Source organism: Lactuca virosa, chromosome 1 (genome assembly GCF_052849685.1).
Source record: "Lactuca virosa cultivar CGN04683 chromosome 1, Lactuca_virosa_CGN04683_v6, whole genome shotgun sequence".
NCBI classification, from domain to species: Eukaryota; Viridiplantae; Streptophyta; class Magnoliopsida; order Asterales; family Asteraceae; genus Lactuca; species Lactuca virosa.
The window spans coordinates 17,335,410-17,623,767 of NC_136426.1; positions in this window are offsets into that span (position 1 = coordinate 17,335,410).

A 288,358-nucleotide genomic window follows, 5' to 3' on the forward strand; every position below is an offset into this window, starting at 1 on the left:
AACCTTGAACAGCCGAGGAATGATAGCAAGAAGTGTCTGCCGAAATTGGATGTACCAGCGTAGCATATCAGTAAACAACTTCTTGTCAGCTGCAGAGTTCTGATTACACCTGTGAATGATCTCCAAAATATGCTCCAAGCAAGCAGTTGAGAACAAGTGCTTATCAATAAGAGCAAAAAGACATTTTTGACTTTCGCCCCTAACGAACATCACTGTGTGAAATTTTGGGTCGATTTTACCCTTGACCATCGCGTTCACATTGCCAGTTCTTCCAATAGGTTTGATCGTTGGTCGCTTGTGAATGGCAGATGCGATATCTTGATCCATTTTTGCTACCTCATGAATGTAGCAAACAAGCATTCGCTTGATGTGGTCAATGATCGGCTGATACTCCTGAGGATTGGACAACAAAATATTGTTGAGGAGTATCCAGTCGTGAGGGTTAAGGTTCGGTAGATCAGCGAGGGAAAAATTATGAACCGAGCTATCAGAGCTTCGGGTCACTTTAAACTTGACATTGACAAATTTTCCAGCTGAATAAGGCTTCAGTACCTTGACCGTAGTAATCTTCTGTGAGCTCCAGGTCAAGTACTGTGGCTGAGCGAACTCCAGATAAAATTCTAACATATCCCGATCTACCTTCGGGTCCGGAGAAGGAATAACAGCAGTTGAGTTGAAGCAATGAAATATAAATGCCTTTCATGTGATTGGCATATCAAATTGAGCGTCCTTCGACTTCTCAAGACCGAACGACATAACAGGTTCTAGCCAATGAGTACTCGGTTCATCTATAGCTTCTCTCTGGAGCGATTCAATGGTCCATTCTGGAAATATGGACTTCTTTTTCTCCAAGAGCTCCTTTTCTTTTTGCTTCTTCTCGAACTCAACCGTTTCCTTTTCAATCTTTTTCTCAAGCTCCTTATCAGTAGGCTTAGTTTTCTGAAAAGGCTTAGAGGAATTTTCACCCAAGATATCTTCAAAATCATCATCATCATCATCCACATCATCTTCTCCAATCTTCTTCTTCTTCTTATCCCTTTTGCTGACCGAAGCTACATTATCCTTCGGTGCAGCTGTTGATTTGGGTTCGGGAGGAGGTTGTGTATCATCCTTGCCAGCTTGAGTAACCTTTTCTCCCCCTTGTTTCGGCTTGACAGAAGTCACTGGAACACCCTCTATCCGACTCAAGATATCCAACGCAGGTCTGAGTTTTTCGGCTAAATGGCGTCTAATGGATATAGTCAGAACAGAGTCGTGGGTGTCGAGAAGGTGTAACAGAATGGAATGAACGTCACCCACGGAACTTCGAATAACTTCTCTTTCAGACTTTAAATCATCAAGCTCTTTTGTGGCAGAGCGAAGCTTGATGTTTTGAATTTTTAGCTGAGAAGTACGCTTGTCTAGCTCATCCATAATCCGATTTTCAATGACAAGTTCGGCTTCCAGCTGAGTCAAACGGTCATTAACATTATTATGAAGGTTTTCGTTGGCAGCTTCAATGGCCCTGCGAGCGACTTCAAGATTAGTCCTTTCAGCTTCGAGAGAACGCGTGAGAGTATCAACCGAAGCATTCACAGTCTGGGAGTTCTTTTGAGCGGCAGCTTGCAAAGAATCTAGGAATAGTCGAGCCTCAGAAATTAGTTTTTCGACTTTTGCGGTCGCATCTTTGCATTCTTTTGTGGAGGCCTCAACAGCAAGCGAGGCCTTCTGACATTGAGATGTAGAAGCATCAATAGCCTTTGCTGCGGCAGAGAGAGAGGCATCATGCTCTTGAACAACCGAAGAAAACAAAGCCTTGAGAGCAGTTTCGGAGTAAGCACCACTGGAGGAGGAAGCGAGCAGTTGGTCGAGCTAATTAGTAACCGTCTTGAGATGGCGCTTGGTAACTGGAGCATCGTCATCATCATCACTTTGGACACGGTAGGGACTGAAGTAAGTGGAATCAAACTCCAAGTCCTCACCTCCAAGAACAGTGTTGGTTTCAGTGGATTGGGTAGGTGACGGTGGATTGGTAGTAACTGGGGGTTCGGGAGCTGAAGAACGAGCCCCCATATCAGATACGTTGGTTCGAACTCCAGAAGTGGTGGTAGTAGTAGCCTCAGTGAAGATGGGTGCAGAAATGGGAATGGTAGAGGATGGTTGAGAGGTGATGATGGGAAAAATAGGAGGGATGGAGACAGGAACAGAAACAGGTGAAGGAGAAGGTGCTTGGGAACTAACAGGTACCTCTGGTGTAGGCGAACGAGGTGGTGTATCACCACGAACTGAACCTTCTTCCTTTGAGCTTTCGCTGTCAGACTCACGAGGAGGTGTTGTGGGATGATTAGGAGGCACGTATTCTGAGTCAGAATCATTTGAGGATTGAAGAATTAGCCGGCGAGCAGGTTTCTTGCCTTTCTTCGGCTTAGGTTGAGATGGTGCTGCCGTCTCAGACTTTCGCTTCCTAGGGGTTTGAACTTTTGAGACTTGACCTGCCTTATCCCCCTTTTTCACTTCTGGCTTCTTGCCTCTCTTTGCAGGTTTGTCTGCATCATCAATTGATTTCACCATGTCAGCAGTGAGTTTCCTTGGACCAGAAGAGGGAAGCTTCTTGTATTCCTGAATAAGATTGCTTGAAGGAGGCACAGAAGCAGACATCGAATCAGGAATGGAACCAACAAAAAGAAACTTTGAAGGATGAGTAACAATAATGTTGGTAGTATGAAACGTAGCAATGGAAGAAAGCATTGAGTCTGCCATGATAGGAACATGGAAACGATCCATTGCCCACTGAGTGATAATAGTCCAGAAGCGAGCACAAGAGATTTCGGTGTGGCGAGAAGAAGATGATAAACTCTGAATAAGCTGAAGCCACAAGACCATACCATAAACCAGATTAAGACCGTGGTACACACCATAAAGCAGAGTCATGAAGGACTTGCTCGCACCGTCAGATCCGACACTCCGTTCAGAAAGCCCTTTGAAGAGTAGAGTGAAGAGGCCATTCCATTGTGGAGGAAGGCAGGACTTTTTGAACTTTGTCACAGTGGTTAGGGTTTCGGTATACCCCATGTTGTAGAATGTTGAGAAGAGCTGACCTGTAGCAATGGAATCGGGATTAACCATGGATTCTTCATATGCAAGCCCTAGAAGAGAGCAGCAACGATTCCTGGAGATCGAGGCTTTCTGGTTTAGAATGTCGAAGAAAATTTTGTCTGCCCCTTTGTCATACGTTGCAGAGGAATAGATTTGAGAGAGACAAGACATCAGAACGACTTCGACTGTGGTTAGAGCTTTGACGAGTGGGGAATATTTCAGGCATTCCACCACTTGATACATATACGTATCGTAGAGAAAAGGTGAGAGATCGATCAGCAAGTTCTGATTGGGCTTGATTGCAAGAAGGGTGGAGCGTGCAGTAGTTTCTTGAACTGAGGATGATTCTGCCATTGATGAAGCTTGTCGAGGAAGAATATGAACAGTGAGAAATTGATCGCCTGCTTTTGCTCTAGAGAATTGAATTGTGGTAAGGAATAGTCGCACTGAAATCAGCCCTTATATACGATCTTGGAGAGAGAAAAATCGTAAGTGATGATTGCTTAAATCTTGGAAACGACTCCTGAAAAGGCGTGATTTGACATCTTGCAACCCCGATAAAGTAGAGATGACACATGATGATAACCGATTCAAATTCTGGCGCCTTCCAAACTTATCCATAAATCAAATTATCACACGTTTGAACTTCCCGCTGAGTCATCGGTGGAATCTTCAATAAAATTGCTATTACCATAATAACCCAAAGACGTTACACCAACCCATCGCTTTTAATTTTGAAACCATCTGCATTAATTCGCCAAAACGGAACAAGACCTCTTTGTGAATATAGAATGTATGTGCGTAAGAGTGTAAAAGATAAAGAAATAAAGCAAACTTTTTGTGGGAATTTGTGATGTCTATTAAGACATTAAGCAGTTGATCCCGGGCACGAATCTCTTCCTTCAAAGTCAAGAGAGACTTCAAAGTGCTTGTTTGGATTCCCATTGAATTACGATCAAGTACTTGTTAAGAAGCATTGAAAGGCATCTTTTTAATTAAGGCTATTAAGGGTGGCTTTCGCTTCAATTCTTGATTTCGATACTTGATATAAGACCGAAACAAAACGAAGTACTTGTGAGACCAATGTGGCCTGTTAAACAAGTAGGTAGGAAACATATTCAGTGACTTGTTGAAAATCGTTAACAGGAAATCTCATAAAAAAACTGGATCCTTTTGGAAGAAAAAGTCTTGGTGAAAAACAATTTCATAAGGATCTCGCAAAAAGAAAATTGGAGATTTCATAAGGTGACAAATAATAGCTAGAACTTTGAAGAGTTCACCGTTAATTCATTATGGGAGTTAGATTTTGGGTTTCACTTAATTCGTGGTGGACGAAACTAAGATCATCAACATAGAAATTGTGTAACCATAAACCTCAGTGGTTATTGCTGAGAGTCTCAAGGGTTACAAAATGTGAATCGAACCGAGATGGAGAAAAATAAGGTGGGTAAGAGAACCGAATGTGCCTCTGCCATAAAAGATTAACAAAGTAGAAAAACTCTTAACTCAGTTTGAGAAGAGTAAGGCAGCTCATGATTAGAGTAAATTTGACAGCCTGATTGGTGAGACAAGATTTGTATATATCAAGTCATTAAGGCTTTACTCAAAATCGTTCGAGGCTTTGGTCAACATACATCAGCATGCTTCTAGGGACACTTAGCTAGTACATAGATTGAGATTGATACCTGCCCCAGCTCCAACAGTGAGAGAAATTCTTGTACAGAAAGTAAGCAAGAAATGAAAATGAAAAGAAAAATATTTTTGGATTTTATGAAATATTCTGAAAAAGAATTAAAAATAGAAAGAAATATTTTTGGATTTTATGAAATATTAAAGAAAGGTATAAAAAAAGTTTCAAGAAAAGAGTATACATACTATACAACCGAAACCATAAGATAGAAATTAGAGGCGAAACGAGACCGGGGAAACCGAACCCGAAATGGACCGAGCATTCGGTGCATTTCGGTTCCAAGAAGATCCGAACCCGAAATGGACCGAGCGTTTGCTCTATTTCGCTTCTAACTTTTATTGAAACATAGGGGATTTCGGTACAGATTCAGCTTCCATCATTCCTAAGCCATGCAGGATTTTATTAAAACTTGCTTCAGGCAAGGCCTTAGTGAAGATGTCAGCCAATTGATCAGTGGTTCTTACAAAATGAATTTCAACGTTACCGTCTTCCACATGATCTTTGATAAAATGATACCTCAGTGCTATGTGTTTCGTCTTTGAGTGTTGCACTGGGTTGTGACAAATCCTAATTGCGCTTTCGGAATCACAATATAGTGGGATTTTCTTCATATTCAGGCCAAATTCACGAAGTTGACTTTGTATCCAGATGACCTGAGATGTGCATGATGCTGCGGCAATATATTCTGCTTCGGCAGTGGAGAGAGATACACATGTTTGTTTCTTCGATTGCCAGCTTACGAGTTTGCCGTCCAGAAATTGACATCCTCCAGTGGTACTTTTCCGGTCTAGTCCACATCCCCCAAGATCAGCATCTAAGAATGCTTTTACAAAGAACCCTGATTTGGCTGGGTACCACAACCCGAGAGAAGTTGTTCGTTTTAGATACCGAAAGATGTTCTTTACTGCCAACAGATGAGGTTCACGTGGATTTGCTTGAAACCTGGCACAATAACAAACAGAGAACATTATATCTGGCCGACTAGTAGTGAGATACATTAGAGACCCTATCATCTGACGATAAAGAGTCATGTCAGCAGCCGGTTTGTCCAGAGAAGGTGTTAGCTTTGTGCCAAACGCCATAGGAACCTTCACTTTTAAATCTCCCAACATTCCAAACTTGGCAAGCAATGTCTTCGTGTAGGCCTCTTGATTAATGAAAATGCCTTCGGGTCCCTGTCTTATATTTAGACCAAGGAAAAAGTTAATAGGACCCATTGAGCTCATTTCAAATTTAGTTTCCATCAACTTTCTGAACTCAGCGGTTAAGCTAGGATTTGTGGAGCCGAATATGATGTCATCAACGTAAATTTGAACGATCATAAGGTGGTTACCCTCTTTCTTGCAAAAGAAGGTTGGGTCAACCGAACCTTGTTTAAATTTAGACATTTTCAAAAATCTAGTTAGAGTTTCATACCAGGCCCTTGGAGCTTGTTTGAGACCATAGACCGCCTTGTCCAGGATGTAGCAGTGATCTGGATATTTTTTGTTCACAAATCCTGGTGGTTGCTCTACATACACAGTTTCTTCCAGTTCACCGTTTAAAAAGGCACACTTTACATCCATTTGGAAGACTTCAAAGTTTTTGTGTGCAACATAGGTGAGAAAAATGCGAACCGATTCTAGCCTTGCTACAGGAGCAAAGGTCTCTTCATAATCTATGCCTTCTTCTTGACAGTAGCCTTTCACAACCAAACTCGCCTTGTTGCGTATCACATTCCCTTCCTTATCTATCTTATTCCTGAACACCCATTTTAATCCAACCACAGAAGCATCCCTTGGTGTTGGAATCAGTCTCCACACTTTATTTCGTTCGAATTCATGTAGTTCGTCCTGCATTGCATGTACCCAATCAGAATGATCAAGTGCAGTCTTGACTGTTTTCGATTCGACTTTTGAGACGAAAGAATTAAACATGTAAAATTCCACTTTGGAAAAGAGTGCTGTTCGTTTCTCTTTTAATTGAGATCGTGTGAGAACTTTTTCTGTGGAATCACCAATAACTTGTGATTGGGGATGATCTTTGGTCCATTTGATGAGCGGAGGATAATTAGATTCGAATGAAGGATCCAGTTCAACGTTCACTTCTACTTCAAACTCTGACTGAGTGTCATCATCGTTAATGTTCACATTCTCCCCCTCGAGCGATGATACTTCCTCTGTTGCAGGATTAGAATCTTTCACTTCGAAAGATGAGACTTCCTCAGTTTCAGGATTAGAATCTCTCCTTTAGAAAGATGATACCACCTCAACTTCAGGCTCAGAATTTTCCACTTGGACTTGAATTTCGGTTGCAGAGCTCTCCCCCTGGAATGTTGAATCTTGGTTGGGAAGATTAGACGAACCCTCCCCCTGAGCATGAGAGCAATCTTTGTGAAGTTCACTCGTGTCTGGCTTGTTGGTTTCAACAGGTTGGTTTTCTTCCATATTCGCTGCAGCTTCATTGATTATCTTCTTCAAGTTATCTACCTTGTTGTCTGCAGCTTCAGATTCAGAGAGAATGGCCTTTTCGGGCTCATCAAACAGCAGCATGTATTGTTCAAATAGGTTCGAAATATGTATTGTAACTTGACCAGAAATACAGAAATACAGAGTCAGTGAAGCGAAGCTCAGCATAGTTCGGGCTGCTTCACACAGAGATCGGTTTCTCCTTTCGACAATACCATTCTGTTGTGGAGTGTATGGAGCCAAGAAATTGTGAGTTGTTCCTTTCTCTGCAAGAAATTCTTCAAAGTCTTTGTTCTTAAACTCCAATCCGTTGTCGCTTCTTATGTTACGAATAACCTTTCTCAGCTGGACTTCGACCTGCTTGATAAAGAGTTTAAGTTTAGGAGTGGCCTCTGATTTCTGCTTTAAAAAGAATACCCAGGTAAATCGAGAGAAGTCATCCACTATGACAAGTATATACTTGTTGCCACCAACACTTTCGATTAAAGATGGACCACATAAATCAATATGAAGTAATTCAAGTGGTTCAATAATTTTTGTATTGATGCGAGAAGGATGACTCTGTCGACTCTGCTTTCCCATTTCACATGCATCACACAAGTATTCTTTATCGAATTTCAGAACAGGAAGACCTCGAACATGATCCCCAAGCACCAATTTATTGATGTCTTTAAAATTCAGATGGGAGAGTCTCCGGTGCCAAAGCCAGCTTTCGTTTGATTGAGCCTTTGATAGCAAGCAGATTGCTGGTTTTCCCCGTATGGGATTGAGGTTCAAAGGATACATTTCTCCTTTTCGCTTTGATTTCAGCAGAATATTGTTTGACTTCTTTTCAGTAATCTCTGATCCCTCATTGTCGAAAGACACCTTTAGCCCAGTTCCAACCACCAGTTGAGAAACACTGATAAGGTTGTGTTGCAAACCCTCAACATACGCCACTTTTCTTATTGAGAACTCGCCATTGGTAATCATACCATAACCTTTGATTGTGCCATAAGAGTTGTTACCATACTTGACACTTCCACCATTTGTAAGGGATCGAAACTCCCTCAGTTCTTCCCTTCTTCTTGTCATGTGACGCGAGCAGCCACTGTCTATGTACCATTCATCATCAAACTGCTCGTCACGTATAACCTGCAAAAATTAAGCAGATTTAGGAACCCAAAGAGTCTTGGGTCCTCGTGAGCCGTTTACAGAATAGGGATTTGTAAGCGAAATATCAACCAAAAAGGTTCTTTTTATTAACGTTGTTTCATCTTTTCTTTTTAAGGTGAGCACTTTGAGTTTATCTATTTTAATCACTTTAGGTGGAGTTGCCGAATATGTGTATTTTACATTAGCATACTTTCGATCAACGTCAGGCTTAATTGTCGAATTCTTTGCATTATCTGGACAAAGTTTTTCTTTTCCTTTTTGATTATTCTGTGAGTGAAGGTTAGAACTAGGGGAATGAGATTTGGAAATGGAGTTAGCTTTTCGGATATGGTTCTTTTGTGATTGAGAGCGAAAATTACTTTCCCTTCGTTTCTGCTCACTGATTAGTCTAGAACCGAAACCACCCTTTTGGTTTTTCTCATCTCGAGAACCGAAGCCTTGCTTTCGGTTGACATTCTTTGGTGGACTGAAACTCTGTTTTTGGTTGGACTGATGATTAGGACCGCTATACTTCTTTCGGTTGGGATGGTTCTGAGGACCGAAACTCTGTTTTCGGTTGTTGTTGCCATGCTGAGTGTAAGTGCTGGGGTTTTCTTTTTCCTTCCTCCTTTTGCTTAGAAGGTTTTTCATAGCGAACGTAGTTGGGATTTTGAGATCGCCAGAACTGCTTCCTTTCATTAAGGTTTTTCTTGTACCTTACATTCCTTTGATGCTTTCGTTCTTTCACCTGTTTTGGATTTCTGTGGATGTTAGCCTTTTTCTCAGATTTTTGAACATAAGCTTCGCTCTTAAGTGAAGAGGTTTCGCTTGAGACTACGACTTGTTCGTCTGAAGGCATTTTGGTACCACTTGTGCTAGGCTCAACGAAACGAGTAGGATCATTAAGTGGTTTGGCTACATATCTTCCTTTCACTCTCCATGAAGTTTTCTGTGACAAACCTACTGTTTCATCTGCTTTGTCAATGGGTGCTGACCAGAAATATTCATCACAGCCTTCAACATTATCTTCTGCAACTATTGCCGTCAGTTCGGCTGTTTGTTGCAAAGTAACTCCATTAACTTTGTATACCTGATTTGTAGTGGTTTGGACCTATTGATACACAACGGCCTTTTCTTTAAGGACTTTGGTCTTGTCTTTGGACAAACGAGCAAACTCAACCGAATTTTCAGAAATAAGATTTTTTTTAGTTTCGGGTTCGCTTTTGACAAATTCGGAACAATCAACCACATCATCCACAAAAATGACACTCATATCATCATCCACATCAAATTCAGAAGTATTTTCAACATCAATTTTATTTTCTGAACTCAACTTAGCATTCAACAAGTCAAATTTCTGTACAGTTTCGGTTTGAATTTTCAATTTGTCATTTTCATCCAACAAATTTTTGAGCATGTCCTTATGGTCTTTGGACTTTATGAAGGACTCTATTTTGTCAAGACCAATTCTGTAAGTAGGAGAAATATCCTCAGAAGAAACAATGTTTTCACAGTTATATGCATCAGCATCGATTTCATCTTCCTTTAACTCAAGGAAGGGTAAAATCATACGATGTATCTTCTTCCCTATTTCACAATCAAGATGCAATTGAGTAATATTGGTATATAACCGCTTAGCAATTAAACAAAAAACATTTCGTTGTTTTAAAAGCTTCAAATTATCTCTTTGCAAATAAATTGTTTCATCCCTAGACCTAATCAACTCCTTCTCCTTCTGCTCAATCCACATTCGCCTCTCCTCACTCTTCGATGACACCCTGCTGATTTGATCAGTCAGGTTAGAGTTTGTGACGCGAGTTTGAGTTAAAATTCCACTTAAACTAGAAAATTTAGATTTTAATCCATTGAGTTCCTTTTCGTAGTCAGTGATAGGAATTTTCAGAGAGATAAGAATAGATTGTACCTTCTGGATCAACTCGTCGCATTCGTTGATTTGCTGACTGACAGGCTTCGCTGCAAAACAACGGTCTTCTCTTTCCTTATCTCCATCATGTCCCCCGTCAGTTGTATAGCCTCTCATGTGTGACACTCCAGAGGTCACCATCAAACACCTTCCTGCAGTATCTTCTTCCTTCACCAACAACGCCCTGCCATGAGTCGGCTTCCTTACTTCTTCGTCCTCTGAATCAGTTGACCAAACTTCAACACCTCCAAATTCATCACCAGCAACATTTCCCTGTACAATGAGAGCATTCATAGTGTTGTTAGATCCTGCTTTCTTCTTCCTGATTTCCTCCAAACGCCTTGTGAGGTTCGCTTCCTCGTCCTCATCTTCGTTCTTCTCAGACATCTTTCTTAGCATGCAGTCTTTGGCGAAGTGATTTTTACCTCCACAGTAGTGACAGGTAAAGCCCGAGTCACCTCCAAGTTTCGGTTCCTTCTTTGGTTCTTCCGTCTGAGAAACAATTTTCGGTTCCTCCTTTACTTTCTCGGCGCTGTAACTGCCATGCCAGTTTCGGTTCTTGTTTGTTGGGAACCTTCTCTTGATGAACTTCTTGGGATTTGACATCATCAGAGCATAATCTTCGCTTGTTAGATCATATTCAGAGAGATCTAAATCTATTTCTTCCTCAGCAGTATTCTTACCTTTTGAGATTAGGGCCAAGGATCCCATGCTAGAAACCATATTCATTTCTTTAGTCAAGGCATTCTCATGCGACTTTAGTATCCCCACCAGTTTTGCAAGAGAATAACTTTTGAACTGTTCATGTGCCTTCATTGTTGACACCACAGCCATCCATTCCGATCTAAGGCCTTCATGAATTATACCTTCTGTTCGATGACCTTCCTTTCAATCCCATGCTTAATCATCTTGCTTAAGAGATGATTGAAGCAATCGAAGGATTGAACAAGCTTCTCTTCAGGCTTCTGCTTGAAATCACCAAATTCTGAGAGCAACAATGTTTGGATTGAGTGCTCAAGATCTTCATCTGTAGAGTACAGTTCCTTCAACCCGACCCATATTTCCTTTGCTGTCGTGCATGAGCTTACCAGCCGAAATGTGTCTGACTGTAACGCAAACTTAGAGCTTTGATATTGCACTGAAACTTTTCCTTCTCATCTTGAGGTATGTCTTTCACGTCACCAATGAGTTGATTATATTCCTTTTGAGTTTTAACAACTCTTGAGGTACTTGCATGAACGAATGGACCAACGGTGATCGCCTCCCAGATTAAGTATCCATTATCTTCTGAGCCAATCACGTAGTCTTCAAAATGATGGGCCCAGACCTCATAATCTTGGGTGTATAAAATAGGAATCCTTGTCATCGATCCTATGTTGTTTGAGATGTTGATTGGGTTTGACTGAAAATCGTCCATGGATGTGTCGATGTTTGTTTAAAAACCTGCTTAAGATCAGACTTGTAAATAACGTTAGGGTAAGATCGAATATTTAATGAAACACGTCAATAGCAGATGACGGCTCTAGTAATATCAATCTAAGCGGAAAACCCTAAGATCTTCTTCAACAGAAGAGATGTGTATGAATTACACAGTCTCCTGCTCTGATACCAATTGTTGAGTTGAAAAACTCTTAGATCGATTAGATCTTCAACAGGTTAAACAATAAAATCAAATAAACACAAAGAACACAATATAGAATCAAATGATGCTTAATGATTCAAATGTAGTCACGCCTCAGCAGAGCTCGACAAAGAACTTCCACTGTAGAGGCGAGCTAGGGTTTGTAGTACAAAAACAATAATAATAATCAAAGCGCTAATCAGAAAGGCTGCATGCATGCACCTTAAATACTAAACCCTAAACAAAACAATCACGGTTGGATAGGCCCAAACCGGATAGCAAAACTGGGCTAAGGACCGAGCCCATGACGCAACACTTATTCAACCCAACACAAAGATATTAAATAGATGAACTAAAAACATAAAATGAGAAAAACTAGCAACGTTCCTCTTCTAACATTCAGGACTTCCATGTGCTCCTTATTCTCCTGATTACCTGGTCATCTATTGAATAACAAATATCTGATCACAACCAAAACCAAATCACCAAAGAATATCCAAAATTAAATTTATCAGTTTCATGCCAATTTGATCAACGATAAAGAGAATAATAAATAAAGCCAATATGATACATATTCCCTCAAGGCCTCACATTGGAGTATCATAGTGCCACTACCTCTCGAATGGGTTGTACCATCCTCGATAGTAACCATTTATCCCACTCGTGGGATGGTGTGTAGACAATCTCAGATGACAACATATGAAATTCACATAGATTCCATGTATGAATAAACAACCACTCTTTTATTTTCATCATCAATTAATTGATATGTATGCAATCCAGTGATGCTACATTTCATGGTGATCTAACATGGCCATAAATATTTCATAAAGTGCTTTTATATATTGAATGAATACATATTAGATTGCAAGTACAGATGCAATCAAAATAGTATAATTTTGTATCATGTACCATGAAAGGGAAAAATTCTTATGTACTCGTCTATGAGAGTGGTAGAAATATTGCCTTAGTCTATTTATCGTGGAATTTGATAGTGTATCATATTTATTCAACACCAAAAATTTCATTCTTGCAATTTGATATTGTATCATATTTATTCAAAACCAAAATTTTTACCACTACTGATTTCATACACATTTCATATTATATTTTAGGTATCAACTACCTAAGTATTAATTTCACAATCTTCTAATTATCCCATTATACTAACTTTTCATATCTCGACAACCTACTTTTAATTATTACATTATACTTTGACCACATGCACTCCATTCAGTTTAATTTTGGCGGGAGAAGAGCTCTGACATGGCGACTAATAGTGACTACTCATCAAAAAAGAATAGAGAAGAAGAAATGGCAAGAGGTTGTTCCTTTGTAAAAGAAGAAGAGAGTTTCCAATGACAGTGACGATCAAGGAGCCAGTGGCAGAGGAGGCCGAAGAAAGGCATCGAGAAAAAAAGATGGCTCGAGTTGCAGCTAACGGAGCCAATTCCAATGAGATAGACGACTACAATGTTGAGAGAGAGAGAGAGAGTGAGATGACTGTAGATCAGATACTTTTCCGATGGAGAAGCTAACATCGGAGGGAGGCAGCAGCAACATCGAAAGAGTATGACTTGGAAAAGAGATACGGAGAAGAAGAGTCCATCCGAGGAGGAGACGAAAGGCTAGGACACAAGGGTGAGAAAACAAGGATTGTGCGGAAAAGGTTTGAAAACTCAAACCTTGAATTAAACACAATAATAATGGTTGTTGGTAATAAAGTTCCAGCCGAGTCTGGTAAACCAGTCAAGCCTTGAAGATGATAACTCAACAAAGTATTCAAGATGATATGATAAGTTATAAAATAAGAACAAGAAGAATATTGAGATGTGGGTGAATGATTCTTGATTTGATATCACAAGGTAAAAGGTGAAAAATGTAGTTTTCAACTTACATGGGGTGGTCCTATTTATACAAACCTAGGACCAATCAAATACTTAGACAATTGTACTATAAAGCTAATACATGAAGGCTTGACCTTATTGACTTCATGCAAAATACAAACATAACATGACAAAATAGGATAACAGAATCATTCAATCTCCTGATAACAAATCACACAAGCTACATCGTAAAACCCATCACTTCAAAAGCTTTATCATCTTTGACATGCATCAGCTCAGATTGGGAACTTCAAATTGCCAAGGATCACTTGTTATGAATTAACAATCCCTAAGGGATCTTGAAAACCATTAAGATTTTACTCTTGATCTCCAAAGATGAACATGTACGCAATCTGCAGCCAGGTTCTGACTTCGATCCACCACCTAAGTTGTTTGATCAACTGTTCCTTGATCTGTTCAGAAGCATCAGATTTGGCTGTTTTGGAAATGATCTTCGAAGCACATTGGTGTGAACAAGGTGCTTCTGTGAAGCACTAAAGAACTCATTTTTCTCTCAATTCTTCTTTTTGTAGATATAGCCAAGCCTTGGCTTCAAAATTAGACCTTTATTTAGCAGATCGATTTCTTTGAGCGACGTGTCAATAGGAGTAAGGAGATTATCGGTTTTGAACAAGGGATCAAACTCGACATCTGATCTACTGAATTCGGCAATATAATCCTTCAAAAAATTTTGAGTTGTACTCAAGGCTCCAATGCTCGTTTCACTATCTTGTTTGTCCTTGAGATGAGCTACAATCATGAGTATATCGTTCAAATTGATTGTTGGGAAGTCAACATCTGAAGTTGTAAGCCTTTTCTGAGAGTTCCGATAAATGTAGTAGTTGTGGAGGAGGTAGTTTACTCCGAACTTGCTTAACACTTTCATTCCATTGCCACTGAATTGAGTGATCCTTCGTTCAAACCACACTTGTTTTTCTAGAAGTGCATTGGTGGCATTGAAAGTGTTCATCCTTTCTCATTATATTTAGATGATGATTTTTGGATCGTCGTTCGGATGGAGCGAATGGAACTTGACATAGAGTTTTTCCTAGGGGACCTCGGCAAGTCAAGTTGATCAACATCTGATATGGGAAGATCATAGCTTATGTACAGAATCATGTGATGTTCATGCAAGATTCTATCACGATAGAGCGGTGAGATTCCAAGGAAAGGATTTTGAGAACCCTTCTGAGATTGAATGTAAAGACTCTCTTTAATAGCTTTGTTGATATGATCCTGTGGCCAACCCTCTGACTTTCGTGACAACTTCATCGAGCTGATTGGATCAAATGTGATTCCCTTCCCCTTTTCTTTAATTGGTACTCCAGGAGTGATTTGAATGAATTGTTGAACAACAGGAGTCACAATTACCTCAAAATTAGTAGGACCAATTCCGGTGCCAGGAGACCGTCATCTTTTCTGATCGGAGATCCTTGATAAATCTCCATAATCTTTGGAGAGGGAGCTAAGAGAGAATTATGTTAGGTGGCTCGAAATGCATCAACATTTTGCTTCATCTTTAATTTTGCCATTTACATGCTTTGTTTAAATGACTCAAAAAGATTAGACGGTCAATTAACTGAGGCACATTTCTTCTTCTCTTCGTCGGAAAAGATTCTTTCGAACGAAGGTTACCTTCTTTCGGATGGAAGAGAAAACACCACTTTATCATTTTTCTATGTCATCATCACTTTCTTTCCTCTCAACTTCATCTTTTTCACTTCCTTCAACACCTTCTACCATAAGCTAATTATAATCTTCATCAGTCAACTCATCTCGGAGCTTGAATTCCAAGCTAGGTTTCCATCCGGTCACCATTTCTCCCCTTCTTGCATAGGAAGGCCTTGCTTCCGATGCAAGCAATGTATTAGGCTTCAGATCGCCTATCGTTTCTAACACCTTTTGAAAGTTTAGATTGATATATTTGGAGAGGTTTTCATACACATCATTAGTCAGACCTTGAGCCTTAAGAGTGTCAAGGGTTGCTTCCATCACCAGAAGGACTTCATCAAATTGTAATTCGGAATGTCCACAAATTTTTGGGCAGACCGAATCACTTTGATCATCACTTGTTGCATTATCATATTCATTCTATGCTTCACTCATATCTCCTTTTCAAGATGTTGAATTGGTTTTTCATGACACACATGTGTCTGCTTGATGAGTTCGTTTGTAGCAGCCACTACATCACCATGAACTTTTAGCATTTTGTTCATCGTTTCAATGTGAGTATCCAAATTTTCCGAGTATCGACGGTTGAATTCCTCAAGAGAATTTTTGAGATGCAAGGAGATGATTTGATCTAGCTGTTGCTCTCGTTATTGAATGGAAGGAGTAACGTTCTTGACTTCTGAAATGGACTTCAGAACTCGTTCGAATTTTGAATCAAGAGGTCCGACCTAAGCATTGACAGAGTCAACCTTAACATCAAATTTATCGATTTGTTCTTGCATATCTAGAACATAAAATGGATCATAAATAAGTTCATCCCATGACCCAGTATCAGAATCGAATTTTTTTTATAGATTTGTTCGATCCATCTTCATTGTTGCCATTGTTATCATATGGATATCCTTGTGTTGTGCCTTGAGCTGGAGGAGATTTGGAAGGTTCTTCATTTCCATCAGCACTTAAATTCATGTCTTTCAAAGAAAATTGAAAATCGAGATCTATTTGGGGTTTAGAGGAAGACGCTTGAAGGAAATGGAACTTTGAACGAGGAGGAAGAATACTTGTAAGATCCAATTTTGCATCAACAAAAACTATTTGAACACTTGTATCATCTTTTTCATTATGGGGAGGATCATACGACGTAGGGTTGAGGTTGGGAATTTCTCATGTAGCAGCTTCGTTGGTCTGAGGAGGCTCTTTCGGGATAAACTTTTGATTGGGCATTTCTCGACTCGGATTATTCTTAGCATCATTGGTCGATAGATCATCCGTGTTATCAGAAAAATCATCGATATCATTTTTGTGCATGGGATTAGGGAGGAGATCATCAATTTCAGAATCCGTTGGTTTCACAATTGTAATCTTGTTTTGAAGAGCTCGATGACGCATTCCAAGAATAACATACTCAATCTGTTTACTTGTTAGATCTGGACGCCTAAGTTGAGCCCTGTCAATATTTTCATTCCAATCTTCGTTAGTAACACCCTAACGTCCTTTACCTGTGGTGGGTATCGGTTTGGTTGAGGCTTCGGTGGCCGGAGGGACTACTCGTTGTTCAGAAATATTAGGAACTATGGCAGGGGCCCCAGTTCATGCTTGTGTTGAAAAGATAGGGTTATTAAGACCTTGTGAGTGTGTTCCAGGGGGTGCAAGGAACTTTGTTCAATGCCAGTACCATCCTTTTGATAGGATGGGGGCAGATTATGGGTGAACTCCCCGTGTGTGTGTGCCTGTGATATTGAAGCTCCGATGGGTGCATCGGAAGAGTGGGAAAGTGGGGTTGGCTGTGACCCAGAGTCAGGTCGGAAACTGATCTATGAATCCTTGTGATAGGGCTCACCGATTTTGGTTCTCTTTTTTTACCTTGGCTATAGGAGGAGGAGAGGCCTGGCAGCCTCCCTTCTTAGATGATTTCTATCCTTTCGAGGAGTGAACATCCGAGATCTGGATAGGAATTGATGGGTTAAGAAATTCTGAAACCTCGAGATGTTGTGCTTTGAATGGAGAGTCAGAAAGGAGAATATCCAACATGTGCTGAGGTAAACATCGGATAGGGCCAAAAGCTGATTGGTTTGGCAGACGATAAGATTTAATAATTTTAAAATTGCAATATACCTCAAGTGGGTCGATCATCAACGGAACATATCCGCATATGTTTGACTAGATCTGTTGAAGTGTGAGTTCCCAGAATCTCGAACTTGAGATCTAGTTTTCTTTTTACGAATGGCGAGCTTCAAAAAATCATGTCATAGAACCTTTGGTAGATCGAATGCATTTGATCGGCCAATATAGATGCTATACACAAGGTACAACCAATTTTTGCTCTTGGACTCTGATCCTCCATGTTTTCTGGACAAGCCCATCTTGACGATATGCATCAATATCATCCAAATCCTAGGAACAACAGACTTCTTGAACTCTTTCGATTTGTAAATCCCTTTGAACCCAATTTGGTTCAAGAAATCCTGAAATTTCTCTGATGTTGGTTCAACTACTAAAAAACCCTTTGTATTTAGGGAAATCCCAATGGCTCTGAGAAAGGTATCTTTAGTTACAGGAACTATCATATCATCAGTAATCAAGCACTCAAGAACTCTGTTGTCGATCTTGATCCTTTCAAAGGCTTGTGAAGCATACGTAGTGGGAAGTTAGGGTTTGGAATTTTGGTTAGTGGAACTACAATGAGATGACACGATTTGAAATCGATCATGATATGAAAAAATTCATCATAATTATTTGGTTTGAGGGAGAAAAGTTGTGTAGTTTCCTTTAGGATGGGTTCAACAGAAGAAGATGATGCAAACCCCTTTGAGGATTTTTTCTTCGATGGTGACTTAGCAATTTTGGATGCCATTATTGAACGCTTGAGGATGAGTGAAGAACACAAAGCTTACAGAGTACAGAGAAAGGTTCTAAGCCAAGAGAGAGAGAGAGAGAGAGATAAAAGCGTGAACTGGGAACATTTTAGGATTCAAAATCCATATATAGTTGGGGTTTGTTCCGGGTCGAGTCGGTGAACCAATAATGAGACCCAAATCCGAAACGTGTTGCATTTAATGTAGGATACTGAATTACTCCCAATAGTGATAGACAATCATAAGATGATAGGACATTTGTTTGTTCAAAAATAGTAACCATCAATTCAATTTAGAAAATACTCAGCCGATTTCTTATTTACTGTGCCAGCGCTTGTTTATTGGCAACTTAAAGATAAACATTTCACTGTTGAAAAAAAATTGGACATTTCAGTTACTCACGATTAAATAAAAATCCGAAAGATCGAAAAATTTATTTGTTTATTCAAAGGATAAGGTTGGATTCAAGAAATTCAGAAAAACAGCTAGACATAAGATATTTCCGAGAAACAAAAACATTCACAAATGCTTGCTATTGATCCGAGAAATGCGACAATTTATAGAATGGATATTAAAGACATGAGTTACATGGAAAATATTAGAGGAGTTAAAATTTTAGAAAATATTTGATAAATTTCAAGAGCTCAAGGAATAGAGCTCGAAAAGAGAGGGAAGCGAATCACATTACCATTCAGATCTAAATTTCGAGATAAGTTTATATGGAAAGATCGAAACACAAAGTTTCTATGTAACATTCCAAGATTTTGCAGGTATTTCCGAATCCTTTATTCTATTATTATTTTGTCATTTGTAGTCCCTGAGGGTTAGAGGAGTCGACCCATGAGAAGCCTAAGGGCTAAAGTTGCAACTTTGGGATCAAGAGAGTACGTTAAGCGTACATAAGGGTACGTTGAGCGTACTAGGTGCGCCCAAGTACGCTGGGCGTACTCACGTCAGGTGGAAACCCTAATATTTAGGGTTTGAGTGCTATATAAACAACCTTATGAGCTCATAACCCTCCCTTACCTCAGCCTCCACTGTTTAGAGCCGGTTTCCCCAAACCCTAATCATTTCCTTGAGTGTGTGAGCTTATAGAGTGTGTTTTGAGTAGTTGGAGAAGAAGGTGCTGCATCAAGAAGTTGGAGAAGGAGAACAAGCTTGTAGATCTGAAGTTGTTTGGTGCCCTAGAAGCTCCAAAAGGTAAAAAGCTTCAAACTTTATGCTTGTATGATATAGATCTAGCCATTCTAGCTTTATGGAACCATTTCTTGTCCTAAAAGTCCCAAGTTGGTGCATGATATGATTTGGACGAGATGAGTTGTCCTTTCAGACCTTAGAGAGGGTCCTAAGTGATTAAAATGAGGTCCCAATGGCTTAAGATGTCCCATGCATGTAGTAGAAAGGTCTTAATGGATTAATACCATGTATTAAGAGCTTTCTGGACGTCCAAAGTCTTAAAGTTTGAGACTTTATGGTTCTAAGACACTTTTGGTCGATGGATCTGAAATATGGGCTTAAGTGCTTAAGCCATTAAGCATTTATTAGAGTTTTGGTGAAACCTCGCCTACACCCCGCGTAGTTTCTGTATGGCCAACGTACTGAGTCAACCACCCCGATGGTGGTCAACCCAAATAGAAGTATGCCCAGCGTACCAGAGGAGTACGCCCCGCGTACGCCCTCTGTTGGGCTTTTGACATTTTGGGCTTCGGGGTTGGGCCGATCTTGGGCCAGTTTGACATGGGCCTTGCTGGGTTTTCTGAGCAATGATGTTTTGCGCCAGTTTTAGTAACAGATTCTAAAATAAGGCCCAATTAGGGAGTGGGGCCCAATTGGGAAAATTAGGCCATTAACGGGCTTATGTATATGGACTTTTGGATAGTGAATTTGATATTGGGCCTTGGCCCAAATTAGAGAAAAAGGCGAAATGGACTATGTAGATTCTTTGTCAAGATTAGTATTCCTATTTATTTACTTAATATTCGTTATTTTGGATAGTTCGGGATTTTTGGTGAGACAGCGATTCGTGAGTTCGATTCATCAGCTGAGATCGACATTGCGAGGTGAGTTCTCCTCACTATATCAACAGGGTCTAAGGCACCAATGCCGACCCTTATCGGATTTGTATTCGGGTTAATTACATGATATGATTGTTGATTTACATCCTGGTAGTTAGGATGGTGATATGCTTAGTGACCTGGTTAGGTCGGTATCTTGGTATATAGGATGATGCTATGTTAGTGATCGGTTAGATCGATATCCTGGTTATAGGGTGGTTTCCATGATTAGTGATCTGTTAGATCTGTATGACTATCTGTACTTGCTAGCTAGCGTATGATATGTATGTGCACATGTTATTTGTTTAGGGAGTGGGTTGAGGCAGGTCCTGCTTCGTGCTGTTGGCCAAGATACCCAGGGCGGTCCGAATAGACTACATGCCCAGGAAGGCATGTCAGTCAGACCGAAGGCCCAACGAGCGGTCTGGATAGCTTGTACGCCCAACGAGGTAGGCCAGACGTTCCGAAGGCTCGGAGAGCGGTCCAGACAGGGTGAAGGCCTGCGAGGCGGTCCAGTCAGGTTGAAGGCTCATTATGTATGTTGCTTTCTTATATGTTATATGATATGGTTATATCTGTATGGCGTTGGTATTTTGGGGGTAACTCACCAAGCCTTCGAGCTTATATTTATCGATTATTGTTTTAGGTACTCCTGATGATTGCGGGAAGGCGAAGGCGTGACCGTACACTTCCACGATTTATGATTATGATTTCTGGGAACTTTGATGTGAAACTATTTTGAAAACAAATTGTAATAACTTAATGATTTATAAATGTTTAAAAAAGATCAAATTTGGCATGATTTTTATGGATGTTACAAGTTGGTATCAGAGCCTTGGTTTGAGTGAATTGGAGGAAACACTCGCGTGTCTCCAGTCTCAAACTGAGGATAATATTTTAAAACGATTTCTTAAAATGTTTTACAAATAATAAAGGAGGATGCAAGTGTACGATCAGCCGGAGATCGCGGATAGACCACAAAATACCTTACGGATTATTTGATTTATGTGATATGTTAGAACGACATGCTAGTACAAGGATAGGGATCTTCAGGAATCGCATGATAGAATTGCCTGATTATATGATGCCTGATAGCCTAGGGTTTTCCTTATATGAAATTGACATAATTACTGTAGTTGCTTAGTGTATGCATTATGACTGTACATAATTAAGATCTTATAGCCTGAGAATGTTTGGTTTGGCCTTATTTCCTGTTCTTGTTTGATGAAGGGCTTAGGGTAGGATCAGGTATTCAAAAGTCTATAGGGTCCATCGTTATGTATGGTTAGCATACACGAGTGCTGCAGGGTTGGTGGAAGTTTCATGGATGGATGGGTTGTTTGGATGAGTCCACCGGTTGTGAGATATTTAGCCTTCCTCTAGGAGTGAGGATTGAGCGCATGCCATGCTTATGTATAGTTTTAGGGTGTTGTGATGATACTTGAGACAAATATGGGTAGGTGTGGAAGGTAGTATGGGCCCGTACTACTGAAAGCACAGGACCCATACGCGTAGCAAGGAAGTCACCACCCCTAGGGTTATGGTTGGGAGTTGGTTCCCGGATTGATATGTGGAATATCTGATATCTTTTTGGTATGTTTTAAGCATGGTGGTTACACGACGGTTCGTGACTGGATCCGAGTAAGGATCAGGAGAGGGCGGACAGGAGGCGCCGACAGCGCCCGAGACTATCGGCCAAATGAGGCCGGATGAGATGGACGACAGGATCCGGGAGATTCTGCATGATGCTTTTGCTGCTATGTTCCGGGCTTAGTTGCCGGAGATGTTTGGGTCTATCAAGACCGCTATTAGGGGTGTAAACGAGCCGGGCCGAGCCCGAGCCTAGCCAAGCTCGAGCTCGGCTCGTTTAATTTTGAAGAAGCTCGAGCTTGATTTTGAGCCTTAAAATGAAGCTCGAGCTCGGCTCGTGAACAATTTAGTGACCTCGCGAGCCTAAGCGAGCATATATATATATATATATATATATATATATATATATATATATAATATATTATATATATATATATATATATATATATATATATATATATATATAGACAAACACACACACACACACACACACACACACACACACACACATATATATATATATATATATATATATATATATATATATATATATATATATATATATATATATATATATATATATATATATATATATATATATATATATATATATATATATATATATATATATGCTCGTTTAGGCTCATTTAGGCTCGCGAGCCCACTAACTGAAGCTCGGCTCGAGCTCGTTTAATAAACGAGCCTCATATTTAGGCTCGAGCTCGGCTCGGGCTCGTTTAATTTGATCTCGATTCGGGCTTTTAAGGAGTCGATCCCGAGTAGCTCACGAGTAGCTCGGCTCACTTACACCCCTAATCGCTATGTTGGAGTATTTCGATGATCGCTATGCAGCCCTCAGTAAAGTGGCTGCCGCAGCAGCCACAACAGCTGTATCGACGGCAGGGATGGGAGCCGGATGGGCTTTTCAGTACCGGGACTTCGAAAACACGAAGCCCCCTACTTTTGATGGGACTCAGGACCCGATCAAAGCCATGAGGTGTCTGTCTGACGTGGAGGGGTGTTTCTTCATGTGCTCGTGTCCTACTGACCAGATGGTCAGATGTGTCCTGAACTTGCTGAGGTCCGGGGCAAAGGACTGGTGGAGACTGATGATTGGGTCGTATTCGGATGAGCAGAGAGCTGCTGTTACTTGGGAGCAGTTCAGGGATATGTTCCGCGCTCGCTACATTCCACAAGTCGAGCGGGAACGGTTAGCCCAGGAGTTTCTGGATCTGCGACAGGATAGTGATACGGTGACTGAGATCACCCGCATGTTCACTGAGAGGGCTATGTTTTACCCGGAGTTTGCTTCTGAGCAGGCTCAGATGACTCGTTATCTGAGCATGCTCAAGACTGATATTCGACAGTTTGTGGCGACCCAGCGTTGTGATACGCTTCTGGATCTACAGGAGGCCACTAGGCGACGTGAGTTGAAGGTTGAGTTGCAGATGACGGAGCAGTGGTAGGTCCCGTAACAGTCACAGCCGGCGCCGAAGCGGTCTAAGACCGCTGATTCCAGGTCAGGGGGACAGCAGGCCGCACTTGTGGCAAGTAAGGGAAGGGTCACTCGGGGGTTTGCAGGTTTAGCAGTGTGTGCCGCAAATGCGGCAAGGAGGGGCATTTTGCACCAGACTGTCGCCAGACGGCCCCGGTTCAGGATATAAGGATCTGCTACCACTGTCATCAGGTTGGTCACGTGAAGACCAACTGTCCACAGCTCGCAGCCAAGCCGACGCAGGCTCCAAGGCCGGCTACACTGAGGACTATTGACGGGAGTCAGGGTCGAGCAGCACCCCCGAGGGCCCAGGGACGCGCCTTCCAGCTTACAGCCGAGGAGGCCAGAGCAGCACCAGATGTTGTCACACCCCAAAACCGGAACGGCGGAAACGTTCAGGGGTGGAGGACGTCATGTTTAGTATCACAAGATATGCATTATAGTAAGCAAGTAATGAACAACCATTTCATTAGAGAGAAAGTGTTTACAATGTGTGTGTCCACAAAACATAGAACTCATAAGCAAATAACAAAACAAGACTTGAAGCTACTATGCTCCATCTTCTGAATTCCCAGCACGAGTACCTGACTATTTGTCTCCTGAGAATACAAGTTATTTGAAAGAGTTGATCAGCAATTAAGCAGGTGAGTTCATAAGATTTTAGTGATCTAAGTAAGTTGTAAAATGTAGTTGAAAATGTAGTTGAAAATGTAGTGAGTTGTAAGTTCTGTTTAGAAAAGTTCACATGTTCCTCTAGAAAATCCTATATTTCCTACTTTAATGAAAGATAAGTAAAAATGACTCTACAACCCTTTCTATGAGTACTAAATGGATACAAGTTATATAAGACTCAGAGTAAACAAACAATCGATTGGGCGCATCTACCCTAAGGCGGAAAGCACACATCCCATTGTTTGTTTGATCATTGTGGTATATAACCCTAGGGTATTCACCTGTTACTCATGGAGTTAATTGTAGTGGTCCCTTTATATTTAATGATAAGATTCTTTAAGAAAACCCTTATTTCTTATAATAAAATGGTAACCACAGTGATCACTTCTATAATAACTTAGTTTATACTGGATATATATGATCTAATATCGGATAGAAAGTTAATTGGGTGAATCTGCCCTAAGCCCACAACCAAACAAGGAACAGGAAGTAAGGCGGAAAACACACATCCAACTACCTATTGGGTATTAGTTATATATAACCATGATGTATAAACTAAAGTATTATAGAGTTAATCACCTAAGGTCCTTTAAGTTTATACTGGTTTAATAAAATGGATTAAACCCTTTACTGGGAAGTTTCTAGTTTTGTATACCAAAGGTTCTGATTTGGAAAGTATGTTTTGTACTTGAAAACTGTGCATTGACTCTGTGTTCTATGAATTGACCCATACCTGGTACCCTTATGATGACTTAATGTATACTGAGCATATATATATATCTAGAATCGAATAGAAAATAGACTGGGTGAGTTCGTTCCAAGCCCACAACCAAACAAGGAACAGGAAATGAAGTGGAGAACACACATCCTATTACCTGTCAGATCCTATTGATATATATATATATCCTTTGATGTATACATTAAGGAATCATAAGGTTAGCATTATGGTCGTCTCTACTAAACGTAGCCTTCTACCAAGGCATCTAATGTTATCTATGTTTGTTTCTTGCATGAGTTGTGTAATTTCCCAAATGAGACTATGATTAACCAAAAATATAGTTTTTACATTACTGTTTATTGTGAGAAGATCACAATGTGAATGAAATGGGGAAATAATAAAGTACTGTAGTGTTATATTATAGTAACTATTGCTGTGCTTTCTACCTTAAACCAATTGATATTTAAGGTATGATGTGGCCTGATTGTACCATACTATCGACTAATAACACGACGATGAAAGACGTCGGAAGAAATGACATTTGGCACCCGTAGACTTGCAAGTCCCACTGTAGCTAACAACAAGGTGTAGGATAGTCAATCCAGTATAGATCTATATGCAAATTCACGCTCTCCCTCTAGGAGATTCTGGCTACAAATCGAGCCATGACAGGTGATGCCATGCCCCGAACGATGGTCCACATTTATGTTATTGTATACTTGTATATGTAATGTATGTACTAGCTGTATTGTATGTTCTCTCTGTCTAGTATGTATGTATGTTCTGTTTGTTTCTCATCATTAGTATGTTTGACTCATGTATGAACTGACTCTTTGTATGCTTCATTCTACTAGAAGTACTGAATAGTATCTTCCTAAACTATACCTATTATAGTTTACTAATGTTTTTACTTGAACTGTTATTGAAAAGACTCATTTTACTACTAAGTTATGCTTGTACTTTAAAAACGGAGTTTGATTAACTATAAAGTAACATAACTTTAAAAGAGTTTTTGAAATGTTTTGATCACTTGTAAAAGACATAAGCAACATTTTGAAAGATGTTTATAACAAAAAATTTACACAATTATCATTGTGTTCAACTTGTATTCCCCCCTTAAAAGCATTTAAAACAGTTTAAAAGATTCATTACGGGGTATGAACTCACCTGATGTGGGTGATTCAACGAATACGCGGGTAAGGATGAGAACTTCCACGAATGAAGTCTCGAGACACAACAAGTCCTAATTGACATATATTGACATATATTGGCATGAATACAGTGTTTATAAGCAACTATATGAAAGGAAACACCTTCCGTCACTAGGAAACACTTTGACCAAGTGTTCGAATCACATGTGATTCATCAAAGGAGAGTGGAATGGCACTAATATGAGTTTACTACCATGGGTTTACGGCCAAAGGGAGTTTACGGCCGTAAACTCATGGTCAAACATGCATAAGTGGGAGTTTGAAGGCTAGGGAAACTTAAAGGACCATTGCTCTACACAAGGATGATAAAGACCATCAAAAGGAAGGCTTTTGATGAGTTTACGGCCAAGCAAGGAGCCTACGGCCGTAAACTCATGGACATTATGAAGTGAGTGCGGTTTAAGGTCTTATACTCATCTATGAATGGTTCTAGGTCACAAGCTTTACACCTAGAAGGGTTTATGGTCCATACATGCTATAACATTGAGTTTACGGCCAAGGAAGATCTTGGGCCGTAAACTCAAGATGTTCTTCGGAAAATGTATGTTTCAAGGGTGTGATTCAAGGCTTCCTAGTAGATATGAAGTATAATGAAGGAATACTTACGATATGGAGGCTTGAAAGGGTTGATTTTGGCCAAAAACACTAGTGTGTGATCTTGGTGTTTCTTGAAGATCTAAGAAAACATGATTTCCATGGATGAATCATGAGGATAAAGCTAGTTAAGAAGGATTAACAACAAACTAGAGAAAGAACACTTACACTTTTGAAGATCTAAGATGAAAAGTTGGATGATACTTGAGAGAGAATGGGACTTTCTTGACTTGGAAATGAGAATAATGAAGAATATGAAGGATATGAGTCTAAAAGGGGGAGTTTACGGCCCACCTTGAGTTTACGGCCGTAAACTCAAGTGTTGTGGCCGTGAACTCTAAATGAAGGGGTTAAGGCTTGATTTGTTGTACAGTGTCTGTACCAGGTTCATTCTAACACTCATTCCTTAAGTGTACTAGGCTTAAAACTCCTTACAATGACCTTTATCTGTTGGATTTTAAGTAAAACAAATAAACTAGAAAAACAATTCCTAAGTTCAGATGCAACCTACTTTGGATCTATGTTTTAACTATTGAACATATAACTTTGAATTGCAAACAAGAACCCTAGAGGAGAGAGGCTAATTTCGAAATTAACAAACTAGGGTTTTAGAATTACATACCTTTCAATTGTTATAGCAAACAATTGTTAATCCTCTTGAACTTGATCTTCTTGGAAGCCTAGCACCACAAATGTAATGCCTCTAATGGAATCACACCCAAGAACTAGCAAGAAGGAATCTTGAAGGAGAGAAAGGCTAGGGTATGCAAAATTCGGCCTAGGGTTTCTTCCAAGGTAGGAGTGGCCGAATTTAGGGGCTGGGAGGCTCCTTATATAGCTGAGGGACCTAGGGTTTAGGGAAAACCCTAATACTCCTTTGCTTAGGGCCTAAGCTAACCCAAAGGCCTTATCCAAAGCCTCTAGGACGAAATCCTTAGGGTTTACCCTATAGATTTCATCCACCTCCTTCCAAGGAGGTTCTGGAGCCTTCCACTCAACTATTAGATAATTGCAAACTAGTCCCTGCACTTTATAATTAATACTTTTAATCCCAAAATTAATTCTGATTAATTTCTGGCTAACTATTAATTAAACATAATGATTTCTAATTAATATATTAATCTTTTAACATATTAATAAATCATTTATATTAATTTATTAATCTTATAAATTAATATCTCTCCTTTCATAATTTCCTTGTCCAGTTGCTAGGTTGAGGGCAACCCAAAAGGATTGTGCTGCTATCAATTCAAGTACATACCAATTATAGTTATGGGCTTAGACACCTAATCCAACAGTCTCCCACTTGGATAAGTCTGTAACTATAATTGCTAGTATGCCTTCTAAATTTGACCAGCAATCTGTAGCTTCCAAAAGCTGCTGCTGAACTCTGACCCAGTCAGTTACATGTCCTTAGATAAGTGATCATGTAATCCTTCGTTCTGCAAGATATCCCCAGACATAAGACATGGAATGTAATCAATCTCTTTGTCCAGAATCTATGTTTCCCGATTTCTGATTTGTGATGATGTAGGACTTCTAATTGAACACATCAATTTAGTCCTGGCTGGGCCCAGCACATAAGTCAACACCAAATCATCGAGGGGCCCACATATATCGCTTTTCCGGTTAGGGCAAAAGGAACGAATAAACGTTGACTCATATGCTTGTATCTTTTACTCATCAAATTATACATGACAATACGTTTTATAACACCAAGTTACTGATGCGTTTTCGTATCACCAATGCATGACCGACTTGTAAATTACAACTCATATATCTTCGTTTCAAGATTATAAGATATTATCGTCTCAGTATTACTCGTGATGAATTTTCCATGAAGTGATACTCTGAGCGAGGGTTTATCCAATACTCAAATCTCAATTTCTGAGTACTCATGAACATTGCAGCAATTCTATTGCCATGTCTATCCTCAGACAATCTGCAATCCAATTCACGACAGTCTTAATTCACTACTTACTTCCAAAAGTACGAGCGACTGTGGAGTTTGAATAATCTTATTATTCGGGAAGTAAAACATGCAAAAATGAAACACAATAATAAAAAATTGACAAAAGGCAGTAACCAAACTTATAAATAATACTTTATTATTTAATCACCAAAAGTCAATTACATTTACTTTGTTACAAGTTTCAGAACAAAACTAATCTAACTACTAAAACTAATATCATCTTTCAGTCCTATGCTCCGAGCATGCTGAATATGCTTAGCCCTACTCAGACCCTTTGTGAGGGGGTCTGCTGGGTTATCTTCAGATGACACCCTCTTTACTACAAGATGGCCTTCTTCTACTCTATGTCTGATAAAATGGTACTTTCTGTCGATATTTCTGGTTTTACCATGATCTCTCGGTTCCTTTGTTAAGGCAACCGCTCACTCATTATCGCAGAACAGTTCCATAGGCTCCTGGATGGTTGGAACAACTCCGAGATCTCCGATGAAGTTCCTTAACCAAGCTGCTTCTTTCGATGCTTCACTTGCTGCTATGTACTCTGATTCACAAGTAGAATCAGCCACTGTATCTTGCTTGGAACTTTTCCAAGTAACCGCTCCTCCATTCAGTAAAAATACCCAGCCAGATTGAGAACGGAAGTTATCTCTATCCGTTTGAAAACTGGCATCACTGTAACCATCTACTCTCAAAGTATCATTGCCACCAAGCACAAGGACCCAGTCCTTTGTACTTCGCAAATACTTGAGTATATTCTTAACCGCTATCCAATGAGCTCTACCTGGGTTTCCCTGATAGCGACTGACCATGCTCAAAGCAAATGCCACATCAGGGCGAGTACATGTCATAGCGTACATGATCGATCCGACAGCGGAAGCATAAGGTACATGACTCATGTCTGCTATTTCCTCATCTGTACTCGGGCATTGAGTCTTACTCAATTTGGTATTGCTTTGGATAGGTAGCTCTCCCTTCTTGGAATTTTCCATACTAAACCTCTTTAGTACCTTATCCAAGTATGTGCTCTGACTAAGTCCAATTAGTCTCTTCTTTCTATCTCTCAATATTCTAATCCCAAGAATATAGGCAGCTTCTCCAAGGTCTTTCATGGCAAAACACTTTCCAAGCCAAGACTTAACATCTTTCAAGGTTGGAACGTCGTTACCAATGAGTAATATGTCATCGACATATAACACCAGAAAAGTTACTATACTCCCACTAGCCTTGATATACACACAAAACTCATCTTCACTTCTAGAGAAACCAAACTCTTTGACTTTCTCATGGAAGCAAAGATTCCAGCTGCGAGATGCTTGTTTCAATCCATAAATGGATTTCACAAGCTTGCACACTCTATTGGGAAACTTTGCATCAACAAAACCCTCTGGTTGATTCATGTAAACATCCTCAGCCAACTTCCCGTTAAGGAAAGCAGTCTTGACATCCATCTGCCAGATTTCATAGTCATGAAAGGCAGCTATGGCGAGCAATATCCTAATAGATTTAATCTTGGCTACTGGCGAAAAGGTCTCATCATAGTCAACCCTTGGGGTTTGAGTGAAACCTTTTGCAACCAGTCGAGCCTTGAATGTGTGCACATTTCCATCGATGTCTGTCTTCTTCTTGAAGATCCATTTGCACCCAACTGTCTTACGACCTGGTACACTATCAACCAAATTCCAAACTTGGTTGTTATACATGGACTTAATCTCGCTGTCCGTTTCCTCTTTCCATTTGGAAGCCTCTGGGCCTGTCATTGCTTCTTTATAAGTGACTGGTTCATCTAAATTTACCAGTGTCCTATCACTGATGAATGTGTCACCGTCTGAAGTAATATGAAAACCATACAACTCAGGTGGCACACTCACCCTAGTGGATCTTCGAAGAGGTAATGAGTTATCAATTGGTTCAACAGGAACTGTTTCCTCTGGTTGAGTGCTAGTGTCATCTAAGGTTCCTTCATTGGCTAACTCTTGAATTTCTTCAAGGTCAATGGTGCTCCCACTGTCCTCTTTGAATATGAGCTCTCTTTCTAGAAAGACTCCTCTTTGTGCTACAAAGACCACGTTTTCACTAGGTCTGTAGAACAAATATCCAAAAGACTGCTTTGGGTAACCAATGAAAACACATTTCTCACTTCTAGCTGCTAGCTTGTCGTGAGTCTCCCGTCTTACGAAAGCTTAACAACCCCAGACTTTAATATGTGCTAACGAGGGAACTTTCCCCGTCCACATTTCGTGAGGTGTTTTGGCAACCTTCTTTGTAGGGACAAGATTGAGGATGTGGGCGGCTGTTTCTAAGGCATACCCCCAGAAGTGAATAGGAAGCGAAGCACGACTCATCATAGAACCAATCGTGTCTAACAAGGTTCGATTACGCCTCTCAGCTACACCATTTAACTGTGGTGTCCTAGGAGGAGTTAATTGTGAGACTATCCCACATTCTTTTAGATAGTCGTTGAACTCGATACTAAGATACTCCCCGCCTCTATCGGATCTAAGTACCTTTATCTTCCTGCCCAATTGATTTTCGACCTCATGCTTAAACTCTTTGAACTTTTCAAAGGTTTATGACTTATGTTTGATTAAGTTGATATAGCCATATCTGCTATAATCATCAGTGAAAGTCACATAGAATCGATTAGCATCCCTTGTAGTTGATCTGAAGGGCCCACACACATCTGTGTGTATGAGATCCAACAGACCTTCACCTCTTTCACAAGACCCTGTGAATGGTGATTTTGTCATCTTTCCCAAAAGACAAGATTCGCACATATCATCTGATTTTAGGTCAAATGATTCGAACACTCCATCCTTTTGGAGTTGGGCTATGCGTTTCTTGTTAATGTGTCCAAGACGACAATGCCACAAGCATGCCTTGTCTACACTATTAGACAAGTCAATATTAAATACACTATTTCCTAAGCTATCAACACAAGTGACTGTTTCATACACACCATCACAAGGCAAAGCTTCAAATACAAAAACACCATTCTTATAAACAGAAATTGAACCATTCAAATCATTAAAAGAATATTTAAAACCTTGTCTGAACAATGCATGAAATGAAATAATGTTTCTCGTCATCTCAGACGAATAGCAACAATATAATAAATCTAATCTAACATCATTACTAAGCAAAAGTTGATAAACTCCGATCTTGGTCACTGGTGAAGACTTCTTGTTTCCCATGATCAAGTTTATCCTTCCTCACTCTATCTCCTCACTTTCTTTTAGCCCCTGTAAATCAGAACAGATGTGAAAACCACATCCTGTATCAAGGACCCATGAACGAGAAGATAATGAGTTATTAGAAGAAATAGTGTAAATACCTGCTGAAGATGGCTTCACTTTGCCATCTTTGATATCCTGCAGATATTTTGGGCAGCTTCTCTTCCAATGCCCTTTGTCATTGCAATAAAAGCAATCTGCATCTTTTGGATCAGAAACATGGGGAATGGTAGCATTGGGCTTAGCCTTTGGGCCATTACTAGATGACCCAGCTTGAGCCTTGTTCTTCCAGTTTTTCTTAGGAGGACCTTTCCTCTTTTTCCCCTTTCCCTGTCCAACAGCCAAGACAGGGGCACTTGCAGGAGTGGAGGCTATACTTTTACCCTTCATCCCTGCTTCAGCTGTCTGCAACAAGTTGTGCAATTGGGCCAGTGTCTGCTCAGTGTTGTTCAAATGGTAAGTTAGAATAAACTGACCATAACAATCAGGTAATGAGTTCAAGACCATGTCAATGGCCAATTCCTCATCAAAGTGAATGTTGAGCTTGACCAAACGCTCTATGTAGCGCTGCATTCTTTGCACATGAGACACAACCGACTCCCCTTCTTTCATCTTGCAAGCCATGAGTGACTTGACTACTTCAAACTTTTCTTGACGAGCTCGCTTATGGTACTTCTCCATAAGGTCCTTGTTCATCTCAAAGGGCCAGTAGTCCTCATAGTACCTCTGCAGTTCTGGGGACATGGTTGCGACCATGATGCATGCCACTTTGGTAGCATCATCATAATGTTTCTTGTAGGCAGCATATTCTTCAGGAGTAGCTTTAGACTCATCAAGCTCTTTGAGCTCCTTTTCAAGGACATATTCTTTGTCCTCAAATCGAAGCGCCATCTTGATGTTACGCATCCAATCGTTATAGTTAGAGCCATACATAACGACTTTGGAGCAAATGTTGAGCAAAGAGAAGTTGTGGTTGGAGGATGATGAAGCAGAAGTGTTTCCAGGAGTAGACATCTGAAAGGAAAGAAAGTTTTAGTTAGATTTCAAGATACCTTAATATAATAACCCAAAGATACAATATTAAGGTTAGGATCCAACTATGAAGATTCACAACTTAGAAATGGAATGCCGAGATCCAAGTGTAAATTTCATAAAGGTAGGTGAATGACGATTCACCAATTCCATCATTAGACGAAATAAACGAAGTGAAATTCCTAATTCTTTTGAGATACATTGAAACTATTCAATGACATGTTTTAATCTCAGATTATGCTCTTCTATTTGTGACTGGGATGCCGAGGATCACAGACAAGATGTGAATAACCATGCAAATGTGCTTGGTAACCTCATTGTCTTTATCATTAACTATTGATGTGCTGGTAAACCACACACGCTCCATCAAAATGACAATTATGAGATACCCATTACTACTCTTTATTAGTGCCTTTTAGTGTGCTGGTTAACCACACACGCTCCACTAACGACCAATAAAGCATAATGTGCAATTTCATGGATTAGCATACTTTTCACATTTTTCCTAAAGTAACTAGAGTTGGGATTTTGTAAAATAATGTTCTAGTACTTTCTTTAATAACATTATACTTTTAATGAGATGTAGTTGTCCTATCAAATCTGTTCTGCTAACGACCCTCCACTAATCAAGGAAGCGGTGGGTGAGAGTGGACACCCATTGGTGAGAGTGGCATACTAGCGATTTGACTGACCATATTATTATACATATATAATATTAAACTTTTAATTATAATACATATATAAGGTGTGTTTTAAACTTTTTAAAACTTTAAGGTTTATATATAAATTTCGAAAAATTAAACTATTAATTTAAATTTAAAATAAACCAAATAACTAGATTTAATAATTATCTATTAATTAACTTTTAATTAATCTATTAAATCTTGTAAGGATTATCTAATCAAATTAAACAACTAATTTAATTCTAATCCTTATCCCTCTAGATTTCGAAAATTAGGGTAAAGGATAATTTCCTTATTTTTCTCAATTATCCAATTAGGCAATAATTATCCAATCAAGTAATAATTATCCAAAATAAGATAAAACCCTAAAACAACAAGCAAATTTCGAAATTCAAGGGAGGAGGCTAGGGTTTTCCAAAACCCTAACCCTAATTTCGATTAGGGTTCATGGAGGCTAGGGTTTTTCGAAAGACCCTTTGAACCAAAAACCCTAAAAAAACGAAAATTTTGGCCTTTAGGGTTTAATGGCTATAAACCCTAATTTGCAATTCAACTATTATAGCAATTCAATTTAAAAGAAATAATGTCTCTGATACCACTGTTGTGTTTTAAGTAAAACAAATAAACTAGAAAAACAATTCCTAAGTTCACATGCAACCTACTTTGGATCTATGTTTTAACTATTGAACATATAACTTTGAATTGCAAACAAGAACCCTAGAGGAGAGAGGCTAATTTCGAAATTAACAAACTAGGGTTTTAGAATTACATACCTTTCAATTGTTATAGCAAACAATTGTTAATCCTCTTGAACGTGATCTTCTTGGAAGCCTAGCACCACAAATGTAATGCCTCTAATGGAATCACACCCAAGAACTAGCAAGAAGGAAACTTGAAGGAGAGAGAGGCTAGGGTATGCAAAATTCGGCCTAGGGTTTCTTCCAAGGTAGGAGTGGCCGAATTTAGGAGCTGGGAGGCTCCTTATATAGCTGAGGGATCTAGGGTTTAGGGAAAACCCTAATACTCCTTTGCTTAGGGCCTAAGCTAACCCAAAGGCCTTATCCAAAGCACCTAGGACGAAATCCATAGGGTTTCCCCTATAGATTTCGTCCACCTCCTTCCAAGGAGGTTCTGAAGCCTTCCACTCAACTATTAGATAATTGCAAACTAGTCCCTGCACTTTATAATTAATACTTTTAACCCCAAAATTAATTCTGATTAATTTCTGGCTAACTATTAATTAAACATAATGATTTCTAATTAATATATTAATCTTTTAACATATTAATAAATCATTTATATTAATTTATTAATCTTATAAATTAATATCTCTCCTTTCATAATTTCCTTGTCCAGTTGCTAGGTTGAGGGCAACCCAAAAGGACTGTGCTGCTATCAATTCAAGTACATACCAATTATAGTTATGGGCTTAGACACCTAATCCAACATTATCAAGGCTAGAACTCATTACCAATGAGTCTGATACTCACTTGGGTTGACTGACTGAGCTTTCAAAGCAAAACGTTTTCGGGTTGTCACAGATGTGGTTGCTGGTATGTTTCTATCTCTTATCTTACTGATTATATCTGTTATATGCTTATATGTTTGTACTTGTGATTGGGTACGTTTTTAGTGAACTCGTTACCTGCTTTGATATTATTTAACTCGGGGGCGAGTCGGTCATTTGTTTCTCAGACCTTCAGTAGGGAGTTCGGGTTGCCAGTGGGAGAGTTAGAATGTCCGCTGTGAGTCTCCATCGCCAACGAACACGAGATTTCTGCTTTTTCGGTCTATCGGGGTTGCGTATTGGAGATTTTTGGAGTATTTTTTCCGATAGACCTGATTTCGATTCCCATGGGGGATGTATGTGTGATTGTAGGTATGGACTGGCTTAGTCACTTTGGGGCTATGATCGATTGCGAGGGTCAGCGAGTGGTGGTTTGAACCCCAAGTGAGGGAGAACTGATTGTCTATGGCGAGGGTACCAGATTGGGATCAAGGTTTTGTTCAGCCGCCAGGGCCCGGCAGTACATTCAGCACGGGTGTGCGGGTTATCTAGCGTATGTGGTAGATACGCGGGTCGGAGATCAGATTTCAGTTTTGGAGGTTCCGGTGGTCAGGGAGTTTGCGGATGTGTTCCCGGAGGAGTTACCTGGAGTGCCTGCGGAGAGGCAGGTCGAGTTTAGGATCGACCTAGTGCCAGGTGCGGCCCCTATCGCCAAGGCGTCGTACCGGTTGGCACCACCAAAGATGCATGAGCTGTTATCACAGTTGCAGGAACTGTTGGGAAAGCATTTCATTCGTCCGAGCAGTTCCCCCTGGGGAGCGCCAATACTCTTCGTCAGGAAGAAGGATGGTTCACACCGGATGTGCATCGACTACCGACAGTTGAAAAAGTTGACGGTGAAGAACCGTTATTCGGTCCCGAGGATAGATGATCTATTTGATCAATTGCAGGGTGCATCTTGGTTTTCCAAGATAGACTTGAGGACCGGGTATCATCTGGTCAGGGTTAGAGAGGAGGACGTGGAGAAGACCGCGTTCCGAACTCTTTATGGACATTACGAGTTTGTGGTGATGCCGTTTGGGCTCACCAACGCGCCATCAGTGTTTATGGACCTGATGAATCGGGTTTGCAAACCGATGCTCGATCGCTCGGTCATAGTATTCATCGACGATATCTTGGTGTATTCCAAGACCCGAGAGCAGCACGAGGAACATCTTCGGGAATTATTGGGAGTTCTGAGGCGAGAACGGCTTTATGCCAAGTTATTGAAATGCGAGTTTTGGTTACGAGAGGTCCAGTTCTTGGGACATCTTGTTAACCAGGAGGGGATTTTGGTCGATCCAGCCAAAATCGAGGCGGTCATGCAGTAGTAGGTCCCGAAATCTCCCTCAGACATTAGGAGCTTTTTGGGATTGGCAAGGTACTACCGGAGATTCATACAATATTTCTCCAAGATTGTAGTACCCCTCACTCGTCTGACAAGGAAGGGGGTGGATTTGCGGTGGGGCCCTGAGCAGCAGAGGGCATTTGAGACCCTCAGACAGCGGTTGTGCGAGGCTCCAGTCTTGACCCTCCCTGAGGGAGTGGAGGATTTTGTGGTTTACTGTGATGCATCTATCACAGGTCTGGGAGCGGTCCTTATGCAGAGAGGACGAGTGATAGCCTACGCATCTCGGCAACTGAAGCCGCACGAGACGAGATACCTTACTCATGATCTGGTGTTGGGAGCGGTGGTATTCTCTCTCAAGATTTGGAGACATTATCTCTATGGGGTCCGCTGTACCATTTACATGGACCACAAGAGCCTGAGACACATCATGGATCAGCCGAACCTGAACATGAGGCAGCGCAGGTGGCTGGATGTAATCAAGGACTACGACTGTGAGATCCTTTACCACCCAGGTAAAGCGAACGTGGTTGGGGTTGCTCTGAGCCGCAAGTCAGCTGGGTCTTCCACTCCGGCAATATGTATGAGGATATCAGTGGATTCTCCACTTGTGGGCTTGATCAGGGAAGCCCAGGCAGAGGGTATGCGTCAAGAGAATTGGAAGCTGGAGAGGATTAGGGGTGAGAACACCCGGTTTTTTTAGGATAGCTGGGGATTATTGACCCGGTGCGGTCGGGTGTGGGTTCCGATGTCTGGTGGGGTCAGACAGATGGTTATGGAGGAGGCTCACAAGTCTCACTTCTCTATTCACCCGAGGGCCACTAAGATGTACCGGGATTTGAGTTTGAGCTACTGGTGGTCGTGCATGAAGCGAGAAATCGCTTGGTATGCTTGAACTGCAGGATGGTCAAGGCCGAGCATCAGAGGCCACAAGGCAAGCTACAGCCTCTAGAGATTCCCATGTGGAAATAGGAACAGATCACAATGGACTTCATTACGAAGTTGCCAAGGACGGCGAAGGGATTCGATGCTATATGGGTCATCGTGGATCTATTGACCAAGAGTGCCCATTTCCTGGCCATACTGGAGAGCTCATCGGCCGAGAAGCTGGCCGACGTGTATGTCCGCGAGATCGTTACTCGCCACGGAGTTCCGGTCTCTATTGTTTCCGACCGTGATGTTAGGTTGACCTCCCGTTTCAGGCAGAAGTTCCACGAGGAACTGGGAACGCGGCTGCACTTTAGTACAACTTATCATCCGCAGAGCGACGACCAGAGTGAGCGGATCATACAGACCCTCGAGGACATGATGAGGGCTTGTGTCATTGATTTCGGTGGGAGCTGGGATTCCAACCTACCCCTTGCAGAGTTCGCCTACAACAACAACTATCATTCCAGCATTGGCACCCCACCTTTTGAGATGTTGTACGGGTGGAGATGTCGCACCCCGATTTGTTGGGGTGAGGTTGGTCACAGAGTGATGGGACGGACAGAGGTAGTCTTGCAAACTACCGAGAAGATTCAGCAGATTAGACAGCGACTGCAGACCGCTAAGAGTCGGCAGAAGAGTTACGCCGACAGACGCCGATCTGAGTTGGAGTTCTAGGTAGGTGACATGATATTACTGAAGGTTTCACCCTGGAAGGGTGTGATTCGCTTCAGAAAGAGGGGAAAGTTGGGTTCCTGATACATTGGACCATTTCGGGTTATTGCCAGGGTTGGCAAGGTTGCATACAGACTGGATCTTCCGGAGGAGCTCCGTCAGATACACAACACTTTCCACGTTTCCCAGTTGCGGAAGTGCATATTGGACGAGGATGCAGTAGTGTCGTTGGATGATGTTCGGGTTGACGAGCGCCAGAACTATGTGGAGCAGCGGGTGGCTATTTTGGAAAGAAAGGTAAAGGTTCTGCGCAACAAGGAGATACCTCTGGTAAAGGTGCAGTGGCGACATCGGAGGGGATCTGAGTGGACATGGGAGCCAGAGTCTGAGATGCGGGAGCATTACCCGGATCTGTTTACCACCGCAGACTTCGAGGACGAAGTCTAGGTTAAGTGGGGGAGAATTGAAACATCCCGAGATTTTGCAGGTATTTCTGAATCCTCTCTTCTATTAATATTTTGTCATTTGTAGTCCCTGAGGGTTAGAGGAGTCGACCCATGACAAGCCGAAGGGCTAAAGTTGCAACTTTGGGATCAAGAGAGTACGCTAAGCGTACATAAGGGTACGCTGAGCGTACTAGGCGTGACCTAGTACGCTGGGCGTACACTTGTGTATGTTGGGCGTACTCACGTCAGGTGGAAACCCTAATATTTAGGGTTTGAGTGATATATAAAAACCTTATGAGCTCATAACCCCCATTACCTCAGCCTCCACTGTTTAGAGCCGTATTGCCCAAACCCTAATCATTTCCTTGAGTGTGTGAGCTTATAGAGTGTGTTTTGAGTAGTTGGAGAAGAAGGTGTTGCATCAAGAAGTTGGAGAATGAGAACAAGCTTGTAGATCTGAAGTTGTTTGGTGCCCTAGAAGCTTAAGAAGGTAAAAAGCTTCAAACTTTAAGCTTGTATGAAATAGATCTAGCCATTCTAGCTTTATGAAACCATTTCTTGTCCCAAAAGTCCCAAGTTGGTGCATGATATGATTTGGCCGAGATGAGCTATCGTTTCGGACCTTAGAGAGGGTCCTAAGTGATAAAAATGAGGTCCCAATGGCTTAATATGTCGCATGCATATAGTAGAAAGGTCTTAATGGATTAAGACCATGTATTAAGAGCTTTCTGGACGTCCAAAGTCTTAAAGTTCGAGACTTTATGGTTCTAAGACACTTTTGGTAGATGGATCTGAAATATGGGCTTAAGTGCTTAAGTCATTAAGCACTTATTAGAGTTTTGGTGAAACCTCGCGTACGCCCCACATAGTTTCTGTACGCCCAGCGTACCGAGTCAACCACTCCGATGGTGGTCAACGCAAATGGAAGTACGCCCAACGCACCAGAGGAGTACGCCCCGCGTACGCCCTCTGTTGGTGTCACAACTAGCATTTTTGCTAGGAAATTCTACTCTCATGTAATCATTCACCTAGTGTAATAACTTTTACTCTAAGAGAATATCATACTCTATGCTCATCCAAATATATCTCATATGTTCAACTAAGGGTTGGGAACCTTAGAAATCACGGTTCAAGTTCTGTATGGACTAGGACTCTCTTATTAGACCCAATTCACAAATCTATAACATTTTGGACCATTTGGGCCTAGAATGATTCATTCTAACCCTAATGGGCCTTATTGGGCCATAGCTAATCCAATTAAACCTAGTAAGCCATAAATCTATTCTTTTATACCATATTGGGCCGTGAATCTCCTTAAGAGCCCAATGGGCCGAAAAATAATATTGGGCTTATGGAATTCGAGCAAGCCAAGAAAAAGGAGCCCAAACCAATTAATTTTCATTCCTTATAGCCCAATTCTCGGCCCAAAGGAATTATTAGACAAAAAAAAAAAGGAAAATGAATGATTTATGTAGTATTGACACCTCATGTTTGCATGCTGGGTATCCATGCAAACATCACCTCAATCTCTTCTCTTTCCCCCCTCTTCTACTACCCTTGGCTGAAATCCCCACCACACTTCTCTCATTTCTCCTTTCAAACATCTTCAAAACACTCTCTAGATCACCTTCCTTTTCTTCCAAGATTTCGAGTTTTTGGGTGTAGTTTCAAGAGAAATCTTCTCCAAGAATCATCATCTTGGGTAAGTTCTTATTTAGATCTATGGGTTAACTTCTTGAATTCATCAAAAACCTCTTCTTAACCCACATTATTTCATGATCCATACTCTAGAACTTCACAGAACTCGAGATCTACTCAAGGAAGGCTTGTTAGAGCCAAAATCTCTCTCTTTTCTTCACCAAACCGAAACATCAAAGCAAAGGTGAGTTCATACCCCCTATTTTCGATTTTTACTTTGTTTTGGGAGAGAATACAAGTTGTTTTGTGTAGATCTATGTGTGTATGCATGAATATGTGTGTTTTTCATGATTTATTTGGTGGTTATGTGTTATTTACTTCATAAATCTAAAAATATGTTAAGAATATTAAGTTTATCACTTGGATCTACATGAAAACCTTGAGAAAAGTATGTGTTATCACATATAATACATGTAAACTAGTAGATCTGGGATTTATCCACTCAAAATAGTAAAAATGAGTGTTGTGTTCCAAGATCTATAAACTTAACTCAAAAATCAGCCTTTCACAGGAAAGTTTTGGCTCAATCTCGAACTGTTTTGACCACCTAAATGATAATATTTTTCAAAACTGTTTTACATGCAATAAGTTCAGGTTTCTACCTTTAAAATGACTACGCTCACGTTTTCATACGATTTTTCTACAATGTTTGGCGAATTTTACAAAACTGCCTATCAGATTTGAAATAATTTCGGAGCAGCCTGTGAAGGTGAGCAATTTCATACTTGTTAGAAGCCATTAAAAATTATGAGAAAAATTACGAACAAAGTAGACAAAATTTCCAAACTTCCAGAATTTACGGATCCAAATTTCGACTTACGATGATTTTTTAAAATTTTTTCCAACAACTAGGTCGGAAAAGCCCAAAACCAGAAAAATGTGTATTTTCACAAAAATCAAGCCAAAAATGGGTTTAAAATGTTATTTTTACCACAAACTAGTCATCAACACAAGTTTTGAACAAAATGGAGACTAAAGTGTTATTCTTACAAAAATTGGGCCTTAATTGTAAATTTTTGGCTTATTGGGCCAATAACGTCATTTTTACAAAAAGTGGGCTTTTATGCTATTTTAGTGAATACTTGAACCAAATCCAACGATAAACTAACAAACAGATTAATTTGATCATTTTCTAGGTTATTGGGCCTCAGTGGCCCATTTATATGTTTGATAGGTCCTGTATACTATTTATATGTTTATTGGGCCTCATTGACCCATTAACATGTGCGACGGACATTGAATACTATTTGTGTGCTATTTGGGCCTGTAAATACCTTACATGTGAAATGGGCATTAGTTGTCCTTTCATATATATTTCGGTCCCATGTTATATAATCTCATTCCAATTGGGCCTTGAAATCATCTACATGTTTAGCGATGCCTTAGTGGTTCACTTACATGGTTCATTGGGCCTGGAATGAGTTTATACTTTTCTTCGCGTAAATTCGATTAAGGATCTAGTGAGTTTTGTCGGTTGGCACCTATTAAGTGTACGATCGTAGCCTGTAGTTATAACCAGAGTCTCTTGGAGGGAGAGCGGGGATTTGTGTATAGATCTATACGGGGATGACACCCCACACCTGAGCTGTTCGCTACAGTTAGTCTAACTCAGTCTAGGGTGACGAAAACCTTATAATCAAAACCTTATAATCAAAATCGGCGTCCAAAAACGCCAAGACAGGCGAAATTGTCATTATTTAGTATGGTTATGACGGCTCACTTAGAGGAATTAAAGTTATGAAGTTTACGGAAGACCATTCTCTTTTATTTTGGATTACTTGGAAACATACTCGTACTGGTACTCAACCTCGGGGGTTGGTATGGCAACTTTCTCTTTTACAGACAACATCGTGTTGTCTGGGAACATTCTCTTTACATGCTCTTTACATTCTCTCTACGTTCTCTTTACCCTTTTATTCAAATAAACAATAACATACATGCATTAATACAAGATCTGACACAAACATTCTAAACAGTTTTCAGAAAATATAGGATTTTCTGGTGGTTTCAAAGTTATACAAATCATTTTCACAAACATGCTTATGAACTCACAAACATTTTTATGTTGACCTTTTTAAATTAACTTGAATTCTCAGGAAACCGTTGAAGCAGGATGAACGAAACAAACTAATGGATATTGTGTTATATTTTGTTTCATCATAATCTGACTATTTTGGCATGTAATATTCAAATACAATACTCAATGTAAACAATGAATGTTGTTATATTACATGTGTGATGATGATGATGTTATGTTTCAATTATATACTCTGTAATAATACTACAATGTTGAAAGTCACACCAAGCCCCCGGACGTTTCCGCCGTCTGGTTCGGGGGTGTGACAGATTGGTATCAGAGCATTGTTTATAGTGAACTAGTATATCTAATCATACATGATATGCAACTATAAATACAATGGGACTAAACTACTCTTAACATAATAATTAAAATACATACCTATGTGTGCATTTTAGAGTAATAACACAACAAGAACAGTAAAAGTCTTTGGAGGATTTGAACATCACGATTAAACTCGGGCAATTATGTAGTCGTATTGGGGGTGAATGTAGCCTGATCAACTACGTTCATTCAAAACACGACCAACACGTGTTTGGGAGTAATCGTGATGGACAATGAATCAAAAACTTACCATTTCATTATCCAAAGAGCTTATGGAACCAAACCTAAACAAAATTAAAATACTATAGGAGTATTTGGTGTAATATTTGTTTCTAGTATTTATACCCCTTCGTGCAGACACTATGGACAGGCATCATTAGTCAGGAGACCCCTATCTCCTTAGTCAGGGGAATGCAGGGTGGGTTGACCCAGAAGAAGACTCAGAGGAAGAACCAGAGGAGGAACATGAAGTAGAACTTACAGATGAACCCACCGAGCCAGTAGTGAACCTCGAAGAGGAAGAGCTCGAGGTCGATGATGATGATGACTCGGATGCAGAGTCTGAGGACATCAATCCTCCATACATGGCCAGAGTACCAGCTTATCGTATGGTCCCTGATGGCCCCACGCCCCCATGGGCAAACTATATTTGGAGATGGAGTCACCAGCAGGGGATACGACCACCCTACGGTAGGAACCGAGGTTTCTTCGATCTTAGTCATAGAGGACCAGCTGACCGGGCCCTCCTAGTCATGGTCCGGCGCACCCGAGACATTGGCAACCAAGCTCAGGACACTCCAAATCAAACGGACCAAATGCAGTTGCTGTTGAGAGAGATGAGAGACAAAAACAGGAAGTGAACGGAGACTCCCGAGCAAGACAGTTAGTTTGGGAGGTACGACTACGAGATACCGAGCGACAAGTAGCTCGTCTCCGAGGTGCATCCACTTCATCAACACCACCACGAGACACTTTTCGCCATAATTAGGATCAGCTTTTCCCCCCACTATTATCTGTTATGACTCTCTTTCGTGTACTAAGATGGTTCTCACCAATGAAACAATTATGTGCTATCTTTATTTCATGTTATTGCATAAGTTCAATTATATGCACAACCGAACCCTCGAAACTGCTAGATACTTAAGGACCTCGAAACCAAAACAACCCATATACTCTAAGGATAGACGTAACGATCGTGCCAAATCTGGGATTACCTACTACCGTAAATACATAATAGGGATGTAGATGGAAACAATGAGAATCATCCGACAAGACGCGAAAGTTATAGAGTACAACCAGGAATGACGACCATCACTTACGATATGGTTTAACATCATGCAGCAGGAAAAATGTCATCCCACAGAAATAACAAGCACACCCGCAAGACACCGTTCCTGCAGATGGACTCTGCTACATTCCAAGCTGCAGTAACAACGGCAGTAACTGCTGCTATGGCACAACTCAATGCAAACAACACCAATAGAGGTGGAAATAGCATCGACAACTCCAGCCAAAGGAACGAGCACGGAAACCAACAAGTGACAGCTTATCAAAGCACTCCAAACCCCAAACTTAAGAGCAAGAAGCGAAAGTCAGGAGGTAAGAGAAAGGGACAACCAACTCAAGGGTTCTCGAAAAAGCAACATGTTGTTGTTGTCCATGCGACCATGACACCTACTACATCAACACCAGCGAGATCATATGCTGGGAGCCTTCCAAAATGCAACCAGTGCAATTTCCATCATAAGGGAGCCTGCCGGGAGCCGTATTGTAAGAGATGCAACCGAAAGAGTCATACCACCAAATACTGTAGAACTTATCCACGACAGAATCAGCAGCCGAACAACAACAACAACAATCACAACAACCGTAACAACAACATCAATGTTGGGGCCACTCACACCTGCTATGGGTGTGGAGGAACCGGCCACTTCCGACTCAATTGCCCCAAGGCTAACAATCAAGGGGCGGAAGGATCAGGAAGAGTCCTAACCCTAGGTCAAGGCGAAGCAATTCAAGTCCTGACGGTTGTTACTGGTACGTTCCCACTTAACAACTCATTCTCTTGCATCTTACTCGATAGTGGAGCTGAGCGGAGTTTTCATTAGTAACAAATTCAAGCACTTACTAAAACGACAACCCCAGAAGCTAAACGAAGCCTTCACGGTGGAGATGGCTAATGGGAAAAACCTAATCAACCAAAGATATTTATGTAAGGTGTACCTTAACACTAAACAGCCATTCATTTCAAATAAATTTAATGCCAGTAAATATTAGGAGTTTTGATGTGATAATCGGCATGGTTGGATTAAGTCCCCACCATGCTGATGCTATGTGTCGCGAGAAGGCCGTTTGCCTTCACCTCCTCAATCACGAAAACTCTAATAATCTATGGCGATAAACCTGGCGCCAATCCTCGTCTTATCTCGTGCATCAAGGCACAAAAGTGCCTGCACCAGATGAAATACGTTTTCCTCGCTCACGTTGTGGACAAGGCCAAGGAAGAAGTAAGCATACAAGGTATTCCAGTAGCATGCGATTTTCCAGATGTATTTCCCGGAGAACTTCCGGGAATACCCCAGAGAGACAAGTCGAATTTCGAATCGACCTCATACCGGGAACCACATGAATTGCCAATTCACCCTATAATTGACTCCCGCCGAAATTCAGAAGTTATCCAGTCAATTAAGAAAATTTTTGAGCAAAGGATCCATCGGACCAAGCTTCTCACCCTGGGAAGCTCCGCTCTTGTTCGTCAAGAAGACAGATCCTTCAGAATGTGCAGCGATTTTAGGGAATTGAATAAGCTCACTATCAAAAACCGATACCCACTTCTTCGGATTGACGTCCTATTTGACCAGCTTTAAGGAGCTAGTTACTTCTCCAAATAGATCTAAGATTCGGTTATCAGCGGCTCCGAATCCGAGAAGAGGACATTCCAAAAACTACCTTTTGAACTCGATACGACCATTTCAAATTCGTTGTCATACCCTTCGGTCTAACGAATTCCCCCACGGTATTCATGAACCCTACTAACCGAGTTTACCCAACCATTCCTAGTCAGCCTTTTCATTATTTTCATCAATAACATACTCGTCTGCCCACGAAGCGAGAATGAAACACTGTCAGCATCTACGACCAACCTTGAAAGCATCAAAGCCGGAGAATATCGCGAAGAAAGCACTACATGGATGGATAAAACTCTCGAAGTCGAAAGACGAAGCTTATTGTTATGAGAGTTGAGTTGGGCGTTATCTGGGTGATCGTCGATAGGTAAACCCAATCTGCCCATTTCCTGCTAGTACAAAAATCAAACAAGACGAAAAGATTAGCTTGGATCTATATCGAGGAGATCGTGAGACTCCATGAAATATCGGTATCTACTATCTCGGATCGAGATAACGGAATTTCTTCAAGACTTTGACAGTCACTTCAGAGGGCTATGGGAACATAGCTAGATATGAGCGTTGCTTACCACCTTCAAACCAATAGCCAAAGCGAACGGACCATTCAACCACTCGAAGTCATGCTCCGAGCCTGAGTGTTTGAATTCAGCAAGTCATGGGATACCCGGTTGCCCTTGATTGAATTCTCACGCAATAACAATTATCGCACGAGCATCAAGGATGCTCCTTTCGAGACTCTTTATGGTCAAAAGTGCAGATCATTTGCCAGTACTCTCATGGGACCATAAACCATTCGCGAAACGACAGAGAAGATAATCCAAATCAAAGCTCGACTTCAAGCATCGCGAGACCGACAGAAGAGCTATGCTGACAAGCGGCGTAAGCCATTAGAATATCAAGTCGGAGCTCGCGTGTTATTAAAGGACTCTCCTTGGAAGGGAATGATTCGCTATGGGAAACGAGGAAAATTGAACCCGTGATACATTGGACCGTTCGAGATTCTTGCCCGGATTGGTCCAATGGCTTATAGGCTGCAGCTACCTGCCAAACTCAGCAACGTACACCCCGTGTTCCGCGTCTCGAATCTGAAAAGATGCATATCAGATGAGACTGCTATCATTCCTTTAGAAGAGATTGAGATAAGCAAGAATCTTCTGTTCTTCGAAGAGTAGGTTGAGGTTATGGACAGAGAAGTGAAGCATACTAAACAAAGTCGCATTCCGATTGTGAAGATTCGATGGAACGTTAAGCGTAGACCAGAATTCACTTGGGAACGCAAGGACCAGATAAAGCAGAAGTACCCTCACCTATTCTCTCATTCATGAACCTATCTTTCGAAAGAATTTCGGGACGAAATTCCCTCTAACCGGGGGGGGGGGGATGATGTCACAACTAGCATTTTTGCTAGGAAATGCTACTCTCATGTAATCATTCACCTAGTGTAATAACTTTTACTCTAAGAGAATATCATACTCTATGCTCATCCAAATACATCTCATATGTTGAACTAAGGGTTGGGAACCTTAGAAATCATGGTTCAAGTTCTGTATGGACTAGGCCTCTCTTATTAGACCCAATTCACAAATCTATAACATTTTGGACCATTTGGGCCTAGAATGATTCATTCTAACCCTAATGGGCCTTATTGGGCCATAGCTAATCAAATTAAACCTAGTAAGCCATAAATCTATTCTTTTATACCATATTGGGCCGTGAATCCCCTTAAGAGCCCAATGGGCCGAAAAATAATATTGGGCATATGGAATTCGAGCAACCCACGAAAAAGGAGCCCAAACCAATTCATTTTCATTCCTTATAGCCCAATTCTCGGCCCAAAGGATTTATTAGACAAAAAAAAGGAAAATGAAGGATTTATGTAGTATTGATACCTCATGTTTGCATGGTGGGTATCCATGCAAACATCACCTCAATCTCTTCTCTTTCCCCCCTCTTCTACTACCCTTGGCTGAAATCCCCACCACACTTCTCTCATTTCTCCTTTCAAACATCTTCAAAACACTCTCTAGATCACCTTCCTTTTCCTCCAAGATTTCGAGTTTTTGGGTGTAGCTTCAAGAGAAATCTTCTCCAAGAATCATCATCTTGGGTAAGTTCTTATTTAGATCTATGGGTTAACTTCTTGAATTCATCAAAAACCTCTTCTTAACCCACATTATTTCATGATCCATACTATAGAACTTCATAGAACTCGAGATCTACTCAAAGAAGGCTTGTTAGAGCCAAAATCTCTCGCTTTTCTTCACCAAACCGAAATATCAAAGCAAAGGTGAGTTCATACCCCCTATTTTCGATTTTTACTTTGTTTTGGGGGAGAATACAAGTTGTGTTGTGTAGATCTATGTGTGTATGCATGAATATGTGTGTTTTTCATGATTTATTTGGTGGTTATGTGTTATTTACTTCATAAATCTGAAAATATGTTAAGAATATTAAGTTTATCACTTGGATCTACATGAAAACCTTGAGAAAAGTATGTGTTATCACATATAATACATGTAAACTAGTAGATCTGGGATTTATCCACTCAAAATAGTAAAAATGAGTGTTGTGTTCGAAGATCTATAAACATACCTCAAAAATCAGCCTTTCACAGGAAAGTTTTGGCTCAATCCTGAACTTGTTTGACCACCTAAATGATAATATTTTTCAAAACTGTTTTACATGCAATAAGTTCAGGTTTCTACCTTTAAAATGACTACTCTCACGTTTTCATATGATTTTTCTACAATGTTTGGTGAATTTTACAAAACTGCCTATCAGATTTGAAATAAATTCGGACCAGCCTGTGAAGGTGAGCAATTTCATACTTGTTAGAAGCCATTAAAAATTATGAGAACAATTGTGAACAAAGTAGACAAAATTTCCAAACTTCCAGAATTTACGGATCCAAATTTCGACTTACGATGGGTTTTCTACAAATTTTCCAACAACTAGGTCAGAAAAGCCCAAAACCAGAAAAATGTGTATTTTCACAAAAATCAAGCCAAAAATGATATTTTTGACAAAAATGGGTTTAAAATGTTATTTTTACCACAAACTAGTCATCAACACAAGTTTTGAACAAAATGGAGACTAAAGTGTTATTCTTACAAAAATTGGGCCTTAATTGTAAATTTTTGGCTTATTGGGCCAATAACGTCATTTTTACAAAAAGTGGGCTTTTATGCTATTTTAGTGAATACTTGAACCAAATCCAACGATAAACTAACAAACAGATTAATTTGATCATTTTCTAGGTTATTGGGCCTCAGTGGCCCATTTATATGTTTGATAGGTCCTGTATACTATTTATATGTTTATTGGGCCTCATTGACCCATTAACATGTGCGACAGACATTGAATACTATTTGTGTGCTATTTGGGCCTGTAAATACCTTACATGTGAAATGGGCATTAGTTGTCCTTTCATATATATTTCGGTCCCATGTTATATAATCTCATTCCAATTGGGCCTTGAAATCATCTACATGTTTAGCGATGCCTTAGTGGTTCACTTACATGGTTCATTGGGCCTGGAATGAGTTTATACTTTTCTTCGCGTAAATTCGATTAAGGATCTAGTGAGTTTTGTCGGTTGGCACCTATTAAGTGTACGATCGTAGCCTGTAGTTATAACCAGAGTCTCTTGGAGGGAGAGCGGGGATTTGTGTATAGATCTATACGGGGATGACACCCCACACCTGAGCTGTTCGCTACAGTTAGTCTAACTCAGTCTAGGGTGACGAAAACCTTATAATCAAAACCGGCGTCCAACAACTTCAAGACAGGCAAAATTGTCATTATTTAGTATGGTTATGACGGCTCACTTAGAGGAATTAAAGTTATGAAGTTTACGGAAGACCATTCTCTTTTATTTTGGATTACTCGGAAACATACTCGTACTGGTACTCAACCTCGGGGGTTGGTATGGCAACTTTCTCTTTTACAGACAACATCGGTTTGTCTGGGAACATTCTCTTTACATGCTCTTTACATTCTCTCTACGTTCTCTTTACCCTTTTATTCAAATAAACAATAACATACATGCATTAATACAAGATCTGACACAAACATTCTAAACAGTTTTCAGAAAATATAGGATTTTCTGGTGGTTTCAAAGTTATACAAATCATTTTCACAAACATGCTTATGAACTCACAAACATTTTTATGTTGACCTTTTTAAATTAACTTGAATTCTCAGGAAACCGTTGAAGCAGGATGAACGAAACAAACTAATGGATATTGTGTTATATTTTGTTTCATCATAATCTGACTATTTTGGCATGTAATATTCAAATACAATACTCAATGTAAACAATGAATGTTGTTATATTACATGTGTGATGATGATGATGTTATGTTTCAATTATATACTCTGTAATAATACTACAATGTTGAAAGTCACACCAAGCCCCCGGACGTTTCCGCCGTCTGGTTCGGGGGTGTGACAGATTGGTATCAGAGCATTGTTTATAGTGAACTAGTATATCTAATCATACATGATATGCAACTATAAATACAATGGGACTAAACTACTCTTAACATAATAATTAAAATACATACCTATGTGTGCATTTTAGAGTAATAACACAACAAGAACAGTAAAAGTCTTTGGAGGATTTGAACATCACGATTAAACTCGGGCAATTATGTAGTCGTATTGGGGGTGAATGTAGCCTGATCAACTACGTTCATTCAAAACACGACCAACATGTGTTTGGGAGTAATCGTGATGGACAATGAATCAAAAACTTACCATTTCATTATCCAAAGAGCTTATGGAACCAAACCTAAACAAAATTAAAATACTATAGGAGTATTTGGTGTAATATTTGTTTCTAGTATTTATACCCCTTCGTGCAGACACTATGGACAGGCATCATTAGTCAGGAGACCCCTATCTCCTTAGTCAGGGGAATGCAGGGTGGGTTGACCCAGAAGAAGACTCAGAGGAAGAACCAGAGAAGGAACATGAAGTAGAACTTACAGATGAACCCACCGAGCCAGTAGTGAACCTCGAAGAGGAAGAGCTCGAGGTCGATGATGATGATGACTCGGATGCAGAGTCTGAGGACATCAATCCTCCATACATGGCCAGAGTACCAGCTTATCGTATGGTCCCTGATGGCCCCACGCCCCCATGGGCAAACTATATTTGGAGATGGAGTCACCAGCAGGGGATACGACCACCCTACGGTAGGAACCGAGGTTTCTTCGATCTTAGTCATAGAGGACCAGCTGACCGGGCCCTCCTAGTCATGGTCCGGCGCACCCGAGACATTGGAAACCAAGCTCAGGACACTCCAAATCAAACGGACCAAATGCAGTTGCTGTTGAGAGAGATGAGAGACAAAAACAGGAAGTGAACGGAGACTCCCGAGCAAGACAGTTAGTTTGGGAGGTACGACTACGAGATACCGAGCGACAAGTAGCTCGTCTCCGAGGTGCATCCACTTCATCAACACCACCACGAGACACTTTTCGCCATAATTAGGATCAGCTTTTCCCCCCACTATTATCTGTTATGACTCTCTTTCGTGTACTAAGATGGTTCTCACCAATGAAACAATTATGTGCTATCTTTATTTCATGTTATTGCATAAGTTCAATTATATGCACAACCGAACCCTCGAAACTGCTAGATACTTAAGGACCTCGAAACCAAAACAACCCATATACTCTAAGGATAGACGTAACGATCGTGCCAAATCTGGGATTACCTACTACCGTAAATACATAATAGGGATGTAGATGGAAACAATGAGAATCATACGACAAGACGCGAAAGTTATAGAGTACAACCAGGAATGACGACCATCACTTACGATATGGTTTAACATCATGCAGCAGGAAAAATGTCATCCCACAGAAATAACAAGCACACCCGCAAGACACCGTTCCTGCAGATGGACTCTGCTACATTCCAAGCTGCAGTAACAATGGCAGTAACTGCTGCTATGGCACAACTCAATGCAAACAACACCAATAGAGGTGGAAATAGCATCGACAACTCCAGCCAAAGGAACGAGCACGGAAACCAACAAGTGACAGCTTATCAAAGCACTCCAAACCCCAAACTTAAGAGCAAGAAGCGAAAGTCAGGAGGTAAGAGAAAGGGACAACCAACTCAAGGGTTCTCGAAAAAGCAACATGTTGTTGTTGTCCATGCGACGATGACACCTACTACATCAACAACAGCGAGATCATATGCTGGGAGCCTTCCAAAATGCAACCAGTGCAATTTCCATCATAAGGGAGCCTGCCGGGAGCCGTATTGTAAGAGATGCAACCGAAAGAGTCATACCACCAAATACTGTAGAACTTATCCACGACAGAATCAGCAGCCGAACAACAACAACAACAATCACAACAACCGTAACAACAACATCAATGTTGGGGCCACTCACACCTGCTATGGGTGTGGAGGAACCGGCCACTTCCGACTCAATTGCCCCAAGGCTAACAATCAAGGGGCGGAAGGATCAGGAAGAGTCCTAACCCTAGGTCAAGGCGAAGCAATTCAAGTCCTGACGGTTGTTACTGGTACGTTCCCACTTAACAACTCATTCTCTTGCATCTTACTCGATAGTGGAGCTGAGCGGAGTTTTCATTAGTAACAAATTCAAGCACTTACTAAAACGACAACCCCAGAAGCTAAACGAAGCCTTCACGGTGGAGATGGCTAATGGGAAAAACCTAATCAACCAAAGATATTTATGTAAGGTGTACCTTAACACTAAACAGCCATTCATTTCAAATAAATTTAATGCCAGTAAATATTAGGAGTTTTGATGTGATAATCGGCATGGTTGGATTAAGTCCCCACCATGCTGATGCTATGTGTCGCGAGAAGGCCGTTTGCCTTCACCTCCTCAATCACGAAAACTCTAATAATCTATGGCGATAAACCTGGCGCCAATCCTCGTCTTATCTCGTGCATCAAGGCACAAAAGTGCCTGCACCAGATGAAATACGTTTTCCTCGCTCACGTTGTGGACAAGGCCAAGGAAGAAGTAAGCATACAAGGTATTCCAGTAGCATGCGATTTTCCAGATGTATTTCCCGAAGAACTTCCGGGAATACCCCAGAGAGACAAGTCGAATTTCGAATCGACCTCATACCGGGAACCACATGAATTGCCAATTCACCCTATAATTGACTCCCGCCGAAATTCAGAAGTTATCCAGTCAATTAAGAAAATTTTTGAGCAAAGGATCCATCGGACCAAGCTTCTCACCCTGGGAAGCTCCGCTCTTGTTCGTCAAGAAGACAGATCCTTCAGAATGTGCAGCGATTTTAGGGAATTGAATAAGCTCACTATCAAAAACCGATACCCACTTCTTCGGATTGACGTCCTATTTGACCAGCTTTAAGGAGCTAGTTACTTCTCCAAATAGATCTAAGATTCGGTTATCAGCGGCTCCGAATCCGAGAAGAGGACATTCCAAAAACTACCTTTTGAACTCGATACGACCATTTCAAATTCGTTGTCATACCCTTCGGTCTAACGAATTCCCCCACGGTATTCATGAACCCTACTAACCGAGTTTACCCAACCATTCCTAGTCAGCCTTTTCATTATTTTCATCAATAACATACTCGTCTGCCCACGAAGCGAGAATGAAACACTGTCAGCATCTACGACCAGCCTTGAAAGCATCAAAGCCGGAGAATATCGCGAAGAAAGCACTACATGGATGGATAAAACTCTCGAAGTCGAAAGACGAAGCTTATTGTTATGAGAGTTGAGTTGGGCGTTATCTGGGTGATCGTCGATAGGTAAACCCAATCTGCCCATTTCCTGCTAGTACAAAAATCAAACAAGACGAAAAGATTAGCTTGGATCTATATCGAGGAGATCGTGAGACTCCATGAAATATCGGTATCTACTATCTCGGATCGAGATAACGGAATTTCTTCAAGACTTTGACAGTCACTTCAGAGGGCTATGGGAACATAGCTAGATATGAGCGTTGCTTACCACCTTCAAACCAATAGCCAAAGCGAACGGACCATTCAACCACTCGAAGTCATGCTCCGAGCCTGAGTGTTTGAATTCAGCAAGTCATGGGATACCCGGTTGCCCTTGATTGAATTCTCACGCAATAACAGTTATCGCACGAGCATCAAGGATGCTCCTTTCGAGACTCTTTATGGTCAAAAGTGCAGATCATTTGCCAGTACTCTCATGGGACCATAAACCATTCGCGAAACGACAGAGAAGATAATCCAAATCAAAGCTCGACTTCAAGCATCGCGAGACCGACAGAAGAGCTATGCTGACAAGCGGCGTAAGCCATTAGAATATCAAGTCGGAGCTCGCGTGTTATTAAAGGACTCTCCTTGGAAGGGAATGATTCGCTATGGGAAACGAGGAAAATCGAACCCGTGATACATTGGACCGTTCGAGATTCTTGCCCGGATTGGTCCAATGGCTTATAGGCTGCAGCTACCTGCCAAACTCAGCAACGTACACCCCGTGTTCCGCGTCTCGAATCTGAAAAGATGCATATCAGATGAGACTGCTATCATTCCTTTAGAAGAGATTGAGATAAGCAAGAATCTTCTGTTCTTCGAAGAGTAGGTTGAGGTTATGGACAGAGAAGTGAAGCATACTAAACAAAGTCGCATTCCGATTGTGAAGATTCGATGGAACGTTAAGCGTAGACCAGAATTCACTTGGGAACGCAAGGACCAGATAAAGCAGAAGTACCCTCACCTATTCTCTCATTCATGAACCTATCTTTCGAAAGAATTTCGGGACGAAATTCCCTCTAACCGGGGGGGGGGGGATGATGTCACAACTAGCATTTTTGCTAGGAAATGCTACTCTCATGTAATCATTCACCTAGTGTAATAACTTTTACTCTAAGAGAATATCATACTCTATGCTCATCCAAATACATCTCATATGTTGAACTAAGGGTTGGGAACCTTAGAAATCATGGTTCAAGTTCTGTATGGACTAGGCCTCTCTTATTAGACCCAATTCACAAATCTATAACATTTTGGACCATTTGGGCCTAGAATGATTCATTCTAACCCTAATGGGCCTTATTGGGCCATAGCTAATCAAATTAAACCTAGTAAGCCATAAATCTATTCTTTTATACCATATTGGGCCGTGAATCCCGTTAAGAGCCCAATGGGCCGAAAAATAATATTGGGCATATGGAATTCGAGCAACCCACGAAAAAGGAGCCCAAACCAATTCATTTTCATTCCTTATAGCCCAATTCTCGGCCCAAAGGATTTATTAGACAAAAAAAAGGAAAATGAAGGATTTATGTAGTATTGATACCTCATGTTTGCATGGTGGGTATCCATGCAAACATCACCTCAATCTCTTCTCTTTCCCCCCTCTTCTACTACCCTTGGCTGAAATCCCCACCACACTTCTCTCATTTCTCCTTTCAAACATCTTCAAAACACTCTCTAGATCACCTTCCTTTTCCTCCAAGATTTCGAGTTTTTGGGTGTAGCTTCAAGAGAAATCTTCTCCAAGAATCATCATCTTGGGTAAGTTCTTATTTAGATCTATGGGTTAACTTCTTGAATTCATCAAAAACCTCTTCTTAACCCACATTATTTCATGATCCATACTATAGAACTTCATAGAACTCGAGATCTACTCAAAGAAGGCTTGTTAGAGCCAAAATCTCTCGCTTTTCTTCACCAAACCGAAATATCAAAGCAAAGGTGAGTTCATACCCCCTATTTTCGATTTTTACTTTGTTTTGGGGGAGAATACAAGTTGTGTTGTGTAGATCTATGTGTGTATGCATGAATATGTGTGTTTTTCATGATTTATTTGGTGGTTATGTGTTATTTACTTCATAAATCTGAAAATATGTTAAGAATATTAAGTTTATCACTTGGATCTACATGAAAACCTTGAGAAAAGTATGTGTTATCACATATAATACATGTAAACTAGTAGATCTGGGATTTATCCACTCAAAATAGTAAAAATGAGTGTTGTGTTCGAAGATCTATAAACATACCTCAAAAATCAGCCTTTCACAGGAAAGTTTTGGCTCAATCCTGAACTTGTTTGACCACCTAAATGATAATATTTTTCAAAACTGTTTTACATGCAATAAGTTCAGGTTTCTACCTTTAAAATGACTACTCTCACGTTTCCATATGATTTTTCTACAATGTTTGGTGAATTTTACAAAACTGCCTATCAGATTTGAAATAAATTCGGACCAGCCTGTGAAGGTGAGCAATTTCATACTTGTTAGAAGCCATTAAAAATTATGAGAACAATTGTGAACAAAGTAGACAAAATTTCCAAACTTCCAGAATTTACGGATCCAAATTTCGACTTACGATGGGTTTTCTACAAATTTTCCAACAACTAGGTCAGAAAAGCCCAAAACCAGAAAAATGTGTATTTTCACAAAAATCAAGCCAAAAATGATATTTTTGACAAAAATGGGTTTAAAATGTTATTTTTACCACAAACTAGTCATCAACACAAGTTTTGAACAAAATGGAGACTAAAGTGTTATTCTTACAAAAATTGGGCCTTAATTGTAAATTTTTGGCTTATTGGGCCAATAACGTCATTTTTACAAAAAGTGGGCTTTTATGCTATTTTAGTGAATACTTGAACCAAATCCAACGATAAACTAACAAACAGATTAATTTGATCATTTTCTAGGTTATTGGGCCTCAGTGGCCCATTTATATGTTTGATAGGTCCTGTATACTATTTATATGTTTATTGGGCCTCATTGACCCATTAACATGTGCGACAGACATTGAATACTATTTGTGTGCTATTTGGGCCTGTAAATACCTTACATGTGAAATGGGCATTAGTTGTCCTTTCATATATATTTCGGTCCCATGTTATATAATCTCATTCCAATTGGGCCTTGAAATCATCTACATGTTTAGCGATGCCTTAGTGGTTCACTTACATGGTTCATTGGGCCTGGAATGAGTTTATACTTTTCTTCGCGTAAATTCGATTAAGGATCTAGTGAGTTTTGTCGGTTGGCACCTATTAAGTGTACGATCGTAGCCTGTAGTTATAACCAGAGTCTCTTGGAGGGAGAGCGGGGATTTGTGTATAGATCTATACGGGGATGACACCCCACACCTGAGCTGTTCGCTACAGTTAGTCTAACTCAGTCTAGGGTGACGAAAACCTTATAATCAAAACCGGCGTCCAACAACTTCAAGACAGGCAAAATTGTCATTATTTAGTATGGTTATGACGGCTCACTTAGAGGAATTAAAGTTATGAAGTTTACGGAAGACCATTCTCTTTTATTTTGGATTACTCGGAAACATACTCGTACTGGTACTCAACCTCGGGGGTTGGTATGGCAACTTTCTCTTTTACAGACAACATCGGTTTGTCTGGGAACATTCTCTTTACATGCTCTTTACATTCTCTCTACGTTCTCTTTACCCTTTTATTCAAATAAACAATAACATACATGCATTAATACAAGATCTGACACAAACATTCTAAACAGTTTTCAGAAAATATAGGATTTTCTGGTGGTTTCAAAGTTATACAAATCATTTTCACAAACATGCTTATGAACTCACAAACATTTTTATGTTGACCTTTTTAAATTAACTTGAATTCTCAGGAAACCGTTGAAGCAGGATGAACGAAACAAACTAATGGATATTGTGTTATATTTTGTTTCATCATAATCTGACTATTTTGGCATGTAATATTCAAATACAATACTCAATGTAAACAATGAATGTTATTATATTACATGTGTGATGATGATGATGTTATGTTTCAATTATATACTCTGTAATGATACTACAATGTTGAAAGTCACACCAAACCCCCGGACGTTTCCGCCGTTTGGTTCGGGGGTGTGACAGTTGGGCTTTTAACATTTTGGGCTTCAGGGTTGGGCCACACTTGGGCCAGTTTGACTTGGGCCTTGCTGGGATTTCTGAGAAATGATGTTTTGGGCCAGTTTTAGTAACAAATTCTAGAGTAAGGCCCAATTGGGAAAATTAGGCCATTAATGGGCTTATGTATATGGACTTTTGGATAGTGAATTTGATATTGGGCCTTGGCCCAAATTAAAGAAAAAGGCGAAATGGACTATGTGGATTCTTAGTCAAGATTAGTATTCCTATTTATTGACTCAAAATTCGTTATTTTGGATAGTTCGGGATTTTTGGTGAGACAGCGATTCGGGAGTTCGATTCATCAGTTGAGATCGACATTGCGAGGTGAGTTCTCCTCACTATATCAACAGGGTCTAAGGCACCAATGCCGACCCTTATCGGATTTGTATCCGGGTTTATTACATGACATGCTTATTGATTTACATCCTGGTAGTTAGGATGGTGATATGTATAGTGACCTGGTTAGGTCGGTATCCTGGTATATAGGATGATGCTATGTTAGTGATCGGTAGGTTCATATCCTGGTTATAGGGTGGTTGCCATGATTAGTGATCTATTAGATATGTATGACTATGTGTACTTGCTAGCTAGCGTATGATATGTATGTGCACATGTTGTTGGTTTAGGGAATGGGTTGAGGCAGGTCCTGCTTTGTGCCGTAGGCCAAGATACTCAGGGCGGTCCGGATAGACTACATGCCCAGGAAGGCATGTCAGTCAGACCGAAGTCCCGGGGAGCGGTCCGGATAGGCTGTAGGCCCTGCGAGGCGGTCCAGAAGTGCTGAAGGCTCAGAGAGCGGTCTAGATAGGCTAAAGGCCTGCGAGGCTGTCCAGTCAGGCTGAAGGCTCATTATGCATGCTTTTTGCTTATATGTTTATATTATATGGTTATATATGTATGGCATTGGTATTTTGGGGGTAACTCACTAAGCCTTCGAGCTTAGATTTATCGATTATTGTTTCAGGTACTTCTGATGATCGCAGGAAGGCGAAGGTGTGGTTGTACACTTCCTTGATTTATGACTATGATTTCTAGGAACTTTGATGTGAAACTATTTTGAAAATAAATTGTAATAACTTAATGATTTTTAAATGTTTAAAAAAGTTCAATTTTGGAATCATTTTTATGGATGTTACATTCTACAATCAAAATCTTTCTCATCATCATTGAGCAAGAATTTCCAGAATGACTTGCTTCGATCATAACAACCTGAAAGAGCTAAATACTAGATGAAAGGTTAGAAAAAACATATAAGGATCCTTTATTTTTAGAGAAGAAGTATTTCCGAAGAGAAAGATATTTAGCTCGGAATTATTTAACTTTCTGATGTTGCCATAAGAAAGTATAGACTATTGGATTAGGTGTCTAAGCCATAACTATATTTGGTATGTACTTGACCCGGTTGTAGCATGGTCCTTTTGGGTTGCCTTCACCAAAGCAACTTGACTGGAAGAATAATAGAGAAAGAGGTTATTATGGTTTATTAATATATTATTTGAATAATATATTAAAAGGGAAATCATATTATTTAATTAACATTGGTCAAGAATTAATTTTGTGGTCAAAAGAGGTTAATTGAATTAAGGGGACTGATATTGTAATTATGTGATAGTTGCAATATGGGCTGAGGATCCCTAAATATAGGGGTGGACGAAATCTTATGGATAGCTCATAAGAATTCGTCCAAGGCTAGGGTTCTGGAATATTGCTATGGACTGCTTAGAGCCTAAGCAACCGGATTAGGTCTTTGATTGAGACCCTAATTCCTCACGTATATAAGGAACCCCTGGCTTCACAATTTCGGCTAGCAGAAACCCTAGAAGGATTCCAAGAGCCGAAATTTAGCCTTCCACCTCTCCCTCTCTCTTGTATTCTCCAATTGCTTTGGTGTTTGTGACTACTAGAGGCATCACACTTGAGGTGCTAAAGTTCTCAAAAGCTTAAGATCTTCAAGCTACAATCAAAGGTAATATCTTAACTCTTCATTAGATGTAGATTTCGATTTTTATTGTATGCTAGATTAGGGTTTGCAATACTTGGACAATTATTGCATGTACTTTTAGAAAAACTAGATCCAAGCATTAGGGTTTGCATGTGCACCATAGGATTGATGTAATGCTCATAACCCAACAGTGGTATCAGAGCTTAGATCGTTTTTCTTTTGTATTTGATGCATTGCTAATTTGTTCAAAGCTTGAAAATGGAAAAATTGTGCCTCGGACTGATGAACTCGTCGAGTCACCTGATGAACTCGACGAGTTAAATTAGTGACTCGGCGAGTCGGGTCGTCTGGTGGCTGATTTTTCGGGATTTTGACTGAAATTAAATTAGGATAATTACCAAAAACGTTTTTGACTGATAAAATTCGATTTTTCATTAAGGTATTGATTATCCTAATGCAATTCAAAGATAATTGTCATAAATAAGATAATTACTTGTTTTATATGATAAAGATTGATTATATGTATTTTGATTTGAATTATCTTGTCAAGTAAATAGATTAGGTCAAATTATGTGATAAAGATTACTAATATGATTAATTTTGATCTAAAAGACGTTTTGAAATGTTTCAAAATTTGCCCTCAAGTTTTGGAATTTAAATTTTGATTAATAGTTTTAATTTAGAAATATTCAAATTCTAAATCCTAGACTTTTAAAAGTTAAAATTCAACCCTTATACTATTACAATATTAAAAGATTAATAATATATATATATATATACATATATATATATATATATATATATATATATATATATATATATATATATAAAGCTAGTCTTACCGTTAGTAGGCCTCATTCACGAACCCGATCTATAAGGGGGGGGGGTATAAGGTTGCTGCCTATAAAATGGTAGTTTAATGGGTGTCCACTTTCACCCACCGCTTCCTTGATTGGTGGAGGGTCGTTAGCCGAACGGGTAGGATAGGGCAACCAATTCCTCATTAACAAGTATAATGATTATATAAAGTAACTAAATGTTTTTTTATAAATTCTCAATCTTAGTTACTTAAGGAAAAATGTGAAAATGTATGCTATTCCATTAAATTACACTTTGCACCTTGCCAAGTCGTTAGTGGAGCGTGTATGGTTAACCGACATACTAATTTGGGACTAGCAAAGGTGGTAAAGGGTAACTTGATTTTTATCATAGATCAATGGAGCGTGTGTGGTTAACCGGCACATTGATTAGGTGGTAAATGACATCGAGAGTACCAAGTACATTTGCATGGTTATTCACACCTTGTTTATGATCCTCGGTATCCCAGTCACAAACTTCAAGGGCATAATCGAGATTTAAACATGCCATTGAAAAGTTCAATGAATCTCAAAAGAATCTAGGAATTTCAATTCATTTAAAACATAAATCCTTTTCGTTTTTCATGGTGGAAATTGGTAAATCGTCATTTACCTACCTTCATATTATTTGCAATTAGATTACGGAATCCATCTTCTGAATTGTAAATAATCATGTTGGATCCTAGCCCTAATTTCTCATTTGGGTGTTTAATTGGGGATTATTATCCAATCTAAACTTTGTTCCTTTTCTATTTCAGATGTCTACTCAAAACAACAACGTTTCTGGCTCGACCCCTTCTGGCTCATTCTCACTCATGAACTTGTGTGGGAGGGTAATATTTGATGGGACCAATTTCAATTATTGGATCCGCAACATTCGTATGGTCACCCGCTACGAGGACAAAGAGTATGTTCTCGACAAGGAGCTGAAAGAAGTCAACATGAACACTGCTACTCCCGAAGAAATTGCTGCGTACGAAACTCATGAGTGAGATGCTACGAAGGTTCATTGCATCATGCTCGCAAAAATGCTGCTGAACTCCAAAAGTCCTACGAGGACTACTATCCCTACGAGATGCACCAAGATTTGATGGAAAGTTCCCATCAAAGTGCCATGCAGGAGAGGTATGAGATCATCGCCTCGATGATCACTACCAAAATGAAGGATGGAGAGTCCAGCACGGCCCACTTGCAGAAAATGCAGAGATTCGTGGACCACTAGCTGAAGCTGAATGTCAACTTCGATGAGGAGCTAGCCATAGATATCATTCTTCACTCATTGCCTCCTTGTTACGACCAGTTTCGTATGACTTATCATATGAACAAGGAGGAGGTCACTCTGAACAAGCTTCAAGGCCTGCTAAGAAATGCTGAGAGTAGTCTGAAAGGAAAATCTACTGCATCTACTCCTACTACTGATGCCCCTGTTTTGGCTATTGGGAAAAGGAAAGGAAAGAAGTGGAAGGCTCCTTCTAAGCCACAAGGGTAAACCCCATGATGGATCCTCTTCTAGTGGGACCAAAGCTGGTTCTGCTACCCCCTGTTCCAACCCAAAAGAAACATAGTGTTTCTACTGTCACGACAAAGGGCATTGGAAACTAATCTACCCGAAGTATCTGCAGGACATCAAGGATGGGAAGATAAAGCCATCCTTCACAGGTATTTATACTATTCAATTTAACAACTCATCACATGCTATTTATTGGGTCCTTGATACAAGATGTGGTTTTTACATTTGTTCTGATTTGCAGGGTCTAAGAAGAAGTAGGGATGTGGAGCATGGGAAGATAAACCTAATCATAGGGAATAGGAAAGCGTCGCCTGTCACCAAGACTGGAGTTTACTCTTTAGTGCTTAGTAGTGGGTTAGGTTTAAATTTAAATGATTGTTGCTATTCTTCAGAAATGGCAAGAAACATTATTTCTTTTCATGGTTTGTACAGACAAGGTTTTAGATTTTCGTTTAATAATGAAATTGGTTCTATTAATGCTTTCTTGAATGGTACTTTCTATTTTGAAGTATTGCCTTGTAATGAAGTATATGAAACTGTGAATGTTGTAGATAACTTAGGAAATAATATGTTGCACATTGATTCGTCCAATGGTTTGGACAACGCATGCTTGTGGCATTGTTGTCTTGGACATGTCAACAAGAAGCGCATATCCCAACTCCAAAAGGATGGAGTGTTGGAGTCATTCAACCTCAAATCGGATAATATGTGCGAATCTTGTTTACTTGGAAAGATGACCAAGTCACCCGTCACTGGTACTTGTGAAAGGGGTGAGGGTTTATTGGATCTCATACATACGGATGCATGTGGACCCTTTAGATCCACCACAAGGAATGCAAACCGCTTCTATGTGACTTTTACTGATGATTATAATAGATATAGGTATATCTACTTAATCAAGCACAAATCATAAACCTTTGAAAAGTTCAAAGAGTTTAAGCAAGAAGTGGAGAATCAGCTGGGTAGGAAAATTAAGATGCTCCGATCCGATCGAGGAGGTGAGTACCTTAGTATTGAATTCCACGACTACCTCAAGGAATGCAGAATCGTTTCGCAATTGACGCTACCTAGGACACCGCAGTTGAATGGTGTGGCTGAGAGGCGCAATCGAACCTTGTTGGACATGGTTCGTTCCATGATGAGTTGAGCTTCGTTACCTATCTCATTCTGGGGGTATGCCTTAGAGACTGCCGCCCATATCCTTAATCTAGTCCCAACTAAGAAGGTTGCCAAAACACCTCACGAAATGAGGACAAGGAAAGTTCCCTCGTTGGCACATATCAAGGTTTGGGGTTGCGAGGCTTTCGTAAGACGAGAGACTCGAGACAAGCTCGAACCTCATAGTGAGCGGTGTATTTTCATCGGCTATCCACATAAGTCCTTTGTATATCTCTTCTATAAACCGAGTGACAATGTTGTCTTTGTTGCGAGGAGAGGGGTTTTCCGAGAGAGAGAGAACTCATATGCCAAGAGGACAGTGGGAGGAAAATTGATCTTGAAGAGCTTCAAGAATCAAGCGAAGGAACCTCTAACACTGGCGCTCAACCCGAGGAGGAAACTCCTCTTGAACCGATTGACGAGTCCCCACCTCTTAGACGTTCCAATAGAGTTAGTGTTCCACCTGAGTTTTATGGTTTCCATATTACTACTGAAGGTGATACGTTTATCAGTGATAGCGCACTGATAAATTTGGATGAACCTAACAACTACAAGGAAGCCATGGCAGGCCCAGAGTCTGCGAAATGGAAAGAGGCTATGGACAACGAGATTTAGTCCATGTGTGACAATCAAGTTTGGAACTTGGTTGACAATGTGCCAGGTCGTAAGACGGTCGGGTGCAAATGGATCTTCAAGAAGAAGACCGACATGGATGGGAAAGTACACACATATAAGGCGCGATTGGTTGCGAATGGCTTTACTCAAACTCCTAGAGTTGACTATGATGAGACCTTCTCACTAGTAGCGAAGATTAAGTCTATAAGGGTTATGCTAGCCATAACTACGTTTCATGATTAGGAAATATGGAAGATGGATGTCAAAACCGCTTTCCTTAATGGGAAGTTGGCTGAAGATGTTTACGTGAGTCAGCTAGAGGGTTTTGTCGATGCGAAGCACCCTAATAGAGTGTGTAAGCTTGAGAAATCCATCTATGGATTGACACCAGCGTCTCGCAGATGGAATCTTTGTTTTGATGAGAAAGTCAAAGAGTTTGGTTTCTCAAGAAGCGAGGATGAGTCCTGTGTATATGTCAAAGCAAGTGGGAGTATAGTTAGCTTTCTCATCTTATATGTGGATGACATACTGCTCATAGGAAACGACGTCCCAACCTTGCAGGAGGTTAAGTCCTGGCTTGGGAAGTGCTTCGCTATGAAGGACCTCGAAGAAGCTGCCAATATTCTAGGGATAAGGATATTGAGAAATAGGAGTAAAAGGCTAATAGGACTTAGTCAAAGTACTTACTTGGATAAAGTGTTGAAATGTTTTAGCATGGAAAATTCGAAGAAAGGGGAGTTACCAATCCAAAGCAATACCAAGTTGAGTAAGACTCAGAGTTCGAGTACTTATATCGAGATAGCAGAAATGAGCCGAGTACCTTATGCTTCCGCTGTTGGCTCGATCATGTATGGTATGACGTGTACTTGTCATGATGTAGCCTTCGCTTTGAGCATGGTCAGCAGATATCAAGGGAACCCTGGTAGAGCACATTGGACTGTGGTAAAGAACATTATTAAGTACATGTGGAGGACCAAAGACTGGGCTCTTGTCCTCGGTGGGAGCGATGACTTGAGAGTGCGAGGGTATAGTGACGCTAGTTTTCAGACCGGCCGGGATAATTTCCCATCTCAGTCGGGCTGGGTCTTTACCCTAAATGGAGGAGCAGTGACCTGGAAGAGTTCCAAGCAGGAGACCATAGATGATTCAATGTGTGAATCAGAGTACATAGCAGCGAGCGAAGCGTCGAAGGAAGCAATATGGCTAAAGAACTTCATCGGAGACCTTGGGGTTGTACTGGCCATAAAGGAGCCTATGGAGATTTTCTGTGATAATGAAGGTGCGGTTGCCTTGACCAAGGAACCGATGGATCATGGCAGATCCAGACATATCGATAGGAAATATCATTTCATTAGACATTGGGTAGAAGAAGGACTCCTCGTAGTAAAGAGGGTACGTCAGAGGATAACCCAACAGATCCCCTTACGAAGGGACTAAGTAGGGTTAAGCACTTGCAGCACGCTAGGAGCATTGGGCTGAAGGACGATATTAGTTTTAGTGATTAAATAGCTTTTAGCAACTTGTAATAGATAAATTGTAATTAAAATTTGATGATTAAATAAAAGAGTGTTATTTATATGTAATGTTACTGTCTTATGTTAATTATTTACTATTATTTCACATTGCATGTTTTGACTTCCTAAATAATAAGATTATTTAAACTATCCACAGTCGATCATACGTTGGAAGTAAGTATGAAAGAAGACTGTCATGAATTGGCTTGTAGATTGTCTAAGGGTTTAGACATAGCAAAAGTTTGCTGCAACGTTCATGAGTGCTTCTAAAAAATGATTTGAGTATTGGGTTAAACCCACGCTCACATAAATCACTTCATGGAATTTAATCACGAGTGATTGTCAGATGATAATATCATATAGTCTTTAAACCTAGATATATGAGTTGTTGTTTACGAGTCGGCTGTGCATTGATAATGTGTAAACGCATCAGTAACTTGATGTTATAAAACGTATTGTTGTGTACGATTTGATGAGTAAATAGTACAAGCATATAAGTCGAAGTTTATCTATTCCTTTTATCCTATGAGGCTAAAAGCGATATCTTGGGCCTCTCGATGATTTTGTTTTGACTTATGTGTCGGGCCCGGTCAGGACTGAATTGATGTGTTCAATTAAGTTCTATGTCAGACAAATCAGAGATCGAGAAACAAACTGCTGGACAATGAGTATGACTATGTTCCATGTAAAAGCGATATCTTGGGCCCCTCGATGATTTTGTTTTGACTTATGTGTCGGGCCCGGTCAGGACTGAATTGATGTGTTCAATTAAGTTATATGTCAGACAAATCAGAGATCAAGAAACAAACTACTGGACAATGAGTATGACTATGTTCCATGTGATTGTCCACAAGATATCTTGAGAACAGAGGACTACACGATCCCTTATCTATAGGACGTGTCAGAGTTCGACAACAGCTTTTGAGAGCTACGATTGCTAATCGGATTTTGAAGTCGTACTTGCATTTATAGTTATTAGAGTTATCCATGTAGGAGACTTTTGGATTAGGTGTCTAAGCCATAACTATATTTGGTATGTACTTGACCCGGTTGTAGCATGGTCCTTTTGGGTTGCCTTCACCAAAGAAACTTGATTGGAAGATTAATAAAGAAAAGAGGTTATTATGGTTTATTAATATATTATGTGAATAATATATTAAAAGAGAAATCATATTATTTAATTAACATTGGTCAAGAATTAATTTTGTGGTCAAAAGAGGTTAATTGAATTAAGGGGACTGATATTGTAATTATGTGATAGTTGCAATATGGGTTGAGGATCCCTAAATATAGGGGTGGACGAAATCTTATGGATAGCCCATAAGAATCCTTCCAAGGCTAGGGTTCTGAAATATTGCTATGGGCTGCTTAGAGCCTAAGAAACCAGATTAGGTCTTTGACTGAAACCCTAATTCCTCACCTATATAAGGAACCCCTGGCTTCACAATTTCGGCTAGCAGAAACCCTAGAAGGATTCCAAGAGCCGAAATTTAGCCTTCCCCCTCTCTCTCTTGCATTCTCCAATTGCTTTGGTGTTTGTGATCTACTAGAGGCATCACACTTGAGGTGCTAAAGTTCTCAAAAGCTCAAGATCTTCAAGCTACAATCAAAGGTAATATCTTAACTCTTCATTAGATGTAGATTTCGATTTTTATTGTATTCTAGATTAGGGTTTGCAAGTCTTGGACAATTATTGCATGTACAATTAGAAAAACTAGATCCAAGCATACGGGTTTGCATGTGCACCATAGGATTGATGTAATGCTCATAACCCAACATAGACTTCTTGAAAAAACTGAGGATTAGGTAGCATCATTCCCATTTTGTTTACGAAGCTATTGAATTTGGTCTCGTCCAATACTTTGGTAAAGACATCAAGAATTGTATCATCAATAGTGCCAAAAATGAGTTCAATGTTCCTATTCAAAACATAATCTTTAATATAATGGCACCGAATATAATTGGAGTGCTGGATTTGATTGTGTGAGATCGCAATAGCACTCTGTGCGTCGCAGTAGATCGGTATCTATTGAAATCGGAAACCATAATCTGGAAGCTGTGATTTCATCCAAAGAACTTGTGATGAATAGCTAGCAGCAACGTTGTATTCTGTTTTAGCTATTGAGAGGGAAATGTAGTTATTTTTCTTGGACGACCAACTAACTAATATTCCACCCAGGAATTGACAACCACCATATGTGCTCTTCCGATCAAGTGGCAGACCACCATAATTTGAATCCAAATAAGCTTGCAACAAAAAACTTTAGTTTGCAGGGTACTAAATTCTGAGGCTCTTTGTTCCTTTAAGATACCGAAAGATTTTCTTTACAGCCAAGAGGTGATACATTTTCGGATTAGCCTGGAATCTCGCATAAAAGGCATGTCAAGAACATGATATCAGAGAAACTTGAAGTGAGGTATAGTTACGATCTAATCATTCCCTTAAACTTCTTCTGTTCAAATGGTTCACCTGATGGGTCGGAAAAGATATTGTGTTCGAAGCCCATTGGAACTTTTGAAGAGGCACATGAATCCATTGGATATTTCTTCAGAAGTTCAGAAATGTAATTCTCTTGGTGAATAAAGATTCCTTTATTTTTTTTGTTTGACTAGTAGTCCTAGGAAGAAGCTCAATTCACGATTCACACTTATTTGGAATCGACTAACCATCAAATTGGCAAAGTTGGGAACCCTCGCCGGATCAGGTGACCCAAAGATGATATCATCGACATATATCTGGACCAACATGAGATGCTTCCCATTGGTTTTTCAGAAAAGGGTAGGATCAAGTATTCCATGATGAAAACCAGAACATTTCAAACAAGTGAGAGTCTCGTAGCACGCGTGATAAGCTTCCTTAAGGCCATGCACAACTATCTAGAGTTTGTAGCAATAGTTCAGATAGGCTAGATTTGCAAAACCAGGAGGCTATTTTATATATACTTCACCGCCAAGTTCACCATTGAGGAATACACATTCGACATCCAGCTGGTAAAGTTTGAAGGCCTTGTAAGCTGCATATGCAAGAAAGATTCGGATGGCTTCAAGAAGAGCAACATGTGCAAAGGTCTTATCGTAATCTAGACCTTCAATATGAGTGAACCCTTTAGCCACTAATCTTGCTTTGTTTATGATAATGACTCCTGCATCATCGAGTTTTTTCGGAAAACCTAATGAGTTCCGACAATTAGGTGATCCTGAGGAGGAGGGACAAGAGTCCAAACTTGATTTCTGTCACACTCGGCTAGCTCTTCTTGCGTGGCTGTAATCCAATCAGAATGTTCTAGAGCTTCTTTGATGGATTTGGGTTCAACCATTGAAATAAAGGCCGAGAAGTGACATTCATTTTGAATGTTGGTAGTAGAGCAAGTTTGAACTTTGGCATTTATATTTCTGATGACATGAACCGCATGACGATCCTTTGTCCAGACATGTAATCTTAGAAGTTCTTGTGCAACAAATGATCCGACATCAAGAATTGGGTTGTGTTTCTTCCCTTGAATGGTTTTTCTTTTGAGGATGATGCTCCCCATGAACTTCTGAACCAAATATACGAAAATCATCTTCGTTCAGAAAGTCAAAGCAATTAGCATCATTGTCGTTGTTGTATGGAATAGGATCAATTTCTGCAAATTGATCTGCTACATCTTGAAAGCCTTCAACATTTGATTCGAGGGTTGGATTACTTCCTTGAACTTGAGGCATGGAAGTGGATGCATTCTCCCCGTCAACCTAAGACAATAATACTTCAGAATAAAATAGAGGAAAACTTGGAGTCGGACCAGAGATGGGTTGAGAAACAGGTGGAATTTGAGTTGAAGAGGATCGTGATTGAGATTACGAGTCAAGAGCTGTTTTTATTGGTTGAACAAGCTTTCAAAGTCAACTTTGTAAATAATTTGAGGATTCACAGACTTGGGAGGTGGAGCATTGGACTCCATGATGTAAGTTGGTTCTGATTTCCGAAAGAAGTTATCATCAAAGGTTATATCAAAGCTTTCTTTAATCACATGGGTCTGGCAATTAAGAAACCGATAAGCCTTTGATTTAGTAGAGTATCCTTAAAAGATGGCTTCATTAGCTTTTGGTTGAAACTTAGTGATTTGATCACAAATATTTTTGATGAAACATACATCTCAAGATGTGTAAAAATGAGATACTTGGCTTCCGACCATTCATGGCATCATAAGGTGTCATGTTGAGTTGTCGATTGATGATGCTTCGATTTTAAGTAAAGCAAGTTGTGGAGACTGCTTCAGCCCAAAGATAGAGAGGTAGATTTGAAAAGTTCAACATCGAACGAAGAAACTTCGACTAGAGTTCAGTTTCTCCTTTCAATGACACCATTTTATTGTGGAGTGTAGGGAGCAAAAAGGTTGTGTTAAATGCCTTTGGTAATTAGGAATGCTTCAAGAGTGACATTTGTGAACTTAGTTCCATTGTCACTATGAACTCTTCGGACATGAACTTTTGTTAGAATTTCGATTCCCTTGATGAAATTGATAAGCTCGGAAGCTGTTTCTGAATTCAACCCCAAAAACAAAACCCAAGTAAACCTTGTGCATTCGTTAACAATCACAAGAACGCATTTCTTGTGGAGTAAACTTTCAACGGTAGATGAACCACACAAATCGATATCAAAAAGTTCATGAGGTTCGGAAATGGATTTTTTGATCAAAATTGGATGACCTTTCTTAGATTGCTTCCCACACTCACATGCAACACATTGATAATAATTTTCAAACTTGAGGAGTTACAAACCTCATACCATTTCTCCGGAAACTAGATCATTCATGTATCGTAAATTCAGATGAGCCAGGTACTTCCTTTGTGAGAAAACATATATGAGGCTTTCTGACAATTATGTTGATATCCAATGGATACATATTTGTGTTCCGATTCGATTTGATGAGACGTTCTTTCTGATCTTATGTCATGACTTAGCTGTGCTTTTTGCAGAACTCAACTTGTCGATTTGCATCAGTAACTTGGGCTATAATGATTAGATTGTGCTTGAGATCAGCCACATAAGCCACATTTGAGATAGAGAAATTTCCATTGGTCAGGATTCCATAACCTCGAATATGATAATTCATGTTGTTGTTGTATGTAATGTAACCAGCTTTTGTAGTTAACTTGAGATCATGCAGAAAATCCTTCTGTCCATTCATGTGCATGGAATAAGAACTATCAATATACCATATTGTATCTTGTTCCGACGCACAAAATTCCTATAAAATCAGTGAGTTTTGGAGATTTTAGGCTCCAAGTTAGAACGATGGACTTTAGCATGGGCTTTGGACTTTGCTTTGGATTTCAGAATAGCTAGGATCTCAGATTGCACTTTTCGAGATTCTTTTGGAAAGATGCAGAATGTCAGAGTCCTTTCGTTAATCCATAAATCATATACTACTTTTAGTGACTCAGACACAACTTTCTTCGAAATGACAGTTTTCCAAGAAGTTTTTGGAAGAATTAGTTTTCGAGATACATTCAAATTGCCATTCACTTTAACTTTCCATTGAAATTTTGGATTTGAACCATTTGAAGATTTTATTGAAAAATAATTTTGAGCATCCTTTCCATTAGTCACTATTTCTGTAGGCACATTTGATGTTGGAATGTGTTTTGATTTAAAAATCTTGCCTTCTGATGTAGAAGTAAGTATTGGAGAGGACACTTTCTGAGGAGAGTTACTTTTTTTGGTGAGGTCTCAACATTAACAAATTTTCTTTCTTTTTAGTCATGGTGTCATGGTTATCAGAGCTAACAGGAATGGATGGTCATTTGAGAATCTTAACTGGAGCAAAAGTATTATGATTCCTAGTTGCTGGACTGACAACTTTCTGATACCCTTTCAATTCAAACTTTTCAATGAATCAAGAGCATTGTCTGAACCTAGTTTCTTTTTTAAGATCTTCTCTAGCCTCTATCTTTGGATGAACAATATCCTTCTTGTTCAACCATGGATTCTTCTTAGAGTCAGATGTTGACTTAGAAGACTGTCAGACATATGTATTGTTGAAACAAGACTTAATCGGAACAGAGGAATCGGACGATGATTCATTGCCACACCAAATTTATTCATCAAAACCACTATTTAAAGATGCCCAAAGTGAATTATCACTCTCTATTGGTTTTTCAGGATCATGTCAAGATATTTCAGGAATGATTTCCTCGATAACACATTTTTTTGGAGGTCCAGAGTTTTGAAAATAAACTCCAGTCCCTTCTATGCCACACGGAACATCCTGAGGTTGATTCAGGTCCATGGATATCAGATGTGGAGGTTACGTGGAATCAGGACATTTGATAGTGATTGTTTTAAACTCAGGGATCAAGGATTGATATCCTTCCGTAGTCTCTAGAAGGGACGACAATCATGAGACTAGAGTATCAGAATAGGTGTGGTTCAGAATGTCTCCCATAAAATTCATATTTTGAAGTTCCTTTAGGGGACTAGGAATAGGTTTTAGAAACTCACTTTTAAGACCAAGTGCTTAGACCAAGGATGAAAAAAATTACGAGTCATTCGTCTGTTCGATTCAATCATATCAATGGAATTATGCAGACTATCAATATTAGCATTAAGACATATATTATCATTAACCACAAGATTTCTTTCACTAACTGAAATGCCACATTTTTCATTCAAGATAATACATTCATCCTTAGCTATTACAAGTTCACGTTCTAAGGACTCTACCTTAAGCTTGCGATCTTCAAAATGTAATCTAAATCTGGTTAATTCATTGTCCATCTTCTCACTCACATCTATGGAAGACTCATAGGCTTTAAGACTAACTGTCATATCTAATTTGATTTGAGATAGATAAGGTTCACAGACAGATAAATTAAAATTATTTTCAGTAATCATAGATTTTACTTGCTGGATGATGTTTCTGCATGGTGAGTCGTTGGTTTCCATGTAGCACTAGTTAGGCTCAACATCCTTATTTTCAGCTTTAGAACTAGAAGACCAGTACCCTTCATCACATTCAATAGTTTGCCTTGCCATAAAACACAAATTATTATTAGACCTTCCTTCATCGTCATCACCAGATGACCAATACCCATCAACATTCCGAGAAGCTATGGTAACAAAAGCTTTCTCACTCTCTACTAGCTCTTGTGCATGACGAGCATAGTAAGAAGATCCTTTCAGTTTTGGTTTCTATGGAATTTCAGCCAAACAATCTATAACGTAGTGGTTCTGGGACCACATTTGTGACAAATAAACTTGGATTTGACTGAAGTCGAAACCTCTTGAGATTCTGAAGTATGATTTAGAAGGTTAGGTCGATAAGCTGGTGGATTTTCTACAGGCTTGAGATAAGGTTGAGGATTGTTTTGGTGATGAGCTTTAAATTTTTTCGTCGGAAGATTTTGATTTGGGTTCCGTGGCCGCTTGTATTTCATGGATAACAAAGCGAACTCTTGCTGAAAATGAATTTTTGCATCAACAACATCTGGATCAAAGTTTTCTTCAAACGAGAAGTTCGGAATAGGTTGAGTATGTGGAATTGGTTGTGTAGGTGGAACAACTCTGAATGGATCTGAAACAGTGGGGTTTGGAAGAAGTGCATTTGTTGAACTGATGAGGGCAAGAGGACTATCAGAGAGTTCTCTTAAGGTTTGAGTGACGTTGGAGTCATGACCTTGCAGTTCGTCAAACAACTGATAGATCTTATGTTTCTTCAGTGATCCTTTACTTTGAAGGCATGACTTGATGTTTCCCCATCCTTTTCCGAGACTGTTGATGAATTTTAAGTTGTACTCGAGTGGAGTTCGAACAACTCCATGTACAGTCATGTTGTTCACCATGATTTTGTAGCGATTAGAAACCAAGGCTATAAATTGACCGGGATTTGTAGTGAATGTATAATAGTCATTCACCATAGAGTTCAGGCGCTTGTATTTCATGTTTTAGGAGCCTTCAAACAGATCTTGAAATGTATCCTATATCTCTTTAATTGATTTGCACAACTTGATGTACTCAAAGAGAGATGGTGGGACACCGAACACTATTTCAGAAAAAGCTAATTGATCATCATGGAGCTTTTGTATGTTGTTAGCTGCTAGAGGTGCAGGTATGAGTTCATCTTGACCTATGATAGTAGCAACAACATCTCTAACCATTTGCCTAACAGAGACATGAGGACATTCTTTTACAGATCTCCATACTTCACCTTTTTCTTTACCAACCAAGAACCTCTCCATTCTTACTTTCCAGTGAGCATATTCTTCAACAATTAACAATGGGGATCTAGTAGGGAAACCCACACTATTTGCTATTTGCATTGAATACATTTGTTGAGATTGATTAGGAGTAGCCATTGCTGTTAGATATTAGAGTGAAGTGGTATATATAAAAACTTTTATCATAAACACAAAAATGATTGAGATACCAAGGTAATCTCAACCAACTATTATCTAATCTTATGGATTCAAAGGACAACCGCTTAGGCTCTTATACCAATTGAGAGAATAAGGACTGCGCGGACAAGGTTTGAAAACTCAAACCTTGAATTAAACACAACAATAATGGTTGCTAATAATAAATTTCCAGTTAAGTCTGGTAAACCCGTCAAGCCTTGAAGATGATAACTCAACAAAGTATTCAAGATGATATGATAAGTTATAAAATAAGAACAATAAGAATGTTGAGATGTGACTGAATGATTCTTGATTTGATATCACAAGGTTAAATGTGAAAAGGTAGTTTGCAATTTACATGGGGTGGTCCTATTTATACAAGCATAGGACCAATCAAATACTTAGACAATAGTACTATAAAGCTGACACATGAAGGTTTGAGCTTATCGAATTCATGAAAAATACAAACATAGCATGAAAAAATAGTACAACAAAATCATTCAATCCTTTAACAACAAATCACACAAGCTACATCGGAAAACTCATCACTTCGGAAGCTTCATCATCTCAGACATGCATTAGCTCGAATTGGGAACTTCAGATTGTCAAGGATCACTTGTTATGAACTAACAAATGGTCATCCGAGGAGGAGGTAGAAGAAGACGAGGCATTAGAAAAGTCGAGGAAGGAACTCTGGTTTGGTGTTGACGATTGTATTATTATTTAGGAGGAGAAATAAGAAAAAGAAGAATAGTGAGCATAATGAAGGCACCTCCGAAGACTATTTGAGATGGTCGATAGAGGTGGAGAGTAGTGGACACAGGTTGTGGTCAACAGTAGTGTTTTAACGTAGAGCTCTAATACCATTATAGATAATGAGTTGGTTATTACTTACAAGACAATTATGTATGAATGTATAAAGAATATCTACACTTTAGTGGCTAAACCCTAAGAGGCTTGAGCCTAAACCCTAATCACTAACATTACTAAACTAAATACTTAAAAATTGTTTTTCTAATGTCTCATGAAATTCAAGTAAAATATTTATAATTAGACAACATACTTTCTTTATAAACATATTATTTCATATTTTGCATTTTTCCTTTCAGCCTCTAACCACTTAATGGCTATTCTTAACTTATTTATTCAAACATCATTCTAACTATATTCCAATTGTTATACATGTTTCTTAAAAGAATCATATTTTATCTTTAGCATTTTTCCATACTTCAAACAAGTAAGCAAATTTTATATAAACTATAATTACTTTCGGTCTTGTGTTTTATTATTTTTAGAAAGTCATGATTGTGTTTTACTAAATGACTAGTTGTAAGACCTGTGTACGACATGGGTTGATTAAAAAAAGATTAAACATCAAAGTGTAAATAATAAGTGTTTTTCAAAATAAACGTTCGAAATAAAGAATGAAGAAACGTATTAATTACAATTTAATATCACGTTTATTACATTTAATACTTATATATATAAATATAAGTATTATATGGCTTTTTAATTCTGAAATTTGAAAAAAAAAACAAGAAAGTGACATGTGTATATTATTTATTTAAAAAATATCACAAAATAACAAGTCTTAAAATTAATGAGAGATTGACATGTGACAAAATAGATCTTTTTTTTATTATAGTAGATATTTACTGAAAATACTTACCGATATTTAACAAAACATGTGTAAGGCCAAAAGCACATTTTGAACAAATATTTATTTTGACATTGTTTCTCATTTAGAATCCTTTTTTATTAATCATTTTCATGCATATTCAGATTTATATCAAGTACTTATATATATATGAGGTTAATTTATTGCAAAGACTTAAAGATTTGCAAGAACTCGAGAACTCCTAATTTGCTTATCATTTTTGAAAATCAAGATCACCATTGGACTCATAGGTTTGCGTCTAAGATAAATCCATGCAAAAAAAAGATTTGACGAATTTTTTTTTTACGAAATGTGCATATATACACATTTGAATGTTCATATATGCGCATGTGTGCACATTTAATGTTTTTTTTTTCAAAAATTTCAAAACCAACACAAGAATGAGACTTTAATACCATCGTCTAAGAGAATCACAACTCGAAATCGTAAAAAACATAGGAAACATAAATGTGCATGTATGCACATTTCCTAATAAAAAGTTTGTCAAATCTTGTTTTGGACCTTGGATCTCTCTTAGACGAAGCTCTTGAAGTCCAATGGTGTGTTGGGTTTTGAAAACTGATGAGCAGATTAGGAGTTTTTGAGTTCTTGCAATTCTTTAAGTTCTCAATAGAACTTACCTCATTCATCTTCATCATCTCACCGTCAGCATCGACCACCACCAAGTTTTCCATAACACTATTTCTGGTTATAATCAAGTTAATCTGCCTTGATCCGCCCTCTCTTTAGGTATATATATCTAGATAATCAACAACCCCCATCATCTTTATTGTTTACCACATCACCCTCACACCAATGCCAATGTCTCACCATCACAATCCTATAACAGTTGCACATCATTTATGTCACAATCATCCGTTGTAAGTTGAAAAAAGAAGCAAACAAATAGTGTGTGTTTATGAGAAAGAGAGAGGGAGAGAGAGATGTAGAGAGGAAGATAAGCACAAGGATTGTTGATCATTGTGTTTGGGTTTACACACACACCGAAAAAGAAAAATAATAATTTTGGTTCATCTTTTCACCATCTACACTGTAAGTCCATGAACTCGGATCTATCAAAGTATCAATGTAATTATTTGATGTAATGCGGAATCTTAATCAAACAATAACACGAAACAATCAATAAGATATATCAAGAACACGTTTCAAATGAATGCACATAATTCTATTGAATAATTGTCAAGTACATTCAATCACTCTTTAGCCGTGAATCAATCGTGTTCACGAAAACGCATTAACCTAGAAAGGCTTTAAACAGACCATATATATACTAACTGATAACCTAAAGCCCATACTAAATAAGCCCACTAAGAACACACTAAGCCTACCGAAATCACATGGTAATTTCGGTCAAAACAGAGAACCATATAATACATTCAAAGAAAAGCATAAACCACTAAATATAGCCCAACAATCTCCCCCTTGGTTTATTGCTTTCTGTACTCTTCAAGGCTTCTCAACGAGATGCTCGTCTGCTTGGTCAAAAGCCCCTGCCCACAGCTTCTTGTCAATTATTATAGCTACCATTCCAGTGAAGGCTTTTGCAGCAGCTTCAAACAGTTCATTCTCAACAATTATTTGAAACTTTGACAAAGTGCGAATATCACGTTCTCTAAACTTCAACAAATCTTTGGAATCAACAATACGAAACTAGTTTTTCTTCAGCTTGATCACCACAATAGCAGTAGCCTCATCATAAACCCAGAGTTGTATTGTATCCAAAGTTCCTTCAGGTAAGCGTTTGGGAAGAGGAATCCTTTTAGCTTGCTTTGTGGGTGGCCACATGACATTCATCATGGTTTTGTTGGTGTGTACTACTAGAAAAACATCCTTTTACGACGCGCATTGTGTGTCAAGGAAGGCTCTGTCATAACGAAAGACGACACGCTTTTGCGCGTCGTCTATTTACGACGCGCATTTACGACGCGTATTTACAACGCGCATTTACGACACACATTTACGGCGCTCATTTACGACACGCAATGCGTATCAAGGAAGTCCCTGTCATAAAGGAAGACGACACGCATTTGCGTGTCGTAACCTTACGACGCGCATTTAGGACATGCATTGTGTATCATTAAAGCCTCTGTCATAAATGAAGATGACACGAATTTGCGTGTCATAATTTTGAATGTTTTAAAAATATATATATTTTTGATAGAATTACTAAGTTTCAAATTAAACAACAGATTGAAATTATCATAATACAAAAGAAAATACCATACATAAGACGATAATTCATTTCAAAAAAATATCACATGTCAAACAAGTGACCTAACATTACATGTCAAACAACACTACATGTCAACTCTAATAACACTTAAAAACATGCTTTTTCCTGCATTTGGAGCACCCACTATTCCTATATCAGCAACCAACTTTAGGTCCAATTCCAACCACCTGTAAAAGAACAACATTGTAAGAGAACAACATTAGAAGTGATTAATGATTCAATGTTATGGAAATTGATTTAGTGATGTAAAAAATTGAAAGTGAACCTTGAGAGCACAGGTGCCTAAGCTTTGACAACATGGAGATTTTGGCGGGGATGACAACCCGTCCCCGCACCCGAAATACAGATGAAAACGGTGGCAGATTTTGAAGGATAAAAAGTTATTATTTTATTTAGGTTGTAATTTAACTTATGATTTTATTTAAATAGATACTAAACGATAGAGACAAATGATTTTAGTTGTATTGTTTTTATGATGTAGCTTTGGGTTGAGTCATATTTAGTTGTTAAAAAAACCTTAATGTCCAATTATTGTAATTTTAAAACTTTAATGTCCCTACTCGGAACCAACAGATATATGAGGTTCTGCAAACAAGTCCAAATGACGATAATAGCCCCACAAAAAAGTAAATCACCTTCTGTATCTCCTCGTCTGATTTCTTTTGAGAAATTTTAGCATTCTCTTCAGCCTTCAGCCGAGAATCCCTTTTAGTCAATAGTTGTTCAAGCTTTAATGTTGTCTCCTTAAGGCTCAACTCAACCTGTTAACCAATAACATCCATCACTATTCACATATGCTACTTGAGTCTATGAGATATATGCAAACATAATAAAAGTTAAGGTGATAATGCCAGGATAACATTTCATATATTTACTTAAATAGTGATCTAATGATCTATAGTCAGAATAGGTAAAGTTTGAATTTGCAGTTGAAAAGTAATCAACAATAATAAGTTTCAACTTTTGTATTTCCATTTTGGTCATCAGAGCATCTCGCTTTTCTGCCAATACTTCTTCAATCTTCAAGATTGCCTCCTTGAGCTTCGATTCAACCTATCGAGCAATAACATCACATGCATACTCATTGTTTAAAAGTAGATTATGACTATTTGAATTCTTTCAATACTCATAGTATCTTTCAAAACACATATTTGGAAATCATTTAAGGCATTTAATAATAGAAGTTATAATTGTACTTATTGAAAGATGAAGGAGCTGTTTGTAATTACTGAGAGTTAATTAGTTTGACTGTCTTTCCTCTTGTATATAAACTATCTGTAACGGGTCTAATTGCACCTGATGAAAAGCCAAGGGAAAAAGAGTCTTTAAAGCAAATACTTCATGAGGGGTCCTAAGTAGCAGGGGCAAAAGGGTCTTTAATCCAATTACTTCATGCCATCATTATGGAACCAATGGAGTAAGACAACAACATTAGCAACGACCAAGGAAAACACTCATTAGCACAACCAGTTTGAAACTTCAACTTGTAATGGGCAATCACTGCTGGGCAAAAAAACCAGCCAAGACCAATATGAAAATTTCACCAAGTGGATTTTAGGGTAATATAGAGACCATCTGATCAACTGTTCCATTTATAAACTTCTACAACTAGATATAAATTCCTTCCATAACAAAATAGCATGTAACTGAGTCGACCATACTTAGACATAAACAAACCCAAGAATATGCTGTAACTTTAAACCTCACACAGACCATACATGTAGGTTATGGATTTTTACCACTTATACACACAAAAAGATTTGAACCCACACAAAGACCCAACCCCAGCCTAACGGGACACAAAATAATAAAAAAGTGAAAAGAAAAGGGATCTATATTTCTCAAAATTCCCATACGAAGCCAACCCCCAGGAAGAAATGGAACACACACATGAGAAATAGAGAATCTCAAACACCTAAGTAACCGAAAAGATTTTGATGACGAAGAAACATATATTTGATGATGTATGGACGAAAGCTTAACTGCTTAAAACTCCAGAACGTATGAATGAACAAAGTAAAAAAAAGATATAAATTGTCTGTTCTGTGAGTTCTAGCCAATTCCAAAAGAAAGAAAACCTGGGTGTGATAAAATAAGGAAAGCACGAAATAATTTCCAGAAAGTATTAACATACGCTTTTTATTTACGGAGGGCATACTTGTCAATTAACCAGAAAATTATGTGGATGAATAAAAATAAGTTTTGGAACAATCATCACCCATCTGTAACCTTTCATTTCAATTTGAGAAGTTCATTTCATTCATTCAAAGTGTAATATTTAATCGAACATATATAATTCTACATAGAAAATGGCAGTAAACCCAACATGAAATAATAGAATATAATAACATTTAAGCTATTCTTAGGTTAACTAAAGAAAGTTGTTTCTGATTTAAAGACCTATGGTTTCCACTATCTTTCGTGTGACCCTAAAATCAAAATTAACGATCAAGCCCAATCCAAATAATATATGTAAACCATACTCAGAAAAGGAAAATGGAAACTGGTAGAAGGGAATGAAGTAGTACCTGAAGCGATAAACCCGCAATACGAAAATACCTTTTTTTTCAACATATTCCACAAATCCATCTTCAGGTAACATAAAAATAACATAAGCTTCTTCATGTTTCTTCCTTTTGCTTCTACACACAACACCTCTACAACAAAAAATAAATAATAAGAATTATAAGAGAGAACAGAACAGAGGAAGGCTTAAGAATCTGCTTGAGTGTTTTTTTTGTCAATCGTTATTCTTTCAGAGGCTGCAAAACATTTAAAATTTCACCAATGAAAGTTCAAATAAAAATCCTAAATAATAAATCGATTAACCAAAACTTCAGAAAAAAACAGTTGGGGAATTTCATCAAACACATCGAGGGCCATATCAGCTACTTAACACAGGTCCTTTCACATAATCAGATAAACATATTCCAGATTAGAAGGTGAAAAAAACCAAAAGCCCTTTCCTTTGAACTGGATTTGATTTCACCCCAATATTACTCTCAAAGAACAAAAATGGAGATTACAAATTACGAATCTTTACCTGGTTAGTGGCCAAACGATAATTTGAATTACCGCAATAACTCAATAGTGTTTCAGAGATTATTAGGGAGGAGTAGTTCAATGATATACATAGAGTTGAGCTTAAGGGACTGAAACCGAATGGATCACCCTAAAATTACTTCAACTTCCTTAAGTTGCTATGTGTTTCCTATCACAAATGTTACAAGAGGTAACTTCACCAAACCACTCCCCGCCACCAACCGCGTCGCCAACATTTTCTTGCTCTTTTACTCCTCTATTTAATGACAGAACAGATACATGTCCAGGGGAGAATGTAGCTTTAGTAGCCAAAGATGGTTACCGGAGTAGGAAATTGGTGACAACACTTCAGGGGATCGGGAAATGAAGGAGAAGAAAATGTAGAGAGAGAAAAAAAGTCTGAGAAGCATTTGAAGAATTTAACGAATTTAGATGAGAAATTAGGGCTCGCATGAAATTAGGGATCGTAAAGGCTTGTGGCACCCAACTCGGATTTAGGGAAAAAAATCCCTTGTCGATTTTGTTAGATGAAGATGAAAGATGGAAAAAAGGTTGAGGAGAAACAAGCGGGTTTTCCAAATTTTGGGGGTTTTTTAATTTTTAGGGGATTTCTTTTTCCCGCTATGTATTAAAGACGCGTTACCTAATTTTTTTTTATAAAACGACAACTATTTTGAAGGCACGCAAAAATGAGTGTCGTAGATCCTTCAAATTTTGTAAGAGATGACATTTTTTTTACGGCACCCACTTTTGCGTATCATAAATCAGCGCGCGTTGTAAATTGCGTGTCATTAAAGGTCTGTTTTCTAGTAGTGGTGTGGATCAATGACACCCTTGGCCTTCTTGGTAAACGATGAAGCAGTCTTTAAGTCTTCGAAGTTATTTTTCGCTTTAATGTCAATAAAGTTCTTAAAAGACCACACCATGATATCATTGGTTGGGTTGTGGAAAGGTGCATGGATAAGTTTAAAAAAATCAACTTTTGTCCAGGACAAGAAGTTAACTTTCTTCTCATAATATTTAATTCTTCCACTTTTCCATTTCACGACCCACATCCTTTTATCAGCATCATATCCCCATATGGTGATGCCAGAACGATCCCCATATTTATCGGAAAACTTCTTTCCAGTTTCCATGAAAAACATTTTAGGGTGATCACCCGAAGCATTTTGGTATGAATGCTTCATCACCAACATCTTCCCTTTTAGCTGCTCAACCCTAATTTGCTTCTCTCTTCTTTCTTGATCAGAAGCAGGACCAGAAGATAGGAATGCATCAAGATTAGCATCTGGAGCAGGTCTTGTAGCTCTTTCACTTGAAGATTGTGAACCTGGATCGGCAGGACCTGAACTAGAGGCAGTGATCTTTTCTCCTTCAGCACTCAGAGGTTGGAATTCATCACCAAACTTTTGAAATAGGCGCTGTTTCAGTTCAAAGAATAGAGCAGTTAGACCACCAAGATTTGCTTGAAGTTCAGAGATCGTTGAATCTTTATTAGAGATCTCTTTCTCAAGCTCGCTGATTCTAATGTCCTGCTTTCCAATAATCAAATCTTTTTCGGCAGAGCTTTGTTCCAGATCAAAGACTCTGTTCTGAAGCAGAACCACATCAACTATTTCAGATTCAGGCAACTTGCTTTTGCCTTTGGAGATGTTCAGCTCAGGTGTTTCAAATGAGCTTCTTGAAGCTTGAGCTCCTTCTGAAGGTATGACATATTCTTCAACAATTGGGCTTTCAAAATCTAGATCCATAGGAATGGATTCAGTGAACGGGCTTCATATTTCTTGAATCACTAGAGTGGTCTCAGTGAGTGGGCTTTGTATGTTTTGAGCCATAGAACTAGGCTCAATCAGTGTAGATTGCTTGTGAACTAGGTCTGTGATAAGAACTCCCGGCCTTGGATCTTTTCTTTTACGCTTCCTTGGGAGTAAAGCGTGGTCGGAGTCTTCTAGATCACTTCTAGATGGAGGTTCAGTATCAATAGGAACTGTTTGCGGAGGCTTCCTTGCAGTTCGATAAAGTTCTGCTATAAGAGCATCCACCTGTTCAGGGGTAGGTGAGGAAGATTGCATCATTGAGTTCCTTTCCCTTTCAGTCACGCTCAAAGGTGTAACAGCTACATCCTCTTCAGGGAACAAAATACTTTGCTGAATAAAATTTTCAAACTCATTTTCTGACAACTCATTTCCTTGATCCTCTTGATCTTCTTCATCATCAGATACTTCAATCTCTTCAAAAGCAAATTGAAACTTTGGTTTGGGTGCCGCATGTTCCTCGACAACCTCAATATTTATGGAACTAACAGCGGGATTTTGTTCAACTTCAGCAAACTTTCCAAATTTAACCAACTCCTTCAATCCTTGATAAGCAACTTTGGCAGCCTTTCTTGATTGCTTCATGAGTCCAAAAGTGTGGGGACCCAAAGCTTTCATATCCAAAGTTGTAAAACCCGATCTAACGTATCAATCGAAGTCACTAGAATTGGTGTTGTTGAGAGAAAAACTTAGAGACACACTTGAACAAACGTTAGAACAAGTGTATTGCGGAATAGTTAATCTCGAAGGATCTAAAAGCTCAACAATAATATTAATAAGTTAGAATTAGATAGTTAGAGAGTTGGTTGCGGAAAGTAAAGAAATAGAAATGACAACAATAGTTATATCAAGTATACACATAAGTTGATTCATAACAAGGAATGCATTCAAACCGAGTTAATAAGGAAGATCAAACTTAGTGATTAAGTCACGAAAGACTTGCTCAGAAGAGAGGCAATAATCAATTGTATTCTTGTAATATTTGAGAGTAAGAAGTGGTGCGTAGTAAGATAGAGAGATAGAAAGAATAACTTGAGAAGTGTATTCAGAATAGATAGATGCGTAAGTTATCCATCTTAGATACAAGAGAATGAGCTCTATTTATAGAGACTCAAGAAGTACACTAGATTACATCTCTAAGAGTAGCCATGCAAGGCATACTGGACAATAGAGAGTATCATAATAAAGACAAGTAAAGTAATCTAGTTAAGTGACTGCGGTAGGTAGACTCCGGATTCGGTTGCTGATGAAGGAGCTTGACTGCGGGTGCTGGATGGATGCGGTAGCCGAAGAGGTTGCTGTAGCTGAAGTTCAAGAGGGTCACTTTTTATGATTCAACAATTTCCCCCTAAGTGACCTCTTTAACTTTTGTTCAGCTATCAAGTTTGAGGAACTTGATCAGGATCCACCAAAACTTCCTGATGTTTTCCAGCCAGGTGATTGTCCTTAAGATCTCGAACTTGACTTCTGTGGCAGTGTGCTTCGATCTTTCAACTCCGGTTCGGCAGATGTCAAGTTGCTTCTTGGTGAGGCGATGCATGGCAGTCATAGGAATGAAATATTTGACATTATCTATCTTCCTTTTGAAAATGACTCCAAGTTCAGGAAAGTTGGTTGCGCCTAAGGATCTTTCTTGATAGCCTTCGGTAGGCATTGGTGCAGGCTCGAGAGGTGGCAGATCAAATTTCTTGGCAATGATAGGATAGATATCTGCATCGATCTTGGCAAAATCACAGACCGTGTCCTTCAGAAAAGTATTGGCCTTTTCAAGCGCAATCTTCATTTTCGGGTGCTTTTCTGACTTGTTTTGGAACACCTTGGCAATAAGAAATATTTCTTCCGGATTCATACAGGGAAAGTCTGCCTCGGTGCGGATATAGTCGTGCTCCCTTCTAGTGAGGGTATACTGGATGTAGTCAGCCTTCATGAACTTCCGGCTTTTGTAGTTCTTGACTGCGGATGGTCTATCGTTAGACCATATATTTTCAATGGAAGAGGCATGTTTATCATGAAAAAGACTGAGTCTCTCAAATTCCATTGGCACTCTTTTGTGGTCACGAAGGCTGCGGTCGAAATGCTCAAATATTGTGAAGTATTTCACATTTGGAGAAATTGGGACATCCCAGTATCCATCAGTAGGGGGTTCAGCATAGGTGAGGTGGGGTCTGTAATCTTCATCCAGCAGTCTGTGGTGAGGATTGATCCAAGAGTTTATCAAGGATTCGTCCATCATAGTATCAAAACTGCATTCTCTCCATATAAGCTCTGCAAGTTTGGCTGCCTTCCAATCGTGTTTCCTTTGGGTGGTGGCAGGAGAGTCAGTTGAGCTTGGAGATGACATGTACTCAGCCAGGTTTTTGAAGTGAGGGGGATTTTCTGGCTTTTTAGGAGTGACCTTATCTTGCGGTGGAGTGTTATGAGGTGGAGTATGATAAGATGGTTGCAGTGAAGGCTGTGGTGTAGGAATTTTTTCTGTGATGATGGGGGGGCTCTGATGTTGTGAGATGGAATGATCAGAGTGATGGAATTCTTCTTCACTTGCCCCTCTTGAGGAATGCAACAGAGGAGCTTCCTCAAGCCACTTTTTAAGGCCATCAACCTTGGCAAAAACCTCTTGAAATTGAGCTTTGAGGGCTTCGGCCAACTGTTGATTATTGGGAATGGAGGAGCTGAAGAGTAGCCTGTGTATTTCCTTGGTAAGCTGGAGGATCTCGGGACCATGGAAGTTGGAGGAAAGGGAGCGTTGCAGTCTATTGATTCTTGCTTGAAGAACTGAGATAGTGGACTCATACGCAGTGTGAGTCTCAGCTATCAGTTTCTGAGACTGAGTGGCTTGATCCGCAATGGCTGCTTGGAGATCCGTTTTGATTGCGGTCACCTCAATGATGAGGCGTTCCGCAGCAGCCATAAAATCCTTGTGATCTGCTTTGCGGTTGTTGTCAAGGGACCGGATCCCCATTTCCACTTTGAGAGAAATTCTCTCAGCAGCCAAGCGTTCCCTTGTTTCCAGGCGTTCTATACGTTCGATCAGTGTCTGCGGCCCGGGAGAGTCTTCTGGTTGCGGTTGAGTGGGCTTGACCGCAGCTAAGATCTTATCGACTTTGGCTTGTAAGCTCAGAAATTCTTTCCTGGTGACAACATTCTTCTTCTTTTTCTTCTTTTTCTTCTTTTCTTTGGGTTTAGAAGTCGAATGGTGAGAGCCACTGGATTCCTCTTCCTCATCGAACATCATGAGGTCATCATCAGAAGGACTGGGCTTGTTAACCTCCTGGATGTCTTCATCATCAAGACCGAAGGTGGGAGCAGAACTGACTTCTATTGCGGTTCCTTCGTCTTGTGATTCATGAACTGTTGGAGTTGGATGTGGAGTTGGAGTAGGAGTTGGAGTCACTCTGGAGGTACCTGCACCTTCACCTGCTGCCTGAGCTTTAAGGACTGTTTCAGCCATCTCGATCATCCAATCCTGAACCTTTTGAATGGTGGCTATGGTATTGGCATTATTGATTGCGTCTGCCCAATACCGTGCCACTGACTGGATATCTTGCTCCTTTTGTTGTTGTTGCTTGAGCTGTTGTTCCTTGCGGGCTTGAAATGCCCTCTTGAAAGCGGCATATTTCTTGATTTCTGACTCAGTTACGGGAGTGTAGCGTAACCATGAGTCGTTTGATTCATCTCCGTCAAATCCTTGAAAACGCACCGAAGTGTCCTTCGGGTCCACTGATCCTTGCACATTTGTGCTCACCGTGCCTAAACCACCTGCTGCGGATGTAAGCAGAGTAGGATTTCCTGAGCTTCCTTGGTCTCCTTGACCCGTGGTCAAGTTTGGCCTCGGCTCAGTTTTGGCATGGGCGGAAGAAGTGCCCTGCGGTTGGGAAGGTGTTTGAAGTGTTTGGGTGACGTTCAAAAGGATGGAGTGCAACTCCTCAGGTGAAAAGAAATGCAGTCGGGAAGCCCTGGAGACCTTAGGGCGAGCACCAGTGTCATCCTCTTGGGAGTGAACTGGGGGGGAGTCTCCACGATGTCATGAATCAGACTCACTTTCTGAGTCTGATTGGAAAATGATAGTGGTGTTGAATGGGTCTGCGACCACCCCAAGGACTACCAGAGCCTTTTGAGAGGCTTCAGTATCGGTCCGGTCACGCATTTGGCCAGAGGTATCGGTTTTTATTTTCTTCAGGATAGCAATTGGTTGCCTATCCTCATCAGAATCACTATCAGGTGTGGTTGCGGTAGGTTTGGTTTTACGTTTCTTAGTGGGTGCGGTTCGTTTGGGAGCATCCTTCTTGGGTGTTCTTTGTTTCTTCTTGGTGGCCAATTGCTTTCTTCTTTGAGAAAGATTTGAGATAGTAGTGGCAGAAGGGACTGCGATACCTTCAGGGTTAATGGTTGCGGATGGGTCTTGGAGAGGCGGGGTAGGAGGGTATGGGGCAATACCTTCCGTAGCCTCAATGTGATCTGAGACATCAGCAGTCTCAAGACCAAGTGTGGAAAGAATGTGGGTAGGGAGTCTTCGAATTGGTCCAAAAACAGTTTGATCAGAAGAAGGATTGTACCTTTTGAGATCCTTGGTGACAAAGAAATCGATGTCACTACGCATGTCGATTCCAGCATCCGCATGAAGATCTGAAATGCAGAGTGACCAGAACCTTGCAAAGGTGAGCTCAGTTGGGTTCTCCCTTGGGTTCTCCTTGGGAATATACTGAATAAAGTCGTCCCATAAGATCTGCCGGTAGTTTACATTGTGTCCTGTGAATATACTCCATAACAGCTCTAGAAGCTTCAGTCCCATATTGTTTGTGCCTCCGGTTCTGCCGGATAGACTGCAGATGATGAAGTGGCAGACAAATTGCCAGACCGCAGGCAATTGATTTTTCTTGAATTCGCCAATTCCCCTTATCTTTTTCTGATAACCCATTTGGTAAAGGGCTGAAGTAACGTCCGCCATGGATGGGGAGAAGATCTTGATGGAGGGATGAACAAGAAGGTTAATGGCAGAAAGAAATTTTTCTTTGGACATAATGACCAAAGAGTCATTAACCAGGTTAAGGTGAACTTCTTGAGGGTTTTCAATTGGGCGATAAGCTGAGAATGCACATTTAAAAAGGGTTGAGATTGGGACAACATCTGTGAAAGCATCAAAGGGGCCAAACAGGGGATGATTCTTTAGAAACTTAATCATCAGCTTGGTTGGAGCATTATAGGATGGATGATCTTCGAACACTACTCTGAAGTTGCTTGAAGCAATAGTGGGAGAGTCTGAACCAGTAGGGTTTACTGATCCAGATGCCTTGGATTGTTTCTTTGAAATACCAGATTTCACCATTGTTGAGGGTTGAGAGAAAGAGTAAAGAAACAGAGTTCTTGAAGGATTTTAGAGGGAAGGTTCAATGTTCAGAAAGCGTAAAGTGATTTTGGGGAAGAAGACGGGTTTATAAAGGGATGAGATTTTTACCCTAGGTAAAAAAAAGGATATGGTAAAACGTCGATTGGAGGGAATCTTTTGAATCGGAGATTAAATCTCAGCCACATAAAATCAAACGGTTTAAAAAAAAAAGATTTTTGAGATTTGCCAAAAGAGGGTTTGCATTTAATGAAAGGTCAGAAGGACATCATCACGTCAGGTGATCGTGGGGTGAGGGGAAAGGAAGTTGTAACAGATGGAAAAATGTTCTTTTTGTCATCATACCTAAAAATAGGTCTGACACAAGGCTTATTCAGAAAGAGAATGAGACAGTTTCTCAAGGGAATGTTTTTTTTATTTAATGTTTTATTTAATGAAGGATCATTAAATAGCACACAAAAGATTCAAGGGTGGATGAAACAGTTGAGAAATTATCAATGTGATTGCGGATGGAAACTTTATTGCGGATGACCAGGTGTCATTGCGGATGAACAAATGTCATTGCGGATGGATATATTTATGACTGCAGTAGAAGAAACTGAGAAGAGCACTTGTACAAAAGTTAGTAATAACAAACAATAAGGACCCATGAAAATAAGTATGATATATGGTTGCGGTACCTAGACTGTGGTACCAGAACCATCTATCATAAGTAACTTTCAGTTAGAACCGCAACGGAGACCAAGGATGGTCTGCGGTATCTAACAATTCAAAAAGAATTGCGGGTCTGGATTCATCATTCCTAACATTTGCAGGAAGGTGTTAAGTTTTGTGGAGTCGAGCGCTTTTGTGAACACATCAGCAATCTCTTCATGAGAATGAACAAAGATGTGTTCAATGTTACCTTTCAAGATGTTGTCTTCGATGAAGTGATACCGTAGTTCAATATGCTTAGTCTTGGAGTGCTGAATTGGATTGTGAGAAATAGCAATAGCACTTTCAGAGTCACAATAGATCGGTATCCGCAACATTCTATATCCGTAGTCCAATAATTGAGTTTTCATCCAAAGGACTTGAGAACAACAGCTGGCTGCGGCCACATACTCAGCTTCTGCGGTAGATAGAGATACACAGCTTTGTTTCCTTGATGACCAGCTGACGAGTCTTTCACCCAGAAATTGACATCCACCTGAAGTGCTTTTTCTATCTAATTTGCATCCGGCATGATCCGCATCTGTGAATGCTTGAAGGCTGAAATCGTTGCCTGCGGGGTACCATAGACCAAGAGATTTGCTTCCTTTTAGGTACCGTAGTATCTGTTTGGCTGCGGTCATATGTGACATTTTTGGCTCAGCCTGATACCTTGCACATACACCAGTTGCAAAGACAATGTCTGGCCTGCTTGCGATGAGGTACATCAAAGAGTCTATGATACCTCTATAAGTCTTGTGATCCACAGATTCACCTGAGGGAACAACAGAGATCTTATAACCGAAGGCCATGGGGACCTTAGCCGAAGAACAGTTGTCCATAGAATATTTCTTTAACAGTTCAGTGGTGTATTTCTCTTGATGAATGAATATCCCTTACGGAACTTGTTTCACTTGAAGTCCTAGAAAGAAGTTAATCTCTCTATTCATGCTCATTTTGAACTTGTTGGTCATGAGCTTAGCAAATTCATCCACCATTCATTGATCAGTCGATCCGAAGATGATATCATCCACATATATTTGTACAAGCATAAGGTGGTTACCATTTGCTTTTCTAAATACCGTGGGGTCAATCACTCCTCTCTTGTACTCGGATGAGACAAGGAATTCAGAAAGAGTCTCATACCATGCTCTTGGGGCTTGCTTCAGACCGTAGACTGCTTTTTCAAGCTTGTAGCAGTGGTCTGGTTATTCAACATTTTCAAAACCTGGAGGTTGCTGAAGATAAACCTCTTCTTTAAATTCCCCATTGAGAAATGCACTCTTAACATCCATTTGGTGTACCTTGACGTTCTTATGGGCTGCGTATGCTAGGAAGATCCGGATAGCTTCCATGCGTGCTACCGGAGCATACGTTTCATCGTAGTCTATGCCTTCAAGTTGACTATACCCCTTTGCAACTAGTCTTGCCTTGTTTCTGACTACCGCACCAGATTCATCCAACTTGTTTTTGAACACCCATCTAGTGCCAACAATAGAGTGACCACGTGGTTTCGGAACAAGCTGCCAAACTTTGTTTCTTTGAAATTCTTCTAGCTCTTCTTGCATTGCAGCTATCCAGTCAGGTTCAAGCAATGCTTCTTTGATCGTTCTGGGCTCTACCGAGGACATAAATGTTGTGTAGTGGCAGTGATCAGATAGGTCCTTGGAAGATCGAGTCTGGATACCTGTGGATGGGTTGCCAATGATTTGACCTGGTGGGTGGTCCTTCGTCCATACGTGCAGACGGGGCTACAGATGATCAACAGCTGTGGTAGAGGGAATATCTTGAATATCAAGAGAGTCTGCGGTTGGAGATGGCAGTTCCCCCTGGACTTGAGAACATCCTGCCGAGTCATCTTGGTTTGGAACAAGAATGGAGTTTTCTTGAACAGTTGGGAGAGGTTCCCCCTGGACTGCTGATGGGAGTTCCTCTGGAACCTGAGAAGGTTCCCCCTGGACTGCGGATAGGAGAGTGATAATCCTTGGATCGGTTCTCGTGTCAATGTTCTCTATGAGTTCATCATCCGAATCTGAAGATACGTTTGATGGTAATGATTCTCTTCGGATAGGAACTTGAGCAACATCAAGTACTGGAACCTCGACGGTTGTTGCTAGATCCGGAGTAGAGCTTTCCCCCTCAACCGGAGAGGTGGAAGTATTGAGAGAAGCGACTTCGGATAGAGATGGTCCAGAAACATCAGCGTGTTGTTGTTGAGCTGTGGGTGACACAAGAACTTCGGATAGTTTCGCCGTTTCAACATGATCGAAAAGATCGTCATAATTGACTTCAACTAGATTTAAAGGACCTGAAGAGGCAGGAATATCGCTTTCCATGATTTCGGTGGTTTCAGTGGATGGAGGGGCGTTGCGGATGTGAGAATCATCAAATTTCACATCAAAGCTTTCAATGATCAGCCTTGTTCGTCTGATGAGCACTCGATAAGCAACCTTGTTAGTGGAATAACCAAGGAAGATGCCTTCATCAGATTTCGGTGCAAATTTGTTAAGCTGCTCTCGGTTGTTAATCACGAAACATCTACACCCAAAGATATGAAAGAAGCGTACATTTGGCTTGCGGTTGTTAAGGCCCTCATATGGTGTTTTGTTGAGGCGTTTGCACACAATGCTTCGGTTTTGAACAAAGCATGCGGTTGCTACAGCTTCAACCCAGAAGTAGAGAGGAAGGTGTGCGAAGTTGAGCATGGATCTGGATGCTTCTACTAGTGTGCGGTTCCTTCTTTCTACTACTCCATTTTGTTGCGGTGTGTAGGGAGCTGAAAAGTTATGAGAGATGCCCTTGGACACCATGAAACTGTTGAGAAGATGATTAGTGAACTCGATTCCATTATCACTGCGGATACGTCTTACTGGAAGCTTGATCTGAAGTTCGATCTCTTTGATGAAGTTGATGAAAATCTGCGGTGTTTCTGATTTGAGTCTGATGAAGAAGACCCATGTGAAGCATGTAAAGTCATCTACTATAACCAATATGTACTTCTTGTGATGGAGACTGGCTACGGTTGATGGACCGCAGAGATCAATGTGCAATAGCTCCAGTGGTTCAGAAATTGAAGAATCCATTACCAGAGGGTGACTTGCTTTGGACTGTTTACCACATTCACAAGCCGGACAAAGAGTATCGTTGCTGAATTTTAGAATAGGGACACCTCTGACTAGTTCTCCTGTGACCAAGTTGTTGATGTACCTGAAGTTGAGATGAGCTAGCTTGCGGTGCCATAGCCAGCTGACTTCGGATACGGCTTTGGATAGGAAGCACAACTGCGGTATACCAATGATCAGAGAGACATCCAAAGGATACATGGTACCTTCGGATCGGGATTTGATCAGACACGTGTTCCTATCACTTGTCATTACGTAGCAAAATTGATCATCAAATTCAACTCGATGTCCTGCTTTACATAGTTCGCCAACACTGATGAGATTGTGTTTAAGGCTTTCTACATAAGCAACCTTCCGAATAGAAAAGTTCCCTGCAGTGAGAACACCGTAACCTCGGATGATTCCATTCGCATTGTTGCCGAATGTAACATTTCCACCATTGCATATTGGCCTGAAATCCCAAAGGTATTCTAACCTTCCGGTCATGTGCAAGGAGCATGCACTGTCAATTAACCATTCTTCTTCTTGTTCCTCCTTGCACAAAGCCTGAGAATTACACGGTTAGTTTAGGAATCCAAACTAGTTTGGAGCCTGGGGCAATTGGTGAATTTTTGAAAGATGCATGGACCGAGGTTGCAGGGACGGGTCTCTTGTCAACTTTTATTCCTAGTCCTGGGTGTTTGTGCAGATTTGGAGTGTTGTGAGTTTTTGAAAAAGTACTACGTTTCTGACTCTGACTAGATTTGACATAGGATGAATCTTTTTGGCAACTACACTGATATTTGCAAAAGGATTTTTTGTCATTGGATCTGACATTATGCTTGGTCAACGGTCCATAGGATGAATTGGACTTGTTACCGGTCCGCGGTTGAAAAGATATGACATGAGTGTTGTTTGGTTTCTGAAAAGTTTGTTTTGAACAAGGTTTAGCACGTGCAAATCTTTGAGTCCTTTTTGGTGGATTTGGTAGGATACCCTTCCATTTGTTGAAATTTTGACGTGACTTTAAAAGTGTTGGAGTGGGTAAAATACCTTTCCATTTAGGATCATTTGAGGAGTAGACCTGAAAACCATTGTTTCGAAAAGACTGAACACCCTTTTGGGTTGTGTCAGAAGAAGTAGGAATGACTTTCGAAGCTGGACTTTCCTTTTTGTTTGTTTTCTTGAAAGGAGAGTTTTTTGAAAAGTAGTGTGAGAAAACAAATTTTTCTGGACTCTTGGACTTTGGAAATCTGACATGTTTCTTGTTTTTCGAAAAAGTTTGTCTAGTTGTGCCTCGAGATCTAATTTCTTCTTTGAAGGCCTTTTTGGCCAAAGATTTTGGTGAACCGCAGTCATTGTTGTTCAACTGCGGTTTCTTGGAATTTTTAGAATGATTTTGAAAATGTGGGCTTGAGTCATCCGAACTTGAAGATTCTGGGGTTTGTGAGCATTGACCCACTTCAAAGTTCTCTATAGGTAATTCATGATGAATCACCTGAAGGGTCACGGTTCCTTTTACTGAGGACTGCGGTAGTGAAGATTTGACTACTGCAGAGTAAGTCTTAGTTGGGACTTCAGTGGGACATTTGTGGGACTTTTGACTATAGTGTGAGACACTGCGGTCTGAGGACAGAGATGGAAAGTCTTTCGAGACTTCGGGGCCCTCAATGACAATTTCTTCATCAACCATGGATGAGGTTTGAGAATTTGGGTAAATGGTGCCACAGATAGGAATTTGATCACATGTGTGACCCGAAACCTCAGGCACAATTTCATCAATGACACAATTATTGCTTAGACTATGTTGTCTACCGAAGTGAGTTTTGATGTCTTCGGGAAAAGTCTTGTCATTGACTGGGAAATGAAATTCTCGGTCTGGAGGGACATACAGTCTGTCTTTATTGAACCGGGGTGAGGAATACATTGTGGTAGGATATCCATTCGACCAACCCCAATTGTATGTATTGTCCACGGTTCCATTGTTTACCAAATTTTCAATAGCTTCACTTTCATTAAACAATTTTTCAATTAAGAGATTTAAGCGTACAATTTCACTCTGAGCTAAATCTCTCTAGTTCAAAGCTATCTCTAATTGGGTTTCACTCAACATTCTTGCATCTTTTTCTAACTCTAGGTCCTTCTCTAACATAGCCATTTTGAGTCTTTTGTTATCCAGTCGTCCTCTCACGTGGAACATCTCTTGGGACGCAATGATCTTCTCATCTAAGGCTTTGTTATAGTCTGTAAGGACGGCAACACAAGTGTCATTAAGATCATCTATGTAGGGCTGACAGTCATGCATGATATAGTTTAGAGTTTGGATCATAAGTTTTACCTGTTCGACGATCCTTAGAGTTCCATCCTTTGCCATGTAGCAGTAGTTCTTTTCCAGCTCTGTAGACCCATCATCATCCGCAGTTGCCACCATGCAGATTTTCCCTTTTCCTTTGACACTGCTGATGTCTTCATCTTCGTCTCCGGATGACCAAACTTGATGGTCTCTTTTGACATGGGCTACATATGCCCTTGCCTTTTCCTTATCTTCCAACACTTGAGCCATTCTAAGGTAGAATCCTCTGTCTTTTACTACATTGGCCTTACAATCTCTTGCAAAGTGATTCTCTTTGTTGCATTTGTGACAAATTACAACATCAGTCTTGTCTTCTGAGGGAGTACCGGAGTCAGTGGTTTGAGAAGACTGCGGTACCTCCTTTGGTTGATTAATTTGAGATTGCGGTGGTGGATGAGAACTTTTGGAATATCGAGAATGGTTATTCTGGGAACCAAAGTTACGGTTGAATGGAGGTTTGTTGAACTGTTGATTCTTGCGGAAGGAAGGAGGTGGTAGACGGTTGAACTGTTGACTAACCAGAGCAATAGCCTTCTGAAATTCTTCTTCATCATCATACTCTGAGTCAGCTTCATATGACTGCAGTGGAGTGTCATACGAGGGAGAGTAGAGTGACTGCGGTGGGGCTTGTGCTATGAGAGCAAGTGGTCCTCCGAAGTCAGCACAGTCTTTGAGTACGGTGGATTCTTGTGCTTGCAGCTCTCCATAGTGCTTGTAGAGTGACAAAGAGTCAATCTTTCTATCGCCCTGGACTATCATCTTAGCTGTAGTCCAATGTCTTCCCAAACCATTAAGAAACTAAAGATTTGTTTCATGGTTACTGCGGATGGTGCCCGCATTGGATAACTTGGTGACTATCACGTTGAACCTTTTGAAGGAGTCTTCCAAACTTTCGCCAATATGAGCTTTGAAGTTGTTGAACTCATTGAGTGCGGTAGTAAGTTTCTTGTCTTGTGCTTGTTCTGAGCCTTCGTACAAATTCTTGAGAACTTCCCAGATCTCTTTTGCTGATTTGCAATTTATGATAATATCGAAGTTGTCAGGAGCAACTCCACAAGAGATTTCATAAAAAGCAACAGCATCATTTTCCATTTTATCGAGATCATCCTTGGTGGGACGGTTCATGACTGGTTGACCTCCTCCTAGTCTGGTTGTAGCGCCGTCAGTCTGGACTAGTGTAAGGACTGGGACACGTGGTCCTTCTTCTACGGATCGCCAGACATCTCTACCAAGTCTCCTTAAGTATCTTTCCATTCTTTGTGACGAGTGATGATATTCATTTGCTACCAGTATTGGCGCTCGGTTAGAACCACCAACACTGTTGGAAACATTCAGAGATAACGATTGTGCCATTTTTGAAGTTTTTTTTAAGAAATGAGCTTCAGTGGTATAGAAGGCCCTTTGAAAATCAGAGTTCCGTTTTCAAAAAGCAACCACTATGGCTCTGATACCAATTGTTGAGAGAAAAACTTAGAGACACACTTGAACAAACGTTAGAACAAGTGTATTGCGGAATAGTTAATCTCGAAGGATCTAAAAGCTCAACAATAATATTAATAAGTTAGAATTAGATACTTAGAGAGTTAGTTGCGGAAAGTAAAGAAATAGAAATGACAACAATTGTTATATCAAGTATACACATAAGTTGATTCATAACAAGGAATGCATTCAAACCGAGTTAATAAGGAAGTTCAAACTTAGTTATATCAAGTATACACATCAGTTGTATTCTAGTAATATTTGAGAGTAAGAAGTGGTGCGTAGTAAGATAGAGAGATAGAAAGAATAACTTGAGAAGTGTATTCAGAATAGATAGATGTGTAAGTTATCCATCTTAGATACAAGAGAATGAGCTCTATTTATAGAGACTCAAGAAGTACACTAGATTACATCTCTAAGAGTAGCCATGCAAGGCATACTGGACAATAGAGAGTATCATAATAAAGACAAGTAAAGTAATCTAGTTAAGTGACTGCGGTAAGTAGACTCCGGATTCGGTTGCTGATGAAGGAGCTTGACTGCGGGTGCTGGATGGCTGCGGTAGCTGAAGAGGTTGCGGTAGCTGAAGTTCAAGAGGGTCACTTTTTATGATTCAACAGGTGCGGAATCCCAATCTAATGATTAATACAAAACAATTATAATCAATTAAAAACACAATCACGAATCTTCAATGCACCCTATTATTGAATAACAGTCGGGTACATAAAATCTCGATGTTTCTTGGTTCTCTATATCACTCTAATCTCGAAATCAGCTTCTTAGAATGACCAACCCTTTACACGGCTGAATCAATGCCATATAAATACCTAGACCTAAATACAAAGGCCCAACCCAAAACCCAACCGAAATCATTATTGAGCCCACCGAAATCACACGATGATTTCGGTCCAAACACCACCGAAATCATGGTGTTTTTGGTCCTAGAACGAAAACTCTAAAATCTACCAAAAGTAAAGTATAAACCATAAATAATGTCCTAAAATCTCTCGCTTGGTTTCTAGCTTTCTTTTCTTTTCAATCTTCTCTATGATCTTAACCTTCAGCTTTTATCTTCGATTTCTGTATGACTTCAAGATGAACACATGAATTTATAAATGAATGACTTCATCCTGAATAGATGAACTTCCTTTAAAATTTGAATTTGAACGCACATTGGGTATAGAGGCTTCTTGTATATGTTCTTGAAAATCAGCACCATTAGCTTTGCAATACTTCAGATATAATTACAGAGAGACCGATTCTTTTGGATCACTTCAGCTAGTTCATAAATAGTAGCAAATTGGTTGAGGAGGATTTAATGTAATTCATCATATAACTTCAAATATAGCTTCACCTTGCTTCTAGGGTTGAAAGTTTGTGTGATGAAAGATAATCTTCACTTCTTGTTCCTTCAAATGAATATTCTTTGTTGATCACAGATGCGTCTTGAAAAGTAACCATGACTAAAAAATCTCTGTGGATCACAGAGTCATAAAGACCCTTCTCCCCACAGTTGTTCAAGGACCCAGCCTTGGATCAAATGGAGACTACTCGCAGTATCTGTGTGAACACGGAGGAACGCATTGCGATTTGTTGAGTATCGGAGAACTAATCATGGCTATTTTTGATTTTAGCCCCTGCATATCCTCGATCAGAGATCTCAATACAGTTTTTCAAGTTAACAAGTTAACTTGGCCCTTGGCGAAAAGTTCAATGGTTTCTGAATCTCAGCTGAGTGTACCATTCTAGTGCAATTGAGAGTTAATTAGGAATAACTCACAAAACCATCATGTGACAAAAATATCCGAGGACATATTTCCACAGTTTAACATGACACGAGGTCAAGGCCCTTTGGCAGGACATTCAACGATAATCGTGCCTTGCGAGGTGCATTGCTCTAGTGCCAATAACCGTTAATTCCTTACCTACGAAGGTCATATCCGAGAATACATTTGAGTCTCCGCAGTTGTTCATGACAAAGAGAATGTCATGACCCTGGGCGGGATGTTCAGCGATATCTATTTACCGATTGGGTGAATCGCCCTGGTGCCATGGCAGTTCTTAGGTAAAGATAACTGACAAGACCAATTTTGACAATCTATACAGTTTCAAACTTTCAATTCCTTAAATATGACAGTTCTTAGAAAGAATCTGCCTAACTGACAGATTGAACAGTTTCATGCCTTCAGTTCATTGAATACGACATTTCTTAGAGAGAATCTGCCTAACGGACAATTTGTACGGTTTCATGTCTTCAATTCCTTGTGAAAGTAGTGTGAAGTGTAATTCCGTCAATTCCTTTCAAGATCTCTTCTTACACAGAAACTTCCGACGCAATCTCCTTGAGTCTTATTCCCTTTTTGAATTCGCGTTTTAAGACAAAATCAATTTTTGAGATAAAAATAAAAATAAGAATAAACTTAGCACACACAAAAATAACTAAGAATAAAAATAAAATTAAAATACGCTAAAAAACAATAAAATATTTTTGGATTTTTTTATTTTTCTGAAAAAGAAATAAAAACAGAATTAAACGTATTTTTGGAATTTTTTTAATTTTATGATTTTTGTTTGGTTTTAATTCTCCCCTAAATTTGTGCATAGAGGAGAAAAAAAATGAACAAATTTAAATCAAACAAAAATAAAATACAAAATGTACAAAAAAAATTATGTCAGTCCTCCAAACGAATCATTTTTAAGAAAACTGAGGAGTATTGAGAAAATTTAATCCTTAATTCAGCAATAGAAGTTGCATCCACAAAATTCATCACGCTGTTAAATACGTTCCCCTTTTGAGTGATCTTTTCTTTCTTCCTTGCCGCAGAGTATAAATAACCACCATTAATGTTTTGAATGTCGTGCAGTTGTGATATGTCACCTGTCATGTGCCTGGAATAGCCACTATCAACATACCGAAGTCTGATGATATTCCTCCATAGCTGCTCCGGCACAGAGTGCAGGATTAGTTGGTTTTGGGACCAGTCGATTTTGAAACTGGGTTTACCATTACTATCTACCCAAGATACTCTTTCGCATTACATATCCTTTTTATCAGATAAGTAACACAAAGAGGTTATAAGACTTTTGGACGATTTTGAAATGTGACCTTTGGGAACCCATTGGTAATTAGGTTTAAGCACTTTATTGTTTAACCTAATGGGTGCTTCAACAATTGATTTTGAAATGGAACTACATTTTGATTTAGATTTGAATCGCAAGTGTGAGCTAGAGGATGACCCTTGAGATGAATTCGACCTCACCGATTTCGGCTTGGTGAAACCATCTCTCGAATTAGGCTTCATGTCCGACATGCCCTTTTTGTCCTTGGGAGTCTGATTCTTGGCCTTTTTAGCATTCCAATCATCATTGCTTGAACGTGACCTCGAATGATTTCTTTTGGAAGATCTCCCCCTTGGCACGTTCTGCCAACCTTATTCATAGTAGGAAACATATGCACGATGTGGGCAATTTTTAGCAATGTGACCGGGAGTCCCACAGTTAAAACAAATTTGTCTTTTCAAATAAATAAGGTTGTGATTTGGTCCTTGTCCAAATGAAGTTTTTTTCAAAGAACTTCCATAAGCACAAGCACATGCACATTTATTAGACAGTTTAGCAAATTTTTGTGGCTTGAATTTTCCAACAGTGGGATTACTATCATCACAAGATTTTGAAGCATTTTCAGCAGCGCTAGAATTATTTTTGTTCTGCTCATGCCCATCTTGTACTGAGACCTTATCTGCACATGAGGTAGAAACATTAGTATCGTTCACACTATCATTATTTGCTGTCTCAACAACAGTAGGTTTGCCATACTGTAGGTGTGCTTCCCTTGCCTTTTCTTCCTCAGTCATAGGAGTAAAAGTGTAGTTATCATTAAATGGAGGAGGAACACTATCATAACCAATACCTACATTCTTTTTACCTTGCCTTCTAAGTTTCTTTTCAATCATTTTCTCAACTGTCTTACTTGACACATCAAATTTTGTTAAAATTAAAATCTGCATTTTCAAACTTAATTTAAATGTGTCAAGTTCGGTAGTTAGACTGAGAATCTTTTCTTGAGCATAATCGTAGTGTTCATATTTAGTGTTGTATTCTTCCTTGATTCTTTTTAGATCTTTGGTTTGGGCCTCTAATTTTTCTTTTATGGGTTTTGGACCTTTCTGAGAGTATATCCTTCATATTTAAAGTCCTCAATTTCCCTAATTAATAAATCATGTTGATCGCGATAATGTTTAATTGTATCACTACAGGCTAGAGTAGAGAAAGTTTCACTAACCTCTTTTGTGCTTTTGTAAGAACTCATAATTTACCAAAAGGAATTTGATTGTGTAATTTGATTTTGACCAAAAACCAAGAAAGTCAAACAGTTTGACCGAAAAGAGTTTACCAAGAACTAGGCTTCTTGACCGAGAACGAAGCTTCTTGACCTAGAACTCCGAAGTTGAGTCTGAGGAGATGACCTAACCGAAATCTATCAGCAGTCCACCGATAACCTTTTAAACCTAACTGAGAACCTAAGCTTGCCGCCGAGAACTCCTAGATTTTGACCGAAGACGCCTAAAAATTCCAAAAACACGAAATTGGTAATTAATTAAGACCAACTTCGATCAAAATCTCTAATTTAGTGAAGAATACGGAGAACTGCGGTAATAATTTTGTCAAAAAGAACTCAAAAACACCAAGAAAAAACTCCAAGAAAAGTTTAATATCTTGCCAATTCGATTGATACCAATCCTTGCTCTGATACCAATTGTAAAACCCGATCTAACGTATCAATCGAATGCACTAGAAGTGGTGCGGAATCCCAATCTAATGATTAATGCAAAACAGTTATAATCAATTAAGAACAAATCACGAATGTTCAATGCACACTATTATTGAATAACAATCGGGTACATAAGATCTCTATGTTTCTCGGTTCTCTCTATCACTCTAATCTCTAAATCAGCTTCTTAGAATGACCAACCCTTTACACGGCTGAAACAATGCCATATAAATACCTAGACCTAAATACAAAGGCCCAACCCAAAACCCAACCGAAATCATTACTGAGCCCACCGAAATCACACGATGATTTTGGTCCAAACACTACCGAAATCATGGTATTTTCGGTCCTAGACCGAGAACTCTAAAAGCTATCAAAAGTATAGTATAAACCATAAATTATGTCCTAACAAAATTATCAGACGACCTCTCAATTTGGGGATATTTTTCATTTAGAATCATTTGAAGGAACTTGGGGTACATTAAAAATAGGTCCTTTTTCTTTCCAGGAAGGTTGCTCTTCATCTCTTCAAAAACAAACTTTAAGAAGTCATAATCCCAGTTCATAGCCAGAGCAACATTGGCTGAGGTCACAGTATGACTAATTTCATCAGAGCCTCCCTTTCTTCTAGAAATGCAAATCACAAAGGAGTGTGCCAGGAACCTCCAGTAAGGTGACAGTAACTTCTTAATAGTGGGATGATAGGTTCCTTCATAACACATCTTTTCCAGAACTTCCTTGACTTGATCAACATAATACTCAATTGGTGTCACACCCCCAAACCAAGGATGGCGGAAATGTCCGGGGGTGGAGGACTTCATGTATAGTATCATAACAACAATTGTAATAGTAATTCAAGCAAACACAACTAACATATATATAATTGAAAAAGTTACATCATTGTATGAATTACATGTTTACGAATCAATTACAATATGTTGACAAAATATGAAATAGTAGACGCTTTAGCGTCCCATCCTCAAAAGCACTTGGTTACCTATTTAATGATTTCCTGAGAATACAAGTTGTTTGAAAAAGTGTCAACACAAAGGTTGGTGAGTTCATAAGCTTTTGTTTGGTATTATTAAAAGTCTTTCGTTTGTAAAAGTAGTATTTGTTTTAGAAAAATCCAATATTTTCCTTAAAATGTATATGTAGTCTTAAATCCAAAGACCGAAATGTATAAGTAACTTTTCTTACTTATAATAAATAATGTAAGTTTAAATCGACATAAACTCGTTTAATTTTAATGAAGTTCCCGTAAATTCCAATATTCATTAATACTTTATGTGAGTTTATTAAAGCCTTTTCTTGTAAAAGTAGTGTTCGTTCCAGAAAATCCAATATTTTCCTTAATGTGTAAATGTAGTCTTAAAACCCAAAGACCGAAATGTACAAGTAGTGTTCGTTCCTTATAGTAAAACAATGCAAGTTTAAATCGACATAAACTCGTTTCATTTTAGTGAAATCCCCGTAAATTCTATGTTTGTTAATACCACATGTGAGTTATTATAACCATACTATGACCTAGTTGGCCTGAAACGACGTTCTTCAGGCGTCGGAAATGTTATGACATTTGTCACCCCAGACCTGTCGGTCTAGCTGTTGCATGCAGCTAAGGTGTGGGTTTGTCAGACCCAATATAGATCTATACACAAGTATCACGCTCTCCCTCGAGGAGACTCTGGTTATAATACATGACTTATTTGTAAATTGAATCGAATGTCTCACAGAAGTCATTAACGAATTTACGTGTAGTGTAATGAAAACTTGGTACCGTATGGCCGTACCTTGCTTAATGAAAATATCCTTTGTATAAATGTACCCTTTTTAAATGTATGTGTTATGTAATGTTTCATAAAGTCATTAACGAAATTACGTGTTATGAAAACTTGGTACCGTATGGCCGTACCTTGCTTAATGAAAATATCCTTTGTATAAATGTACCCTTTTTAAATGTATGTATTATGTAATGTATCATAAACTATACCTATTATAGTTTATCAACCAAGGGTAGTACGTAGTAATGTATGCAAACTATATTCAAAATAGTTTATTAAATGTTTGAATGTATCGGTTGTACTTTGATTATAATCACTTGTTATTCTTTATATTTTATATGTCCAAATCCATTTGTAAACTGATGTGTGTCTAAATATTAAGATAAAATGTCATATATTGCAATAACATATAATCACATAAAGATATACACCTTGCTCAACATGTTACAAGGTGAAATGAAATTGACAGCAACTTTTTGTTGTATACAGGTTCTGTTACTGTTCTTAGAAAATTTATAGAAAAATCATCAAAGCTCTAAATCCAAATCCGCAAATTCTGAGAGTTTGGAATATGAGTCTAGTTTGTTCGTAAATTTTATCATGATTTTTAGTGATCTCTAACAGAGGTGAAAATGTTATATATCACAGACTGGTCCGGGTTTGCCTCTGAAATGATAGGCAGTTTTGTAAAAATCACCATAAATTATAGAAAAATCATATGGGGATGTGCAAGTATCCATTTTAAAGCTAAGAGTTTGAACTACTTGCACCTGGAACAGTTTTGAAAACTAAAATATTTAAGTTGACGAAAACAGTCCGTGATCGAAGTTCATCTTTTCTGATGTAATCTGTTAGAAAAAGTTTAATTGTGTTCTTGATGATTTTAGTTGTATTCCCACCTTAAAACTTAAGAAAAACATGTAAATGTAGGGGTATGAACTCACCTTATGTGATTTCAGTAGATGAAAGTGAGATAGAGGAAGTGTTCAACCCAAGAACACGAAGAAGATGTCTTGATGATTCGAGAATCTAACACCGAATAAGATGGAATTTGTATAAGATATCAATGATTTGAGTAGAATGGAGTTTAATAATTATGTGAATGATGAAGATACTTACTAATTGAAGAAAGAAATCTCTGGAGAAAGCCTTGAAGTTCTTGAAGTTGAGAGAAAAGATGAGAGAATTTTGGAGAGTGTTCTTGGTTGCTAAGTGTAGAATGAAAGGGCTTTTAAGGAGAATGAGGAGAGAGGACCAATCCTCCAGCTCTTAGAACGTGGGAAGAGCTGGAGATAGGGTGTAAAGGTCCACTAAGGTGACAAGGAGTAGTGGGAAAGAGTGGCTGATCATAGAGTGAGGTGGTGGTGGCTTGCTTTTGTCATAAAATAAGGAAAAGCAAATATTCCCTCAATAATTTGTCCAACCACCAATTCTTTTAATACATTTTTATAAAAACCCTGGAGATTTATATATTTTGGGGCCTTAGTTTAAAATAAAGTTTTGGGTGAAAATCCCACGTTAAAATAATGAAAAACGGAGTTAAAACGAAGTCGTAGTCGAAAAACCGGTAAAAAGGGGCCGTCTGCGAGACCTCTCGCATGGGCTGTCTGAGAGGCTTCTCATGCGAGGCTTCTGTCCTGAGAGGCTTCTAATGAGAGGCTTCGGTCCTGAGAAGCTTCTCATGAGAGGCTTCGGTCCTGAGAGGCTTCTCATGAGAGGCTTCGGTCCTGAGAGGCTTCTCATGAGAGGCTTCGGTCCTGAGAGGCTTCGGTCCTGAGAGGCTTCTCATGAGAGTTTTCACTTCTAATAGGAGGGTTTTGGTTCCTTAAGGTTATTTTACCCGTTTTTACCCCGTTTCAAGTGGTTTTTGACCCGGTTCAGGGTCGGGATGGCCCGAAAGATTACAAAAAGTTAAAGTAACTTTTGAGAGAGATTTGGGAGAGATTTGGGAGAGATTTCAAATAGAAAGAGATAGACCGAAAACGATTTAGAGAGGTTTCGTTTGTGATTAATTTGAGTGTCCGGCTTCACAACGCAAGGTTCGTAAACCCCGTTAAACCGTGTTTTAGTGTCGTACACACTCCCGATGAGTGTGCAATAATTTTTTTATCGTTTTGGTTCAATGTTTACTGCATTTGAGACTTAGGAAATTCAACACACGAGCTTTCCAAATAATGTTTCTCTCATTAAAATATTGCATTGTACAGTAATTACATAGTGTAAACCCTAATATACAAGGGTTAATTGAGTCGATTGGTTTTGACTTGTTGACTTTGTTTGACTTTGACTTGACTCAATTTTGACGGTTGTCACATCATCCCCCCGTTAGAAGGAATTTCGTCCCGAAATTTGCATTTGACCGGGATATCAAGAGTTTGGGAAAAGATGTGGGTATTTTTGTTTCATTTGATCTTCGCGTTCCCAGGTGAACTCAGACCCTCGTTTAGCGTTCCAACGGACCTTCACGTTGGGAATACGACTTTGTTTCGTTCGTTTGATTTCCCGATCCATGATTTTGACTGGTTCCTCCACGAAGTGGAGATTTTTGTTAACTTCGATTTCGTCGAGTGGTATTACGAGTGTCTCACCAGACAAACACTTCTTTAGGTTCGACACGTGAAATGTGGGATGTACTTTGTCGAGTTCCTGAGGTAATCGAAGTTTGTATGCTACTGGCCCAATCCTAGCAAGGATTTCGAATGGCCCGATGTACCTTGGATTAAGTTTCCCGCGTTTGCCGAATCATATCATTCCTTTCCAAGGGGAAACGTTTAGTAGTACACGATCACCCACCTGGAATTCCAAGGGTTTGCGTTGTTTGTCTGCGTAACTCTTTTGCCGATCTCGAGACTCTTTTCCCTTATGATTTCAGGGCCAGTGAGGGTGCTATTAGAGACTTGTCCTCTAGCTAGCTGTGTATCCCCCACCTCAGCCCAACACAGGGGTGATCTGTATTTGCGACCGTAAAGAGCTTCGAATGGAGCGACTTTGATGCTAGTATGATAGTTGTTATTGTAGGAGAATTTGATAAGCGGTAGATGGGTATCCCATGCTTTACCGAAGTCTATCACACAAGCTCTTAACATGTCTTCCAACGTTTGAATGGTTCGTTCGCTCTGTCCGTCGGTTTGTGGGTGGTAGGCCGTACTCATTTCAAGCCTAGTTGCCAATGATTTTTGTAGAGACTGCCAAAACCGTGAGGTAAATCTACTATCTCTATCGGAGATAATGGATATCGGCACACCATGGAGTCGTACAATCTCTTTGATGTACGTTCTAGTCAGCTTCTCCATCTTGTCGGTTTCTTTTATCGGTAGGAAGTGTGCTGATTTGGTCAATCTGTCTACGATTACCCATATGGTGTCAAGCCCGCCCGATGTCTTAGGCAGCTTGGTTATGAAGTCCATGGTTATTCGTTCCCACTTCCACTCAGGTATATCCGGCTGTTGTAATAGCCCGGATGGTTTCTGGTATTCGATTTTGACCTTGGCGCAAGTCAGACACTTGCTCACATAGGTAGCAATCTCAGCTTTCATGTTCGGCCACCAGTATAATTTCTTGAGGTCCAGATACATCTTATCTGACCCGGGATGGATGGAATATCGAGTCTTGTGTGCTTCATTCATGACAACGTCTCGCAGTCCACCGAACTTCGGTGTCCAAATCCGGTTCATGATATAACGTGCTCCATCATCCTTGACTTCTAAGTTTTTATCCATTCCCCTTAATGTCTCTCCTGCCACCTTTTCTGGTTTCAAAGCTTCCAGTTGAGCTTCCTTGATTTGTATGGTCAGGTGGGAATGGATTGTCATTGTTAAGGATTTTACTCGACGGCCCGAGTACTCCTTCCTGCTTAGAGCATCGGCCACTACATTGGCCTTGCCCGGATGATAACGAATTTCGCACTCGTAGTCATTCAGGAACTCTACCCATCTCCTCTATCGCATGTTGAGCTCTTTCTGATTGAGGATATGCTGAAGACTTTTGTGATAAGTGAAGATAGTGCATTTCGTGCCGTAGAGGTAGTGTCTCCAGATCTTTAAAGCGAATACTACTGCTCCTAATTCCAGGTCGTGCGTAGTATAATTAACCTCGTGCGTCTTAAGCTGTCTTGATGCATACGCGATAACCTTCCCTCTCTGCATGAGTACACATCCGAGGCCTTGATTCGAAGCATCACAGTACACTACGAAGTCTTCGGTTCCCTCTGGGAGAGACAAGATCGGTGCTCTGCATAGGGCTTGTTTTAACATTTGGAAAGCAGCTTCTTGTTTCCAAGTATATGACCGTTTGTAAAAGTTTCACACATACTAATTTAGTCGGGACATAATTAATATATTTATGTTTTAAAAAGATCTTTATCGGTTACTTGATTAGTTGCAAAGTGCATACCAGTCATATGTGATTAAGATATAATAGTCCTTCGAATAGATGACCCTAACTCCAAGACCACAACCAAACAAGGACAGGAAGTGAAACAAAGATACATAAATTCTAAGTCTATAGCATCTTAGTTACATATGACCTTAGCGCATCCACTTAGCAGCTATTGATCTATAAATAAAGACCTATTTAATTCTCAGATAATTTATTATAGTAACACAAAATACTCCTATAGTATTTGTAAATGGTTAGTTTTGAGTTCTTAAAGTATCCTTTGTAGTGTGTTATTAGGTTTGTTAGATTTGTTGCCTATCCTGACCATCCCCCGGTATATGCAAGTCAATTCCCGGACAGATATAGTTGATCAGGCTATATCCTTCCCAGACTTAATCCACATATACTAAGGTATACTCAAAATGTTCAACTCTTCTTCTTTTGCTTTATGTTTTCGCTAGTTATGATACCATGCGAGCATGTAATGTATGTATGTATACTTTAATCAAGAAAATCATTTATTTTCTAAAAGTATATTTATTTGAAAAATGCACAAATCAGAGACTATTAGTCCCAATTGTGTTTATAGTTTGTATATCTTATGTGGTTTGATATACTTAATTCACTATAAACTGTGCTCTGATACCAATCTGTCACACCCCCAAACCAAGGATGGCGGAAATGTCCGGGGGTGGAGGACTTCATGTATAGTATCATAACAACAATTGTAATAGTAATTCAAGCAAACACAACTAACATATATATAATTGAAAAAGTTACATCATTGTATGAATTACATGTTTACGAATCAATTACAATATGTTGACAAAATATGAAATAGTAGACGCTTTAGCGTCCCATCCTCAAAAGCACTTGGTTACCTATTTAATGATTTCCTGAGAATACAAGTTGTTTGAAAAAGTGTCAACACAAAGGTTGGTGAGTTCATAAGCTTTTGTTTGGTATTATTAAAAGTCTTTCGTTTGTAAAAGTAGTATTTGTTTTAGAAAAATCCAATATTTTCCTTAAAATGTATATGTAGTCTTAAATCCAAAGACCGAAATGTATAAGTAACTTTTCTTACTTATAATAAATAATGTAAGTTTAAATCGACATAAACTCGTTTAATTTTAATGAAGTTCCCGTAAATTCCAATATTCATTAATACTTTATGTGAGTTTATTAAAGCCTTTTCTTGTAAAAGTAGTGTTCGTTCCAGAAAATCCAATATTTTCCTTAATGTGTAAATGTAGTCTTAAAACCCAAAGACCGAAATGTACAAGTAGTGTTTGTTCCTTATAGTAAAACAATGCAAGTTTAAATCGACATAAACTCGTTTCATTTTAGTGAAATCCCCGTAAATTCTATGTTTGTTAATACCACATGTGAGTTATTATAACCATGCTATGACCTAGTTGGCCTGAAACGACGTTCTTCAGGCGTCGGAAATGTTATGACATTTGTCACCCCAGACCTGTCGGTCTAGCTGTTGCATGCAGCTAAGGTGTGGGTTTGTCAGACCCAATATAGATCTATACACAAGTATCACGCTCTCCCTCGAGGAGACTCTGGTTATAATACATGACTTATTTGTAAATTGAATCGAATGTCTCACAGAAGTCATTAACGAATTTACGTGTAGTGTAATGAAAACTTGGTACCGTATGGCCGTACCTTGCTTAATGAAAATATCATTTGTATAAATGTACCCTTTTTAAATGTATGTGTTATGTAATGTTTCATAAAGTCATTAACGGAATTATGTGTTATGAAAACTTGGTACCGTATGGCCGTACCTTGCTTAATGAAAATATCCTTTGTATAAATGTACCCTTTTTAAATGTATGTATTATGTAATGTATCATAAAGTATACCTATTATAGTTTATCAACCAAGGGTAGTACGTAGTAATGTATGCAAACTATATTCAAAATAGTTTATTAAATGTTTGAATGTATCGGTTGTACTTTGATTATAATCACTTGTTATTCTTTATATTTTATATGTCCAAATCCATTTGTAAACTGATGTGTGTCTAAATATTAAGATAAAATGTCATATATTGCAATAACATATAATCACATAAAGATATACACCTTGCTCAACATGTTACAAGGTGAAATGAAATTGACAGCAACTTTTTGTTGTATACAGTTTCTGTTACTATTCTTAGAAAATTTATAGAAAAATCATCAAAGCTCTAAATCCAAATCCGCAAATTCTGAGAGTTTGGAATATGAGTCTAGTTTGTTCGTAAATTTTATCATGATTTTTAGTGATCTCTAACAGAGGTGAAAATGTTCATAATCAAAGACTGGTCCGGGTTTGCCTCTGAAATGATAGGCAGTTTTGTAAAAATCACCATAAATTGTAGAGACATCATATGGAGATGTGCAAGTAGCCATTTTAAAGCTAAGAGTTTGAACTACTTGCACCTGGAACAGTTTTGAAAACTAAAATATTTAAGTTGACCAAAACAGTCCGTGATCGAAGTTCATCTTTTCTGATGTAATCTGTTAGAAAACGTTTAATTGTGTTCTTGATGATTTTACTTGTATTCCCACCTTAAAACTTAAGAAAAACATGTAAATGTAGGGGTATGAACTCACCTTATGTGATTTCAGTAGATGAAAGTGAGATAGAGGAAGTGTTCAACCCAAGAACACTAAGAAGATGTCTTGATGATTCGAGAATCTAACACCGAATAAGATGGAATTTGTGTAAGATATCAATGATTTGAGTAGAATGGAGTTTAATAATTATGTGAATGATGAAGATACTTACTAATTGAAGAAAGAAATCCCTGGAGAAAGCCTTGAAGTTCTTGAAGTTGAGAGAAAAGATGAGAGAATTTTGGAGAGTGTTCTTGGTTGCTAAGTGTAGAATGAAAGGGCTTTTAAGGAGAATGAGGAGAGAGGACCAATCTTCCAGCTCTTAGAACGTGGGAAGAGCTGGAGATAGGGTGTAAAGGTCCACTAAGGTGACAAGGAGTAGTGGGAAAGAGTGGCTGATCATAGAGTGAGGTGGTGGTGGCTTGCTTTTGTCATAAAATAAGGAAAAGCAAATATTCCCTCAATAATTTGTCCAACCACCAATTCTTTTAATACATTTTTATAAAAACCCTGGAGATTTATATATTTTGGGGCCTTAGTTTAAAATAAAGTTTTGGGTGAAAATCCCACGTTAAAATAATGAAAAACGGAGTTAAAACGAAGTCGTAGTCGAAAAACCGGTAAAAAGGGGCCGTCTGCGAGACCTCTCGCATGGGCTGTCTGAGAGGCTTCTCATGCGAGGCTTCTTTCCTGAGAGGCTTCTAATGAGAGGCTTCGGTCCTGAGAAGCTTCTCATGAGAGGCTTCGGTCCTGAGAGGCTTCTCATGAGAGGCTTCGGTCCTGAGAGGCTTCTCATGAGAGTTTTCGCTTCTAATAGGAGGGTTTTGGTTCCTTAAGGTTATTTTACCCGTTTTTACGCCGTTTCAAGTGGTTTTTGACCCGGTTAAGGGTCGGGACGGCCCGAAAGATTACAAAAAGTTAAAGTAACTTTTGAGAGAGATTTGGGAGAGATTTCAAATAGAAAGAGATAGAGTGAAAACGATTTAGTGAGGTTTCGTTTGTGATTAATTTGAGTGTCCGGCTTCACAACGCAAGGTTCGTAAACCCCGTTAAACCGTGTTTTAGTGTCGTACACACTCCCGATGAGTGTGCAATAATTTTTTTATCGTTTTGGTTCAATGTTTACTGCATTTGAGACTTAGGAAATTCAACACACGAACTTTCCAAATAATGTTTCTCTCATTAAAATATTGCATTGTACAGTAATTACATAGTGTAAACCCTAATATACAAGGGTTAATTGAGTCGATTGGTTTTGACTTGTTGACTTTGTTTGACTTTGACTTGACTCAATTTTGACGGTTGTCACAATTGGGAATGCAGAAGCATCACCAAATTCAAGTACCACTCGGATAACTTGTTTAGAAATAATCACTTGTGTTCCTTTCGCCATCGATTCCACTGCACCAGCTCCATCATCTCCTAGCTTGTTGATTGAATCATTTTTCCAGAACTCAGTGATCAAATCTTTGTGAATGACTGGATTGGCACGAAGGGCTAGAGATATCCTGCAGTTGTTCAAACTTACCATCATGGATTTGAATTCTTGATGAGCAGCAGGTGGATCCATGAGATATCCAACAATGTTGTGAGAGTCCACGAATTTTAGTTGCTCTGCCATTTATCGTAAGTAATCCCCATTTGTGATCTTTCCTTTTCCTTTTCCCGCAAAGGACACATGCTCTCCATTACAATTCTGAATGTCATGCAGATGAGAGATGTCTCCTATCATGTGCTTGGAACAACCACTATCAACATACCGCAGTCTGATGATATTCCTCCATAGCTGCTCCGGCACAGAGTGTGGGATTAATTGGTTTTGGGAACCCATTCCATTTTGAAACTGGGTCGACCTTTTCCATCTACGTATGATATGCGTTCCCAAGTCATATACTGTTTATCAAACACTAGAAATAAAAGAGATGTTAGAATTTTTAGGTGATTTGGGAGTGGGAAGTTTTGGTACCCATCTGTAGTCAGGTTTAACCATTTTCTTGTTTAGTCGGATGGATGCTTCAACACTTGTTTTGGAGCTTGAGACCGATCTCCGAGATGACTTCGACCTTATCGATCTTGGTTTGACTAACCTATATCTCAAATCAGATCTCTTGTCAGACATGACCTTTTTGTTCTTGAGTGCCTGATGTTTGGTCTTTTTGGCATTCCAATCACCATTGCTTGAACGTGACCTCGAAGGATTTCTTTTGGAAGATCTCCCTCTTGGCACGTTCTTCCTACCCTGTTCATAGTATGGAACATCTGAACGATGTGGGCAATTTCTAGCAATGTGACCAGGAATTCCACAGTTAAAGCATGTTTGTCTTTTAAAAGGAATACAATCAGAACTTGGTCCCTGTCCAACTGAATTTCCACAAGTACAAGCACGTTTAACAAATTGTTTCACAACTTTATGTGGCTTAAAATTGTTAGCAGCCCTTTTAAATTCTTTGTTTTTCTCGCACCCGTATTGCACTGTTACTTTCTCTGCACATGAAGTAGAAGCATTAGTATCATTCACCTCAGTATGCTCAGTTTTGCTGGATTGTTCAGTCTTAACTGAAACAGTTTCAGTAGACTGACCATGTTGAACATATTTTTCTGTCTCTATGGTTTCAGAAGCTGGAGTATAGTTATCATTGAAGGGAGGTGGTACACTGTGATACACTAGACCCTCACCTTGTTTGTCTTTCCACTTTAATTTTTTTCTATCATTGACTCTACTATCTCACTTGACGCATCGAATTTCTTAAAATTAAAGTCAGCATCCTTAAATTTAGCCTTTAATGCATCAAGTTCAGCAGTTAAGTTTGCAATTTTCTCCTTGGCAAAACGATAGTGAACACATTTGGTGCTATATTCTTCTTTAATCCTGTTTAAATCTTTAGTTTGTGCTTCTAGTTTTTCTTTAAGCGGTTGATTGACTTTCTTAATTTCATATATTTCATTTTTAAGGTCAAAAACCTCTCTAACTAATAATTCATTTTGTTCACGCTATTTATTTATTCTACCTTCACAGGATTGAGAGCATGAGGCTTCAATAACCTCCTTGGTACTGTTGTAAGAATTCATTATTTACCAACAAAAATAAATCTGATAGTGCAACTTGATTTTGACCGAAAACCAAGAAAGTCAACCAGTTTGACCGAAAACCTTGAAATTCAATTGTTTTGCCGAAAACCTTGAAAGTCAATTGTTTGACCGAACACAGTTGGCCGATAACTATATGTCTTGGCCGAGAAGTCTTCCTTTTTACCGATAACGTTTACCAGCCACCGAGAACGCTGAAACCTAGCCGAAATCGAGGTTTTGATCGTGTTTCCTTATCTAATGAATTCCAAATTTGGTAATTTAGCAAAAACGATCTCTAATGCAATATCCTCCAAAATTAGTGAAAAATACTAAAAAAAGATGAACTCGAAGAACAGCACCACGATGAGCAGCAAAATTCTTTTTCCCAACACAACCCAAAACCACCACAAGTAAATAATTGTTTCGAAAGCAATTGATACCAAACCAGCCTTAAGTCTGTTTTAAGGATCTGATACCACTTGTAAGTCCCTGAACTCGGATCTATCAAAGTATCAATGCAATAATTTGATTTAATGCAGAATCTTAATCAAACAATAACACGAAACAATCAATAAGATATATCAAGAACACGTTTCAAATGAATGCACCCAATTTTATTGAATAATTGTCAAGGACATTCAATCACTCTTTAGCCGTGAATCACTCGTGTTCACAAAAACGCATTAACCTAGAAAGGCTATACACAGACCATATATATACTAACCGATAACCTAAAGCTCATATGAAATAAGCCCACCAAGAACACACTAAGCCCACCGAAATCACATGGAGATTTCAGTCCAAAACCGAGAACCATATAAGACATTCAAAGCAAAGCATGAACCACTAAATATAGCCCAACATACACATCATATCCGCCATCATCATCTTGTTTTACTTGAGAAATATAGGCAGAGAGAGAGACACACAGAGAGAGAGAGAGAGAGAGAGAGAGAGAGAAATGGGGTAGGGAAGAAAAGAACAAGGAGAATGTATATCGTCAACCGAGCAAGGAGACTGTATATCGTCAACCAATCAATAAGGTTATTTTGGGGACAGTTATGGTTATGAGCAGAGTTGTGAATGAGACTATGAAGATAAATGTATTCCTGTAGAAGATACTCTCATAGTTCTTGGTATGAAACACCGTCGATTCTCTTGATGAAGAAGATCATGTTACACTTTAAAGTTGAAATCGATTCTCTGAATTATCGAAAAAGATCAAGTTCAATTTTTCCAAGAATGTAGAACTCATTTGCTCTTGTGCATACGTACGGGAGAAAACATCCCCTTTGAGTTTTTGATAATTTCTTTTGGATTTCATTATATGGTATTATATGTAAAGCATTGATTGCTACGTGAACCATCCGTGCATTCATGAAATTACATTTTTGAAAACTGTTGGTTTTTAAATGGAAAAAGGATTTATTTTGAGAAATTTATTTTTACATCCTATTTGTGCATACATACTAAGATGGGTGACATGCATGGTCAAGTCCTTTGGATCCATTGCATGTTGAGTGATTTTGTGTAGCTTTCTAGATAATCATCACACACATAAGTAGAGGTAAGTTAAACCTTGTGTGGGACTAGGGATTTTGGGTGACAACAAAACAAGTTAAGCACTTCAGACAAATATCAAAAACATGCTCCGGTGAACTCACAAAACTTCTGAAAAAACATAAATAAAAGGAACACGATATTTAACGTGGTTTTGTCAAGATAACCTACGTCCACGGGCGAACGAGAGAGAGAGAGAGAGAGAGAGAGAGAGAGAGATGATTTTATTAACTTTCTAGAACTATTACAAGTACTCAAAATTATATCTCACTTTGACCTCTCACATAAATATAGCAATTTACAATGATGGGGGTATGAGCCTATTTAGATTTGAGCGATCAAAATTAAAACCCTAATAGGCCAGGCCCATTGGCCCAGAGGCCCATGAATGGTGACAACCAATCATATTCAGCCATGCAGCATCTTTTGGAACATCCTTCCATCTTGAGCATCATAGAGGACTTCATAGCATACTTGGCTCATCAAGGACCAAGATGGTCCATCTTGCGTCATCATGGCGCAACAGGAATATGGATGGAGCAAGTGGCTTCAAGTGTGGTACAAGAACATCAAGACTGGAGCAACAACACCACCATGGTGCAACAGGAACACGCATAGTGCAAGAGCATACCTCATGGCGCAAGAGGGATCCTCATGGCGCAAGAGGAACCCATCATGACGTAAAAAGGAGCATTATGGCGCAAGAAGGAATGCCATGGCGCAAGAGCATCCTTCTTGAACCATCCCTTTAACATATGGCGCAACAAGATCCCATTGTTTCTCCATATCATTCTCAAGTGTTCCAAACCCCCTTCTGCATGATCCATTCCTTTGGCACTTGATACTTTCCTTTGTCAGACGATCCATTCCTTTCTCAGATGATCCATTCCTTTGTCACATGCTCCATGAACCCCAAGTGCTCCATTGTGATCTAAGTGCACCATGTTGGACAAGACTTCATACTGATGGGTTTTGAGCATTCTAACACTCCTATGGTGTACATGCAACCCTAGAAACCTTGGATCTATGTTTTCTCTATAATACATGCGAACTTTGATTTTTCCAAGGTTTCATCCTAACTAGCATACAATTGGGGCATATTTAAGATAAAACTAGTAGAATGACATACCTTTCTTGTAGCTTGAATTCCTTAAGACCTTCTGAGCCTAGCACTCCAAATGTGATGCCTCAAATTCTTCACACAACACCACAGCTCTTGGAATAACTTGAGAGTAGAACACTTGTGCACAAAATTCGGCTAGCCCTCACTCTTATGTCTTAGTGCCGATTTTGCTTGCCATGGGGCTCTTTATATAGTGTGCCACATGTAGGGTTACACCATGTAAACCCTAATGTGCATGACTTTTCATTTCCTCCATGATCCATGGGTTTTAACCTCCATGAAGCATCCATGGAGCACTCTATGGGTTTTAGCCCAATCTAATGACTCATGGATCATAAGCCCACTATATAAGAATGGATGATTTACCAAATCAATCCCAATATATTTAATTAGTCTCTTTTGATAACAAAATTAATTCCAAATTAATTCTTAATCAATACTAATTAAATAATATGATTTCATATTAATATATTAGAGCGTATAATATATTAACAAATCATAATTGTCCTTTTTCTCATTTTGTCTATCCAATTGTTATGATGCCATGCAACCCAAATGGACCATGCTAAAACGGGTCAAGTACATACCAAATATAGTTATGGACTTACACACCTTATCCAACAATCTCCCACTTGAATAAATCTAATAACTATAGCTGCAAGTACGACTTCAGAATCCGACCAGCAATCGTAGCTCTTTCAAAGTATCACGGAACTAAGATGATGCGCCATTTAAGATAAGTGATCATATAATCCTCTGTTCAAGATATCAGCCGGACAAATACATGGAACAACGTCGTACTTATTGTCCAACAGTTTGTTTCCCGATTTCCGATTTGTTTGACATAGAACTTAATTGAACACATCAATTCAGTTCTGACCGGGCCCGACACATAGTTCAAAACAAAATCATAGAGGGGCCCAAGATATCGCTTTTAATCCTCCAAGGACTAAAAGGAACAGACAAACTTTGACTCATATGCTTGTACTAACTAATCATCAAATTATACACAACAACATGTTTTATAACATCAAGTTACTGATGCATTTTCGTACTATCAATGTACAACCAACTCATAGTCAACAACTCATATCTCTTGGATTGAAGACTTATATGATATTACCATCTCACGATCACTCGAGATAAATTCCATGAAGTGATACAAGTGAGTGTGGGTTGAATCCAATACTCAGAACTTATGAGCATTCATGAATGTTGCAGCAAAAATTGCTATGTCTAAGGTGTTGTTTGTTTTTTCGAAGCGAAAATCAATGAAGTCTGCGAACCACCTCTGCAATCCTCTGTAGCAGAAGAGGTGGAACAAACGGCTGCAGCTTATAATAAGAAGTATGTTTGTTTTTTAACATCTGTAGACTGCTGCAGTAAACTGAAATTTAAATAAACTAATTTTACAAAGTGAAAATAGTTCTCAAAACTGAAGTTTTGATAATTCTAGTCTTAAAACAATGAAAGAATATTAAAAAGAACATGCAAAAATAACAAAAATAATTTTTTTTTAAAAAAACTTACAAAAATATAAAAGAAGCTAAAACTTTTATTCTAGAGAAAAACTAATTTTAAACAACATAAAAAATAAGAAAATAATAAAGAAAATTAAGAAAGTATTGCAAATGATGTCTACAAAGTTCGTAAAAATTTACACACGTTAAAAAAGATGCAATTGAAACTGAAAATATTATTAACAGAAACGGTAAAAAAGTTAAAAAAAAAAGTTTTTTTTTAAAAAGAAATAAAGTTAAAACAATTTGTGGAAACTATAAAAAGAAATTTTATCAAATCCGTAAATAAAAGTTTAAAAAAAATCAAAGTTGTAAAAAAAATAAGTTTAAAAAAAAATAAGTTATACCAAAATTTAAATAAAAACACTTGGATAAAATGAAAGCTGAAGAGGTTTGAAGAGCCAAGTCAAGTGCTACGCCACGCAGCACACGCGCTGAGGTTTTGTAGTCTGAAGCCTTCCAAAAAGCAAACTGCTGCGAGAGGGAAAGTGTTGCGCTTGTGCTGCGTCGTGCAGCAGAAAGTGGTTTGAAGAAGTTTTTTTAAAAAAACAAACAACACCTAATACAATTTAGACAAATCTACAAACCCAATTAATGACAGTCTTATTTCAATACCTACTTCCAAAGTATGATCGACTGTGGATAGTTTGAATAATATGATATACCATAACATAATTATTTTGGAAGTCAAAACATGCAAAATGAAACAATAGTAAATGATTGACACAAGACAGTACCATACTAGTAAATAAAGACACCTTTTTATTTAAACATCAAATGTCAATTACATTTCAACTATTACAAGTTTCGAAAGCTATCTAATTACTAAACCTAATATCATCCTTCAGCCCAATGCACCTCGCATGCTGTAAATGCTTAACCCTACACAGTCCCTTCGTGAGGGGATCTGCTCGGTTCTCATCCGATGATACCCTCTTTGCCTCGATGAGTCCTTCTTCTATTCGATGTCTAATGAAGTGGTATTTTCTGTCGATATGCATGGATCTGCCGTGATCCTTTGGTTCCTTGGCTAAGGCAACTGCACTCTCGTTATCACAGAAAATCTCCATAGGCTCCTTTATAGCTGGTATAACTCCAAGGTCTCCAATGAAGTTCTTCAGCCATATTGCCTCCTTTGCCGCCTCGCTTGCTGCTATGTACTCTGATTCGCAAGTAGAATCAGCCACTGTCTCCTGCTTGGAACTTTTCCAAGTAATTGCTCCTCCATTTAGGGTAAAGACCCAGCCCGACTGAGAGTGGAAATTATCCCTATCAGTCTGGAAGCTAGCATCACTATACCCCACTACTCTCAAGTCATCACTCCCACCAAGGGTAAGGATCCAGTCCTTATTCCTCCGCAGGTATTTGAGAATGTTCTTCATCGCGGTCCAGTGAGCCTTGCTCGGATTCCCTTGATATCTGCTGACCATGCTCAAAGCAAAGGCCACATCAGGGCGAGTACAAGTCATAGCATACATAATCGAGCCTACAACGGAAGCATACGGTACTCGACTCATCTCAGCTATCTCAGCCTCTGTACTCGGGCTCTGAGTGTTACTCAGTTTGGCGTTACTCTGGATCAGTAAGTCACCTTTCTTGGAATCCTGCATGCTGAATCTTTTCAGCACCTTATCCAAGTAGGTACTTTTACTAAGTCCAATTAGTCTCTTACTCCTGTCTCACAATATCCTTATCCCTAGGATATAGGCATCTTCTCCAAGGTCCTTCATAGCGAAACACTTCCCAAGCCAGGACTTAACCTCCTGCAAGGTTGGGATGTCATTTCCTATTAGTAGTATGTCATCCACATACAATACCAAAAAGCTAACTATACTCCCACTTACCTTAACATATGCACATGACTCATCCTCGCTCCTCGAGAAGCCAAACTCTTTGACTATCTCATTGAAAAAAAGATTCCATCTGTGACATGCTTGTTTTAATCCATAGATGGATTTCTCAAGCTTACACACTCTATTAGGGTACTTTGCATCAACAAAACCCTCTGGATGACTCATGTAAACATCCTCAGCCAACATTCCATTTAGGAAAGCGGTTTTGACATCCATTTTCCATATTTCAAAATACAGCTATGGCTAGCATAACCCTAATAGACTTAATCTTCGCTACTGGTGAGAAGGTTTCATCATAATCAACTCCCAGAGTTTTAGGAAAATCCTTCGCAACCAGTCGCGCGTTATAAGTGTGTACGTTCCCATCCATGTCGGTATTCTTCTTGAAGATCCATTTGCACCCGACTGTCTTACGACCCGGTACATTGTCAACCAAGTTCCAAACTTGATTGTCATACATGGACTGAATCTCGCTGTCCATAGCGTCTTTCCATTTGGCGGACTCAAGGCCTGCCATGGCTTCCTTAAAGTTGTTAGGCTCATCCAAATTTACCAGTGTACTATCACTGATAAATGCATCACCTTCTACAGTAATATGGAAACCATAGTAATGCTCAGGTGGATTCCTAACTCTGGTGGAACGCCTGAGAGGTACAGACTCATCAATTGGCTCAACAGAAGTTTCCTCCTCAGGTTGATCACTAGTGTTTGAGGTTCCTTCACCGCTTGACTCTTGAAGTTCTTCAAGGTCAACCTGCCTCCCACTGTTTCCTTGGCATATGAATTCTCTCTCACGAAAGACTCCTCTCCTTGCCACGACGACAACATTGTCACTTGGTCTGTAGAAGAGATAACCAAAGGATTTATGTGGGTAGCCGATGAAAATACACCACTCACTTCGAGGTTCGAGCTTGTCGTGAGTCTCACGCCTCATGAAAGCCTCGCAACCCCAAATCTTGTTGTGGTCCAAAGTGGGAACTTTCCCAGTCCACATCTCGTGAGGTGTTTTGGCAACCTTTTTGTTAGGGACTAGATTAAGGATATGGGCGGCAGTCTTTAAGGCATACCCCCATAATGAGATTGGTAACGAAGCTCGACTCATCATGGAACGAACCATGCCCAACAAGGTTCGATTGCGCCTCTCAGCCACACCATTCAGCTGTGGTGTCCTAGGAGGTGTCAATTGTGAAACAATTCCACATTCCTTAAGATAGTCAAAGAACTCGATACTAAGATACTCACCACCTCGATCGGATCGGAGCATCTTTATCTTCCTGCCCAACTGATTCTCCACTTCTCGTTTAAACTCTTTGAATTTCTCAAAGGTTTCTGACTTATGCTTGATTAAGTAGATATAGCCATACCTACTGTAATCATCAGTAAAAGTCACATAGAAGCGGTTAGCATCCCTTGTGGCGGTTATGAAGGGCCCGCACACATCAGTGTGTATGAGATCCATAAAACCCTCATCCAAGATGCGCAACTATCATATGACCTTAAGTCAAATGACTCCAAAACTCCAACCTTTTGGAGTTGGCCTATGCACTTCTTGTTGACATGTCCAAGACGACAATGCCACAAGGATGCCTTATCCAAACTAGTGGAATAATCAATATACAAAACATTATTTCCTAAGTTGTCTACAACCGACACAGTTTCATATACACCATCACAAGGTAATGATTTAAAATAAAAAACCCCATTATAAAAAGCATTAATACCACCACATTAATTATCAAATGAAAAAGTAAATCCTTGTTTATACAAACCATTAAAAGAAATAATATTTTTCGCCATTTCAGACGAGTAACAACATTTATTCAAATCTAATAGTAACCCACTACTAAGCAATAAAGAATAAACTCCAATCTTGGTGACATGTCTAACTTCCTATTCCCCATGATCAAGTTTATCTTCCCATGCTCCACATCCTCACTTCTTTTTAGGCCCTACAAATCAGAACAAATGTGAATTCCACACCTTGTATCAAAGACCCAAGAATTAGTATGTGGTGAGTTATTAGACAATATAATGTAAATACCTGCATGGGTGGGTTTAACTTTCCCATCCTTAACATCCTGCAAGTACTTGGGGCAGCTTCACTTCTAGTGCCCTTTTTCCTGACAGTAGAAGCATTGTGCATCCTTCGGGTTGGAAGAGGGAGTGGCAGAACTGCCTTTGGTTCCACTTGAAGAGGAGCCATAAAGATACTTTCCTTTGGTACCCTTTGAAGGGGTCTTCCTCTTTTTCCCTTTACCTTGCCTGATTGCCAGAACAGGGGTTGTGGTAGGAGTAGATACAACTGACTTACCTTTGAGACCATTTTCGACTGTCCTCAAAAGTCCTTGAAGTTTGCTAAGTGTGACCTCCTCCTTGTTCATATGATAGGTTATACGGATCTGATCATAACATGGTGGTAAGGAGTGCAGTATCATATCAATAGTCAGCTCCTCAGGGAAGTTCACATTCAAATTAAGCAATCATTCCACAAACCTTTGCATCTTCTGAAAGTGGTCCGTGATGGGTTCACCATCCTTCATCCTGGTTGTTATCATGGAAGAGATGATTTCATACCTCTCTTGACGAGCACTCTGATGGTATCTTTCCATCAGGTCCTGGTGCATCTCATAAGGGTAGAAATCTTCATAGGATTTCTGGAGTTCTGTTGTCATGGTAGCCAACATGATACAAGACACCTTAGTGGCATCCTTCTCATGGCTAGTGTACTCAGCAATCTCCTTTGGAGTAGCAGACCACTCATTGATTTCCTTCAGATCCTTGTCTAGGACATATTCCTTGTCATCATATCGAGTGACCATCCTGATGTTCCTAATCCAATCATTGAAGTTGGAACCATCAAAGATGACTCTCCCACAAAGGTTCATGAGAGATTAGGAGCCAGAAGGGTTTGAGCCAGAAGCATTGTTGTAAGACATCTGAAAAGGAAGAAAGACACGTTTACATTAGATAAAGAGTCTTTAATAAGACACCCAAATGAAATATTAAGGCTAGGACCCAACACAATATTTTATAACTTGCAAGAGGGATGCCGTAATCCAAGCTACAAAATATTTGAAGGTAGGTAAATGACGATTTACCAATTTCCACCATTAAAAACGAAATAGATCATTAGGTTTTAATTGGATTGAAACTCCTAGATCTTTTGAGTTTCATTGAACAATTCAATGACATGTTTAAATCTCGATTATGCCCTTCAAGTTTGTGACTGGGATACCGAGGATCACAAACAAGGTGTGAATAACGATGCAAATTAACTTGGTACTCTTAATTTTATCACCTAATCGATGTGCCGGTTAACCACACACGCTCCACCGATCTATGATAAACCTTAAGCCACCCTGTGACACGCTTGTTAAGTCCAAGTTAGTGTGCCGGTTAACCACACACGCTCCACTAACGACTTTAGCAAGGTGAAAAGTGTAATTTCATGGGTTAGCATCAATTTCACATTTTCCTAATGTAACTAAGATTGGGAATTTATAAAAGGTTTAGTTACTTTATATTTATTATTATACTTTTAATGAGAATTATAGTGTTTGTCCTACCCGTTTGGCTAACGACCCTCCACCAGTCAAGGAAGCGGTGGGTGAGAGTGGACACCCATTAAGCTGTCATTTTATAGGCAACAACCTTATACCCCCCTTATAGACCGGCTTCGTGAATGAGGCCTACTAACGGTAAGACTAACTTGATCTTATATATATATATATATATATATATATATATATATATATATATATATATATATATATATATATATATATATATATATATATATATATATATATATATTATTAACTTATAATACTATAATGTATAAGGGTTGAATTTTAAACTTTTAAAATTCTAGGGATTGGAATTAAAGTTTTCTAAAGTGACTTTACAAATTCCAAAACTTGAGGGCAAGTTTTGAAACTTTTCAAAACCTTTCAACTTCATAACATATGAGTTTAATGGTTCTTGAAAATGAGACTCTTCATTTTTTATAACCTATGACTTTTTAGTGGTCCATTTAAAAGAAAACCTTTGGAATTCCATAACTTGAGGACAAGTTATGGAGTCCATTAAAATCATCAAGAACACAATTCAACTAACAAGGATGTTCAAGTTCTTTCTTAAACTCATATGATTAGGGTAATTCAATTCAAACAAATTCCATGTAATTTAGATTAATCGTATAAACTAAAACAAAGTATGAAATTTTGACAATCACCTTTCAATTGGACAAGCAAGAACATTACCCTCTTGAAAAATAGTTTTATAGGTTCAAAAACAGTTTAGGGTAATGATCCTCATCTAATAGCAAGCAAAAACCTGAAATTCTGCACACAGTTGCATCACCACGTCGTGGTAAATACTGCCACGTCGTGGTGAGCAGTCAGAAGCAAAAATGGAAGAATTTCAACTTTGGAAAAACATGTAGCATCAAGTATAATTGAAAACAAGCCTAGGCTCTGATACCACTGATGGGTTTTGAGCATTCTAACACTCCTATGGTGTACATGCACCCCTAGAAACCTTGGATCTATGTTTTCTCTATTATACATGCAAACTTTGATTTTTCCAAGGTTTCATCCTAACTAGCATACAGGTGGGCATATGCAATATAAAACTAGTAGAATGACATACCTTTGTTGTAGCTTGAATTACTTAAGACCTTGTGAGCCTAGCACCCCAAATGTGATGCCTCAAATGCTTCACACAACACCACAACTCTTGGAATAACTTGAGAGAAGAACACTTGTGCACAAAATTCGGCTAGCCCTCACTCTTATGTCTTAGTTCCGATTTTGCTTGCCATGGGGCTCTTTATATAGTGTGCCACATGTAGGGTTACACCATGTAAACCCTAATGTGCATGACTTTTCATTTCCTCCATGATCCATGGGTTTTAACCTCCATGGAGCATCCATGGAGCACCCTATGGGTTTTAGCCCAATCCAATGACTCGTGGATCATAAGCCCACTATATAAGAATGGATGATTTACCAAAAAATCCCCATATATTTAATTAGTCTCTCTTGATCACAAAATTAATTCCAAATTAATTCTAGATCAATACTAATTAAATAATATGATTTCATATTAATATATTAGAGCTTATAATATATTAACAAATCATAAGTGTCCTTTTTCTCATTTTGTCTATCCAATTGTTATGATGTCATGCAACCCAAATGGACCATGCTAAAATGGGTCAAGTACATACCAAATATAGTTATGGACTTAGACACCTTATCCAACACATACCCCAACAATCTCCCACTTGAAGGCTTGAACAACTTCATCTGCCATTCAAATTTCACCATTCCTCAAAGTACTCCCTCACTCTCTCTGTCTCTGTCTCTCTCTCTCTCTCTCTCTCTCTTCCAAGCTTCTCTTCAAACTTCTGAAAGGGGAGTTGAAGCGATGTAAAGCTTCAACTTCTGAGTGGTAACCACCTTGGTGAACATATCATCTGGATTCTTCATTCCTAGGATTTTCTTCAAGTTTAGAGTTCCTTCATTGATTAACTCTCAAATGAAATGGTACCTGATCTGAATGTGTTTCGTTCTACTATGAAATATTGGATTCTTTTCTAAGTGAACTACACTTTGGTTGTCACAATGTAGTACACAATCCTCTTGCTGCATTCCAAGTTCGGACAAGAAACTCTTCAACCATATGAGCTCTTTGGCAGCTTCTACAAGTGCCATGTATTCTGCTTCTGTGGTTGAAAGAGGAACACTCTTTTGTAACCTTGACATCCTGTTGAATGTTGTACCTCCAATTGTGAACACATAACCAGTTGTGCTCTTTCCTGAATCTACACATCCACCTAAGTTTTCATCACCGAACCCTTCTAAAACTACTCATGTTCTTCTGAATCACAAGGAACCCCTTTCTGCATGATCTGTTCCTTTGCACTTGATACTTTCCTTTGTTAGACGATCCATTCCTTTCTCAGATGATCCAGTCCTTTGTCACATGCTCCATGAACCGCAAGTGCTCCATTGTTATCTAAGTGCTCCATGTTGGACAAAAATTGATACCCCACCAATCTCCCACTTGAAGGCTTGAACAACTTCATCTGCAATTCAAATTTCACCATTCCTCAAAGTACTCTATATATCTCTCTCTCTCTCTCTCTCTCTCTCTCTCTCTCTCTCTCTCTTCCCAGATTCTCTTCAAATTTCTAGAAGGCCAGTTGAAGCCATGTAAATCTTCAACTTCTCAGTGGTAACCACCTTGGTGAACATATCAGCTGGATTCTTCGTTCCAAGGATTTTCTTCAAGTTTAGAGTTCCTTCATTGATTAAGTCTCGAATGAAATGGTACCTCATCTGAATTTGTTTCGTTCTACTACAAAATACTGGATTATTTTCTATGTGAACTACACTTTGGTTGTCACAGTGAATTACATAATCCTCTTGCTGCATTCCAAGTCCTGACAAGAAACTCTTCAACCATATGATCTCTTTGGCAGCTTCTACAAGTGCCATGTATTCTGCTTCTATGGTTGAAAGAGGAACACTCTTTTGTAACCTTGACATACAGTTGAATGTTGTACCTCTAATTGTGAACACATAACCCGTTGTGCTCTTGCCTTAATCTACACATCCACCTAAGTTTTCTTCACCGAACCCTTCTAAAACTACTCATTTTCTTCTGAAACACAAGGAGCCCCCTTCTATATGATCCGTTCCTTTGGCACTTGATACTTTCCTCTGTCATACGATCCATCACTTTCTTATATGATCCATTCCTTTGTTACATGCTCCATGAACCCTAAGTGCTCCATTGTTATCTAAGTGCTCCATGTTGGAGAAGACTTCATACCCTAACAATCTCCTACTTGAAGGCTTGAACAACTTCATCTGCAATTCAAATTTCACCATTCCTCAAAGTACTCTCTCTCTCTCTCTCTTCCTAGCTTCTCTTTAAACTTCTGAAAGGCCAGTTGAAGCTATGTAAAGCTTCAACTTCTCAGTGCTAACCACCTTGGTGAACATATCAGCTGGATTCTTCATTCCAAGGATTTTCTTCAAGTTTAGAGTTCCTTCATTGATTAACTATCAAATGAAATGGTACATCATCTGAATGTGTTTCATTCTACTGTGAAACAGAAGATTCTTTTCTAAGTGAACTACACTTTGGTTGTCACAATGCAGTACACAATCCTCCTCCTGCATTCCAAGTTCTGACAAGAAACTCTTCAACCATATGATCTCTTTGGCATCTTCTACAAGTGCCATGTATTCTGCTTCTGTGGTTGAAAGAGCAACACTCTTTTGTAACCTTGACATCCAATTGATTGTTGTACCTCCAATTGTGAGCACATAACCGGTTGTCCTCTTGCCTCAATCTGCACATCCACCTAAGTTTGCATCACCGGACCCTTATAAAACTACCCCTTTTCTTCTGAAACCCAAGAAAAACTCAACTATTCCTTTCAAGTAGTGTAGCAACCATTTCACTCCTTCTCAATGTTGTCTTCCTGGATTTGACATGAATCTGCTCACAGCTCCCACTGCATGAGCAATTTCGGCTCTGGTGCAAACCATTGCATACATTAAACTACCAACTGCATATGCGTAGGGAACCTTAGCCATGTATTCTTTGTCTTTTTCCGTTTTTGGGTATTGCTTTTTGGTAAGTCTCAACTGACTCCCCAATGGTGTACTTCTGGCTTTCACATCTGCCACGCTGAACTTTTCTAAAACTTTCTTGATGTACTTGGCTTGTGAAAGTTTTAGTGTACCAGTAACTCTGTCTTTGGCTATGCTCATTCCTAATATTTGTTTAGCAGCCCCTAAGTCCTTCATCTCGAACTCACTAGCCAACTACTTCTTTAGCTTGTTGATCTCCTGCATGTCGGATCCAGCAATCAACATGTCATCAACATTTAAGAATAGGATTATATATGAGGATTTGAAATTCTTCAAATAACAACAGTGATCCATCTCACATCTGCTGTACCTATTCCTCTGCTTGAAGATATCAAATTTCAAGTACCACTGCCTTTGCTTCAAATCATACAAACTTTTCTTTAGTTTGCACACCATATTTTCCTTTCCAACTATGGGAAAACCTTCTGGTTGTGCCATGTAGAGGTCTTCTTCAAGCTTTCCATGGAGAAAAGTGATGGGTTTTGAGCATAACATACAATCCTATGTGTGTATGCAACCCTATTAAGATCTATGTTCTCTCTAATTGAACATACAATATAAACAACCAATTGTAAACCCTAGATCTCTATAATATAATCAAAATTCACATGATAAGTGTAATAATGCATACCTTTAAGATTGTTATTGTAAACAATCTTGAATCCTTGCTTGAAAGACCTTTGGTAGCAAGCACCACAAGTGTCGCGCCTCTAATGGTTCACAAACAAACACTAGCAACCAAGGAAAACTATAGAGAGAGAGAGGGGGAAGTAACCAAAATTTCTTCCAAGGCTCTTAGAAAGGAGTCATAGCCAAAATCCAACCCTAAGGAGGGTTTATATAGGAGTTAGGAAGATGTTGGATAAGGCAGGTATCTCCAAGATAACCCTAATCCCTTAACTTCCTCCCTAAGGCATCCAAGGCACCTTTAGAGCCCAAGGAAACCCTAGAGACACTCTTGATTTTGTTCTCTCCCCCCCATTTAGGAAGGTTCTAGAATTTCCCAATGCTTAACTATTGAACATTGTCACCTTTTGTAACGCCCGTAGATCCGGGCTAGTCAATTTAGAGATAATAGGGGTCGAAAATGACTTTTCGACAAAATATTATTTATAATAAATAATCTTAACCAAGTTGTAGAATATGTCTCAAGGGTTACGTACATATAAAGAACGCCGAAATTCGAGTTATAACGAAGAAGTTATGGCCCGTCGAAGTTTTACGTCAAAACCGGCACGGCACCGGGAGACGTAAATAGTGAATTTATGATAGATGACTTTTTAGCCTTAGTGATCTAAACAAAAGTTGTAGTATACGTTAAACCGAGAACAGACAAAAAAAGAACGCCCAAATCTGACTTTGTATGAGGAAGTTATGAATTTTCTAATATTTGGCATAGAAGTGCACGACCCGAAACTCAAATTTTAGTTTGAGCGGTTTTTGGCCTACACAAGCTAAATGAGAGTTGAAGATCTCATTAATAGGAACTCAGCAATAAAAAGACATACGAAAACAGAGTCCGTATGAAGGAGTTACGAATTCTTCGCGGTCATTTAACAGTCTAATCTCCTCCTACTATTAAATTTAAGATCGGTCGAGAATTACCCGACTGAGTCCAAATGAAAGTTGTAGATCTTGTTTTTACCTACGCGTGGATATAAAGAACATCGAAAACGGAGTTCGTATACGAAAGTTACCGGGTCTAGAAGTAGGCAGGGTGCTATGCGAAATCGGGTGACGTGGCTGAATATGGGCCAAGGCTTTGTCCCCAAGAAAAGCCATCAGGTGATGAGACATGGCACTGACTCGGTGAGTCAGTGATCCAACTTGGCATGTCCATCAGGAATTCAGCCTATAAATAGAGGTGTCGGGCATTGCCATTTCCTCACACGTCAAGCCTCTTCTTTCTCTCTCTATACTCTCTCTCTAAGCCTCCCTAACCCCCCCTAAAGTCTAGGTAAACCCCCTAGCACCCGAAGGAAACCCCGAGGCTCCCAAAGACCCGAGAAAAGAGCCTTTCGGCTCGGGAACGCTGCTCCAGCGAAGCCCAATTTTCGAGAAAACCCGATTTTCGATTTTCGAGAAAACCCGATTTTCGAAATAACCTATCTTTAGTATAGTTTATGTTTCAATATAGTAATGTTATTAGGAACTTATAATGAGTATTTGGGCCATTATTATGAGTTATATAAGTGTCGTTATAATATCTGTTAACCACTTGCGGTACGGGGAATCTGGTTTAAAGGGCCGCATAGGGTTGTTGGATTTCAGAAGTGCTATATGCCAAAATGGTCCTGCCCTCCGGTGTTTTATGTCTGTCCCCTGTCTGTACATAGTGGGTGAAGAGTATTGTTTAACGCTTATATAATAGTAATAATAGTTAGACTATTAATTAGTTTCGGTGAATATTAGACTAAACTCTAGTGATAATGATACTAGGTTCTGTCAAAGGAGTTGTTTAAAGTAAACGAAGTACCGTCCGAATACCGAGTCACCACCATATCAAGTGAGTACATAGTTACTTTCATCTTACACATAGATATGAAGTATTTTAATATAAATTACGTGCTATGTGTGCATATTGTCCGAATACTTGTTGTCTATGCTGAATGAAAGATTTTATACATGTTTTAAAGGATTTAAACTGTATATGTATTTTATATCTACAAAATATGTTGGGTAAAACATGGGTAGATGAAATATGAGTCGGATGATGAGGTGAGAGGTGAAAAAGACCATGAGGTGAGGGTGAGAGGTGGACGATGTGAGAAGCCTTTTTCCAAATGTTGGCCCCGTCATCTAGCAGAGTATGGATGACAACCACAGACTATTCTAGACAGTCTAGTGGAACACTAGGAGGCTCGCAACCTGTAGGTGTTGTGAACGATGTGTTCACCGGTGTCCTCTAAAAACCCATTGACGTGTATCACGAGTGGACTCTCGAAAACGATACTGTAAATAAAACCCTGGCAGATGCGCCTAAACGACTCTACCGGCAGAAGCACCTAATAGAGAACCTCATAACCCCGACAGATGCGCCTAAAGGACTATACCGGCAGATGGGCCCCATAAAGAATGTCACAAGTTTGGCAGTTGCGCCTAAGTGATAATATTAGCAGCTATGCTTGACAGATGTGTCATTAGCAACGATGGATTTCTTGCCTATTCCTTAGGATAATCCTTAGGAATGAATGAACGAGGAATAGATGATTCTTAGGGTAGATCCTTAAGAGTAAATAAGATAATGGGGATGGGTAATTGGGTTGATTGATTGTTTGATGATTAAACATAATGATTATATTATCGTGGGTTGAAAACCCTATTTACTCACCAGGTTTCCCAACCTGACCCACTCAAGCTTATTTGTATCACAAGTCTCTATATGAATCTACTTTACACCGAGGGATTTAAAAGAGATGTAGATCACTAGTGTAAATGAATGTAAGATCTGTTTATGCTTATTTTTCTGTATTGACGATGACATCCCAAATGTTTTAAAATGGATAAAAATACATTTATTCGGAAATGCTTTGATAACGTATTTATCATGTTTTTCTGGGAACAAATTCCGCAACATTTTTTATTAAAAGAGGTACTCTGATTTTTATAAAGCATAAACAAAATCGGTCTTTTCTGGCCGTGAAAATGGGGATGTCACACCTTTAGTCCCCGTACTTTCAATTAATCCAATTAATCCTAAAATTAATCCAATTAATTTCTGATTGATTATTAATTAAAAAATATGATTTATAATTAATATATTATTTCCATAATACATTAATAAATCATCTATTTTGATTTCTAATTAATTTATTAACCAAGTAATAAATTAATAAATCATTCTTCCCTCTCTAACAGTCATCTTATTCAATTGCCTTGAAGGCAACCCAAAAGGACCATGCTACTATCATTTCAAGTTTATACCAATTATAGTTAATAGCTTAGATACCTAATCCAACAAAAATTTGTTTTTACATCTAGTTGCTCTAGATGGAGATCTTTAGAGGCCACAATTCCCAAAACCATTCTGATTGTAGGCATCTTCACAACTGGAGAAAAGATCTCATTATTATCAACCCCCCTCTTCTGTTAGAAACCCTTGACTACCAATCTTGCCTTGTATCTCTTGGTGCCATCTATCTTATCCTTAACCCAAAACACCCACTTGTTTTGCAGTGCTTAATTAAACAATATGATTTATAATTAATATATTATTTCCATAATGCATTAATAAATCATTTATTTTGATTTCTAATTAATTTATTAACCAAGTAATAAATTAATAAATCATTCTTCTCTCTCTAACAATCATCATATTCAATTGCCAGATATGAAGGCAACCCAAAAGGACTATGCTAGTATCAATTCAAGTTTATAGCATTTATAGTTAATAGCTTAGACACCTAATCTAATAGTCTCCCACTTAGATAAGTCTAATAAATATATCTGCCAGTATAACTACCGAATTGACTAGCAAATTATAGCTACCAAAAGTCGTTGTCGAACTCTGACCCAGCCAGTTACGTGTCCCAAGATAAGTGATCAAATATTCCTCCATTCTTCAAGATATCATGTAGACATGAGACATGAATTATAATCAATCTCATTCTCTGAGTTTTCTTTCCTGATTTCTGATTTATGACGACTGAAATCAGACTACTAACTGAACACATTAATACAGTCCGGCTTGGCCAAGCGCTTTAGATGTCATCATCAAATCATCGAGGGGCCCACAAATATCGCTTTTCCCGTTAGGGCAAAAGGAACGGATAAACATCGACTTATATGCTTGCACCATTCACTCATCAAATCACACACAACAATATGTTTTATAACATCAAGTTACTAATGCATTTATGTATTATCAATGCATAACTGACTCGTAAACAACAACTCATATATCTCCGTTTCAAGAATATAAGATGTTATCATCTAAAAATTACTCGTGATAAAAATCGATGAAGTAATTCTCTGAGCGTGGGTTTATCCAATACACAAAATCCCCATTTTCTAAGTACTCATGAACATTGCAGTAAAACTATTGCTATGTCTAATCCCTATAGACAATCTACAATTCAATTCATGACAATCTTGATTCGATACTTACTTCCAAAAGTACGAGCGACTGTGGAGTTTTGAATAATCAAATTATTCAGGAATTAAAACTTGCGAAGTGAAACACGATAATAACCTAATTAACTATGGTCTCAAAACCATTGAATATTTATAAAATCCTTATTACTTTATCACCATATTAATTAGACTTTATTCATTGTATAATATTTCGAGTAATCAACTAAACACTTGAATTGAACATCAGTCATGCCATGTTATAAGCATGCCTACTTTGTCTCTCTATGGTCCTTCCGTTGTGATTAGATCAATTGGATACTATTCCAACGACGCTTATTTCACAATACCAGATTCTTGTCACTACTAGAATACGTTAGAGTTCAACTTTACATGCAATGATCTTTTGTAACGTCGAGGCTTTAAACTCACAGAGACTTAGCCAACGATATCACAAAGTGTTCCATTGAAACTTTGTTACTTAAAAAATTCGAAGGTAACAAAGTCTCAAATTCAAGGTACACACCTTGAACACCTTCCTTGCATTAAAGTTTCTAACTCACATGTAGATTCTAATCATCAACTCCTATTTTGCAAACATCTCCATATTCCCATATGACTATCAATTCTGAACAAGAGTCACCTCCATTCAGAATTATATCAATATGGTCCACCCAAATTAATACTATACTTCCAACTGTCCAAAAGCAACCAATCTTAAATAAACCTCAGAGTTTCCTTGACAGTTGCTTAACAAATTTTGTCATATCTAGTTCTTGTCCTTTTCCCTCTTAATGTCCTATGCATTTGGAAAATCAGAACAAGCGAATATTATAGAATATGAGATCAATCCTATATCCAAAGCATATGGGATTCGATACATAATGTCCTACATAAAGGCATGATATCTGATCAGTCTCTTACTATAATATTTACATATATAGAATCTCCTATGTTGAATCATTTCAAAACAATATTCATGTATGTCTAAGACTAAGTTTTATTAAACTTTCAATATAAACTTTTAGATTTGAAATGAAGTATGAGTGCCCTCTCCCCTAAATCTTTCTGTTGCAAAACAATTCCCAAACTTTGCAATTTGAAAATTTGAAATCTTTGTTTCTTACAATTAGTATTGCCAAATTGCAACACTTAGCATAACAATTATGATCCCACTAGCTTTGACATGTACACATAAATCAACTGGACTTCTAGAAATCAATACTTTTTGACTTTCTTACTGAAGTGCAGATTTCTGATATGTAATGCTTCGATAAGTCTTCAGCCAGACTTCTCAAGCTCATACACCTCTCATTTGATAACATATGTGTGTGTTCAAACCTTTTTCAAAACTTATTGCTATAAGTCCTGAACGTTCAAATAGTTTCTTGCCATTTCTCACAATTCGAACTATGAAAATGGATGTCGTAATCATATGCGAATTTGAGACTGCAATTATCACAACTGCTAACCATAATGATCAGATTTAAAATTTATTAGGGACAGTGTTTCCACATAATCATTTTCATGAATTAGAGAAAAACATTCTGCCACCTAGATTTTATGGTGTATGTGTTCCCATCCATATGAATCGTTCACTTCCGACTTGCAATCATAAGATAAGGTTGTGGACAAAAACAAATTCAATTTTAGCTTTCATGGACTGAACTCTACTTATTCTAAATTTCTTGCCTTCTGGTAGCACAAGGGCCTACCAGTGCTTCCGTGTCATTAATGAGCTCACCCATATTGACCAATGTACTATCACTGACCAACGTGCTCTATCTTTTGCAGTCAAATGAGAACCATATAACTCATAAGCATTGCCAACTCAACTAGGCGGTGCATAAAAACAAGAATGTGTCAACTTAACACGATAGATTATCAACCTCACGTCGTGTGCTAGTGATAACTAAAAGGTTTATTCTTGAATGAATCCTGAAACTCTTCAAGATCAACAAGACTCCCACTGCCTTCTTGACATATAGGTTTTTTTCTCAATGAACAATCCTTGATGAGAAAAAACACAAATTCAATAGTTAGTGTGGATTCCCGACAAGAAACACTTCATTAATTGGTGTTAGTTTATCCTCTGTTTTAACCAAAACAGAGGAACTTCCAATTCCTAATGTGCTAGAGTAAGAAAACATTATTACTCCACATTTCATGAGGTGTTATAAAACTAATTAGTAAGAAACTAGCTTCAAGATACGATTTGTATTTACTAGAGTATGACTCTTAAAATTTTAATTGGACAACGAAGTGTGACTCATCTCTTGATTGAACTATTTCAACAACATATGATTCCTCTACATAGTCAAACAATTGACTAATATGTTATTTGAGGATCAATTGTGATATAGTTCCACAATCATTAAGATGACCATAAAACATGACACTAAAGTATTCTCCTTTCCTTTCAGATTGGAGAACCTTTTATCTTTCTGCCTAACAGATTCTTCTTATTCATTATACTATTCTTTGAAAACCTTCCCAAAGTGTTAGAATTATGCTTAATCTTATAAACACAACCATATTCACTGAACCATCAGTAAATCATGACGAATAGAGTCATCGTCCTTTGTGGTGGATCTGAATAGCCCATATCAGTATGTACTAGATCCATTAGTCCTTCATTTGACTCACATAAACATGTGATCAATATATTATTCATAATCTTCCAAAGCTCAAGATTCTCATACATCACACAATTCAAATTGCATGACTCCAAGTTTCTATCCAATTGAAACTTGGGTGATGAGAATTCCTTTTCACTTGGTTGATTTTGACATTTCCACAAACGACATCATTAAGAATCAGATCCACTTTTAACATTGTTGGTAACAGAAATATAACCACCAATTTTCATAAATTCCATTGCAAGGAAATATAAAGTAAACTAGATTAATCAAAAAATCACTTTTATTGATAATAAGAGGAAAAAATTGTCCTTACAATGCAAATATATGAAAACCATGTTTCTATATATTTTCAAAGCAATCTATTAATTTATCATAACTCCTAAATAGCAGCCTCCAAAATCTTATCATTGAATCATGCGACTGAAATCCATTTCTCACGATCAGATTCAGCTTACTCTTCTTAAGCTTCCTTCTTTCTCTTAGATCCTGCAAAAACATCAAAATGTGATCATCACATCATGTATTAAGAATCTATGGATATGAACTTTATAAAATAATTGAGTTAGATAGTGGATGTACCCGAAGTAGAGTCACACGACTTAACTTTACCATCTCTAAGATCTTACAGGTAGTCTGGGCAGCTTCGCAACCAATGCCCCTTCAATTGGCAATAGAAACATATGGACCTTTCAGGAACAACACATGGAACTATCTTAGAACTAGCCTTTCTCTTTACCGTATGGTCAAATGGTTTGACCTTGGCCGATCCCTTTCCATTGGGAAGAGGTACCTTTTCTGGACTACCAATGTTCCCATTGCCAATGTCCTTGGAAGTTTTGGAGACAGATCCTTCAAACATTTTTGCTTGAGTTGTGCTCTTAAGCATTTCTGCTTCAGCAACAATCAACATAAATGTTAGATCAATTAGGTTCACGTCGTAGTCCCTTATATAGTAGTCTTTGATGAACTGACTATATGATTCTGGAAGTGAAAGAAGAACCAAATCAATGGCTAGATCCCTTAGGAAACCGACACCCAACATCCCCAATCTATCAATGTGCGATTTCATTTTCAAAACATGCATACACACAGACTTTCCAACTTGATGTTTACATGCCAATAGGGTTTGAGTAACTTCGTATTTTTCAGCTTGAAGGAAACATGACTTGGGGAGAGTCACAGGAGGAGGAGGAGGAAGAGATGGATAAGCATGATTTCCAGTTCCACCATTGATTGAAGAAGGGAACATTCTTTCACCATGATCAATATGTGGAAGATCATCTTTAGATAGATAAGGAAAAAGATTTCCAGAAGGTTGAGGAAGACCATTGTTCTCTGAACTTTGTTGGATTAGGTGTCTAAGCTCATAACTATAATTGGTATGTACTTGACCCGATACAAGCATGGTACATTTGGGTTGTAACACTCTGGAACATTTGATAGGATGGATATTTGAGAAAGAGCTTATTGTGATTTATTAATATATTATAAGTATAATATATTAATTGAGAAATCATATTATTTAATTAATATTGATCAAGAATTAATATTGAATTAATTTAATGATCAAAAGAGACTAATTAAATTAACGGAGACTGATTGTGTAAATCAGTGATATATATAGTTTGGGCTAATGATACATATTGATTAGTAATGGACTAAGTTCATGTAAGACTCCATGAGGAGTTAGTCCAAATGGCTTATCATATGGATTATTAGATTAAGGCCCAAGGAACTGGATTAGGGTTTAACTATTGGACTCTACACTATATAAATGTAACCCCTAAGCCAAAACTCGTGCACTAGGGATTCCAAGAAGCTCTAGACGATTTTTTGTCTCCAAACCTCTCTCTCAAGTTCCTCCTCTTATTCTTGGTTTGTTATAAGACATTTGAGGCATCACACTTGAGGTGCTAGGCTCTTGAAAGACCAATTCCCACAAGCTACAATTAAGAGGTATTCTTCTAACTTGCTTTTATGTTTTAATTACCAATATTGTATGCTAGTTGTAGTTTTCAAGCGTTGTAAATTTTATTGTATGTATAACTAGAGAAAACTTAGATCCAAAAGCTATTAGGGTTGTATGTGCACCATAGGAGTGTTATAGTACATAAATCCCAACAGTGGTATCAGAGCCATGGGTAGTTTTTTGTTATTAGATGCATAGCTAATTGTTCAAAGTTGGAAAAGTTGAAAAACTGCACTCTGACAGGAGGACTCGACGAGTCCGTACATGAACTCGTCGATTCCGTGCTCATACGTGATGAACTCGTTGAGTTCATTATCCGAGTCGACGAGCTCATTCATCTGTTGTCAGTTTTTTGGGTTTTCCACCTTCCGACATCCCTCTTCCGAATTGTAAATTATTATGTTAGGTCCTAGCCTTAATATTTCATTTTAGGTGTTATATTAAGGACTTAAATCAACTAACTTGAATTTGTCCCTTATAGATGTCTAGTTTTGACAACTATGGTCTTCCCGAATCTTTTAGAAAAGGCTTTTCGTATGAAGGTGATGTCCCACGATTGGATCGTGGAAATGGATATCATGTTTCACTTCGTCCACCTCCTCCAATAATTCTCCCTAACCCACATGTTCAAAGACTTGAAAAGTTCAAGGTCACTCAAACCATATTGGCAAGCAAACACTAAGATGGATGGTCTGTGTGAATACATGTCTTGGAGATGGAGTCACACATTGACGGGCTGGGAATGTTAGGAGTCGTTGTCTCGAGGAAGTAGGCTGTTGACTTGGTTCTTCAGCCACTTCCTAAGTCATATAGTGAGTTCATTAAAGATTACTATGTGACAGACCGCGACATGTCCCTTATCGATCTTACCTAGTTGCTAATTGCTGCTGAATCAGAAATGATTTGGCGCACTGGTAAAGCAAATTTAATTGTAAGATCTACTTCCCAAAATTCCATGGACAATGACAATGGAAACATTGGAAGTCCAGAAAAGATTTCTCTTTCCAATGGAAAGGGAAAGGCTAAGTCTGAGATTGTCCTATGTACCATTCCGAAAGAGTCTGTTTGCTGCTATTACCAAGAGAAGGGACATTGGTTGCGAAGCTGCCGTATCTACCTGAAGGACCACAAGGATGGTAAAGTCAAAATGTTTGACTCTGCTTCAGGTAAGTCCATTATCTAACTCTATTAAGTTCCTGTTTGTAGATTCTTAATACATGATGCGACAAGATTGCATTTTGATGTGTTTGTAGGATCGAAGAAAAGAAAGGAAGCTTAAACGAAGAGTAAGCTGAGTTTGGTCGCGAAGAGATGGATTTCGATCGCATGGTTCGATGGTTAGATTTCTGAGCTGCTACTAGGAGTTATGATAGGTTGCCTAGGAATATTTAATAACATAGTTTTCATTTGTAATTGCATTGTAAGGAAAAGTTTTCCGCGTTTTATAAATAAAGAAAAATTTTAATTTTTGTCTTATTTTATATATCCTTGCAATGGCATTTGCGAAAATTGATGTTTGTATATTTCTATTGTTAGCAATATTGGAAAATGGATTTGATTCTTTCGTTTGTGGTAGTGTCATAATTTACCAAATAAGGAAAGACTCTCATCGCCCAAGTTTCAATTGGACAGAAACTTGGAATCATGCAACTTGTATTGTATGATGAATGAGAACTTTTGTATTTGGGAAATTAAGACTAATTCCTTGTTCACGTGTATATGTGTGTCAAGTGAAGGACTAGGGGATCGAGTACACTTGGTTGTGCACCGGTCAGGTCCACCTCAAAGAACGATAAGACTATTCGTTGTTATTTACTAAAAGTTTAGTAAACATGGTTATACTTACAAGATTAAGTGTAATCCTGAATCATTGAAAAGGTTTGAATGTATAGCAGAACGAATAAGAAGAATCAATTAGACAGAAAGATAAAAGTTTCTCCAATCTGAAAGGAAAGGAGAGTACTTATGTATCTTATTTTATGATCATCTTAGTGATTATGGAACCATATCATAATTGATCCTCTAAGGACACCTTAGTGCATTTGTATGACTAAGAAGAGGAATCGGGAATTGTTGAAATGGTTAAATCAATTAAGGTGAGTCATATTCGTTCCAAAATTGAGTATTAGAGTTATTCTTCAAGATTATGAATTGAGTAACATACCTTAATTAGGTTATAACACATTCAAATTGGTAGTTGTGATGTCTTTGAGACAAAGACCAAATAAGACCAATTGTATGAAGTGTTGTCTTGATAAGAATCCATACTAACTCTTGGATATTTGTTTGTCAAGGAATGGTTCTTGATAAGATAATATTATATGTCAAGAAGTCAGTGGGAGTCTTAAAGACCTTGAAAAGTTTCAAGAACTAATCAAGAATAAACCTATAGTTTATCACTAGCACACGACTTGAGGTTTGTAACCAATCGTGTTGACATATTCTTGTTTCTGTGCCCATTCCAGTTAAATTTGACTACGCATGTGAGTTCTATGAGTTCTCAATTGTTTTCATAACAACTTGGAAGCAATGGTAGGCCCTTGTGCTGCGAGGTGGCAAGAAATTAAGATTGAACAAGTTCAGTCCATATGAGTTTGGTTTTTTCACTAACCTTGTCTTGTGATTATGGTTATGACAAATTCGCATGGATAGGAACACATACACTATAAAATCTAAGTGTCATAAGGTTTCTATCCAATTCATGAAAATGATTGTGAGGAAATGCTTTCACTAAGTAGATTTTAAGGAGATAGGAATTGTGATATTTGCATTCTCAAATTCGATTATGATTACCGCATCCTTCTTCATAGTTCGAATTGTGAGAAATGGAAAAAGGTCTAAACATTCGGAACTTATTGCTGTAAGTTTTGAAATAGTTTAGACACATATATGGGCTTTCTTATAAAAGGTGTATGAGCTTAGATAAAGACTTATCGAAGCATCTCGTATCAGAAATCTGAACTTTGGTAAGAAAGTCAATAAGCATTGTTTTCTATAAGTCCATCTTTTTTCTGGTTACATGTCAAATCTAGTGGGAGCATAAGAATTATGCTGTTAAAGAAATGATTGTTATGCTAGTGGGAGCATAATCATTATGGTAAGTGTTGCAAGTTAGCAGTGTTAATTATATAAAACAAAAGTTTCAATTCGTAAAGTTTGAAAAGTTGTTTTGCTATAATTAAGGGAGAGGAAATCATACTTCATTTCAAATCTAAAAGATTAGATTGCGAGATTTTGATCAAATTTAGTCAAGGATATATATATGAATACCATTTTGGAATGCTTCAACATTGGAAATTCTATGTATGGAAATAGTATAGAAAAAGAATGGTCAAGTATCATGTCTTTATGTAAGACATTATGAATCATATCCCATATGATTCGGGTATAGGATCGATTGCATATGCTATAATATTCATGTGTTCTGAATTTTCCGAATGCCAAGGGTATTAAGAGGGAAATAGGACCAGAACTAAATATGACTAAAGTTGCTAAACAATTGCTAAGAACAGTCTAAGGTTCGCCAAAGATTGGTTGCTTGTGGGAAATTGGAAGTATTGTAATGGATGGACCATATTGACATAATTATGAATAGACAAGATTTTATTAATAATGAGTTGTCATATGGAAAATATGGAAATGTTTCCATAATCGGAGTTGGATATTAAGAATCTATGTCTAGGTTAGAAACTTTTATGCAAGAAGGATGTTTAAAGGAATGTACTTTGAATTTGAGACTTCGCTTCCATGGAATTGTTTTGTTATCTATCTCCAGTGGAATACTTTGTAATTTGATTATCCAAGTCTCTGTGGCTTCGGTGCATTGACATTACAAAAGGATCATTGCATAAAGGTTAGAACCTAACACATTCTAATAGTGGCAAGAATTTGGTATTCTTACACTAGGGATAAAGATTTGGAATTGTGAAATGTTTTCAATTGATCTATTTCAGAAAGAAAGGACCATAGACGAACATAGTGTACATACTTGGAGCATGGTATAACTATTGTTTTAATTCAAGTATAAAGTTGATAAATCGAAACATTATACAATGAATAATGTGTAGTCAATATGGTGATTAAATAAAAGGTGTTTTATTTATATTCAAAAGTTTTGAAACCATATTGGATTCGATTATTCTTGTGTTTCGCTTTGTATGTTTTGACTTCCCGAATAACTAGGTTATTCAAACTATCCACAGTCGATCATACTTTGGAAGTAGGTATTGAAGCTAGACTGTCATGAATGGGTCTGTAGATTGTCTAAATGTGTTTAGACATAGCACAAGTTTGCTGCAGTATTCATGAGTACTTCTGTAATAAGATTTGAGTATTGGATTAAACCCACGCTCATTTGAATCACTTCATGGATTTTATCACGAGTGATCATGAGACGATAATATCTTATATTCTTGAAACAGAGACATGTGAGTTGTAGTTTGCAAGTCGGTTGCATATTGACATATGTAAACGCACCAGTAACTTGGTGTTATAAAGATATTGTTATGTGTGATTTGATGAGTAAATAGATCAAGCACATGATTCGAAGTTTATCCGTTCTTTTTACCCTAAGAGGGATAAAAGCGATACATGTGGGCCCCTCGATGATTAATGATGACAACCCTAAACGCTTGGCCAAGCCTGGACCGATTTGATTTGTTCAATTAGTCGGTCGCCATAAATTGGAAATCGAGAAACAACACATGAACAGAGAGAATGAGTATAATCCATGTCTCATGTCCATACGATATCTAGAATGGAGGAATATATGATCCCTTTTCTAATGGACGCGTTATTGATCAGAGTTCGACAGTGACTTTTGAGAGCTACGATTGCTAGTCGGGTTTTGAATTTGTACTTGCAATAATAGTTATTAGACTTATCCAAGTGGGAGACTGTTGGATTAGGTGTCTAAGCCCATAACTATAATTGGTATGTACTTGACCCGATACAAGCATTGTCCATTTTGGTTGTAACACTCTGGAACAATTTGATAGGATGGATATTTGAGAATGTGGTTATTGTGATTTATTAATATATTATAAGTATAATATATTAATTGAGAAATCATATTACAAAATTAGTATTGATCAAGAATTAATTTGGAATTAATTTAGTGATCAAAAGAGACTAATTAAATTAACGGGGACTGATTGTGTAAATAATTGATATATATATATATATATATATATATATATATATATATATATATATATATATATATATATATATATATATATATATATATATATATATATGTATATATATATAGTTTGGGCTAATGATGCATATTGATTAGTAATGGACTAAGTTCATGTAAGACTCCATGAATAGTTAGTGCAAAGGGATTATCCTATGGATTATTGGGTTAAGGCCCAAGGAAGTGGATTAGGGTTTAACGCTTGGATTCTACACTATATAAATGTAAAAATCGTGCACTAGGGATTCCAAGAAGCTCTAGACGGTTTTTTTTGTCTCCAAACCTCTCTCTCAAGTTCCTCCTCTTATTCTTGGTTTGTTATAATACATTTGAGGCATCACACTTGAGGTGCTAGGCTCTTGAAAGACCAATTCCCACAAGCTACAATTAAGAGGTATTCTTCTAACTTACTTTTATGTTTCAATTACCAATATTGTATGCTAGTTGTAGTTTTCAAGCTTTGGAAATTTTATTGTATGTATAACTAGAGAAAACTTAGATCCAAAAGCTATTAGGGTTGTATGTGCACCATAGGAGTGTTATATTACATAAATCCCAACAAATTTGACATCTATAATAGGAGAAAAGAGAATTCAAGTTAGTTGATTGTAATCCGTAATTATTAACCCAAAAAATTAAATTAAGGCTAGGATCCATATTTTCGATTCGAACTTTGAAGAGGGATGTCGTAACCAAATTCGAATCTATTTTAGGTAGGTAAAGCATTTACCAATTTCAATCTTATGAAACTCCTAGATCTTTTTAGATTCATTGAAATATTCAATGTCATGTTTAATCTCGATTATGCTCTCACTTTGTGACTGGGATGTCGAGGATCACAAACGAGATGTGAATAACCATGCAAATTAGATTGGTACTCTCGATGTCATTTATCATTTAATCAATATGCCGGTTAGCCACAAACGGTCCACTAACGACTTATATAACGTTTTATGTGCAATTTCATGGATTAGCATAAAATTCACATTTTTCCTATAGTAACTAAGAGTGAGATTTTAGAAAATAGTTTAGTTACTTTGTATCGCATTATACTTATTAATGAGATTTAATTTTGTCCTATCAAGCCCGTTCGGCAAACGACCCTCCACCAATCAAGGGAGCGGTGGGTAAGAGTGGATACCCAATGGCGGTCATTTTATAGGTCGTTTCCTTAAACTCCCCTTATTGACCGACTTCGTGAATGAGACGTACTAGCGGTTTGACTGACTTGTCTTATATATATATATATATATATATATATATATATATATATATATATATATATATATATATATATATATATATATATATATATATATATATATATATATATATATAGTAATATTAAAATTTTTATGTTACATATAATATATAAGGGTGTATTTTAAAACGTTTTAAAACAGCAAGGGTTTTATCTTTTAATAAATTAAACTTTTAATTTAATTAAATTTAAACCAATTATGAATTTATTAATTATCTTTTCATTAATCATATAACTAAATTAATAATAACATCCATAAGGATGTATTTTAAACGTTTCAAAATACTAGAGTTATATTTTAAAATTTCAAAATTAATATTGAATTAATTTAAATTAAAAAATATAACAAATTATCAATTTTGGATAAAGATATCAAATTACAATTTAAAATATTCAGATTTACATAATTAGACAATATTATAAAAGTTAATTATCTTAATCAATTTTAAAACAAATCAAAAATCGAATTTTTAGGATCTTACAGCTCACCACGCAGTGGTGAGCAATTACCACGCCGTGTTGAGTCGAATCCGCAGGCTAACACGTCGTGTTGCAAGAACAGCACGGCGTGTCGGATGAACATAATGACAATTCTGTTTCCCTTCTTTGTTCAAGTTCATATTAGTATCAATTTAATAGAAAACTAAACCTAGGCTCCAATTCCACTGATGAGTTTTGAGCATAACATACAATCCTATGTGTGCATGCAACCCTAATTAAGATCTATGTTCTCTTTAATTGAACATACAATATGAACAACCAATTGTAAACCCTAGATCTCTATAATATAATCGAAATTCACTTGATAAGGGTAATGATACATACCTTGAAGATTGCTATTGTAAGCAATCTTGAACCTTGCTTGAAAGACCTTTGGTAGTAAGCGACACAAGTGTCGTGCCTCTAATGGTTCACAAACAAACCCTAGCAACCAAGAAAAAGTATATAGAGAGAGGGAAGGAACCAAAATTTTGTCCAAGGCTCTTATTAAGGCACGCATCTCCAAGATAACCCTAATCACTTAACTTCCTCCCTAAGGCATCCAAGGCACCCTTAGAGCCCAAGGAAACCCTAGAGACACTCTATATTTCATTCCCCCATCTTTAGGAAGGTTCTACAATTGTCCAATGCTCAACTATTGAACATTGTCACCTTTAGTCCTCCTACTTTCAATTAATTTAATTAATCCCAAAATTAATCCAATTAATTTCTGATTGATTATTAATTAAAAAATATGATTTATATTTAATATATTATTTTCATAATACATTAATAAATCATTTATTTTGATTTCTAATTAATTTATTAACCAAGTAATAAATTAATAAACCATTCTTCTCTCTCTAACAGTCATCCTATTCAATTGCCAGATTCGAAGGCAACCCAAAAGGACCATGCTACCATAAATTCAAGTTTATACCAATTATAGTTAATAGCTTAGACACCTATTCCAACAAAAAGTTGTTTTCACATCTAGTTGCTCTAGATGTAGATCTTTATAGGCCACAATTCCCAAAACCATTCTGATTGTAGTCATCTTCACAACTGGAGAAAATATCTCATTATAAGCAACCCTCCTCTTCTGTTAGAAACCCTTGACTACCAATGTTGCCTTGTATATCTTGGTGCCATCTATCTCATCCTTAACCCAAAACACCCACTTGTTTTGTAGTGCTTTCTTCCTTGCTGGGAGCTTGACTAAGGACCAAGTGTGATTCTTGTCAAGCAAGCTCAATTCTTCTTCCATAGCCTTCTTCCACTGTATGGATTCATTCATCCTCAAGGCTTCTGGATATGACTCAGGTTCGCCATTCTCAATCAGCAACAAGAAGTTTGCTGAAGGAGAATACCTTACTTGAGGCCTTCGTACTCTAGTGGATCTACAAACGGTAGGAGTTTCAGTTTCTACACCTTCATTCTCTGAACAAATATCATCCATACTCCCACTTTATCCAGTTTCATCAGAGCTCCCACTGCTTCCTGAACTTTCACCTATCTCTAGAGTACTGACATGTTTTATAATGTCATTTTCTGAAGTTTCTTCTAACTCAACATGTTCTTCCTTTTCTGGTTGTTTGTTACCGCTTAAGCTCTTAGCAAGTTCATACTTGTATAGCACATTGTCATTGAGCACCACATCCCGACTTCTGATAACCTCTTTGTGGTCGTTATCCCAGAAGCGGTATACCATGTCGTCCAACCCATAGCCTATAATTGTGCACTTCCTTGACTTTTCCTCTAGCTTGTCTTTGTTAGAGCTGGTGACTTTTACATACGAGACACAACCGAAGACCTTCATATGTGTGAATGAAACCTTACGACCTTTCCATTCTTCTTCTTGAATCTTGAACCCTATGGGAACTGAGGGTCCTCTATTGATTAGGTATGCAGCTATGTTGACCGTATCTGCCCAAAACATCTTGGGCAAACCTGCATGTAGTGTTATGCTCTTTTCCCTTCCATTCAATGTATATTTCAGCCTCTTAGCTACTTCATTCTGCTGAGGTGTTTCTAGACTGGTCTTTTGCATCCCGATGCCATGTTTAACACAAAAAACAACGAATTTTTTGCTATTGTATTCGCCCCCATTATCGGATCTGAAACACTTGATTTTCAAGATAGTTCAATTTTCCACAATTTCTTTCCATTTCTTGAAAGCACTGAAAACTATTAGATTAGGTGTCTAATCCCATAACTATATTTGGTATGTACTTGATTTGATTATGAGCATGGTCCTTTTGGGTTGCCTTCACTCATGCAACTTGATAGGATGACAAGTGGAGAGAGATTAGGATTTATTATATGAATAATAAATTGGTACTCAGAATGATTTTATTAATATATTATAAGATTAATATATTATAAGATTAATATATTATTTGGAAATCATATTATTAATTAGTAATTAATCGGAAATTAATTTGATATTAATTTTGGGATTAAAAGGAACTGATTAATAATGGAGGGGCTTTTTTGCAAATAATTGATAGTTGTGAAACTAGGCTTAGGAATCCTTTTAATTGGAGTGGACGAAATTTATGGGTTACCCCATAAGATTTCATCCAAGGGCTTACCAAGGAGGTCCATGGGTTGCTTTGGGCTTAAGTTAGGAACTCGGGTTTCCTTATTCAAGTCCATCTTGAAGACTAAGCAACCTAGCCTTATATAAACCTCCTAAACGCTAAGGATTTCGGCCCTATGCATTCTAGACAGAAAACCTGGCCGATTTCCTATCTCTCCTTATCATCCTTGTTGTCTTGAGTGTTTGTGACTCCATTAGAGGTGCAACACTTGGGACACTAAGCTTTCAAGAGTCAAGGATCTTCAAAGATTGTTCTTATTATTACAATATAACAAGTGAGGTAATCTTCTAACCCTAATATATATAAAAATTTCGAATTGTATATGCTAGATCTAGGGTTATTGCTTTGGTGTTCATATTTGTATGTTCAATAGAGAAAAACTTAGATCCAAAGCAACTAGGGTTGCATGATCACGTAGGAATGTTGTTATGCTGAAAGCCTAAAAAAAACTTCATACTTCTGCTTCAATAAATAGACCTAAAATTTCCTAGTGTAGTCATCGATGAAAGTAACATAATATCGGGATCCTCCCATTGAAGCAACGAAAGTGGGACCATAAACATCTGAATGAACAAGCTCCAATTTCCCTGTCTTGGGTGGATGTCCTATGTTCTCGAAAGTAACTTTCTTATGTTTGCCAAGAACACATGTCTCATCGAAATCTAATGTCATGTTCTTCACATATGGAATTCTTCCTTTGGAGGCAATCATCTTCATTCCTTTTTCACTCATATGCCCAACTCTTTGGTGCCATAGAGTGGATGCCCCAAATTCTTCAACAACATGTGCCTCATCATCAGAAACTTCCATCATGTAAAGTGTACCCCGCTTCTAACCTCTAGCAACCACCAAGTTTCCCTTTGTCACCTTCCATTGATGATCACAAAAAGTGATATGGCGACCTTCATCATCAAGTTTCCCTACTGATATCAACATTATTTTTAAGTCTGGAATGAACTTGACATTCTTCAAAATCCACTTCGTACCCAAAGTAGTCTTGAGGACTACATCCCCAACACCTATAATATCAAGGCTTTTGTTTCCTGCCCGTCTGACCTTCCCTAAGTACTGCCTGAAATTCTGCATTACATCTTTGGAATGACTAGCATGGAATGACGCACCAGAATCCATGATCAAATATTCAACTGAGTTTTCAACTTCACATATAAGAGCATCTCTCTCAGAGTTTGATGCAATGTTCATCTCATTCTTTCCTTTGTCTGCAAGAGGCTTCAGACATTGATTCGTGAAATGCCCCTTTTCTTTGCAGTTCCAACATGTGATGTCCTTCCTCTTTTTTGATACATGTCTTCCTCGACTTTGATCTTCCTCTACCCCCACTGCCTCTGTTGTACTTCCTTCCTCTTTCATCGGTACTAAGAATACTGTTAGAGGATTCTCCCGAACTTCGCCTGCGCACATCCTCACCAAGGATTAAGTCACGTATGCCTTCAAATGTCAGCTTCGCACCTCCAGCTGAGCTGCTGACTGTTGTCAGTGTTCATGACGAACTTTCGGGTAATGATGATAATAGTAGAAGTGCTTGGATTTCATATTCAATCTTAATCTCTAACGTTGTCAACTTTGACAGGATTGAATTAAATTCATTTACATGATCAATTACTGAGCCACCTTCCTTCATCTTCAAATTTACTAATTGTCGAATCAAGTGAACCTTATTCAATGCAAAAGGTTTATCGTACATGTTAGATAGTGCTTTGATCAACCCATAAGTTGTCCTCTCATTGACAATGTTGTAAGCAACGTTCTTTGCCAATGATAAAAGCACCACACCAAGTGTCTGCCGGTCTAACAACTCCCAATCCTCCTTCTTCATAAGGAACGACTTATCTTCTGACAAAGGTTCATGTAAATTCTTTTGGTAGACGTAGTCTTCAATTTGCATCTTCTAGAAACCGAAATCTTTTCCATTAAACTTATCGATCTTAACTCTCTCGTTTTTAGCGATAACTCTGAGACCAGTTTGTTAGGTGACAACAAAACAAGTTAAACACTACAGACAAATATCAAAAACAAACATCGGCGACGTCACAAAACTTCTGAGAAAACATAAATAAAAGGAACTCGATATCTAATGTGGTTCGGTCAAGATTACCTACGTCCCTGGGAGAATGAGAGATAGAGGATTTTATTAACTTTCTGGAACTATTACAAGCACTAAAAATTGTATCTCACTTTGAGCTCTCACATAGATCTAGCAATTTACAATGATGGGGGTATGAGCCTATTTATACTTGAGGGATCAAACCTAAAACCCTAATGGTCCAAGCCCATTGGCCCATAGGCCCATGAATGGTGATAACCAATAATATTCAGCCATGTAGCATCTTTTGGAACATTATTCCATCTTGAGCATCATAGAGGACTTTATATCATACTTGGCTCATCAAGGACCAAGATGGTCCGTCTTGCACCATCCTGGCGCAACAGGAATATGGATGGCGCAAGTGGCTTCAAGTGTGGCACAAGAACATCAAGATTGGAGCAACAACACCACCATGGCGCAACAGGAACATGCATGGCGCAAGAGCATACCTCCTGGCGCAAGAGGGATCCTCCTGGCGCAAGAGGAACTCCTGTTGGAGCATGAAAATGATCTACAAATAATGAGTGATAGTTAGGTCGTATTTTTCCCTTAATGTTGTTGATAACTTCATCCTCATCTTCGGATGACCACACTTGATGGTCTCTCCTGACTTGGGCTACGTATGCACTTGCTTTCTCTTTTTCTTCCATTTCTTGAGCCATTCTGAGGTAGAATGCTCTGTCTTTCACTACATTTACTTTGCAATCTTTAGCAAAGTGATTTTCCTTGTTGCACTTGTGACAAATTACAACATCAGATTTTTCTTCTGCTGAGGTACCGAAGTCAATTGTCTTGACAGGCTGTGGTGCCTCTTCGGGTTGAGTGTTTTGAGATTGTGGTGCTGGGTGAGGATTTGGGATATCGTGAGTGAGTTTTCTGAGGATTAAAGTTGCGGTTGAAGGGAGGTTTAGTAAACTGCTGATTTTTGCAAAAAGATGAGGGTGGTAGTGATGCAGCGCAAAAAAACAACACAAAGATAACCAAGAATGAACCTGTTGATTCTAAAAGAATAGCCAGGACAATCTCTTCAAAACCACGTTGATTCTACGAATACCGTGGGATTGGCTTCAAAATCTGGGTTAACACACAGAATTTGGGAGAAAATCGAATGTTCATAAAATTGATGATCGACCATCCAAATTACATCAAAAACAGTTAAATAAGAAGCAGAAATAAAAATGAAACCCTAAAAGTCCATGGGCCAAATACAAACCCAAAAACAAAACCCAAAAATTAAGGAAAAATAACAAAATTGTTCATAACTCCATTTAGAAAGCGATTTCTGGACTCAAAAATGGGTAAGTCCCCTTTGGGGACTTATCTAGACGTGCTCCTTGCTCCAAGCTTCGATTTGACTGGTCGTAGGCCCGAAACGGAGATTCGTAGCCAAAGTTATGGCCATTTCCGTGAAGCCCCTTTAGTCACACGATCGTGGGCCTCTAGGAACGCAAGGGCCCGATCCTCCACACTAGGGCCCGCATCATCCCCTCCTGGGTAGACAAAATTCGACCTCGAATGTGCACCATGGTCATCATCAGAAGAATCCCCATAATAAGGAAGCAAATGCTTTACATTGAAAACATCGGAACAACGAATGTGGCTTGGCAACTGTAGACGGTAAGCATTGGAATTAATCTTCTCCACAATCTCCACCGATCCAATTTTCTTAGCTGACAGCTTGTTGTACTCACCAACCGAAAAACGATCTTTAGTCAAAACAGCCCAAACAAAGTCACCTACTTCAAAATCAACTTGTCTGCGTTTTTTATCTGCATCTTGCTTGTACTTGGAGTTAGCTCGGACCAAGTTGTCATGAACAGCCTTATGAACATCATGCAATCCTCCAACAAAATCCTGCACTTTCTTTGGAACAACCCTAGAAACAGGCAGTGACATCAAATCAAGTGGTCCCCGTGGCTGAACAGAATAGACCACCTGGAATGGACTATATCCAGTACTTCGGTTGATAGCATGATTATGAGCAAACTCAGCTTGACAAAGCTTCTGATCCCAGGTCTTCACATGATCACCCACTAAACACCGCAAAATATTACCAAGGGATCGATTGACAACCTCTGTTTGGCCATCCGTTTGAGGATGATATGCACTACTAAAATTGAGCTGAGTGTTCACCATTTTCCATAGGCTGCGCCAAAAATGACTCAAAAACCTAGTGTCTCGATCTGAAACAATAGAAGACGGAAATCCATGCAAACGGTAGACGTCTCGAAAGAATAACTGGGCCACATTAACTGCATCCGTCGTCTTTTTGCAAGGAATAAAGTGCACCATCTTAGAAAAACGATCAACAACCACAAATATTGAATCATTTCCCCGTTGAGTACGTGGTAAACCCAACACAAAATCCATGCTGATGTCTACCCAAGGTTGTGATGGAACAGGCAAAGGCATATAGAGTCCTGTATTGGTAGATGTGCCCTTTGACACCTGACAGATTCGACACCGTTTAACATATCTATCCACCTCCTTGCGCATTGTAGGCCAAAAATAAGATGATTGTACCAACTGTAAAGTGCGATCTCGGCCGACATGCCCTTCACCATACAGCTCCCTAATGATTTGAAGGCGGAGACTAGAATCAGGGATGCACAATTGATTGCCTTTGAAAAGAAAACCTTCATGCAATAGAAAATCAGACATCTGTCCAGATTGTATACCCTGCAGAACAACAGAAAAATAAGGATCAACCGTTAGCTGCTCCATGAGGACATCCATCCCCGGCACACCAACCCTCATGGAAACTAGCAAATTACTCCTCCGACTCAATGCATCAGCCACCCGATTTGACATCCCAGACTTGTGTTTCACCACGAAAGTGAATTTTTCCAAGAACGACATCCACCTCCCATGTTTGTGTGACACCTTATCTTGACTGCGAATATGTCTTAATGAATCATGATCTGTGAACAAAACAAATTCCTTATGAAATAAATAATGGCGCCAATGCTTTACAGCTTGGACCACTGCATAGAACTCAACATCATAAGTGCTATAATGCAGCTTTGGCCCCGCCAACTTCTCACTAAAATAGGCAACCGGTCATCCTCCTTGACTTAGAACTGCCAAAGTTATGGCCATTTCCGTGAAGCCCCTTTAGTCACACGATCGTGGGCCTCTAGGAACGCAAGGGCCTGATCCTCCACACTAGGGCCCGCATCAGGTAGTCTGTTGAATTGTTGACTAACTAGAGCAATAGCGTTTTGAAATTCTTCTTCAGCATCGTATTCTGAGTTTGCTTCGTATGACTGCGGAGGGTTGTCATACGAGGGTGAGTAAGATTGAGTGTGAGGTGTTTGTGCTACAAGAGCGAGTGGTCCTCCGAAGTGAGCAGAGTCATTGGGTACGGTTGATTCTTGTGCTTGCAGTTCACCATATAGTTTGTAAAGAGATAAAGAATGAATTTTTCTATCTCCTTGGACTATCATCTTAGCCGTAGTCCAATGTTTACCCAAACCATTGAGAAACTGAAGATTTGTCTCATGGTTACTTCGGATGGTGCGAACATTAGATAACTTTGTGACAATTAAGTTGAACCTCTTGAAGGAATCTTCCAGACTTTCACCAGCATTGTGACAACTGGAAATTTCTATCTTGTACAACCATTCAATTCAATCAAAGTCAGACTCGTTTTTGCTATCTTTTAGCATTGTTTAGGGTCTGTTTGAGTGTTCTAAGCCTAGTGCATTCAAGGTTTGGGTTTGGGGATGAGTTATCTTATGTTCTTCGGATTGCATTCGAGCCAAACACTCCTTCAAGAGGAGTGTATGGCCGTACACATGCTTGTACGGCCGTACACCCAAAATGGCCATGATTTCATGCCCATATATAAAGTCCTTCCTTCTTTTCCCTCACTATTCACACTTCCAAGCCAAGAAATCAGATTCTCTCTCAACTATCATCAAGCTTTTCACCTTGATCTTCAAAGATGTAAGTATTCCTTCCATTTATTAGTTGATACATTGCTTTATCTAGTAAAGATCCATGTTTTCATCCATGAAATTATCTCTTTTGGATAGATCTTCAAGTCTTCTTCACTTTCACCAAGAACACCAAGAACACCTACTTGTTCTTGGGCCGTGAACTCTTTAGAAACCTTCAAAAGTGTGAGTATCTCTTCTATCTTCTAGTTAAGCTTGAGAAACACTTGATTCCTAGCCTTGAATCGCCATCTAATGCATGAACACCAAGGGTGTACAGCCGTACACTCCTCATATGGCCGTAAACCGTTGTTTAGTGCATGTTTTGGCCTCAAACTCACCTCATGTCCCAACATAGGATCATGAACACTTAATGCATACTAGATAGGGCTATAAACACCCTTTTTGCATGTTTCTTCCATGAGTGTACTGCCGTACACTCCATGACCGTACACCCAATGGATGTACACCACCTTGGTCGTACACACCCTTGTGTGGTCGTAAACCCCTTTGATGCAATCATATGTGATTGTAACACTTCAATCTAAGTGTTTCCTAGTCCCTAAGGTGGTTTCCTTGCATGATTAGTTGTATATACACTAATTATATACATATATATGTGTCGTTATATGCTTAATAGGATCCATTTGTGCTCGAGGTTCCACTTGACACTTAGCATCCTTTATCGATCTTACATTCGAATCACTCACTACAGGTGAGTTCATACCCCTAACTTATATTTTAAATGATTTTAAATGCTTTTATGGGGTGGAATACAAGTAGAAAACATTATAGTTATTATATCAAATCACATGTGATTAATAACTATCAATCAAGTAGATTTCTTATTCTTCAAAACTGTGTTATCAAACTGTTTCAAAAACCTTTTTATAGACTGACATCAATTCATCTATAGCCATTCAAATGGTTAAAACTCTTTTATATGTTAAATTCTTTATTAAACTCTTTTAAACCTATATATTGTCAAAATCATATCTATATGGATATAGTTATATAAATAAGGTTGAAAGGCTTAGGACTGATAACTCGCCTTATTTCCTGTTCCTTGTTTGGTTATGGACTTAGGTTATCGGTTGTTTGTCCGAATGTTGTTTGAATCTTAGTTATATATTATGTATATGTATATAGATATAAAAGTTCTTTCATTCAGATCAATACCTTTGGGTAGCAAAGGTGTTCAAACATAATCAGTCATTCAAAAAACATTACTAGTAAACTATAATAGGTATAGTTTAGGAAGTCACTACTTACTATTTCTAGAACAGTGAAACTTACAAGAGTCAGTTCATACATGAGTCAGTTCAAACATAATATAATGAGAAACATAGAGAACATACTATATACTAAAACAGAGAAAACATACTATACACTAGGACAGAGAGAACATACTATACTAATACAATAACAAAGATAACATTAATGTGAGCCACTACTTCATGGCGTGGAAATATACTGTTGTGTCACGTTTTGTAACCAGAGTCTCCTGGAGGGAGAGCGTGAATTTGTGTATAGATCTATATGGGATTGACCATCCTACACCTTGCTGCTAGCTACAGTGGGACCTGCAGGTCTGCGGGTGACGAATGTCATACCATTTCGACGTCTTGAACGTCGTGTTTTACTAGTCAATCAAGTATGGTTATAATCTCATCACATTTTACCTTAATGAAACAAACAGGTTTAAGGTAGTTAGTACATCGGTAGTTACTTATACACAATACTACAGTACATCCTTATTTTTCCATTACATTCATATTGTGATCTTCTCACATAAACGGTAATGTAAACTATATTTTGGTAATGATAGTCATAAGTGGGAAAAACACTCACTTTTACAAAAGAACAAACTTACAAAACAGTTGGGTCTTGGTAGAAGACTACTTTAGCAGAAAATATAGGATTTTCTAGGAAGTATTCAAAACTTTACAACAAACACTTACAAACTTCTGCATCAAACATTTACAAACACTTTCATCAAACTTATACAAACAATGACATTAAATACTTATGAACTCACCAGATTTAATGCTGATCTATGCTTTCAAAATAACTTGTATTCCCAGGTCACCGGTAGACAGGTACCGATGACCAGGTTTTGGAGAACACGGAGCACGTTCAAGACTCGTCTTTTATTTTGATTCATATTTTGGTGTCTTATAAACAATACAGAACACACTTGTATTGAATTATATTATTAATGCAATGGATGATGTTGTTGCTTGTTTTATTATTATGCATTGTTATGATACTGTACATGACGTCCTCCGCCCCCGAACGTTTCCGTCGTTCTGGTTTGGGGGTGTGACAAGCATGAGCTTTGAAGCTGTTGAATTCGTTGAGTACGGTTGTAAGCTTCTTATATTGAGCTTGTTCTGTACCTTCATATAAGTTCTTGAGAACATCCCAGATTTCTTTGGCTGACTTGCAATTTATGATGATGTCGAAGTTGTCAAGAGCAACTCCACAAGATAGCTCATAAAAAGCAACAACGTCGTTTTCCATCTTATCAAGATCATCTTTGGTGGGACGATTCATGGCTGGTTGACCTCCACCTAGTCTAGATTGAGTGCCATCGTTCTGTACTGGAGTAATAACAGGGACATGAGGTCCTTCTTCTACAGATCTCCGTACATCTCTTCTAAGTGTTCGTAGATACCTCTCCATTCTTTGAGACCAGTGATGATATTCGTTTGCCACCAGGATTGGAGCTCTATTCGAACCACTAACACTGTTGGAAACATTGAGAGATAATGCTTGTGCCATATTTTCTTGTTTTTGAAAAGATTTTTTTTTGTTTTTTTTTAAGAAATGAGCTCCAGTGGTATAGAAGGCCTTTTAAAATCAGAGTTCTTGTTTAAAAAGCGACCACTTTGGCTTTGATACCAATTGTTGAGAGAAAAACTTGAGTAACACACTTGAACAAACGTTAGAACAAGTAATAATGCGGAATTAAGTTTAACTCAGTGGATCGTAAAGCTCAACAATAATAATAAGTTAGAGTCAGATAGTTAGATAATTAGGTGCGGAAATATAAGGAAATATAAATGACAACAAGTATTATATCAAGAAGACACTATAAGTTGATTCTTAACAAGGATTACAGACAATCCAAGTTAGTAAATGAGATTCAGCTTAGTGATTAAGTCAATCTGACTTGCTCCGAAGAGATAACAATGTTAATATTAGAATCTGAAGATCTTTTATGATGAGAGAGTGAGGGAGAATGCGATATTTCAAGATAGAGATAGAATGATCGATTCACGTTTCATTAAGAATGAGAGAACTCTATTTATAGAGTCTCAAGGATTACAAAGTTGAATCTTTCTAAAGGTTGCCATGTAATACACACTAGACAAAGAAGTGTAAAGAAAGAAAACAGATAAAACTAAAACTAAGATTGATGACTTCAACTGCGGATGCAGTTCTTGATTGCGGTGTGGAGCTTGACTGCGGATCTAGTTGATAGCTTCGGATCTCTTCAAGTTTAAGAGGGTCACTTTTATGTTTCAACAACTCCTCATTGCGCAAGAGGGAGCATTATGGCGCAAGAAGGAATGCCATGACGCAAGAGCATCCTTCTAGGCACATGCCTTTAACATATGGCACAACAAGATCCCCTTGTTGCTCCATATCACTCCCAAGTGCTCCAAACCTCTTCTAGGTTCCCCAAACCCCTTTCTGCATGATCCATTCCTTTGTCACTTGATCCGTTCCTTTGTCAGACGATCCATTCCTTTCTCAGATGATCCATTCAATTGTCACATGCTCCATGAACCCCAAGTGCTCCATTGTGATCTACGTGCTCCATGTTGGACAAGACTTCATACCCCAACAAGGGATATGGTAGCCTAGAATCCTAGATCGATGGTGGGAGACCCACTTAACCGAACATTGAAAAGGAGATTCCTTTTCCCAGAGGTTTATAGAGATGGGCGTCCCATCTTCTATAGAAACTTGAGGAGAGTGCGCTTAAGTGTCCAGTACCATTTTTCGTGAGATTGGACTTATTGAGATTAATATAGGTTGGGTTAGTGACATGTATTACATCTCATATTATATTTTATACCCATATTTTACCATCCTAAAAAGTATTAACTTATTGATAATTGATTTGAACTTAAGAGTTGTTATGATTTTTGATATGATATTCGACCTTCGCGGTACAATGGTATTGTTGAACGTCTTTTATTCTGGTGGAGATCTGTAGCGCAACAAGAAAACAAGCTATTAGCCGATCTCCAGGAGGTAATCTCGGGAGCACGCTCTGACGGTGAAGTTAGTCTCCCAGGGAGATAAGTTAATGGTGAAGTATATGGATTAGAGAGTGAGGATTCAACCCCACTACCATTAGAGGCATATGGCCATATATAATAAGGATTTGGGCATTTATCGTGCTCGTGGGGACAAGAGTGTTAGACCTGAATTGGGACAGTGACGCTGATTGGTAGATCATACCTTTGTCACATGTCTAAGCCTTGATTGGCTTATCCATGTTAATGGTGCATGCACCTTCTCTATAATTATTAGATTCCCATTTGTCATCTGCTAAATTTCCTACGTATATTTCAGGCTGGACACCGACCAATGGGGCGTATCTGATGCAGGATGAAACTTTATCGGGGTTATCAGGATGCAAGAGATTTCGGATACTCTAATCATTCTTGTGTGGCTAAGAGGCATGCTATCAATTCTCCCTAGTCTTATCCATTATGGTGTAGGCTTGCTTAGCTATGACTGGAGAGACTAACTTAGGACATCTGTCACATCACGCTTGGTTCCTATATTTTTGGTTGCACGATGCAATAATTTTCCAGTCGTAACATTAGCTATCATCATTAGGGTTTTAGAATTTCCCATCGAGCGAAGCTCTTTATAACTTGTCTCCTTAGTTTTCTTCTTCTTCTTTCTTCATCATTCACACTAATTTTTCCTCGGTCTTCTTCTTTTCTATCGTGGACTCTCTGATTAGTGTTACTCCGACCCCTGAGTACTTTGTGGCTCTTCAAGAGAGATCTGGTTTATAGTTGGAGGACGACATGTCATTCCGTGGAGAGAAACTGATATTCTTTGAGCCACCGGAAGGGAAGATTGGCATTTATGTGAAACACTTTGATGTTGGTTATCGTCTTCTTACATCTAATTTATTCAGGGAGATTCTTGATCATCACAAATTTCACCTTAACCAACTTGTTTCGACAGGGATGACGAAGGTGGTGACCTTCGAGATGTCATGTTGTGCGAATGGGATAACGCCTGATGTATGGGTCTTTCTCCATTTTTTTGATTCGCTTCATCCTCCTCTTATGAAAACTATACTTTCATTGTTCGGAAGTATAGTCATGCATTGGTGATAGAGTAGAAGAATTCTCCCTAGAACTAGATCAATTGCTAATACTAGGTGAATGTTGACCGTGTCGGTACAATGCAATATAGGTAGACCTTTATCTCTGATAAAGAGAAAATGGCTTGGGCTTTGCGTTGCTTTCAATTCGTAGCAGATGATTTTCCTCAGTACGTTCTTCCTGGTGTCGGGATGAGTATTTCTTGGAGGCTTCGAGGAAAGATGCATGAGTTTAATGTCATGGTGAGAGGTATTGTTCTTCGTACATGGCCTTTTTCTTTTCCCTTTTTATTTCTTTTCTTCTCCTACTTTCTCCTCTATTCCTCCCTCTCTTTATATATATATATATATATATATATATATATATATATATATATATATATATATATATATATATATATATATATATATATATATATATATATATATATCGGTAAACTTGTTTGTAGGTGTTAAGAAAAGGGTGGACTTCATGGCTGTTTTTGCAAAGGAGTAAGTTAATAGTCTCCAGTATCATGATGTTGATCTTGCTGATAGGGTCTTGCCTTATTTTCCATTTCAAAATGATGCATTTATTCCTCGGGCTGTAGCTACACAAGATTCCGAGTGTCACCATGCAATTGTACATCATTCTAGGTCCGCATTTATTGATCTTGCCGAGACGGCTGTTGGTGCTAAAAATTATAGAGGGAAAAGTTTCAAGGATGAATTTGTGGAGGATAATAACTAGGGGGTGCTTGTGGCTCCTACGGTGAAACAAAAAGATGCATGTCAAAGTGTTGGAAGTTTGGATGTGGGGGACTTAGCTCTTGTTCATCGTTTGTGCCCGAGGGGATTCATTGGTGGTGCATATTGTGTTCTGGAGTGTCAGGAAGAGGTTATTCACATTTCTGAATATGGTAATATGGAGAAAGTTGTGCTGAAAATTGGTGCTAGCGCTGAAGTGGAGGTTGTAGTAAAGCATGTTGTTCCTTCAGTGATTGAACGAGTGGACGCCGATGATGGTAGTTCTAGAAACGGTATGAAGTTTTTTCGATTTGTCTGTCATACAATTGACCAAGGTGATAGTGGGGAAGATCAGATTGGTAGTTCAGCTAGTTTTCATCCTGGGTGGTCTTTGAGGGAGAATTCTCAGTTGTCTGTTTTTGAATGTGTTATTGATTTTGCTGAGAACGCTTTTCATCCTGGTAGTTGAGCCCACATGGTTGGGTATCATCTGTTAGAGTTTGTTGGGTCTCTTTGCTTTGTGGTTGTTCAGAGTGCATGTTTTCTTGTCGAGGGAACTAATTACCTTGAGCAGCTTCTACCTACTAATGAAGATCGAAAACGTTTGAGTGGGGTAAATGTAAAATTTGTGTTCAGATAACTTTGTGCTAAAGTCTTCGCAAGTGGAATTGCGGACCAGGATTTCCATGTTGGAGAGGCTTGTTTCAGAGATGGATGGGGTTATAGCATAAAAATGCATACTGGAGGGGAAGGTTGTTGATCTTGAATGATATAAGGTTGCTTTTCAAACCGTATTGATCAAAGGAAGCAAGAGAATGAGGGTCTCAGTGTCAAGTTGGAGATTTGTGAAAAGACATGATAGAAAAAGATAAAATCGTTGTTGCGATGTCGAGTGGCTTCGAAGAGTTGGGTCGTTATTTAGAGTGGGTAATGAAGCAAGGGTTGAATGGTGTGGTGGATCAGGTTTTGGAGAGCCCCGAGTTTGGTTATGGGGTGAACAGATTTCGAGATGTGTGTTTGGCTTCTGGTAGGGTTATTGGTCTTGGTTAAGCGAAAGAATTGATTTGAGCTTGAAGAAAGGTGGATGATATGCATAGAGATAGTGTGGATCATGAGGTAGTGGTTGACGAGGCCATGGACGTCTTAGCGTCGCTGGACTATATGCATCCTTTCTGGAGCTAGAAAAGTTGGATGTATCTGGGTTGAAACGGCTGATGCAACTTGATGGTGGTGTTGGAACGTACTGAAGTGTTTGCCTCTCTTTTTTTGTTGTTGATTTCTTGTGGTTCTTATTTTGGAAACATCTTGCTTTGGGGTTGTAGGTCGGTTTGGCCCCTTTGAACATGTTTCTTTTCTGTACTTTTTCTTTTAATTGTTTAATGTGATACTCTTGCCTTAGTGGATTGTCTTTCGCCTTGTGTTGTTTCACGCTCTTACTTGGTTAATTATTGCTCGATGAGTTAGGGTGTCGTTCCTTAGTTTCTCAGTATGGTTAAAGCCAAGAGCTTTAGGATCGAATGTCATTCCAAATAGTAACTTGAGATATTAACCATTAGGTTCTAGGTAGGTCGAAGCCAAAAGGTTTTGGAATCGTTTACCAGTGTGAATGATAAATGGGTTGAGGCATTGGTCATCAAACTCTAGGCAGGTCAAAGCTAAGGGCTTTGGAACCGTTTGCCATTTTTTGTAATGTATACTTGTATAGGTCAAGGAATTGGCCATCAGACTCTAGGCTGGTCAAAGAAGGAGCTTTGGAACCGTTTTCCATTTTACATAATATATAGATTGAGGTATTGGATATCAGACTCTATGCAGGTCAAATCCAGGGGCTTTGGAACCGTTTTCTATTTTACATAATATATATAGGTCGAGGCATTGGCCATCAGAATCTAGTAAAGTAAAAAAAAATAGGGGCTTTGGAACCACTTTTCATTTTACATAATATATAGGTCAGGATATTATCCATCAGACTATGGGTAGGTCAAAGCCAGGAGCTTTGGAACCGTTTTCCATTTTCAACACATGTGGTTTCGAATTTGTGCACTTTTCATAATTAAAATGATCATCATGTTAGAAATTATTTTCTTCAGCAATGGGAACATTTCAAGTTCTGGATATTCCTTGTTCTTGGGATAGGCCTTCTTTTAGGTTTTTCCAGGATGTATGATCCTTTCATGTGTACTTCAATGACTTTGTAAGGTCCAATCCCATGTCAGACCCAGTTTTCCTCTCGGTTCTCAGTGGCTGGCTATGTTTTTTCTAAAGACCAGGTCTCCCACATTGAATCTTCATTCCTTTACTCGTCTGTTGTAGCACTTTTCAACTTTTTCTTTTAGCATGCTTGGTGGAGTGCTGCTATGCCGCGTCTCTCTTCGATTAAGTTGAGATTAAGGAGTGGGTCTTCGCTATTTTGAAGGTTATCGAAAGAGGTTGTGTGGGGGGTTTCCATTATTAGTTGTTGTAGTAATACAACCTTTGTGCGATATGGTAGACTGAATGGCATTGGTATTCCAAATCGAGTGAGGACGTTTTTTTGACATGAATTCTATGATGCTTCGGCCATTGATCGATGCTATTGGTTCTTCTTCTATCCACTTTTTGAAGTAGTGTACACGTACATTTAAGAATTTAACTTTGACTGGAGCTTTTCCGAAAGGCCCTACGATATCTATTCTCTATTTGTGGAATGACCATGGGGTGGACATACTAGTCATTGGAGCTGTCGGGTGGTTCCATATGAGTGTGAATGTTTGGAATTCTCTGCATCGTCTAGTTACTTCCACGACGACCTTGTAAAAATCAGGGCAGTAGATTCCGAGTCTGAATATTTTCCCTATGCGTGCTTTGGCTCCTTCATGGGCCCCTACCTCTCCTACATATGTTTCAGTTAGGATCAATTCCCTGTTATCTTTTGTGATGTATTACGGCCATGACGCAAGGTATCTTTTTCTGTATAGTGTTATGTTCCTGATGCTGTACTAGGGGGATTTGATTTTAATCTTCTTTGCCTCCATCCCATCGCCTAGGAGGATGCCATGTAGTATGTAATCAAAGTACGAGGTCATCCAGTTGGATGAGTTTTCTCTTAAGGTAGCCACTTCTTTGTCTTCGATGCTCTTTGCAGGAAGGACTTCTACTAGTACCCTCTCTGTTAGATGGTCAAATGATGTTGACGCTAACCAGCTCAATACATCTGCTTGTTTATGTTATGACTTTGGTATTTTCTTAAGTGTGAACTGTTGGAAAGTTTCCGCTAATTTTCTCACTGCTACAATGTATTTCTGCATTCTTTTGTCTCGTACATCATAGGAACCGTTGATTTAATTTGTTGGTAGTAAGGATTCACTCAATGCCTCCATTTTGTTCACTTCATTCTCCTTCGCCAAACACATTCCTACCAGTAAACCCTCGTACTCTGCTTCATTGTTTGATGTTTGGAAATCAAAACTTAGTACATACTTTACTTTTTCGTCAAGGGGGTTTTTGAAGACCAGACCTGCTCCTGATCTTTCCTTGCTGGAAGCCCCAACAACATGCAACGTCCATATTCCGCCATTTGGTTTGGGGGAGATGTTGCATTTGTCTTCCCTTCGGCAACATGTTGTATCATCTATGGTGTGGGGATTTCAACTAAGAAATCACGCAACGCCTGTGCTTTGATGCTTACTTTGGGTCTGTACTCGATGTCATGTTCTCCTAGCTCGATGACCCATTTGGCTAGTCATCCAGATTTTTCTGGTTTCGATAGAACCTAGCGTATAGGTTGGGTAGTCAGCACTTCTATGTGGTGTGCTTGGAAATACCTTCGTAGTCCTCTAGCCACGTGTATTAGTGTGACTACTAATTTCTCTAGCATTGGGTAGTTTAACTCCGGACCTTATAAGGCTCTGTTGACAAAGTATAAGGGCAACTATTTTCATTATCGCTCAACTCCGAGGACCGAACTTATTGATTTTTGTTTGGATGCCTTGTAAACTGATAGTGTTTCTCATGGTATCAGAGTGGATAGCGTTAGTTCTATCTTGAGTTCTTCTTTTAGTCTTTCCAGCCCTTGCTCTGCTTCTTCGGTCCACATGAAGTTGTTTTTGTCGACGTAAACCTTTAATGTTTGGAATAGTGGAATGGATTTTTTGGCTGACTTGGAGTTGAAACGTCCTAATGCAGTTAGCTTTCCATTTAAGCCCTGCATTTATTTTAGATTGCCAGGTATATTGGTTTCCAACAAGTCCTTAATCTTGGACGAATTGGGTTGTATTTCGTTTCTTCTAATGTAGTATCCCAGGAGTTTTCCTTCTACCCTAGATGTGCATTTGGCAGGGTTTAGCTTCCTTTGTGATTTCTCAAGTGTTGTGAACATTTTCTCGATGTATCGTTGCATGGTTGTGTCTTTTGTGTTTTTTTATCACCGTGTCATCGATGTATATTTCTACATTTCTACCGATTTGGTCTTTGAAAATCTTGTTGACTAGGCGTTGAAAAGTCGCTCCGACATTCTTAAGTCCAAAAGGAATCTATTGGTTGCAAAATGTGCCATGGTATGTGTCAAACACTGTCTTCTCTTTATCTTCTCTTCTTATCCATATCTGATGGTAACCTTTGTTGGCGTCTAGGAAACATTTCCACCTGAAGCCTTCTAGCGATCTACTTTTTGATCTATCTCTAGGAGAGGATAACAATCGTTTAGGCATGGTTTGTTTAGGTTTATGTAGTCTATGCACATCTGCCGGCTGCCAACATGCTTACAGACCGTGACCATGTTGGCGATCTAAGAAGGGAAAAGGGTTTCCCGGAGGATGCATGCCTTTACTAGTTTATCGACTTCCATGTTTATTGCTTTGTTTCTAGCGCCCGCTTGTCGTTTCTTTTACTATCGTGCTTCCAAGCTGTATATTCTTGTTGTGCTCGATGATTTCCTTGCTTACACCTATCATATTAGTGGGTTCCCATGCGAAGACATGTTTGTACTTTTTCAGTATGTTGACTAGTTTTTCCCTTGTAGGGCCAGGCAGCGTGGAACCAATTCGGACCATTTGGGCTAGGTATTTTCATGTATTTCCTACTTTGCTTTTGGTTCTTCCTCTCTTGGTCATTTTTGGCCTCCTGTAATTTCCTCTAGTGCGATAATCGGGTTGCATTCGATGTTCCTTCATGCGGTGGCTGTGACAACCCAGAACTTCTATTTTGTACAACTATTCAATTCAGTCGATGTCAGACCCGTTTCTGCTATCTTTGAAAATTGTTTAGGGTCCGTTTAAGTGATCTAAGCTTAAGTCCAACCAAGGATTGAGTTTAGGGATGAGTTACCGAAGTCGTAAAGTAGCAAATCGGACCATACACTCTCTCAGGAAGAGTGTACGGTCGCACACATGGGTGTACGGCCGTACACCCCCCCCCATGGCCGCACACTCATGGTGGTGGGTCACCCACCCCTATATATATGAGTAGACCCCCTTCCTTCACTCCTTTCTTCCCTTGGCTGCACACTACTCCTTCCTCTCTCAAGTTTCTTCAACCGTGAACCCTCTAAGGCTTAAAAAACGCAAGTATTCCATCCTATAGCTTATTATACTTGAAAGACCTCTTGATTCAAGCCTTGGTTCATCATGTTTCATCATGTTCTTCATCCCTTGAAGGAGTACGGCCGCACACCTTCATAAGGTTGGCCGTACACCCCCTTAAAAGCCCACCAAAGTGAGAGTTTGACCCCTATCTTCTAGTTAGACATAACCCTAGCCTTGATTCACCTGAAAGTCGACAAATTTGGCATGAACATGAAGGGTGTACGGCCGCACACACCTCTTAAGGCCGTAAACCCACTTTGATGATCATTTTAGGCGTCAAACTCGCATTGCAACTAAGCATGGGACCTAGAACACTTCTTGGATGCTAGTTAGAACCTTGGAAACACCTCAAAATCACACCTCTTCATGTGTGTACGACCGTACACTCATGGGCCACACACCCATGCCCGTACACACCCTTAAGGTGGCCGTATACCTCCTTCACTCAATCACATGTGGTTTTGACACTTAGTTCAAGTGTTTCCAAGTCCCTAGAGTGGTTTCCCACATATCTAGTAGTGAAATACCCTAATTTGACTCCTATATGTGTTATTACATGTTAAATAGGATCTAATTGTGTTCGAGGCTTCATTGGACACTCAACATCTCATACCGATCTTTCATTCAAACCACTCACTCGAGGTGAGTTCATACCCCTACATTTTCCGAGTTTTTAATGTTTTCAGGGGGAATACAAGTAAAAGAACAAGTAATCTTGTGTTCAAATATATTATTTTGTTTAATATATTTCCATTAATAATATACATCGGATATAGAAATCGGTTTTACAAAAAGTGTTAAGATACTAACATTGCAAAAGCAGTTTTGAAAACTAAGGAAATGAACTTATGAATCATGAAATAAAAGATATTATTTTATAAGGATTCATGTTAATAACAAAAAGGGTTTTCCTGTATTATTATTCATAAAGTCATTAATCTAATTGGAGACACGTCATTGGGCATTTACAAACTAAATCCTAGAATTTCATGTAAACTAGATTGTACAATATTGTGAGGCTCTACTTCAAAACTGTACCCTTAGGTGTACTGAATTAAATCCTATCGTAGTATAACCAGAGTCTCCTGGAGGGAGAGTGTGAGATTTGTGAATAGATCTATTCAGGATTGACAATCACACAACTGAACTGCTAGCTACAGTTAGGCAGGCATGCCTGGGGTGACAAATGTCATTTAACCAACACTTGAAGAACGTTGTAAAGGTCTCTAGGTTATATCAAGCATGGTTATACGACTCACAATAAGTATAAACTAATAATTGGTTTACGGGTTTTCGCTCTTCAATTAGTTTTGTTTATGTAATAATACTAATATACATCACTGGGAGTAACCAGGGTTTTCAAAAGGAATAATGCTTAAACGATATAAGTATGGTAGATACTTGTACTTTCCGATTTAGAACGGGTAATTCAATAGCTTTCACATACGGGAAATGTAGGATTTCCCAGGGTAAACATCAGTATTGTATAAACAGAGGGTCTAAAAATCAACTAACTCATATTCATATTTCTTCCATGACTCCTTGGTTTATGCGTGACTCGTATTACCAAAGAAGTCATAGAAGAAATGGGTTTAATCATGATTTTCATAAGAAAATATGGGATTTTCTTGAGGAACATTTTTAACAGATATCAAAGAATCATATTACTTGAGGTTTATACATTTATTACACCAGATAGTATAAGGTTTTCTGGGAAAGATATCGCACTTTTCAAAAGAACCGAGAATCGTCTTTCTAAAACAAAATGCTTATGAACTCACCAGCTTTATGCTGATACTCTTTCAAAACTTACTTGTATTCTCAGGGCTCTAGTAGAAAGGTACACCCCCGAAGCTTTTGAGAAGACTGCTTAGTACCGTACTGCGACTCCTGTTGTCTTCTGTATCTACTTTGATGTTTTAATTTGAAATATTTAAAATACCTATGTAAAACTTATACTTATTAATGCAATGGTTGGCTATACTTTGATTATTATATTGCATGTGTCGTGATACTTACATGACGTCCTCCGCCCCCGAACGTTTCCACCGTTCCGGTTTGGGGGTATGACAGATTGGTATCAGAGCATTGTTTATAGTGAACTCAGTATACCAATCATAAAAGATATACAACTATAAACACATTGGGATAAAAACACTCTGACCAAGAATTTTACTTTAAAAATATACCAATATTTTATAAAAGTATAAATATATTCAGAATATGTATATACTAGAACGAGAATCACAAGAAGAACAAAACAAAAGTATTTGGATGTTGGACACTGTGGTTAAACTTGGGCAGTTATGTAATCATGTCTAGGGTCAATATAGCCTGATCAACTATATTCATTCGAGACATGACCAACATGTGTTTGGGAGTGATTGTAGTGTTGCAACAAGTCTAAAACTTACCTTGATACCCGAGGAATTCTAGAACCGAACATAAAGGTTAAAAATACTATATGAGTATTTTAGTTACTATAAGATAACAACAACGTGTCAAGCATGCAATTATAATACTATAGAAGTATTATTAGACTCAACGTTTCTGACTATCCCTTTCACCTCGAGTCTCGCGTAGATAGCATGGCTGGATTCAATCTTCCTGGCAACCCGTACTTTCCCAACCAAGGAAATAATGGATGGCTTGAGGAAGAGCCATAAGAAAATCATGAAATTCCTTTGGACGATGACTTCGCCGAACAATTTCCTGAAGAGGTTGACTCAGAACCTGAAGTCGAGAACCTACCTCAAGTGGCCCCAATACCAAATCCTAACCACCGACTTGAATGCTGAGGTCCAACGCCTATGTGGGTTGGGAGTTTGAATAGGTGGAGCCATGAGCAAGGCCAACCCATCCCATACAACGGAAACCGCAACTTCTACAATCTGGACGAAGGAGGTCCTACAGACAGGGCCCTTCCAATCCTGATACGCCGAGTGGGTCGCAATGTTGAGCTAGGTGTGGCAACCCTTCAGCGAACTGTGGAACTCGTAGCGGATTCAGGCACCAGCACGGATCGCATTCGTCGCCTTGAGGTTGCTCATGGGAGAGCTAAGAGGGACAATGAAGCTCTACAGCGAGAGTTAGCTACAACCCGAGCTGAAGTCATAGAGCTCCAAGCACGCTGGTCATTATACGAGAGACGCCTACTTGGTGTGGAGCGTCAGTTGGCCGAATTAAGGTTTCATCTTAGGGGTGTCGGTCGTCAATAGGAAATACTCTACTCATCCTTCCTTTTGGTTTAAGGAATAGTGTCACACCCCCGAACCGTCAGAACGGACGACGGAAACGTCCGGGGGCGGGTGACGTCATGCGTAGTATCACAACAATTGTATCATAGTAAGCAAAGCAAACACAACCATTACATTGCAATACGATTATTTACATCTGTTTGAAAACATAGTTTGTACATAAGAGTATATAACAAAAGTAAAAGACGTGACTCTAAATGCTCCGTCTTCTCCAAAGGTTGATAAAAGTACATGTTTATTGCTGGCCTGAGAATACAAGCAGTTTGAAAGAGTATCAGCATAAAGCTGGTGAGTTCATAAGTATTTAGCTCTGGTGAAAAAATGTTTCTATGATCCCTTGAAAAGTGTTTCCCAAAAAATCCTGTATTTTCTTATGAAAAGATGTTTGATTATCCATTAGTTAGTTGTTAAACAGTCCGTTTATGAAAGGTTGAGTTATCTCGGGAAAATCCTATATTTTCCCTAAAAGTTGATAGTTGGTTATCTGTTCTTGTCTGAGGTGTACAAGTATCTACCATACTTGCATCGTTAGACGTAGCTTTCTTGAAAAACCTTGTTTGTTCCCTGTGAGGTGTATTAGCCTTATTACATAAATAAAACTAATAAATAAGTGGTGAACTAATCCTAAGGGTGTTATTAATACCCTCTAGTAATCGAATCGGTTATTACTTTGAGGTTAGTTCACTTGTTTCATTATTACAAATGTAAGTTACTGTTATCTAGGTTGTGAGTGTCATAACCGTACTTAGACTTGATATGGCACGTAACGGGGCCAATATCTTTTTATGACTTTGTCACCCGTAGACCTGTCGGTCCGAATATAGCTAGCGGCGAGATGCGGGATTGTCAGTCCCGTATAGATCTATACACATTAGTCACGTTCTCCCTACAAGAGATTCTGGTTACAAGTGCTAATCCTACACCCAGTTTCTGTGGGGGTGTTACCAAGGACGTGTCTCCAACTTTAGACTAACAATTTGTATGTGATAATGCTGATAATTATGTATAAGATTTGTATGAATCCTTTATAAAATAACACATTTTACGATATGATTCACGAACTCGTTGCTTTAGTTTTGAAAACTGTTTCTACGAGTTGATTTCTTAATCGTTTGGTAAAACTGTTTCCTGTGTTAAAAGCATTCTAAACACATAGTTATCTTAAGCAAAATAATATGTTTTGAGCACAAGTTTCCCTGTACTTTTGCTTGTATTCCCCCCTGAAAATATGGAAAATTCGGAAAAGCGTAGGTGTATGAACTCACAGTTCGTAAGATTCGAGCGTAAGGTCGGTGTGGATGATGAGTGTCAACTGATGTTTCGTACGTAAGTGGATCTGTAAGAGGGTTGGAATGAGGTTTTTAGCCACCAAGAACTAGTGTGTGTTCTTGGTGTTCTTGGTGAGAGAGAAAATCTAGAAAAAGATGAAATTTATGAGATGAAACATGGATTCATCACTAGAAAGGGATTGAAACACAATAGAAGTGAAGAATCACTTACATTTTGAAGATCCTTGAGCAAAACTCGAAAAATGTAGAGAGAGAGTAGAGAGAGAAAGCTTATGAGATATGTAAAGTGTGAAATGAAGGCCACTCATCTCTTATATAGGGGTGAGTTTTCGGCCAAGGGGTGGGGTGGGGGTGTACGGTCGTAAACTCGAGTTTGCGGCCGTACACTCCTCTCGAAGGGGTGTTTGGCCCGGATGCTATGCTTTGACTTAGAAAATCTCGTTTTTGAACCCAAAAATTGATTGTACTGAGTTCAAAATATTTAATTAGACCCGAGATAATGCTGCAAGAACAGAAATAAATTCCGAATTGATTTATTTTTAACAGTTTGGACGAAAGAAATTTCGGGTTGTCACATCATCCCCCCGTTAGAGGGAATTTCGTCCCGAAATTCGAACATAGAATACAAATCATGAATTAGGAAAGAGATGCGGATACTTCTGTTTCATCTGATCTTCGCGCTCCCAAGTGAATTTAGGCCCCCGCTTGGCATTCCAGCGAACCTTCACTATCGGGATGCGACTTTGTTTCGTTCGTTTGATTTCTCTATCCATGATTTCGACCGGTTCTTCCATGAAGTTTAGGTTCTCGTTGATTTCAATCTCATCGAGAGGGACCACAAGGGTTTCGTTGGATAAGCATTTCTTAAGATTCGAAACGTGGAAGACAGGATGAATGTTGTTAAGTTCTCGGGGTAGACGAAGTTTGTAGGCTACGGGACCGATCCTAGCGAGGATCTCGAAGGTTCCTATGTATCTTGGACTTAGCTTTCCACGCTTTCCAAAGCGTATCATGCCTTTCCAGGGTGAGACCTTTAGCAGGACACGGTCTCCAATCTGGAATTCTAAGGGTTTTCGTCGTTTATCGGTGTAGCTCTTTTGTCGGTCTCGAGAAGCTTTCAGTCGTTCTCTGATTTGTATGATCTTTTCTGTGGTTTCACGGATGATTTCTGGACCAGTGAGAGTGCTGTCAGGGACTTGCCCCTTGGCTAACTGCGTGTCGCCCACCTCAGCCCAACATAGAGGGGATCTGCACTTGCGGCCATAGAGGGCTTCGAATGGCGCAACCTTGATGTTGGTATGGTAACTGTTGTTGTAGGAAAACTCTACCAAGGGCAAATGGGTGTCCTACGACATACCGAAGTCGATGACACATGCTCTCAACATGTCTTCCAAAGTCTGGATGGTTCTCTCACTCTGCCCATTTGTCTGAGGATGGTAAGCTGTGCTCATATCCAGCTTAGTTCCAAGAGCTTTCCGCAGGGACTGCCAAAATCTCGAGGTGAACATGCTATCTCGATCGGAGATAATGGACACTAGCACACCGTGCAGTCGGACTATCTCTTGGATGTAGATTCGTGTGAGTCTCTCCATTTTGAAGTTTTCCTTGATCGGCAGGAAGTGGGCGGATTTAGTCAGTCGGTCGACTATTACCCAGATGGCGTCGTACCCACCCAGAGATTTGGGTAATTTGGTGATAAAATCCATAGTAATCCTTTCCCACTTCCACTCAGGTATATCCGGCTGGTGGAGTAAACCTGAGGGCTTCTGATATTCGACCTTCACCTTGGCGCAAGTCAGGCACTTTCCCACGAAGGTAGCGATCTCTGCTTTCATGTTTGGCCAACAATACAATTTCTTGAGATCGAGGTACATCTTGTCCAAACCTGGATGAACGGAGTATCTAGTCTTGTGAGCTTCGTTCATGACAACCTCTCTGTAACCACTGAACCTTGGGGTCCAGATCCGGTCCATGAAATAATAGGCTCCGTCTCCCTTGATCTCTAGGTTCTTATCCATTCCTCTCAAGGCCTCATCCGTTACGTTCTTTGGTTTTAGGGCTTCCAGCTGAGCTTCTCTGATTTGTGCGGATAAATGGGAATGGATAGTCATAGTTAGTGCTTTCGCACTGCGACCTGTATACTCTTTTCGGCTAAGAGCATCCGCCACCACATTGGCCTTGCCGGGATGGTAGCGTATTTCGCACTCGTAATCGTTGAGTAGCTCAACCCATCGCCGTTGTCTCATGTTCAACTCCTTCTGATCGAAAATATGTTGTAGGCTCTTATGGTCAGTGAAGATAGTGTACTTCGTTCCGTAGAGGTAATGTCTCCATATCTTCAATGCGAAGACTACTGCACCCAATTCCAGGTCGTGCGTTTTGTAGTTGACCTCGTGTGCTTTCAGCTGTCTTGAGGCATAAGCAATAACTTTTCCTCGCTTCATGAGCACACAGCCTAAGCCCTGATTGGATGCATCACAGTAGACTACGAAGTCCTCCGTCCCTTCGGGCAGAGATAATATAGGTGCGCTGCATAGGGCTCGCTTCAACGTTTGGAACGCAGTGTCTTGCTTTTCACTCCAACAGAAAGGTACGCCTTTCTGAGTCAGAGTGGTTAAGGGTTTGGCAATTCTAGAGAAATTCTGGATAAATCTGCGATAATAGCCAGCGAGGCCCAAGAATTGACGAATTTCTGTGGGCGTCTTCGGTGCTGACCAGTTCTCTATCGCTTTGATTTTTTAGGGATCCACGTGTATGCCTTCCTCGCTTACCACGTGACCTAGGAAGGTTACTTTTCGAATCCAGAATTCGCACTTAGAGAATTTCGCGTAAAGCTTCTTCGCCCTTAGAGTTTCCAGCACTACTCTCAAGTGCTGTTTGTGATCTTCCTCGTTTTTGGAATAGACAAGTATATCGTCGATGAACACGATGACGAACTTGTCTAGGAAAGGACGGCACACCCGATTCATCAGGTCCATGAATACTGTCGGGGCGTTGGTTAGACCGAAGGGCATTACTACAAATTCGTAGTGACCATACCGAGTCCGAAATGTTGTCTTAGGAACATCACTCTCAAGGACTCGCAGATGATGATACCCTGATCTTAGGTCTATCTTGGAGAAGTAGCTGGCTGCTTGAAGTTGATCGAAGAGATCATCGATTCGAGGAAGAGGGTAACGGTTTTTGATAGTGAGCTTGTTCAGTTCTCGATAATCAATACACATCCGAAAGGATCCATCCTTCTTTTTCACGAACAAGATCGGGGCTCCCCAGGGTGAGGAACTCGGTCTGATGAATCCTTTGTTGAGCAGCTCATTGAGCTGACTGGATAATTCCTGCATTTCTGTTGGCGCTAGGCGGTATGGGGATTTAGCTACGGGGGTAGCTCCGGGGATTAAGTCGATGCGAAACTCGACTTGGCGCTCGGGAGGAATTCCCGGAAGCTCCTCGGGAAAGACATCAGGAAAGTTGCAAACTTCGGGGATGCTCTCGAGGTCTTTAACTTCCTGTTTCTCATTTATGATGTGGGCTAGGAATGCATGACACTCATTTCGTAGAAGTTTTTGGGCTTTGATGCACGAGATGATGCAGAGGTTCGAGCTGAGTTTATCGCCATAAGTCATGAGGGTTTCATCAGAAGGAAGATCGAGACGGATAGCTTTTTCGTAACAAAGGATGTCAGCACGATTGGGGCTCAACCAATCCATGCCGATGATGACATCGAAGCTTTTTATGGAAACTGGCATAAGATCGATCGGAAAAGAATGATTGTTTAGGGTAAGGGTACAGCCTACGAATATGTCGTTAGTGCTCTCTTTCTCACCGTTAGCCATCTCGACGGTAAATGTTTCGGTTAGAGGTTGGGGTTTATGTTTGAGAAGATGTTTGAATGCATGGCTAACAAAACTTCTCTCAGCACCAGAATCGAAAAGAATGCATGCATAAGAGTTGCTGAGAAGGAACATACCCGTAACAACGGTGGGATCAACGACCGCTTCCTCCTGGCCCATTGCCAACACCCTTCCTGTGTTGTCACCTGTTGCTGTCTTGGGGCAGTTTCTCTTGTAGTGTCCGACCTCACCACAACCGTAACAAGCTTGACCGACGCCTGCTCACGATGCCTGATTGGTTGGTTAGACTTGTGTTTTGCAAACTCGAGTTGTGTGTCCCTTTTTGCCACAGCTGTTGCATGACATTTCTCGGCACTGTCCCTGATGGTGGTAGTTGCACTTGTTGCACAGATGTAATTTCCCAGCATAGTGACTGGGGTTTGCTGGAGTAAAGGGGACTGTAGCAGGAGTAGTAGCAGCGTGGACTGCCACAGTTTGTTGTTTCTTGGAGGGCTCCAGCGAAGACTGGCCCTTTCGTTGCTTCTAGAACTTTCTTTTATCACCACTTCCTTTAGCTGGTTCAGGATTGGCTGTCACTTCATCAAGATCGACTCCACGATCGATCAGAGTCTACGCCAGACACTTGGCGCTATCAAATGTAGCTGGCCGAGCAGCCAAGACATTTCCGTTGGTTGGTTGTGTCAGTCCCCAAATGTATCTCTCAATCTTTTTGATTTCCGGGGTGACCATACCCGAGCAAAGAAGTGCTAGATCTTCAAACCTAGAAGTGTAAGCAGCAATGTCGGAACCCTTCATCTTTAGGTTCCAGAGTTCGTGCTCCAGTTTTTGCATTTCGCCTCGTGGGCAGTACTCAGCTAGCATGAGCTCCTTCAAGCTCTCCCAACCCATAACATTTGCTATTGGCAGGGTTTAAGATTTGACCCGACCATTCCACCAGGTCAATGCTCTGTTGGTGAAAGTGCAAGCGGCAAATTTCACCTTGTTGGCTTCAGAACATGAACAAATTTCGAAAATGGACTCGATCTTCTCGAACCATCGAGTCCGGGCAATAACACCTCCATTGCCTTCGAAAGATGTGGGTTTTGCGTTCATGAAATTTTTATAGGAGCACTCCTTCTGGTGTCCCTGACTACCTTCATGAATTTGGGGATGAGTACCACCTCCCGGCCCGCCAGATCCACCAGGATTTATCTGTGACATCGCAGCAGCCACAACAGCAGTAACAACTACCTGAAACATAGCAGGATCGAACTGAGGAGGTGGCGGTGTCGGATTTGTTGGAGGATTGTTCTTCTTTCTGTTGGGTCTTTTCTTTGGAGGCATCTTGTACTATATCAGGAAGAAGAAAATGATAAGCCCCTCAGACATTCGAATCAAGAGATATGAAACAAGGTATATCTCTATATGATAGATAAAGCGTTCTACCAAGCGATAAACAAGAAAGGATCACTAACGTAAGTAAAACTATCGCTAAGAAAGACTGAGTAGTAACACTTGGAACGAGTTTCTATAGTGTATTTGACTCTAAGTAAAATACTCCTATAGTGTTTTAATTTGTCTGTTTTGTTCTATCGACATTTTGTTGTATGGATACTTGGTAAGTTTTAGGCCTGCTGCAACACCACAGTCACTACCAAGCACATGTTGGTCATGCCTCGAATGAATATAGTTGATCAGGCTATATTGACCCTAAACATGATTACATAACTGCCCAGGTTTAACCGCAGTGTTCAACATCCAAACACTTTTGTTTTGTTCTACTCATGATACTGTTTCTGGTATGTAGGTATACTTGTATACTTTTCGTAAAAATACTTATATTTTAAAAACATACTTTTAGTTCAGAGCACTTCAGCCCCTTAGTGTTTATAGTTGTATACCATGTAAGGTTTGGTATACTTAGTTCACTATAAACAATAGCTCTGATACCAATCTGTCACACCCCCGAACTGTCAGAACGGACGGCGGAAACGTCTGGGGGCGGCTGACGTCATGCGTAGTATCACAACAGTTGTATCATAGTAAGCAAAGCAAACACAACCATTACATTATAATATGATTATTTACATCTGTTTGAAAACATAGTTTGTACATAAGAGTATATAACAAAAGTAAACGACGTGACTCCAAATGCTCTGTCTTCTCCAAAGGTTGATAAAAGTACCTGTCTATTACTGCCCTGAGAATACAAGCAGTTTGAAAGAGTATCAGCATAAAGCTGGTGAGTTCATAAGTATTTAGTTCTGGTGAAAAAATGTTTCTATGATCCCTTGAAAAGTGTTTCCCAAGAAAATCCTATATTTTCTTATCAAAAGATGTTTGATTATCCATTAGTTATTTGTTAAACAGTCCGTTTATGAAAGGTTGAGTTATCCCGGGAAAATCCTATATTTTCCCTAAAAGTTGATAGTTGGTTATCTGTTCTTGTCTGAGGTGTACAAGTATGTACCATACTTGTATCGTTAGATGTAGCTTTCTTGAAAAACCTTGTTTGTTCCCTGTGAGGTGTATTAGCCTTATTACATAAATAAAACTAATAAATAAGTGGTAAACTAATCCTAAGGGTGTTATTAATACCCTCTAGTAATCGAATCGGTTATTACTTTGAGGTTAGTTCACTTGTTTCATTATTACAAATGTAAGTTACTGTTATCTAGGTTGTGAGTGTCATAACCGTACTTAGACTTGATATGACACGTAACGGGGCCAATATCTTTTTATGACTTTGTCACCCGTAGACCTGCCGGTCCGACTGTAGCTAACAGTGAGGTGCGGGATTGTCAGTCCCGTATAGATCTATACACATTAGTCACGTTCTCCCTACAAGAGATTCTGGTTACAAGTGCTAATCCTACACCCATTTTCTGTGGGGGTGTTACCAAGGACGTGTCTCCAACTTTAGACTAACAATTTGTATGTGATAATGCTGATAATTTTGTTTAAGATTTGTATGAATCCTTTATAAAATAGCACATTTTACGATATGATTCACGAATTCGTTGCTTTAGTTTTGAAAACTGTTTCTACGAGTTGATTTCTTAATCGTTTGGTAAAACTGTTTTCTGTGTTAAAAGCATTCTAAACATATAGTTATCTTAAGCAAAATAATATGTTTTGAGCACAAGTTTCCCTGTACTTTTGCTTGTATTCCCCCCCTGAAAATATGGAAAATTTAGAAAAGCGTAGGGGTATGAACTCACAGTTCGTAAGATTCGAGCGTAAGGTCGGTGTGGATGCTGAGTGTCAACTGATGTTTCGTACGCAAGTGGATCTGTATGAGCCTTGGAATGAGGTTTTTAGCCACCAAGAACTAGTGTGTGTTCTTGGTGTTATTGGTGAGAGAGAAAATCTAGAAAAAGATGAAATTTATGAGATGAAACATGGATTCATCACTAGAAAAGGGATTGAAACACAATAGAAGTGAAGAATCACTTACATTTTGAAGATCCTTGAGCAAAACTCGATAATTGTAGAGAGAGAGAGAGAGTAGAGAGAGAAATCTTATGATATGTGGAAAGTGTGAAATGAAGGCCACTCATCTCTTATATAGGGGTGAGTTTTCGGCCAAGGGGTGGGGTGGGGGTGTACGGCCGTAAACTCGAGTTTGCGGCCGTACACTCCTCTCGAAGGGGTGTTTGGCCCGGATGCTATGCATTGACTTAGAAAACCTCGTTTTTGAACCCAAAAATTGATTGTACTGAGTTCAAAATATTTAATTAGACCCGAGATAATGCTGACAAGAGCAGAAATAAATTCCGAATTGATTTATTTTTAACAGTTTGGACGAAAGAAATTCCGGGTTGTCACAAATAGCCTTAATATCTATGCTCTAAGTAGCTCTTTCCCCTGTAGACATTCCTGTCTTGCAAGCACTGTTTCGCTAGTTCTTTATGTTGTCAATTTTCCCTCTGTTGGTATGCTGTAGACCTATTCCTAGGTCAAGTTTTCCGAACTGTGTGTAATCTTAATACCAACTACAGTGACAACAATCTTATTTCCGTTAAAGATCATCATTAGCAAAAATATATCTTAGATCGGTAACACGCAAACTAAGTAACTTTATCAAGGTCGTACCACTATTTCATCTTCGAAACATATTCATAGGCTGCACTCTTACCCTAGAAGATCATTCCTTTCCCATCGATCTCATGCCGGTATCCATAAAAAGCTTCGATGTTATAATCGGCATGGATGGGTTGAGCCTCAATCATGCTGATAACCGTTGTTTCGAGAAAACGATTCGTCTCAATCTTCCCTATGGCAAATCCCTCACTATTTACAGTGACAAACTCAGTTCGAACCTTCGTATCGTTTCATGCATCAAAGCCCAGAAGTATCTGCAGAAGGAATGCTCTGCATTTTTCTAACTCATGGTGTTGATGAAACACAAAAAGTTAAAGACCTCGAGAGCATCCCCGAAGTTTGCAAATTTCCTGATATCTTCCCCGAAGATCTTCCAGGGATTCTTCCCGAGCGCCAAGTCGAGTTTCGTATCGACTTAATCCCCGGAGCTACTCCTGTAGCTAAATCTCCATATCGTCAAGCGCCGACGGAAATGCAAGAGTTATCCGGCCAGCTCAATGAGCTGATCAGCAAAGGATTCATAAGTCCATTTTATGTGAGCTTTATTATGACTCGTTTTCAAATCTTTTCAAAAGTGGGAAATTGATATCCACCAATCGAAGGTAACTTAGTTCGGATGAAACTCGGTCTCTAACCATTCTAGAAACTTACTTCTATTCTTGCTAGGACTACATCATAGGGATGTAGGTCGAATCATTGAGAACCAGATAATAAAATGGAAAATTGTCATACATATATAAACATTTAGAATACATCCAGAGGCAACCATTGTTGCTCACAAGTTCATTTTCTCAACGTGTAGCAGATCATGCCTCCGAAGAAACGTAGCCAACCCACCAGTAAAACACCAATACTTCAGATGGATTCAGTTACGTTTCAAGCTGTAGTCACAACAGCCGTAGCAGCTGCCATGTCTCTCCTTAATACTAACAACGCAAATGTTAGTGGAAATATTAACGACAATCCTGATCGTGGTAATAACCAATTTCAGCAACAAGTGTCTGCTGGTAAAGACACACCGGACTTCAAACCTAGTATCCTGAAACGAAAGTTCGAGAACGAGAAAGGGAGTTCTTCAACTCAAGGACCTATTGAAGGGCAACGAACTGGGGCCATCAACACCCCCGTCAACCCTGCTATCCCAACACCAACTACACCATACTTGGTAAACCTCCCATACTGCAATGAATGCAACTACCGTCATTATGGAGTCTGCCGAGTGTTGCATTGCATTAGATGCAACAAGAAGGGACACACCGCCTGCATCTGTAGGACCCTAGTCGAGTTCATCACTTCGACTACCAATAGATCACCTATGTGGTGGAGTAGGACATTTCAAGAAAGACTGTCCAACAGAGAAAAACGACGGGGAAGCAGGAGGATTTTGACCCCAGAGAATGGGGAAGCATCAAAGAACCCTCCTATATTTTGTTACGCTTTAAAAAACCCCAATAAATGTTTATAATTCTGATTACTCTTTCTTTCAAATTAAATCCCAACATTCATATAAAATTTGAAGCCCTAATGGGTAAACTATGATGTCTTAGTGTATACGTTAGGGTCAGTTATACATGACTTATATACAACAAGCGAATATAGAGAGACCTAGTAAGAATCATTTCATAAAAAGTCCATAATTTCAAAGTATCAGAACCCTCGTATTAGTAGTACCCGCCAACGTCGAATCAAAAACAGAAAACACCAGAAACATACACCCAGAGGCACCAATGTTCTAACAAAACGCCCCCTCCGAACTAACTTAACGCGCGATTCTACGACGTCATCCTACTTAGTCCGACTGAGTCTACGTCATACCAAACCCACACGTCCCTAAGGAGACCCTTTGCCTTAAACCGCTCGAATCCCAAAAACTCTCATCACTCATAATGGCAAACTAGATGCGAACTTCGAAAATTCATCTCCCTTCCAAACCCCGAAGGTATTCATGCGAAGAGTATGGCATCCACCCGTAACTTTCTTTAGGCATCCTCGGTAGACCATTCTAGGATTACCATTCGAACAACAAGGCAAGTTCAGGCGCAGAGGCTAGGGACAAATACGGTTAACCTATCCATGAATAATGTACATACGAGGGTGGTATATAACTAAGATTCTACTAACTTAGGATGTGTGCGTCCGCCTTATTTCCTGTTCCTTGTCTGGTTGTGGACCTGGGACAGAGTCACTCATCGGACCGCCTTGCCAATCTAAATTGTATACGACTTGTGTACACGGGACAATGAGAGATGAACCAGGTATGAATCCTACCGCGAACTTCAAGACAAAGGCTGCACGGGACCTTAAAAAGGGGCATTCTACCGGTTGGATGAACATGATAGAACAAGCTAAGCCTACCCACCCTTCACATATCAGAACGGCAGATACAATAGTGAAGATCCACTGAAACACCAAGCAAGAGTCCGAATTCACTGGAGAACGCAAGGGTTTTTATGAAGCTCAGGTACCCTACCGAACCTAGAGAAGTGTCTATCCGATGGGACACTTGTGATACCCTTCATCTTTTTCCAAGTCCAGGAATTATATCCCATGTTTTGAATTTCGGGACGAAATTCCCTCTAACGGGGGGATGATGTGACAACCCGGAACTTCTATTTTGTGCAACTATTCAATTCAGTCAATGTCAGACCCGTTTCTGCTATCTTTTAGCATCGTTTAGGGTCCGTTTAAGTGATCTAAGCTTAATTGCAACCAAGGATTGAGTTTAGGGACGAGTTACCAAAGTCGTAAAGTAGCAAATCGGACCATACACTCTCTCAGGATGAGTGTACAGCCGCACACATGGGTGTACGGCCGTACACCCCCCATGGCCGCACACTCATGGTGGTGGGTCGCCCACCCCTATATATATGAGAAGACCCCCTTCCTTCACTCCTTTCTTCCCTTGGCTGCACACTACTCCTTCCTCACTCAAGTTTCTTCAACCGTGAACCCTCTAAGGCTTCAAAAACGTAAGTATTCCATCCTATAGCTTGTTATACTTGAAAGTCCTCTTGATTCAAGCCTTGGTTCATCAAGTTTCATCATGTTCTTCATCCCTTGAAGGAGTACAGCCGCACACCTTCATAAGGTTGGCCGTACACCCCCTTAAAGGCTCCCCAAAGTGAGAGTTTGACCCCTATCTTCTAGTTGCACATAACCCTAGCCTTGATTCACCTGAAAGTCGACTAATTTGGCATGAACATAAAGGGTGTATGGCCGCACACCCCTTGTACGGCCCCACACACCTCTTAGGGCCGTAAACCCACTTTGATGATCATTTTAGGCGTCAAACTCGCATTGCAACTAAGCATGGGACCTAGAACACTTCTTGGATGCTAGTTAGAACCTTGGAAACACCTCAAAAGCACACCTCCTCATGATTGTATGGCCGTACACTCATGGGCCGCACACCCATGGACGTACACACCCTTAAGGTGGCCGTACATCTCCTTCACTCAATCACATGTGGTTTTGACACTTAGTTCAAGTGCTTCCAAGTCCCTAGAGTGGTTTCCCATCAAATCTGGTAGTGAAATCCCTAATTTGACTCCTATATGTGTTATTAAATGTTAAATATGATCTAATTGTGTTCGAGGCTTCATTGGACACTCAGCATCTCATACCGATCTTTCATTCAAACCACTCACTCGAGGTGAGTTCATACCCCTACATTTTCCGAGATTTTAATGTTTTCAGGGGGCGAATACAAGTAAAAGCACAAGTAATCTTGTGTTCAAATATATTATTTTGTTTTATATATTTCCATTAATAATATACATTGGATATAGAAATCAGTTTTACAAAAAGTGTTAAGATACTAACCTTGCAAAAGCAGTTTTCAAAACTAAGGAAATGAAATTATGAATCATGAAATAAAAGATATTATTTTATTCATGTTAATAACAAAAAGGGTTTTCCTGTATTATTATTCATAAAGTCATTAATCTAATTGGAGACACGTCTTTGGGCATTTACAAACTAAATCCTAGAATTTCATGTAAACTAGATTGTACAATATTGTGAGGCTCTACTTCAAAACTGTACCCTTAGGTGTACTGAATTAAATCCTATCGTAGTATAACCAGAGTCTCCTGGAGGGAGAGTGTGAGATTTGTGAATAGATCTATTCGGGATTGACAATCCCACACCTGAACCGCTAGCTACAGTTAGGCAGGCATGCCTGGGATGACAAATGTCATTTAACCAACACTTGAAGAACGTTGTAAAGGTCTCTAGGTCATATCAAGCATGCTTATACGACTCACAATAAGTATAAACTAATCATTGGTTTACGGGTTTTCGCTCTTCAATTAGTTTTGTTTATGTAATAAGACTAATATACATCACTGGGAGTAACCAGGGTTTTCAAAAGGAATTTGATTGTTACCATGCCACCTTCTTTAGGGAATTTGATTAATCTATAGATAGTGGACGCAACTGATCCAGATTTTAGCGTCACTATTATTCCCAAGATGATGTTGAGTTTGAGGGTGCCTTGACGACGATGAAGTAAAGTAAAACTGTTTTCCATTTCTCCTTATTGTCGTCCTTTAGTGTTATCGGGAGGAATACTGCTCCTAGCGGTGGCATGTTGTGCCCTGCAAATATGTGTTGTCTCATTGTTATTGGTCGTAGTCCACTCTTTCATTGTAGGGGTTGTTGTCTGAAGAAGTGTTCGAACATAATTTCTACTGCGCTCCCACTATCGATGTAGACCTAGTGTATTGTGGTGTTTTTTATTCGAGCTTGTATTATTAAGGGGTCGTCTCGTCCCCCATTTGGAGGTGTTGGATTATTGTGTGAGAATTGCAGCTCCTTTCAGAACAGGAATTATGTTGTCGTTTGTAGTGTTGTCTTCTGGTGACAAGTCTGGATAGCCAATATTTCCGGTCCTTTCTCTATGTGTTTTTTATCTCTCTTGTGTTATTTCACTCTCTCAAACTTCCGGCTATCTCTTTGAGTTTTCCTTGGCTTATGTAGTCATTTATCTCTTTCTTTAGGACAATACATTCTGTAGTGTCGTTTCTTGGATGCTTGTGGAATTCGTAATATTTTCCTTTGTCTGCCGACTTGTCGAGGAATCTTCCGATGTTGTGTTTCTTGTCTATAATGGCCACCACCTCTAGGCGTCTGTATCTCCTATCATCTATGTGGTATGATCGATAAGGCTTGTGGAATCGCCCCCTCTTATTGTCATATCCTCGTTCGGACTGGTGATTATTTTGATACTGTATTTGTTTTCCCTTCTGAGTAGTTGTTGCTTTTATGTATGCTTCTTTTGCAGTTGTTCCTTCTTCTTGTCGCAAGGATCGTTTTACCCTTTCATTTATTTCATGTCTGGTGGTAGGTATTTTCCGTAGTAACTTCCTGGATAGCGGTCTAGGCTGGAGCCCATGCATGAAAGCTCCAGTAACTATATGGTCGCTCTGGCGTGGTACGTCTAATGTGGCCTTGTTGAAATGCCTAAAGTAATCCCTTATCGATTCTCCTTCGTGCTACATACAACCTATTATTTTCCATATGTCTCCCCAGTATTTTATCAGTTGCATGAAATTTGTTAAGAGTAGTTATTTTAGTTTTGAGAAACTTCTAATGTTATTTGGCGCTAGGCTTTTGAACCATGATTTGAGATTTATGTCTGGTGTGGTTGGGAAATATGAGTACCAAAATCTTTTCTCTAGCCTTTACGATTGCATGTGCCATTCATAGGCTTCTATGTGACTGAATGGATAGGTTGTGCCATTGTATATATTAAGGTAGGGGAGTTTGGATGTAGTGGTCATTTAGGTGTTGTTTGTTTTTTTGAAGCAAAAATCCATAAAGTCTGCGGACCACCTCTGCAACCCTCTGCAGTAGAAGAGGTGGACCAAACGGATGCAGACTGTAATAAGAAGCGTGTTTGTTTTTTTAACATCTGCATGCTGCTGCAGATATTAAAAAATTAAAATAAACTGATTTTATAATCAAAAAATAGTTTTTTAATACCGAAAATTTAATAATGTATGACATTTCGGCAAGAATTTATGATATTTCACCGAAAAATAATGATATTTTCACAAAAAAATAAAGATATTTTAGAATAAAATAATGATATTTCATCCACAAATTATTATTATTCAATATAAAAAAAATTAAACAAGAATAAACAAAAAAAAACAAAAAAAAATTTGAAATAAGATTTCAGCAATATATAATCAATATTTTAGCAAGAAAAAAAGAAGAAGAAGAGGTTGGAAGAGGTAGGAAGAGGAAAAACAAGTGCTGCGCCAAGAAGAACACGCGCAAAGGTTTTTTAATCCGAAGACTTCTGAAAAACAAACAGATGCGAGATGCAAAGTGTTGCGCGTATGTTGCACTAAAGAGGTTTTTTCCAAAAAACAAACAGCACCTTAGTATTCGTGCAACTCTGGTATGAATAGCGATGTGTGCTGGTCTGTTGTGACTAGGTTTGTGTTTCTGTGGCGGTGGGGGAAAAGGTTTGTTGACACAGGAACAAATTTGTTTGATGAGTGTTCTTTAGGTAAAGAGTATACATTGGAAATGGTTGGGTATGAACATTATAAAGTTTCATGTTGGGGTAAGGTGAAGACATGCTGAATAAGAGTGGGGGGTTGAACGTTGTTTACTTGGGGAAGCCAGTGATGGCCGTGCAAATGGTGTCAAATATATCGGTTGGAAATTCATTGCCAATGGCATTTACGTTTGAAACTGTTGTCCATCAGTGGTGGAAAGCGTAGTGGTGCATTGCTCGGGAAATGTGGAATCAACATTTGAGTCGTTCTGAAGGTTGGATTTGTCTGGGTCGATTGTTGTTCGCTCACTGGGGTTAGTGCTAGGACCCATAGCTGATTTATCGGTGTTCCTTGTATTGGAGAATATATGGTGGACAGAGTGGCATCTTGTGTTGTTTCTGCACTGGTCGGTTCGAGTGACGACATTGGTCGTACATGACTCCATAATGTGCCACTGGAACCACCTTCTCCGTTGTTTTCCATGGTTGGAATCTATGTTTCGAGCTTTTTGTGTCGATTGTCTCAACAAACGGATGACGCCAATGATGTGATATTGGACATCCGAGGTAGAATGTTGTCACTGATTGTCTTCTATTATGTTGGAGATCTGTATAACAACTAGAAAACAACCCCTTTACCATTAGAGGAACATGGTCTTATATAGTAAGGATATGGGTATATATCCCGTTCGTGGGGACAGGAGTGTCTAAACCGGATCGGGATAGTGGCGCCGATTGGTAGATCATACATTTTTCATCTGTCTAAGTCTTGATTGGATTAGCCATGTTAATGGTGCGTGATATGCAATTTATATACTAGTTTTAATTTATAAACCAAACAATCTAAGGTAGCAAAATGCGACATGCAGTGTACCTAATTGAACAATAGTTTAGTAAGAAAGTACGGTGTCAAACACAAGGGGAACGAGAATGATTAATAGTTAATTCGTCTACTAAAAGTTAACTAATTGAAAAGTAAATAATAGGGGTTTTTATCTAGTTTTGCATGTCTACATTACTTAAAGTAATTATCTCCAAAAACAAGTTGACTAACAAAAAACAATCTAAATTAAGTTTTAAAGCAAGATCTTAAAGAGACTTCTGTTTAGATACGATTCACTTTACTCCTTTGGTTTATTTATAGGAAAGTGTAATCGATTAAGTTGTTTCTTACTAATTCCTAAGATGATTAGAAGATATGATCAAAAGACTAATCCTTTAGTAAAACAAGTTCATTCATTCACTGATCAGGTGGACAAACAAACATGTATACTAGTATTAAGTTTGACTTATGCTAGACTTGAACTAATGATTTATATTAATGGATAATAACATCAATTTAATATATGAATGACCATCACATATTAGCTTCCACATTAATTTAATCACTTTTCTATTTAACCCTAGGTTTATGATCAAAACACTAGTCTTTTAACTTTGATGATCACAAATTCATAAGATACAAGCCTACCAAAACAAAATGATCATCTAGTTTCAGTTAAACTCGTCAATAAATAGAAAAAGTAGTTATTCTTTACACAAAATGGTATTTAACAAGCTATCATAACAAATAAGCAACTAGCAACAATCCAAGATCCAATCAACCAACACATAGTCATAAATATCCTCTACTCTAAACAGAAGTTAGAGTTTTTAGCCCATAACTATTGGAAACTAAAAATCAAAAACGAAGTTCACCTTGAAATACATAATGAAAAACAAGGTACAAAAAGTTTTAGAAGTTATGTTGCCTTAAAATCTCTTCAAAACTAAACTTCAAGCGAAATCAGATCTCTCTCAGTCTTCCAGCACGTCTCTGGTCTCTAAAAGTCGAGAATAACTTGAAGCATAAGGTACTGTTGTAGGCAGAACCGAAATATTTATAGTTTCCAAAAAACGGCTCTTACGCCGTGGAAGATAGGCTCTATGGCATGACGATATTTAATAATGCATATTCCTTAAGTTGACTTATTGGATCGTGAATCTTCGTTTCACCACGGCGTGGATAATGATATCCATGTCGTGGGCTTCAGAATTCTTGAGTTCTTTGACTTTGGTTGACTTGGTCCAATTTTTTCCGTTTCCAGCTCCGCATTTTGCTTCCTTTTAATCCCAAGCATGTCTTCGCTGCTAGAAAAACAGATTTTAAACATATTAAGCACATTTTTTCCTAAAATAAGTACAATTGTAGTTAAACTTGTTATGATAAAGCACAAAATATATGAATAAATTTGCATACATCAGTGCGTGTAGCTTCACTAGAGTTAGAAGGTGCCCATTTCTCGTCTAATGACTTTCTCGCATATATTACAGGTTGTACACCGACGCACAAGGTGTATCCGATGTAGGCTGAAACTTTATCGGGGTTGTCCGGCTGCGAGAGCATTCAACTACTCTGATTGTTCTAGCATGGCTAGTAGGCCCGCTATCAGTTTTAAAAATTATTTTTGGAGGTTTGATTCAAGTATGTAGATTGCTATCTCTTATTCAAAACGAATCAAACTCGGGTAACTCACCATATATTTCACTGTGTATTTTATTTTGATATGTGTTCAGATTGAAGATGTAAGAAGCTTTAAAAGTAAGGAACATATAGAAGGCCCGAAATTATGGAAAACGTTTATCTTTATGATGATATTTATTGACACTTTTCCATTTGATAAACTAATAACTTAAATTTTTTAGGACCATTGATATTCCAAAACTTATTTTAAAACTCTTAACACTTGGATATTATAAATTTAAAGAAATAACACTATTTTATGTATACCCGGGTGAAGGGTGTTTTGAATTTGGTATCAAAGCTAAGGTTTAAGTGAATTAGGTGCTAGGAAGTACTTAGACTTGAACGAAGTTTTCTCTAGAGTAGAAATAGGTATCATAAATAGTATTATTATATAGGAGAGGTTTATATGTGTAGGATTCTAAATGCATAATTGTTATATTATAACTAACATGTAATTGTCTGAGAATGGCGATCACTAGAAGTCGAGAAAATACTAGGAAACCAATTGAGGAACAATTGAATGAAATGGAACAAACCAAACCTACTTTGTTGGACCAAATCTAAATCTTACAGACAAACATGATAACATGACAAGAAGAAAGAGTGCTTGGGGAAGGGTAAGAGATGCTTGAGAGCCAAGAATCTTAGTTGAGAAATAAAGCTAGAAGAGTGATCGGAGAATAAGTTAGAAATAAAGCAGGTGGTGGGAACTATAGTGGTTGCTTTGGAAGCATGGAAAATGAACCTCATACTGAAGTTACTCTGAGGGAAGAAGAAGTTACATACATAATATGCAGCTACAAAGACTTTAGTACGTCCAAACCACCACATTATGATGGAGAGATGGATCCCCTTTCACTTCACAATTGGATTGATGAGATGGAGATATCATTTTATGCATGCCAGTGCTTGGAAAGTCAAAGAGTAAACTTCGCGATAATTATGCTCAAGAAAGAGGCTTTAAATTGGTGGCTCAAGTTGAAATCAATGGTGAAATTGAGAGTGCTAGAGAGATTAACTTGGGATGAATTCCTTGAGAAAATGAAGGAAAGGTTTTGTTTAGAAGATGAAATTTGAGATTTGGAGAGGGGATCTCTAGACTTGAAGAAACAGAAGATATACATTGAAGGAATACAATGCTAAGTTCCGGAAGTTGTTGAGTTTCTCTAGAATATTGTTACTCGATAATAACACCAAGGTTGATTGCTACAAGAGGGGTTTACCAAGAAACTTCAAGTTTAACTTTGGAAGACCTACTACACTAGACCTATAAAAGAGAAAAACAAAGGAAATTGAGAAGACACATGTAAAAAGATACAATGAAAGAGTTACCAACCCAAATAAAAAGAGGAAGAATGAATATTTCAAGAATAGGAGAAGTGTGTCGGATAGCAAGAAGCTAAGATTTAAGGGAGGAAACTATGACACATATTCTCAAGGCTTAAACATTGAGTATGTGGAGTGCCATAAGTGTAGAAAGAAGGGACTTTTTGCTAACAAATGTCCTACAGTAAAGTGTTATATCTATCAAGATTTGCATATATGATACATGATCTTTGGATATATAATCATTCTAGACTTATCATTGCAGTTGGCCTAAAAACATAGGTTTTATGATTTCTTCATCAACACTTCCTATGTCATGAACACCTCCAGATATACGATGCCTGCATCACCTTCTTTGTCACACTTTATTCAACCTTTACATTCATTGTTTCCTTTTAAAAACAACAACAAACAACAAATAATGTGTTCAAAATTACGTAGATTATAACAAAAATATATATTATGTGCTTGATAATGAAAATGATGCATATCAAACTCAAGAGCAGAAACCTAGATAAATATAATAAAGACTAAAATCAAGAACAAAAGGGTGTTGATGCCTCATTTATATGTACAACAACCATAATTTACATAAGAACTTAATAAACATGGAAGATAAAAAGTGGAATTAGGGTTCAAAATCTAGTTTCTAGCACACACAGATTAAAGAGGAAATTGAACTTTCTTAAAACTGATGATTATAAAAAAACATGAACTATTTATAAGACCCAAACATTAAAGGACTTAATGAATAACTTAGATACATTAAATACTTCAGTAGATGCATATTATATTTCAAGAGACTTAGGGAAGCCAAAAAGGTTTGTCAAATTTGGTTGTTTTTGTCTACTGGATAACTTGTGAAAAAAAAATGTTATAACTTCCTCTACATAACTCCAAAAGATTTACCAATATTTTCCTTAGAAACTACATATCTAGAGATTTCTAAGCATATATGATACATGATTTTTAGACTTCGAGATCATTTTAAACTTCTCATTGAAGTTTTTCCAAAAACATAGTATGCCCACATCACCTTCTTTGTCACACTTTATTCAACTTGTACCTTCTTCGTTGCCCATCAACTACAAACAAACACTAATATGCTCAAACTTGTATGAAATATAGGAAAAATTATTCTTGTAATACAAATAATGCATACTGACCTGAAGAGTACAAACCTAGATAGATATAACGAAGATTGAAATGAAGAACAAATAAGTGTGAGGCTGGTGGGTATGGGTCTTCCTCTAAACACTATTTTATTGTCACCTCAATTGTCATGTAATTCTCCATAACACTTCATTTTTACTAGGAAATACCCACCACACCACTTTAAAAAGGAAATAAAAAACTGATGTCGTTTTTTTCTTAACCTGCGTTGAGCTACGTTGCCTCCTCAACGCCTCTTAACATAACTTGGCATAGGGGTTGTGTTTCTAAACCCTTAACTATGTTAAGCGGGTGCCACATATGGTAACATCCTGATGATAAGGTACTTCTAATTTTAACCCAATAATTTAATTGTGTTGCATTTTGGTCCCTAAAGTTTAAGCAAGTGTGTAAATAAGCCCTAGTGGCATTTTTGTAATTAAGCTTAGGGATTACGCCATGCGTACGCGTGTACGCTGAGCGTACTAGGTCACACCCTACTACACTGGCGTACATGCTGTACGATGGGCATACTTGCCAGAATTGGAAACCCTACTTTTTAGGGGTTAGCTAGTATCTAAACACCCTTATGGATTTATTTCCCCTCACCTCATCAACCTCCATCCCTCTTGATACGTTTTGCAACCCTAGTTCAACTTGAGAAGCTATTTCCAAGCCAAAGAGTGTATGTTTTGTGCTTAGAGGAAGAAGGAAGGAAGCCAAGCTCATCTTGGAAGAGTGGAGCACTTTGGATCTGGGGTTTCTACATCATTTGTAACCTTTCTAAGGTATAAAGATTGCAACTTTATCCTTCTAGCATATAGATCTAGATTTGGATGTCTTTATGAAGCTTTTTGGTCCCAAAATGTTAGATCTTGAGCATGACATGTTGTTGACCATTAAGTGTTCCTTTCAGACCCTAGGAGGGGTCTTAAGTAATAAAAATGAAGTCCTAATGGTTGGTTTTGTCCCATGCATGTTATGGAGGGTCTTAAGGCATTAAGATGTTGGGTTTTTATGGATTAAGTACTTTTTGAGCATGAAAGGTCATAAAGTTGGAAACTTTATGACTCGTAATGACATTTTGACATTGGATCTGCATTTGGATGTGTTACGACGTTGTATTAAGCTCCTAATGAGGAAAAAGGGGAGTCCGGGGTTACGTCGTGCGTACCTGGGGTATGCATAGCGTATGCGGTCAACGGCCCCGTTTTTGGTCAAGAGGAGGAGTACGCCAAGTGTACCTCCAGAGTACGCCCAACGTACGCTTGCTAAGTTGAATCAGTTGGGTTGACTCAGTTGATTTATGGTTTTTGACCAGTTTGACCTTGATTTTGCCCAAGTTTGGCCTTAAGGGTATTTTGGGTATTTTAGGATGTTGATGGAGATTGGCCATTTGATTGGAATAGGTGTCATTTAGAGAGCTGAGATTCGGAGTCGGGACCTCATCAGCTTTTTTCCAGTTTGTGAGGTGATTTTTCCTCACTCTACTTCGGGTCGAAGGCACCAAGGCCGACCCTTTGGATTTGATATCCTGTTATGTATGTTGTTGTGTTGTAGCGATCTGTTACATCAGTATCCTGGTATATAGGATGATGATATGCTTAGTGATATGTGGATCTGTTTGACTGCCTGTAGATTGTTTATATGATTATTTGTTATATGTGCACATATTTGGTTGGTGGCTGAGGCTTTACTACTTTGTACGTAAGCCAACAAGCCGGGGGCATACCAACCCGATGGTTGATTGGGCCCGAGGTTATTCCATCCCGAGGATGATAGGACCCGCTGCAGATCGGCATTCCAACCCAATGGTTTATTGGGCATGGGGTATTCCAACCCGATGGTTGACTGGACCCATAGTATATTGGCATTCCAACCCGATGGTTGATTGGGCCTAGGGGTATTCCAACCCGATGGTTGATTGGACCTGACATGTTGTTATTGTATATGTTATATGTTTATATTTTGGGACTTTGAGGGATCTCACTAAGAGTTGGCTTACATTTTTGGGTTATGTTTCAGGTACTTCGGATGACCGCGGAAGGCGAAGGCGTGACCGTACACATCGTCTTGCTTATGACTTCTGATTTTGGGAGACTCTGATGTTCGAAAATGTTTTGAAAACTATGTTTGTAAACAATTTGTGAAGTTGTGTTGGTTTTAAAAAGTTTAAATTTCTTGTGATTTTTATGGGTGTTACACATATGATCCTCTACGACCCATACCGAGAAGCATGATTGCCTCATTTATACACACACAACTGTGAAATACATAGAAACTTAATAAGAATGGAAGATCAAAAGTTATCGTAACAACTAAATATAATTACAACCAAATGGAAAGTCACTCACAATTTTTTTTTAAACGACAAATATACTAAACTACACCTAAATTATTCCACCTAGGTCTACTGTGGGACTTGAACCCGCAACCCCAAAGAGGGAGGACAACACCGGATACGACTGAACTATAAGCCATTTGGTAAAAAGTCACACACAATTAAACGACACATTGCAAAACGAAGATGTTCCAATTGCCATTATTATAAAACCGAGCTCAATTAGATACTAAATTTGATATACATGTCTTCTTTTTACGAGACATCAACAAAAATATTCTTAATTAGATACTACATTTGATATGCATTTCAAACTACAAAAATCCCCATATTACAAAATCAAGCTCAATTAGAAATAACATATGATATATATGTCTTCTTTTTACTAGACATCAACAAAAATCCTCTTAATTTATATATTAGATTAACAATTGACCTTTTATAGGCTTAAAAACAATAAAAAAAAAGGTTTGTGTGGAAAAATATGTAGTTGGAAAAGAAAGATCATTAATCATATCATTAAGAAAGGTTGCCATTCATCTATTAAGTAACAATGCAATGAGTGTGTACACGTAAGAAAGGTTGCCATTTATTTATTTTGATCCTCACACCCCGAGGACTATATGAAACAATTAATTGTTCACAGAGTTGACCTTCGATAGTTACATTACTTGCTACCTTTGGATTACGCTGCTTGGGAACAAGTGCTCCTGGTATACTTTCATTCCTTTCGTATCATGGACAATTTGGCACTTCGAGTTGTGGTTAATTTCACGAGTGTTATCTTATATATTTGGTTTAGTAGTAAACACTAAGCAAGTTATACTTACATTTTTCTGAAAAATATTATCTTTTTATATTAAGAGTAAGTTACTAGAATGGTCTCTGTGGTCTGGGTTGTCTAGACGTTTGGTTCTTGATAACCTTTTCTTTTTTAAATTGGATTTGTTCTTGAGGTTCGTTTTTATTTTGGTTTTGGTCCATATCAGATATTAAATAAATATATTAGTATATTATCTATTTGTTTTTAGTTATTTTATTATTTGTTTATAATTATAATTTAGAATCTTCAAAGTTTAAATGGGCTCACCGCCCTCCGTTTATTTAACTCCCAATTAATGAATACTATCCAGCTCCGAAAACTATAACATCCCCCTCTATCACGTATCACAATATTGTCCACTTTGGCCTCCCGACGCGAAAACTTCCCAGGGGGTCACTCATCCCTGGATTGCTCTCGCCCGGGCACGCTTAACTACAGAGTTCTTATGGAATCTATTGCCATCACGGCTTTAAAACGAATTGTGACAAGGAAGGTATCCACAACCCTTATAAGGAAATATTTCTTTCTCCTTCCAAGTCGATGTGGGATCAGGTACAAACCATCTTCACCCCCCATTATAGGGTTCGACGTCCCCGTCGAACACATAAACCCGTGCCCCAGCTCTGATACCATTTGTAACATTCCCCTCTAGCACGTATCACAATATTGTCCGCTTTAGGCTCTCGACGCGAAAACTTCCTAGGGGGTCACCCATCCCTGGATTGCTCTCGCCTGGGCACGCTTAACTGCAGAGTTCTTATGGGATCTGCTGCCATCACGACTTTAAAACGCGTTGTGACAAGGAAGGTATCCGCACCACTTATAAGGAAATGTTTCGTTCTCCTTCCAAGTCGATGTGGAGTCTTCATTGTATTTCTTATATCTCCTCTTGTACTTATATTCTTGTACAGAAGCTATGGCAGACTTTCACCAGCCCGATGATCCTTTTCCCCCAAACTAGGGGAATGGGGGATGGCTCGAGGAAGAACAAGAGGAGGACCCGAAAGAGTTGGAGTTTGAGGAGGAGGATATTGATGAAGACATTGAGGAGGATGAGGAGGGTGAAGGAGATGACTCGGATGCAGAGTCCGAGGTCATCGACCCACCCTACATGGCCAGGGTACCCGCACATCGGATGGGCCCCAATGGCCCTATGCCCCCGTGGGCACACGATATATGGAGGTGGAGCAGGCATCAGGGTCAGCGCCCACCGTTTGGCATGGAGCAGAGATTTTACGACCTTAGCCATGGAGGGCCAGTGGACGGAGCCCTTCCGGTTATGGTCAGGAGGACCAGAGATATTGGTGATCAGGCCCAGGCGACCGCCAATCAGATGGACGCGATGAGAGCCGCGGTGGAACGCGCAGAGAGGCAGACCCATGACATAGTGCAGGAGTATCAGGAGCGACAGGCCGCACTAGAGGCGAGGATGCGGGTCACCGAGCGCCAGCTAGCCAGACTCCAGGGCGCTTCTACTTCGTCATCGGCACCACCAGATACCTTCCGGCATGAGTAAGACCCAACATACTCACCACTGCTATTGATGGGACTCTCTTTTCTTTTACTTTATGTATGTAGGACTGACCCTATGATTAAGTGATTACACTACTCGTAGAGTCGTTATGCTGGCAGATTTTATTCTCTATGTAGTGTAGACCTTTCAAAGGTCAATTTTCATGCCTTTATGTACTAAGACTTTATCATTAATGAAACGGTTCTGTGTTTTATTTGTGATGTTGTTATCTGCTATGTTTTATTTGATATAATACAGTTCAATTATAAGTACACTCGAACCACCGTAATCGATAAAAATAATAATAATAATAATAATAATAATAATAAAGGGTTTCCGTAAACTAACCGTCATTGCTACTTCGTAGCAAGTAATGCCAATGAGATATATTTGCAAAAACACTACAGCACCACCACCGCCGCCTCCACCGGAGATAAACTCTGCTGCTTTCCAGGCGGCAGTCTCGGCTGCGGTTACAACAACTTTAGCACATATCAACCAGGGCACCAACGGGGGAGGCAACAGACAAGGAACGGGAAGTTCCAACCACGGGACTAACCCCGAACACCAGAAAACATGCACCTACAAAGACTTCACCAATGCAAAACCGAATCCATTTAATGGAAGCGGAGGTGTGATAGCTCTCACTCGGTGGTTCGAGAAAATCGAATCGGTCTTCGAAATATGCGGTTGTCCCGAAGAGAGCAAGGTGAAGTTCGCAGCCTGTACCTTTGCTGACAGGGCACTTTCATGGTGGAACGGCCACATCAAGGCCCTAACTCTCCCGTTCGCAAATGCCATGTCATGGGAAGACCTCAAAACGATGATGTTGGATGAGTACTATCCCCGAGGCGAAGTACAAAAGCTTGAGTAGGAACTGTGGAATCTTACCGTACAAAACTATGACATCGAAGCATACATTGTCAGGTTCAGTGAGCTGGCACTCTTATGCCCAAGAATGATAACTTCTGAGGACAAAAAGGTCGAACGCTTTATTTGGGGGTTAACACCTCCAATCCAGGGGAATATGATCGCTACGAACCCCTCAACGTTCGATAGTGCTAAGCGCCTAGCATATAAACTGTATAACCATGGGGATAACAAGGGCGTGAAGACTTCCGGCGCTAAAACAAAGAAGGAGGACAACAACAAGGACAACTAGGGAAACAAAAGAAAAGGGCGACAAAATCAAGAATCATCTAAGAAGCAGCAAACTATGGCACTCCACACTGCTACTACTCAGACCGCTTCAACACCAGCTGCACCAACCTCAAATACACCAACACCTGCAAGGTCATACGCAGGCTCTCTACCCTAGTGTGATAAATGCAATTTCCACCATAGTGGCGTATGCCGAGACTTACAGTGCACCAACTGCAATCGTAAAGGGCACACCGCCCAGTATTGCAGATCTCAGCCACAACAAAACAACCCCCAACCCAACAACGTCGGGGCAGGTCAGGCATGCTACGGGTGTGGAGAGACGGGTCATTACAAAAGGAACTGTCCCAAGGCAAACAACCGAAATGCAGGAGGAGCAAATAGGGTCCTAGCTATGGGACAAGGAGAGGCGGTGACGGATCCGACTGTAGTCACTGGTACGTTTCCCCTCAACAACACCTATGCATGCATTTTATTCGATAGTGGGGCAGAATAGAGTTTCGTGAGTCATAAATTCAAACACTTACTAAATCAAAATCCCCAAAAGTTAAGCGAAACCTTCACGGTGAAAATGGCTAATGGGAAAACCGAAACAACAAACGACATTTTCATAGGGTGCACGTTAACATTAAATAACCACTCGTTTCAAACCAACTTGATGCCGGTTAATATTAGAAGCTTTGATGTGATCATCGACATGGATTGGTTAAGCCCCCACCATGCCAATATTATGTGCCACGAGAAGGTCGTTCGCCTTCACCTACCCACCAACGAAACACTAATTATCTACGACGATAAACCCGGTGCAAACCTTTGTCTAATCTCGTGCATCAAGGCACAAAAGTGTCTGCATAAAAAGAATCATGCCTTTCTAGCCCACGTAGTGGACAAATAGAAAGAGGAAAAGAACATTAAGGACATTCCGGAGGTGCGCGACTTCCCAGACGTATTTCCAGAAGACCTCCCACGAATACCCCCTGAGCGACAGGTCGAATTTCGAATCGACCTAGTACCCGGAGCCACGCCAATTTCTAAGTCGCCGTATAGATTAGTCCCTGCAGAAATGCAAGAGCTATTTAGTCAATTGAGTGAACTGTTAGACAAAGGATTCATAAGGGAGCTCCAGTCTTGTTTGTCAAGAAGAAAGATGGTTCATTCCACATGTGTATTGATTACCATGAACTCAACAAGCTCACCGTCAAAAATCGATACCCCCTTCCTAGGATCGACGATCTATTTGATCAGTTACAAGGAGCCAGCTACTTCTCAAAAATAGATCTGAGATCCAGATACCATCAATTGCGAGTCCGAGAAGAAGATATCCCCAAAACTGCCTTCCGAACTCGTTACGGGAACTATGAATTCGTGGTTATGCCCTTCGGTCTAACGAATGCACCCGCAACATTTATGGACCTAATGAACCAAGCCTGCCGACCGTTCCTCGACAACTTTGTAATTGTCTTCATCGATGATATACTGGTTTATTCTCGGAGCAAGGAGGAACACAGCCAACATCTACGGCAGGTTCTGGAGACTCTAAGGACAGAAAAGCTATACGCGAAATTCTCCAAATGCGAGTTCTGGATTCGCAGGGTGGATTTCTTGGGACACCTAGTCAGTGTAGAAGGGATACATGTAGACGCTTCCAAGATCAAATCTATTGAGAGCTGGGCAACCCCGAGAACACCAACGGAAATCAGGAAATTCTTGGGCCTTGCTGGTTATTACAAGAGCTTCATTCAAAATTTCTCCAAGATCGCCAAGCCCCTCACCACTCTAACCCAGAAAGGCGTACCCTTCAACTGGGATGCAAAACAAGAAGCTGCTTTTCAGACCCTAAAACAAGCCCTCTGCAGTGCCCCTGTGTTGTCTCTGCCAGAGGGAACAAAAGATTTCATGGTGTATTGCAACGCTTCGAATCAATGGTTAGGCTGCGTACTCATGCAACGCGGGAAGGGGATAGCTTACGCATCCAGCCAACTAAAGACCCATGAAGTAAATTATACCACTCATGATCTCGAGTTGGGAGCCGTGGTCTTTGCTCTAAAAATTTGGAGGCACTACCTCTACAGAACGAAGTGCACCATTTTCACAGACCACAAAAGCCTCCAGCATATCCTGAACCAGAAAGAACTAAACATGAGGCAGCGGTGATGGGTCGAGATGCTGAACGACTAAGAATGCGAGATCTGGTACCATCCGGGCAAGGCTAACGTGGTGGCTGATGCCCTAAGCCGAATAGAATACTCGGGACGTCAGGAATGAACACTAAGGATGACCATCCATTACCACTTGTCTTCACAAATCAAGGAGGCTCAACTGGAAGCCTTGAAGCTAGAGAACGTCGCAAAACGAAGCCTTGCGGGGAATGGACAAGAATCTCAAAATCAAAGAGGATGGATCATACTATCTCATGGACCGAATCTGGATCCCAAGACTCAGAGGGTTCAGAGACGTAGTCATGAATGAAGCACACAAAACACGATACTCCGTTCATCCGGGTTCCGACAAAATGTACATGGATATCAAACAACATTATTGGTGGTCGAATATGAAAGCTGAGATTGCTACCTACGTGAGCAAGTGCCTGACTTGCGCAAAGGTTAAGGTAGAATATCAGAAGCCCTCGGGATTATTACAACAGCCAGTAATACCCAAGTGGAAATGGGGACGAATAACAATGGATTTCATAACCAAATTGCCTAAGTCGGCAGCCGGACTGGATGCCATTTGGGTGATTGTCGATCGGTTGACTAAATCCGCCCATTTCCTATTAATAAAGGAAACGTATAAAATGGAGAGACTAACACGGATTTACATAAAGGAGGTGGTGAGACTACATGGAGTACCGATATCCTTTATCTCTGACTGAGATAGTAGGTTCACCTCACGATTTTGGCAGTCGCTCCAGAAAGCATTGGGAACTTAACTGGATATTAGTACTGCTTACCACCCCCAGACTAATGGTCAAAGTGAGAGAACCATTCAAACACTAGAAGATATTCTCCGAGCCTGTGTGATAGATTTCGGCAAGGCACGGGATACTGACTTGCCCCTAATCGGATTCTCGTACAACAACAACTACCACACAAGCATTAAAGTCGCTCCCTTCGAGGCCTTATACGGTCGGAAATGCAGGTCACCTCTCTGCTGGGCTGAGGTAGGAGACACCCAACTGGCAAAGGGACAGGTACCAAACAACACTCTCACAGGACCCGAAATCATCTGGGAAACAACTGAGAAAATCGTCCAGATCAGGGCACGACTCCAAGCATCTCGAGACCGACAGAAGAGCTACGCAGACAAAAGACGAAAGCCTCTATAGTTTCAAGTAGGAGATCGCGTGCTACTAAAAGTCTCTCTCTGGAAAGGGATGATACGGTTCGGAAAGCGGTGAAAGTTAAATCCACGATACATCGGACCATTCGAGATCCTTTCCAGGATCGGTCCGGTGGGCTACAAGCTGTAGCTACCATCGGAGCTTAGCAACGTACATCCTGTCTTTCACGTGTCAAACCTGAAGAAATGCCTATCAGACGAAACCCTCATTGTTCCACTCGAGGAGATCGAGGTGAATGAAAACCTCCTATTCGTTGAAGAACCGGTTGAAATCATGGATAGAGAAGTGAAACGTCCGAAACAAAGCCGCATTCCAATTATGAAGGTTCGATGGAGTGCCAAACGCAGACCTGAATTCACATGGGAACGCGAGGATCAAATGAGGCAAAAATACCCCCATCTCTTCTCTAATTCTTAAGGATTACTTTCGAAAGAATTTCGGGACAAAATTCCCTCTAACGGGGGGATGATGTCATAACTAGCAAATTAGGGTTAAGATTTCTATCTTGTACAAGATAATTTCTTTGTGTAATCTTGTAACCCTACGTTTGGTATAAATCAAACTTCAATACTATATAAGTTTATACATCCAAAAATTTGATTTTCAAGTCGAAACCTCCTCGAGTAGCCCAAAAACTTAACTCAATAAGTCCCTATTTGGGCCAAGACTCTCTTATTGGGCCCTAATGGACCGATAACCTCTCAACTTGGTCCTTTTGGGCCGAAAACCCTCTTTTGAGCTCTAATGGGCGGAAAACCTCAATTAGACGCTATTTTTGGCCAAAAGTCATCCTTTGGGCCCTATTGGGTCGAAAACCTTATTTTTCGCATTAATGGGCCGCAATTTGTTAATGGACCTTCAATTTGGGCCGAAAACTCTCTTTTGGGCCCTAATGGGCCAAAAACTTTTATTAAATATTATCTTGGGCCGAAAACACACACATGGGCCTTAGTGGGCCGAAAATTAATATTTTTGGGGCCTTTGAACCAAAAACCGTTTATTAAGCTTTAATGGGCCGAGAACCCTTATTGGGCCAAACGGAAAATGGGACTACTCCTCTTGGGCCACTCTTTTGGGCCGAGGACCCCTCTTGGGTCGATTATCCCACACATATAAAAAAAAGGATAGGAGGATAATACATGTACCACCTCAATATTGCATGGCAAATAACCATGTATTTACCCTTCATGTAACTAGGCAACCTCACATCACCCTAGCTAGAAGTCAACCCCTATCACCCCCCCTTCCTATGGATCAACCGACTTCTCCTCCCCCTCCCCCCATCCCCTCTCTACTTTTCATTTCCAACTTAAACTTTTATCTCATTTTCTTTCAAAACTCAAGAAACTCTCTCATTTTCTTCTTCAAAATTTATGGATTTGTGTGTGTGTTTTCCAAGAAAGTCTTCTTCAAGCTTCGTAACTTGGTAAGTTTTTGGTAAACTCTATAGTTTTGTTCCAAGTTTACACTAAAAATCCTTCCTCATACAACTCCATTTTCGTGTTTAAGCTTTTGGAACACCATAACTTCAAGAATCTCTTCAAGTGAGCAAGCTAGAACCAAAACCCTTCTCCATTTTCCTCTACTCTTCGAAAAAGCCCCAAGGTGAGCTTCATACCCCTTATTTTCATGTTTTATTTCTTTTGGGGGAGCATACAAGTCTAGTCTTGTGTAAGATCTTTGTATATTTACATGTATTTGTGTGTATGTATGTTTATGTGTGATGAAATGTTGATATTTCATGCTTACACTCCAAGAAATCGAGATTTTGCTAAGTCTGTAGTTGTTGGAGCTTAGTTATCTTGATATGGTTTCATTTATCTTGGTGTTTATCAAAAATGGAAACAAATTACTAGGTGAAAAGAATTGATTTTCTTGATTTGTGTTGAAGATCACAAAAATATGTCCAAGAAAATGTTAAAGCAAATTTTTGTCATGAAAACTTGAAAAATGGAAAAATATGGAAATATCACTCAAAATGGACTATTTTTGACAATTATGGTAAAAATGGACTATTTTTTACAACAATAGTAAAAATGGACTATTTTTTACAACAATAGTAAAAATGGACTATTTTTGACAATTATGGTAACAATGGACTATTTTTTTACAACAATAGTAAAAATGGGCTAGTTTTGATAATTATGGTAAAAATGGATTATTATTTCTGACAATTATGGTAAGAATTGACTATTTTTGACAATAATAGTAAAAATAGACTTTTTTGACAATTATGGTAAAAAGGGGATATTTTTGACAACAATAATAAAAATGGATTATTTTTGACAATTATGGTAAAAATGGGCTATTTTTTACAACAATGGTAAAAATAGACTATTTTTGACAATTATGGTAAAAATGGGCTATTTTTTACAACAATAGTAAAAATGGGCTATTTTTAAACACTCCTAGTAAACTGTGTAAATTACGACAAAATTTATTGCGTGTCATAAACTGCAGTCGAAAATATACACTAGTAACATTATTTATAACGTTAAATAATGGGATTCAATAATTGCGTAAATTTTGTTAAGGCTCTTGTGAGACACTCCTTCACTCGTACCTACCTAATGTATATCGTAAGTCCTGTAGTTATAACCAGAGTCTCCTGGAGGGAGAGCGGGATATTGTGTATAGATCTATACGGGGTTGACACCCCTACACCTGAGCTGTTCGCTACAGCTAGACAGACCAGTCTAGGGTGACAATTATCTTTAGAAACTGACGCCTAAAGAACGTCAAGACAGACGCTTTAGTCATATTAGTATGGTTGTGACGACTCACATAGAGAATAACAATATTATTTTGAAATTTACGCAAAACATGCACTCTACTCATTTTATAAAGTACAAAACTATGCGTCGTCTATTTTGCAACTAATTTCACCACTCTGGTCCTAGGGTTTTAAGACCACAACTTTTCGTATAACAGAAAATATAGGATTTTCTGGGAACACTCTCTACATAATTTCAAACAAGGTAAACAAAGAATACACATGCAATTGTACATGATTTGAAACGAGACTCACAAACTATTTTTACAGAAAATATTGGATTTTCTGGAGTTTACAAACTAATACAGAGTTTTCTTACAAATATACTTATGAACTCACCAGCATTCTATGTGGATGCTTTTCAAAACGACTTGTATTCTTAGGGACTCAGTAAACAGGTTTTGCAGCTATGAATTTTTGGATAATTGTTGTATTTTTGAAATATCATACATTGCATTATTTTGGATGTAATTTCATGAACAAACTCAAAGTTGTAAAAAATGCATGTTGGTATCTGAATGTATGATGTTTGGTTGCTATGTCTCATTTATAATTAACTGTTATGATATTACAAGATGAAGTCACCCGCCCCCGGACGTTTCCGCCGTCCCGGTTCGGGGGTGTGACAAAAACCATCTCTGGAATCATTCTATGGTCTTTTGTTTTGAGCGATTCTGATCCAAACTTTACTCACACCCACCTCAGGTTACCATCCCCGCCATAAACTCATTCCCCCGTCTTATTCTCCACAATAATTTTCCAAATTTGATTGCCTTTGAATCTTGTCGGGAAAATGATATCTAAGAAAGTCCCATTCCAATAATCTTTTTAAAATCAAATGCAAACGAACCAAATCAGACCATAAGATGATCCAAATTAAAAAGAAAAAGAAATAGATATAAACCATATAATATCCCAAACCACAAAGCCCATTTGTATAAATTACTGGTATATTAATTAACAATGATACCAACTCTCCATATTACCTTATAGTGTTAGTGCTTTTGAATCACTAATATTATTTAAGTGTAATGTGATTAATTTGTTGATCAATGTTATCATGTTAAATATTAAACAAATTAGGGTGGTACGGAATACACATTTGTTTAAGTTTGTCTTGGTTAAAGGTACACTGCTATTTAGGTGCGAAGCCCCTGAACTGGCGGGGTCTGGGGGCAGAGCCTCTGGGAGTGGGGAGAACCCATAGATGGGATCGAGCTAAATTAATTTTGAAAAAATGAACCTAGTTTTGTGATCCATATTATAGGCCCCTTTTTTGAGTTAGTTTATGACTGTTTATGACAGTTTATATGATATGCTTTGGACATGAAGTTACTTTATTATAACTGTCATATGGTAGTTTTAGGACATGATGTTAGTTTCCTGTTATATGATTATATTCGAAATCAGTTTGGTACTCTTTTTCATAACATCTTCTGCATTCTTTCTCTAGAAAATAGTGAGTTTTATCCGATTAGAAATTTATGATTGTACCGTCGAAATGTTTTAATCTAAAAGTGTTTCACAACTCTTATTGATCCAAACAATTCAATACCCTATTTTTCTAACATATAGAACCTCATCCTAATAATATATCTTCTTCGGCATGTACTACCTTTTACCGACCATGGTTATGTATAAATAATAGAAACACTTGTTTATTAAAAATAATATGTAGATGTTTATTATAAATAATAGAAACACTTGTTTATTAAAAATAGATACATTGGTTTTAATATGTATAACAATTGAAAATTGGAATGCCAATTGAAAAAACGAAACAAAGAATTGGCGGTAGATTATACCATGTGATAGATTATAAAACTTTTTAAGAAAAAAAATAGTGAAATAGACAATATTTATTGATTAAATAATTTTCATTTTAAACAATCTTGTACAGATATACACATAATTATTTTGAATAAATAACGAAGTTACACATAAATCACATCCGCACAATAAATATAATCAACATTGTAACCTAACCTTTTATATATATATATATATATATATATATATATATATATATATATATATATATATATATATATATATATATATATAAAAGTAAGTTCAAATAAAAACAGTAAATAGTGTAAAAACGTAAAAACACTATGTTTATGTTATTATTTTGCATTGAATATTGAATATGTGTATTGTTGAAGTAATTCTAATATGAATATTAACGTTTGATTATTCATATATTCACTAAAATGTAATTATTATATTATAAATTTTTGTATGCACATTCTGCTAGTAATTCTAATTTTAGTTTTAACCTGTGACTATTCATTTATTCATTGCTGAATAATGACATAAAACTGTGGATACAAAATTCATCGCAGAATAATAGCATAAAAGTAATGTTTTTACGTTTTCATATTATTTACAGTTTTTATTTGAACTATATATATATATATATATATATATTTAAAGGTATAGACGGGAACAAATATAATATCGAGAACACGAGACAAACTTGGGTCATCAAATTTTTTTAAATATAATAGCTGAAAATAAATAACTTAATTAAATCGAAAAAGATAAATAACTAATTATGGTTATTGATTAATTAAAATTCACAAAATCATTCATTTATTTATTTCTAGATTAATATGGTTTTTATTAATTCATTCAGATCGCAGATTCTTCATCAAAACAACGTTCTTCATCAATAGTGATAAGGTTTACATCTAAAATCATTTGTTTTTGTATCAAAATACAAATCGTCCTTGAACCAAAAATTCGTTGATATAAAGTAAAGTACTTATAAATACTTCAGATTTATCAATCTCAACATCATCAAACGCTCATGAATCGTTGAAACTTCATCACCTTAAACGACATTCAAGAAAAAACATTCATCAACAAATTAAAAACTCCATCGAATTTTCCCAACCTCATCTCCCAGGTAAATCAATTGTGCAAAACCTCGGTTTTTTGATCAAAATCTTCGAGATTTTCAATTATTTCTCTAGTAGTTTTACGTTAATTGTTCATATTTTGTACTACGAGTGATGATTTGATCATAATTATAGAAGTTAACTTGTGTGCACACCAAGTGTTTGATAAAATGCTCTATAGAGCTCTGTTTGTATTTTTACAGGTTATTCACATATGTATAACACATAACCTTAAATAGTTATATGTTATTCACATATGAGTAGAAGTTATAAGACGATGATGATGATTTGCTTTTAATTTGATATTTCTGGTGAATATTTAAACATATTTATATAAGTTAACTTATGTGCACTCTAACTATTTGATGAAACACTCCATATAGCTTTGTTGTTTTTAATATTTTATTCAATGTAAATAACATGTAACCTTACATCTTTTCTTTATGAACTTATATAACATAAATTGATTCATGTGTGAAGGTATATTCACATGTGAATATTACATTGTATATTCTATTTATTTGGTATATACACATGTGAAAGTTTATTCACATGTGAATGTTAAATTATGTATTCTGTTTATATGGTACATTTACATTTAAATATAATTTTCATATTTTATATTATATATTAAAATATAAAAATTGCATGATATATTTGTTGGATTAGGTGTCTAAGCCCATAACTATTTTGGTATGTACTTGACCCGATGATGAGCATGATCCTTTTGGGTTGCCTTCACTCATGCAACTTGATAGGATGACAAGAGGAGAGAGAGTAGAACTTATTATATGAATAATAAAGTTGTACTCAAAATGGTTTTATTAATATATTACAAGATTAATATATTATTTGGAAATCATATTATTTAATTAGTATTGCTCAGAAATTAATTTGGAATTAATTTGGTGGTCAAAAGAGACTGATTAAATAATTGGGGACTGTTATGCAAATCATTGATAGTTGCACAAATGGGCTGATGGACTCCATCGAGTGGAGTAGACGAAACCTATGGGGAAGCCCAATAAGATTTCGTCCAAAGGGCTCCAAGGAAGGAGTCCATGGGCTGCTTAAGGCTTAAGCAGTCATATTAGGGTTTCCACCTAAAACCCTAGCAGCCACAAGTATAAATAGACCCCATGTCTAAGGGATTTTCGGCCAATGCTTCTAAGAGACGCTAAGGGCCGAAAATCTTCCCTCTCCTAAAGTCATCCTGTTGCTTGAGTGTTTGTGACTCCATTACAGGTGCAACACTTGAGGCACTAAGCTTTCAGAAGTCCAGATCAAGAAGGATTGTGATTGTTATTGATATATAACAATCAAGGTAAGATTCCAAACCCTAATTACATATGATTTTCGAAATTAGTATGCTAGTTCTTAGGGTTTATTGCTTTGGTATTCAATGTTGTATGTTTACTTAGGTTAACCCAGATCAAAGCAATTAGGGTTGCATGTACACCATAGGATTGATGTTATGCACATAACCCATCAGTGGTATCAGAGCCTAGGTCGTTTTTCTAGTGAATAGATGCAAAAGTGAATTGCCAAAGTTCAAGAAAATCGAATTTTTTGCCTTCTGACTGGCTGACTCTCCGAGTCCCTGTATGGAATCGACGAGTAGGTCCTACTCGACGAGTTCCATAGTGGAATCGACGAGTCCAGGGGTCTGGAGCTGGGATTTTCGATTTTCTGGCCAAATTTTGTTGAGGATTACTTCCAAAACTCGTTTTTCTTGCCAAAATCTGATTTTTTATGTTTGGAATGCTTATCCTTATCAAAATTGATGGATTTGGTTAAATATGGATAATATATGATTATTATGATTCAAATATTTGACCTAATAAGTTTGAAAAGTTTCAATTTACACCCTTTAGGTTTTATAGTTTAAAATTGAACTTAAAAGTTTTAGTTTTTGAAATTTAAATAGTTAAACCCTAATATTTTGAAAGGTTTCAAAATTTGTCCTCAAGTTTTGGAATTTAAAATTTAATTAAAAGGTATTAATTTTGAAATATTAAATTCTAGAACCCTAGTATTTTGAAAAGTTCAAATTACACCCTTATGGTTTTATTAATTTAATTAAGAGTTTAATTAAAGGAGATAATTAATAAATCCATAATTATATGGTTTAAGATTAATCAAATTAAAAGATTAATTTATTAAATTAAACCACCTAGTATTTTAAAAGTATAAAATACACCCTTATACTATATAAAATTAAAAGTTTAATATTATATATGTATGAATAAATATAAGTCTTGCCGTTAGTAGGCCTCATTCACGAAGCTGGTCTATAAGGGGTGTTTAAGGAAGCGGCCTGTAAAATGACCGTCATTGGGTATCCACTCTTAGCCACCGCACTCTTGACTAGTGGAGGGTCGTTAGCCGAACAGGTAGGATAGAACACAACCTTCCATTATAAGTATAATGAAATACGAAGTAACTAAACACTTTTATAAATTCCCAAATCTTAGTTACTTTAGGAAAAATGCGGAGTTGGTGCTAATCCATGAAATTGCACATTGCACCTTGTTGGTCGTTAGTGGAGCGTCTGTGGTTAACCGAAACACTAATATGGGACCAATGAAGGATGGCAATGGGTAGCTCGTAGATTATCATAGATCAATGGAGCGTGTGTGGTTAACCGGCACATTGATTAGGTGATAGAAATCTTCGAGAGTACCAAGCTAATTTGTGTTAGGGTCGAAATGTTGTAATAGTCGAAGTTTGTATTTAGGGTCTTCGAACATTTTTGTAATGTATTTTACTAGGGCATAATATTCGAAGCTTCATGTTTAGTCCTTAGTATATTTTTTTGTCCTTAGTATCTTTTTTTGTACGCTTTTTGTAATAGTCGAAGTTTGTATTTAGGGTCTTCGAACATTTTTGTAATGTATTTTACTAGGGCATAATATTCGAAGCTTCTGTAAAATTTGCAAAAGCGTAATAGAGCCAAACAGATCATATTTACATCGGTGTTCAAATCTTTCAATTCTACTTTGAATTTACACTCTAATTCGTTCAATACTTGATTCTTTGTCTCATCAATTGGTATCAGAGCAGGAATCATATCTCTGATCTGATTTTCACTTTGTTCAAAAGGTTTTTGAGTCAACTTTTTGATTCAAAAGTTTCCGCACTTTTTGAAAGTGAAAAATTGTTTAGATCTAAGTCTGTGATTCGATTCTGCACTTAATTCATTGAATCGAGTGTTCTAAGAGTGATTGTGATTTGAATCATACAGTTTGTTGTCAAATTCTCAAAGTTTCTTCAAAATTTCTCAAGGATCTATTCCGTACAACAATGGCGTCATTCAATCTGAATTCCATGACTTCATTTTCTCATCTTCTAGGATCATCCACCAAAATTCCTATGCTCATCCCTGAGTATTACGATCAGTGGGCTGATCGTGTGCAGGATTATCTCAATGGATTGGATGAAGAACTGTGGAATTGCATTTCTGGCAATCTCAATCCACCATCGAATGTTCAACCAATTGGTTCTTCCTCTGGAAACTCTGAAGTTGAAAATCAATCTGATCGTCTGAAAAATATGGAGAAAAGGTGTGTAAGAGAGTTAAGAGGAGCTTTGCCTCCAGTTGTTTACAACTACGTGAGGAGTTGTACAACTGCAAAGGAAATCTGGAACAATCTCAAGGAAAAATTTCAGGGAAGTGAGAAGACGAAAGTTAATTCTGTGAAGCAATGTTTAGTGGAGCTGAAGGACTCTAGACAGAAAGAAGGTGAAACAATTGAAGTTTATTACGATCGTCTTAATGAATTGATATATCGATGCAATCGATATGGTATCACCAGATCAGCCATGGAATTCAATCTGATATTTGTTATGGGACTTCGAAAGGAATGGCGTAGTGTGAGCATGATGGTGAAGAATCAACAGAGCTTTGATACGTCAACATTGAATGACTTGTACAACCAACTTAAGACTCATGAAAGCGAAGTGAACGAAATAGCTGAAGAATCGAAGGCTATGTTGGGAGGTCTACTAGCTTTGGTTTCGAAGATCTCTGAAAAAGATGCTGAGAAAGATGCTTCGGATGAAGATGAAGGGTTCATCATGAACTCAGATGATGAGGAAGTTGCCTTTTATTCAAACAATCGTGTGAAAAAGTTCTTCAAAAAGCCTTTCAATCCGAAGGCAAAGTCGTCTGAGACAAAAGGGAACTTTCTGAGTAAAAGTGCTGGGGAAGAGAAAAAGAAAGATGAGATGAAAGATTCGAAGCCTGTTGAGGGAAAGTCTGAGAAGAAGCTAAAGGGAGATGCTGGGATTGATTGTCATTATTGCAATGGTGCTAATCACCTTGCTCATGACTGTATGCTTCGAAAGAAGGATGAGAGAAAGAATAAGGTCAAGGATGAGGTGTACTATGCTGAAAAGTTGGAGGAGGTTCGTGCAAAAGCCAAGAATTTGTCTCTGGTTGCAAAGGGTGCGAATGAGGATGAAGATGGTACTTATCAAATCTGGTCATCTGGATCAGATGATGAGGAAATGCGAAATCCAACCCATGGAGATATGTTTGCAAAAATAGAGGAAGAATCAGAGGAGGAAACATACGAAGTGCATGGAAGATGCTTCGTATCAAAAGCTGCTGACAAATCACCAATGACCACAAAGGTACGAAACATTCTTGAATCTTTTAATATTCCAGTACATGCTTATAATTCTGAATTAGTATCTTTTGATGAAACTGTTACTTATTTTGATTCGATTGTGGTATCTGCTAGCAATGAGGCTAAGATCCTGTCAATGCAATTGCTAGAGACACAGAAGAAATTAGATTCGAAAATCACTAAGATAGATTGTCTAGAACTTCAAATAACGAATATGATGGTTGTTAGCACAAAGAAACATTTACTGTAATGCTGCTAAAAGATTATATGGGAAAATAACTGAACTTCATCATTCATGCGAAATCAGTAAAGAACAACATAGAAAATTGCTGCCATTTTTAGCTTATGAAAGAGCTAAGGTAGATAACATTTCGTATGACTGTGAAAAAGAAATAGCTGATTTTGACAAAGTTCCGAATGACAAGTATAGATATGGAATTGTCAAAGTTGATGAATGTCTTGATTCGAATGATTTAGTTAACATTGTAAATGATACTTTGACTAAATCTGAACAAATTCACATTTTGAAAAAGACTGAGAATTCATCATCTGATTCTCAATCTAATTTTGTTGATATTGAAGATAATTCTGACAATATTAGTGAAATTAGTGAGCTTGAAGATGTTGATTGTTCTCAGTTGTCTATTGTTAATGTTGCTTCGAATTCTAAAGGGAAAGAAAAAGTTAAGGATTTGATAGTTGAGAAAGAAACTGATATTCCCTCAACTTCGAAAGTTAGTGAAATGAACTTCGTGGATCCCAAAGATTACCATACTGATGATAGTGATGATGAAGATGTAGAGAAAGTTTCGAAAGAAAAGAAATCTTCAAAGAAAGAAGTAATTCCACGAATAGTTGTTGACCAAGTGTATGGTGATACACAAAAGTTCGAAAAAGTGATGAATGAAAAAGGTGAACATTATCTTGAAACAAACACGGTGGTTTTTCCAAATTTCAAATGCACAGATGATGTCATTTTTCCAAATCAAGTTTTCGTAACTACCGGAAATGTTGAGAATATCAAACCAGAGTTCAAGAAGATGGTTGAGGAGGATAATTCAAAAACAACCGAGGAAGGTTTTTTCGCAAATCAAAACACAGTTGAAAACAACTTAACAAAGAATTCATATATTTATCAACGACAAAAACCACAAAAACAATGGATTGAAAAATCAAAAGTTGAAAATGAGAAAGTAATTCGTGTTGAAAAGGAAAATGAAAAAGTTGTCAAATTAAACTCTAAGGAATTTAAAGATCAAATTGACAAATTTTCGAAGGAAAACAACATTTCAAAAAGACAAGCACGAAAGAAAATATTTTGGCAAAATATTGAGTCTCAAAAGATGTCTGAATCACAATCCATCAAAAAGGTTTTCAACGTTAAAAATGATTCTTTTTCAAAAACTCAACAATCATCTCAATCAAATCAAACAAGGTCTGAAGTACATAAGCAAACAAAGTTTTCGAAAGTTTTTGAAACTAACAAAACAAGAGATTTTTCAGAAAGATCCAATTCAAATCAAAAAGTTTTTCAACGTCAACATTTTAAATCAAAAATTGATACATCCTATGCTTACTCTTATGTTACCAAACCCAAAGTTGATTTTGTACCTCAAAAGCCAAATTTTCCTAATTACACAAAGAAAGAAACTATGAGGACGTCACGGGAAAAAGGAATGACTTCAAGGAAGAACATTGATCATTGGCTTGACGGAAGAGGAAAAATGTATCAGTCAAATAAATATTCAAAAGAGCAAATTCATGAAGCATACGAAAAGTATGTCAATACTTCTTCGAATGGCAGCTCATCATCTAAGGATTCGAATATCTTAGTCAAAACATGGAGACCTGTCACAAAAGCGAAGACTGTTCAATCATAAACTCAAGATGCGAAGGGAAAAGTCAGTGAACATTCAAAACTATCAAACACTTATGTTTCAGTTCCTTTAGATGATGAAGTGAACTTAATTGATAGTCTCAAAACCAAAGTTTGTGATTGGGTTAAAAGTTCTTCATTTCATTCGAAATTGAAATCTAATTTCCAAGGACCCAAAAAGCCTTGGGTACCTAAAATTTTTCATTGATTGCAGGTATTGTGTGACGAGCAATATGATAACAAATGGTACATTGATAGTGGTTGCTCTCGTCACATGACTGGAAAGAAGGAGAATTTACGAGATTTTCGAAGTCTCAAAAATGCTGGAGTAGTAAAGTTTGGGAACAATCAAAAGTGTCAAGTCATGGGATATGGAAAAATCACAAATAGACAATTCACAGTGAATCGTGTTGCATATGTTGAAGGTCTTCAACATAACTTGATTAGTGTTTCTCAACTTGTTGTGGGCACTGGCAATCAAGTTCTTTTCAACGAAGAAGGAAGTGTTATTTCGAATGTTAACACAAACGAAATATTACTGAAATCTAAAAGGAAAGGTGACATGTTCACTTTGGACATCAATCCAATTGTAGGCAAACCAGCAGTATGTCTTCCTTCGAAAGCTACATCTGATTTGAGCTGGTTATGGCATCGAAGACTTTCACATCTCAACTTTCGAAACATAAATAAACTTGTGGTACAAGATCTGGTAAGAGGTTTACCTGTACTTAAATTTGACAATGATTCTTTATGTGCAGCTTGTGAAGTTGGCAAGCAACATAAACAAGGTCATCCAGTCACAATTGATTCGAAAATTGTTGCACCTCTTCAGTTGATACATATTGATTTGTGTGGTCCTTCGACTGTTTCAACTCTCAACAATAAACGGTACATTTTAGTTATTGTTGACGATTTTTCCAGATTTACGTGGGTTTATTTTCTTAGGCTCAAATCCGAAGTTGCACAAATTATGATTGACTTTATCAAAAAGATGGAAACCACGTTGAAGAAGACTGTTAGAAAAATCAAGAGTGATCATGGAACTGAATTTAAGAACAAAGTTCTTGATTCATTTTTGGTGGACAAAGGAATTTCGCATAATTTTTCATCTCCATATACACCACAACAAAATGGTGTTGTAGAACGAAGGAATCGCTCATTATGCGAAGCAGCAAGAACCATGTTGGCATATGCGAATTTACCTCAATATCTATGGGCTGAAGCTGTTTCAACTGCATGTTTTACTCAAAACAGATCGTTCATTCATCGTCGATTTAATATTACACCATACGAAATTCTGAATAATCGTAAACCTAATGTGAAGTTTTTTCATGTTTTCGGATGTAGGTGTTTTATTATGAATCTCAAGGATTATCTTTCGAAGTTTCAAGCAAAAGCTGATGAAGGAATGTTTCTTGGATATTCGCACAATTCAGTGGCATATCGAGTGTTAAATAAGCGAACACGAAAAGTGGAAGAAACATTCAATCTCACATTCGATGATTATTATGTTAAATCAAATGAGCATAGATTTACGAATCATCCAATTTTACAAGAAACACAAGTTGAAACTGAATCTATACAAATGGATGATACTGATTATGATTTGATTTTTGGAATTTCAGATCATGCAGTTGATGCTGAAGTTCATGCTCCTGATAATCACATACCAGAATTTTCAAAACTTACTGATGATTCACCATCGACTCCTCAAGAAGGCGAAACTATGAGTGTCCACTGGAGGGGGAGCAATTGGATTTGAATACTTTAGATGATGAAGAGCATTCTTTCGAGGGGGAGAAAGAACAATTGAATGCTGAAATTGAGGGGGAGCATGTTGTTGAGGGGGAGCATAATGTTGATGATGCTTGTTCGAATGCAGGCTCAGAAAATGATGAAATATAAGAAGATGCCCCTTTGGAATTTGATCCAGTATATCCACCCATGGAAAAATGGACAAGAGATCATCCGAAGGATCAAGTTATTGGGAATCCACAAGAGGGAGTTCTGACAAGAGCTCAAATTCGTGCAAAGAATGAGGTATTGAATACTAATCAAGAATTTTGCATGTTTAATGTTTTCATCTCTAAAATTGAACCAAAAACAATTAAGAATGCAATGGAACACTCAGATTGGGTTGTTGCAATGCAATCGGAGTTGTCTGAATTCGAACGAAACAAGGTTTTGAGATTAATTCCTAAACCTGAAAATGTTTCGATTGTCGGGTTAAAATGGATTTTTAAAAATAAAACCGACAAAGATGGAAACATTTTTCGAAATAAAGCCAGACTTGTTGTAAAAGGATATTCACAACAAGAAGGAATCGACTATGAAGAAACTTTTGCCCCTGTCGCAAGACTCGAGGCGGTTCGAATATTTTTGGCTTATGCAGCTCACAAAGATTTTGATGTTTATCAAATGGATGTGAAATGTGCATTTCTCAATGGAAAGCTTGAAGAAACAGTTTATGTGGAACAACCCCCAGGTTTTATTAACGAAGAATATCCTAATCATGTTTATATTTTAGATAAGGCAGTTTATGGTCTGAAACAAGCACCAAGAGCATGGTATGCAACACTTACATCATTTTTGAAACAATCTAAATTTAAACAAGGATCAGTTGATCCCACATTATTTCGAAAGAAAGTGGGGAATCATCTAATGCTTGTTCAAATTTATGTTGATGATATTATTTTTGGCTCGACTGACCCTGCTTTGTCTAGAGAATTCGAAGAATTGATGAAAAGCAAATTTGAAATGAGCATGATGGGAAAAATCAATAATTTCCTTGGAGTGAATATTCGTCAAAACAGAGAAGGGATTTTCATTAATCAGGAAAAATATACGAAAAATCTATTAGAAAAGTTTGGATTGACGAATAGCACAAAGCTTCGTGTACCAATGGCAACAGGCATAAAGCTAACACCATCGTTGGACAAACCTGCTGTTGATATAACGTTGTATAGGAGCATGATTGGTTCATTACTTTATCTAACAGCAAGTAGACCTGATATCATGTTTTCTGTGTGTAATTGTGCTAGGTATCAGTCTAATCCACGCGAACCACATCTTACTGCAGTGAAGAATATTTTTCGTTACCTTAAAGGCACAATTTTGTTAGGATTATGGTATCCTTCGAAAACTGGATTCTTCGTTCAAGCATACTCAGATGCAGACTTGGGTGGTTGTAATCTTGATCGAAAAAGCACAAGTGGAGGATGTCAATTTCTTGATGGCAAATTAGTCAGCTGGCAATCGAAAAAGCAAACGTGTGTGTCAATTTCCACAGCTGAAGCAGAATATGTGGCTGCTGCTGCTTGCACTTCGCAAATAATATGGATCCAAAGTCAATTGCGTGATTATGCAATTAATATGAAAAAGATTCCATTATATTGTGATTCTCAAAGTGCAATAAGAATTTGTCATAATCCTGTGCAGCATTCGAAGACTAAACACATAGCTCTTCGTTATCATTTCATTAAAGATCACGTGGAGGATGGAAACATTGAAGTACATTTCGTGAAAACAACTGATCAGTTAGCTGATATATTCACGAAAGCTTTGGATGAAAAATCTCTAATGCGAATAATAGAAGGTCTTGGAATGATCGATGGCAATTCTGTTCCATGCGAAAAAGAAGAATGATAGGCGAAAAAGAATGAATTAGAGGCGCTGAATAAAAACTTAACACAAAGTCATTCAACATTCAGAGGTTACTGTTCATGGTCAACGCTTCGACCGCTTCGAATTCGCATGATTGTCACTTATTTTCAGTGTTGAGTTAGTGGTTACTGTTCATAGTCAACGCTTCGATCGCTTCGAATTCGCATGATTGTCACTTATTTTCAGCGTTGAGTTAATGGTTACTGTTCATAGTCAACGCTTCGAACGCTTCGAATTCGTACATTTGTCACTCTTCAAGGAATGCCAAATATTCGTCTGTTTGCAACAAATTCAAAAAGATTTTCTTTTGTTTTGTCTTTAAATTTTCGAAAAATCAAAAATTCAAAAAGATTTTCTTTTGTTTTGTCCTTAAATTTTCGAAAAATCAAAAATCCAAAAATATTTTCGTTTGTTCGGTCTTTATTTAAAAAAAAAAATTCAAAACAACAAAAATAATTTTATTTTTAGACTTTTGTTGCAGATTATGATGATGATTCAGAGGGGACAATGCAGGCAGTTTTAGGGTCAGGTAAAATTTTTCGTATGAATTGATATGTTTCTCATTATTCGAATTAGTTAGGTTGTCCCTAGAAGCATGCTGCTGCATGTCGTCCAAAGCCTCCATGACTCAATGTGTGTGTACGAAAGCCTTAATGAAATGTTTCGTACGAAAATTTCTTCCCAATCAGGCTTATATTCACATTAGTCTCTGAGCTACCTTAGTCTTCTCACAATGAGTTAAGAGTTTCCTGTTTGGTCCAAAACATAACAGAGGTACTTTTCGTGTCTTACACCAATCTTTTTCATCCAAAACATTCTTACACGATCACACACAAAGACGTATATCCGAGAGGTCTCTGATCAAACCCATCGAGACTTAGATATATAAAAACTTTGTGTTTATGATCTGACATCATGAGTCCGTGATGGAAGTGCAACCCAAAAATCTTACAAATTAAGGAATTGACGGGGAACATTGTTCCAGATATATACGAAACTTTTGTTTTTGTACCAATGTTTGAAACTCCAAATCATATTCATTTCGAATGAGTGGTCTTGATCAAGCATTCGAAACCCATGATGTTTGTTACCCAACAAGATCCAGTATACAAATTTTTTTTATGAATATGATTTCCGTGTGAGTTTCATTCGAATGTCCTAGTCATGTTAAAATTTTTCAAAGCCGACTTGTCACTGACTACACTGGTCATACAAGTAATTCCTGTTACACTTTATCACCTTATGTTTAGGTTGACATGTAACGAAATTTTGAACCTACCCACGAAGCATTCTTAAAAGAAGCCCTTTGATACTTATAAAAAAGTATTCGATTGTAATTCACGGGAACATACACAAGCTGTTGATCATCTCTCTTGATGATTAACAAAGCAACCTTTGCCCGGGGTTTAACTGCCTTCGTGTCAAATTAAATTTTTGACATCACAAAATTAAAAAAAAAAATTTGTTGTTTCTTGTCTAAACTTTCTTTGGCACACTACACACACGAAATCCTTGAGGTTCTGAGTAATACCAACTCAGGCTGATGATTTCGAACATCTGGCAAATGACTTCGCTTTTTTTCCCAAAAGTGAAAGAGCCTTGCATCCATTCGAAGGGTTCTAACAGTTACAATTCTATTAAGGGGATAATGACAGGCTGTGTATACGTGATGTATGGTATTCTGCCCGGTTTTTTAGGTGATGTGACAAACACTTTTTGACGCATGGCTACCTTTCCGCTGTACAGGTCCGATTTTCAAGGTGCCACGTCGGATCTCATTAAATGCATCCCGCTTCAAATTCAAATCATTTAGGGTTACATATAAAAGGGAGTTCAAGAGTACTTTATACGTTTACGCGATCAAAACTCAAAACTTCCCAAATTCTCTGTTCTTCATCTTTTTCAAACCCTAACAATGGCGACTACTGCTCATGTCGATCCTTCTACTGAAGATACTTCTTCTGCACCAGTTATGAAGATTCAATCTACCAATTATTATGTGGATGGTGAACTTTCTCAATGTCCAGAAGAATTCAAGATGATTATTGTTTCTTTAAAACACTCTGTTTTATCGAAAGCAATGTTCAATTCCTTTTCTGTTCCGGTATCCTGGCTTTCTCAAGCAGGATCTACTGCCACATACAACAAAGCCTCTGATTCGATTACTTTTCACCTAATCAATGACAAAAAGGTTAGGCTTTCCAAGAAACTGTTTTGTCAGATTCTTGACATTCCAAATACACCTCCTTTTGTTGAATTTCAATTCTCCCAAATAATTCATATGTTTAATGAAATGGGATATCAGCCCCCATTGTCAAAGATAAGTGACTTTAAGAAGTCTGGTCTTCCAAAAGTATGGAATTTTTTGTTTGGGATATTTTTGTGTTGTTTAACCGGAAGAACAGTTGGATTAGATAAAGGAAGGATGGAGGTTTATGCCATGGTGGCTGGTTTATACTATGATCTTCCAGCAGACTACTCTACACAGCTATGGAAGGAATTCCAAAAAGGAGTAGAACATACGAATGTTGTTCATGGCATTTCGTGTGCTAGGTACTGGAGTCTAATTCTGCAACATTTTTACAACAAGGAAGGCATCTTGGTTTCAAATGAAGAAGAGAAGGTTACTTTTCAATCTTATCACTTTCCGAAGGAAGTTGTTGACAATGATGATGAATTTTCAAATGTTGCTCGGATTCCAGACGCGATGCTTAAAAGGGTGGATCCTACGAATCCTGTTTTGATTGCATATCTGAAAACATTCGATTCTTCTATTCCTACGGGAATTTTGTTGCCACGCGACGAAAAGAAGACCAAAAAGTCGAAGAAAGCTGATCCTGCTTCACCTGAAAAGAAAACGAAGGGTTCAACATCCTCTAAATCTCCAAAGAAGAAGACAGAAAATGTTGCAGTGACAGTTGAAGCAACACAAGTGATTGAGCCAATAGTGGAAGAGACTCAAGAGAACGTGATTATTCCTTCGAAAACAGGGATGTTTCGAAGAATCAAGATGAAATCCACTCACAAACGAAAGTCACCATCACAGAAGTTGATTCGCAAGCCTCAAATTACTCACCAAGGAGTTTTAATTCGTGAGGTACCTGTTCCTGTTTCTCCCGGATCCAAGAAAAGAGCAGCAGAAGATATGGCAAAACACTTGTCACAACCAAAAAAGAAGAAGACGAAGAAGACTCGAAAGATTGTTTTATCTACTGAGTCTACAGAAGAGGATGAACGAATACCAGAAACTCCAGAGTTCACTTCTATCATTACAAGTTCCATTATTGAGAAGACTGTTATCATACCACCCGAAGTTTCGATTGCCAAGTCAATTTTTGAGGAGGTTCGAACTTCAGGCATCCCTGCACACGTATCTGATACGGATGCAAATGTCAACATGGGTGAAGGTGGTTCGAAAGATGCAGATCAAGGTCCAATTATCTCTACTCCTTTCGAATCATTGGTTTCTGTTACACCAACATCTACTATTCCTCTCACATCAACCACTGTTTCACCAACCTTTGAACATATCATCAATCAACCAATTACTTCCATCTTTTCCTCTCAATCCACTGATACACCCAAACCATCTTCACCCACTGAAACTGATAATGAAGGGTTTGGTGGAACATTCGAAGACCTAGAGTTTCATGATGAAGAAGAAGAATTTCCTGATCATATGTTAATGACAATGAAGCAATACAAAATTCTTAATCAAAAGTTGAACTCCATCATTCAATCCCAAGCTGATCTTGGCGGAGGTTCATCTATTTCAAGTTTGGAGGTTGATTCTATGCTCAAGATGTTTGAATCAAGAGTAATCAACAAAGTTTCTGGAATGATGAAAGCCTCAGAGTCTGTTATTTTAGAAAAGGTTGATTACACATATCAGAATTCTGAGCTTTGTGTTAAAACTCTCAGATATGATTTTATGGGAGAAGTTAAGGATCTGCGAAGCATAACAAAAGAATGACATGTTCTTTTTGTTCAGGAAGTCAAGAAAGTGAGGGAGGATGTTAACTCCCAAATTCACGAACTTCGTGAAGACATGAAAAAGGAAATTCTATCTGTTCAACATGATTATGCGTCCTTGAATCAGAAGGTCGATATCATTTGTGATGCTGTCACTCGATTTGTCAAGCTATACGAAGGTTTGAGTCCTCAAATAACTCAAATCTCCAAGTCTGAAAGTGAAAATTTTGAAGGTGTGATCAAGTTGTTAAAGGAGTTGAAGGAGATCTCAACGAAACTGGTTTCGTCACCGTTGATTACTCCAGAATTTTTATCCCAGAAGTTTGTGCAGTTCGAAGCCATACTTAACAAGCAACTTGCTCCACTATTTTGCATATCCAGTCTTCTTCCCACAACTACTGCCCCTCCTGTTTTCACAGGGGTGCAAGGGGGAGAAAGGAAGTCAACAGAAGAACATTCGAAAGTGGTGGGCAAGGTATTTTCATCTAGCATCCCTTCAACAAAACCAGTAATTGTGTCTGCTCAACCAGTGACCTCAACAATCGTAACAACATTACCAATTACAAGAACAATTTCGAAAGGAATTGTAATTGGTAAACCTTTGGAATCTGATGGAAGTGGTTTGAAGCTAAAAGACGTAACTGAAAAATCTGCTTCGAAAGACAAAGGAAAATCAATTCTGGTTGAAAAATCTAAAGAAGAAAAGAAGGCTGAAGCTGAAGCTGAACTCGAGAAAATAAGGCTTATTCAAAGCATCATGACTCAGAGGGCTGGTGATCCGAAGGGCATGAATAAAGGTGATCCAGCAAAACATTACAACTATGAAACAATCGAAGCCTTGGTTGCCTTTAATCACATGTACTCATTTGATAAGAAGCCAAAACAGAGTTATGTGGTTACAAATACTGATGCATGCCAGTTGGATTTCCCTATAAATGAGATGATGTTCATCATGCCTCAGTTCAAAGCTGAAGGGAATTTCAAAGAAAAAGATGAAGGGACTCATATGAAAATTCGTTTTCATGCAGTACTTAGCAAAGCCCATGAGGATGTTTGGTCACTGATCAAGATCAAGAAGGTGATAAGCATGAAAAAGGATGTGGTATTTGAAAACATTGTTCAAAATGTCAAATATGTTGTGGCCAGGGCAAATGGAAAAACATGCGAATTCACTATTGCAGATTTTCCTCTGATGAACTTGTATGACCTTATACAAGTGGCATTGCTTCTGAAAGACAAATCCTTTTCTTTTCTGCAAAACACAGATCCAGAGGAATTCAAACTTGGAGTTGCTCACATCAAAATCTTCATTGAGAATTATTATGAGTGCCTAGCACTGACTGATGTGGAGTTAGCTACTGCAAAGGGAATGGAAGTAAAAGTTCCAATGGCTCCTTCGTTGACTCAGACTGAGTTAAAGAAATATGCTGATGGAGAAATATGTTTAAAGCCATTTGGAATAGTTTTTGCTGGAAAGGATAAAGCTGGAAAAGCGAAGCGGTTTTTGTTCCAAGCTAGCGAAGTGGAGAGATATTCTACATCTCAATATACGAACTTGATTGTTCGTATGAACCACTACAAAAAGAACAATGAAGGAGACAAGAAGGAATTGAAGAAAATTATTTCTTGGTATACTGAGGTTCGAAGAGTTTTGTTGTACTCCATTACTCTACTTACAAACTGAAGACTTCGACTTTGATTACAAAAGGGGGAGATTGTTAGGGTCGAAATGTTGTAATAGTCGAAGTTTGTATTTAGGGTCTTCGAACATTTTTGTAATGTATTTTACTAGGGCATAATATTCGAAGCTTCATGTTTAGTCCTTAGTATATTTTTTGTATGCTTTTCTCTTCTATAAATAGGAGTGGTTACTAGTGTCTTAGTAACGAAGTCTTTACAGAATACTCATTGTACTCTGTAAAATTTGCAAAAGCGTAATAGAGCCAAACAGATCATATTTACATCGGTGTTCAAATCTTTCAATTCTACTTTGAATTTACACTCTAATTCGTTCAATACTTGATTCTTTGTCTCATCAATCTGCAATGTTATCCACACCTTGTTTGTGATCCTTGGCATCCCAGTCACAAACTTGAAGGGCATAATCGAGATTAAACATGCCATTGAAAAGTTCAATGAATCTCAAAAGATCTAGGAGTTTCAATTCATTTAAAACCTAATTTTCAATTTTTGTTTTTCATGGTGGAAATTGGTAAATCGTCATTTACCTACCTTTAAATGTTCTGCAATTTGGATTACGACATCCCTCTTTGAAATTGTAGAATATTGTGTTGGATCCTAGCATTAATATTTCATTTGGGTGCTATATTGAGGATTTTATCAACTAACTTGAATTTCTCCCATTTTGTAGATGTCAAAATCTAACAACCATGGTCTTCTTGAATCTGTTGGAAAAAGTTTTCCACATGAAGATGATGTTCCATGATTGGATTGTGGAAATGGAAATCATGCTTCACTTCCTCCACCTCCTCCAATAATTCTCCCTGACCCACGTGTTCGAAGACTTGAAAAGTTCAAGGTCACTCAAGCCCTGTTGGCGAAGAAACACGAAGGTGGAAAGTCTGTATGTGCTCATATCTTGGATATGAAGTTGCATATTGATAGTTTGGGAATGTTGGGTGTCGATGTCTCAAGGAAGTTGGCTGTTGACTTGGTTCTTCAATCACTTCCTGAATCATATAGTGAGTTCATTAGAGAGTACTATATGATGGACCACGACGTAACCCTCGTTGATTTGACTTATTTGATTATTGCTGCTGAATCAACAATGATTTGGCGGACTGGTCAAGCAAATTTGTCTGGTAAATCAATGTCCCAACCTTCTATGGGCAATAGCAACATTGGAAGTCCAGAAAAATTTTCTCTACGCAAGAGAAAGGCTGAATCTGAGATGGTCCCGTGTACCATTCCAGAAGAGTCCATATGTTTCTACTGCCAAGAGAAGGGGCATTGGTTACGAAGCTACCCTGACTACCTGAGAGATCTAAGAGATGGGAGAGTCAAAGTGTATGACTCTGCTTCAGGTAACATTCACTATCTAACTCTATTAAGTTCCTATTTGTAGATTCTTAATACATGATGTAATAAGATTACATTTTGATGTTTTGTAGGATTGAAGAAAAGAAAGGAAGATTAAAAGAAGAGTGAGTTGAGTCTGATCGCGAAGAAATGGATTTCGATCGCAGGACTCGATGATTGGATTTTTGAGCTGCTACTTAGAGTTATGATAGATTGCTTAGGAATATGTAAAAGCATAGTTTTCATTGGAATTTGCGTTGTAAGGACAAGTTTTCCGCACCTTTTTATAAATAAAATAAATTTTGAGTTTTGTCTTATTTATATCTCCTTGCAATGTCATTTGTGAAAACTGATGCTATAAGCAATATTAAGTGGATGTGATTCTTAGTTATGTTATTTGTGGTAGTGTCGAAATTTTTTCTAAATAAGGAAAGATTCTCATCGCCCAAGTTTCAATTGGACAGAAACTTGGAATCATGTAACTTGTATTGTATGATGAATGAGAACATTCGTATTTGGAAAATTAAGAATAATTCCTTGTTCACATAAGTATGTGAGTCAAGTGAAGGACTAGGAGATCTAGTTTGCATTGTTGTGCACTAGGTCAAGTCCACCACAAAGAACGATAAGAATATTCGTCATGATTTGCAAAAAGTTTAGTAAATGTGGTTATGCTTAAAGGTTAAGTATGATTCTCAATCATTGGAAAAGTTTCAATGAATAGCAGAACGAATAAGAATCAATTAGGCAGAAAGATAAAAGTTTCTCCAATCTGAAAAGATGGGAGAGTACTTAAGTATCGTGTTTTATGATTAACTTAGTGATTATGAAACCGTGTCACAATTGATCCTCTAAGGACACCTTAGTGCATAAGTATGACTAAGAAGAGGAATCAGTAATTGTTGAAGTGGTTAAATCAAAAGGTGAATCATACTTCGTTCCAAAATCAAGTCTTAGAATCATACTCCAAGATTGTGATATTGAGTGACACGTTATCAGTAAGTTTAAAACACTCATCAAGTGTGGAGTAGGAAAGGTTTTCTTATTCCTGCACATTTGAAATTGGTAAGTTGTGATGTCTTGGATAAGACAAAGACCGACTAAGACCAATTGTATGAAGTGTTATCTTGATCAGAATCCGCACTAACTCTTGAGTATTTGTTTGTCAAGAAATGTTTCTTGACAAGGGAATCTTATATGTCAAGAGGGCAGTGGGAGTCTTAATGATCTTGAAAAGCTTCAAGAACTGATCAATCACTAGTTGACATATTCTTGTTTTCTGTGCCATTCCAGTAAAGTTGATTATGCATGTGAGTTCTAAGAGTTCTGAATTGATTGCATAAAGCAAAGCACCTTGATTGGTGAAAGTTCATTGATTTGTATGGGTGAGCTGCTTGACTACTTGGAAGACATGGTAGGCCCTTGTGCTGTCAGGTGGCAAGAAATCAAGATTGAACAAGTTCAGTCCATATGAGTTTGGATTTGTCACTAACCTTGTCTTGTGATTATGGTTATGACAGATTCACATGGATAGGAACACATACACCATAAAATCTAAGTGATAAGGTTTCTCTCCGCCTCATGAAAATGATTGTGAGGAAACACTTTCACTATGAAGATTTTAAGGAGATACCGATTGTGTAAATTGCATTCTCAAATTCGATTATGACTACGACATCCCTCTTCATAGTTCGAATTGTGAGATTTGGCAATTAGTTTGAACAATTAAGACTTATGTTTGTAAGTCCTGAAATTGTTTAGACACACATATAAGCTATCTAAGGAAAAGTGTATGAGTTTGAGAAGCTTATATAAAGGCTTATCATAGCATCTCGTATCAGAAATATAAACTTTCGTTAAGAAAATCAATAAGTATTGATTTCTAGAAGTCCGGATGTTTTCTGAGTAAATGTCAAAGATAGTGGGAGCATAAGTGTTATGCTAGTAAAGTAATAATTATCATGTTAGTGGGAGCATGATTATTATGTTGCAAGTTAGCAATATTAATTATAGAAAAAAAGGTTTCACTTTGCAAAGTTTAAGGGGTTGAAAGGTTGTTTTGCTATAATTAAAAGAGAGAATATTATACTTCATTTCAAATCTAAAAGCTTAGATTGAGAAATTTTAATCAAATTTAGTCAAAAGATATATATGGATGTTATGTTGAAAAAGATTCAACATAAGGGAATCCTATATATGTAAATATTATAGCAAGAAACTGGTAAAGTATCACGTTTTTTTCATGAATCGTGTCTCATACGCTTCTGGTATAGGATCGATTGCATATGCTGTAATATTCGACCGTTCTAAATTTTCCAAATGCCTAGGGCATTAAGAGGGAAAAATAACGAGAACCAAATATGACTGAAATTAATTAAACAACTTTCAAGAACAATCTAAGGTTCACCAAGGATTGGTCACTTGTGGGCAGTTGGAAGTATAGTAATGGATGGACCTCATTGACATTATTATGAATAGACAGGACTCTATTTAGAATGAGTTGTCATATGGAAAATATGGAAATGTTTCCATAAATGGGAATTGGATATCAAGAATCTATGTCTAGATAGAAACTTTTATGCAAGAAGGATGTTCAAAGGAATGTACTTTGAATGTGAGACTTCATATCTATGGAATTTCCTTGTAACAGTCTCCAATAGAGCACTTTGTAATATCATTGGCAAAGTCTTGGTGACTTTGGTGCTGTGACATTACGAAAGGGTCATTGCATGAAATCTAACATATTCTAATAGTGGCAAGAATTTGGTATTCTTACACTTATGATAAGGATTAGGAGTTGTGAAATGAGTATTTTTGGAAATGTGTTCAATTGATCTATTTCACAAAGTATGGACCATAGGTAAATATAGTGTGCATGCTTTGAGCATGGGACAACTATTGTTATAATTCAATTAATAGGTTGATTATCTGAAACATTAAACAATGAATAATATGTAATCAATATGGTGACTAAATAAAAGGTGTTTTATTTATACTCACAAGTTTGAGGCCATATTGGATTCGATTATTCTTGTGTTTCACTTTGCATGTTTTGACTTCCCGAATAATAAGATTATTCAAACCATCCACAGTCGATCATACTTTGGAAGTAGATAATGAGGTAAGACTGTCATGAATCCGACTGTAGATTGTCTAAAGCGTTTAGACATAGCAAAAGTCTGTTGCAGTGTTCATGAGTACTCCTGAAATAAGATTTGAGCATTGGACTAAACACACGCTCACTTGAATCACATGGATTTCATCACGAGTAATTAGTGAGATGATAATATCTTATATTCTTGAAACTGAGACATGTGAGTTGTAATTAACAAGTCGGTTGCACATTGATAATATGTAAATGCACCAGTAACTTGGTGTTATAAAACATATTGTTGTGTGTGATTTGATGAGTAGGTACAAGCGAGCATTTGAGTCGAACTTTATCCGTTCCTTTTACCCAAAGTTGGATAAATGCGATATCTGTGGGCCCCTCGATGATTTAGTGATGACACCCTAAGCGCTTGGCCAAGCCTGGACTAAGTTGATGTGTTCAATTGTAGTCTATTATCAGTCTTCATAAATCAGAAATCTGGAAACAACACATAAACAGAGAGTATGATTAAAATCCATGTCTCAGTTCATACGATATCTAGAATGGAGGAATATATGATCCCTTATCTAAAGGACGTGTCAGAGTAAGACAACGGCTTTTGAATGCTACGATTGCTGATCAGGTTCTGAAGTCGTACTTGAAAAATAGTTATTAGACTTATCCAAGTGGGAGACTGTTGGATTAGGTGTCTAAGCCCATAACTATTTTGGTATGTACTTGACCCGATTATGAGCATGGTCCTTTTGGGTTTCCTTCACTCATGCAACTTGATAGGATGACAAGAGAAGAGAGAGTAGAATTTATTATATGAATAATAAATTCGTACTCAAAATGGTTTTATTGATATATTACAAGATTAATATATTATTTGGAAATCATATTATTTAATTAGTATTGATCAGAAATTAATTTGGTGGTCAAAAGAGACTGATTAAATAATTGGGGACTGTTATGCAAATCATTGATAGTTGCATAAATAGGCTGATGGACTCCATAGAGTGCAGTGGATGAAATCTATGGGGAAGCCCAATTAGATTTCGTCCAAGGTGCTCTAAGGAAGGAGTCCATGGGATGCTTAAGGCTTAAGCAGTCATATTAGGGTTTCCACCTAAAACCCTAGCAGCCACAATTATAAATAGACTCCATGACTAAGGGATTTTCGGCCAATGCTTCTAAGAGACCCTAAGGGCCGAAAATATTCCCTCTCCTGAATTCATCATGTTGCTTGTGTGTTTGTGACTCCATTAGAGATGCAACACTTGAGGCACTAAGCTTTCAGAAGTCCAGATCAAGAAGGATTGTGATTCTTATCGCTATATAGCAATCAATGTAAGATTCTAAACCCTAATTACATATGATTTTCGAAATTAGTATGCTAGTTCTTATGGTCTATTGCTTTGGTATTCAATGTTGCATGTTTACTTAGGAAAACCTAGATCAAAGCAATTAAGGTTGCATGTACACCATAGGATTGATGTTATGCATAGAACCCATTAATATTCATATGTGAATATAGGTGTTATATGTGATTAGTATGTGAATATCATATACTATTCAATATTTGATTTGTATTATTAATAAAATATATTGATTTACATGTGAATGTATATTCTTATATGAATATTACATCGTTTATTTTGTTTATTTGAATATTAACATGTAAACATACATTTACATGTACATCAAAATATGCTTATTAAAAGTTAAGAAAATATGAAATAAAGTTCTATTTACATGTGAATAAATGATAGTATATTATTTATTCATATGTGATTAAAAGTTGCATTCATATGTTAATAAATTAAAAATAAATGTTTATTAGAAAATTTTATATGTATTCACATGTTAAACAGGAGAAGAATACTCATTGATGAAGACATAATAAATTATCTTGAACTAGTAAATGAGTAATTAGCTTATAAAAGATGACACATTGATGAAGACAATATATTTCTTACATTCACATTTAAATGTTGTATAATTCAATATATTATGTATTTTTTATCATGTGAATGATCATACAATTCATTAGACGGTACATGTCGTCCATCTTAGTACAACATCGAACCGACATAATTGTTATGTGTAAAAAGCTGTATTTACAAACCAATTCATGTATTATATTATATTTTCCATTCATATATGAATAAATGTTGCATTCACGTGTAAATAATTTGACAAAAATTTGTTGTTGATAGGTGAATATATATTGTTGTATTCACAAGAAAAATAAGACAACTACTTTTGTTACACTCTATTGTGATATGAAAAAAATGTTCACAATTTAGTACATCTAATTTTCTATCTATTCATATGTGTAAAAGAAACAAGATGATGTTAGCACAAGTAGCATTGAAAACGTAGTGACATTATCCCAAAATCTGATGTAATGATGTTTACTCTCGGAGTTTGACGAAACTGAAAATGGTTCATGTTAGCAGGTTGTTATTATTATTATTGTGTTTTGTATAATAGTCATGTATTGATGTATATGTCCGACCCATTGGACCGCTCTCTTTTGTATTCGTGTGTATATATATATATATATATATATATATATATATATATATATATATATATATATATATATACATATATATATATATATATATATATATATTGTGAAATAATAGAAGATTAGTTTATGGGAAAATACAAACAATTACATGGTATCAGATCATAATAATTACCTACAATTTCTCTCATCTAAACCCTACTCGACGGTTGGCCTTCTTTTTTTTGATCTTGTTTCTTTTTCTCATCGTTTTCGATTCTGATCTACTATTCTAATTTGTCCGTTCTAGTATGTCTCTACTATTTTCGTTCCCATGATCTTTGGAAACAACTCGACTGATAAACCTACTTCTACCATTGACATCAAACATTTTGTACCTCTTGTTCTTGACTTGGATCAGATGAACTATGATATCTGGAGAGAGATGTTTGAGATTCACTGCATAGGATATGGGGTAGACGTCCATCTTCACCCTCTTGTTGAATCAGTCAAAACACCATCAGAAAAGGAAACAACAAAGTTGATAACAATCAAGGATACATTGCTTCGGATGGACTAAATCATCAAATCTAGGCTCTATGGTATCCTCTCCATCCCTCTGTTGAACATGATTTTTAGGAAACAAGAAACAACCCTTGAGATCTGGGAAAGTCTTGAGAAGTTTTTCATGACAACAAGAGTTCAAAAATCATTCAAATTGATAGGGGTATTTAGAATATCTCAATTGGTAACTTGACAATTGCTGAATATTGTAACAAGATCAAGTCACTTGCAGAGCGTCTTGAACACGTGGGTTCTAAAGTTCCAGATACTAATCTAGTTTCCTATCTGCTGAACGAACTCATCTGAAAATATCAACATGTGGCTATGAATATAAAACATCATGATCCTCCATTTTCTTTTTGGGATGCTCATTCTATTTTTTTCTCGAAGAACATAAGACGATACAGGAAGAAAAGAAAGAGGCGTCACTCTCTTATGTGGATCATGCTTCGTCTCAAACTGCCCTTAACACAGAGACCTCAAACCATACTTTGAATCACTATGATGGCTTCCATGGTGGACGTGGGGGTCGTAATTATCGAGGCGGCCGAGGTGCTGGTCGTAAAAACTACAACAACTACCACAATGGTAGTAATTTTCATGGTAACTCTAGTTTTTCTAATGCATGTGGGCAGCCGGATCATGATCGCAATGGGTGTGTATGGGCATACGGGTGGTTTCAAATCCACCAACCCCCTCAAGGGTATTTTCAGTCGGGCCTGTTGCATAGTCTATTGGTTTCTCCTTTTCAATCCAACGCTAGGACCAAACAACCTCTGACCCAGCACGCAACAGCCCACAAACATCATTTTTTAGCCCAGCTACACCTTCGGTTCAACAGGCCTTCCACACGATCCATCTGGTTCATCAACCAACTAACAAGCCCATTACATTGCCTCAAATCCTCAATACGATGACTCTAAATTACCCGAGGCAAAGTGATTGTTGGATGGATACCGAGGCCACATCGCACCTTCACTCCAGTGCAGGTATATTCACATGTGAATAAATAATAACTTTTTTGTATCCACATTAGAAAATGGTACAACTAAAAGTTTTTTCTTTTACATATGGTTTAGGTATGGGGTCTTTGTTGTTTTTCGTATCAACCTTACCCTTTTAATTTTTTGGTCATATCAACCAGTTTAAATAAACGAGTTAAAATATTTCACCCAAACCTATTTATTTAGTGTTAAGTTTATATCGGGTTAACATGTCATATCAATTTTTGTTACCTCACCTCTAATATTAACATTAGTCGGACCCTTTCTTTTCTCTCTCTCTATCTCTCCCCCTCTCTCTCTCTCTCTCTCTATATATATATATATATATATATATATATATATATATATATATATATATATATATATATATATATATATATATATATATATATATATAGTATGTCTTGATCATGGTCCGGTTTTCCATCATTTAATCCTTTATTTTAATAAAAAAAATGGCTAAACTGCACCTGTGGTATGTCGAAAATTGACACTTTGGTCCAAAAAATTGTGCACTAGCACCACTAGTTTAAAATTTTCATTTGTTGCAATTTTGGTCCAAATATTATAAAAAAAACTTTAGAATGACATTCTTCCATTTTTGTGTGTTTTTTTTTTCATTTTCTCTTTATTTTCTTTACTATTATTTAATTAAAATAAAATAAAAAATAAAAAACAAAATAGAAACATAACCCTTAATACCCACCCAAATCCCACTTCACCCACACTTATTTATACTCTCTCTCTCTCTCTCTCTCTAATATTTCACCGAACACCACCCCACTATCGGACACCATTTTCAGTGTTGGAAACCGCCATCGGCGTCATCAGAAACTGTCATCGTTGTTGTTGGAAGATCTGAAAGATGGCATGAACATCTTCGTCAGAACGCCTTCGATCTGAAAACCCTCCTGGATATTTCCAGATCTGATCGTCACAAGAGTCGTCACCCTTTTTCTTAGTTCGTCCTTTTCCAACTTGATTTCTAGTAGACAGTGGTAGTGGTTTCATGCTGGTTTCCAAAGGATTTGCGCATGTTTACAGATCTAAACACCCCTTGTAGCTTCACCGACAAACTATGAATTGAGTTTCCACACGAAGCAGATGAAGTCGTCGATGTCGAGTTTAGAGAGTTGGATGAGTTCTATTTCCATTTTTTTCCGGTGGATATGAAGCACTACGAATATTTCCAAATTTGTTTCAGTAGTCGTTCGATGACAAATCAAGTCGGAGAAGGACGACTCCGGAGAAGGTAGTGAGAATGGTAAGACGAAGATCTACAGAGTCGGTTTGGGAGTTAGGGTTTTGAAAACGTAAACCACCTTGGATTTGGGAAGACGAAGACGAATAAGCGGCAATGATAGTTTCAGATGTACTAAAAAGATGAACAGGAAGATGACGAGGAAACCATCACCAGAAGTTCAGATCTACGTCAGGATCGGCGGTGGTTAGAAAAAACAATGACTGCAGCCAAATGGTGGTGGTGTTGGTATTTTTTCTGTGTAAAAATTAGGTGGAAGTGGAATATGGGTATTGGAGAGAGAGAGAGAGAGAGAGAGAGAGAGAGAGAGAGAGAGAGAGAGAGAGAGAGAGAGAAGGTGGGGTGTGTTGTATATTTTTTTGTTCTTTTTTATTTTGTAATAAAAAAATAAAATATAAAGGGCAAACTTGTCATTTTGAAAAAAAAAATCAAAACAGATTTGACCAAACTGACAAAAAATCAATGTTTTTGACAAATGGTGTTAGTCCAAAACTTTTGGAACAAAATATCAATTTTGGACATACTACAGAGACAATTTTTGCAGTTTAGTAAATAAAAAACCTAAATGTATTATTATTTATATTATTTATAATAAAGATACAAAACAATATATATATATATATATATATATATATATATATATATATATATATATATATATATATATATAGAGAGAGAGAGAGAGAGAGGTGGGTTCAACATAGAACCAAATTTATTCATAGAACCATATAACAACTTTTTGACCATTTGATCAATTTAGGACTAAAAAGTATGATGGTAAAATACTATTTTAATTTAAAAAGGAAATAATGGTTTATTAATGATCTTCTTTAATTATAGAATTTATTCGAAGTCAATGTATATAAAATAGGAATGAAAAATTCAACCATCAATTAGTAAAATTTAATCTAATTCCATGAATCAACAAAACAGTAAACAAAGAACATCAAAAAATTATGATTATGATTAATGTTCATAGGTTAACATTGATGATTATTATTTAGAAATGAACACTCGAAAGTATAGGAACATTCATAAATGTTCATAACCGACCGTGTATGAATGTTATGACTAGATATGAATGAATGTTCATTACTAAACGTCTATAAAATTATGATCAACTATGAATAAATGTCAAAAATTTGGTAACGTTCGTAACTAAACAATTGTAAATGTTATTATCATAGATGAATATCAACTTTATGCATTTTTTTCAAAAACCCAAAAATTAGTCTTGTTTATACATACAGAACATGTAAAAATATAACCACCAAACATGAATATCAAATATAAAAATGTTCATTACTGAACATAAGTATTCTATTCCGTTATGAACATATATTTAAAGACCAAAAAATTAGTCTTGTTCATATATGTTAAGTACCAGACATGTATGAATTTAAACATCAAACATGAATATCAAACATATACAATATGTCTATGTTCATAGATGAACTTTTATTGAAAAAAACTATGAGAACAAGATTCAATACGCAGACAAGGTTTGAAACTCAAACCTTAAATTAACTTTTAATATCAATGTGTGCTTCTAATAAGTTGGTCCAGTCAAGTCTGGTTAACCAGTTGAGACTTGAAGATGATATTCAACAAAGTATTCAAGTTAGAAAAGTAGAGTAAGAACAAAGTAAAGACAATTTAAAGAACAAGAAGAATGGAAGTGAAAGAGATTTTACTTTCAAGAAATTTTTATAATTGATGTGAAGAGAATAATTGTTATTTATTGCTTACAAACTATGAAACATCAACTCCTTAAATAGTAAAGGGGAGACACAGTACAATCCGAGAACATTCTATGGACTAGTTAATAATAAGTGTCTGACAAATCTGACACTTAAAAGATTTACTGATTTAGTTCTAAGAATTGTTCCATCAACAAAAGAAAAAAAGCATTAAATGCTTGTACAGACTCAATCACATGAAAATACTAATCTCGGAAACGACTTCATTTCAAAACAGGATAAGCTTCAGAATATCTTCACGTCTTAGACTGAAGGTGACTTTGGATCTACTTTAGTTCAGATCGCTAGAGGTTCACTTTTTATGCATTAACAATCTCCCCCTAAGTAAACTTAGCAATCAGTCAACTCAGTTGGCTTCTTCAGATACAAAAAGGTAAGCACTGTGCAACCAGCTTCCGACTTCCTGATACCATTTAATGTGTTCAATGAACTTCTTCTTCACATGCTCAGGAGCTACACTTTTGGCAGCATTGGTGATGAACTTTTGAAGAATGTTTGAAGGAACGAGATGTTTATTAAGAACTCTGAAGAATTCTTTTCGGTTGTTCTTCTTCTTGGTGATCCGCTTCCGAGACCATACTTCTTTTTGAGGATGTGGGTTAATGAGTAGAAAGTTGTCAATGTCTCTTGCTCTGTCTTGATGATAGTTTGTGGATCATCATTCAGATGAAGATGAGCGAATTTGATGTAGAATTTTCCATGAGGAGAGATTGGAAGATCAATTTGGTCAGAATCCTAAGTTGGAAGATCGTAAGACATGAAGGGGACAATATCAATGTCGTGAATAATTCCTTCTCGGAAGAGAGGAGATATGCCCAACATTGGATCCAGATTATCTTTCAGTGCTTGAATCCTGATGCTTTCTTCCAGTGCTAGATCAATCTTTTCTTGGGACCAACCCTTGGACTTTCTGAACGTCCTCACTAGGATGTAAGGTTCAGAAGCAATTTTCATCCTTTTGTCTTGTGGTGGCTCGTTTAAGTCAGCTATGACTTGTTATACTATTTCATAGATGTTGAATTCAGGAGGACGAGTGATCAGGGACTCTTCAGGGAGATCATTTGGTTTCCGGGTTGGAGAACTGTTAACACGCTGTCGCGCGCGTATTAAACAAATAAACTTATCACTGCTGGTTGCACTAAAAATATAGCACATGGAAGCAGGTTCGAATCCTCAGGGCCACAACCTAATGGTCAATGTCGTTCTGCATCAGGCAAAATCTAGTCAATAAAACAGAAATATAAAAGGGGGTCTGTAAATTAAACTAAAAACTAAAATGCAGTGATATTAAATAAACTAAAATCAATATTAAAAACGATTTCAGTTCTACTGCGACTTTCCGAGTCATGCAACTAGCCTATATTTGATTATTCAGAATGCGTTCTATCTAAGCTGGTACTGAGAAAAACTAACAAGCTCTAGTATAATTTTTATTACCTAAATTAGTTAATCAAAACAAGCTCTTTGAATTAACCCTAAGTTTTTACTGTTCAATTAAATAAGCTCTTAATTAAATCAGAAAAATTGCATTAAGTTCTTTGTAAAATTCCCAGCAACATCCAATACTTCTCACAAGCTTGGAAGTGTAAAGATACGATTTTTCAGTTTATACTAGAGTTAAATCCCAACACGGAACCAATCTGATACTTGTTAGTTTTTACCAGTTGACAAAACAATTACGGATTTTATTAACTGATTAACTGGAATGATAAAACCCTAGCTAGGTGATCAGACTAGCAAGAATTTAAAACCAAACATTCATTAAGCTCAAAAATGAAAAATCTAGATAGAAACACAAAACGAAAATCAAATCTGAAAACTAATCACATGAAAAGTACATTTAGTGATAAAAGAAACAAACTAAATAAAACTAAAGTTTAGCCAAACATGGTCAAAAACGAAATCAAACTAAATAAAAGAAACATTTAGTGATAAAACTTCTAACTAAATGTGTGAGATGATTCGCAGTCTTCAGATCTTCAAAAGTTGCTGAAAAAATTCAAAAATCTCCTTCTGATGTGGTTTTTTTCGTTTGGAATCGTCCAATCCTTATAACTGATTATGACGGTTGTATTTATACTCAAGGTGGAAGCTTCCGGAACAAGAAACTGATAACATGCGATCGCATGTATTGAGGTTTCGATCGCATATGGCAAATTTGCGATCGCATGTACATAGGTTGCGATCGCATATTATGACTTTTTTCTCCTAAATGAATTTTTGGCACTAAAAAACCTAGAAGAGAAGTTGCGAGCAAAGTTACGATCGCATAAAGGCTCCATGCGATCGGATGGACAAGAGTTGTGATCACATGTTTTTCCTAAGACGTCCGAAATTTCGTCTAGTTTTCAGAACATTTTGAATCTCATCAATCGGAGTTACGGTTCATGAGATATGATCAAAATACTAACATGGGGTCAAAGTTGCCAAGAACATCCTTTAGCTGCAGATTGTAGATTCTATCTTCGTGTGATCAATTCGATCAAATGTTTCTTGATCAAATAATCTTTCAAGCATTCCTCAACATACTTCATAAGTTCCAAGCTCCAAACGCGCATCCAACTGCTCCTAAAACACTGCTCCTCTCGAACTATCTGAAATTGTCATAAAAACAAGAAAAGTACGAGAATTCTAACGAAAGACATGATCTGGACATTATTTAAATAAATGACATGCAAATGTACAAAATATGATCCTAAATGCTAATGAAAACTACCTAAAAGATGCATAAAATGACATCTAACAAATCTCCCCAAGCTTAAACCTTACTTGCCCTCATGTAAGAAAAAGATAAAACATTATAAACAAATGGAAATATTTAGATAACCTAAAAAGAAATTTAGAATAAAATAAAAGAAAATAAAAACTTAAAATAAAATACTTCACTCTTTTTTTATATTTTAATATATATTTTTATGCGATCAGACTTTACATTGAGGGAATTCCAATCACTACAACCTAGACGACCATCCTGCTACCTTTCATGTATCATAGACTCCCAAAAGTGAGGAAGACCACGAAACTGTGTAACCCAATAGTCCGGCCATAGTTTTATTTAAACTTTACACATTAATTAGCTTTGTGAGCAAATATAACACAGTCCATGATCTCATGTCCTTAAGACTAGATAGTCAAGAACCAGAATCGACGCATCCTTAAGAACTCGTCACGACAAATCAACTTTCGTTGAAGCAGTGGGCCACACCCGTAGGGGCCCAGCTCCTATGCTTTCACTTTCTCGAGAGCCACCAATATCATATCACACAATTCTTCATTCGCTAGATTTAACTTTGAGATGGCTTCTGATTTGATTGAACTTGAATTTATATCTTTGTTTTTGGCTTGAGTTCTTCAATCAACTTTTGAATTTCTTGAGATTTCTTCGATTAAGTGCTTGAAATTTTGATTTGGGTACTGGATATGATAGTTGTACCCATTCTTCCTTCTTTACTGTGTGGATATAATATAAGGGCTCTCTGTTACCGCGAGGGTAACGCATGTCAACAAATAGGTCCGTGTTCTGTGGGTCCAGAGTTGTCGATAAAGCTTCTTTTTAATAATTCAAAAGCAAATCATCCTAAAGTTGTTATTACGGCCCACAAAAACGTTTCAGTATGCCATTTTTTTATTATCTAAAGTTGGGGTCTCAGATTACGGTGTTTGGGTCCCCTAGTTATGATAGCTGATTCTACACTTCTAATAACAACCCGGTTGCTTCAGATTTTTCATTTTCCTTCTTTGCGGAGTTATCGAATGTAAAAAGTTTTTATCAAATGTCCTCAACTTGATGTAAATATTATCCTCATCTCGTATTTTTTAATTTTTTTTCGATTTTTTTTTCGTCTTTCTAAAAGATTTTTAAGAATTTGTTAAATACAGAAAATAAAAATAACTAGAAATAAAATCTTTTTGGGGTTTTTTTATTAATGCAGAAAAATAAAGACAGAAAATAAAATATTTTTTTGGATTTTTCAAATTTTAAATATGCAAATGCAATGCAAAAAAAAATCAAAAAGAAAAATAAAATTTGAAAAATTTTAAATGAAAAACTGAAAAAATTGAAATTTAAAACTAAAAATGCAAAATTTTACACTAACCACCTCCCAAGCTTAAAATGATGCATTGTCCTTAATTCTTAGAGATGAATGAACAACTCAATAAAGAATATAAAAGCAAAAGGGTGTAGCTAGGAGAAAATGTACCTGATAAGTGTGCAAAAATCTGATTTTGACGACAATGTGACAAAAAATCTGAATTTCAGCAACTTGAAGATCCTCTGATTTCCCCAAGCTTGTTTGGAACTGCGACCATATCTTTTATGAAAGCATAAAAAAAACTAAAACTACTCCTCGGGTTGCCTCCCAGAAAGCCGCCCATTTTTAAAGTCGTTGGCTCGACTTTGCCCAACTAGATTTACGAGCTGGTGTGGTTGGGACTTCTCTGAAGCTCAACTCTTTTTCTTGTGACTCCAGATCCCTTCAAATATGGCAAGATGGGTGGATCTGGAACTTGTTCAACAAACTGGAAAGACTCCAGATTTTCTTTAGATAAGTTGTTCTGATGATTAGACTTCTTTCGTTTTCTGTTCTTCTTTTCCTTCCTAGAAATCTTCTATTTCTTTTCTTCAAACTTCCTTCTTTTCAGATTCGTATCTGATTCTTCCTCAGATTCCAGCTCCTCCTCTTCATCCAAAAATTTGTTTCCTTTCAACTTTTTATCTGATTTATCTTCAGCAGCTATCAGATACTCCTCCCTCACCTCCCAAAGCTTATCTTCTGTCAGCTGCTCCAATGTGTATGATAAATTCATGTCTGCAAATATTTCTTGCACATAGACATTAGAAAACCCACAACAACCCTCTAATAAAGGATTGCTGGTACCCATATAATTGACATAAATATTTTCTGAAGGAAAATCATCATTATTAATTTGAAATTTAACCGCTTCCTCATCAAACTCCATTGAAATCATTCCATTAAAAACATCATATTTCGTTTTTGTAGTTTTCATAAAAGGCCTTTTTAAAATAATAGAGTTTGTATCTGAAGTGTCCATGTTTCCCATGTCCAAAATGTAAAAATCAGCGGGAAAAATCAAATTATCCACTTGGACAAGAACATCCTCCAGCACACCTTTTGGGTGTACCGTCAAGTGGCCAGCCAGCTGTATAATTCTCCCGGTCTTTTGTAAAGTTCCCATTTTTAGTTTTTCAAAAACAGAATAGGGAAGGACATTGACAGAAGGTCCTAGATCAAGCATGGATTTTGGAAAATTTAAGTTCCCCAATTTACAAGGAACTGAAAAAATTCCTGGACACTTGCACTTTGGAGGCAAACCTTTTTGCAGAATTAAAGAAATATTTTTGCCAGCTTTTATAGTCTCATTAAATTTCATTTTTTGCTTTGAAACATATCTATTTTTCATAAATTTAGCATATCGAGGAATATGTTTGATAATATCTAAAAGTGGGATATTTACCTCAACCTTGCGAAAAATTTCCATGTTATCCTCATCCTCTCTTTCGCGCTTCGAACTCTTTTGTCTCGATGGGAATAGAGGTACGGGCTTATATTCTTTCAAATATGGTTTCACTGCTGTTGGAGTTTCTTTTTCTTCCAGCTTTTAAGGTTCTTCTTCAACCAACACCTCTTCATATTTTTCCTCTTCTTTTCCAGGCTCTTCCACATCTCCTTCTTCTACCAGAACTTCTTCAAACTCTTCCTCAGCTTCGTTTTCTGGTCCTCTAAAATCTCCTTCTTCAACCAGAACTTCTTCAAACTCTTCATCAACCTTGTTTTCTGGTTCAGATATGCTTGGGCCTCCATATGTTTTCCCACTTCTCAATGAAATAGCATTTACATTGTGCTTCAGATTCCTTTCAGTGTGTCCCGAAAACTTTCCTTGAGATTCCAGCAGACCCACAGAAATGGCAAGTCAAGACACCTGTTGCTCCAGATTCTTGATAATGGCTCTGGTTTCTGTCTGGAATGCTTGGGTGCTCATAGAAAGACTCCTTACTATATCTTCCGAGGTCACTCTGGAACTGCTGGGTTGCTAATGTGTGTTCTGATTCTGGTAATTCGGGTTCTAGAAATTTTGTTGTTGAAAGTTCTGCTGAAAGCCCGTTTGCTGATAATTTCGCTGCTGATGGAATTCGGGTGGAGGCTGAAATTGTTGAATCTACTGATAATTATTCTAAAAATTCTGTTGGTAGCCCCCGACAACTTTTACTGCAACTATATCCTCTTGCAATATTGGGCACATATCAGTTAGGTGCCCAAATTTGCAGCAGATCCCGCAAGCTTTGAATTTTGACTAGATACCTTTTTCTTTTATCAGCAGGAGGACAACCTTAGTCAATTCTGAAATATGAGATTCTAGGTGGGCATTACTTATGGCTTTGACCCCTCTTGGCTGGTCCAGATACCACTCTTCTTCAGTTGCTGAATGTTTTGATTCATTGGCCAACTTCTCGATTAATGTCCGGATCTCCGTTGGTGTCATGTCTGAAAGTGACCCTCCACTTGATGCATTTATAAGTCTCATTTCCATGGGTACTAAGCCTTTGCAAAAACATTGGTATAGCTGGTAATCGCTAATGCCATGTTGTAGGCATCAGACCAACAACTTCTTGAACCGATCCCAATAAGTGTGGAGAGCATCTCTTTTCCCTTGCTTTATACCAAGAATTTCTCTGTGCAAATTTGACACTTTTCCCTCGGGAAAATATTCCTCCAGAAAACGTTTGGCGAGCTCGTTCAAGCTTGTTACGAACCGGACGGGAGGTCATATAACAACTCATATGCTGCATCTTGAACCGAAAAGGGGAAAGGCCTTAGTTTGATATGGTCTTTAGTAACTGCATTAGGCTTCATACAGAACAGATGACATGGAATTCCTTGAGAAATTTATGAGGATCTTCGTTCTCAAGGCCTCATAATGGGGGCAAAAGATGGATTAAACCAGATTTATGCTAAAAAAATTTGAGCTTCTGGAAAAGTGATACATAGAGGTTGTTGGTGATGGGTTTGAGCCAAAAGAACATCCTATATGCTCATGCAAACCCTAATGTTTGGATCTAGGTTTCTTTATTGTACATGCAATTCATCCAAGACTTATAAACCCTAGATCTAGCATACATATTTCAAAATTAACATAAGAAATTAGATCTAGATGATTACCTCTTCTACAATGGCTTGAATCTTCTTGTCTTGGAGCTTAGAGTCACAAATGTCACTCCTCTAATGGCTTACAAACACCACAAGCAAGAGGATGCTAATTGAGAGAGAGGGAATGGGCACAATTTTGGCTATGAAGACTCTTAGGGTTTCCAGTCCCGAAATCTGATGCCTTAGGGTCTTATTTATACTTGTGCTGCTAGGTTTTCAGTCAAAACCCTAATGGATAGCTTATGCCTTAAGCAGTCCAAGGAAGCTTCTGGAATATGGCCTCTATGACCGAAATTAGGATGGACACATCCCTAATTCCGTCCAGGCCTAGTCCATAAGCCTTCTCAGCCCAATACTCAACTATCACACATTTGACAGTTTAAGTCCCTGTTATTTAATTAATGTCTTTTAGTCACAGAATTAATTCTTAATTAATTCTTGTCTAATATTAATTAAACTATATGATTTATCCTTTAATACATTATTCATATAATATATTAATAAACCATAATAACCTCTCCCTTCATAAATCATCCTATCATGTTGCTTTGGTGAAGGCAACCCAAAAGGACCATGCACAACCGGGTCAAGTACTTACCAAATATAGTTACGGGCTTAGACACTAATCCAACAGTCTCCTACTTGGATAAGTCTAGTAACTTAAATGTAAGTACAATCCGATTAGCAATCATAGCTCTCAAAGACGCTGTCGAACTCTGATCATATCAGTAACCTGTCCTTCAGATAAGGGATCGTATAGTCCTCCGTTCTAGATATCTTATGGACAATTACATGGAACATAGTCATACTTATAGCCTAGAAGTTGTTTCTCGATCTCTGATTCGTCTGACATAGAACTTAATTGAACACATCAATTCAGTCCTGACAGGGCCCGACACATAAGTCAAACCAAATCATCGAGGGGCCCAAATATCGCTTTTACCATCTTAGGATAAAAGGAACAGATAAACTTCGACTTATATGCATTTACCATTCACTCATCAAATCATGCACAACAATGCATTTTATAACATCAATTTACTGATGCATTTACACATTATCAATGCACAACCAACTTGCAAATAATAAACCATATATCTAGGTTTTAAGACCATATGATATTATCGTCTTGCGATCACTCGTGATAAATTCCATGAAGTGATACCAGCAAGCGCGGGTCTAATCCAATGCTCAAATCAAACTCATGAGAACTCATGAACGTTGCAGCAAACCTTTGCTATGTCTAATACACTTTAGACAATCTACACACCAATTCATGACAATCTTCTTTCATACCTACTCCCAAAGTATGAGCGACTGTGGAACATTCGAATAATCTTATTATTCAGGAAGTCAAAACATGCAAAATGAAACAATAGGTAAATAATTAACATAAGACAATAACTTTACTTATAAATAATACCCTTTTATTTAATCATCAAATGTCAATTACATTTATCTATTACACGTTTCTAAACTATCTAATCTAAACTAATATCGTCCTTCAACCCGATGCTCCTAGCATGCTGCAAGTGCTTAACCCTACTCAGTCCCTTCGTAAGGGGATCTGCTCGGTTATCCTCCGACGATACCCTCTTCACTACAAGGAGTCCTTCTTCCACCCGATGTCGAATAAAGTGATATTTGCTGTTGATATGTTGAGATCTGCCATGATCCCTCGGTTCCTTGGTCAAGGCAACCGCTCCTTCATTATCACAGAAAATTTCCGTGGGTTCCTTTATGGCTGGCACAACTCCAAGTTCTCTGATGAAGTTCTTCAACCATATCGCCTCCTTTGACGCTTCGCTCGCCGCTATATATTCTAATTCGCATGTTGAATCAGCTACGGTCTCCTGCTTGGAACTTTTCCAAGTCACTGCTTCTCCATTCAAGGTAAAGACCCAGTCCGACTGCGAACGGTAGTTATCCCAGTCGGTTTGAAAACTGGCGTCACTATACCCTCGTACCCTTAAGTCATCACTCCCACCGAGGACTAGAAACCATTCCTTGGTCCTCCGAAGGTACTTAAGAATATTCTTAACTGCGGTCCAGTGTGCATTGCTAGGGTTCCCTTGATATCTAATGCCCATGCTCACAGCGAAGGCCATATCAGGGCGAGTACAAGTCATAGCATACATAATCGAGCCAACTGCGGAAGCGTATGGTACTCAGCTCATTTCTGCTATCTCGACTTCGGTACTCGGGCTTTGAGTCTTACTCAATTTGGCATTACTTTGGATCGGTAACTCCCCCTTCTTTGAATTCTCCATACTAAAACGTTTTAGTACCTTGTCCAAGTATGTATTATGACTAAGTCCTACTAGTCTCTTACTTCTGTTTCTCACTATCCTTATACCCAAAATATATGCAGCCTCTCTGAGGTCCTTCATAGCGAAGCACTTCCCAAGCCAGGATTTAACTTCCTTCAGGGTTGGGATGTCGTTTCCTATGAGTAGTATGTCATCGACATACAATACGAGGAAGCTCACTATACTCCCACTGGCTTTGACATATACACATGATTCATCCTCGCTTCGCAGAAAACCAAACTCATTGACATTCTTATTGAAACAAAGATTACATCTGCGAGATGCTTGTTTCAGTCCATAAAGACACTTCTCAAGCTTACACACTCTATTGGGATGCTTCACATTGACAAAACCCTCTGGCTGATTCATGTAAACATCCTCAGCCAACTTCTCGTTAAGAAAAGCGGTTTTGACATCCATTTGCCATATTTCATAGTCATGAAATGCAACAATGACTAGCATCACCCTGATAGACTTTATCTTCGCAACTGGTGAGAAGGTCTCATCATAGTCAACTCTGGGAGTTTGAGTGAAACCCTTCGCAACCAATCGCGCCTTATAGGTGTGTACCTTCTGATCCATGTCGGTCTTCTTCTTGAAGATCCATTTGCACCCGACCGTCTTACGACCTGGCACATTGTCAACCAAATTCCAAACTTGGTTGTCATATATGGACTGAATCTCGCTATCCATAGCCTCTTTCCATTTCACAGACTCCGGGCCTGCCATGGCTGCCTTATAGCTGTTAGGTTTGTCCAAATTCACTAGTGTACTATCACTAATAAACGTATCCCCTTCAGTAGTGATATGGAAACCATAAAACTGGGGTGGAACACTAACTCTTTCGGAACGTCTAAGAGGTAAGGACTCGTCAATCGGTTCAACCGGAGTTTCCTCCTCGGGTTGAGCGCCAGTGTCAGAGGTTCCTTCATCGCTCGACTCTTGAAGCTCTTCAAGATCGATTTGCCTCCCACTGTCCCTTTGGCTTATGACTTCTCGCTCTCAGAAAACCCCTCTCCTCGCAACGAAGACAACATTGTCACTCGGTCTATAGAAGAGATATCCAAAGGACTTCTGTGGGTAGCCGGTGAAAATACATCGCTCACTACGAGGTTCGAGCTTGTCGTGAGTCTCTCGTCTTACGAAAGCCTCGAAACCCCAAACCTTGATGTGTGCCAACGAGGGAGATTTCCCTGTCCACATCTCGTGAGGTGTTTTGGCAACCTTCTTCATAGGGAATAAGTTAAGGATATGGGCGACAATCTCTAAGGCATACCCCCAGAATGAGATAGGTAGCGAAGCACGACTCATCATGGAACGAACCATGTCTAGCAAGGTTCGATTACGCCTCTCAGCCACACCATTAAACTGTGGTGTCCTAGGTGGCGTTAATTGCGAAAAAATTCTGCATTCCTTGAGGTAGTCGTGGAATTCAAGACTTAGGTACTCTCCACCTCGATCGGATCAAAGCATCTTGATATTCCTGCCCAACTGATTCTCCACTTCTTGTTTAAACTCTTTGAACTTTTCAAAGGTTTTTGACTTGTGCTTGATTAAGTAGATATACCCATATATGCTATAATCATCGGTGAAAATCACATAGAAGCGGCTCGCATCCCTTATGGTGGATCTAAAGGGTCCACATACATTTGTATGTATGAGATCCAATAAACCCTCATCCCCCGCACAAGTGTAGTGAAGGGTGACTTGGTCATCTTTCCAAGTAAACAAGATTCGCACACGTCATCGTCCCTAAGGTCGAATGACTCCAATACTCCATCCTGTTGGGTCTAGAGTGTTGCGTCATAAGAACTTAGTGTCGTTATTTTGTTTACCCGGTTTGGGCCTGTCCAACCGTGGTTTATCATTAGGGTTAGTGCATATAAATATTGCATGCATGTATAGCTTTTAGATTGATCGTTCTCATTAATTACTTGCATTGTAACCCTAGCACACCTCTACAGTCGAAGTTCTTCATCGAGCTCTTCTGAGGTGTGAGTTATTAACTATTCGACACCATTGATCCATTCTCGTGTTCTTTGCTTGATTAAATATTGTTTTTCTGTTTGGAATCTATCGATCTACAACTCTTATATTCCAACAATTGGTATCAGACCAGGAGACTGTGTAATACATACACATGTCTTCTGTTTGAAGAATCATTTAGGTTTTCCGCTTTTATCAATATAAAGACATTGTCTTCCTCCTGTCTACGGTATCTCTAGTGTTTGATAAAACCCTAAGTTCAACTTTACAAGTCTGATTCTAACAGAAATAGTTAATCATGTCTCACGATGAATCGCAAATCAATCCAATCAACATCTCCAACAGGATAGGATCAACTACAAGGATTCCATTCTCTACACTCAAGATTATGAAGTGTGGGCGCATCACTTCGAAGATTATGTAGTTGGATCTGAAGACAATGGCCACTTGATCTGGGAAGCAATAACATTGGGTCCGTTTGTTCACTCTGGAACAAACCAAATAGTCAAGACTCAAAAAGAGTATAACCAACTCCTGGCGGACGAAGAGAAGATGCCTCAAGACGAAAAAGACAAGGTGTTATTCAACGTCAAAGCCATGAGGATGATCCGATTCGCATTACAATCTGATTCCTTTAGTCTAGTGAGTTCATGCACAACAGCTAAAGAAATATGGGATAGGTTGAAAGAATTATATTCAACAGATGAAGATCTAGAGCACTCGATCCAAACCCTTTTGCTCTATGAGTTTGGTTCTTTTGAACAGAAACCTGAAGAGAAGCTTCTTTAAACATTCGAGCGATTCAATCATCTGCTCAGTAAGATGATGAAGCATGACATTGAAAGGAAGGTGATTGAACAAAAGGTTACCTTCATGAATGGATTAAGGCCCGAATGGATGGCGGTAGTTTCGACTGTGAAGGCTCATGAGCAATTTAAGTCATATTCACTGGCGAAACTGATGGGTATTCTAAAATCTCATGAAAAAGTGGTGACAAATGAAGCGAAGGTAGTTTCGGGTGTGGGTTCACTGGCCCTTGTTTCTAAAAACAACAATGTAGCAAACGAGGAGGAGGAATCTGATTTGTCTGGGTGTGATCTATGCAACGAAGAATATGCTATGATGGTCACAAACCCAAAGAAGTTTGCTCGAAGAAAGTTCCCGATCAATAAGAACCGAAACTGGCAGGGAGGCTATAGTTCTGAAAAGGTGAAGGAAGAACCGCATAACAACAACCAAAAGGACGATGAGAAGAAGGAGAGTAAACTTGTGGGGGACTCTGGGTACGATTGCAACTACTGTCATGGAAAGAACCACTTTGCCAAGGATTGCATGCTAAGAAAGATGGCTGAGAAGAAGGAGGGTGAAGATGACGAGACTTACTACATGAGAAAGCTAGAGGAAATTAAGAAGAAGAAAACTGCTAACATTTCCATGAATGCTTTAATTGTACAGGAAAACGTTATTGATGACGAGTTCGGTGGAGTGGAAGTCTGGTCCGCAGATTCTGAGGATTAAGAGGTACGAAGACCCTCGCATGGAAGAGCATTTGTGGTGAGAGAAGGAGTTGCTGAGTCGGCTGGGAAATGCTTAATGGTTACAACCGAAAGTAAGCATGAGGAAGCGAAGGTCATGGAAGACAGATTTTCCGCTGCCAAGCCCATGAGTGAAAAGATCAGCGACTGCGATCAGTTGATCAAGAAGGTACAAACTATCCTATAATCTCATAAAGTACCAATAAAAAACTATGAAAAAGACTTAAATGATTTAAAATCCAAGTTTTCCAATTTAAGTGGTAGTCTTATGCAAACTCGCTTAGCCAATTCTAACCTAACTGACCAACTCAGCAGGGAGTCTTCCAAGAGTGAGGAGAGAAGAATATGGATTCAGCAGAAGGAGTTGGAGTTAAGTAGGGCTAGGGATGAACTTATTTATTTGCAAAGAGACAATTTGAAAATTTTGAAACAAGGAAATGTTTTCTGTTTGATTGCCAAACGCCTATATACTAATATCACTCAGTTACATTTAGATTGTGAGATAGGAAAACAGATTCATAAAATGATTTTGTCTTTCCTTGAATTTAAAGAGGACGAAATCATTGCTGAATGTGAATCTATAATGTCCTCGGATGAAATCTCTGTCACCTACAAATATGGACTGGACAAAATTGAATTTTTCATTGAGTCTAAAGAACATAAGTGTATGCTTAAGAATCTACTGGACGAAAATGATAAATTAAAAACAAAGACCGAGACTATACAGAAATTTGACTCATCCAACGCCAAATTGAGTTCAACAAATAAAATCAATTTAGAAACTACTTCTGAATTTGATGAGGAGAATGAGATGAGCGAAATCTATGTAGAAGATGTTGTCGATTGTTTAGAATTCATTAAAAGCGAACCCGAACCGACAAAACCCCTCATATCTAAAAATTCGGTTGAATACGCTCGAGTGTCAAAAGACAAATCCAAGAAACTCAAAGAAAAGGTTGTTGTTTATCAGAAAGTGCAAACTACACTAAACCAAGTGTATGCAGTCACTGGAGTGACTAAGAAACAAACAGCATAGCTGACCTCCATGGTTGACAAGGGTAATGTTGAAGGGTGTGATAACTTCTTCTGGTCAGCTCCCATCGATAATGCAGACGAAACGGTTGGTCTGTGAGAGCAAACCTCATGGAGAGTTAAGGGACGATACATACCCGAACCCCTCAACAAGCCCTCAAGCTTCGATAAACCCAGCACAAGTGGTACAAAAGATATACCAAAGAAACCTCTGAAAGCTACCAGCGATTCATCAACTACAACCAGTGCTCATGAGAAGAAAGCGAAGCCTAAGGCTAACATTCACTTGACTCAAGAGCAAATTGCTGAACATAAACGACAGAGGAACAAAAGATACATGAAAAATCTCAATGAGAGAAAGCAGTTTTGGCACTCACAAAACCCCTCTTATGTTTGCTCTGAAAAAGCTTCTACTCTCAAAAAGGAAGCACAGGCCAAGTCTCATTCTAGCAATCAACATCAATCGTACCGGCAGGCGAACCGAACGACCCGTTTCGGCCCTAATACTTGTGGTCACGAGAACCAAAAGACAAGTTTTAGTGCCAGCTCCTACTACGCCAAAAACCGAAGGTCCAGTTTCGGTCCCAACACAAGAGCTCAGAACCGAAAGTCAAGTTTCGGTCCCAAATCCCATCCTCCTCACTCTCATCCTAAACCCAACTCCGTGAAGGATGTCAAAGGAAAAGGAAAGTTGTACTCAGATACTGAAATTCAAAACACCAAAAAGTCAGCTACCCTTAGAACTACCAAGAAAACCTCAACTGTGAAACCAACCAACCATAATACACACAAGTTAGAACAAGATAAAAATAAAATCAAAGTGTACACCATCAAACGAAAAGATGAAACCACATTAATAAAAAGAACATATATGGTTGATCTTTCAGTTGCAATTCCTTATACTGTAAAAGTCTCACCAGGGCCCAAGAAACTTTGGGTTCCTAAATCTGCTTAATTTTTGCAGGTAATAAGTGACAAGCAGTTTGACGAATAATGGTATATTGACAGTGGCTGCTCACGTCACATGACTGGAAGGAGGGAAGAGCTTAGGGAGTTTCGATCCCTTGGATGTGTGAAATACGGAAACAACTCTTACGGCACGATGAAAGGGTATGGGATGATCACCAACGGAGAATTCTCAATACGAAGGGTAGCCTACGTGGAAGGATTGCAACATAACCTCATCAGCGTTTCTCAACTTGTCGTAGGAACCAGTTTGAAAGTCTCGTTTGACGATGAGGGCTCTGAAATAATTGAAAAACAAACGAAGAAAATTCTGTGAAAATCTGAGCGAAAAGGGGAGATGTTTCCTCTAAATCTCAATCCGATAAAATGAAAACCAGCAATATGTTTGCTATCAAAGGCGAACTCAGATGAAAGTTGGTTGTGGCACAGAAGGCTATCCCATCTAAACTTCAAAGATATTAATAAGTTGGTGCTTAGTGATCAGGTGCGTGGACTTCCTGTTCTCAAATTTGACAAGGAACATCTGTGGGCAACATGCGAAATGGGTAAGCAAATCCGAAAGAGTCATCCTAGTCGCATCAATACAAAGATCCTCGAACCCCTCGAACTACTGCACATCGACTTATGTGGTCCTTCGGCTATTGAGAGCTTCGGTGGTAGTAAGTTTATAGTAGTAATTGTAGATGATTTTTCTCGCTTCACCTGGGTTTTCGTTCTTAAACATAAATCAGAGGCGACACCCAAGCTGAAGGTTTTTATCAAACAAGTGGAAGCCCGGCTGCGAAAGGTGGTACGGAATATAAGAAGCGACAATGGTCTTGAGTTCAAGAATAAAGATTTCGAAGATTTTCTGGCTGAAAAAGGAGTAACTCACAACTTCTCTGCTCCCTATACTCCACAGCAGAATGGGATCGTTGAAAGGCGAAACCGTTCTTTATGTGAAGCGGCCCGAACCATGCTGAGCTTCGCTTATCTTCCACTATACTTTTAGGCTGATGCAATTGCTACTGCATGCTACACTCTGAACCGATCCTTCCTGAACAAGAGATTTGCCATCACTCCGTATGAAATCTTGAATGGTCGAAAGCCAAATGTGAAGTTTTTCCACGTGTTCGGTTCAAGATGCTTCATTTTCAATGTAACGCCCGTGTTTCTAGGCTAGGCATTAATATTGACATAATAGTCTAGGTTAACCTTTGTAACTCATTTTGAAGAAATGAAAAGGAATTATGTGAATATTATGTGTATTATGTGTTTATGCTTAATTATTATGATTTAATTAATTAAGAATAAAAATGAGCGTCGAAAATAAATATTAGATAAAGTCGATATCTATTAAGAAACTTTTAGTGGGCGTAACAAGGATTACGGATATATAAAGAATACCGAAATCCGAGTTATAACGAAGAAGTTATGACCTGTCGAAGTTTCGCGACAAAACCGGCACGGTGCCGAATGACGTAAAAAGTGAGTTTTTGATAAACTACTTTTTAGCCTTATTGATCTAAACGAAATTCGTAGTGTTCGTTAAACCGAGAGTATGTATAAAAAGAACGCCCAAATCTGACTTCGAGTGATTTTTAGCCGACACAACCTAAACGATAATCGAAGGTCTCGTCAATAGTAGTACAACGGTAAAAAGACAGACGGAAACGGACGTCGGATGAAGAAATTATGAATTTTTAACGGATTTCCTGTCCCGGTCTATTAAAAATAATAATATAAAAATTAAATTCAAAATTAGCCGACGAAGTCTAAACGAAAGTTGTAGAGCGTAATTTTACCTACGCGTGCATATAAAGAACGTAAAAAACGGAGCTCGTATGCGAAAGTTATGGATTTTAGAAGTTTTTGCACAAAATCGAGAAAATTCGCATAGTCATGCTTCGGCCACGTCACCTTCGCTCCATGCGTGCCACGTGTCCGAAATTGATGAGTCATCTGAAGCCATGGCGCATCTGAGGAGTGACGCGTGTGCAGCCTCGTCCGAGCCTCACACCACCTGCAGCGTGTCCGACCTTCGCACCACCTGTCTCCCTTCCCTCTTGCTTCGGATCCGAACCTCGGACCTAGACTTCGGTCCAATCAGAGGTCAGCAGCTGGACCCTCGCACGTGCGAGCCATGTGCCTCCTCTTCGGATCTGCTGACACCTGGAAGCCTCTCAACCCTTGGATCAGAAGCCTCGCCCCTATAAATACAAGGGTGCGAGACCTCCCGGTGGTACTTTGAAAAATTGCCACTTTTCACCCCTCTTTCAATATTTCTTTCATTCCAACTTCCCCCAAAGCCCCGGTATCATACCAAACACCCGAAACACATCCCGAAGTGCCCGAGAAGCCCGAGAAATTTATCTTTTCGGTTTTGAAGCCCAACCCTCGCAGAGCCCGGTTTCTCAATAAAACTCCCGGTTTTATTAGAAACGATCGTTTTAGGAAACGAAGTGCTGCCCGATTATCATTAAATCAAGTGAGTGTGTAGTCACTTTCACCTTACACATAGATATGAAGTATTTACCTTAAAATACGTGCTATGTGTAAATATATTAATTGTTTATTTGAGGTGACTGTTGAATAGATGTTTTATACAAGTTTTAAATTGTATATGTATTTTATCTACAAATATGTTTGGTAAAACATGGGTAGACGAAATAGTCGACGTGTGTTAAAATGGTGAGAGGCCTCGATGTTGTTGTTGTTGTTGTTGTTGTAGTCGTCTAGCGGAGTATAGATGACGACCACTGACCTTTCTACACAGTCCAGTGTAACACTAGCAGGTTCGCAACTTGTAGGTGTTGGTGAACTAAACGTTCATTGGCGTACTCTATCCCCCTCATGGTTGTCTTTAGGACATGTATGGCTGAGGAGTCCCCTTAGCAGCAGTGTCCGTCCCGATGATATTCCTTAGGCTAGGTCCCTTGTGATAGGTGTTTAGGGACGTAAAGTGAGGATAACGGGAATGGGTAATCAGGGTTATTGTTGATTGATGAACTTAATAAGTTTATTATTATTGTGGGTTGAAAACCCTATATGCTCACCATGCTCCCAAGCCTGACCCACTCAGCTTTTTATTATTACAGGTAGTGGACCCCGAGCATAATCGGAGGATGATAAGAGATTTTTGGATTATAGGCCAGTAGTTGTAAATAACCGTTGTAAGGCTTATAATGTCTTGTTTATGCTTTTGATTTGTATCAGAACATGTCATCCCGAGGTTTTGATATGAAATGAAATTATATATTTTCTAAAGAAAGGTTTTGATAAACTTTTATCATGTTTTATTTTGGGGACCAATTCCGCAACATCTTTTAAAATGATTTCTCTGATTTTATTTTAAAAAGCATAAATTAAATCGGTCTTTTCTGGCTGAGAAATTAGGGGATGTCACATTCAACTCCAAAGAGAACCGAAACAAGTTTGATATTAAGGCAGACAAAGGAATCTTTCTCGGTTATTCACTTACTTCTAAAGCATATAGGGTTCTAAATAAACGCTCAAAGAAGATTGAAGTAACCTATTACGTTACTTTTGACGACAATTACGTTAAGAAAATGCAAACAACCGGAAATCCAACGGAGGAAATCTTTCCAGAAACTGGTCAGGTCTCGGTTCCTATTGCTATCCTGTTTGATGAGTACATGCTACTTTTTGATGAACCAGAAAAGGCGATCCACTCAGAAGCGAAAGCAGCAGATAACAAAATTGATAACTTGAAGAAAATCATCGATGAAGCTGCTAAAGTTATGGAAAGAGAACCTCAGCAACCAACCGAGAAGCAGACACAAAGCGAACCTACTGTAGCAAGTGATCATCCAGCTACTGATGACCCTCCAAGAGAAAGCTCAATAATCCAGGGGGAGGGTTCGTCTACTCCAAAACCACACGACATGCCTTTCCAGGGGGGGAGTCCTTCAAAGGCCCCAACCCATGAAGATCCATCTGAGGGGGAGAGCACTGAGCCTAACATTGGTTTCGGTTCGCCATTTGAGGAGGAGAATGAAAATGAAAATGCAAATGACGAAGGTGATATGTCAGAAATGGAAGAAGAAGACAAAGTTGAGTTGGATCCTGCCTATGATCCCAATTACCCTCCTCTCATAAAATGGACAAAGGATCATCCTAAAACACAAATTATTGGTGAATCATCTGAGGGTGTTCTCACACGCTCACAAATGAAAGCGAAGCAAACTGCTTTATTCTCTCAAGTAGAATTATGCATGTTTAATTCGTTTGTCTCTAAAGTAGAACCGAAGACAGTAAATGTTGCTCTTGATCACTCTGATTGGGTGCAAGCTATGCAAGACGAACTCTATGAGTTTGAACGAAATCGGGTTTGGAGACTAATTCCCACACCAAAGGATGCATCTGCAGTCGGTTTGAAATGGGTTTTTAGAAATAAATTGGATAAAGAGGGAAATGTCATTCGCAACAAAGCGAGGCTGGTGGTGAAAGGGTATTGCCAGGAAGAAGGAATAGACTATGAAGAGACCTTCGCTCCAGTAGCAAGGTTAGAATCAGTGAGAATCTTCTTGGCATATGTTGCACATAAAAACTTCGAAGTTTTCCAAATGGATGTAAAATGTGCTTTCTTGAATGGAGAACTAGAAGAAACGGTATACGTTGAGCAACCACCCGGATTTGTGAACGAGAAGTATCTTGATCACTACTACATTCTGGATAAAGCAGTCTATGGATTAAAGCAAGCACTGAGAGCCTAGTATGAAACTCTAACTCGATTTCTCAAAATGTCAAAATTCAAGCAAGGTTCGGTCGACCCAACCTTCTTTCGCAATGGGTACGATTAACGTTTTTCTTGGATTGAATATAAGACAGGAACCAGAGGGCATCTTCATTAATCAGGAAGCATACACGAAGACTCTATTAACGAAGTTCGGCATGACGGGTGATTCCAAAGTAAAGGTTCCAATGGCATTTGGTGCGAAGCTGACTCCATCTCTAGAGAAACCAGCTGTTGATATGACTCTCTATCGTCAAATGATAGGGTCTCTTATGTATCTAACGACAAGTAGGCCAGACATAATGTTTTTTGTCTGTTATTGTGCCAAGTTTCAAGATAATCCAGGAGAACCTCACATGATTGCTGTGAAAATATCTTCCGTTATTTGAAGCGAACCTCGTCTCTCGGTCTTTGGTATCCTGCAAAATCTAGCTTCTTCGTTCAAGCCTTCTCTGACGCTGATCTTGGTGGGTGTGGATTGAACCGAAAGAGCACAACAGGTGGATGCCAGTTCCTAGATGCCAGTTCCTAGATCCAGTGCAACACTCCAAGACAAAGCATATCGCACTGAGATATCACTTCATCAAGGACCATGTTGAAGATGGAAATGTTGAAATTCACTTCGTTCGGTCCTCAGATCAACTGGCTGACATCTTCACTAAGGCCTTACCAGAAGCAAGCTTTAACAAAATACTCCAAGGCTTAGGAATGATGGAAGCTTAGTCAGCACCGAAACCTCCTTCTACTCACTAAAATTGAACAAGCGAAATAGAGTGCATGCTCGGTCTATTTCGGGTCCTGAATTTTCGGGAACCGAAATGAACCGAACGCTCGGTCTATTTCGGTTCTTAAATTTTTGGGAACCGAAATGAACCGAACGCTCGGTCTATTTCAGCTCTTAAATTTTTAGTAACCGAAATAAACCGAACGCTCGGTCTATTTCGGTTCATAATTTTTAGGGAACCGAAATGAACCGAACACTCGGTCTATTTCGGCTATTAAATTTTTGGGAACCGAAATGAACCGAACGCTCGATCTATTTCGGCTCTTAAATTTTTGGGAACCGAAATGAACCAAACGCTCGATCTATTTCGGCTCTTAAATTTTTGGGAACCGAAATGAACCGAACGCTCGGGCTATTTCGCTTCATCTTTTCTAAGGAATGGTTTCGGTTGTATAATTTTATAAAGCTTTGTTATTCTTTCGTGTGTATATATTAAGTTTCTTTTCTGTTTTTATTATTTTTCAGAAAATCCAAAAATCCAAAAATATTTTCTTTTCTGTTTTTATTATTTTTCAGAAAATCCAAAAATCCAAAAATCCAAAAATTCAAAAAAATATTTTCTTTTCTGTTTTTATTATTTTTCAGAAAAACCAAAAATTCAAAAATATTTCTAAGTTTCTTTTTGTTTTTGTCTAAAATCTCTATTCTAAACATCAGTTCAAGATTCAGATGCGAAACACGATGATGATGGGGCAGGTATGATCTTCTTCTCTTTCTACTACTTAAGTGTCCCTAGAAGCATGCTGCTGCATGTAGACCGAAGCCTCCATGACTCTGAGTAAAGCCTTAATGATTTGATAAACACCAATCGTTTCTTCCAAATCAGGCTGCTTAAATCACTCAAGTCACGAGCTACCTAACTCTTCTCATATTGAGTTAAGAGTTTTCTGCTTTGTCCTTCTAATATAGGAGAGGTACTTTCGGTTCCTTAACCACCTCACATTTCTCCATTTAATTTTCGCTTCATAAAAGTAACCCTTGAGACTCTCAACAATTACCACTGAGGTTTATGGTTACACAATCTATGTGTTGATGATCTTAGTTTCGTTTACCACGTGCTAAGTGAAACCCAAAATCCAACACCTTGAATGCATTGACGGTGGACGCTCTAATGTTCAAGCTATTACTTGTTACCTGACGAAATCTCTTTTTCTTTTTGCGTGATCTTTATGAAACTGTCTAACACCAGGACGTTTCTTCGAATAATATCCAGTTTTAATTTTTTTGAGATTTCTAAAATACATCCTGTTACTAAAAATTGTATCAAACCTACTTGTTCAACAAACCACATCGGTTTCACAAGTACTTCACCCTACTTCCGGTCTTATTTCAAGTATCAAGGTTCGGTTGAAGGTAAGCTACCATATAAAGCCTATAATTGAAAAGATGCCTTTCAATGTTTCTTTACAAACATTTAATCGTATTTCACGGGAAACCACACAGACACTTCTCAGTCTCTCTAGACTTTGAAGGAAGAGATTTGTGCCCGGGATCATCAGTTTCATGTCTCAATAGACATCACTTAAATCCCACAAATTTTTTGCTTTGTTTCTTTTTCTTTGGCACACTCTTGCACGAAGATCTTTATGATTTTCCCAACTCTTGTTTGTGGTCCTAATGGTACTTTTCAGCTTTGTGCTTTCGGTTCTAACAGATATGATGGTTCCTTTTCTTAAGAAGGAGCGACGGTTGGTTCAAATGAACCAAACGAATGTGTCTTCTTTGTGGTTGCTTGTTTTTTTCAAAACTGATGAGACGGTAAGTGGATAAGCATTTGAATTGGGCACGTGAATTTGAAACGGTTCCTATCCCACGCCTGCTGACGTATTTCTAGGGAAACCAAGCTGCCAAATCGTGCTTTTTCAGGCGACGTTTCAGAGATCATATCATCATCACAACGGATATTTTCTCTCTCCTAGCAACGGTATAAAAAGGGGATTCTCACACCTTTTGTACCTCCTTACCTTCTTCAATCTCTCTCTTGCAACCAACCGCCGATATTCAACTCTTTATCTTCTTCTTCAATACAACAATGGCGGAAGCATCCTCTCATCAAGATCAAACTGCTTCATCAACATTGCTAGCGATAAAACCCAATCAGAATCTTATCATTCAATTGGACCCTTTTCTTTATGATTCGTACATGCTTCACGTTGTCGAGTGTCTCAAGTATTCTCCATTGGTGATTGCTCCTACGCAAGTCGAATCAGTTCTCATGTCCCTTCTATCACAGGTCTATTTCACTGCTTCATACGACAAACGCAAGGAACGGATCTATTTTTATATCTTTGATCAACGAACATCTGTATCGAAAGCCCGCTTTTGTTCACTACTAAAGCTTGATGCAGATGCTTCTGTTATCTCACTGGATTTCATAACAACAACTCAGTTGTTTTCGATGTTCTACGACATGGGATACACTGAAGTTCTAACTACGGTGACGAGATTTAAGAAGTCTTGTTTACCACCGCAATGGAATGGTCTGCTTACACTTCTTTACAAGGGATTGGCAGAAAGGGTTGCAGGGTTCGATGGTGCGAGTAAATGTTTCATGACCATCCTTTATGGTCTCTACAATGGCATCAATTTGGATTATGGTTCTCTCATCTGTTCTCAACTGGTGCAAAGTCTCAACTCCTCATCTACGGATTCTGAAATTTCATGTGCTCGCTTATGGACTTTAGTCACTCGCAGAGCTATTGAGACTTTTAACATTCCAGTCATGGCGGATGCTCTGTTGTCTTTTATTGGTACTTTTCACACGGTCAAAATCATTTTTGCTGACCCTACTAAGTTCCACTACATCGGTTCTATTCCTAAATCAATGAGCCGATGTGTCTCTAAGGAAAGTAAAGTCATGGCTGAGTACAGAAAATTGACTCCTTCGGGTCCAAGACAACTCACTCCTGAGATGCAGAATGCTTTGGAGGAAGCTGACAAACCTGCCAAGCGAGGGAAGAAACCAGAGACTAAGAAAGCAGAGACCGAAGGTCCCTCATCTCCTAAAAAGCGAAAGTCTGATAAAGCTGCACCTTCGGCTCCCAAAAACAAAAAGGTCAAGTAGATGGCAAAGCGTACAAAGGCACGAACGCCTTCTGTTTCCAATGAAGAAGAGCAACAAGGCAATGAAGAAGAGGAGGTTCAACTCGAACATTCACCAAGAGGAAATACTCCTCCACGATCTCCGACTTCTGATGTACAGGTTCATGTTTCTACTCCTCCTCCTTCTCCAAAACAAACCTCCATACCAGTCTCAGTTGCTCCCGTTCCACCACCTGTCACTTCTCAACCTACTATTACTGCTCCACTACCCCACCAATCTTTTCTCAAGCCACAACAACCACAACCACAACCATTGGCCCTTTGGTGAGTGTCAATGTATCTGATACAGGGGCATATACCGTTGGCATCACCACCCCTGTTACCACTAAACCTCTCTCACCATCGCCTTCAACAGATTCTGAGCCCATTCTGGGAGGTGAAGACTTTGAGTTTGATTCCACTTATTACAGTCCTTATCGACTTCCAACTAAAGATGTTGATGACGCTCCGGTGACTAAGCTTCATCTACAAGATATTCATGATAAGCTTGACAAATTGATTGGTACTTCCACAACTTATTCCGATGTTGTGGTAAAAGCTTTTCTTGATACTGCTCTTCAAGAATATACAGACTCCATTGACAAGTCTACAAAGGCTGTGGAAGCTTCTACATCTACCTGCAAAAACGCAACAACCGAAGTCACAGATCTCGTTCGTGAGTCAAAGATCTTTTTGGAATCACTCAAAGCCCATGCCGATTCCAATGCTGCCAAGGTCAATGCTTTTGTTGATTCTCTCTCCAAGTCACTTCAGGAAGAGAAAGCAAATTTCGATACTGTTCGCACTGTGTTTCAAGCTGATCACACTTCTCTTCTCACTTCGGTTAACTCTCGCCTTGATAAGTTTTAGGTTGACCTTGCCACGGAAAAGAAGCTTATGGACGAACTTGCTCAAAAGACTACACAACTTGAAGTCCAGTCAGCTCATCTTTCTCAAGCCCAGACTGAAATTGTATCACTTAAGTCTGAACGGGCAGTTCTTAAAAGTTGTGCTGGGGATGTTCTCTCGATTCTCAGTAATCTTGTTAACGCACATGATCCTGTTCTAACCCTTACTATTCGCAATCACTTGACTACTAGACTTCTTCCTGCTATTCAGATATTGAGTCAGATGCAGGGTGTTACGTAGTCTGTGGTCACTACGCAACAAGGGGGAGATGGTGCTCAAAATCCTCCAAATCCACCCAAAGTCACTATCGAAAACGAACCGAAGGTTAATGCAGCTTCGGGTTGTGGTGGACAAGAAAAATTGAAAGGTGTTGTGGAAGATAGTGATGACGAAGAAGAAGAAACAATTGCTGAGGCTTTAAAGAGGAAGAAAAGGGATAACGAGCTCAATGAAAATCTGAGGATAGCCAGAGAGGAAGAAGAAAAAGAGCGAAAGCAGAAAGAAGCTAAAGATGCTCTGGTTTGCAAGCAGGCTCTCTTTCCCCCTTGGACATGGGAAATATTAATTAAAGAGGCGATTGAGTCTCCAACTACTCAGTGGCTGGAACCTGTTGCCTCGTTTGATTGTGAAAACTCGAGGGATTCTCAATTTGACATGCCCATCACATGTAGGGCGTTCGTGTTCCATTGTTTTGATTCCACAATTGAAGTCCCTTCACCTCATCCACAGGTTGATCAAGATTTAATCGACTATTATCTTGAATTTTCCCAACCCCAATACTTGACATGGACTGCTCAGAAAATAACCTCTGTCAAGGTATTGAAACCAATCATTGCTAGAAAGTTTATCAATGTGTCGTTCAGGGTGACCCGAGGTGTGGATAAGTCGGTTCACATGATTTCGTTAGTTGATCTTCCCAACCTGAACCCATACGATTGGATTTTGTTGTTCAACATTATGCTTACCAATCAACAACAGTATGACCCGATCCTTGCTCACCTCAAAAGAATGTTGGCTTCCTACATCCATGAAGTTGCTAAGTTGGATCAGGAGATTGCACATGTTATGAGAAAGAAGCCTACTGTGAAGCCTATCGGGAAGCCAAGTGATCTAAATAAGATGAAAATGGGCAAGATAGATCCGGTTTATCACACTGTAATGTTTACTAGAGGCGAAGGTGAAAAATTCCTTTTCGCTCTTGTTGACAAGCACCTGTTCTCCACAACTTGCTTGGAGCACGTACTCGATATAACTCACAGGTGTAAACAGAATAGTGATTCAGATAAGAAGAAATTCTCTGACGTGCTTCGGTGGTATATAGCATTTCGTCACACTCTTTTGGCCATTATACCGAATGTATTCAAGACAGTGAAGAAGACTACACTTACTCAACCGAACTAGTATCTCGCCTCTATTGACGCAAAGGGGGAGATTGTTGGGTCTAGAGTGTTGCGTCATATGGGCTCATTGTCGTTATTTTGTTTACCCGGTTTGGGCCTGTCCAACCGTGGTTTATCATTAGGGTTAGTGCATATAAATATTGCATGCATGTATAGCTTTTAGATTGATCGTTCTCATTAATTACTTGCATTGTAACCCTAGCACACCTCTACAGTCGAAGTTCTTCATCGAGCTCTTCTGAGGTGTGATTTATTAATTATTCGACACCATTGATCCATTCTCGTGTTCTTTGCTTGATTAAATATTGTTTTTCTGTTTCGAATCTATCGATCTACAAGTCTTATATTCCAACACATCCTTTTGGAGTTGGGCTATGCGTTTCTTGTTAACATGTCCAAGACGATAATGCCACAAGCATGCTTTATCCAAATCATTGGAAGAATCAATACACAACACATCATTTCCTAAATTGTCTACAACCATCACAGTTTCATATATTCCATTACAAGGTATTGCTTCAAAATAGAAAACACCATTACGATAAGCATTAATAGAACCCTTTCATTATCAAGTGAATATCTAAACTCTTTTCTATACAAACCATGAAAAGAAATGATGTTTATTGCCATATCTGGCGAATAGCAACAATTATTTAAATATAATCCTAATCCACTACTAAGCACTAAAGAGTAAACTCCAATATTGGTGACAGGCGACGATCTTCTCTTCCCCATGATTAAGTTTATCTTCCCATGCTCCACGTCCCTATTTCTTCTTAGGCCCTGCAAATCAAAACAAATGTGAAAACCACATCCTGTATCAAGAACCTAAGAAATAGCATGTCATGAATCATTAGATTTAATAGTGTAAAGACCTGCGTAGGATGGCTTGATCTTTCCATCCTTGATATCTTGCAGATATTTCGGGCAGCTTCATTTCCAATGCCCTATTGCGTGGCAGTGGTGGCACTCTGCCTCCTTGGGGTTGGAGTTGGGTTTAGCATAACAAACTTTGGTGCCACTGGAAGAGGTGCCATCATGGGACTTTCCCTTATGGTGGCTCTTTGAGGGAGCCTTCCTCTTCTTACCCTTCCCTTGCCCAATTGCCAAGACTGGGGCAGTAGTAGGAGTAGGAGTTGATGCAACATATTTGTCTTTGAGGTTGCTCTCACCAGTCCTCAACAAGCCTTGAAGCTTGCTTAAGGTGACCTCCTCCTTGTTCATGTGGTAGGTCATGTGGAACTGGTTGTAGTAGGGAGGCAAGGAGTGAAGGATGATGTCAATTGCCAGCTCTTCATCAAAGTTCACATTCAACTTTAGCAGGCGATCGACATATCTCTGTATCTTTTGCAGATGAGCAGTAAGGGACTCTCCATTAACCATTTTGGCAGTGATCATCGAAGTGATGATCTCATACCTTTCTTGCCTAGCGCTTTGGTGGTACCGGTCCAGCAGATCTTGATGCATCTCATAGGGATACATGTCCTCGTAGGACTTTTGGAGTTCTACAGTCATAGTCGCCAGCATGATGCAATGGACTTTCGTGGCATCACGCTCATGGGCCTCAAAGGTCGTGATCTCTTCAGCAGAGGCAGTGTTGATGTTGATTTCCTTCAGCTTCTCATCGAGGACATACTCTTTGTCCTCGTCACGAGTGACCATTTGAATTTTGCGGATTCAATCATTGAAATTGGACCCGTCAAATATCACTTTCCCACACAAGTTCATGAGTGAGAACAAGCCAGAGGAATTTGAGCCAGAAGCGTTGTTGTTGACGTTTGACATCTGAAAAGAAAAAAGAACAAAGTTTGATTAGAAACGAATCCCCAATTAAACACACAAATGAGAAATTAGGGCTAGGATCCAACAACATTATTTACAAATTAGAAGAGGGATGTCGTAATCTAACAAGTAAATAATTTGAATCAAGTGAATGCTGATTCACTAATTTTCCACACTGAAAAACAAATTAAAGCTAAGTTTTTAATGTAATGAAAACTCCTAGATCTTTTGAGTTTCATTGAAATTTTCAATGGTATGTTTAAATCTCGATATGGCCCTCAAGTTTGTGACTGGGATGCCGAGGATCATAAAGCGGGTGTGAATAACCATGCAAATGTACATGGTGCCCTCAATGTTACAGTCACCTATTCGATGTACCGGTTAACCACACACGCTCCATCGAACTATGACAAACATTGAGTCACCCTTTGCCACCTTTGCTTAGAGCCCAATTAGTGTGACGGTTAGCCACACACGCTCCACTAACGTCTTAGCAAGGGTGCAAAGTGTAATTTCATGGAATTGCATCAATTCACTTTTTCCTAAAGTAACTAAGATTGGGAATTTTGTAAAAAAAAACATTTAGTTACTTTATAATTTCATTATATTTTAATAAGGAAAGGGTTTCCCTATCCTACCCATTCGGCTAACGACCCTCCACTAGTCAAGGGTGCGGTGGGTAAGAGTGGATACCCAATGGCGGTCATTTTACAGGCCGCTTCCTTAAACACCCCTTATAGACCAGCTTCGTGAATGAGGCTTACTAACGGTAAGACTAGAATTTAAGTTTATACATATATAATAGTTATTCTTATAATATTATAAAGTATAAGGTTGAATTTTAAACTTGTAAAATTCTAGGGTTTGAAATTTAAATAATTCAAATAAACTTTTAATTAAAAAATTAAATTTCAAAACTTGAGGGCAAGTTTTGAACTTTTCAAAACACACAGGATCAAATAGCAAATAATATAAATTAAACATTTAATTAAATGATTATCTAAATTTGATCTATTCTATTTTAATCACAAGATAATTCATCAAATAAATCAAATAATCAAATTTTATCACATAAGGAATTTATTATTCAATTAAATGGTAATTATCTTTTTGTTTTGGTAAGGATAATCATATAATAACAATAAAAATCAGATTTTATTAGTTAAAACCAGTTTTGGAAATTATCCTTCACCAAAACATCAAGAAATCCCGAGATATCCTTTGTCTGACTCCCCGACTCGCCGAGTTCAGCAAGTGACTCGCCGAGTCAGGTCGGGCAGAGGGTAGAAAAACGATTTTCAGCAAGATGAACATACAAGACATCAATACAATAGAAACCAATCAAGGCTCTAATACCACTGATGGGTTTGAGCCAAAAGAAAATCATATGTGCTCATGCAAACCCTAATCCTTGGATCTACGTTTCTCTAGTGTACATGCAATTCATCCAAGACTTATAAACCCTAGATCTAGCTTACATATTTCAAAATTAACATAAGAAATCAGATCTCGATGATTATCTCTTCTACAATGGCTTGAATCTTCTCGTCTTGGAACTTAGAGTCACAAATGTCACTCCTCTAATGGCTTACAAACACTACAAGCAAGAGGATGCTAATTGAGAGAGAGGGAATGGGCACAATTTCGGCTATGAAGACTCTTAGGGTTTCCAGTCCCGAAATCGGATGCCTTAGGGTCTTATTTATACTTGTGTTGCTAGGGTTTCAGTCAAAACCCTAATGGATAGCTTAGGTCTTAAGCAGTCAAAGGAAGCTTCTGGAATAGGGCCTCTATGGCCGAAATTAGGATGGACACATCCCTAATTTCGTCCAAGCCTAGTCCATAAGCCTTCTCAGCCCAATACTCAAGTATCACACATTTGACAGCTTAAGTCCCCGTTATTTAATTAATGTCTTTAGGTCACAAAATTAATTCTTAATTAACTCTTGTCTAATATTAATTAAACTATATGATTTCTCCTTTAATATATTATTCATATAATATAATAATAAACCATAATAACCTCTCTCTTCATAAATCATCCTATCATGTTGCTTTGGTGAAGGCAACCCAAAAGGACCATGCAAAACCGGGTCAAGTACTTACCAAATATAGTTACGAGCTTAGAAACTAATCCAACAGTTGGGTACCTCTTGTGTTGCCCGCTCGCGAAGAGTCTTTTCAGCATCGTCTCCGTTTTCGCTCATGTCTGATTCTTCAGATTCGGATTCTGAAGAATCTGTGGGTTCAGATTTAACGGAAGAGGGTGGGGAGTAAGTTTTATATGGGTTGTTTAGAGGAGAAGATGGGGGTAGTTTCGGAATAAACGAATTTGATTCGTTTCACAAGGGAGTGCCTTGTGGAGTGGAGGTTTCTGGAGGTAGGGATGAAGATGAACCAAAGAGACCACCTGATCGTTTGTTTCTTGTCACCCCTTTCTTCAGTCTTTATGCAATTCACTCGTTTTCTAGATCAAAAACTAAAGGTGTACCTGAACGAAAATTTCATGGCATAAAACTATTAGAAAGCACCGTGTCCCCGACAACAGCGGCAATTTGTTAACACGTTGTCGCGCATGTATTAAACAAATAAATTTATCACTGCTGGTTGCACTAAAAATATAGCACAGGGAAGCAGGGTCGAATCCTCAGGGCACAGCCTAGTGGTCAATGCCTTTTTGCATCAGGCACAATCTAGTCAATAAAATAGAAATATAAAAGGGGGTTTTAAATTAAACTAAAAACTAAAACGCAGTGATATTAGAATAAACGAAAATCAATATTAAAAATGATTTCAGTTCTACTGCGAGTTTCATAGTCATTCAACTAGCCCATATCTGATTATTCAGAATGCGTTCTATCAAAGTTGGTACTGAGAAAAACTAACAAGCTCTTGCTGGATATAGTGTCTAAGTCCATAACTATATTTGGTAAGTACTTGACCCGACTTGGCATGGTCCATTTGGGTTGCATGGCATCATAACAATTAGATAGACAAAATGAGGAAAAAGGACACTTATGATTTATTAATATATTATAAGTTCTAATATATTAATAAGAAATCATATTATTTAATTATTATTGATCAGGAATTAATTTAGAATTAATTTTGTGATCAAAAGGAGACTATTTAAATGTATGAGGATTGATTGTGTAAATCATCCATTCTTATATATTGGGCTTATGATCCATGGTTCATAAGACTGGGCTAAAACCTATAGGGTGCTCCATGGATGTTCCATGGATGCTCCATGGAGGTTAATACCCATGGATCATGGAGTAAGTGAAAGGTCATGCACATTAGGGTTTGCATGGTGTAACCCTAATTCCATGACACTATATAAGGAGCCTCATATGGAGCAAAATCGGCATTTAGACTAAAAGAGAGAGGGGTAGCCGAAAATTGAATACAAGTGTTCTGTTCTCAAGTTATTCCATGAGTTTTTGGTGTTGTGTGAAACATTTGAGGCATCACACTTGGGGTGCTAGGCTCACAAGGTCTCAAGGAATCAAGCAACAAGAAAAGGTATGTCATTCTACTAGTTTTATATTACATATACCTTATGATATGCTAGATAGGATGAAACCTTGGAAAAATTAATATATGCATGTATAATAGATAAAACATAGATCCAAGGTTTCTAGGGTTGCATGTACACCTTAGGAGTGTTAGAATGCTCAAAACCCAACAGTGGTATCAGAGCCTAGGCTTGTTTTCTGTTATATTGCTGTTTATATGTGATTTTGCAAAGCTGGAATGCTGTCTGACTGATCAACTCACCGAGTCCACGAACAGACTCGACGAGTTGATGGTTTTACTCATGGACTCGACGAGTCTGTTCTTGCACTCGGCGAGTCTGATGAGCTGATATGATGTTGTTCGAGTTTTTTTGGCCCAGAATTGGGTTAGGATCACTACCAGTAACTCTTTTCAATCATTTAAACTGATTTTTATGATATGTCAATGATTATCCTAATCTAATTACAAGGTAATTGTCATAATTTCAAGAATTGGTTTAATATAATTATGCTAATGTCTTGAACTTGGATGATATGAATTGTCTTGCTTCTATGAGTTTGATTATGATCATGCTTGCTTGTTTTATTATTATGATTAATTAAATCCATGATGCATATGTTTTAATGGAGTCCATAACTTGTCCTCAAGTTATGGATAACCAAAAGTCTTTTTCCATTAAAGAGCCATTAAATAAAACTCATAGGTTATAAAATGAAGAGCCTTCATTTTATGAGCAATTAAACTCATAAGTTATAGAAATGAAAGGTTTTAAATAGTTTCAAAACTTGCCCTCAAGTTTTGGAATTTGTAAAGCCACTTAGAAAACTTTAATTCCAAATCCCTAGAATTTTAAAAGGTTAAAATTCAACCCTTATACTTTATAATATTATAAGTTAATAATATATATATATATATATATATATATATATATATATAGGGGGGGGGGGGGTATAAGGTTGTTGCCTATAAAATGGCAGCTTAATGGGTGTCCACTCTCACCCACCGCTTCCTTGACTGGTGGAGGGTCGTTAGCCGAATGGGTAGGACAAAAACTATAATTCTGATTAAAAGTATAATGATAAATATAAAGTAACTAAACCTTTATTAATTCCCAATCTTAGTTACTTTAGGAAAATGTGAAAAATGTGCTAACCCATGAAATTACACTTTGCACCTTGCTAAAGTGGTTAGTGGAGCGTGTGTGGTTAACCGGCACACTAATTTGGGCTTAACAAGGGTGGCAAAGGGTGGCTTAAGGTTTATCATAGATCGATGGAGCGTGTGTGGCTAACCGCCACATCGATTAGGTGATAAAATTAAGAGTACCAAGTTAATTTGCATGGTTATTCACACCTTGTTTTGTGATCCTCGGCATCCCAGTCACAAACTTGAAGGGCACAATCGATATTTAAACATGTCATTGAATCGTTCAATGAATCTCAAAAGATCTAGGAGTTTCAATCCAATTAAAACTTAAAAATTTATTCCGTTTTCATGGTGGAAATTGGTAAATCGTCATTTACCCACCTTCAAATATTTTGTAGCTTGGATTACGGCATCCCTCTTCCAAGTTATAAGATATTGTGTTGGGTCCTAGCCTTAATATTTCATTTGGGTGACTTATTAAGGATTCTTTATCTAATCTAAACTTGTCTTGTTTTCTTTTTAGATGTCTACCAACACCGCCAATGGATCAAACCCTACAGGCTCCTTTTCCCTCATGAACTTGTGTGGGAAAGTCACTTTTGATGGAACTAATTTCAATGATTGGATTAGGAACATCAGGATGATTACTCACTATGAGGGCAAGGAGTATGTCCTTGATAAGGAACTGAAGGTTATTGATGAGTCGTATGCTACTCCTGAGGAGATTGCTGAGTACACTACCCATGAGAAAGATGCCACTAAGGTGTCTTGCATCATGTTGGCTACCATGTCAGCAGAACTCTAGAAATCCTATGAAGATTTCTACCCTTTTGAGATGCACCAAGACCTGATGGAAAGGTACCGTCAGAGTGCTCGTCAAGAGAGGTATGAAATCATCTCTTCCATGATAACAACCAAGATGAAGGATGGCGAACCCATCACCGACCACTTGCAGAAAATGCAAAGGTTCATGGACCGGATGCTAAAGCTAAATGTGGACTTTCCTGAGGAGATGGCTATTGATATCATTCTACACTCCTTACCTCCAAGTTATGATCAGTTCTGCATGACTTATCATATGAATAAGGAGGAGGTCACACTTAGCAAACTTCAAGGACTTTTGAGGACCGCTGAAAGTGGTCTCAAAGGTAAATCGATTGTTACTTCTACTCCAACTACTACCCCTGTTCTGGCAATCAGGCAAGGTAATGGGAAGAAGAGGAAAACCCCTTCGTAGGGTACCAAGAGAAAGTCTCTTGATGGCTCCTCTTCAAGTGGAACCAAAGGTGGTCGCATCACTCCTTCTTCAAACCCAAAGGAAGCACAACGCTTCTACTGTCAGGAAAAGGGGAACTGGAAGCGAAGCTGCGCCAAATACTTGCAGGATGTTAGGGATGGGAAAGTAAAACCCACCCAATGCAGGTATTTACACTATATTGTCTAATAACTCATCGCATACTAATTCTTAGGTTCTTGATACAGGTTATGGTATTCACATTTGTACTGATTTACAGGGCCTAAGAAGAAGTGAAGAAGTGGAGCACGGGAAGATAAACTTAATCATGGGCAATACGAAAGCATCACCTGTTACCAAGATTAGAGTTTATTCTTTATTGCTAAGTAATGGGTTAACATTAGATCTGAATAAATGTTGTTACTCGTCTGAAATGGCGAAGAATATTATTTCTTTTCATAGTTTGTACAAGCAAGGATTTACCTTTTCATTTGATAATAAAGTTAATGTTATTGATGCTTTTTATAATCGTGTATTTTATTTTAAAGCATTACCTTCTGATGGTGTATATGAAACTGTGTCGATTGTAGAAAACTTAGGAAATAATATATTACATATTGATTCATCCATTAGTTTGGATAAAGCATCCTTGTGGCATTGTCGTCTTGGTCATGTTAACAAGAAGCGCATAGGCCAACTCCAAAAGGCTGGAGTTTTGGAATCATTTGACCTAAAATCATATGATAGTTGCGAATCTTATTTGCTTGGAAAAATGACAAAGTCATCATTCACTGGTACTTGTGCTAGGAGTGAAGGTTTGTTAGATCTCATACACACTAATGTGTGTGGACCCTTCATAACCGCCACAAGGGTGCTAACCACTTTTATCTGACTTTTATTGATGATTTCAGCAGATATGGTTATATCTACTTAATCAATCATACGTCAGAAACCTTTGAAAAGTTCAAAGAGTTTAAGCAGGAAGTGGAGAATCAGCTGGGCAGGAAGATCAAGATGCTCCGATCCGATCGGGGTGGTGAGTATCTTAGCATTGAGTTCCTTGACTATCTTACGGAATGTGTAATTGTTTCACAATTGACACCTCCTAGGACACCACAGTTGAATGGTGTGGCTGAGAGGCGCAATCGAACCTTGTTGGACATGGTTCGTTCCATGATGAGTCGAGCTTCGTTACCAATCTCGTTTTGGGGGTATGCCTTAGAGACTGTCGCCCATATCCTTAATCTAGTCCCTACTAAAAAGGTTGCCAAAACACCTCACGAGATGTGGACTGGGAAAGTTCCCACTTTAGACCACATCAAGATTTGGGGTTGTGAGGCTTTCGTATGGCGCGAGTCTCACGACAAGCTCGAACCTCGAAGTGAGAGGTGTATTTTCATCGGCTACCCACAAAAATCCTTTGGTTACCTCTGCTACAGACCCAGTGATAATGTGGTCTTTGTGGCAAGGAGATGAGTCTTTCGTGAGAGAGAGTTCATAAGCCAAGGAAACGGTGGGAGGTAAACTGACCTTGAAGAGCTTCAAGAGTCAAGTGGTGAAGGAACCTCAAACCCTAGCAATCAACCTGAGAAGGAAACTCCTGTTGATGAGTTCGTACCTCTGAGGCGTTCCACAAGAGTTAGGAATCCACCTGAGCATTACTATGGTTTTCATATTACTGCGGAAGGTGATGAATTTATCAGTGATAGGACACTGGTAAATCTGGATGAACCTAACAGCTTTAAGGAAGCCATGGCAGGCCCTGAATCTGCCAAATGGAAAGAGGCCATGGATAGCGAGATTCAGTCCATGTATGACAATCAAGTTTGGAACTTGGTTGACAATGTATCGGGTCGTAAGACGAACGAGAGCAAATGGATCTTCAAGAAGAAGACCGACATGGATGGAAATTGTCACACCCCCAAACCAGAATGGCGGAAACGTTCAGGGGCGGAGGACTTCAGGTAAGTATCACAACACATGCAATATAGTAATCAAAGTACAAACAACCATTGCATTAATAAGTATAAGTTTTACGTAAGTGTTTAAACATTACATATTCAAACGCCAAAGTAGGTACAGTAGAAGACAAGAGTCGCAGTACGGTACTAGGTAGTCTTCTCAAAAGCTTCGGGAGTGTACCTGTCTACTGGATTCTTGAGAATACAAGTTATTTTGAAAGAGTAGGTCAGCATTTAAGTTGGTGAGTTCATAAGTATTTTAGTTCTATAATGTATACACTAAGTTCTTGGATAAGTTCGTTGGTTCCTCCAGAAAATCCTATATTTCCTAAGGTGATAATCTGATAACCTCAATAGTTCCCTCTGCCATTACTTAGTTTATACTAGTTATATATAACCTAATATCGAATGGACAGTTAAATGGGTGTATCTGTCCAAAGCCCACAACCAAACAAGGAACAGGAAGTAAGGCGGAAGTCACACATTTCACTGTCAATCGGATATTACTTATGTATAACTCTGATGTAAAAACTAAGGAATTATAGAATTAACCACTAAAGGTCATTTATGTTATACTAGTTTACAAAGAGTGAATGACTAAGTTCCAATTGTAAAAGTAGGTTAATTCCATACACTGTTTCATTTGTAAAAGTGGTTTAATCCCATAAACCGTTTCATTTGCAAAAGTAGTTTAATCCCATAAACCGTTTCATTTGTAAAAGTAGTTTAATCCCATAAACTGTTTCATTTGTAAAAGTATTCTTAGTTATATCCGTTCTACCGTAAAGCATTAGTATTAATCCTGGAAAATATTATATTATCCATAATACTACTTTGTGGTTTTAAATGTTCCAAAACTAGAGGTACAAGTATATTTGTCATACTTGATTTCATGATACGTAGTTTTTACTGTAAGTAAAAACTAACAGAAGGTATATTTGGTCAGGATGTAATTATCTTTTCTTACTGTTTTAAGAGAAGTATATTACTAAGTAATTTACTCGTTGTTTTATCCATGTGAGTTCTATTAACCATACTAATATGACCGATGTGCCTGATGCGACGTTCTTTAGGTGTCGGAAACGATATGATATTTGACACCCTAGGCCTCTCGGCCAAACTGTAGCGAACAATGATGGTGCGGGATTGTCAGTCCCATATAGATATATACACAAATTCACACCCTCCCTACAGGAGATTCTGGTTAATAAGTCAGGACTTAAGGTCGTACTTAGATAAGTACACCATGAAGAGTCTCACAAATTTATTGTTTCAACGAGATTTACGATGTATTATTACCCCGTGATTGCTAACCCTGGTACTCTGTATTGTGCCCTTGTTAATGCAAACCCGGTATGATGTATTATTACCCCCTGATTGCTCACCATAGTACTCTGTATTGTACCCTTGTTAATGCAAACTCGGTATGATGTATTATTACCCCGTGATTCCTAACCCTGGTACTCTGTATTGTACCCTTGTTAATGCAAACTCGGTATGATGTATTATTACTTCTTTAATATATTATCCATATACTAAAAGTATTATACATATCCTGGTGTAGGTAAATGAATTGTTGGTACTTTCCTTGGAATGTGAATCATACTTGTATATTTAGTTTTGAATCATAAATTATACCTATTATAATTTATATGTTCTATCTGATTAGCATGATTTCACATGGATGAATACCTTTGCTCAGCATGATACAAAGGTAATGATACCGAATGAAGTAACCTTTTATATATATATATATATATATATATATATATATATATATATATATATATATATATATATATATAAGAAGGAAACGACCTTCGGACAAATAACACCACCTTAATTCCTCATCCAAACAAGGAAAATGAAATAAGATAATTCATTAGTCCTAAGCCCTTCAAATCTTATTTATATATTTATACATATATAAACATGATTTTGGCAATTATAATTTGAAATAGTTTATAAAACCTTTTTCAAAGAATTTAACGGAGTTTACATGACTTTAAAGATTTAACATGGCTTTAAGTCATTTTGGAAGTATTTGGTAATCCTTAAAAGCATAAGGAAACCCTTTGTGTGATTATTATCACATAAAATTATTAACCCAATTTATATTCTGTTAAAATTGTATTCCCCCCCTAAAAAGCATTTAAAAACCATTAAAAAGGTAGATTATAGGGGTATGAACTCACTTGATAAGTGGTGCTTTGGGCAGCGTTTCGTTTCTATAGATGACCTTTCTCGAAGAAACCGCGAGTTTTTGATTAAAAACCGGGCTTTATGCGGGCAACACTTCGACTTGAAAGAGGTTAGATTCTCAAGAATTTCGGGGCTTTGGGGCTTGCTTCGGGTTTTTGATACGATACCGGGGCCTTGGGGGTTGTTTGTGAGGTTATGGAAGTGAAAGGAGTGAAAAAGGGTGAAAGAAATGTCTTAAATTCCGAGAAATCTCGCAGCCCTTATGTAGGGTAGGAGGGTGCGGTCCGAAGGGAGGAGCAGCTGCCGCGTGTTCGGACAGGTGGCGAAGGCGAGGAAGAGTCAGCAGCTACGTGGCAGCTTCGCATGCGAGGGGGAGGAGGACTCAGCAGCCACGCGTCAGAAGGAGAAGCGACGCTGGAGGCGGTCTCGGAAGCTTCCTCGGTGGTGTCGGATCAGGAGTGGACCGAACTTCGGTCCAATCAGGAGATGGCACGACAACTTCGGTCCAATCATAAGCGAACACATGGAGGAAACGGGGAAGCCTCGCATGTGAGGGTGACGTGGCCGAAGGGTGTCCATGCGATTTTTCCCGGTTTTCAACATTTTTCGATTTTCATGCCAAAAACTTGCGAAATTCATAACTTTTTCATATGAGCTCCGTTTTTGACATTCTTTATATGCATGCGTAGGTAAAATTATACTCTACGACTTTCGTTTAGACTTCGTCGGCTAATTATGAATTTATTTTTAATATTATTATTTTTAACAGACCGGGATAGGAAATCCGTTAAAAATTCATAACTTCTTCATCCGACGTCCGTTTTCATCTGTCTTTTTACCGTTGTACTACTTTTGATGAGACCTTCGATTCTCGTTTAAGTTGTGTCGGCTAAATATCGATCGCTTTATATTTCGAATTTTTAGCTGTCTACTACTAAACCGAAACTTAGAAAAATCATAACTTCCTCATACGAAGTCAGATTTTTACGTACTTTTTATGGAAGTTCTCGGTTTAACATATTCTACAACTTTCATTTAGATTCTTAAGGCTAAAAAGCCTTTTATCGAAAATTCACTTTTTACACCGAACAGTGTTCTGCCGGTTTTGTCGCGGATCTTCGATTGGTCATAACTTCTTCGTTATAACTCGGATTTCAGTGTTCTTTATATTTTTGGAAACCTTGTTACAATCTCTACCACTTTGTTCATCCCAATTACGATTATTGATCAATTTATTTTTGACCTAAATTTGACTGGTGTCACATTATCCCCCCGTTAGAGGGAATTTCGTCCTGAAATTAAGTCTAAAGTGATACTCATGGACTAGGCGAAAGATGTGGATATTTTCGTTTCGTCTAATCTTCCCTTTCCCAAGTGAATTCTGGTCCCCGGTTTGTAATCCAGCGAACCTTCACTAACGGGGTAAGACTTTGCTTGGTTCTTTTGATTTTCCCTATCCATGGTTTCTATTGGTTCTTTTACAAAGTGTAGACTTTTATTTAACTTGATTTCATCGAGTGAAATAAAAAGTGTTTCATCGGATAGACACCTCTTTAGTTTAGATATGTGAAAGGTGGGATGAATGTTATTAAGTTTTTGTGGTAGTTAAGTTTATAAGCTACAAGACCGATTCTGGTAAGAATATCGAATGGTCCTATGTACCTTGGATTTAGTATTCCATGCTTTCTCAAGCGTATATTGTCCTTCCAAGGTGAGACCTTCATATGACAAGGTCATCAACCTGGAATTGCAAGGGTTTTATTTTATCGAAGTCGTAGCTTCTCTGATTAACTATGGAAGCTTTATGTCACTTCCTGATTCGTATTTTCTTTTTGGTAGTTTCTCGGATGAATTCCAGATCAGCGAAGTTGTTGTGTGGAAATTGGACCTCTAGCTAGTTGCGTATTACCTAATTTAGTCCAGTGCAGATAGGATCTGCACTTGTGACCACAGAAGGTTTATAATGAAGCAACTTTAAATGCTAGCATGGTAAAGGACTCGACTAATTGGTAAATAGGTATCCCATGCTTTACCAAGGTCGATCACATACGCTCAAGACTACTCTAGTTCCCATGGATTTCTGAAGTGACCGCATGTGCTGGGAGATGATTCTATTATCTCAACAGAGATAACAGATATTGGAACACCGTGCACTCTGACTAATCTCTCTAACACACGTTCTAGTTATCTTCTCTATTTGCATGTTTCCTCAAAATTGTAGGAAGTGCGCGGACTTGGCTAATCTGTTGATGATCACCCAAAATGGCATCAACTCCACCTGTTGCCTTGGTAACTTAATTATAAAGCCCATTGTAATCCGCTACCACTTCCACTCAGGTATCTCCGGTTGTTGTAGTAAGCATGCGGCTTTTGCTTCGAAGTTCATAATAAGACTCATACTTGGCTCATCCACCATCACCTCGTGTATACAAGTCGTATATAATTTAGATTTCATAAAACGTTCGGATTGGTGACTCTGCCCCAGGTCCACAACCAAACAAGGAACAGGAGATAGGGCGGAATTACACATCCTTAATCTTGTTAAGTCTAAATTATATACCACTCTCGTGTATACACTTAGCATCGATAGATTAACCTAATGAGTTCTTAGTCTCTATTCTTGAACTTGACCTGCCGTATAATGATTTTCCTATGAGATCTATTGGGGTACTTTGGTGGTTACTGACTTCTAAGACTACTTCGATGCTTTTCGTTTGAAGTTTTCTGTCTACGGAGTAGTCTAAAAGGGTGTGGTACCCTTCACATAGGTACTTCTGAAGTTTTAAAATGAGAGACAACCTAAGAGTTTGCGTTATGGATTGGAAGAATTTCATCTTACGGTTGATTAAGGAAAAAGTTCTCTTACACAGCATAAGCATTTTCACATGGTAAGGGCCAGGCCAAACCATGTCGAATGAGGATGTCGGAATTTTTCTCAACAAAATAGATATTAATTCGTTCTAGGAGGAATGATTACTAGGATGATATCCTATGTACCTAAGTTTTCAGCGCTTCCAGTTTTATTTTGTTATTACTGTTACGAATCCCCTTTTTGATTCGAAATTGGCGGGTACTACCAATACGAGGGTTCTGATAATTATGAACTTCCATGAAATGATCCTTACTAGGTCTCTCTATAATCGCTTGGCGTATATAAGTTATGTATAATTAAGATTGGTAAGACCTTTGACTGAGCAACCCTGCCCTAAATACACAACCAAACAAGGAACAGAAAATGAGGCGGAATTACTCACTCTAAGTCTACAAATCTTAATTATAAATGACCCTTATGTATACACTAAGTCATCATAGCTTACCTGTTAGGGTTTCAAATTTTATATAAATTTTGTGATTTAATTTGAACGGGAGAGTACTCATAATTATAGATAATTATCGGGGTTTGGTAGCGTACTAAAATATAGCAGGGTTCTTTGATGCCTTCCCATGCATTGGGGTCAAACTCCTCCTGCTGCCTCGTCGTTCTTCTCTGTTGGACAGTCGCTCTTGTAATGTCCTATTTCACCACGAAGGTGACATATGGGAATGGTTCCGACATTGGCAGTTGAAGTGATGAACTCAACCGGAGTTCTACAGATGCGGGTGGTGTGCCCCTTCATGTTGCATCTATTGCAATGCAGCTCTCGGCAAACTCCATGATGATGGTAGTTGCACTTGCTGTAGTGTGGGAGGTTTCCTAAGTACGGCGTGGTCGGTGCTAGAATAACAGGGCTGATGGGGGTATTGCCTGCCTTAGTTCGTTGCCCTTTGTTAGGTTCTTGAGTTGAACAACTCCCTTTCTTGTTCTCGAACTTTCGTTTCAGGATATTAGGCTTAAGGTTCAAAGTGTCCTTACAAGTACGTGCTCGTTGTTGTACTTGGCCATCACCACGATCGGGGTTACCGATAGCATTACCACTAACATTTGCATTGTTAGCATTAAGGTGTGCCATGACAGCTGCTGTGACTGCAGCTTGAAACGTAGCCACATCTATTTGAAGGATTGGTGTTTTGCCGGTGGGTTGGTTACTTTTCTTTGGAGGCATGATTTTGTTTCATGATAAGAAAATGAGCTCGTGAGCGACTATCGTTGGCTCTAGATGTATTCTAACCATTTGTATCTACGTATAAATCTTTCGTTTTGTTATATTGTTCTCAATGATTCGACCTGCATCCCTATGATGCACTCCTGGTGTAACATCCTGAAATTCAGGTATATCTATTTAACCCTTCTTCTTTTCCAAGTTGTCAAGTTTAACCCTTAAAGGAAACATTTAGGCCAATGAGTACGTTGGGCGTACTGAAGAGTACGCTGCGCGTACTCATGCGCTTAAGTTGGACGCAGACTCGCCTAGGTACGCTGGGCGTACCAAGGTTACGTCGGGGCTAATCGGCCCAGATGCAAACCCTAAATTGTGGCTTGTGCACAATAAAAGGAATGTTAAGGCCTTATCCTCAGCCACCATTTCAGAGAGTGCAACCCTAATAGAGAGATACCCTTCGTTCCTAGCTTGTGTGTGTGTGTTCTAAGCTTCAAAGTGCCATTTGAAGGTGGTGAAAGAGAAGAGGAGGCCATTTTAGGAGCTAGAAGTTAGTGGACAAGAGTAGATCTGAGTTCTACAGAGGTTGGAGCTTCTTTCTGAGGTAAAAAGCTCAAAGCTTTCCTTTTCATTTGTGATTTGTGCTTCTTGGACCAATTTTAAGGGTTTTTGGTCCCAAGGTGGAGACTTTATAAGCAAATGGTCTCCATTGGCCTAGATCTGCCATATTTCAGGGTAATATGAGTTGTATGTTCATAAAAATCCAATCTTGGATGTGAATATTGAGCCATGCATGAGATCTAGACTTTATGAAGAAGAAGGAAAGGTGTTAGAGTGATTAGGGACCTTTACAGCCATGCAAAGGCTTAAAGGTCTCGACTTTATGGATTAAGTGATCTTAGAGAAGTCAGATCTAGAGTTTGAGTTTATGTCTTAACCGTTTAAGACCAAAATCCAAGAAAGGCTGAAACTGAGACTTACGATGGGCGTAAATCTCAGTACGCGCAGTGTAAGGGTCTGAGACCCCGATTCTGGATCGCCGGAGTACGCCCCGCATACAAGAGCTGGTACGTGCCGCGTACTGCCCCTGTTGACTTTCGTTGACTTTTAGGGTTTTGGTCAACCTTCGGACTTTTTGGTCAGGAAGGGGTAAAATGGTCTTTTACCCTTCTGTGGGATTGTAGGAATGGATGTAATCTAGCCTTTGAGAGCCATTATTTATTCGAGAGTACTGTTTATGTGTTTAGGCGGGGGCTAGATCAGTGTTTTCGTGTGCGAGATTATCCGACATACCCGAGGTGAGTCTTCTCACTATATTGTACCTGGAAGGGTACCTATGTGTGACCGGAAGGTCTTGTATGCTATGAGGTGTATATATTGTATGTTGTTATGTGATATGTATGTGTTATGTATGTCATGATGTGGACCGGAATATCAGGATGATATGGACCGGAAGGTCAGGGTGATATGGGCCGAAAGGTCATTACGGGTAGGGCCGGAAGGTCTACCAGAGTTATGGGACGGAAGTCCCCTGAGACACAGAGACCGAAGGTCTTATAGCCTTGAGTGGCGTATGTGCGTATGTGGTATTTTCTGGAACTCACTAAGAATTTATGCTTACAGTTGTTGTGTTATGTGTTTCAGGTACTAGCGAGGATCGCGGGAAGGCGCCGGCATGATCCGTACACACTTATGGAGTTTATGATTCGTGATCTTGGTATATGTTTTGTTTGATGACAATTGTTGAACATGAGATTTGAGAATGTTTAAATGAAAATCATGTTGTTTGAAAAATGAAAAATTGTTTTGAAAATTTACGTTGTTACAAGTTGGTATCAGAGCCTTGGTTTGAGGGATTTGGATGCACCTTCGGGCGAATATGAACTCAAAATGAGGGTTTGAGGAAGTTTTTCACAAAATAAACAATTTTTCTAAGAAAGTAAAAGAATTTGAGAAAAGCAGAAGGAAGCAGTGTGTACGATCAGTCAGCGCCCGAACGGTGATTTCCCAAAATACCCTTACATTATGTGCTATGAGATATGTTATGATATGTTATGCATGCTAGAGTAGGCTAGGTACTCATATTAGGACTAGAGTGGCCTGATTTGTGATGCCTTAGCCTAGGAAGGTTTCTGCTGCCATGAGATGCTTGAGAGTGAGTAGGTAGCAGTGAGGAGATTATGAGAGGTCTACCGAAGGGTAGCCTATACTAGCGAGATGTAGAGTACTTGTGATCTGGGATCCAAGGAGGAGGACTTGGGGTGATTACTGATGCGGTGTGGATGGTAGTATAGGGCCCGTACTACTGTAGACACCGGATCGGTGCGTAGTCCAACTAAGAATCCTTAGGGGACTAGGAAACAAGTAGGGTTGAGTTATCGAGTGCGAGTATGCTTGAGCGAGTCTCTGATATTTTTATGTTGTATTTCAGAGACATCATGGTTGGGACACGCCACAGACCATAGACGAGCGGCGTGAGTGACGAGGAGCTTCGACAGATGATCCACGACGAGGTGGCTGCGGCAATCCGGGCCGAGATTCCGGAGATGTTTGGGTCTATCAAGAGCACATTGATTGAGACCTTTGATGAGCGGTACGCAGCGGTTACTGAGGCTGCGGCTGCTGCAGCTACTGCAGCTATGGCTGCTGCTAGACCTCAGGGGGGTGACTCGTTGTTGTACCGAGAGTTCAGCAACACGAAGCCACCAGAGTTTGATGGGACGCAGGATCCGATTGTTGCGATGAGATGGATTTCTGATATCGAGGGATGCTTCTACACCTGCTCGTGTCCGGAGCATCTGAGGGTTCGGTTTGCACTGAACCAGCTTCGCTTGGGGGTGAAGGACTGGTGGAAGTTTGTGACGGCAGATTTCTCTACGGCAGAGCTTACCACGGTGACCTGGGAGAGGTTCACCGCGATGTTTCGAGATGAGTATATTCCCCCTATGGAGAGGGAACGTTTAGCCCAGGATTTATTGTCCCTCAAGCAGGGAACTGAGTCTGTGACAGTGATTACGAGGATGTTTCATGAGAGGGCGATGTTTTTCCCTGAGCACGTGTCGTCTGAGCAGGCATGCATGAGTCAGTACTTGAGCATTTTGAGGAGGGATATCAGGGAGTTCGTGTCGAACTCGTCATACCGGACATTTGCTGAGCTCCAGGCAAATGCCCGAAAGAGGGAGATTGAGCTGGAGACTCAGGCCAGGGAGGAGGCCGAGTCTCAGAGTAGGGACAAGCGACCGGTGCAGGCGCAGCCGGCTGCCAAGCGGACAGAGTCCGCTGATATGAGATCTGGAGGCCAGAAGGGCCGCACTTGTGGGAAGTGCGGCAAGGGACATGATGGGGTCTGTCGATCAGGTGCTTGCTACAAATGTGGCAAGGAGGGGCATATCGCCAAGGATTGCCCCAAGGGATTTATGGTTTGCTTTCATTGCAACCAGACTGGCCATCGGAAGGCCGAGTGTCCGTAGTTACATTAGGGATCAGCACAGGGATCTGCACCTGCTACTAGGGCTACCGAGATTCGGCCAGTGAAGGCCGAGGCACCGAAGGCTCGCGGAAGAGCTTTCCAATTGACAGCGGAGGAGGTTCGCGCAGCGCCCGATGTTGTGGCAGGTATGTATTCTTTATTTATTTATGCTGAGCTGAGATCTTGTGCTTATTTTATGATATGCGTAGGTACTTTCCTTGTGAGTTATGTACCTGCTTTGGTGTTATTTGACTCGGGTGCGAGTCGGTCATTTGTGTCTTTAGCGTTTAGTCAGCACATCAGTATCCAGCGGGAGGCGTTGAGTCGACCGCTACGGGTCTCCATAGCTGACGAACGAGCGGTATATGCTACGGATGTGATTCGAGGTTGTGTACTCGAGATCTTCGGTGTTGAGTTCCCGATAGATCTGGTTCCTATAGCGATGGGGGACGTGTGTGTCATAGTGGGCATGGATTGGTTGAGCCGGTTTGGGGCTGTTATAGACTGTGAGCGACAGTTGGTGACGATACGAGACCTTAGTGGGGGAGTACTTACGGTGTACGGCGAGGGTACCCGTTCTGGGTCAGCATTTTGTTCAGCTGCTAGAGCGAGGCGGAGTCTAGAGCAGGGCTGTAGCGGGTTTGTGGCATATGTGATGGATTCACGAGTGGCCGCCGAGGGGCCAAGATCGATTGATGATGTGCCGATAGTACGTGAGTTCCCAGATGTGTTTCCCGAGGAGTTGTCGGGTGTGCCTCCCGAGAGGCAGGTGGAGTTCCGCATTGATTTGATTCCGGGGGCAGCGCCTATCGCCAAGGCGCCTTATCGCCTTGTGCCGCCAGAGATGCAGGAGTTATCCTCGCAGCTTCAGGAGCTCCTGGGGAAGGGGTTTATTCGACCGAGTAGCTCCCCTTGGGGAGCGCCGATACTTTTTGTCAAGAAAAAGGATGGTTCACACCGGATGTGTATTGATTACCGGGAGTTGAATAAGTTGACGGTCAAGAACCGTTACCCCTTACCGAGGATCAACGATCTGTTCGATCAGTTGCAGGGAGCGTCTTGGTTCTCCAAGATTGACTTGAGGTCTGGATATCATCAGATGAGGGTGCGTGATGAGGATATCAAGAAGACGATGTTCAGAACTCGTTATGGGCATTACGAGTTCGTGGTGATGCCTTTTGGGCTCACCAATGCACCGGCAACGTTCATGGATCTCATGAATAGGGTGTGCAGACCGATGTTGGACCGATCGGTAATCGTGTTCATTGATGATATTCTGGTGTATTCGAGGTCCCGAGAGCAGCACGAGGAGCATTTGAGGGAAATCCTCGGAGTTTTGAGATCGGAGAGGCTGTACGCCAAATTCTCCAAATGTGATTTCTGGTTGCGAGAGGTCCAGTTCTTAGGGCATCTCGTCAATCAGAAGGGGATATTGGTCGATCCGGCTAAGATTGAGGCGGTGATGAGTTGGGAGGTGCCGAGATCTCCCACCGAGATCAGGAGTTTTCTGGGGTTGGCCGGCTATTATCGGAGATTTATCAAGGATTTCTCCAGGATCGCTGTGCCTCTCACCAGGTTGACCCGGAAGGGCGTTGCTTTTTCGTGGGGTCAGGAGCAGCAGACCTCGTTTGAGACTCTTCGCCAGAGGTTGTGCGAAGCCCCGGTGTTATCCCTTCCGGAGGGAATGGAGGACTTTGTAGTGTATTGCGACGCATCGATATCAGGGTTGGGTGCGGTGCTTATGCAGAGGGGGCACGTGATAGCGTATGCATCAAGGCAGCTGAATCCTCATGAGACGAGGTATCCCACCCACGATCTGGATTTGGGGGCAGTTGTGTTCGCCCTCAAGATATGGCGCCATTATCTGTATGGGGTTCGGTGTACTATATACACGGACCACAAGAGTTTGAAGTATCTGATGGATCAGCCCAACCTGAATATGCACTAGAGGAGATGGTTGGATGTGGTAAAGGATTATGATTGTGAGATCCTATACCACCAGGGCAAAGCTAATGTTGTGGCTGATGCTCTGAGCCGTAGGGCAGGGAGTGCCCCGATTCGAGACCTTTGTATGCGATTGACGGTGATGACTCCGGTCTTGGACACCATTCGGGAGGCCCAGGCAGAGGCCGTGATGCCAGAGAACCGCAAAAGGGAGCGGCTGATCGGGCAGGTGTCCGAGTTCGTTACCGATAGCCGAGGGTTGATCACCTTTCAAGGACGGATTTGGGTGACGTACGCAGGCGGGACACGTACCATTTTGATGGAGGAGGCGCACAGATTGAGGTTTTCGATCCATCCTGGGGCCACTAAGATGTATTTGGACCTGAAGAGAGACTATTGGTGGCCCTGTATGAAGAGGGATGTTGCGTGGTATGTGGAGAGGTGCTTGACCTGTCGCAGGGTTAAGGCCGAGCACCAGCGACCGCATGGCAAGTTGCAGCCACTTGAGATTCCCCAGTGGAAGTGGGAACATATTTCCATGGATTTTATCACCAAATTGTCGAGGACTGCGAGAGGTGTCGATGCAATTTGGGTGATCGTTGACCGGCTGACGAAGAGCACACATTTTCTTGCTATCAGTGAGAGCTCTTCTGTTGAGAGGCTGGCAGAGTTGTATGTGAGAGAGGTGGTATCGCGGCATGGAGTACAGATCTCGATCGTGTCGGACCGAGATGTGCGTTTCACTTCTAGGTTCTGGAAGAAATTCCATGAGGAGCTGGGTACGAGGCTGCATTTCAGTACCGCATACCACCCACAGACGGACGGTTAGAGCGAGCGGACGATTCAGACGCTCGAGGATATGCTGAGGGCATGTGCATTGGACTTCGTTGGAAGCTGGGACACGTACTTGCCGTTGGCTGAGTTTTCCTATAACAACAGCCACCATTCGAGTATTGGTATGCCTCCCTTCGAGTTGTTGTATGGGAGGAGATGTCGGACTCCCATTTGCTGGGGAGAGGTAGGGCAGCGCGTGATCGGTAGCACTGAGATAGTGCTTCAGAAGAACTGAGCAGATACAGCAGGTCAGGCATAGGTTGTTGACAGCTCAGAGTCGCGAGAAGAGTTATGCGGATAGGCGACGATCAGAGCTTGAGTTTCAGGTGGGAGACTTCGTACTCCTGAAGGTGTCTCCTTGGAAAGGAGTGATCCGATTCAGGAAGAGGGACAAGTTGGGGCCCCGGTGCATTGGTCCGTTCAGGGTGACCGCGAGGGTGGGCAGGGTAGCGTATCGTTTGGAGCTACCTGTGGAGTTAAGCCATATTCATGATACCTTCCACGTGTCTCAGTTGAGGAAGTGTATTGCCGACGAGATGATAGTGGTACCGCTAGAGGAAATTCAGGTGGATGCGAGCCTGAATTATGTTGAGAGGCCAATCGCGATTGTGGATCGAAAGATCAAGGTTCTGAGGAACAAGGAGGTGCCCCTGGTTCAGGTCCAGTGGCAACATCGGAGAGGGTCCGAGCTAACTTGGGAGCCGGAGTCAGAGATGCGGGAGCAGCATCCAGAGTTGTTTTCGGCATGAGACTTCGAGGGCGAAGTCTGGTTCTAGTGGGGGAGAAGTGTAACATCCCGAAATTCAAGTATATCTATTTAACCCTTCTTCTTTTCCAAGTTGTTAAGTTTAACCCTTAAAGGAAACATTTAGGCAAATGAGTACGCTGGGCGTACTGAAGAGTAAGCTCCTCGTACTCATACGCTTAAGTTACACGAGGACTCGCCTAGGTACGTTGGGCGTAACCAGCCCAGATGCAAACCCTAAATTGTGGCTTGTGCACTATAAAAGGAATGTTTAGGCCTTATCCTCAACCACCATTTCAGAGAGTGAAACCCTAATAGAGAGATACCCTTCGTTCCTAGCTTGTGTGTGTGTTCTAAGATTCAAAGTGCCATTTCAAGGTGGTGAAAGAGAAGAGGAGGCCATTTTAGGAGCTAGAAGTTGGTGGACAAGAGTAGATATGAGTTCTACAGAGGTTGGAGCTTCTTTCTGAGGTAAAAAGTTCAAAGCTTTCCTTGTCATTTGTGATTTGTGCTTCTTGGACCAATTTTTAGGGTTTTTGGTCCCAAGGTGGAGACTTTATGAGCAAATGGTCTCCATTGGCCTAGATCTGCCATATTTCAGGGTAATATGAGTTGTATGTTCATAAAAATCTTGGACGTGAATATTGAGCCATGCATGAGATCTAGACTTTATGAGGAAGAAGGAAAGGTGTTCGAGTGATTAGGGACCTTTACAGCCATGCAAAGGCTTGAAGGTCTCGACTTTATGGATTAAGTGATCTTAGAGAAGTCAGATCTAGAGTTTGAGTTTATGTCTTAACCGTTTAAGACCAAAATCCAAGAAAGGCTGAAACTGAGACTTACGCTGGGCGTAAATCTCAGTACGCGCAGCGTAAGGGTCTGAGACCCCGATTCTGGATCGCCGGAGTACGCCCCGCGTACAAGAGCTGGTACGCGCCGCGTACTGCCCCTATTGACTTTCGTTGACTTTTAGGGTTTTGGTCAACCTTTGGACTTTTTGGTCAGGAAGGGGTAAAATGGTCTTTTACCTTTCTGTGGGATTGTAGGAATGGATGTAATCTAGCCTTTAAGAGCCATTATTTATTCGAGAGTACTGTTTATGTGTTTAGGCCGGAGGCTAGATCAGTGTTTTCGTGTGCGAGATTATTCGACCTACCCGAGGTGAGTCTTCTCACTATACTGTACCTGGAAGGGTACCTATGTGTGACCGGAAGGTCTTGTATGCTATGAGGTGTATATACTGTATGATGTTATGTGATATGTATGTGTTATGTATGTCATGATGTGGACCGGAAGGTCAGGATGATATGGACCGGAAGGTCATTACGGGTAGGGCCGGAAAGTCTACCAGACTTATGGGACGGAAGTCCCCTGAGACACAGAGACCGGAAGGTCTTATAGCCTTGAGTGGCGTATGTGCGTATGTGGTATTTTAGGGAACTCACTAAGCATTTATGCTTACAGTTGTTGTGTTATGTGTTTCAGGTACTAGCGAGGATCGCGGGAAGGCGTCGACATGATCCGTACACGCTTATGGAGTTTATGATTGTGATCTTGGGATATGTTTTGTTTGATGACAATTGTTAAAAATGAGATTTGAGAATGTTTAAATGAAAATCATGTTGTTTGAAAAATGAAAAATTGTTTTGAAAATTTACGTTGTTACACCTGGTAAGGAACATAAATAAGTTTCTAGAATGGTTGTGAACCGAGTATCATCCGAACTAAGTTACCTTCGATTGGTGGATATCGTTTTCCAACTTTCGAAAATATTCGAAAACAATTCAAAACAGTGTCTATATAAAATAGACTTATGAATTTGAGAAGTAATCACTATCAATTGAGATTTCGTGATCTGATTTATTGTTATTAGCCGTGATAGGAAAAGAAGATAAGCTCAAAACCTAATGTGAGTAATGTAATCACTAACTCACTAGGTTGAATAAATTTACTAGTTAATACTTAGATGAAAAGGTGCTCAAACACTTCACATGAATCACACGTGGTTTTCCTTTGTTCTCTGTTCTATTCTGGGTGGTAATGATTTGTTCTCTCCTGGTATCTATAGGGTGTCCTTCTCTACCGTATGTATATTGAATTCCCGAGCTATCTTACTTCCGATTCTGCCACTGATCCCCATTATTTCGTAATGAAGATTTTGAATCTCGGAAGTTCATGCGAATCTCTCATTAGTGTCCTTAATAGGGGAAGGGCACTAAATGATTTCTATAGTTTATTTACTTCTCATTTGTTTCTTTCTCGGAATTCTCCTAATGAAATTCTGTTGGATCCTCCTTGACTCTTCTATTGGTTGCTGGAGTGACTACATCTATCTAAGGGGTTTATACAAGAATGGGAATGTCTAAAGAATCTATGAGAAAATTTAAATTTTTACGAAGGTGATCCTTTCTGGTCCTTCTATAATCATATGCTGTGTACCGATTATATATAATCCAGATCAAATAGACCTCCGAATAAGTAATCCTACTCTAACACCACATCCAAACAAGGAAAAGGAAGTAGAGTGAAAATCACATATTCTAAGTCTATAAAATCTCAACTATATATAACCTTACCATATCCATTTAGTAATTATAGACTTATCAAAAAAGATCTTTTTAATCATTTCCCCAAAGTTATTTATGGTATCTAAAATACCTCCATGGTATTTTAATTATAAGTTTGATTCTTTGACTTCTAGATATAAGAAGTTGATAAGTTTTCAGTTTTCTAGTTATAGCATCCTAAAATACTCCTATAGTATTTTAACCTTTATGTTTGGTTCTAGAATTCTTCTGGTACCTAGGTAAGTTTTAGACTTGTTGTAACACTACAATCACTCCCAAACACATGTTGGTCATATCTCAAATGAATATAGTTGATCAGGCTATATTGATCCCAGATATGATTACGTCACTATCTAGGTTTAACTGTAATGTCCAACATCCAAATACTTTTGTTTTGTTCTTCTTGTGATACTCATTCTAGTATATATATTCTGCATGTACTTATACTTTTATAAAATATTGTTATCTTTTTAAAGTATAACTCTTCGTCAGAGTGTTTTTATCCCAATGGGTTTATAGTTGTATATCTTTTATGACTGATATACTGAGTTCACTATAAACACTGCTCTGATACCAATCTGTCACACCCCCAAACCAGAACGGCGGAAACGTTCGGGGGCGGAGGACTTCAGGTAAGTATCACAACACATGCAATATAGTAATCAAAGTACAAACAACCATTGCATTAATAAGTACAAGTTTTACATAAGTGTTTAAACATTACATATTCAAACACCAAAGTAAGTACAGTACAAGACAAGAGTCGCAGTACGGTACTAGGTAGTCTTCTCAAAAGCTTCGGGAGTGTACCTGTCTACTGGATTCCTGAGAATACAAGTTATTTTGAAAGAGTAGGTCAGCATTTAATCTGGTGAGTTAATAACTATTTTAGTTCTATAATGTGTACACTAAGTTCTTAGATAAGTTCGCTGGTTCCTCCAGAAAATCCTATATTTCCTGAGGTGATAAACTAATAACCTCAATAGTTCCCTCTGCAATTACTTAGTTTATACTAGTTATATATAACCTAATATCGAATGGACAGTTAAATGGGTGTATCTGCCCTAAGCCCACAACCAAACAAACAACAGGAAGTAAGGCGGAAGTCACACATTTCACTGTCAATCGGATATTACTTATGTATAACTCTGATGTAAAAACTAACGAATTATAGAATTAACCACTAAAGGTCCTTTATCTTATACTAGTTTACAAAGAGTGAATGATTAAGTTCAAATTGTAAAAGTAGGTTAATTCCATACACCGTTTCATTTGTAAAAGTGGCTTAATCCCATAAACCGTTTCATTTGTAAAAGTAGTTAAATCCCATAAACCGCTTCATTTGTAAAAGTAGTTTAATCCCATAAACCGTTTCATTTGTAAAAGTATTCTTAGTTATATCCGTTCTACAGTAAAGCATTAGTATTAATCATGGAAAATATTATATTATCCATAATACTGCTTTGTGGTTTTAAATGTTCCAAAACCAGAGGTACAAGTATAATTGCCATACTTGATTTCATGATACGTAGTTTTTACTGTAAGTAAAAACTAACAGAAGGTATATTTGGTCAGGATGTAATTATCTTTTCTTACTGTTTTAAGAGAATTATATTACTAAGTAATTTACTCGTTGTTTTATCCATGTGAGTTCTATTAACCATACTAATATGACTGATGTGCCTGATGCGATGTTCTTCAGGCGTCGGAAACGATATGATATTTGACACCCTAGGCCTGTCGGCTAAACTGTAGCGAACAGTGAAGGTGCGGGATTGTCAGTCCCATATAGATCTATACACAAATTCACGCCCTCCCTACAGGAGATTCTGGTTAATAAGTCAGGACTTAAGGTTGTATTTAGATAAGTACACCATGAAGAGTCTCACAAATTTATTGTTTCAACGAGATTTACGATGTATTATTACCCCCCGATTGCTAACCCTGGTACTCTGTATTGTACCCTTGTTAATGCAAACTCGGTATGATGTATTATTACCTCGTGATTCCTAACCCTGGTACTCTGTATTGTACCCTTGTTAATGCAAACTCGGTGTGATGTATTATTACTTCTTTAATATATTATCCATATATTAAAAGTATTATACATATCCTGGTATCGGTAAATGAATTGTTGGTACTTTCCTTGGAATGTGAATCATACTTGTATATTTAGTTTTGAATCATAAATTATACCTATTATAATTTATATGTTCTATCTGATTAGCATGATTTCGCATGGATGAACACCTTTGCTCAGCATGATACAAAGGTAATGATACCGAATGAAGTAACCTTTTATATTCATATATGTATAATATATATATATATATATATATATATATATATATATATATATATATATATTTATATAATTAAGAAGGAAACGACCTTCGGACAAATAACACCACCTTAATTCCACATCCAAACAAGGAAAATGAAATAAGATAATTCATTAGTCCTAAGCCCTTCAAATCTTATTTATATATTTATACATATATAAACATGATTTTGGCAATTATAATTTGAAATAGTTTATAAAACCTTTTTCAAAGAATTTAACGGAGTTTACATGACTTTAAAGATTTAACATGGCTTTAAGTCATTTTGGAAGTATTTGGTAATCCTTAAAAGCATAAGGAAACCCTTTGTGTGATTATTATCGCATACAATTATTAACACAATTTATATTGTGTTAAACTTGTATTCCCCCCCTAAAAAGCATTTAAAAACCATTAAAAAGGTAGATTATAAGGGTATGAACTCACTTGATAAATGGTGATTTGAGCAGCGTTTCGTTTCTATAGATGACCTTTCTCGAAGAAACCGCGAGTTTTTGATTAAAAACTGGGCTTTATGCGGGCAACACTTCGACTGGAAAGAGGTTAGGTTCTCGAGAATTCTGGGGCTTTGGGGCTTCCTTCGGGTTTTTGATACGATACCGGGGCCATGGGGGTTGTTTGTGAGGTTATGGAAGTGAAAGGAGTGAAAAAGGGTGAAATTTGGGTGAAATGGGTGAAAGAATGTCTTAAATCCGAGAAATCTTGCAGCCCTTATATAGGGTGCGAGGGTGAGGTCCGAAGGGAGGAGCAGCTACCGCATTTTCGGATAGGTGGCGAAGGCGAGGAAGAGTCAGCAGCTACGTGGCAGCTTCGCACGCGAGGGGGAGGAGGACTCAGCAGCCACGCGTCAGAAGGAGAAGGGAAGCTAGAGGCGGTCTCAGAAGCTTCCTCGGTGGTGTCGAATCAGGAGTGGACCGAACTTTGGTCCAATCAGGAGATGGCACGACAACTTCGGTCCAATAATAGGCGAACATGTGGAGGACACGGGGAAGCCTCGCATGCGAGGGTGACGTGGCCGAAGGGTGTCCATGCGATTTTTCCCGGTTTTAAACATTTTTCGATTTTCATGCCAAAAACTTGCGAAATTCATAACTTTCGCATACGAGCTTCGTTTTTGGTGTTCTTTATATGCACGCGTAGGTAAAATTATATTCTACGACTTTCGTTTAGACTTCGTTGGCTAATTTTGAGTTTATTTTTAATATTATTATTTTTAACAGACCAGGACAGGAAATCCGTTAAAAATTCATACCTTCTTCATCCGACGTCCGTTTTCGTCTGTCTTTTTACCGTTGTACTACTTTTGACGAGACCTTCGATTCTCGTTTAAGTTGTGTCGGCTAAATATCAATCGGTTTATATTTCGAATTTTTAGCTGTCTACTACTAAACTGAAACTTAGAAAAATCATAACTTCCTCATACGAAGTTAGATTTTTACGTTCTTTTTATGAAAGTTCTCGGTTTAACATATTCTACAACTTTCATTTAGATTGTTAAGGCTAAAAAGTCTTTTATCGAAAATTCACTTTTTACACTAAACGGTGTTTTGCCGGTTTTGTCGCGGATCTTCGATTGGTCATAACTTCTTCGTTATAACTCGGATTTCAGTGTTCTTTATATTTTTGGAAACCTTGTTACGATCTCTACCACTTTGTTCATCCCAATTACAATTATTGATCAATTTATTTTTGACCTAAATTTGACTGGTGTCACAGAAATGTACACACCTATAAAGCGCGGCTGGTTGCGAAGGGCTTTACTCAAACTCCGAGAGTTGACTATGATGAGACCTTATCACCAGTAGCGAAGATTAAGTCTATTAGGGTTTTGCTAGCCATAGCTGCATTTCATCATTATGAAATATGGCAAATGGATATCAAAACCGTTTTCCTTAATAGAAAGTTGGCTACGGATGTTTACATGAGTCAGCCAGAGGGTTTTGTCGATGCAAAGCACCCTAATAAAGTGTGTAAGCTTGAGAAATACATCTATGTATTTAAACAAGCATCTCGCAGATGGAATCTTTGTTTTGATGAGAAAGTCAAAGAGTTTGGTTTTTCGAGGAGCGAAGATGAGTCTTGTGTATATGTTAAGGCTAGTGGGAGTATAGTTAGCTTTTTGGTATTGTATGTGGATGACATACTACTTATAGGAAATGACATCCCAACCCTGAAGGAAGTTAAGTCCAGGCTTGGGAAGTGTTTCACTATGAAGGACCTTGGAGAAGCTGCCTATATCCTAGGGATAAGGATATTGAGAGAAAGGAGTAAGAGACTAATTGGACTTAGTCAAAGTACCTACTTGGATAAGGTGATGAAAGGGTTCAGCATGCAGGATTCCAAGAAAGGCGAATTACCAATCCAGAGCAACGCCAAACTAAGTAAGACTCAGAGTCCGAGTACAGAGGCTGAGATAGTTGAGATGAGTCATGTACCATATGCTTCCGCTATGGGCTGAATCATGTATTATATGACTTGTACTCGCCCTGATGTGGCCTTTGCTTTGAGCATGGTCAACAGATATCAAGGGAATCCGGGCAAGGCTCACTGGACTGCGGTGAAGAATATTCTCAAGTACCTATGGAGGACTAGGGACTGGATCCTTACCCTTGGTTGGAGTGATGATTTGAGAGTAGTGGGGTATAGTTATGTTGGCTTCCAGACTGATAGGGATAATTTCCGCTCTCAGTCGGGATGGGTCTTTACCCTAAATGGAGGAGCAATTACTTGGAAAAGTTCCAAACAGGAAACAGTGGCTGATTCAACTTGTGAATCAGAGTATATAGCGGCAAGCAAGGCAGCAAAGGAGGCAATATGGCTAAAGAACTTCATTGGAGACCTTGGAGTTGTACAATCTATTAAGGAGCCTATGGAGATTTTCTGTGACAATGAGGGTGCAGTTGCCTTAGCTAAGGAACCAAGGGATCACGGCAGATCCCGGCGCATCGATAGAAAATACCATTTCATTAGACATCGGATTGAAGAAGGACTCCTCGTGGTGAGGAGGGTATCATCGGATGAGAACCCAGCAGATCCCCTCACGAAGGGACTGTGCAGGGCTAAGCATTTGCAGCATGCGAGGCGCATTGGGCTGAAGGATGATATTAGTTTTACAGATTAGATAGTTTTCTGAAACTTGTAAAATGTAAATTGACATTTGATGATAAATAAAAGTTGTTGTTTATTTATAAGTAAGGTGTTGCTATCTTGTGTCAATTGTTTACTATTGTTTCAATTTTGCATGTTTTGACTTCCAGAATAATTACTTTATTCAAACTCTCCACATTCAGTCATATGTTGGAAGTAGATATGAATCAAGACTGTCATGAATTGGGTTTGTAGATGTCTAAGGTACTAGACATAGCAAATGGTTGCTACAACATTCATGAGTGCTCATAACTTCTGAGTATTGGATTCAACCCACACTCACTTGTATCACTTCATGGAATTTATCTCGAGTGATCGTGAGACGGTAATTTCATATAAGTCTTCAAACCTAGAGATATGAGTTGTTGATTATGAGTTGGTTGTGCATTGATTGTACGAAAACGCATTGGTAACTCGATGTTATAAAACGTACTTTTGTGTATGATTCAACAAATAGTTAGTACAAGCATATGAGTCGAAGTTTATCTGTTCCTTTTAGTCCTCGCAGGATTAGAAGCGATATCTGGGCCCCTTCGATGATTTTGTTTTGACCTATGTACCGGGACCGGTCAGAACCAAATTGATGTGTTCAGTTTAGTTCTATGTCAAACAAATCGGAAATCGGGAAACAAACTGATGGACAATAAGTACGACATTGTTCCATGTATTTGTCCGCCTGATATCTAGAACAGAGGATTATATGATCACTTATCTTAAATGGCGCATCATCATCATCTTAGTTCCGCGAGACTTTGAAAGAGCTACGATTGCTGGTCGGTTCCTGAAGTCATACTTGCAACTATAGTTATTAGAGGTATCCAAGTGGGAGACTGTTGGATAAGGTGTCTAAGTCCATAACTATATTTGGTATATACTTGACCCGACTTGGCCTGGTCCATTTGGGTTGCTCGGCATCTCAACAATTGGATAGACATAATGAGAAAAAGGACACTTATGGTTTGTTAATATATTATAAGTTCTAATATATTAATATGCAATCAAATTATTTAATTAATATTGATCAAGAATTAATTTGGAATTAATTTTGTGATCAAAAAGAGACTAACTAAATATATGAGGATTAATTATGTAAATCATTCATTTCTTATGTAGTGGGCTTATGGTTCATGATTCAATAGATTGGGCTAGGACCCATTCGGTGCGCCATGGATGCTCCATGGAGGTTATAACCCATGGATCATGGGGGAAATGAAAAGCCATGCACATTAGGGTTTACATGGTGTAACCCTAAATGTGACACACTATATAAAGAACCTCATATGGAGTAAAATCGGCCACTAAAAACAAGACAATGAGGGCTAGCCGATTTTGTGATCAAAGTGTTCTTCTCTCAAGTGATTCCAAGAGTTGTAGGTGTTGTGTGAAACATTTGAGGCATCACACTTGGGGTGCTAGGCTCACAAGGTCTTAAGGAATCCAAGCTACAAGAAAGGTATGTCATTGTACTAGTTTTTTATATTACAAGTACCCCATGCCATGCTAGTTAGGATGAGAACCTTGGAAAATCAAATTTTCATGAATATTAGAGAAAACATAGATCCAATGTTTCTAGGGTTGCATGTACACCATAGGAGTGTTAGAATGCTCAAAGCCCATCAGTGGTATCAAAGCCTAGGCTTGTTTTCTTTGTATTTGATGCAAACTGCTTGAAAAAATCGATTTTTCTGCTCACTGTTCAGTGAACTCGCAGAGTCCATGGGGGGACTCGACGAGTCCAAGTGAAAATGCATCCTACTCGTCGAGTAGGTTCTTGCACTCGGCGAGTAGGAGCCCCTGTGTGCAGAATTTTGAGTTTTGCTGCTGGAAATGGACTAGAATCATTACCCTAAACTTTTTTTGGACTTATAAAACCTGTTTTTGATGGTGTAATGATTATGCTAATTCATTTACAATGGTTATTATAAAAATTTTAAGTTTTATATGTGTTTATATGATTCTTGAAATTGTTGATATTACTTATGAGTTTTAGAAGATCATAGGAGTTATTTGCAAATTTTTTGTTAGTGTAATTCTGGATCTTGATGCCTATTGATGGAGTCCATAATTTGTCCTCAAGTTATGGATTACAAAAATTCACTTATTTAAATTGTCATTAAAGATCCATAGATTACATAAAGTGAAGAGTCTTCATTTTAATAAACCATTAAACTCATAGGTTATGAACATGAAAGGTTTTGAATAGTTTCAAAACTTTCCCTCAAGTTTTGGAATTTGTAAAGTCCTTTAGAAAACTTTAATTCCAAACCCTAGAGTTTTAAAAGTTAAAATTCAACCCTTATACTTTATAGTATTATAAGTTAATTATATATATATATATATATATATATATATATATATATGTATATGTATAAGAGCAAGTCAGTTTTACCGTTAGTAGGCCTAATTCACGAAGCCGGTCTACAAGGGCTCTTTTGAGGAGAAGATGGGGGTACTTTCGGAATAAACGAATCTGATTCGTTCCACACGGGAGTGCCTTGTGGAGTGGAGGTTTCTAGAGGTAGGGATGAAGATGAACCAAAGAGACCACCTGATCGTTTGTTTCTTGTCGCCCCTTTCTTCAGTCTTTATGCAGTTCACTCATTTTCTGGAGCAAAAACTAAAGGTGTACCTGAACGAAAATTTCATGGCATAAAACTATTAGAAAGCATCGTGTCCCCGACAACGGCGACAATTTGTTAACATGTTTTCGCGCGCGTAGTGGTCAATGCCTCAGGGCACAGCCTAGTGGTCAATGCCTTTTTGCATCAGGGACAATCTAGTCAATAAAACAGAAATATAAAAGGGGGGTTTTTTAATTAAACTAAAAACTAAAATGCAGTGATATTAAAATAAATGGAAATCAATATTAAAAACGATTTCAGTTCTACTGCGAGTTTCATTGTCATGCAACTAGCCCATATCTGATTATTCAGAATGTGTTCTATCAAAGTTGGTA